At 37.0% G+C, this 288358-nt stretch overlaps 4 protein-coding genes and 3 pseudogenes across 6 annotated transcripts in view; 4 read left to right on the top strand and 3 right to left on the bottom strand.

Moving 5' to 3' along the window:
• Positions 1–5879, top strand: part of Zbtb41 (zinc finger and BTB domain containing 41) — a 32065-nt gene extending 26186 nt beyond the window's left edge. For both annotated transcript variants that reach the window (XM_057769896.1, XM_057769895.1), the window contains exon 11: positions 1–5879. This exon is cut by the window's left edge and continues 126 nt beyond it. In XM_057769896.1, coding sequence (XP_057625879.1) covers positions 1–533 — 533 coding nt within the window. In that variant the 3' untranslated portion in view covers positions 534–5879.
• A 1968-nt stretch (positions 5880–7847) lies between these two features.
• Aspm (assembly factor for spindle microtubules) lies at positions 7848–51381 on the top strand. The gene is made up of 27 exons (XM_057770925.1): positions 7848–8120; positions 9641–9784; positions 9918–11355; positions 14199–14303; positions 14732–14878; positions 16234–16479; positions 17161–17228; positions 19171–19312; positions 19829–19959; positions 20694–20869; positions 21806–21951; positions 22040–22125; positions 23027–23248; positions 25132–25339; positions 25428–25570; positions 25826–25954; positions 29303–29497; positions 35945–39838; positions 41118–41284; positions 42456–42549; positions 45357–45506; positions 46084–46275; positions 46399–46591; positions 46725–46879; positions 48042–48218; positions 49342–49511; positions 51204–51381. Exons 1-27 carry the CDS (start codon positions 7848–7850, stop codon positions 51304–51306), a joined length of 9294 nt encoding a protein of 3097 aa, XP_057626908.1. The 3' UTR covers positions 51307–51381.
• A 4673-nt stretch (positions 51382–56054) lies between these two features.
• Positions 56055–86048, top strand: F13b (coagulation factor XIII B chain). Its single transcript, XM_057770699.1, has 11 exons — positions 56055–56118; positions 60609–60809; positions 62925–63110; positions 63742–63918; positions 64251–64427; positions 66518–66697; positions 66919–67104; positions 68486–68668; positions 71601–71801; positions 72442–72624; positions 85837–86048. The coding sequence occupies exons 1-11, from the start codon at positions 56055–56057 to the stop codon at positions 86046–86048; spliced, it is 1950 nt and encodes a 649-aa protein (XP_057626682.1).
• Positions 86049–98310: 12262 nt separating this feature from the next.
• LOC130874157 (CYFIP-related Rac1 interactor B-like) lies at positions 98311–98955 on the top strand (annotated as a pseudogene).
• A 30071-nt stretch (positions 98956–129026) lies between these two features.
• On the bottom strand, positions 129027–131432 carry LOC130874156 (60S ribosomal protein L8-like; annotated as a pseudogene).
• A 4927-nt stretch (positions 131433–136359) lies between these two features.
• Positions 136360–168363, bottom strand: LOC130874155 (complement factor H-like; annotated as a pseudogene).
• Positions 168364–172094: 3731 nt separating this feature from the next.
• Positions 172095–281180, bottom strand: Cfh (complement factor H). Of its 2 annotated transcripts, XM_057769657.1 has the most exons (22): positions 281080–281180; positions 268914–269099; positions 268503–268608; positions 265956–266032; positions 263893–264084; positions 252782–252952; positions 249788–249961; positions 242598–242792; positions 242044–242220; positions 230023–230205; positions 228657–228833; positions 217076–217249; positions 216162–216344; positions 215893–216072; positions 213405–213581; positions 210243–210419; positions 209847–210056; positions 208333–208506; positions 207538–207714; positions 184784–184960; positions 180940–181122; positions 172095–172985 (listed from the first exon to the last, which is right to left on the bottom strand). In XM_057769657.1, the coding sequence occupies exons 1-22, from the start codon at positions 281135–281137 to the stop codon at positions 172768–172770; spliced, it is 3726 nt and encodes a 1241-aa protein (XP_057625640.1). In that variant the 5' UTR covers positions 281138–281180; the 3' UTR covers positions 172095–172767. The 2 variants fall into 2 exon arrangements, with proteins under 2 accessions (XP_057625640.1, XP_057625641.1); XM_057769658.1 differs by lacking the exon at positions 215893–216072.
• Between the last annotated feature and the right edge of the window lie 7178 nt (positions 281181–288358).

Below are 288358 nucleotides of genomic sequence, written 5' to 3'. Positions count from 1 at the left end.
AGCGGAAAGACAAGCTGAAATACCACATTGACCATGTTCATGGTATAAAGTCTCCTGAGGATTCTCTCAGTACTTCTGAGGAGAAACTTGTGTCTTTGCCAACAATAGAGTACTCATCTGATGATAAGATCTTTCAAGCAGAAACAAAACAGTATCTGGACCAGCCCAAAGTTTATCAGCCAGAAGCCAAGACTATGCTGCAGAATGTGTCTGCGGAAGTATGTGTTCCCGTAACGTTGGTTCCAGTTCAGATGCCTGACACATCCAGCGACCTGGTGCCTCATACCACTACACTTCCCCCACCATCTCACGAGATGCTGCCACCACAGCCGCAGCCAACTGATTATCCACGGGCAGCAGATCTAGCTTTTCTGGAAAAATACACTCTTACTCCTCAGCCTGCAAACATAGTGCACCCAGTCCGACCTGACCAGATGCTGGATCCTAGAGAACCGTCTTACCTTGGAACATTATTGGGCCTTGATAGCACAACTACTGTCCAGAATATGTCCAGTAGTGAGCATCGCTCCTGAGGAAACATTCCATAGACCTTTTGATGCTTATATGCTGACAGCCAGAAGCTACTCACTGGCTTTTCAATTAGTAGGGCTGCTATTTTTTTTCCATTTCTCCCCTAATTTCTCAAGTCTTCAGAACAGATTCAAATCAAGAAAAATTTATTTCTATTGACTGAATACTTGGACACATTTTGACATAATATTTGAAGTATGATTTTTTAAAAGATTATTTAGTACTAATTTTGAATGGATTTTTAAATTTCAGGTTATTAGCTGCTGACAATGGTGGAGGTATTTTTTTAAATCATCAATGGAATTTTTCTATTTCTTTCCCCCTTTTTTTTTGAGACAGGGTCTTAGACTGTAGCCCAGAGTGGCCTCAATTTGTGGCAATCTTTCTACCTTAGCCAACCAGGTGTGAGCCCCAAGCCAAAGTTTACTTTTAGTTATCTCTTTTCTCCCTTACCCACATTGCTGTGGAGGTTTAAGAACCATGCAGGCTATAAAAAAGGAATGCAAGCATATGTCAACATGGCAAATTTTTAATACTAATTAAATATTTCATTCAGATTTTCAAAATTGAGATTTGAAATTTCTTACATATTTATGTAAGAAAGTCTTAATACATCTATGCTGTCATCTATCCATTACTTTTGTCATCATATTTGGGGTTTTCACAAGCTGAAGCTAAAAGCTAACAAGTATAAGATTAGGATGCTAAATAAAATATAAGATTATTTTAATCCAGATAATTGGACCTATACTCAACTATGATGAATAATAAATACCAACAGATCTAGGCATTACATTATCTAATTAAATATATTTTAATGAAAAATACAACAGTTTTACCTAACTACGTTTAAGGCATTTGTATTTGGTCTTTATTCTACATTTATGCTATGTTTCAGCGTTTAGATGAGTAAAGAAGGGACAGCTGTAACTAAATGAAAGTAATTGAATAATGTATTTAGTGTTTTATTTACAAAATTTGGTTGGCTGGAACAGGAAAACGGAACCTAGATATTTCATATATAGTTGTCAGAAAAGGTGCCAAACCCATTCTCAAATTTGCTCAATTTAGCATAATTGGTTTTTTAGCCAAGTACACTCCTATTTGTATATACTCAAGCCAGATCTTTAATTCTGCTTCCTTCTGAGATCTGTCTCTATTTTTCATTCTTGGGTTTGGATGAGACAATAGTGGACAGCTTGGTGAAAGGAAATAGCAATCACAGAAACACCTCACTAATTAAATTTAATTGAAGAAAAAGCCTGCCGGAATTATAAAGATGTGCACTTTTCTTTTTTTTTTTCAGCTTGGTTTCCACTTAACCTAGGATGAGGTTTTCTTGGTGAGCTTGCTTGAAGGTTAGACTAGGCAGGGTTGGCTTGCTGTTAACATTCAATTTGTATGTAAACTACTGGGAAATTAGCAGCTTTTAAATTTTTCTATTTCAATTTGTTTACACTCCTAATTGCTTTTAGCACTTTTTTTGTGTGTAAACTGTTAAGTCTTGCCTAGCCCCTGTGGGTTTTGAAAACATATCATGCATAAAGTAATGAACTTTAGTGAATAAAACATAATCAATAATGAGGAAATTGTTTAAGCACTTAAGAAATGAAGGTACTTTATAGGAACAGTTGCCATATTAATGTTCAAAGAGCATGTTGCAAATTGAGGCATTAACCAAAGTAGCTGATATAAATAATAAAGGTGACCCGAGTTTTGCCTCACTTATAAAAGTTTCGTTGTAATTGTCTTTGAACCTTAATTTTATATTATTTCTTATTGTTTAAGCATTCTTATTAGTGTGGAAATGTTTATGGGGACTAATGATGGAACTGGGCTCTGAGCACTGTGAGTCCTAGACTTTCAAATCAAATGTCAAGAATATGGATTTATGATTTTTATCCTAAAGGAGATAAAGATTTTTAACTAAATATCTTACTGAAATTAAAAGATCATACCTATAAATATACTTTGCCTTAGAGATAAGCTAATGTAGAAAAGTTTGGGTTTATCAAAAAAGGCAAATGATATATATGTGTGTGTGTGTGTATTATGTGCATGATATATTGTATATTTTGGCAGAAAAGGGGGATACAGCATTTCACAGTGAAAATAATACCTTGGGTTTTGAAGGTATTTAAGGTTCTTTTAATAATGATGCTCTAATACTTTAAATATATGATTTAATTTTAGAACTTGGTTTACATAGGACTTTTCAAGAATATAGTTCTTATGTAAAGTGAAATACAGTTGTATAATTGTAGTTAGTTATTACTGCAGACAAGCTGGAATACTGTATTATCTAAAACATTTTCACACATTTTCTCATTTGAACCTTGTAAGCAGTTCTGAAATAGAAAGGGAATGATGTATTTCCATGTGAGAGAGAAAGGATTCATTTTAACTCTTGTGGCAGATGGCAGTTAATGGAAGGAGGAGACAGAGCATTAATGAATGCACACTATGTGCCAGGCACTACTTTCTCTTGTTCTTAATGTAGTCTGGAGGTAGGCAGTTAATACTTAGGAAGAACTAAATAAAATCACAGTAATGAGAAAATTACCTTGCTTTCTCCAGTTTCCAAAAATGTAAGAACATGTTTTTGGGTAATTTCAAAGTTGGCACAAAAATTACAAGATGAGCCCCATCTTCTTAGTTCACCTTTCTATGACTGTAAAATCATTTTGTAACTAAGCTTAAAAATCTGAATCTCACAACTAAGGTAGCCTCATTGTGAATATTTTATTTTGTGAGTATAATTTATTATTTTAAATTAAATTTTGATAGATAACAGTTAGCACTTAATCTGTAAATTGAATAAGTTATTGAGTACAGAAATTTATTAACTTACTGTCTCTGACTTAATGCACCAAAGATTTTGAGTAGGTATTGGATAGTTTAAAAGAATTTAAATTCTTTGTTGTTTGACTATATCTTTGTCCAAAGAAGCACAGTTGAAGTCCTTGGATAATAGATTAAAAGATAAATTGTTAGTTTGAATACTGAGAGTAAGTATTAAATGTTTGTGTTTATATGTATAAAGTAAGTAGGGAAACTACTCTGGGAACAGTCACACTGACCAACCAGTTACAAGTTAGAATACTCATTTCTCTCAGTTTAGTTGGGTGCAGTTTTTTTAATGAACACTATGGAATAATAAGCTTATATTTTACACTACGTTATAAAAATAATTTCTGCCTTAGATTTTTTTTTAAGATCAAGTTGAGGTTATTTTTATAAGAAACTCCTTTAGTTTTGGCAGCCTAAAATACCACTTAACCATAGGGTGTGTTCCTTATGCCAGCAAGATACCTTCAAGCAACTATAAACGCAGTACAGTTTGCAGACGTTTAATTTAGATCTCTACTGCTGGGGAAAAGAGGAATAAAATAGCATTTTAAACTGGTGCTTTAATAAAGTGACTGCCTTTTAAGTGATGGTAGCATAAACACAGTACACTCATTTCTCAACTTCAAAGCGTGTCAAAGACACCTTTACCTTTCCAGAGTGACGCTAAGTGTTAAGGGCTAACAAATACCATCCATTGCTTTTCACTCAGTCACAGCCTAATTAAACACATTTACCCTGGTATATTTAAGAACTTGACTGTTGTTCCTACCATATCACTTTAACTTATTATTGACCGGAGACGTTTTGAGCATTCATTCTTTAGTGTGTTCTTTTAGACCATCTTTTCTGGATTGAATACTTTGTACTTTTTCAGAGACGTGTAGTTGTGTAGTGTTTTTTTTTTTTTGACTACCTATAGTGTACTGGTAAATAAATGGCTTGTTTGTTTTGTTTTACTTTTTTGGTTCTGAGTCTTATGTTTGTGTTGCCTGCTGGATGGGCAACAGCCTTTTATTTTACAATGTTTTATGTTAACTTAGAAAAATTGGCATTAAGTGATAGTGTGAACGTTGGTTTTTATAATTTACATTTTTTTTTTTAAGTTTCTGCTATGGCCTTTATAGTTACTGGAGTCACTAATCTGAGAGAAGGAATAGTATGTCTGCTCCTCATGCCGCTCTCTATCTCTGATTGCTCTCTTAAGTAACTTGTTCCCGTGAGCACATAGCTCTGCACTGAAGACATAGTTCACTCTTCCTGAACTCAACATGATTGATGGTGTGAGAAGAGCTGCTGCTAGGGAGCGGCAGGACCCCAGTCAGCAGACTTGAGTTGATGACTCAGGAAAAAGCACGGCCTTTCAACAGAGTCATGTTTGAACATTTTAAGATTTAGTGCCAAATTTAAAAAGACTGAAAATGCATTATTTAGTAAGGAGTAAGTAGTGTTTCTAAATCTTTAAGTAGAATTATGTTAAATCTTACCTGCTATTAGTGTGAATAATGGATGAAGATTATTTTCTACACAGCATATAGGAACTAGTCAGTTCTATATATGCTACTCATTTCTTTTGCACATTTCCCTTTAAGTACCCTGTGTGTGCTTCTTTTTTTGGTATCCTCCCATGCTTATAAAATTTCTGCTGACGATACTTTCCCCTTTGGTATCAGCATGTTTTCTGCTCTTCCTCTGAGGAAGTAGATCACTAATAATAAAAGCAATAGGATTAGATTGTTGGAAGATGAGAGAAGGAATGATTTGGTAGGGGTGTGTTTATGTTTTAACTCGCTGTGTATTTATCTAAAGTCTGTCCTTTGAAAGATCCAGAACCAGTTAGTCTCTGCAGCCATTTATTTAGGAGAATTTAAGGATGTTATTTGGAGAATAGATGTTATTCAAACATGTTTCAAATTCTTAAGTAAAGCCAAGTAATTGCAATAGTTGTGCTACTGCTGGAGATTCTGAGCTGTCTCTTGAATGAAGAGCATGTGCACATCTCACTGTCACTATGCCTCTCTGTTGGATATTCCTGCTTGCATAAAGTTGAATAATGTCCTGTGGTGTAATTACAGAATTCCTTTATTCAACAATCAGACTTTTCTCCTTGTAAGTAAAGCTCTATTACAGTTGACGAGAGTGATTGCCAAACATTACACAAGCTGGGTCTTTAGTTACTCCATGTTGTGTCAAAACTGTTCTGTTTAAGGGAGGGATGATGTATATTAAAATGGAAATGGTTTTCTTTTCTGTTTCAAATCATTTTTGTTTTTTAATTAAGGACAGTTTTAAAAGTAATTATAAAGGAAAATCTAAAATATCAAAATTGATTATTTCCCATTGTATGTTAAATGTCGAGTTTAGTAGCTACTTTGTCTTGTGTTTCTTAAGTATAAATGTCTTTGTAGCAAAAATTCAGTTCCTTGTGACTAGTAGTTGTCATCTTGCATATTGAATTCATTCGTTGTGTTATTTTGATATTTAAAATAAACAGAGTTCTTTGGCCCTAGTAAAGCATCTCCAGATTCTTTTCAAATAATGTTTTCAGAGTACGGGAGCAGTGTTTTGCATTCCTCTATAAAACAAAAACCATGAGCAAGTAGAACACCAAGTATCTTGGGGACATTTTTGAAACCTATAATTCTAATAAATTAGATAGCATTTAAAATATTTATATATGTATATTATTAAATATATTAATAGATCTCATATAAATTCAAGTAACAGTGGTGACTATTTTGTTTGAAGCAGTCATATTGCTTTTAGATAAGTCTAAAAGTGTAGCAAAACTCTATTAGTAAAATAAGATACCCTATATAAAACTAAGAATGGGCACTCTTAACCTCTCTCCTGCTCATTCCTGCAATGATTCATTCTGTTTTTTGGGGAGAAATGCTTGCTGTAAAATGTTAATACCTGTACGGGCTACTACCAGAACCTTACAAATTCATCTCCATTTTTGTTACAGCCCTCAATAGGTTATCATTATTTGATCATGGTTATGGACCAAGGCCTTGTCTAAAAAACAAAACAACCCAACAACATGCTAACAGTTTTCTTTACATCTCTGTTCAGCCCAGTAAACTTACAGGGTAAAGCTGATTAATTCTGGGCAGGCCTATCATATAAGAAGTCATGGCTTAGCTGGGCAGTGGTGGCCCACATCTTTAATCCCAACACTCTGGAGGCAGAGGCAGGCGGATCCCTGTCAGTCCGAGGCCAGCCTGGTCTATAATAGCTAGCTCCAGGACAGGCTCTAAAGCTTCAGAGAAAAACCTGTCTCGACAAACAAAACAAAACAAAACAAAACAAAACAAAAAAAAAACAAAAAAAAAAAGAAAGAAAGAAAGAAAGAAAGAAAAAGAAAAAAAGAAAAAAGGCATGATTTATATAAAATTTCTCGGCTCACTTAACAGTTGTGTCTGGTTATGTGTGGCACACAAGAGTGTCAAACTTAATGACATAGTGGCAAAATGCTGGTAAACCATACAAGTTATAAGAAAGCAAAATGCATATTAACTGCCCTGAGACAAAACTCACCTCAAAAGTGTCTCCTTTTGGTTCCGTTTTATCAGAGAGTTTATTCAGAAGTCAAATATGAGTGAACATGGCCTAGGGACACAGATTTAGGTTATCCCAAATTTCATGTTCCAACGTGGTAAAACTATGATTAAGTTTTTACATTACTCAAAGACACTTTTCAAATAATAGGTGGAAGCATTTAATGTTAAGGCAAAGGAGAAACCCTTTATAGCCCCAGATGCTGGCAGTACTTGGAAAACCAATACTCTTTACATTACAGTTAATTTACACATGCCACAATACTAATAAGCCACTTAAAAGGTTGACAAGATATGGCTATTGAGGGTGAACGATGTTCCCCAATAACTGTTAGACTTGACCTCCAATTTCTAACCTCGCCACAATCACTGACTTTCTAATCAGTTTCTCAGCCTTGCTTGGTACGCGTTGAAGGTGCCTTTTCTTCCTGGGAACCTTTGCTCACAAGTTGCACTCAGCGATTCTGGAGCATATGCAGCCGTGGGTTGGACACAGTGATGATTCTTTTCCGTCCTCGTAGCGTATTTAAAACAACAGAGGCAATTTCATTTCTGAGCCAATCCATGGAATTTTGTTGCCTTTTCATCTCCTCTCCAGGCAGCCGTGACAGCCAAGCCATCATTTAAACAAAGCGCGGCGGTCCCATTGGTCAGGAGCGTTCGCTTAGTCATTGGCTCCTTAGTAGCTGTGGGCGGTGATCTACTCGCTGATTGGTGCGCTAGCAAGGCAGTTCTCGCTGCTGCCATTGGTGGAGGGCAAATATTTGAACCGAAGCAAAAGCGGCTAGTCTACTTTCCTCGGGCTTTGGTAGTCTCCGGCTTTCTGATCTTTGTCCTGATCCCCGGTTTCTGGGAAGGCGGAGGGACGAGGACAGCGGGTACCAGACCGCCCAGAGCGGGGCGGCTGCCATGGCTACGCGGCCGGCCGCTTACCACCTGGAGGAGAGCGGGCGGCGCGTGCACCGGGATCCGGCGGCCGGGGATTCGTCCCCGCCGGTGCTGTTGCTCAGCCACTTCTGCCCCTCTCCATTTCTCTGCTTTGGGGACGTCCGCGTGGGCGCGACACAGACACGGTCTCTGATCCTGCAAAACCCGCACGAGGAGCCTCTGCAGGTGGAGCTGTCCCTGCTGCGGGCCGCAGACCAGGGCTTCAGCGTGGTGCCGAGCCGCTGTGAGCTGAAGGTGGGTGTGAGGGCTTGTCCGCGGGGCGTGGCCCCCTTGGCACACAGCGAGCAACTCGAAGAAAAACTAAGTCAGCTCCCACCCAATCTTGACGGTGGGGGCTTCTGCAGATATGGGGCTGGGAATCCGACACTAGGTCAACTTCCTGTTCTGGTTCTGGGACTCTTCCATTTGCAGGGTAGGGCTGGGATAGAACAGGACCCCAACACCAAGTCAACTCCCTCTCTTGACTGTGGGGGCTTTGGCACTGTATAATTTGTGTGAATCCATGGCAAAAGTGGGCAGTAATTTGCTCGGGATGATGAATCAAAGCGCGTATACCATCCTTAGAAGCATTTCAGAAAGTTTATGTTACACGGTTTTGTTTTTTTTTTGCTTGTTTGTTTTTTTGTTTTGTTTTGTTTTTCTGTTACACGTTTTAATAGACTTGGCAGTCATTGCAAAATATGTTTGAGGTTAGCGTTCTGTGTTTTGAGATTGGAGTTGTTCACGTTTTCTAATTCCTTCCTTTTAGCCATTTTAATATGCATTTTATTTTTCATATGTGTGTTTATATTGGGTGGAACTTCACTTCTGTTTCGATAATGAACTGTTTTGCTTAAATAACCAGACAAAACCCTAAAAGCATCCTTACTTAGGATTATTCTCAATGTGTATATGTGATGTGTGGGCACACCTTTGTATTTTACTTTATTTTTTTTTTTTTCATTTGCTGCCAATATAGAGTTAAAAAGCGTTTCCTTCGATTACTGTCCTTTTTATGGAGTAGAACTTCAAAAGCTGTGAAAACAATTAGCTGAGGAGGTCTGCACAAACTGCCTAGTAACTGTAAGGAAAACCTTCAGGGGAAGGCTGAACTGAGGTCGGTGGGCGGCATCATCAGGAGTTCCCGCACTTGCTCTTCGTAAACCATTGCTACGCCCTTTGATGGACAGCTGCCTGGATTTCTCTCTATAGAAAGACTCTTCTCTCTCCAATTCTTGTACTTACTCTATTTTGTTATAAAATAGATGTAAAGTTCCTGGTTGTTTTTTTTATTTTTTAAGGATAAGTGCTGGCTTGTAGAGGAAAATTTGTTATTATTTTTAATCAGCTGGTTAAAAAAACCCTATGATTTCTGCTTTTCAAGGAAAGCTTATATTTTGCACTTAACATTCCTGTCAACGTGCCTGGCAACTTAGGTTGGTCTAAGCACACAGTTTACCAGTGAGCTAGGTTCCTAGTCCCCACAACTGTGTTTTTAAAACAGCTCAATTAAAATGACTTGTAGATTGTCAGTTCTTTTACTTTTGTACAGTTAGCTTTCATTATAATTTTATAGTTTTCGTTATAGTTTTATTTTGTTGTGGACTTTTATTGCTAGTGGCTTATTTTTTCTTACAATGAGCTAGTATAGGAAAAAAATATTTAACCCTATTAGGGTGTGGTAACTATCAGTTATTAAACTAAGTTATATATAGTGCATTTGATTATTATATAATTATAATATCATAATCATTTAAAATGTATTCTTCTTTCAGCCTAAAGAAAAAGTTACTGTTTCTGTTATCTGGACACCAGTGAAAGAAGGACGAGTAAGGGAGATTGTGACATTTCTTGTAAATGATTTCCTGAAGCACCAGGCTATATTACTAGGAAATGCAGAAGAGCATAGGAAGAAAAAGGTAGTGTCTTACCCAATCTGAAGGATGGATGGTTTTGAGGGAAGGGGGGAAGCGACATGTATAACATTGCTTGTTTAAAAGTGGTAGAGAACAGCTTCCAGCTTGTTTAGTGTTTTTCATTTATTTTTTACAGAGAAGTCTTTGGAATACCAATAAGAAGATTCCAGCCCATTCAAAGCTTAATAAAGGGACTTCCAAAAGCCTACATTTTAATGAAGCATTTAATATTTCCCAAAAAGATGACAGAATTAGGAGCCCACTGCAGGCCTGTGAAAATCTGGCTATGAGCAAGTGCTGTTCTCCAACAGAAAACAATTCTTTATCCCTTGAAGAAAACAAAATCCCCGACTCATCTACCAGCCCTGTTAAGGAATGTCAGAAAGAGACTTGCTTGCCAGTGTTTCTCTGCAAGTCTACTGCCTATTCATCTCTTCACGGATCCAAAAATGCACACTTAAAAGTAGAAGATTTTAAAAGTTCCAACAATTTTAATGAAGAAGTCACAGATGACACTTTACTTAATCCCACTAGGATTAGTGACCAAAGTGAAGAAATTAGTAAACTCCCTCCTGCCCCAAACTGTTCGTCACCCTTGAATATTACACAAAGCCAAATCCATTTTCTAAGTCCAGATTCTTTTGTAAACAACAGCTATGAATCTAATAACGGCCTAGGGTTAGTGAGAAATGTATTATCAGAAACATTTAGGAAAGAAAGCTCAGAGTCTCTGTGTTTGGAGTCCCAAACTGTACGTGAAGTTTACCAAACAATCTTAAGCCCAGAGTCTTTTCTAAATGACAATTATGGACTTCCAAAAGCTCTCGGATCAGATTCGGTCAACCCCATTTTATCTCCAACACAGTTTGTGAAAGATAACGTGGTACACATAGGTCAGCAAACATGTAAGTTATCAGCATTATCAGAGAAAACCTCCCAGGACCGGAGAACAAATGAAGGTTTGGCATACGACCTTGAGTGTCTGCATTCAGAAACTCCCAAGGTTAGTTTCAAAAAACAAAACCTTGTAGAAATAAAGTCCCATAATCGCGATTTTACAAAACATCTCAGTGTTTCTGAGTTTAAAGATGCTTCCCTTAAGAACCAGGATAAGCGACCAAAGAGACGCCCAATTCTTTCTGCCACCGTTACCAAAAGGAAGCCCACCAATGCCAGAGAAAAGCTACCGGAGATTGATAAGCCAAATGCAAAAAGATGTCTCACAGGAATGGTAGGTGAATGTGGAGGTGAAATGGATAACCTAAAAGAGAAAGCTTGTCATTCTTACCGTCCAGTTGTAGAGCCAGTAATAAGTGAACCTCAGCGCTTTACAAATGAAACAACACCCTTAAGTACAGTTTTAGTTTCCCGTAAAAGGAAGAGCAATGGAAATGTGGAAGACACAAATGGAAAGCCAGCTATTACAGAACATGCAGGCCTGTGTGAAATCAAACGAATCCATTTTTCTCCTCCTGAATCTGTACAATCAACTATTGCAAGAACCAAAAAGAAAGGAACACTCACTTCAATACATTTTAGCAACTGGGAGAAATCAAGCTTGAAGAAGAAAACTGGTGAGTTGTCCCTCATGTCTTGAGTGTAAGTGCACTTGAAGAACATACTTTTTGTTCTAGTGAATCTTCTGAATTAGTAAATCTGCTATTGATGGGCTTGTATTCATTTGTACTTTTAGCCGTTTGTTGATACTTGCAATGTGGTGCTTTGAAATAATTATAATCCTATCTCAGTTTAAATATCATATTCTGTTCATGAATTTTCTGCATAAATTATAGCTTCAAAAATGTCGCATACAAATGACCTTGGGTCTCCGCTTGTTATATCTGCTTTTCATATCTATTTCCAAAGTATTATTTCTCTTTTCTTCTTCAACAAACAAAAATTAGCTCCTCTTTCTGACTGTCACTCATGTTTCCTTGCTACAGTAAGTAATTAATTATTCTCAAAGTGATACTCTCTCCAGTAACTAATCTGAAGAATTCTAACTATTTGTGGAAGAGTCTTCTAGTAACTTGGCCTTTTAGTTGCGTCATCTGTGGGCTCTGCTTTCCTAAAAGCATCTCAAGTACAGGTCGCCATCTCTGACTCCAGCATTTCTTCTTGAACCAGATCCCTCACTTTTGTACTTTTCCAACACCCACCACTCCTTAGTCCAACTTTGATTCCATAGCCCTTCTCTTATTTAGCTTGAATTTCTTAATTCCTGAGAACTTCACTTACTTGCTTTCCTTCCTGTCCTTCCCAGACAGATTCCAACCAACAACTCACCTGTCTAAGCTAATCTCATTTGTCTTAGTAGGTCTTCCTGATTTCTAACTACTAAATCCTTACCCCTTCCTTCCTTCCTTCCTTCCTTCCTTCCTTCCTTCCTTCCTTCCTTCCTTCCTTCCTTCCTTCCTTCCTTCCTTCCTTCCTTCTTTTTGCCTGTATTTTTCTGGCTGGAAAAATTGGCATTCGATTGTGTTATATTATTCCTCAGTTTTGTTTGAAGTCCTTTCCCCCTTTGTGTGAGATTGCAGTAGCTAACGTTATTGAGCACTTCTGTGTCAGACACAGTTGTCTCTGCTTCACCATGATCTCCATTAGTAGTTAGAATGTTCTTGTGAAGTCGGTGTCGGTTTTACCTGTAGTACAGTTCTGCAGATGGGAAATAGCTATATTGAAAAGTTGAGTAGTTTTCCCAGAGTTGATAGAGTTAGTGACTGATGCTCCACCCAACACCGTGTCTCAAGCTCCTCTTCTGAACCTCATTTTCTTTAAGGAAATAGAAGTGCAGATGTTCTTCTCTTTAGGATAGTGTATTAGCAACTTTTCCTTTGTGAGAAAATATCATGACCAAGGCAACATAGAAGGAAGTTTGTATTTAGGCTTATGGTTCAGAAGGGAGTGTCCATCATGGCCTGGAAAATGTGGCAGTGGCGGCGGCAGCAGGAAGCCGAGGGAGCACTTCTTTAACTGATGACATAAAGCAGAGAGAGTGCGTGCACTCTAAGTGGGACAAGGATGTAAACTCAGAGCCTGACCCAAGGATATGCTTACTCGGAAGGCTATACCTCTGAAAGGTTTCTTAACCTCCCCAAATAATATAAACTGAACCAGGCCTTGAAGTATATGAGCCTGTGGGGGTATTTTTTAACCTCAGCCCCCACAAATGGAATATGTCCCCCCAAACCTATGATCATTGAACTTGACATGTCTGTGGAGTGTCTCTAGAGTACTCAGAACAGATTGAGGTTTATCTGGTAGACAGAGGAGGAATTAAAAATTGCCACTACCAGTGCCTTTCAGAGCACGACTTTTAATGCAAGTACAACCCATACACAGAAAAATACACAGACAAGAACATAACTCAGGGAATGTTGATTTTTCCAGGTTTTGCTATAAGAAGCAGGAGACTGAAGCACGGCCTACAGGGACATATGATCGATGACATCCAAATTGTAAATACAGTAGTTGTCTCTTAAATCAACTTGATCATCTGTTAGCAACATTTATAACTTTGAACCTTTGCCTTCCTGGAATGCTTTTTCTTATGTCACTGTTGTACTTCTTACAATACTGGTGCCCTCTTTTATTCCTTTCTCCTAGAAGTTATTGTGCCATCCTGCGTCACAGTTCTGAGTGCTAGCTATGCACATGCATCCTCATGTATACAGTTTTCAGGATGGACTGCTAATGTGTAGACCTACAGTCAATTGATGCTTCTGCTCGCTCTTCAAGAGTCTCTTTCACTTGCTTTGTACAAGGTCACATCTTTCCTGTCTGCTCAATACAGGCCTCAGTGAATGGTGCTGCTAAATTTTTCACTGCTTGGGACAAATACCTTGAAATTGTCCTTAGCTTGGTTCTGTCCCACAGCTGTGTATGTAAATTCCAGTGCAGGCCTCTCAGTTCTGCATTTCCCTGCATGTAGCACAGTCTGGGAGTATGCACACACTAGGCTATGGTTGCATCAGGATGCTAGCTCCTACAGGTCATTTTTGGTTTGTTGTCTGGGAACTTGCAGGTGCTATTTTTTAATATCTGTGGGTGTTTTGCCTGCCATGTATGTCTGTGGGTGATGTGCATGCTATTGCCCATAGAAGCCAGAGAGGGCAATGGATCTCCTGGAGCTGGACTTACAGGTGGTTGTAGATCCCTGTGGGTTCTGAGACTTGAGCTTAGGTCCTCTGCAAGAACAGCAAGATCTCCTAACTGTGGCACCATCTTTCCAGCCTCCAGGGGTTGGTTGGTTTGATTATTGAAATTTATAACATTAGCACCTAGAAATAGTCATTATTAAGTATTTCTTTAATGAATATGATTCTGAAGAACTCAAATTTGATTTTGAAATTAGTTACCTTTTTTCTAAAATTCATTTTATTTTTTTAATGCTGTTGTGTTTTCTGTTTCGTTTCAGATTCCTCAGTATTAAAAACGCCGCTGTCTAAAACAAAGAAAAGGACTCGGCCCATTGTTGCTGTAGCGCAGTCTCATCTGACCTTTATAAAGCCGATGAAAGCAGGCAAGTGTTTCTATTTAACAAAGTGTTTTGTACTTAATAGACTGAAAAATGAGATAACGGGAAATAACGCAATTAGCCTTTGTTTTGATTATATATCACACTTCAGAAGTTTACAACTCTCTGCAGCAAGAAGTGAAAGCAAATATCGTTCAGTCTTTAAAGATGATTTTGCTAGTACAAAAATCTTTTTGATCTACTTTAAAAAATAATTTAAAGAGCCGGGCGGTGGTGGCGCACGCCTTTAATCCTAGCACTTGGGAGGCAGAGGCAGGCGAATCTCTGTGAGTTCGAGACCAGCCTGGTCTACAAGAGCTAGTTCCAGGACAGGCTCCAAAACCACAGAGAAACCCTGTCTCGAAAAACCAAAAAAAAAGATAAAAAATAATTTAAAGGAAAATTTCTTATGTAGTAATTGAGTATATTCTTAGCTATTCCTAGACACCCAATGCCATTTGCTGCAAAGAACATGTTTTATGATGAACGCTGGAAGGAAAAGCAGGAACAGGGCTTTACTTGGTGGCTAAATTACATCTTGACGCCTGATGACTTCACGGTGAAAACGCATGTTTCTGAAGGTACGCGGTCTTGAATTACACATACTATGGTTTATTGTACTTAATGATGTTTTGCTAGCTCATTGTCGTACTACTTTTAGGATTGTACAGAAAAGTTATGTAGTTCTGAGGAACCTGGAAGCCAATTCATGAGGAATTTAAAAATATTCTAGTTCTTATTTTGCGGGAAGAAATGAGTGTGGACTGGGAAAGAGTTGGAGGAGTCTCTTGTGAAAGAGAAGCTCGATAGAGTTGGTTTCAGGCAGAGACAGTAACAGATCAGGCTACTGTAGGTTGCCTTGTGAAGTGGTTTCCTCACTGTGCTTGCAGACAGATGCTGTTTTAGCTCTCCGAGAGACTTCCCTAGGATCTCTCCATTAAAGGGCTCTTTGAATTACATGCTTTCTGCCATGATGCTTCTTTTTCTTCCAAAGGAAGTAACGTCAAATTTCTAATGTTTGTTTTTCTTAAGATATAATGTGTTTTATAAAAGTTTCAGATATACATGGGAAGACAGCTCAATTGGCAAAGAGTTTGCTGTGCAAAGCATGAGAACCTGAGTTCAGTTCCTGGAAGCCACACAAAAGCAGCCCAGAACATGCTGGGGTGGTATAGACAGGCAATCCATGGGTTTACTTGTCCGTTAGCTTAGCCTACTCGCTCAGCTCCAGTCCAGTGGGGAACCATCTCTAAAATCCTTAAGAAGGTAGAGGACACCTCAGAAGTGGTATCCCAGATTGTCTTCTTGTCTCCAAAATGTGCACAGGCACATGCATATAAGTTCACACACAAAATTCAAATTATGTCATAATTCAGTTAACTCGTAGCCCTGAGAACTATGGCTTTTAACCTGTGGTCGTGATCCCTTTTGCTTGAAAGACCTTTTCACACGGGTCACATATCAGATATCCTGCCTATCAGAAATTTACATTACAATACATAAAGTAGCAAAGAAAATAATTTTATGTTTGGTTTTCACAACAACATGAGGAACTGTATTAAGCTATCTTAAAGGATCGTACGATTAGGAATGTTAAGAACCACTGCCTTCAAAGCTTATCTTTTATTCATTCATAAGGAGATAGAGACAGAAACTTGTTGGGAGGTCATCTTGCCTGTTTGGGTTACAAATGCTGATATTTAAAGTTGTGCGTGAAGTTAATGTGAAGAGGTTGCCCTTGTAGGCACTCTGTAGACATAGCGTGGTCAAAGGTTCTTAGTGAGCACTACGTGATTGTTAGAAACTCAGGAGAGGATTTGGAGGGTGAAGCAAATAGGTCTTTTTGAGCGTCTATCTTACCTTGCATCCAGTTGCTGGGCTTAGAAAGGCGTAGAGATAATGCGTAACCAGAAGCATTGTTTTTGTGTTTATCCAGTAAATGCTGCCACCCTTGTTTTGGGAGTGGAGAACCAACACAAAATAAGTGTCCCGAAAGCACCTACCAAAGATGAAGTTTCTCTCAGAGCTTACACAGCCAGCTGCAGGATGAATAGATTACGCCGTACAGCTTGCTCCTTGTTTACTTCTGAAAACATGGTTAAAGCTATCAAAAAGCTTGAAATTGAAATTGAAGTTGGACGGTTACTTGTACGGAAAGATAGACACCTCTGGAAAGATATTGGTAAGATTATAGACATCTCAAGATTCATTCTTTCAAATTATTGTAAAGATTTTGCATTACTTTTTATCAGATCTGCTATATAGCAGATCTCCAAAATTTACTTCCCTTACATAACAAAGCTTTGTAATTTTTTAGCCAGCGTCTTCCTGTCTCTGTCAATCACTATTCTCTGTTTATGTGGGCGTGAAGATTTTAAAAGATATATACAAGTTGAGATTGTGTGGAATTTGTGTTTCCCTGGCTTATTTTAGTTAATGTCCTTCAGGTTCATCCATGTCATTAGAAAATAGCAGGACGTATCTTTCTTTAGAATAGATTAATATGCCTGTGTGTGTGTGTCTGTTTGTATATCAGTATGTTTAGGTCTGTATATGAATAAAGTGTGTTTCCTTTATCCATTCATTTGCTATAGACACTAAGATTGCATCGGTTGTATAACATAAATATTGATGCAAAAAACATGTAATTACCTCATCTAGATACTGATTTCAGTTCCTTCCCATACATCACCAATGAGATGCCGCATTTCTTTGCTTAAAATCTAACATATATGAATGTTGAGCTTGTGTTTAAGAAATGTAACTCATTGTTTCTGTATTGCACTCTGTTGTCTCTGAAGAGGTTTATTTATTGTCTCTGTTTAGTAATATGCAGCTAATATTCTTTTAACCTATGTTTCAGGACAACGCCAGAAAGTCCTGAATTGGCTGTTGTCTTATAATCCGTTGTGGCTTCGAATTGGCCTGGAGGTAAGTTTTTAGTTTTAGAAAACAGTTATTTTAAAGATTACATGCTTTTAGTCTAATATGCTCTTATAAAATGTGTTTTTTTTTTTTTTTTTTTTGCTTAGAAAAGTCAAGTCATTTGGTTGACTTGATTCATCATTATTTCAGGTTTTTTTTTTTCTTTCCATTTTATGTTTTTATTTTTTGTTTTTCGAGACAGGGTTTCTCTGTGTAGCTTTGGAGCCTGCTCTATGACTTGCCTTGTAGACCAGGCTGTCCTCAAACTCTGCCTCCTGAGCACTGAGATTAAAGGCGTGCACCACAACACAGCAGTCTTGAACGGAAAGCAGTAACTGCTAGTAATTAGGTTCCAAGAGAACTAATTCTAACAGATTGCACGATAGCGCCACCCCGTGATTGCAACATTGCATGACAACGACATTGCTAAAATGGTTTATTCCAGTCGCTACCCTCTCCTTTCATTATTAAATAAATCACACATCAGCTGACTCTGCTTCATATGTCAAATAATAATTATGGAGTCTCATTTGAAGTAAATGATGTCCCCCTTCTCCAAATTTGGAAGCTACACTTTTTTTTTTTTTTTTGTGGTGAAAGACATGAACAGAATTACTAGATAAAAACTTGCAATGCCTTTTTTCAAATTGACGCTTTAAATTAACCTTATTTATTTATTTATTTATTATTTATTTATTTATTTTTGGTTTTTCGAGACAGGGTTTCTCTGTGGTTTTGGAGCCTGTCCTGGAACTAGCTCTTGTAGACCAGGCTGGTCTCGAACTCAGAGAGATCCGCCTGCCTTTGCCTCCCAAGTGCTGGGATTAAAGGCGTGCGCCACCACCGCCCAGCTAACCTTATTTATTTTTAAACTTATCTTAGGTTATACATAAAATATAAAACTATTACATGGTGCTGTGTTGTTTTGATGTATTTATACATTATATATTGTCTCATTAATTTTTAATATCTATTTCTTCAAGCATTTATCATTTCTTTATGTTGAAACTTTCAAAAACCTTTGTGGAATTTGACTGAAATGCCATCATTGTTGCTGTTAATAACCATCCTCACCCTGCTGTGCCACCGCAGCCCAGAACTTCTCACCCCAACCCAGGGACCTTGGAAAACCGCTTAGATCCATATTAAATTGATTCCAGAATAATATCTGTCCAAGCACAGCCTGGCGGGAGTAACTGACCCAGCAACGGGCAGTGAGAATGTACAATCCTTTCACAGGGAAAGGGCGTAGTGGTAATTGAACCCTAGTACATTTTATTTTACTTTCATACCTTGGGATTCTGTAAATGGGCATGATATTTGATGATAGTACAAAAGCTTCAAATGCCAAAAATTAAAAAATATAAAGATCAATTTCTCTATTTTTGACTGTGATCAACATTGCTACTTTTCTGTGCTTTCATCTTTCCATATTTTTCCATGTAGGTTTACAAAATATAATTCAGTATACTTTTAGTTTTTTCTTATTGTCTTGAAAATCATCAGTCAGCATGTTAATGTTAAACTGATTTCACAGTTGTAGTTAGTTATGTGCATACCTTTATTTTACAATTATTAGGTTATTTATAGATAACTTTTCACATTAACGATATACACATTTAATTTTGTTTCCGTTTTAATTTTAATGGCATGCTTTTTAACACAGTCATTAAATTTGAGCAATGTGCCTATACTTTGTAGGTCTTTAGTTGAGAAAGTTTAAGCTGTAAATGGATTTCTCAGATCATGAGTAAGTTTGTTTTGAAGTTTATCGTACACACTAGAAATGCACACAGGTTTGGGGACAGCTTAAGGACATGACTTAGAAGCCGTGTCACTTCTGTGCTCTTTTCATATTCCTCAGAAACAGTAATCTGCTCTCCCCCAGCTGTTGCCTCTTCCTTCTCAGGGTTAGTGTAACCCCGGCCTTGCCTTCTTCTTTTTGCAGACAGTTTATGGTGAACTGATCCCTCTGGCAGACAACAGTGATGTTACAGGGTTGGCTGTGTTCATTCTCAATCGCTTGCTTTGGAATCCCGATATAGCAGCTGAGTATAGACACCCCTCTGTTCCTCTCCTGTTTCGAGATGGTGAGTACCTCTGCATACTTTGCAAAATGCCTTGCTTTCGCCCCTCCCAGTTTACACTTTACTTTCTTCAATCAATTTTAATAGCTTTCTGTTTGACTGACTTCTCCTCTCTTACCCTCATTCCTTGCCTTTCCTCCATCACTATTTATAACCCTTGTCATCTCCACCCACTGTCTCTCCCCAGTGGCTTGTATGTACTACGGGGACTGCATTGGTTTTAGTTTGCTGTTAACCAAGCACAGAGGATGATGCTCTCATGTAGCAGTAGGTGTTTGTTAACTATCTGTTTCAGAAGACCAGTTAAATGTCCTTGCTGTCACTGTGTTGTCTCTTCCATGGATTGAACATATTAAATAGTACTTGTCCATTTCAGTCATAGTATTTGATAGACTCATGCCTGTAAGTTACTAAGAGAAAGTCCATGGAGATTTAGGTATGCTTACTGCTATTCTTGCCGACATGTTTGTCATTGCCTTTCATGGAAAAACTTACTTTTTTCTTTGCTTGTACTTTAAGGTCACGAAGCAGCTTTGTCTAAATTCACATTGAAAAAATTACTGTTGTTGATCTGTTTCCTTGACTACGCTAAAATTTCCAGACTTATTGATCACGACCCTTGTCTCTTTTGTAAAGATGCTGAATTCAAGGTATCATTCTTTCATTTTCCTTATAAAATGTTTTCTTGTTGCAGTGGTATGTTTTCTGTCATAAGAATGTTCGTGTTCAGGGGCCGGAGAGATGGCTCAGTGGTTAAGAGCATTGCCTGCTCTTCCAGAGGTCCTGAGTTCAATTCCCGGCAACCACATGGTGGCTCACAACCATCTGTAATGAGGTCTGGTGCCCTCTTCTGGCCTGCAGACATACGCACAGACAGAATATTGTATAAATAATAAATAAATAAATATTAAAAAAAAAGGATGTTCGTGTTCAGTGAACATTCTGGAGTGGAATAGGAATGAGAATCTGTATGGTCACTCTTTCTTTATTCCTTTTTCCTGAGTAAGGCTTAGTTTATCCATATATACGTGTCTCATTGTTGTCTTCTTATAATGTACTTATAGACCTGAAACGCCCAAACTTAAATTGCCAGATTTAGTTGAATGACAGTTTCCATTCATTTTTACTTTTAATTTTGGTTTGAGAATAAACTAGACTATGCTGCTGCAGAATTAACTTTGGAGGAAATATCTTCAAGTCATAGGTTGTGAATAGTTTTTCATAAGGTCTTCAATTGGAAATATGAATTTGCATTTGCCTTGGTCATAAGCAATCTCTTTATACTACTCCTTATATTATTTCTGTAAGCACAGAATGATTTGAAGATTTGTTATCATAAATACAATTACAATATTGAAACATAATACTTGCTCCCTGTTTATAGGCTAGTAAAGAACTTCTGCTAGCCTTTTCACGAGATTTCCTAAGTGGTGAAGGTGACCTTTCTCGTCACCTTAGCTTATTGGGATTACCTGTGAGCCATGTTCAGACAGCACTTGATGAATTTGATTTTGCTGTCACGAATCTTGCTGTGGACCTGCAATGTGGGGTGCGCCTTGTGTAAGTATAAGTTATGAATTTACTTAATGCGCTAGGCTAATTTTGTTTTTTAAAGTTTCATTTTCTGTCCTGATAGTCTATCATATAATAAATTCATGATTTAAAAAAATTCCTGAGATTTATCTTTGAGAAAAGTGATATATGAGTTATATCACACATTTTTGTTATCTTTGCTGTTATGGGACTAGGATCTGTGGATGGGAGCTACCAATGTCTAAGAATAGTAGTCGTGAAACTGACTTAACATTGCATACTTAATAACATTTTGTGTCAGCGGTGCCTTCATGAGTTTATTATATTTTCATGCTGGTTTTAATTGTATTCATATTCTTATTTATGATAAAGTGAATAATAGAGATAGTATCAGGAGTTAGATTTCAAATTCTGATGTACTCTTTTAGGTACTTAGATATTTTCATTTGACTTGGAAACCGATAATACATTTTGGCTTTCATCTTGCTTCTGTCATTACTTGCTAGCTATATGACTAAGTTTGCTTACCCTTAGTACCTTCTGTAAAGACAAAGACTAAGAACAGTTAATCCTTAATTATGAGTTTTATTTGATGTAAAATAAGAGAAATAAGTACTTGCGTGGTATGTGGAATACGCATATCTTAATACCTGCTGCACATTTTCCTCCTGAGCGCGTCCCCTCCTTCTGTCTTACAGTGTAGCACTCTATTGATTTATTCACATACGCATATGACTTGCGTTTTTCTTTCTCATGTATTTGTAGACTACTAACCTCCAGACTTAAAATGAGAAATAATTCCACTTGTTAACTGAAACAATGAAAACTTGGAAGAGTTTCTGGGAGTCATTTTGTCCTTCATGTGTTTATGGTTTTGTGACTTATGTGGGCAGTAACTATCTTAATGAACTTTTTCTTGGACACTTAATGTAGAAGCTTCATTGAAATTTTCTTTCCTGCCAGGCGAACTATGGAACTTCTCACACAGAACTGGAATCTGTCCAAGAGACTCAGGATTCCTGCCATCAGTCGCACTCAAAAGATGCACAATGTCGATATTGTCCTGCAGGTTCTCAAATCACGAGGGGTCCAACTAACTGATGAGCATGGTGAGAATGAGCAGGAATAAAACTCTGTGTCCTTGCTGAACCTTAAAGTGCGCATGCATTGTGCTAACGGACTCCCTTTCTCTCGCAGGAAACACCATCTTGTCTAAAGATATCGTGGATAGGCACAGAGAGAAAACACTTGGGTTGCTTTGGAAAATAGCATTTGCTTTTCAGGTACTGTGTGTTTGACATACTTTTTTGAGATCAATTTTGAATGCTGACTGCTAAAATTATTTTTGATCAAATGAAGAATAGCGCTAGTCACTGTCAGTTTTTGTATTTTATGCTAGGAACTGTGATAATTGCTTTATGTTTACCAATTTAATCTTTTATACTATGGACAGTGTAAATATTGCTTCTTCCCTCATAAAAGAACTGAAGCTGAAGTTTCCATCTTAGAAGAACTAGAGCTAAATGTACAACCCAGACTTCTGTAGACCCAAATTCCATATTTGTTAGTTGTAAGTCGAACCTTTAATGGCTGAGCCGTCTCTTCAGCCCCAAATTCCATATTTTTAACCACTAAACATTTCTGTCATTTATGTGTGGAAACTACTTGCTGTTAAAAATATAGAGATTTTGTGCTAAAATATGTATATTAGGTAGTTTTTGTTGGATTTAAGAAAAAATCTGTGTGTGTGTGTTGTATATAAATTTATGTGTGGAGAGGGAAGACAGTGATGGATGTTTTCCTCAGTTGCTTGTTTTATTTTCTGGTACAAGGTCATTTACTGAACGTACGGCTCACGGAGTTTTTTGGCTAGACTGATTGGGCAGCAAGTCTGTCCCCGCCCCCATCATGGGGTGACATGTGTGCTGCCATGCCTGGCTTATCCAGGGTGCTGATGACCCAGGCATAGGTCTCATGACTGTGCAGTGGGCCTTTACCTTCTGAGCTGTCCCTTCAGCCACTTTTGTTAATATTTCTGATTAGGCTGTTTTTGCTGTTTGTTTTTTTGTTTGGTTTTCTATCTTCCGCAGTTTCTTTATGTAGAGACCGTTATTTTAGTTTTTGAGGGTTAAAAATGAATTATGAAAAACATAAAAATGTATTTAACCTTTTTGTACTTTTCAGGTGGATATTTCCCTTAATTTAGATCAATTACGGGAAGAAATTGATTTTCTAAGACACACGTACAATATAAAAAGAGCAATGTCTGCCCTATCATGCCATTCACAAGCTGTCACTAATAAGCAAAAGGACAGAAGAAACAGTGGCTCCTTTGAACACTGTGGTGACAGTGTGAGGTTATTGATGGACTGGGTAAATGCCGTTTGTGCCTTCTATAATAAACAGGTTAGTCTTTTTGCTTTTGTTTTAATTTAATATATTTCAAATCTTGGCTAAAGTCTAATGAATACATAATAAATCTTTTTCTGTTTCTTAAATATTTAGTATGTATGCATACACACACATACTATGCACATTCATTATAAGAATAATTATCATCCTGTAGTCTATATAATCTGTTATACAATTATCAATTTAGTAGTATGCATTAATCACAAGAAATATAAAAATCTTGCATTATATTTCCAAATATATGCACATATAAAAATGTTGCATTTTCTTCTATGCTAAATTTATATTTTAATCCATATATATGACAATATATTTATATACACACATCTACATATATATACACACATTTGAAACAAAATCAGAAGGGACTGTAGAATAGGCGGGACAGTGATAGTCGGGGGAGGAATGGCTGAATAGGCTACAATGATATGTTCGCAAAATTAAAGAAAAATTTGATGGAAGATACTATATAGGAATGGGGCATGGATATCCTGACCTTACTATACAGTAACATCCGAAGAAATATCATGCAGAAAGGAATAACCAACCTTGGTTGAGTTTTTATAATAATTGGTCAGGTTGATATTTTTCTATATGCTACATCCTTTTAAGTATAAATACTTGAAAAACTTTCCTGCATACATTCAAGCTCCTTGAAGAGGCATATTAAACCATACAGTGCAGATTGCATGTTACTGGGAACATTGCCAGCTGTATGGGTGGCTGTTTTATCAAATCCTGTAGCATTTAAGATGTGACTAGTCATTTCTTATGCATTTAGTAAGTAGCTGATGCGTATTTCTGTTTCTGAAATCAATACTGGCAGTTTGTCTGCTTGCTCACTGCAAGTGCTCATTCTCAGCTGAGGTCAAACCGTGACACTGCCTTCTTGCATCTTCTCTCTCTGTCCTTTTCATGGTCTGTATGCTTTTACAGTTTTTGATTTTTCTTTTTAAAATGGTCCTCAAATATAGTGCTGAAGCACTGAGTAGCATTCCTAAAGGAAGACTGTCGTATTTCAGATTGACCACTGAATCTGTCAGCTTCGTGTTAGCATCCTTTCCAGTGCTGTGGGCCATGAGGATAATGTCACTTCATTCTGGAAACATATGATTGATGGAAATGTAGGAATTTAACCAAATTTCTCCATTAAGAGATTGGTTCACATTTTCCCAAATTTAGTGTTCATGAGTAATGAGGCTTGACTATAGTTTGTGTGCGTGTGTGTGTGTGTGTGTGTGTGTGTGTGTTTTCGAGCTAGGGTTTCTCTGTCCTAGCTGTCCTGGAACTAGCTCTTGTATACCAGGCTGGCCTCGAACTCATGGAGATCTGCCTGCCGAGAGCTGGGATTAAAGGCATGTGCCATTAGACTATAATTCTTATAATTATAATTCCCAGTGCCTGCCCTAATATATGACTGCACTGGGTGGCTTAACACACAATTCTTTCAACAGTTGTAGAGGACAGAAGTCTAAAAGCAAAGTGTTGGCCAGTCCATATTCTCATGAAAGGCTGTTACCCGCCGCCTTTCTCTTTTGTCCTGGTACAAGGCAGCCTTCCTGTTTCTTCTTTGGCTTGAATCTTTATTAGTTCAGTCCCTTCCTTTGCCTTTACACAGTGTTTGGTGTTTCAAATAAAGCCATATTCTGAGGTTCTGGGAAGGGTCATGGTATTTTGAGAGATGCTGTCTAACAAAGGACAATAATACCTGTAATCAAACCCTACTTTTGAACTGTTAATTAAGAACTGAAAATTTGATTATGACTAATGTTAATGCTTTCCACATTATCAAATTAATATTTAGTTCCTAAAAGACTAGCATATATTTATCCTAACGTCTAATTAGAAGTGATCGCTCCTCTGGTATTTGCATGCAGGTGGAGAATTTTACAGTGTCTTTCTCCGATGGCCGTGTGTTGTGCTATCTGATCCACCACTACCATCCGTGCTACGTGCCTTTTGATGCTATATGCCAGCGCACTACTCAGTCCGTGGCCTGCACGCAGACTGGTTCAGTGGTGTTAAATTCTTCATCTGAGTCTGACGGAGGTTGTCTGGACCTGTCTCTTGAAGCATTTGATCACGGTTGGTCCCTTTGGTTGGGTTCAGTATGCTCCTGCTTTGCCAGATCTGTTAGCTACAGTCATCTCTTTGTTACTTGTCTATGTAATAGAAAACACTCCAGAACTATACAAAGAGCTTCTAGAAAATGAAAAGAAAAATTTCCATTTGGTGAGATCTGCAGCTCGAGATCTTGGAGGAATACCTGATATGATTCATCTTGCAGACATGTCAAATACAATTCCAGATGAAAAGGTCAGTGAATGATTTCTTCATAATCACTGTTTTGTTTTGTTTGACAGGGTTTCTTTGGGTAGTCCTGGCTATCCTGGAACTTGCTCTGTAGGCCATGATGGCCTCAAACTCAAGAGCTTGCTTCCATCTCCTGAAGGATGGGAGTAAAGGCATGCGCCGCCATGCCCAGCTGATGGTCAGTCTTAGTGAGACTCAGAACGGTGGTGAGCCATAGCCCTCCTGACCCCTCGCTTTCCTCTTTTGTGTTCTTCTTAGGTGGTTATTACCTATTTGTCATTTCTTTGTGCAAGGCTTTTGGATCTCCGTAAGGAAATAAGAGCTGCCCGACTTATACAAACAACATGGAGAAAATATAAACTAAAAAAGGACCTAAAACACCATCAGGTAATTGTGGAAAATGAGAACAGTGTTGCACAGAAGTCCAGTGAGTTTTGCAAATATTTACGGTTGAGATAAGCTTATTAATTACATGTAGTTTTGGGATGCAGAGATACAAATATCTTCCTCCAGCTCTCCTCATAATCCAGTGTAGGTCATAGATAACTTCTCTGCTTGTAAGTTTGGGAAGAATAAACTTGGAGTACTTGCCTCACCACTTCCCTTTTCCTACTGCAATCTACCCTGCCTCCAGAGTCGGAAACTGTCTCCCAGTCTCTAGGTTTCGCTTTGCATGCCTGTGTTCTAGTGCTGCCGGGCCTTGAGTGTCGGTCAGCTCTGCCGTGACCTTCACTCCAGTCATGTTCACAGCCAAGGCGAGCCATCAAAATGGCTAATTTAAAAAAAGTTCTTGCCATGGACCGGCTCAGGGGAGCCACTAAGACCGTGGGAGAAGCAGGGTCCTGGTAACAGGAAGGCACAAGTTCGGCGAATGACAGACAGACACAACACACAAGAGAGTGGTTGGAATCTGCTGCGATTTTACTGAATTCATGTTTTCATTATATAGTATTCAAACAGAACAAATCAGAAGGTCATGTGTCATTGGTTGGCACAGTATGAAAGATTCTTTTAATCACATCAGCAGTATTTAAGAAAAGTATATTATCAAGAACAGGTGTTAGACATAAAACATCCTTAGAAGAGGAAATCTTGTCCTTGGGAATGTAAACCTCAGGCAAGTGGTTTCATCTTATGAATAGAAAGTTTCTGTCTCATTGTCATGGCCCTTCCTCTTTCTAATCCTTTCTTCATTTCATCTAGTGACCAAATATGCCTAATCAGTTCTCTGCACCTGCTGAAATATACTTTTTAGTACCTTCTTAGGCAGCAGATACCATGGGGATTGGGATCTAGCAAGCCTATCCATAATGTTCAAAGTATAACACTCTTTGTCCATCAACATTAACCCATCTATTCCCTTGCTCATCATACACCCCGTGTATGACAAAGGTTCTGCTGTAGTCTTATACATTCCCATACTGTGCTTCCCTATCCCAGAGCTGTTCCTGAAGAGATAATCCTTGTCTTGTAGATATATAGAATATCATTATTATAAAAGAGATTGTGCAAAGCCCATATTCTGCATAACCAGCTAATTGAGAGAGAGAGACGCCATCATGCGACAGTGCTTGCATAGTATTAGGGGCGGGGAATGGGAAGGAGTGGGAGAAGAAGCACAAAAGCTTGCCTGCTTCTTCAGAGGAGCAACTTGAAAGATGGCGGATCAGGTGGAGCTTGTCTCCTTAAGGGGGGTGTAGGGCACATGTACAGACTACTTAGTGAAGTAGCAACCAGAGAACCCTGGGCTGGCCATGGTACTCCCGGATCCCCAAGGGGCAGGCTAGCATAATGCCTGAATACCAACATTACAGTGGTGGTGACATCATCTGTAGCTCTCTGTTGGGACATTGTGTAGCATCCTCTCTAGGTCCTCATAGGCATTTCCTGAACTGCTAGGCTGGTAAGGATTATCCTGAGATACCTTTTCAGTCTTCAGAGTTTGCTTTTGTGTTCTTATAATTAGTAGAAACCCTCTGTTGATAGTAGAGTCACTCAGTCTGTGTGCCCACAAACTGGCAGATAGACAGTGTTTCCTGAGCCGCCTGAGAAGTTCAGCCTCTTGTTTTTTTTTCTGTCTATAAGTAGACACAAACTCTAAATTAAATGAAATCCTAGTATTTGGTCCTCGTATGGGGGAAATGAAAGAAACTGGTAGCAGGAGGGTGAAATAGTAGGAATGGCATTAAAAATGATACCGTGCTGTAGAGAAGGGTCAGTACTCGCAGATGTGGACACAGCAGCCCTTAACTGAGGGGAGTTTTCTAGTTAATTCTTGTAGTGTGTTTTCCTTCCTCTGTCATCAGCTTACCTAATGACAGAGTTGTGGGTTTTAGTTGCTTGAAGTAAATTGATCTTGCATTTGAGTTAATTTTCATTTCACTTTTGTCTCGTTCATCCAAGATGCCCTTGGTGTTTCTAATTTTGATGCAAACATTCTATATTTCTGAGCTGTATCATGTCAAAAGTCTTTTTTAAATTACCAGTAGTATAGTAGTGTGCTTCTAGCTGAATTCATTTGCAGGTACGTGCTTAGCAGAGGCACTGAAATGCTGTGAGATGGTCTGATCACTTTGGTAGGCTTCATTCCTCTGTTTCAAGTTCACAATTGTCTAGTTGATCACTTTCTCCTCAGTGCTGGGGTCTAGTCCATGACCTTTCCTGCTTTTGTGATAATCTATTGGTTGCTCTTTTCGTATTTTAGAATGTTTAACAATTTTATCTGTTCCATAGTGTGTTTCCACACTGGCAACTTCCATGCAGACAACACTCACTGATGGCTATTGACTAGTAATTGGCATGCATAGCTAGCCTCTGTGGGGCCCACCATTTCATGTGGGATGCTCTGGACAGTAACATAAAGGGCGTCAGTCAAGCTTTATGTTGTTTCTTTCCACCAGAGGAAACAGTTCTCACATTCTAGTTTCTAACTGAAGTTGAGTAAAGTGTACAGCTAGGCGATTAAAGACACAGGCTTTCAAGCAGACAGCCTGGTCAGATCCTGGCTATCTATAGACGGGCAAGCCATTTGACTTTGTGCCTCCTTTAGCCCAGGTCATAGTGCTGCTTCTGTCCATTGTCCTAAGGAGGTTTAAGTGATCATTATCAAGTTTTAGATAGGAACTTCTTGGTGGTCATAGTAGTGACTTTCAGAAGTAATACAAGTGGAGATGGGGGGCGTGCTGGCTTCTGTTCCCAGGACGAGTCACTCATGTTGCTGCCCCTCTCGGCACTTGTTCTCACAGGGCATACCATGTCCCCTCTTCCGCCTGAGCCTTGGCTTAATGCCCACGGGTTTGGTAATGAAGGGAGAGTTATGTTGTCTCTCCTCTTTTGTGTATTGCTTTTTCAAGTTGTAACAAAGCAAATACTGCCTTATGCTGAAAAACATTTTTTGTTTCCTGCATGCAGCTCTTTTCCTTTGAGTTCATGGAATCCACATCAGAACAATTGTATTACAGTTTGTCTTGTTCTCTGCAAATGATTTGTGATAGATCAAACATGTCTGCGAACTTTATATTAGCTTAATCCTTAGGAATCCTTTGTTTCTCCCAAATACTTGTCTTTTTGAAATGCTCAGAAGCATTTGTACCCCCAGGATGAACACAGGAAGCCTAGAGTGAGGAAGGGTTTTTCCAGAATAAATTATCAATGATTAATGTGTAGAAATTTATTAATTTAGAAAGAATTCTTAAAGTAATGGTTAACTCAAATTTATTATTTTTTTCATTAAAGGAACGAGATAAAGCTGCTAGAATTATTCAGTCAGTTGTTCTCAATTTTCTGACCAGACGACGATTGCGAAAAAAGGCCAATGCAGCTCTGGTCATTCAGAAATGTTGGCGAAGAGTCTCAGCACAAAGAAAGTTGCTAATGCTTAAAAATGAAAAACTGGCCAAACTTCAAAGTAAATCAGCATCACTTATTCAGGTATGATATTCTGGAATTATATTTAAACTGAAAACATCTTCATGTTTCTTTTTAAGCTTAGAAGGAAATATGTGCTCGAATTTTCAGTGACCATCTCTCAAGATTCATTTTCAAATACTGCTGTCCCTTGGTGTGTCAGGATGGGATTGGTCCTGGAACCCCATGCAGATACCCACATCTGGAGATATTTTCATGTAACTTCTGCGCTTCCTCCCATACAGTTCAAACCATCCAAAGCTTCTTTATAGGACCTAGTACTATCGAAATGCTGTGTGGATCGCAGTTGTGTGTATTGCTCAGGGAACAGAGACAAGGAAAGTTTCTGCACATTCGGCCCAGATGCTTGCTCTTTTCCTTGGGTATTTTCCATCTGTCATTAGTTTGAGTTCAAGAATGTGAAACTGGAGGATGTAGGGGCTAATTGCACAATTAACTAAGCACTTGACACCTTGCTGTCTGCTGAAAGCTGCTGTATCTGGCTGACAGAGTTAAATCTCTGTGCCCCTCCCTGGCTGTCCTGGTTTTCTATCAGAGCCTGTAATCTGTGACTCCGAGGAAGTGCCAGCATGCCATGCTAGCCTGCTTTCCTTTTCTTTTTCTGAGAAAAGTACACATTTTCCTCTCCAGGGCTACAACTGGTTAATAGAATGCCTATATTATTTTTCTTTTAACAACAAAAATGTTCCATGCATGGATATCCATTAATTTTTATGAGTTCTAACATTAGTGAGGTATGCTATTACCTTCATCCCTTTTATAAATGCTATCGAAATTTAACCTACAAATGTATCTCTTTTAGAAATTTAAAAACTTTTTTCCTGTCTACTCAAACTGCTAAATGAGTTTAATAAATTGTCTCTTTTGAATCTTTTTAAAAATGAAATACGCGGAAGGTTGCACGGAATAACATTATGGACCCTGGTTTCTCACCGTGTAATACCCATGTCATTGCCTCCTTTACCAAGAGTTAGAATACGGACAGCTTCTTATAAGCTCCTGCACAGCCAGCAAGCTTCTCTACACCAGCCCCAGCTGACCATATACTGTTATACTAACCATACCTTTCTCATATGCATCTTTTCAAAACAATATGAATTAGTTGTGTCTTTTTTTAAACTCAAATGTATATAAATTCTCTCACTTACTACTATTGTATTTGTGAGAATTTTCCATGTTGGGTGTGCTGTGGCCTGGTTTTCACTCTGTTGCAGTTGGACATTTGATATTCCAGATCTGAACTAACATAAGTCAAAGGCTGTTGATTGTGCCTCTTAGTGTGAACACATCTTCATCCTGCTCAGTGAATACCTGGAAGTACAACTGTGGATGTGTTTTTTTTGGGGGGGGGGTTGGGGTATGGGGAGCCTTTTGCATTTTAAGAGATAATGTCAGAGACTTGCTGAAGTGCTGCAGAGCTTAACACAGCATGTAATTTCACACTAACGTAAATATTTGGAAAGCTTCTTAATAACTTTGATGTGTATTAGCATACACAGCAGTTTTAATTTAATTTTATTGATAATTAATATGATAAACATCTATTTTTGGACTTTTATGTGGTGTTATTTCTAGTCTCATAATTTTTCAGTTCGTCTTGTGTAGACTTAGAGGTTTTTGTGTAGTCCAGCCGTGAGAACATTACTGGCAGTATGTTTTGCAACGCTTCTCCCTGACCTTGAGTTTGTTTCACCCCCCCCCCAAGAAAGGCTTTTTATTTTATTTTTTTTATGATTTGCATGTTCTGTTTGTAAATTGGTTGAGGAATGTTTTTACCTTGAGTCCCTCTCTGCAAGTTTCTGTCCATTGCTCTCCATGTTCTTCTTTCCATGCAGTGTTGGCTGAAGTTTCTGCTGAAATCGCCACTGTTCTCCCTGGCTCCAGTGACCTTTGTATTTTGCATTTTTCTGTGGCAGTTAGGGTTGAGCTATTCTTAATGTGTAATATTTCTCTAATATTTTTTCTTTTCTGTTTCATTGATTCCTTTTGTCTATTTAGACTTGCTCTATAGCTTCACTTGAGTTCTGGACAGCTAGTAGCTAGTGTTGTTTTTTAAAAAAAAAGGGGTGCCCCCCCCCCCCCCCGCCGCCTGGCGGGCTCACGGAGTAGCAGCAAGCTCCAGCAGGGCAGGCGGGTGCCGGGCGCCAGCACCTAAGAGGCGGCAGAGTTCCCATCAGCAGGGAGCCACGCAGCGGATTTCCCAACAGGCAGGCGCATGTAAGCAGACCCATAGACACAGAAAATAGCCATAAAACATTTATTGAGGGAGAGAGGGGGAGGGAGGGGGAGAGAGACAGAGACAGAGACAGAGAGAGAGAGAGAGAAAGAGGAAAGGAGGAGTGAGTCAAAGCCCTGTGTGTACACGGGGAGAGAACAGATGGAGAGAGAGAGGCTGTGGAGGTCAGAGGTAAAAAAGGAGCGGGCGTGGCTAGGGCAGGGACCGAAAGAATAACAGTTAGAACTTCGAGGCTTTGTCAGTGACTGGCTGATAATTTCTTCCTATTGTTAGCTTGTTTTTATTTTCTTGCAGATACTTTGCAAAGCAAACATATTTTATCATGGGTCCAAATTTTAAATAGGAAATCATAGAGCGTGTAGAATCCTTAGATAGGACAGTAAATGACAAGTCATAAAACAGAAAAATTCCTTTTTGATGTGTTCTTGAATTGTGCTTACAAGCGTGTCATTGAGAATTTTCGTCTGTTCATTGAGAAGACTGTCCTATAAATACATTGGTCTCAATGTGGGTTTATTTGGCTTGTGATCAGGATTCATAGGCAGAAGGAACTTGGCAGTGTCCTCTCTGTTTTATGGAATACTTTAACATTCCTGTTGATTCTTTAAAGTTCTGGTCATATCACACAGTGAACCCATCTGAACTTGGATTGTTTTTAGTTAAAAGATCTTTTTTTTAAAAAAATTTATTTTATGTGTAAAAGTATATGCTTTCATGTATGTTTCTATGCCATGTGTGTGCCTAGAGGCTGGAAGAGGACATCAGATCCCTTGGAACTGAACTATGGACAGTTGTGAGTGCTTGAGACCAAAACCAGGTCCTCTGTACCAGAAACAAGTGCTCTTGACTGCTGAGCTTTCTCTCTAGCCCTAAACTTGCTTTTAAAATACTGATTCGATCTTGTTCCTTGTTATAGATCTGGTTAAATTGTTTTTCTGATATTTTAATTTTCATTGAGTCTAGATGTTCATCCATGTTTTACCAGGTTATTGGGAAACAGGTCTGTTTGTAATTATTTTCTTCCATCAATCCTTCCCTCTCACACCTCCTCAGGGTGCTCCCCCATACCTCCCAACTTCCTTAATTTCTTTAAGGTCTGGTTGTTGTGTGACTGTTCCTAACTAATGTCTGCTCATCCCAGCTAGTGCACTGACCAGACCAAAACTATTCCAGCCTAGTCTAGTTTAAAGCACCATTGAGTTTATCCAAGGCTTACGGGTAATTCGATTGTTCCTTATATAATCTCGGGGGGGGGGGGGGGGGGGCTTGTGAGCTTGTAAATTTCAGGAGCTTCCTGAAACTTGTTAGTTTTGTTTACTTCCTGAGTCTTAATTAGCCTTCCTTCCTCATAGGATGTTTTGGTTTGGAAGAAAGAACTAAACAGCTATATAGTACCCATTCTTTATGTGTTAGTGTATTCAGTCCCCAGGAGTTTGCATATGTTCTGTTTCTCTTGCTTTTGATTTCTTGCAGTGTTCAATACTGGAGAGATAGAATATAAGAAATTATTTTAGTTTTACTGTATTTGTGTTTTAGTATATGATGTGTTTTCAAGAAAGTTCTGTGGACTGTTGAGAAGAATATGGGCTCAGCATGTTTGTTTTAGAATGCTTTGTTTATGGTATGTCCATTGGTAGATATATTATCAGAATGACCTGTCTTTTGGTAAGATGTGATATTGAAGAGATTCACTATTTCTGTGTTGGGATTAATTTATGTTGATATCCAGCAGAGTTTGTTCTGAGAAATTAGTGCAGCTGCACTTGGTGACTATAAGTTTAGAATTATCTCATCCTTTGGAAGGCTACCTTGTCAGAGAATGGAGAGAAGCCTGCTTGTTTCCTGCTTTCATTTCCATAAAATTACTTTGCTCATCCTTTTGCCCAAAGAGGAAGGAAAGAAGGGGATCAATCCAGCCTCTTAATTTTCAGTTTTTGACAGGGGAATTAAGTCCATTAACTTTCAGAGTTATTAATGGTTAATAAACTGTGTTAATTTCTGTCAGTTAAATAGCTTTCTAGTGTTTGATCTATTCCTATTTCTCATTTGCTTATCGTATGTGCTAGCGTGATGTATTCTATCCTACAATTTCCTATATAAATTGATCTTTCTCTCCCGTCTGAAGAATTCCTGTATCTTTTCTTTAAATCACATTTTTTCATTTATTTTACATACTAAATAGTCCCGTCCCCCATGTCCCTGTCCCGTGTGTGTGTGTTTGTGTGTATGTGTGTGTGTGTGTGTGTGTGTGTCCTGTGCATCCACTCCTCCTCTGTCTTCACTCAGAAAGGGGCAGGCCTCCCATGAGCTAGAACAAAGCATGGCCCATCAAGTTGAGGCAGGACCAAACTCCTCCCATTGCATCAAGGCTAGGCTTTTGGGAACCTGTTCCCTGTGCTGAATTACCTTGTCCTGTAGGTATCTTGTGCAGTAGCGATTGAGTGGTCATAAATTCTTTTAGCTTCTATTTTTTTGTTTTGTTTTGTTTCTTTAATCATGACAGTTTTGCTGGCTGTAGTAATCTGGGACAGCAGTCTCTGTCTGCTAGTACATGGGCTATATTGTTCTCATCTTCTCTCCCATTGTTTCATTGTCCTTTAGTTAACTAACTTGAGTATTCTAAATCTCACACACATTTAAAACTTTCCGTTTTCCTCACGATCCAGAATGTTGTTAAAGCTGCTTTCATGTATTTATTGATCATTTGTTTTCTTTTGAGAACCACCTGTTTTGTTAATTTGTTTGTGCACTTCTTGATTGGACAACCTGGAGTTTGGGTGTTTCCATGTTTGGGTTTTTGTCTAGATATTACTTCCTGTCCAGTTCTGCACTGTTCTCTCTGTTTCTGTCCTTTGCTGTGAAGAAGCTTGGTAAGTTGATGTGATTCCCACCGGGCAAGTCTCCCTCCTCGAGCAGCGTTGGTCAGATCTTACTCAGGGCTTTGCTTATTCAAATCGTTTCATATGAGATGAGAGGCAAAGGTCTCGATTTGCTTCTCTGCTTGTAGATTTCCAGTTTTCCCAGCACCATTCGCTGAAGTCTTTTCTTCAGTGTATGCTTCAACATCACAGTTCACAATCTAGTGGTAACAGGTTCACAGGTTTCTATTTCCCCTGTCCTGTTTTTGGCCTGTATGTCTGTTCTGTGCAGGCATCCTGCTGATTTGGGAGAGGAAGCTATTTTTAGTTGACACACACAATGTTGATAAAATTTCCGTTGTGCTAATAAGCATGGCTCTTAGGACAGGACATTAAGTTAACCTTTCTTAATTTAATATCAGTTAGCATTTTAATGACAGATTCTAAAAGTGATGTCGAAGCTGCTGCACAGCTAGCTGTCCACACTCCTCAATCTCTTTAATCTGAGGAATTTACCAACAAATATCTGTCAGGGATGTTGATTAAAAGCTTGATATTTGCAACTCTGAGCAGTGTGGCTGCTTTATTTTGCTTTCTAAATAGCTAGTAACTTTTAAAGTCATTTTCCACAAATCAGCGAGAGTGTACCTAAATAGATATGATAATCACACGTCTTGTTATGAAGAGAAACAAGGTAGTACACAGATTATCTTGTCTTGAAAGGCAAAGCCCACATGAAAAAAGACAATGATGCTTACAGCAGAGGGGTCAACAGAATGAACCCTTCTGTAGGGTGTGCCTTCACTAAGCATGGGGCCTCACAAAGGACCTTACTAACCAGTAAATCTATAGCCATTGACTTCTTTGACTTTATATACAGTCATCTGTATGTCTCATACACAGAGGATTTGTTCCAGGTCCCTAGCATTGCCAAAGCTCTGTGTATGGACAAGATTGTTATAAAGTAGCATGGTCTTTGCATTTTCACAGCAACCAGTGAACCTTGCATTTCTGGACCGCCTCCTACAATGACTACTCGTCAACATAAAGTTACCGGCTTTAATGTCTAGATCATTATGCCAAGAAATGAGAAAAAAAAAAAAAAAACCTGTAGCCATTAAGCACATTTTCTTTTTTTTTTCTTTCCTTTTGGGACATTTTAACATTTGGAAAATTGTGAACTTCCTGCCGTGGGTGCTGGATCCAAACTTGGGTTGTATGGACCTTGGTGGACGAGCCATCTCTTCGGCATTTAGCACGGTTATTTTAAATCAGAATGCTAGAAAGATGAGCATTTTCACATGATAAGTTCAGAAAGCTACGTATATTTTACTTTTCTGTTCTTACCTTTCTCAGGCTTATTGGAGAAGATACTCTACCAGAAAACAGTTTTTGAAGTTGAAATACTATTCAGTCATCCTTCAGTCTAGGATAAGAATGAAAATTGCTCTTACATCTTACAAACGCTATCGTTGGGCCACAGTTACTATCCAGAGGCGTTGGCGTGCCTGTTTAAGAAGAAAACAAGATCAGCAAAGATTCAAAATGCTGAAATCCTCCTGTCTTGTCATCCAGTTTCTGTTCAGAAGGTGGAAGCGGCGCAAGCTGCAGTTACAATCTAAAGCTGCGGTGACCCTGCAGCGAGCTTTCAGAGAATGGCATCTCAGGAAACAAGCGAGAGAAAGATCCGCTGTTGTGATACAGTCATGGTATAGAAGGCATCGGGAAATGCAGAAGTATATTCGTATTAGATCCTGTGTTGTAGTCATCCAGAGAAGATTTCGGTGCTTTCAAGCCCAAAAGTCATATAAGAGAAGGAAGGACGCTGTCCTGACTCTCCAGATGCACTTCAGAGCCTATCAGAAGGGGAAGCTAGCACGCTCTGACTATCTGCAGAAGCGAGCCGCCGTCCTCCGACTTCAGGCTGCCTTTCGGAGGATGAAAGCTCGCTGTTTACACAGGCAGATTCGAGCCGCCTGTGTCCTTCAGTCCTATTGGAGAATGAGACAGGAAAGATGTCGATTTTTAAACCTTAAAACGATTGTTATCAGATTGCAAGCACACATAAGAAAATATCAGCAATTACAGAAATACAAGAAGATAAAGAAAGCAGCGATTGTAATTCAGACTCATTTCCGAGCTTCTGTTTCAGCCAAAAAGGCTCTAGCATCTTATCAGAAGACACGGTCTTCAGTCATCGTCCTGCAGTCTGCCTACAGAGGGATGCGAGCCAGGAAAACGTTCAGGCACACTTTAGCATCTGTTGTAAAGATTCAGTCATATTACCGGGCTTACGTATCAAGAAAGAACTTTCAGAACTCCAAAAAGGCTGCAATGAAGCTGCAGTCAGTTGTCAGAATGAAACAAACACGTAAGCGGTATTTACATTTAAGAGCGGCTGCACTGTTTATCCAGCGGTGGTACCGTTCTCAAAAGATGGCTGTGCGGAAGAGAAGAGAATACACGCAAATGCGTGTGTCCTGTATCAAACTGCAGGCACATTTTAGAGGCTACCTGGTCCGAAAGCAGATGAGGCTGCAAAACAGAGCCGCCATTTCTCTCCAGTCTTACTTCAGAATGAGGAGAATGAGGCAGCGGTACCTGAAGATGTGCAAGGCCGCTGTTGTCATCCAGAATTTCTACCGTGCCTACAAAGCCCAAGTCAGACAAAGGCAGAAATTCTTGCAGGTCAGAGGCGCAGCTGTTTGTCTGCAGGCAGCCTTCAGAGGCCACAAAGTCCGCCAGGTAATCAAGCGACAGTCTACAGCTGCCCTTACAATTCAGAGGGTTTTTAGGGGCTACAGCCAGAGGAGGAAGTTCCAAACTGTGCTTCGGTCTGCTGTGACGATTCAGAGACGGTACAGGGCACACAAAATCGCTTGTGATGTGAGAACCCAATTTCTCAAGACAAGAGTGGCTGTGGTCTCCCTCCAGTCTGCCTACCGTGGCTGGAGAGTCCGGCAGCAGCTCAGGAGGGAACGTGAGGCCGCAGTGAAGATCCAGTCCACTTTTAGAATGGTCTTGGCCCAGAAACAGTTTAAACTACGGAGAACAGCAGCAATAGTCCTCCAACAGCGTGTTAGGGCATGGGCTGCAGGAAAGAGGCAGCGCTCGGAGTACGCTGAGCTCCGCCGGGCAGTCCTGGTGTTTCAGGCTGCCTGGAAAGGAAAGACGCTGAGAAGACAGATTGAGCGGCAGCACAGATGCGCTGCCCTCATACAGTCCTATTACAGAATGCATGTCCAGCGAAGGAAGTGGAAGACCATGAAAGCAGCTGCTCTTCAGATTCAGGTGTGTTACAGGGCTTACAAAGTTGGAAGAGAACAGCGCTGCTTATATTTAGAAATGAAAGCAGCTGTGATAATTTTACAGTCCGCTTACCGTGGTATGAAGGTGAGAAGAGAAATAAAAGAATGCAACAAAGCAGCAGTCACTCTACAGTCTACGTTTAGAGCTTACAGAAGCCAAAAGAAGTACACGCGCTATAGAACTTCAGCTATTGTAATTCAGAGGTGGTATCGGAGTAGTAAAATTACAGCCCAACAACATCAGCAGTATCTTAACTTAAAGAAAACAGCAATTAAAGTTCAAGCTCTTTACAGAGGAGGGAGAGTGAGAAGGCACATTCAACACATGCACGTGGCAGCCACGCTTATTAAAGCCACGTTTAAGATGCATCAGTCGAGAGTAAGGTACCAGAGGATGAGAGCGGCAGCTGTTGTGATTCAAGAGAGATACAGAGCGTATTGTCTCGGGAAAATTCAGCGTGAAAAGTTCCTGACAACTCTGCAGGCCATTCGAACTCTTCAGGCAGCTGTCAGAGGAGCAAGAGTGAGGCAGACTGTAAGAAAGATGCGGGTTGCAGCAACACTCATTCAGTCGCACTTTCGAAGATACAAACAGCAAACATATTTTCATAGGTTACGGAAGGTAGCGAAAATGATGCAGCAGAGATTCCGAGCAGCGAAAGAAAGAAACATTCAGTCTCAGAGGTACCATAGACTGAGACATTCTGTAATAGTCATTCAGGCTGCCTTTAGGGCACAGAAAGTTAGGAGACATCTAAAAGCTATGCATTTAGCTGCCACTCTCATTCAGAGGAGATATAGAACGCTGATGATGAGAAGGAAATTCCTCTCTCTCAGGAAAACTGTTATTTGGATTCAGAGACAATACCGTGCAAATCTTCACAACAAGTATCAGCAACAATTTCTGTGGGAAAAGGCAGTTATTAAGATCCAGTCGTCATACAGAGGATGGGTGGTAAGGAAAAGGCTGCAAAAGATGCACAGGGCTGCCACTGTGATCCAGGCCACCTTCAGGATGCACAGAGCCTGTGTGAGGTACCAGTGTTTGAAACAGGCCGCAGCTGTGATCCAGAAGCAATACCAAGCACACAGAGCTGCAAAACTGCAGAGGCAGCTTTTCGTCAGACAGAGGCATGCTGCCATGATCCTTCAGGCCGCCTTTAGGGGAATGAAAACCAGAAGTCAGTTGAAGACTATGCATTCTTCTGCAGTCCTTATTCAGAGTAAATTTAGAGCCCTAGTAGTAAGGAGGAGATTCATTGCTCTCAGAAACGCTGCTGTATTTGTTCAGAGGAAATATCGAGCCACCATTCGCACCAAGCGTAAGTTGCACCAATTCTTGCATTTACGGAAGGCAGCCATTACAATACAGTCATCTTATCGAAGACTGGTGGTCAAAAAGAAGTTACAAGAAATGCACAGGGCTGCAGTTCTGATCCAGGCTACTTTTAGAATGCACAGAACATATGTTAGGTTTCACACTTGGAAGCGTGCCTCGATCCTAATCCAGCAGCATTATCGAACATACAGAGCTTTGAAACTACAAAGAGAAAAACTTACCAGACCAATTGGACAGTGGGATTCTGCTGTGGTCATTCAAGCTGCACATAAAGGACTGAAAGTGAGTCAGCTTTTAAAAGAAAAGCATAATGCTGCTGTCATAATACAAAGCACATATAGGATGCATAGGAAGCACCGTTTCTACCAGCAGCTTCGGTGGGCGGCAAAAGTAATACAAGAAAAATATAGAGCAAATAAAAAGAGAAAGCAAGCTCTTCTGCTCAGTGCCAATAAGGAAGAAACAACTCTTACTCGGATGCATTTTCTGGATTTGAACACCACAAAACATATTCAGCAGCAGCATGAGGCTGCCGTGGTTATACAGAAGCATTTCAGAGCCTTTAAAGCAAGGAGGCAAATGGAATCTGAAAGAGACTACCAGGTAAGTAATGTGTCACTGAAGCACCTGCCTACCACACTAGAGTCTCTCTGCCAAATGCATGTGCTAAAGCTGTTTATTGAGCAAAGAAATACACACACACACACACACACACACATTTAATGGTGGTTGACATTATTATAGATCAATTTTGAATGGAAACAAAATGCTAGCAGTTCTACAGACATACCCTTCAGGGCCACAGGAATCAAATGCTGAGGAACTCAGTGTGGAGCACACAGGTATCCCAGCAGGATGTGTACTAATGCAGCTCACTGTTTCTGGAGGTCAGAATAACGGTGGGTGTTTTACTTTGATTTCTACATTTTTATCACATCCTGATCATTGAACCTGTGGAAGAATGTCTAGGAAGAAGAGAGCCTAAGGCTTGGATCTGGAGCACATAAGAGTATTGAACCAAGTCTACATGATCCTAAGAAATAAGTCAGCTAAGAACTTGGTATCAAGAAGCCAAGGATTGGGGGAGAACAGGAAATGTGCTCAAATTTCACATGCTGTGAATCAATAGGCTTTAGTTTTTAATTAAGGGTCGCATCAGCAACATGACAGAAGAGCCAAACTAGTCTCACGAAAAGTTAACTGAATTTTATTTTATGTAAGTAGGCTTGGGAGGTATTTCATTTCACAAGATATTTATAAATATTAACTATAATAGTCCTTGTACCATTTGAATTGTAGATGAACAGTTATTTAACTTCTCTGGTCCATGATTTCTACATTTTGTTGCTATAAAGATTAATCACTTTTGGAATTTTTAATTGGGTAAGTTATAAGAATTATTATGTTAGTGTTGTTGAAATGAAAAAATCTGACTATTCTCTCAAAATTCTGCTGCAGGCAGAGCATTTGACAAATGAATGTGGAGCGGGAGCTGCTGTGCTTTCTCTCCAGAAAGTAGAGCTTATCTTATTTCTGTTCTTCCGGGTGTATTGAGGAGAGTGTGTGTTTATCTGGTTTTAAACAAATCGTTCATAGCTTACCATTTTAAACTTCAGATTAGACTGCTGAAGTGGCCTGGCAGCCAGCCACACAGTGTTTATTATCAAGAGTATACTGCAATACACTATTGCAATAACCCCTGCTGCCAGAAGGCTCAGTGTGTGTCTGTCTGGTAAAGAGGTGGAGTCCAACTTGATTTTTATAATTAACATTTTGTTTCCATTAATTGTATATTAACTGTTATATATGCAATCAATATAACATTAACTGCATAAGATCTTTCTGGTTTGGTATCCTTATTATATTTATATGCTTGATATAGGCTGTATGGAGGAAGCATAAAGCTAGAAAAGACTTATCCAAAGTGGAAGCTGCCTGTAGGATTCAAGCTTGGTATAGGTGTTGGATAACACGCAAGAGATATATAGCTTTATTAAAAGCTGCTAAAATTATTCAAGGCTACTTCTGTGCCAAGCTGGAAAGAATGAGGTAAGGTATTAAAACTCTATGGAAGTGTGTAGGATCCTAGGTAAAGTAATGCTGCTTATTTTCTTTTAAATAGTTGATATGTTCAACTTATCAACTCTTAAAAATAGTGTTTGTACAAAATATATCCTTTTATCTTTTTATATAAAGTATAACGTGGATAGTATAATTAAGTAAAAAGTATTTATGTGATTAATTCAATCCAAAGGGATGAATATAAGGACAACAGATTAGAAAGTATGTGAACTGGCTTAGTGTTGACGTCTGCTTTCTTTGTTGATTTAGCCACTAGCAACACACCTCAGTGCTAGGTTTACAACTGCTCAGCTATGGCTTTTACCTGGACACCCATGATCTGAATCCAGCAGACACTCTACTGATTGAGCAGTCCGGGTTTTGTTTTTGTTTTTGGGTGGGTTATTTTCCATCAACTTTATCCTTAATGATGAGGAGCCTGGTTATTAGTCTGTCCCTATAGAATTTATCTTCCTATTCCTATTTCATTTTAAAAATGTTCATAAAATTTTACTAGATATCCTTTTATTATTTTTTATGCCATAATGTAAGAATTTTTCTATATCCAGAATTGATGAGCCACTGTATCAGATATTGCTTAAATTTCACTAAAGGGCACCGCCAGAATTTGAGGAACTCTTTGACCAATACTGTTGGTGAAATGGGCTAATATGTGGGTGATGTTTACTGTCAGTATTAAGATATATGCTTGTGTTTCCTGTACCAAAATGGTGAGCAATTCTCTCTGAAGCTCAGCCTTGTTTTCTGAGGATCCTGGTGTTAAAAGCTCGTCATTGCTCTTTTGTTCTGTATCATGTTCATGTCATACTGACCTTTCCTTCCCAGTAAGTGTTCCTTTCTCCTTCGAGGACTTTATTTCAGTTACCGTCTCCTTCATCCAGAATTTTTCTAATTCCTAATAAGACTTTTGAAAAATGTACAAAATTCTTTGTTCAGAGTTTATTTTTATGCAGTAGAAGTTTGTTGTTGAGAACCTGGCTCTCGTTGTGTGTGAAATCTGGCTGCTGGAGCTGAAGCGCGAGGCGCACTTCTGCATTTTGCATCATTGCTCTCCTTATATCTTCTTTCTCCTCAGTATTGTGGGGGCAGCGCTGACCAGATTAAACTGATTTAACTTACTTTCTAATCTACTTTGCAGGTTCTTGAAGATGAGAGCATCAGCAGTTATAATTCAGAGGAAGTGGAGAGCTACACTCTCTGCAAGAGTAACTCGTGAGAAGTTGATTTTAAAAGTAAGTGTAAATAAAAGTCAACCCATTTTCCCAGACCCACATCAGGAAATAACGGCAGGAAGGATGTTATAGGCTGAACTGTGCATTTGTTTGGTACACATCTGTTTCAGTCCATTAAAATTATATTCACTTGTAACAATATGATTTTGCCAGGATGTTATGTGTGTATATATTATGTATACATATGTAATATATTTATATAATATATTTTCAAACTTAAAATTTTCATGATTACAGTGAAAGTCAATTAAGTTTGGAAAAAGCAAAAAAAGTATATTTTGTCTAGTATAAGTCAAATATTTTATAACATGCTTCTTATAAGCCAGAGTTGATCTGTTTAAAGTTAGAATAAAACTGTAATGGCCATGACCTGTTATTAAATATACCTTTTAAAAATTTCTGTGTATCAAAGTTAGATTTTTCAGATATAATTTATGTTCATATAATATTCATTCTAGCTATATAGCAACAATTGTTTTTACTGACTACCGGCACTTAAAATATGCCAGGCAGACACTGAATAAGAAACTTAGGTGGTAGCTGCTATTGCTGTGATCATGTGAAAGTCTAGAAACCGTTTGGAGTGCTAACTTGCCAGTGACTGTTTTGTGGGTATGTGGACATTTGTAAAGCCAGCTTAGCTAAAATGAATTCTAACCATACACTTTTTATTATGTAAACTTGTTTCTGAAGATGTTATATAATTGAGAAACCTAAGGAAGGCAGTTGACATGCTTTGGTGTTCTTTTTTAAAATATTTACCAAATTTCTATGTATATGTGTGTGCCTGGTGTATATATTTGCACCACATGCATGCAGGAGTCGTATAAGTCACAGAAACACATTGGATCCCTTGAAACTGGAGTTGTAGAAGGTTGTGAACAACCACGTCAGTGCTGGGAGTCATTCCACGCCCTGTGTAAGAGCAGCAAGTGCTCTTAGCCACTGAGCCATCTCTCCAGTGTGCCTTGTAGTTCTTAAAGCTACAAACTGCTCTTTCTGTGGTTAATTTCTGACGACTACTGCACATTTCCCACTCTAGCTTGTGCTCTCATTCAGTGTGTTTGTCCTGTAATAACGTAAATCTTTTCCTCCACCCACATAGAGTAGAAAGAATCAAGAAGATGAAAGCTATTGACCCTAGCTTGTACCTTGCTTTTTGCTGTAGATCTGTATGGTTTTTGAAGTAATGTTTTTGCCACTTTCACATGTCAGTGAAATAGGGCATTCTCAAACCACGAAAGTAAGGAATATTATGAGTATAGCAGCTCACTTTACAGTGAGAAATCTAAGATTCTAACAGCTTGAAAGTCTTATTCCTACCTATTAACGTTCCTTGCGCCTTTTTCCTCATGAAGACATCGACCTGCTTGTTTGATACAAGCCCATTTTAGAGGTTATAAGGGAGAGCAATCATTTCTACAGCAGAGATCCATTGTTTTGATCATATAGAGTGACGTACGAGCCAGGGTGACAGGGAAGTATGAAAGGATAGAATATATCAAATTTTAAAAGTCTAGTTATTTTACAAGCATTAGTACATGGCTGGTTAGTAAGGAAAGGAGGAAGTATTGTAGAGTAAAACTAAAAGTATTTGATGTTAAGCAGTGTCAAATTTTAGATTTTGCAGAACACTATCAAATTAATATAATCATTAACTCAACTCACACAGCCATCTAACAGGGTCGTTGGGTGTCATAGATTTATTGTAGTTCTGTGATCTTGTTATCCTATTTCTTTGCACAGATGGTCACACTAAAGTTACAAAATGTTTTCTTTTGTTTTGATTTTTAATGCAATAACACTTAGCAAAAGAACTGCCAAGAGTGTGGAGTTTGTGAGGAGGAGGCTAATTTACACAAGCAGCCTTTTGCCTCTCCAGCAACTCTAAGAACCATTCCTGTGATAGCCACATCTTCACTAAGGATTCTTTTCCTTTAAGAAGGCCATGACACTGGGGCTAAGGATATGTGAACTCCTGCATAGATAAAATTAATTAGATTTGAACTTTAAAGAGAGAAATCTTATATTCATTAAATCAAAATTAGAAATCTAAAGTCAAGCCTGGCAGTGGTGGTGCATAACTTTAATTCCCAGCAATCAGGAGGCTGAGGCAGGCGTATCTCAGTGAGCTTAAGGCCAGGTTGGTCTACAGAGCAAGTTCCAGTAGAGGGTCCAAAGCTAAAGAGAAATCCTGTCTTGAAAAACACCCCCCCCTAAAAAAAAAGGTAAAGAACGAAAGAAATCTAAAGTCAAATGTCATAGTAGAAAGCTTTTCATGACCCCACCCCACCGTCCTCATGCTGCAGTAGCTAGTGCTGGAGAGATGGAATTTGTCAGCTTTCACGTCTCTGAATCTTAACAACTCTGCTTGCAATGCTGTAATCTTTACAAACCTTTTACCTGCCTCTCCCTGAGAACTACAGATCTGCCTTAAAACAGTCTTCCAGTAAGCGCGTTAACCTAAAAGCTGTTTTTCTTTAGTAAAAGGCTCAAAATTCTGCTTTTGTGTCTTGTTATATGAGTTATTATATCAGAACTATTGTATAGTGATGAGGGATTTGTTTGATTCTTTTGGGTCTGAACAGCCAGGAGCAAACAAGCAGCCTCCATACAACAGTATAGTAAAGAATTATAATTACTTTGAATTAAAATGAAAATAACTACTAGTTACAGCCAGTACATTTTGTTTATATAATGTTATATGCTGAGATAAAAATACTTTTTATCTATATGTTTTCTGCTTTAAATTATTTTAATGTATTTTGCCTATTTTTCTGTTGAAATGTTTTCTTTCTGTGCTTTAGGTTTCAGAAGAGAAAGCCAGAATTCGACTTCGCCACTTTACAGCGGCCGCATACTGTCACATGTGTGCCCTTAGAATCCAGCGAGCCTATAGGACCCATGTGGCTGTGAGGAATGCTAAGGCGCGTGTTAATTCAGTCATCTCTATCCAGGTTAGCTCATCCTCTGCACTCAGTTTTTGATGCACTGACATAAGGTCACAGAATCTTAGACTGTTAGATCACAGGATGCAGTAAGGGCTAGAAACTGGGCCATGTTTTGTGGGCCAGTGTTCATCCACTGATGTAATTGTACGCATTCATTCTGTAGATACTTGTTTCTCTACATCCTTGTCCAACAGTGGCCTCAGAAGACATTTGGAAATTGCCAATCAAATGAATGGGAATGGAAATATGTCTTTGTTTGGATTTAGTTGTTTACCATCATTTCTAGCTTTTTCCCCCAAATTTATTAGTCATTTAAATCCCTCTATGAGTATTTCTTACTATTTAAAATATTTTAAAGCACTTAGCCAATTTTTCTATTTGATATCTGTATTGTAATTTATAGGGGAAATTTTTCATTTTGTATTTACTGATGTATATTTATATATAAAACATTTGGGTAGAAAACAAGTTACAAAATGCAGCAGAGTTTGATAGGACTAATATACATGCACAGACATATGCATAGACATGTGCATGTATATGTTTACTCACATATAAAAGTGAAAAACGATGTTTTGAATAGAGATGGTTTCGAAGGAGATTACAACAAAAGAGGTTAGTTGAACAGCATCATCAGATCCTAAAACCTGACCGTGAAGTTCAAGAATGTCAGCACCGGCAGAACAGGGCTGCATCGGTGATACAGAGGGCAGTACGCCACTTTCTCCTGCGCAGAAGACAGGACAAAATCAATAGCAGTGCCACTAGAATTCAGGTAAGTTCTTCAAGTTTAGTTTTAGCCCAGGATTATAATCTGAGTTACAGCTTCAGTTGATATATATGTTCCATGCATTACTGGCTGTCATTTCTAATGACTCTGTTATGCCTGTTTGTTAAGGCTTTGTGGAGAGGCTATTCTTGGAGGAAGAAAAATGATCGCACAGAAATTAAAGCTATACGACGGAGTCTTAGAGCCGTCAGTAAGAACGTTGAGGAGGAGAACAAGCTCTACAGAAGAACTGAGCGCGCGTTGCATTTCCTGCTGACATACAAGCACTTGTCTGCCATCCTGGAGGCCTTGAAGCACCTGGGTTAGTTTCCTGTCGCAATGCCATGCTTAAGAGTAGGATTACGTTGTCCCTAGGAATGCAGAATAATATAGTGTCTCCCAAAACTCCGTTATGTTACAGTGAATTTCTTGTTTATTCATTTGTTTCCCCTCAGAGGTCGTTACCAGATTCTCTCCACTTTGCTGTGAGAGCATGGCTGAAAGTGGAGCCGCTTCTACGATCTTCGATGTGATCCGGGGTTGTAATCGAAGTGTTCCCTGTATGGAAGTTGTTGGATATGCTGTTCAAGTGTTGCTGAATGTAGCAAAGGTAGCTTTCCATTTTAATAGTAAAATACTCATTGTCAAGAAGTATGGCCCTGCAAATTAAACTTTATGTTTACTCATTATTAGATCAGGCTTCTGTTTTTTAATTCAATTATGCACAAGAGTTTTTCTGGGAGAAAAAAAAACATTTATTAACATAGCTGTATATGGAAAAGCTGGTTTTTATATGATTTTATTGATTTTGCTCATAGCATGTTTACCATTTACTATCTACGTGCTGGTAATTTCTGAGTTATTTAATTTTTGTCTAAGTCTCTATAGTAGTTTCTGTAGCATTTTACCGAGGAGATATAGCAATAGGACGCACTAAGTTATACACAGTCCAGGCATTACGAGAAGAGATTCCCCACTGACCCGTGTCCTGAACCACGCTCCCGCTGACAAGAGGTGATGGAAAAGAGCAGGCTCCATTTCAAAGTCTGGATTTTGATCCCAGATCTGTGTGTTGTTGCAGCGTATGTAGCGTGTCCGTGCTTCATGCTGTTCACATGTAACATGAGTACAGTCCAGGACCGCCCTGGTGTTACTCAGGCCACCTGTCATCACACCAGAGGCATCTCCAGAGACTGCCGTGTTACCTAGTGATGCTTTGTTATTTTAGGATGGTGCACATTTCAGTATGAACCTAATGACACTGTTGAACAAATAAGCCATTGAAAATGTATTATAGACCCAGTATTAAAATTATCATTTTATTTTATAGCAGTTTCTTCTCAAGAAACTAGTAACCAGATAGTTCACTATGTCTTCTCTACTGTTATCCTATTATAATCACAGAAAGTTACCTTGTGAGAGTCTTACTACCATGATCTTTAATCTTCTTTTTATCTACTTCAAGATACTCTCTCTCTCTCTCTCTCTCTCTCTCTCTCTCTCTCTCTCTCTCTCTCTCTCTCTCTCTCTCCCCCCTCCCCCCCCCCAATTTAGGCTCTGGTTCACTTCAAAACTATAAAAGTGGAAGGGGTAAAACGATGAAGATTGGGATGTGTATGTAACATAGGATCAGCAGTAATAAAATGTCATCATAAGATCTTTATCACTTGCTGCAGATGCTCCAAAGATTTGGCTCTGCCCTTATTTTGTGGTTAATTGGTGTAAAGGCATGTATTCCTTGTAAGTTTTCATTTCATTCTGGTCTATTTAAGTATGAGAAGACCATCTCAGCAGTTTATGAAGTTAAGAACTGTGTGGACACGCTGCTGCAGCTTTTGCAAGTGTACCAGCAGAAGCCTGGTGACAGAGTGGCCGAGAAGAGTGCAAACATTTTCACAAGAACTTGCTGTTTACTGGCTGTGCTGTTTAAGACAGAGCATTGCGCTTCTGTGAGTACTCATCTTTCTCCTAGATTTTTAATGTCTTTGACTTGTATGTTTTCTTTAGCTACCACACTAAAGTAGAGCTTTGTATGTATTCAGACTTGCTTTGTTCAATGATAGAAATGAATTCACACAAACATTTGTCTAATCATAAAGAACCTGACTCTGGGGCTGGAAAACTGTTCATTAGTAGAGCACATGCCTGGCATGCACATGGCCCTGAAGCACAGTCTATAAAAGTGGGAAAGTTAACTCTGAAAGTAGAATTTATTGCATCCATCTAAGCAGTTCCCTGGGGAGACTAACACACCCCTGCATGTTAGAAGGCAGGTCTGTGTGACCGACCTCACCCTGTCCGTGATCATCCTTGTCCTGTCCTGCTGACCCTGTCCTGCTGACCCTGTCCTGCTGACCCTGTCCTGCTACTGTTATTATTACCAAGTGCTGAGGCTACTGAGCCTCTAGCTACAGCTCTTAACACAGTAACTGGAGCTTGTAACCTAGATTGTGGCTTTTTTTTTTTTTCTGAGTAGATTGGGAAACAATTTAAGGTTTTATGCCAGAGGGGATTTTCAGTGTGGGTTTGTTGTTGTTTTGTTTTGTTTTAATTTTGGTTTGGTTTTTGTTTTGTTTTGAGACAGAATCTTACTGTGTAGCCTTAGCTGGTCTAGAATGACTGTAGACAGGCTGTGTTACCATGCTCACCCTCCCGTTCAGCTTTATGCCATTCTGTTAGAGAATGAATTTGGGAGAGGATGGATGGATAAAGAAACTTTAGGAAAGAGGCAAGTACAGATGTGCCAACATCATCTGGGATTTCATCAGTGACAGAAGAGGTTTTCTTTGGAAAAATGGACGAGTCTTGGTGTCTGGACATGATGGGTGGATTGACTAAAGTCTTTACTTTCTGTATTCCATGTGTAACCTTTTGAGTACATGTCTTTTTAATAACTAACTTGCAAATTAGTTAATAATTTAGATCAATCTACCTGCCAAATTTAGAGAGCATTGTTCCTTTCTTAAAAGCTAAAAAGCATAGTATTGATCATTCATAATTTCCTGCAGAAAGAAATTTTATTCTTACCAGTTTTTAACAACTGTAATTTCCCCCCCCCTTTTTTTTTTTTAGGATGTACAAAGTAGAACAAAAGTTATTGATCGTATTTGTCACCTCTACAAATGTACAGTTCCTAAGCATAAAGTGAATACAGAAGGGTTATTTGATAAACAGAAGAAGAATCCCTGTATAGCCTTTCCTTTTTTACCAGAAAGATCTGTGAAGACCAGAATAGTTTCAAGGTAAGTGGTTAAATGCGGTCTGCAATTCGTGCATGATGGATTCATTTAATAGGTGTTTACATTTTGAACAGGCGGCAAACACTGGGTGAATGGAGATCTAAGTACATAATAAATCATCATTGCAATGGCTTTGGGCATTGCCTAGTTACTCATGACATACCCTGTTTTAAGTAGCTAAAAAAGCATACTAGGATGCTGGTTATAATTATGTCACTTGTTTTCTATATTAAAGTAAAAATACATTACGTGTCAACTGTCAAAAGTCCCTTTTGGCCAAAATGGCAACCCCCGCTCATTACATAATTACCCATAATTACTTTCCAAATTTCTTCCTCTAGGTAAGATCTTTGTAAGGCTTTGTATTAGGTTTTGTGGAATGCTGTAACGAATTACCAGAAACGTGGGTTAGAGTAATTATCGTTGGTATATAGTGTTTACACTGAGTTCTTGAAAAATGAAAACTAAAGTAAAAGTTGAAGAAGATAGGACAGAATGGGAGGCATTCGAACCATGGGATTTGTTTTGGGCAAGCCTGAGAACCATTGATCTTGAAGCGAAATGTCAATCACCCATTAGAAAGCCAGCTCTGTGACTGAGCAGGAGAGCCAAGGCGGCAGTAGGAACCAGTGTATCCTTATTTCAGGATCTCTGTACCATTAAGGCCAGATGAAAGTGACTCCGAGTTAGAATCATGTTCCCTTTCATCACATTTGGTCTTATCGGTGTCCAGATTCTCTAGTTACTATATAGGAAAGAACAGTAAGATAGGAATGCAGATAGGAGGAATTTCTTTGAGAGGCTTTGCGAGGATATGTGGTCCCGCCTCCCCATTTTTTCAGTGACTGATGTATGTGATTATAACCTCAAATGCAGAAGTGCCTGAGAGGAAGTAGAGACATCTTTAAGGAAGCAAGGACCAAAGTGGTCATCATTGTGGAGAGAAAGAAGCAATGGGCTAGGAAATAAAAGCAGAGGCCCCTCTTAAAACATGGGCTGGAGCCGAGATGCAAGCCAGCGTCTAATGTTTCATTACCAGCATTCATCTGTGTAGGAATGGAAAGCAGACACTTTTATTCAGTTTTGGAACATGGTTGGGTTTTCCAGATTCATGTTATAGGGGAGGAAAAAAGGTGATAGCATTTTCACAGAAGATTATTGGCATACGTATGCTGATGTCCTTATTAACTGTAGTGTATGCTGAAGGTTGAATGAATTGGAGACCTTGGTGAGGTGGAAAACTTTGTTTACAGGCTTCAATAAGGCATGTGGCGTGCTGGAGATCAGAAATGGGGCTTGCAGAATGGACGTCTAAATTGGGACTAAGGTTCAGTGGCCATGCAGTTTCTCTGCAGACAAAACCTCGTCTGTGCCTGTGAGAAAGTGTACAAGGTGTGACAGGGTGCATAACACTGATCATTTATGGATGCGGATGCTACGAAGAAAAGTGGCAAAAACTGAGAAAAAACTTAGCCAGTTTCAACAAGAATATCACCTTGGGAGTTTGGTAGATGAACAAAAAAGGCATTGGTGGAGACAAATAGCATGCATAAGCCACAAAGAGGCCAGCGTCGGTTTTGAGAAACAAAATATAGATAGTAGTAAGTTATAATGAGAAGCTCTCCCATATCTTGAAGGTAGCTCTTTTTTAACAGAAACTTCATTAATGCTGTTTTTTTTTCTTTTCTTAAACAGAGTTAATTCACAGAGGATTTTGAGGCGTGGTAATATGGAAGAAATCACAGATTCATTGCAAGCTATTCAACTGGTGATGGATACCCTTGGCATTCCTTATTAGTAAATGGAAACGTTTTTCAGTGTAGAACTATAAAAAAAGTCATGCCAATCATGGATACATGGAGCAGCTTTTACTTTCAGTGTAAACTTTTAAATATGGCTTTGTATAAAATAAAAATATATATTATTAGTTATTGAATTGTTTATTAAATTTTTCATTTTTACTTTTTTTTAAATTATTGAGTTTATAACTTCATTACATTTTTTCCTTCCATTTTCTTCCTCCAAACCCTTCCATATCCAGCTTCCTGATCTTCTTCAAATTCATAGCTTTTCACGAATCATTATGCATGTATATATGTATTTCTATATATGTATATTCTAAATGCAACATGTTAAGTCCCTATTATGTCACCTGTATGCATGGTTTCAGATAGCACAGGTAGACATGTGCTGAAGAAGTAACTGAGAGTTCTACATCCTGAACCACAGGCAGAGGGACTCTGGGGTTGGCATGCACTTTTGAAACTCCATTGCCCACCAGCAGTGACACATTTCTTCCAAGAAGGCCACTCCTTTTCCAGTGGTTCTCAACCTTCCTATTGCCACTCTTTAAAGTTCCTCATGTTGTGGTGACCCTGAACCGTACAATTATTTTGTTCTTACTTCATGATTAATTTTGCTGTTGTTATTAATTTTAATGTAAATATCAGATATGCAGGATATCTAATATGAGATCCTGAAGAGGTCATGATCCACAGGTTGAGAACCACTGATTAGGACCCAATCCTTTCAAATAGTGCCACTACCTGGTTGAACATTCAACTCTGAACCTGTTGGGACCATTCCTGTTCAAACCACCATGATGTTGCTGATATAAAAATATCCCATAAAAAGTAACTTAAACAAGAGACTTTATTTTGGCCTGCAGATCAAGACTGTAATCTATCATGGTGTGGAAGTTGCCACAGCAGGAATGGATGCAGTTGGTCATGTTTCATCCACTGTCAAGAAACAGAGATCAATGATAAATGCTTGTGCTTTTTCCCCTTTTTATGTAGTCTAAGTCTCAGCCTAGCAAATGGTGCTATCTGCAGTGCGTAGTTCTCAGTTGCTGCAATTAACAATACCTAATAGGAATGCCCAGAGGTATGTTTCTCAGGTAATTCTAGGTCTTACGATTGAGATTAACTATTACAATCTGGAAGGTGCTCTCATTTGCATCTTTCTATGTGTTGCTTTCATTGGTTGAATAAAGAAAACTGCCTTGACCTTTTGATAGGGCAGCCCTTAGGTGGGTGGAGTAGACAGAACAGAATTCTGGGAGGAAGAAGGCAGGCAGAGAGCCACCCGCCATGAAGCTGCCATGCTGAATCTTTCCCGGTAAGCCACGGCCTCGTGGTGACATACAGATTATTAGAAATGGGCTAAATCAAGATGTGAGAGTTAGCCAATAAGAGGCTAGAGCTAATGAGCCAGGCAGTGATTTAATTAATACAGATCTTCGTGTGGTTATTTCAGACATAAGCTAGCCAGGCAGGACAAAACAAAGGGCCCTGCGCTTATATTACTACATTTAACTACCTCTAAACCCCTTATACCATTCATGGCCCACCCCTACATGTATTCTAATATCCTATTCCCTCTAGGATAAAGCTTTGGGATGTCTTCATAGCAAACCACTAGCTTCTAGGAACCTATAAGCAAAAACTCCATCAAAAACATCTTGTGTTAACAGCTGAGTTTCGCTGTAAACTAATTCCCTATAGTCCCACCAATGTACTATGCAAATGCTTTCATTTATGATTTTCTTTTGCTGTATAACTATAAATCTTATTAAACCTCCTCTGTGTTGGAACATGTTATGTTCTGTTATAACCAGAATCCTTTGTCAGCCTTGCTCATACATATTTGTCTTCTGATCTGTCCTGAAGTCACAGAATGACTATCTTATGTAGTTCTGTGTACTAGGTATACCAACCACAGCTCCTACCATACCAGAATTCCTCTTCCGAATGGAAAGGACATAATGGAAGCCTGGAAGACAGGAATTCAGGGGACGTTCTACTTAAGACATTTTACCTAAGCCCAGGGGAGCTGGGGATAAAGGAAGACACCATGCCGTGCAGCGAGCCCATTATGATACTACTCACAAATCTGAAGTCGCTATGCAGAAAACTGCAACATTCGCTGGATAGGAAAAAGAAAAGTGGGCATACAGATGAGTGATAAGTATACACATGAAAAAGCACTAGAATGACTCATCCCTTATGAATCTTATTCTGGCTTCCTCTTAAAGATTATGAATATGATAAGTTCTCCGTACTTAAAGTAGCCGAAATGTACCTGTCATTTGCAGCATGAAAAATAACATTTTTAGACATTTCTTCACAAGTACTATTAAAAACAGATGAAATGACTTATTGATATGAAAGCATTCTTTACAGAATCTCATATATGCTATTTTGTAATGGCAATTTTGTTATTAGAGCCTTATTATTTAATTATGGTGGGCCACCAAGACCTAGCAATAACCTATGTTTGAGAGTACCTTAGATTTCAGTGACCAATAACTCAGGGTTATATTCCATGCCTAGCACTGAGATTTCATTTAATGACCCATGTCCTAGAGAGCCGTATTGTGTACCCATACAAGTACTCCATTAATACACATATACACAAACACAATTAGCCTACAAACTAATGGATTTCAATGAGGTGTCGTAATGTACCCTTTAAGTTGTAGCTAATCCACTGTGTACCATCTATCTCCAACCACCTGATCTCCACTTAAACCTTTACTTCTAGTATTTTCTCCTTTTCCTTTCATGTGACTTGTGTCCTACTATTTGCTTTGACTGAGTATTCCTTGAGTTGGATCACCATATACCTCTGTCTAACTTTTGTGTACCCTTTATTTGGCTAAGTCTGCCAATACTTCATTTCCACACCCCGCAAACATATCTATGCTTGAAGCTCTCTGCCCCCCTGTACTGCCTCTCTCTGCTTTCATTTTATCTCCCCTTGCCTCAGGAACCCCCTCCATTCCCACAGTGGTCCATTTCTGGATTTCAACATACAAAAGATTCAAAGCTAGGACTTAATATGAGAGAGAAGGTGGAGTTTGTCCTCTGTGCCTCCCATAACCTCAGTGTGATTTTTTTAGTTTCATCCATTACAATAGCAATTTATGTCTTTCAATTATTTTAAATGTAAATAAGCAAAAATCTTTTATTTACAAAAACAATAGAGTAGGGACTGGAGAAGATGGCTCAATAGCTAAGAGCATTTGCTGCCATTGCTCAGAACCTGGCTTTGTTTTACCAGGTCCATTCATGGTCATCTCTAACTAGAGTTCCAGGGACCTTGTTCTGGACTTTGTGGACATAAAGCATGCATGTATATGGTGTACATATAGGGACTAGGTAGGGAAACATAAAATATTAAAAATAATAAAAGAAGGAAGTGCATTTTATAAAACCACAGCTATCCTGTCTGTTATCTAGGAGAGACTCAGAGTGATTCAAAGACACAAACAGACTGACAATGAAGGGAACAAAGACATTGAGTGCAAATGCTAACCAGTGGGAGGAAGTGTGACTGAAGCAGACAAATAGAATTTAAATATAACAGCCATACCCTGATAACGAGCAACATGCCTTCAGGCTTTCAGAACTGAACTAAATAAATGCTTTTTTTAAAAGTAGATACCCATCAATACTGAATCAGAAAAAATCAGAACAATTTAAACAGACTTAAACTGAGTTAGAAATTGAGAACAGAAAATTTCCCAAAGGGAAAGTTTTCTAGATGAATACATGAGTGGTTTCTACCAAATGTTCTGAGCTGAACCAAACCAATCTCACTTAAATTGTACCTGGCCACTTAGAAGGAAGCAAAGAAGTTTCCAAACTGCTTAAAGTCAACATCAAAGGATACCAAAGCCTGATAAGAATATCCATGATGAACACACGAGCACAAACGGGGAGCTAGTAAATGAGGAAGTGTATTGAATGGAGTGGACATCACTGTCTTGCCCTTGAGACGCAGATATGTTAACTAAGGAACCTAATCAATGTACCACACCATTGACAGAAGGATGGAAGAACAGCACAAGAGGGGGCACTGCTATGCGTTCAGTATGCCTTCCAAATGATTATGTGTAGGACCCTTAATATTCACAACACAGTTGTTTTCAGATGTGAGGCCTAGTGGGAAGCATCTAGGCTGTGGAGACAAGGGCATTCCATACATGAGTCGTGCTGCAATGGTATCCATCTGCCCATGCCCACAGAGCTCATACACACTTCATGTTGTGCCTTACTGTTTCTGATTTCTGCCTGTCATAGTTTGAGACAAAATCATTTATGTCTTTGGAAACTGCAGTTCAGATAATGCATTTTCACATCAGGGCTCCATTACCTCACGATCCTAAGTTCATCTTTGCTCTGTCAAAGCTGGTAAACAGCAATGGGCAGGTAGACTTTGCCCTAGGAATATACAGTTGGGAATCTGAGTTAAAATGTACCCTTCTTTATTCGGACTGTATGCATTATTATGTTATTATATTGTTGCCTCTGCTGCTTAGTATGTTTCTGTTGAACCCAGGATGAAAAATATTGTCAGCTAGTAAAAGTACATTAGTTTGAATTGTTTGAGAATGGATTAAGCAAAATGTTAGCTTGTTCCAAAGGTACTTAGACAGACATTGTAATTATTAACTTGTTTTGTCAGAAGTATTGTGTACTCAGTGATGAGATCCTGGGTGCTCTAGGATTTTAAAAATCTTCATGAGAAAAGCAACTGAAGATGAGGTTGAGATACTTGCTATTTATTTTTATATTATTCATCTTAGGAGACGTCTATGCAGAAGGTAAAGTTAATTCCTTTAGCATTCCTTATTCTCTAAAGTGTAAATAGAAAACTGAGAGTCTCTCATAGTATTTGAATTTTAACCTGATATTTTACTTCAATATACCAGTTTTGTAACACATGTTTTAAATAAAGGTAACAATGTTTTAAAATTTTGATAATGTTTCTTTGAACAAAACTGGTGTGGTATTTTTATAGTAGTGTAACTTGGACAATCAAAGCAAACTTTATTTCTCTAGATTTGTGGGCATAAGGAGGCAGGATCTAATGACTTTAAAGGGTTTTCTGGTTAATATACAGCAGTTTGGAAAGCATATGTTTGCCTTAATTGTAGTTTTAGGTAAGAATCCATGCATAATACTAATGCTTGCATAGTTTAGTTCTTTCCTCTTATAGTGAGAGTTTAATTTGGAAATTTGAAGAAGAACAAAGTAACCAGCAAATTTCTACGCATGGTGTTCATTGTCTGGAGCTATGAAATAGTGATTAATTTGAGGGCAATATAGTTGATTATAGAAACAGGAGCACTGGGGAAGACAAAGGCTACAGAGGTTACAACAATGCTATAAATCAAATTGTCCAGAGATATCAATACGGCAGATTTGCTATTACAGATCTTCATGGGTAGACTCCCTAGAGTGTAAACCACATTTGGGTGAAAGGTGGGGAGTGTACCAGTGAGAATTACTAGTGATGTAGTCAGTGTTATAAGATGGTAAGGTTAGGTTATGCGGATGAGTCAGTGACCAGCGAGAGCTTCTCTAAATTAACATTTATAATTGTGTTTTAGTTGACCAGTTTACACAAATTTCTTACCAACAATATTATTCAGGTGAAACTATGTTACTCTTATTTCATACAAGTAAAACAAGCAATCTGCTTGCATACAGGAGCAATATCCCCATGCTAGTCACGAGGCCAGTTGAGAACCTCGTGGATAAGGAGTGAATTACTTCTGCCCTTGATCGCTCTCAACTTCCATTTTTCCCAGGACCCACTCTAGAGTTTGGGCATGTTCTTACATATGAAAATGGCTTAGTAAAATATGTATTTTTAAAATGAGTTTTGCTATTGTTTGATGTTGGGTCATAGGTGCCACAGTAGAGAGAGAAGCTCACCAAGTTGCTAAGCCTTCATTTTCCAAAGGAGCAGAGGGGTACAGCCTTCTTGGGAAAGACTGACACTCTGCTAGCTCACTCCAGTTACTTTATTCAAACACATGCAAGGTCAATTAAGACTAGGAAAGGTCCCAGCTACCTAAGTCATCTTGCTCTTGCTGCCTGCTAGACAGCCTACGCATATCTCAATACCAATGATTGTGGATTGCCGTAATCAGTTAAGTTACATTCAGTAGTCTACAAAAGACTCCTCAAAATCCAGCTCTCAAAAGGCACAAAGCAAGATAATTAAAATAAAAAATAGGAAATCACAGAAATCTTAACATCCAAAAAATACTGTAATAAATGTGAAGAAACAACAGAACTCCAAGTTTGCCAGAAGTGCCTTAGGACCAAAGTCGGTGAAGCTGCAAACTCTCACGAATCACCAAGTACAGATTCTCCAGAGAAACGTTTCTTCAAGGTTTAAACCATCTCAAAACAATTTTTCAGCCTCTACTGATTAACCCAAGCATAGCAAAGGCTTTGCTGAAATATTTCTTTCAGCAAAGACACAAAGGCTTTACTATACATATCACTATAGTTTGCCCTCATAATAATGAAACCTTGCTGTAGACTTTTATCTTCTAAATGTTTTATTTTATGAGACACTGTTATTTCCACGTTGTTTTCAACTGTTGTAGAATTTCATGTTTTATTTATCTGCTGTTCTAGTGATGGGTATATAGTTATTCTAATTCCAACTCACCCATGAATAGCTCTGAAATCAGTATGGCTGTGTGATCAATCACTTCATCTCTCTTACTGGTACTGGATTTCTATGGTACTTAATAACAGAATACTTTGTAAAACAGTATATTATCTCTGCTTCAGAGCTTAGAATCTCCCAAAAGTTAGCGTGACGTTCTTGCCTCTTATCATCTTCATGAATACTTTAAATTATCCTATGCGGGGGCATGTTATTGTCTAGTGAGATTATCTCAGTGTTGCTTCTTTCTAGTTCTTGCTTCTTAGTAAGTTTTCATGTTTATTCCTATATTTCTTTGGACGTTAAGACTTTTGCAATTTCCTATATTTTTCTAATTATCTTGCTTTGTGCCTTTTGAAAGCTGACTTTGGGGGAGCCTTTTGTAGATGATTAAATGTAACTTCTTGGTGGTTTTTGATCTTTCAAATCCCTTGTCAAACATTATGTGTATTTTTCATGGACAGTGATTTTTTGTTGTGTATTTTCATGTTCATTGGAGCCACTTGCCTCTTCTTCTGTAACTCTGTTTTTTTCTGGTCTGTATTGCCAGTGTCTTTCCTTATGAGTTTAGGATACTGGTCATGCAGTTGTGAAGTTCTGTGCTTATTTACAAAGCATGTTTCATCTAATATTGATTTTGTAGTCTGTTGACTCTTTTATCATGATGACTTCCTGACTCTCTTCTGGTGAGTTTCCATTTACCAAGGCATGTTTGTTACCTCTGCTGGTGTTGGGAGAATGTTCCATGTCCAGAACAGGGGACATGAGGCATAACCCATGACAGTCTACCCATTGTCTCTGTCCATAACAGTGGCCCTTGGGATCATCACTGTTATCCATAATACAGCTATTTTGGGTCTTTCCATTGTAAACTCCTGCTGCTTGGGAATGGAAAATACTAGAATTCTTGGGGATTCTACTGCATGTGTTTCATTAGATGTTGGCAGTCCTATGGTGCCTATGATTTTTATTCTGTTTTCTTCAGCCTTGGATGGCACTGCCATCATTTTCTGCCTAAGGCAGCAAACCACAGAGTTAATGACTTCTTTACTATGGCTTCCTTTGCCTCTTTAATAAATCACATGATTTATATGCAACTAGGTTCTTTCACTCACTGTTATGCTTTCGAGGATGATTTGAAAAGTGTGGGTTTCTATCTAGTTCACTGTGTGGTGTCATTGTCTAAATCCATGGTTCTCAACCAAAGAGTCACATATCAGATATCCTGCGTATCAGATATTTACATTATGATTTGTAACACTAGCAAAATTATAGTTATTAAGTAGTAACAAAATAAATTTCTGGTTGAGATAGCTACAACATGAAGAACTCTAAATATTGAAGGGTTGCAGTATTAGGAAGCGTGAGAACCATTATCTCTTCTGCCATTAAAGAGAACTTAGGCTGTTTTGCAGTCTGATGCTGTTGTGAACAATGACCACATCAAAGTGCTGTCTCTTTGAACTCACTCTGTGCCTTTCTATTAAGTGTCTCATATGGCTTTTGCTTTCCTAGATATCTCCAGTGTGCTTTCTTGTGTGTGAGAGGTCCTGTGTCTCCAGTCACTGTGAGAATTGGCCTGTTCCTTTCAGTCATTTTAGTGGTGTTTTAGTAATGTAATGGCGGTCTGATGTGAATATTCCAATCACAAATTGAGCTAATTATTTGCTCCCTGGCCACTTAGACATTCTGGTTTTCAAAGCTGTGATTCATTGTATGCTCCTTTTCTAAAAGAAAGGCCACTTATTCCACAGTTGTGTAAGTTTCTGTCTCTCAGCGACCTCATTTGTTCTGATGTAGCAGACACTAATCACACAGCTTGGCAGCCTGCATCTCTGGGTCCCCATTTGTTGGTTCATTCAGATAGAAATCTTCAGATAGAAATAAGTTGGAAAAAAGTTGCAGGAAGGTCTCAAAAACAAAAAATTGAATTTGAATTTACATTCATAAAATGATGGGCAGGCAATGCACTAAATAATCATCCAGAGACCATTCAAACTATATGGGTGGAGGTGTGTAGAGTATATGCAAATTTTAATTACTTAATTAAGAGATTGGAGCACCTGTGGGTCTTAACATCTCCAGGGGAGCTTTGAAATCGACTTCCTGCCAGTAAAGTGTCAACTTTTACTGAGCATGGAAACATAGCTGAACGAAGAAGAGCTGTTCTGTGAATGAAATGCCTGCTGGACTGAAAGAGTAAGAACAAAGAATAGAAAATATTTTAACACCTCAGATTAAATAAAACCTATGACTAAAACAAACCAAGCTTTTATTTTTATTTTTACTTCTACTAATGTAACTTTCAGAAAGGTTAAAATTGCATATTGCATATGTGATGTCATGATGTGTCTATGAGAGTGCTGTTCTACAAAGCCAGAACAGGTTGAAATCACCTGTTAGTTATTCTGAGTGACACAGCTATTCAGAATTGCCAACAGATATAAAGAGGGGAGGGCATGCTATTAGATATTTAGATCATCACAGTATCACTTCTAAACTTAGGTTATGAAAATAAGTGCAAACTGAAGAATCTGCAAAAAAAATATTTAGGGATTTGTTTGATCATAGGTTTCATGGGTTTACATGTTTTTCCATTTTCAGCTTGAGTTTTCCTCATTTCAGAGAAGCAGTGTGATCTTCCTGCCGTGGAAAATGGAAGGATTGCCCAATATTATTATACATTTAAAAGCTTTTACTTTCCAATGGGTATAAACAAAACACTATCATTCTTTTGCCTGGCTGGCTATGCAACCGAAAGTGGAAAGCAAGAAGAGAAAGTCAGGTGTACAGCAGAAGGCTGGTCTCCAAAGCCAAGGTGCTTCAGTAAGTCAGTGCATGCTGTTAGCACAATGCTTAGAAACTAGCTCCTGGGAAGAGAATGCTTATCTATATTAAATGTGAATGGCGATTAAGCTTTGTATATATAATAATAAAATACCGTTATAAAATACCACATATGAAATTCTGTAAATGATGCATTTATATCAATAAGTCACTTCATTTGGTTTTAATAACACTTCTGAAGAATTATCTGAAACTGTTACTTTTCATGCTGCAAATGACAGGTACACTTGGGCTACTTTAAGTAAGGAGAACTTATCATATCCATAATATTTAACAGGAAATCAGAATAAGATGTAAGACTGGGTTTCATAAGGGATGAGTCATTCTAGTGCTTTTGCATGTATATACTTATCACTCACCTGCATGCCCACGTTTCCTTTTCCTATCCAGTGAAAGCTGCAGTTTTCTGCATAGCGACTTCAGATTTGGGAGTAGTATCGTAAAGGGCTCATTGCATTGCTTCATGGCATGATGTGCCCCTTATCCTCGGCTTCCCTGGGCTTAGGTAAAATGTCGTAAGTCAAGAGTCCCCTGAATTCCTGTCTTCCAAAGTAAAGGAATTACATTATGTCCTTTCTATTCAGAAGAGGAGTTTTGGTATGGTAGTAGCTAAGGTTGATATGCCTAGTAAACAGAACTGCATAATAGCCATTCTCTGAGTTCAGGACAGACCAGAATTTAATTTAACATTTTTCTATTAACATAGAACATAGATCTATAATATAAATCTCACTATAACATCGTAGGGGAGAAGTCACTTAACTTTGAAGTTGCTCTCTTAAGAAATAGAACTTTGCAGAGATTGGCATGAGAGCATAATGGTGAAAAGAGAATCTCTACAGTCAACTGACTGCATGTGATTTTAGCACCATCCCTATGAAAGTGATTTGAAAATTCTCAGCCTGATTTTTATGCAAAAAATGGAGTTAATACTGATTCAGTAGAAACTTTCGTGTAGAGTGTTTGCCACATAGCTAGTACTAAAAGTGCTTTTGCTAAATATTAACCTTGAGCAAGTTTCCTAACCCTTCTAGATTATTTTGTCATAAAGATCCAAAAATATGATATAAAAATGACAGCAATTGTGGTGGTAATTTTTACTGTGTTGTACCTTATTGTTGCAATATTTACAAAGGACTTGATTGTAGACTCACAGGTTTTTGGGATCATATGATGATTTAGTCAGTTTATATACATTGACTCCTGGATTCTTTGCAGTGAGGTGATCCAGAAATATTTTCTGAAAGTATGAATGAATTATAGCAAGATACTTTAGAGCTATTTAATTGTCCATTAAATATTTTTTATTTTATAAAACAATGGAATAAAACATCAAATAGATCAAGAAGAGATTAATTTTACCTATGATTACTGACAATTAGTGAAAAGTTATTGGTACATTTTCTAAAAGAAGATGTGGTACAACTAGGAGTTGCTATAAAAATTGAAATTTGTAAAAACAAAAACAGTTAATTGTACATGAAAGTTTCTGTCTCATCTGGTTCCACAGCTATTCAGTCCCAAAGAAATACACAGAGGCTTATATTAAGAATAAACTGTTTGGCCTATTTGCTCATACTTATTATTAAATAGCTCTCACAACTTAAATTAATCCATAATTCTTGTCTGTGTTAGCCACATTCCTTGATACCTTTTATCAGTGAGGCATTCTCATCTTGCTTGCTTTGTGTCTTGCTGGTTCCTGTGTCTCTCTTTTCCTCTCCCCAAAATGCTCCTACTCCAGTTGCCTGGCCTATACTTCCTCCTTGACTAATGGTCAATCAGCATTTTATTAGATAAATACAAGTGACAAATTCTTACAGTGTACAAGAGCATTATCCCACAGCAGTTAATGTCAAACTGAATACATTTCCAAAGGAATTTTATGCAGGATATAAGATATTTCCAAAATTAAACTATATCAGGGAACTATGAAGTGAAAATTATTTTACTCCTCAAAATTCCAAGTGAGAGTAACATTATATATTTTTGTTATTTTTCAGTTTAGAAAAGCATAATCTAAATTTTTCTATTAGGCAAATTGCTACTGTAATTTCTTCATGACACTAAAACACCTTTACTTTTACAACACAGAAAAATGCCTGAAGCCTGTCCTAAGGAATGGTTATGTCTCCGATGGGAAAGTCCTGTACAAAATTCAAGAGTCCATGCGCTATGGTTGCACTTCGGGATATAAAACCACTGGAGGAAAGAATGAGGAGGTGGTCCAGTGTCTTCCTGAAGGATGGTCTTCTCCACCGTCCTGCAGGAAGGAGCAAGGTGAGCATATAATAATGTTATTTCCTGAAGAAAGTATATGATCCTATGAGGTTATGCTTCACTCAAGAGACAGTTTAATCTGTATAATTGATTTTCCACTATGTCTCTTCTATGTGAGAAGGTGACAGTATTTTGCTTTTCTCACATACTTGGTGTTTTCTTAATCCACGTGTTCTCAACTGCAGCAAGTCTCTTGCCTCATCAGATCTTACTTTGGACTAATAAGATAGAGCTGAGATGATCAAAGAGAAAGAACCCTACTAGGTTTTTTGTATAATTCAATGCAAATATTTCAATTCTAGATAATTTTACAGCATAAGTTGTTTAAATTATGCAGATCCACAGAAGACAATTAATCAAAATATTTTTTCACAAGACTTCATCTAAAATGAGGTCTTTGATCAAGTACAATGGATCAATATTTCAGAGTAGGAGATTGATAAGATGGTTTACACAAATATAAAAAGTGAATCACAGAGGCAACGGCAAAGTGATGTTTTCAATTTTGCAACAGTTGGCTTTGCCACATATTATTACTATTCAATGTGATGCCATTTGGGAGTTTTTAATATTCTAGGCCATTTGTGATGGAATTTATCAAAGATCATAAGATAAATGTTTAACCTTTCAGAGACGTGCTTGGCCCCTGAGTTGTATCATGGGAATTATTCCACGATACAGAGAATATTCAAAGTGAAGGACAAAGTGCAATACTCCTGTGCTGCTGGCTACTACACCACTACGGGGAAGCAGTCTGAGGAAGCAGAGTGCCACGCACACGGGTGGTCTTTCACACCACAGTGCAACAGTAGGTTCTCACTTCAGTAATAACTTCTTGGCTGCAGAGGTTCATCTCCTATTAGTTGTTCTGCCAGTAACATTCCATGCATCTTAGCTTTGTTTTCTGCTGTCATTTAGTTAATAGTAGACTTGTTCACTTCAAGTTCTCAAACAGGAAAACCTCGCTTTAGCTATTGTAATTCAACTCATTTAAACCTGCTGATATTTAGCAAGATAAAATATATTAATAAGCTTATAGAACAGAACATAGCTAATGTTTTAATATGGATTATAAATAGTAGTAAAATTATGAAAAATAAACATGTTTTGTTATTTTTAATCTATTCTTTCATTTTTTAGAATTAATGTGCTCTTCTTTGAGATTAATAGAAAATGGCTACTTTCATCCTGTAAAGCAAACCTATGAAGAAGGAGATGTAGTTCAATTTTTCTGTCATGAAAATTATTATTTAAGTGGATCTGATTTAATTCAGTGCTATAACTTTGGCTGGTATCCAGAATCTCCCATATGTGAAGGTAATTTTTAAAAATTTCATGCTTAAAAAATAGCTTTAATTTCTCTGATCTCTGAATGATCACATCTAATTCTAGTTACAGAACAATTTTTAGAATAATCATTTCATAGCAAGTCAATAAATTATTCTATCTAAAAATCTAAGCTTTGTATGCATTTGTGTAGTAAGTATTATCTGTTGTATTTAACATGCATATATGTGTGTGTAGTGTGTGCATATGTCTGTGTGGGTGCATGTGTGCATGTGTACATGGAAGCTAGCAGTTTACACCAGGTTTCTTTTTTGGCCCCTCTCCTCCTTAGTTTTTGAAGATAGTCCTCTCATTGCATCTGTGCTTATTGAATTGGTTGGTTTGCTTAGGTAATGAGCATAAGGTTGCCTCCATCTCTGCCTCCCGAGTAATGGATGATAGGCACTTGTCACTGAGCCTAACTTTTACACATGTGCTAGGAATAATACATAGGACCCTTCCTGCCCCCCCCCCCATTTATAAGGCAAGCAGCTTTATCAGTATCACTATATCCCCAGCCCTTTGTTTAATATTTTAAAGGCTCTGGCATATATGTTAAATCTGTATTTGGTTGAGACACTATCTTAATTGGCCACATATTTCTTGATGTGAAAAGTTCATCTCCGAAATAATAAAATAAGAAGCACGAAGAGCAGAAGAATACTAACCTTAAGGGAAAATGGAAAATGAGGTCGATCATTTAGTTAGAGCAGTCCAGACATGTAATAGCTAAGGTTTGATTTATATCACTGGTTGTGTTCAAAGGAGTGCTATGATTATCTTCAGAAAATACCAATTCCTAGCCATAGAGGGACCTCATGTGGCAGAGGAAACTTGAGTCCAAGTGTGTGAGTATGCATTCAAGATTTTGATTAATACTCTGTGAGAGAATCCTCATGTCTGTATTTGTAGAAATGACAGATAATATTTGAACTGGGTCTGAAATAGAAATCTGAGTATTTGGTGAGGTATGAGAGGCAAAAGGTACGATGGACATCATTTCTGCTGTATTATAGGAAATAATGTTATTGTTGATAGGCAGGTCCACGACCTACCTGGGAATAAAACAGAAAAGTGTGATTGAACTAGATTCCAGCAGTAAGGAAAGGGGTGTCTGGACAGGACATGGATGGCAGTGCCTGTACCTATCATAACTCTGCAGTGCAGTGAGCAATTGCTTTGAAGTTTTAGCAACTTTCTAGTTGAGCCCAGCAGCCTTTGTATAACAGTATGGGAGTTGTTAGCAAGTTGTCTGTAGCATATTGTCTCAAAAAATACATGACAGATTCATTGCCTGTTCTGCACCCCAATCCAAATTAACATGGCACCATGTCTGTAGTTTTATAATTGTTATTGTGTGTAGAAGAATAATATATTGAGCTATATACTTCCCAACCGTAGATATCCCCGTCCTAATCCTAGAGCCAGCACAGTAAACTTATGTGGCAAAGAAGTACAGGGGTTGACTAAAGATCTTGAGGTGTGGATATTATCTGAAGTTATTTATTGGTCCCTAAATACAATGACAGGTGTCCTTGTAAAGGTGTCTGGAAGGGTACTTGACAATAGAAGAGGAAGTTGGATATGGAAATGGCATGGCTTTACTGGCTGATGAGCTGTACTGGTGCCAACCTGAAGGTTTGGCTTGACAGTAGTAGCTGAAATTCACTGTGGGTGTTGGTTGGTTTTGTGCTTTACAGGCTGGTGAGCCAGTCTTACTGACTTTGGGCTGAGGTAGCCTTCTATCCCTAGCCTTCTGGCTTCCTTTCTCTGGACTCTGATAGTGCAGCGGGATGGTTCATTAAAGTCAGTAGGGAGAGGGTCTTTCAGGAAGAACGGCATTGTGAATTTATGTTGGCCATGCAACATAACCACATACTAATTCACTATCTTTCTTTAAGAAACAATTGACAGGTCCCACTCATGGAGAGGAATGCCGTGTCAGAGAGCAGTCAGAAAAGGTTTTTCCTGCTGCCTGTCTACCATGTTTTCTATGGTTCTCTGCACCATAAATATTACCAATAAATCTTTATAATGTTTTTGTAATTTCATGACTAAATAGGCTTATATTTTTACATCAGGAAGAAGAAATCGATGTCCTCCTCCGCCTGTGCCTCTACATTCCAAAATTCAACCACATTCAACAACTTACCGCCATGGGGAAAGAGTGCGCATAGAATGTGAACTTAATTTTGTGATTCAGGGTTCAGGAGAACTACTCTGTGAAAATGGAAAGTGGACAGAACCTCCCAAATGCATTGGTTGGTAACATTTTTTTTAAAGTTAGTTTGTATTAATATTTTAATTTGTGTGTTTAATAATGGATTTTATTGGGACATTCTCATGCGTATGTATCATTGTCACTTGCTCTTATTCACAGCCTGCCCTGTGCTGCTTTCCTGACTTGGTAAAATCCTGACCCAGGGTCTCCTAAAATGCTTATGTAGCTCAGTGGTCTCCTCCTTTCATTTTCCCTCCACAGAAGAGAAAGAGAAGGTAGCCTGTGGACAACCACCCTCCATTGAAAATGGCGCTGCACAAACACACTCCGAGATTTACTTCAGTGGAGATAAAGTGACATACAGGTGTGAAGGGGGCTACTATCTCCGGGGATCAAGTACAATAACTTGTAGTCGTGGCCAGTGGACGCTGCCACCTGAGTGTGTTGGTATGTGTGTTTCTTCTAATATTTATGCCTATGGTGCTCTTTTCATCTGTTCAATCTTTCTGTGCAAGGCCAGATGTTTGCATAATTTAGAGACACATAGCTATTAAATCTACTGTGTGAATTTTTGAGTATGTAGATGTATCTGGAGAATTTAGACCAAATTAATAATTCAGAACAGAAACATCACTTAAAGTACATTATTGCTAGGCTGTTGTAGAGTTAGCTCCACAGTCTTGCACTTTATTTGACCACACATGTGTGAGGTGAGTTTTATTAAAGGAGTAACAGATGTGTAGTACTCCATTGTGTAAATATACTACACGGCAGAAAAAAATAATGACATCGTAAATTTTGCAGGAAAATGGATGGAGCTAGAAAACATCATTTTGAGTGAGGTAATCCAGACACAGAAAGACAATTATCACATGTACTCACTCATAAGTGGTTTTTAAATATAAAGCAAAGAAAACCAGCCTACAAATCACAATAGCAGAGAACCTAGACAACAATGAGGACACTAAGAAAGACTTACATAGATCTAATCTACGTGGGAAGTAGAAAAAGACAAGATCTCCTGAGTAAATTGGGAGCATCCCTTAGGGGAGGGATGAAGGGGAGGGGAGAGACAGGGAGGGGAGCAGAGAAAAATGTAGAGTTCAATAACAATCAATAAATTGCTGAAAAAAAAAAAGAAGTAACAGATGGATGTAGGGTTAATTTTTGGCCATGAGTATGACTGCTTCCCCTCCGCATGCGTGTACTGACACTTTCTTCTTCTCTGCAGGTAAATCCTGCTGATTGGAATTTTGCATCTTTTAAACCTTGCAGCTTCTAAGAAGCACACCCTTGATTTTGATATTACCCAAGATATCTATCACAAGGCTAAAATCACTTCCTACCATCTTTTTCATGTTTTATTAGATATTGAAAAAAGTTTCCCAAACAAACTTACCTATTTATTACATAAGAAAAAAATGTTATAAAAGAAGCTAAAAACGGTAACTAAAAAAGAGAAACTGGGAGAGAGTATATCTTTCATTTATGTGTTAATTGAGAATGGGATTGAAAAGGAGAAGGAAGAATACAGGAATGGATAATGCCCGGTGCAGTTTTAGAGTGGACCATGACCCTCAGGATCCTTCTAAGCATTTAAGAACATCCTTATCACAGCTGCTTAACCATCAAGAAAAGAAGAAACATACTTGGATTTGTTCTTGCTATTTGTTCTTAATTAATACATTTTAAAAAATACTTAAGCTAAAGACTTTGGAATTTCTGATCAAGATAGAAAAAGTTGTATAAGTGATAGTACAAATATGGAGATCATGTTTTGGATAACTGTCATTGTATTGTTATGGGTTTATTCAATTCCTTTTCTTAGAAAATAATGAGAATTGTAAGCCTCCACCTGAAATAGCAAATGGTGCTGTTGTTGATGGGTTACTGGCAAGTTACACAACAGGATCCTCCGTGGAGTACAGATGCAATGAGTATTACCTATTGAGGGGATCAAAGGCATCTCGCTGTGAACAAGGAAAGTGGTCATCTCCACCAGTTTGCTTGGGTAAGCAAGAGTACACATAAGTGAATTTATTTTGGCAGTATTCTTTAAAATAATGTTTTCAGCATGAAAATGCTTTCTTATACATTTTCCCTGCTTCATTTAAGCAGGAGATTTGTTACATCCTAGTATGGAACTACATAAGTGTCTTGCATTTTAATTATATTGTGAAAACATGCATAGCATATAATTGGTCATTTTTGACAGAGTTCTTATGCAATCCAGTGGCAATATTTGAACTTTGTGCCTAGTTTCTTTGTGTGTAGTGTTCTGCCTGGCTGCAGATTCCCCTCTGTGGACCTCACTGTCTTTACATGTAGTGCCACCAGATTGCCATTGGGAGAGAGGGGGACTTCTTTTTTGGTAGAGCTCATAGCTGATGACTTTGATCCACTTCCTTCCTCACTCAAATGGTCACCCATTTGTTACTCTCATAATCTTGTTTGAGCTAACTGTTGTTTATGACTTAGATCATATACATAATAATGACATACACAAACATGAACACAATGCGAACATTCTTTTTTTTTGTTTGGTTTTTCGAGACAGGGTTTCTCTGTGGTTTTGGAACCTGTCCTGGAACTAGCTCTTGTAGACCAAGCTGGTCTCGAACTCACAGAGATCCGCCTGCCTCTGCCTCCCAAGTGCTGGGATTAAAGGCGTGCGCCACCAATGCCCGGTAATGCGAGCATTCTTTATTCTGTGTATAGGACATGCTTTCTCCACTTAAAATGTAGTATAAATTTAATTTGGTCTTTTTATGTCTGCATAGTATTCTGTAGGATGTGTTCACCATAAATAATTCAAATAATCACTTCAGTGACATATACTTACTGTTTAACATTTTTACATAACAATAAATTTTGCAGCAAGATTTTTTGTACTTCAGATGCTTATATTTTTCTTTAAAAAGTTACTTACATTTAGTTTTTCCTTCTTTTATTTTCTTACATTTTTTTTAGATCTTTCTGAATTTATATTTACTGACCAAACACCTGAATTTTTTATTAATTGTAGGATCATCATTCAGATATTTATTTCTGGTTTATAACTTTCCCATTAAGGAATTGAAGTTTTCTTTTCCTGATTCATTTGTCATCACTTAGCTTTCCTTTCCTACTTTCATGTACACTATAGCAACATAATTTATATTAACCAATGAGAATCACATACATTGAAAATATTTTTCTTGATTCTATTATTATTTATAATGTTTTCAAACATAGATTCCTTCAGTTTTAGCCATTGTCACTTTTACCCTTCAAGTCATTCTGAGAATGCTGTGCCCATCAAATCAAATACACCTTCAACTACAACTTTCTGTTACTATTATATTGTCATAAATGCTTTGATACTGAGGTTTTGGCGATGTAATTGATATTTTGTTAAACTGAAAAGTAGTCTCTCTGTGGACAGAGACTAAACTAAAATGGCAATGAAACAACTTCATTAGGAATAACAAGATTTCAAAAAATTCTCTCCTGCTCCTGGAACAATCGCCATAAGACATTCTGGCCTCACACCAATGAATCAAGGCATACACTGAGCAAGGGGTCACCTTTGTGAGCAGGAGCAGGGTACGAGAAGAGAGTATTATCATCTCGTTATCTGTTAGAATTGGCAGTTCTTCTATTGCAGGCTCAAACAGCTGCATAAGGGTGCAGTTTTCCATCCGTGTCAGTATTTAGCATGAGTCTTCCTAACGTCTTACCCATTTCCTCATTCTCCCAATGCTCCACCAATACTGCTTTCTTTATCTTTGCCATAATTTCCTTTTGGGCTCTTTATATTGATTTCTCCCTCCCGTCTGAAAACAACAAGATTCAATCCTTAAAATCCTTGATCAACTATACTTCTCATTTGAAATTGCTTAAGAGGGCACACCCCTTTCCTTCAGCTTTTTGATAGTACTTCCTATACATCCCCTTAACTTACAGTGCAGCTGTCAGGTGGTTACCAGCCACAGCAATTTATGTATTTAGTATAATTGTGACTCATTGTGGGGGTTTCTGTTTCAGTATGAGCTCCTTGAGTTCTTATTGATGGGTATGTACTGAATGGCAGTTTCTCTTTAAATGTGTATAAATTAAATGCACTTTCTGTATCAAGGTCAGTAGTTAATTTAAAAATATGTTTAGCATTGCTGTTAGTGACCTGAAATAACGTTTTAACTTTGAAAAACTAGTTGGCTTAAATCTAGAACCTCATGAAAATAAGGAATATATAACTAATTAATTTGGCAGTCATAAAGAATACATTTTATTATTGATATTGTCATGTCATGGGCCTGTGGTTTAAGACTAGCTAGAGTAACTTGTGACCTGAGCCTTGAGACAACGAACTACCAGGACCTTGTTGTGGTAAGAAAGCAAGCCCACTCCCCTCTCGTCCACCAAGGAGATCCACTATGACTCTCTTGTGGCTTAGTCTCTGACTCCTGCAGCTGGAGAAAGGACACATAAAATGTTTCTTATTCTGCCCTTCCAGGCAGCTCTGTTGCCCTAATTCCAAATCAGCTCTGATTTGTGTTCAGGCTTCCTATTCAAAGGCTCCCAGCTAAGTGTTTCCAAGGCCGAACTCCCCAGGTCAGAATCCCCAGTAGTAAACCTATATATTACCCAAGAACACCCACACCCTAGGGGAAAGTTATAAAAATAAGTCACTTTGTTTTGCCCCATGAACTCCTGTACTTGCCTGTGTGCTGAAACATGGAGCCAAGTGAGTCCTCAGTGTAGTGTGGAAATACCCCTCATTTCTCGTCTGCGTCTCCACACATGTTACTTCTTCATCTAACGTGGATATATGAGCTATAATAATGTTGAACGTCAGATGCATAATATTACTTCAGATTCCTATTATAGTTTTTATTTTAAAATATATTGTTCACAGACTTGTCAGATGACTGCTCGTTTTAAAAGAGCGTTTTGTTTTTCAGAGCCATGCACTATTGATGTGGATCACATGAACAGAAACAACATACAGATGAAGTGGAAATATGAGGGCAAGGTTTTACATGGAGACCTAATAGATTTTGTGTGTAAACAGGGATATGACTTGTCTCCGACAACCCCACTGTCTGAGGTGTCTGTGCAGTGCAATAGAGGAGATGTGAGATACCCCGTGTGTGTTAGAAGAGGTAAGGAATAACACTGGGCATGTTGCTCCGTTAGCGTCTTCAGCCTTATCTTCTAGCCACAGTTGGACATGACCCTTATTTCTGCTTCTAGTCTGCATACACACTCACAAGGGATGTCTATGCCAACAGATGTCCACTGAATGAATATTTGTGCATGGAGAATGGAGAGGTTTCATAAATAACCTACGTTGTCTGAGGGTTGATCTTCCTCATGCATAAGCCCTGTAAAGCTTCAGTTGGCTCAGGATTTACTGGGGACCTTTGTCTGTTTAGGGCAGAATGTAAGGGATTTTATTTATTCCCTGGATCTAGGACCTATTTCTTTCAGTAGGAGGAACATAAGGTAACATATATGGAAAACATATGCTTTTGGCTTGACTAAAAGGGAAAATATTAAATCATATTGTTAACATTTTGCTAATTGTAAATATGTATTCTAGCTTTACAACATGAAATTCTAATTTCATATTATGTCATGTAGCATGGTATTTGTTGTAGAATTATCTTCAATATCAGAAAGTATCGGTAATTGCTTTAGTAATACTTTTATTTCAGTGAATAATCACAATTTATGTTTGTAGCAATCATCAAACACTGTAAGCTCATTGTAGCAAGTGTAATCTGTAAAATAATTTTTCAGAATCCAAAGGGAGGTGTGCATCTCCTCCGGTGATAAGAAATGGAGACATTGTTAGTTCAGCAGCCAGCACCTATGAAAACGGCTCCTCAGTAGAATACCGGTGTTCTGAGAACCATTTCCTGCAAGGGTCCAGGGAGGCCTATTGTGTAGATGGAGTGTGGACCACACCACCGTTGTGTTTAGGTATGTACTGCTAAACACCCCTCTGTTTCACTCTTCTTTTGAGAGGTAATGTGACAGAGATATAACATTTCATTTTCTTTACTCGTTTATTGATTCTCATATACAACCATTAGCTTCTGATTTTCCTCTGTATTATGAATAACTATAGTTCATTTACTCTTACCAATGCTTATTAAGTATAAACAGCAATTTACATACTATTCTGTTGTTATGTTTTTTTTTTACTTATTTATTTATTTTTATTCCTTTTTAATTAAAATTTCCACCTGCTCCCCATTTCCCATTTCCCTCCCCTCCTCCCAAATATTGCCCTCCCCCCACTTCCCTCCCCCTATCCCCACTCCTCTTCTCCTCCCCCCACTCCATTCCCCCTCCCTCTCGATACTGAAGAGCAGTCCAAATTCCCTGCCCTGCGGGAAGACCAAGGTCCTTCTATCTACGTCCAGAAAGGTGAGCGTCCAAACAGGCTAAGCTCCCACAAAGCCAGTTCATGTATTAGGATCGAAACCTAGTGCCATTGTCCTTGGCTTCTCATCAGTCTTCATTGACCACCATGCTCAGAGAGTCCGGAATCAACCCATGCTTATTCAGTCCCAGACCAGCTGGCCTTGGTGGGCTCCCAATAAATCAGTTCCACTGTCACAGTGGGTGGGTGCATCCCTCGTGGTCCTGATTTTTTGCTCATGTTCTCCCTCCTTCTGCTCCTCATTTGGACCTTAAGAGCTCAGACCGTTGCTCCAAATTGAGACTCTGTCTCTACCTCGATCCATCGCCAGATGAAGGTTCTAAGGTGATATGCAAGATATTCATCAGTATAGGATAGGGTCATTTCAGGTTCCCTCTCCTTAGTTGCCCAAGGTACCAGCTGGGGACATATTCCTGGACACCTGCGAACCCCTCAAGAGTCAAGTCTCTTGCCAAACCTAAGATGGCTCCCTTAGATAGGATATATACTTCGCTGCTCCCGTATCCATCCTTCCTATATCCCAACCATCCCAATCCTCCGAGCTCCTCCCATCCTCCCCTTCTCATATTTCTCATCCCATTTCCCCTTTGCCCCATGCCACCTCACCCGCAAGTTCCCAGTTTTTGCCCTGGAATCTTGTCTACTTCCCCCTCTCCATGCGGATGACTATATGATTTTCTTTGGGTTCACTTTCTTATTTAGCTTCTATAGGATCACACATTATATGCTTAATGTCTTTTATTTTATGGCTAGAAACCGATTATGAGTGAGTACATCCCATGTTCCTCTTTTTGAGTCTGGGATACCTCACTCAGGATAGTGTTTTCTATTTCCATCCATTTGCACGCAAAATTCGAGAAGTCATTGTTTTTTACTGCTGAGTAGTACTCTAATATGTATATATTCCACACTTTCTTCATCCATTCCTCCATTGAAGGGCATCTAGGTTGTTTCCAGGTTTTGGCTATTACAAACAATGCTGCTATGAACATAGTTGAACAGATACTTTTGTCATTTGATGTGGCATCTCTTGGGTATATTCCCAATAGTGGTATTACTGGATCTTGGGGTAGGTTGATCCCAAATTTCCTGAGAAATCGCCACACTGATTTCCAAAGTGGTTGCACAAGTTTGCATTCCCACCAGCAATGAATGAGTGTGCCTCTTTCTCCACAACCTCTCCAGCAAAGGCTATCATTGGTGTTCTTGATTTTAGCCATTCTGACAGGTGTAAGATGGTATCTCAAAGTTGTTTTAATTTGCATTTCCCTTATCGCTAAGGAGGTTGAGCATGACCTTAGGTGTCTTTTGGCCATTTGAATTTCTTCTGTTGAGAATTCTCTGTTCAGATCAGTGCCCCATTTTTTTATTGGGTTCATTAGCATTTTAAAGTTCAGTTTCTTGAGTTCTTTATATATTTTGGTGATCAGACCTTTGTCTGTTGCAGGGTTAGTGAAGATCTTCTCCCAGTCAGTAGGTTGCCTTTTTGTCTTAGTGACAGTGTCCTTTGCTTTACAGAAGCTACTCAGTTTCAGGAGGTCCCATTTATTCAATGTTGCCCTTAATGTCTGTGCTGCTGGGGATAAACGTAGGAAGTGATCTCCTGTACCCATATGTTGTAGAGTACTTCCAACTTTTTCTTCTATCAGGTTCAGTGTGTTCAGACTAATATTGAGGTCTTTAATCCATTTGGACTTGAGTTTTGTGCATGGTGATAGATATGGATCTATTTTCATTCTTCTACACGTTGACAACCAGTTCTGCCAGCACCATTTGTTGAAGATGCTCTCTTTTTTCCATTGAATACTTTTAGCTCCTTTATCAAAAATTAGGTGTTCATAAGTTTGTGGGTTAAAATCAGGGTCTTCTACTCGGTTCCATTGGTCGACTTCTCTGTTTTTATGCCAATACCAAACTGTTTTCAATACTGAGGCTCTGTAATAGAGTTTGAGGTCAGGGATGGTAATGCCTCCAGACGATCCTTTATTATATAAGATTGTTTTGGCTATCCTGGGTTTTTTGTTTCTCCATATAAAGTTGATTATTGTCCTCTCAAGATCTGTGAAGAATTTTGATGGGATTTTAATGGGGATTGCATTGAATCTATAAATTGCCCTTGGTAGAATTGCCATTTTTACTATGTTGATCCTCCCTATCCAAGAGCAAGGGAGATCCTTCCATTTTCTGGTATCCTCCTCAATTTCTTTCTTCATTGACTTAAAGTTCTTGTCAAATAGATCCTTTACTTCCTTGGTTAGGGTTACCCCAAGATATTTTATGCTATTTGTGGCTATCGTGAAGGGTGATGCTTCTCTGATTTCCATCTCTGCTTCCTTATCCTTTGTGTATAGGAGGGCAACTGATTTTTTGGAATTGATCTTGTATCCTGCAACGCTACTAAAGGTGTTTATCAGCTGAAGGAGTTCTTTGCTGGAGTTTTTGGGGTCGCTTATGTACACTATCATATCGTCTGCAAATAATGAAAGTTTAACTTCTTCCTTTCCGATTTGAATCCCTTTGATCCCCTTATGTTGTCTTATTGCTATTGCTAGAATTTCAAGCACTATATTAAAGAGGTATGGAGAGAGTGGACAACCTTGTCGTGTTCCTGATTTTAGTGGAATAGCTTTGAGTTTCTCTCCATTTAATTTGATGTTAGCTGACGGCTTGCTATAAATAGCTTTTATTATAGTTAGGAACGACCCTTGTATTCCTAATCTCTCTAAGACCTTTATCATAAAGGGATGTTGAATTTTGTCAAATGCTTTTTCAGCATCTAATGAAATGATCATATGGTTTTTTTCTTTCAGTTTATTTATATGATGGATTACATTGATAGATTTTCGTATGTTGAACCAGCCCTGCATCTCTGGGATGAAGCCTACTTGATCATAATGGATAATTTTTCTGATGTGTTCTTGGATTCGGTTTGCCAGTATTTTATTGAGTATTTTTGCGTCGATGTTCATGAGTGAGATTGGCCTGTAGTTCTCTTTCTTGGTTGTGTCTTTGTGTGGTTTTGGTATCAGAGTAACTTCAGCTTCATAAAAGGAATTTGGCAATGACTTCTCTGTTTCAATATTGTGAAATACATTAAGGAGTATAGGTATTAGGTCTTCTTGGAAGTTCTGGTAGAATTCTGCATTGAAGCCATCTGGACCTGGGCTTTTTTTGGTGGGGAGGTTTTTTATAACAACTTCTAATTCTTCGCGACTAACAGGTCTATTTAGATTGTTCACCTGGTCCTGGTTTAACTTTGGTATATGGTACTTATCTAAAAATGTGTCCATTTCTATAACATTTTCCAATTTTGTGGCATACAGATTTTTGTAGTAAGATCTAATGATTCTCTGAATTTCCTCTGAGTCTGTGGTTATGTCTCCCTTTTCGTTTCTGATTTTGTTAATTTGCGTATTCTCTCTCCGCCGTTTGATTAGTTTGGATAGGGGTTTATCAATCTTATTGATTTTCTCCATGAACCAGCTTTTTGTTTCATTGATTCTTTGGATTGTTTTCTGTGTTTCTATTTTGTTGATTTCAGCCCTCAATTTGATTATTTCCAGTCTTCTACTTCTCCTAGGTGAGTCTGCTTCTTTTTTTTCTAAAGCTTTCAGGTGGGCTATTAAGTCTCCAATGTGTGCTTTCTCCGTTTTCTTTAAGTGGGCACTTAATGCTATGAATTTTCCTCTTAGCACTGCTTTCATAGTGTCCCATAGGTTTGAGTATGTTGAGTCTTCGTTTTCATTGAATTCAAGAAAGACTTTAATTTCTTTCTTTATTTCTTCCTTGATCCAGGTGAGGTTCAGTAGTTGACTGTCCAGTTTCCATGAGTTCATAGGCTTTCTGGGGATAGCATTGTTGTTGAATTCTAACTTTAATCCATGGTGATCTGATAAGACACAGATGGTTACCGATATTTTTTTGTAACTGTGTAAGTTTGCTTTGTTACCGAGTATGTGGTCTATTTTCGAGAAGGTTCCATGAGCTGCAGAGAAGAAGGTATATTCTTTCCTATTTGGGTGGAATGTTCTATAGATGTCTGTTAAGTCCATTTGATTCATTACCTCCCTTAATCCTCTTATTTCTCTGTTAGGTTTCTGTTTGATTGACCTGTCCATTGGTGAGAGAGGAGTGTTGAAATCTCCTACTATTAGTGTGTGTGGTTTGATGACTGCCTTGAGTTTTAGTAACGTTTCTTTTACATAAGTGGGTGCTTTTATATTAGGGGCATATATATTCAGGATTGAGATTTCATCCTGGTGAATTGTTCCTGTTATGAGTAAAAAATGTCCATCTCCATCTCTTTTGATTGATTTTAGTTTGAAGTCAACTTTCTTAGAAATTAGTATGGCCACACCTGCTTGTTTCTTAGGTCCGTTTGCTTGATAAACCTTTTCCCAGCCCTTTACTCTGAGTAGATGTCTGTCTTTGTGGTTGAGGTGTGTTTCTTGTAAGCAGCAGAATGTTGGATCCTGTTTTCGTATCCAATCTCTTAGCCTGTGCCTCTTTATAAGTGAGTTGAGTCCATTGATATTAAGTGATATTAATGACCAGTGGTTGTTAACTCCGGTCATTTTTCCTTTCTTTCTTTCTTTCCTTTGGTAGTAGAGTTTGTGTGTTTCCCTTCTTCAAGTTGTGCTGGTGAAGGGTCTTTAGATGTCTGAGTTATTGTGGGCATTGTTGGACTCCTTGGCTTGTGATTTTCCTTCAATTACTTTCTGAAGGGCTGGATTTGTGGCTACGTATTGTTTAAATTTGTTTTTATCCTGGAAAACTTTGTTTTCTCCATTTATAGTGAACGAAAGCTTGGCTGGGTATAGTAGTCTGGGCTTGCATCCATGGTCTCGTAGTTTCTGCAGTATATCTATCCAGGACCTTCTGGCTTTCATGGTTTCCATAGAGAAATCAGGTGTAAGTCTGATAGGTTTACCTTTATAGGTAACTTGACCTTTTTCCTTTGCAGCTCTTAATATTCTTTCTTTATTCTGTATGTTTTGTGTTTTGATTATTATATGACGAGGAGATGTTTTTTTTGATCCAGTCGATTTGGTGTTCTGTATGCTTCTTGGACCTTCAAAGGAATATCTTTCTTAAGGTTGGGAAAGTTTTCTTCTATAATTTTATTAAATATATTTTCTGGACCATTGAGCTGTACTTCTTCTCCTTCTTCTATCCCTATTATTCTTAGGTTTGGTCTTTTTATTGTGTCCCAGATTTCCTGAATGTTTTGTGATGAGAATTTGTTGGTTATGCTGTTTTCTTTGATGAGAGTGTTTATTTTCTCTATGGTATCTTCAGTGTCTGAGATTCTTTCTTCTATCTCTTGTAATCTGTTGGTGGTACTTGTCTCTGTAGTTCCTGTTCGTTTATTCAAATTTTCCATCTCCATCCTTCCCTCGGTTTGTGTTTTCTTTATTACTTCCACTTCGTTCTTCAAGTCTTGAACCGTTTCCCTTACCTGTTTGATTACTTTTTCTTGTTTCTCTTGGTTTTCTTGGGTATCTTTGAGATATTTATTCATTTCCTCTACCTTTTTGTTTGTAATCTCTAATTGGTTGTGGCAGTTTTTCACCTCCTGTTTAAGGTCCTCTATTATTTTCATAAAATTCACTTTTGAGTCGAATTCTTCTAATTCTTCTGTATTAGGGTTTAGACTTCTCATTTCGGGATTCCTGGATCCTGGTGATGTCACGTTGCCTTTCAAGTTGTTGGGGGAATTCTTGCATTGGCGCCTGCCCATCTTTTCCTTCAAATGGAGCCAGGAGTGGCCTGATGTCGTGGACCAGTCTTTGCTGTGACTAACTCTCTAGGTGTATCTCCTCAGTGTAGGGGCAGGAACCGTTCCCTTCCAGGTGAACTCCTCAACACCAAAACATGGATGCGTGGTATTCCAATGACCCACGTAAAGAAGGCCGAATGCAAGGGGTCGGGCGGGGTCCAGTAGAACACAGGCGACACTGCAGTACAAGCTGGAGGTGCCTGCGCTCCCTTTCGGGGGTTGCTGAGGCCTGCCCGCTGCTCTGGTTGGGTAGCCTTAGTGTAGGGGCGTTTGTGCTCTCTACCGGGACCGTCCGCCCCAGGATAGTACACACTCACCCGTCCCGATGAAACTTCTTGGCACCTACACAGGAACTCCTGGATGCCCCAATGAGCCAGGGACTAATGGAAGTAGGGCGCAGGCAGAGCAGGTCCAGCAGATCACAGCAGAGACTGCAGCCCCAGCAGCAGGGGCCCGCTTTCCCTGGCGGGGACCTTGAGGCCTGCCCTCTAGTCAGGGACTCACTGCTCTGGGTTGGTAGCCTTAGTGAAATGGCAGGAAACTGTTCCACAGCTAAGGACCTTGCAGACAAGGCAGGTTTGGGGGTGGGGGTGGGGGCGGGTGTGTAGGAGAGCAAGCCCTGCAGCAGGAGCTGGGGGAGGGGTGTTTGTGCTCTCTACCTGGACAGTCCGCCCCAGGATAGCACACACTCACCCGTCCCGATGAAACTTCTCGGCACCTACACAGGAACTCCTGGATGCCCCAATGAGCCAGGGACTAAGGGAAGTAGGGCGCAGGCAGAGCAGATCCAGCAGATCACAGCAGAGACTGCAGCCCCAGCAGCAAGGGCCCGCTTTCCCTGGCGGGGACCTTGAGGCCTGCCCTCTGGTCAGGGACTCACTGCTCTGGGTTGGTAGCCTTAGTGAAATGGCAGGAAACTGTTCCACAGCTAAGGACCTTGCAGACAAGGCAGGTTTGGGGGTGGGGGTGGGGGCGGGTGTGTAGGAGAGCAAGCCCTGCAGCAGGAGCTGGGGGAGGGGTGTTTGTGCTCTCTACCGGGACAGTCCGCCCCAGGATAGCACACACTCACCCGTCCCGATGAAACTTCTCGGCACCTACACAGGAACTCCTGGATGCCCCAATGAGCCAGGGACTAAGGGAAGTAGGGCGCAGGCAGAGCAGGTCCAGCAGATCACAGCAGAGACTGCAGCCCCAGCAGCAGGGGCCCGCTTTCCCTGGCGGGGACCTTGAGGCCTGCCCTCTGGTCAGGGACTCACTGCTCTGGGTTGGTAGCCTTAGTGAAAAGGCAGGAAACCTCTGTTGTTATGTTTTAAGATGATTAAGCCATAGTGTCATAGAGAAATTATTATTCAGTGTGATTGATACTATAATACAAAATAGAAAAGAGGATTCAGAATACATTATATACATGTATTAAATTGTCAAATAGCTAAATTAATTATTAAAAAATGAAAAAAGGTTCTCAGACAAAGATAATGCTAATAATATCTCCAGGCCTTAAACCATGTGTGAACTTATAAACACAGAACACTAACACATATATGTGGAGAAAGCAATGTGCTAGTGTCCACAGGAATGGCCTAAAGAATAAAAGGATGAATCATAATGAATCACAGAGACTATGGCTTCATGGTATGTGTCTTGTCACGTAGCCAAAGGAATGTCGCGAATTCTTTGTATATTCAATTTTTTTCTCATTTTACACTTTTCAGTTTTTCTTTTGTATAGTGATGCTGTTTTCTTAGATGCACAAAACCCAAAGCAGCTAAAATATTGCTGGTTGTCCTATGCAATTTTAAGACAATACTCCTTTACCCATAAAAATATTTGCCCTTTAAACACTTTGTGGCCAACTTTCCTACCTTATAGAGCAAACTTTTGAAATTTATTTCTATTCATTTTCATTGAATATATTTTGGTCATATTCATTCTTCCTTGCTCCCCCATCTCCACCCACTAACTTTTCTTTTCATTTAGTTCATGCTTTGTAGTATTTGGGAAGGAAAGGAGAGAGAAACTTAGAGATATAGAGACTGAGAGACAGAGAGAAGTGTATTCACTTATGCAGTAAAATTTTTTCCCTATTTTGATTTTTCAACCCTTTGGATTTGTATTTTAAGTGTTTTTTCTATATACAATGTACAGTTGGTTTATTTCAAAACATACAATCTGATAATATTTTTGTCGTAAAATATTTAAAGCACTGGCATATAAAAATGTACTTACTGACACATTTGCATTATAAAGTCGTTTACCACATTCATAGATACTCTACCTGTTTTATAGCATTTTTTGCTCTTAATTTAAGGCTAAAATTAGTCTTTTTGTTCTATGATCCTATGAGGTTGCTTATGCTATTCTCTAGTTCTCCCTTACCTGCTCTCAGAGATTATATCATGACACTCTGATTTCTGAGATCTGATGCAAATCATTCGTTTATTTCTTCTTTTTTTTGTTTTATTTTTTATTTATTTATTTTTTTAAAATTTTTATTCTTTTTTAATTAAAATTTCCACCTGCTCCCCGTTTCCCATTTCCCTCCCCTCATCCCAACGTTTATTTCTTCTTTAAGACTTTAGGACACTATCCATTTTCTTACTCTTCCACACGCTGTGTTAAAGTGCTGTGCCTTCTAATTCTGCATGTAGTTTAAGTCCTGGAGACACTGTTACCATTGTTTTTGTCTGACAATCTTGTTTCACTTTTTTGTTATTAAGTTAGTTATTTGACAGTTTCACATGTTATATGCTGTATTCTGATTACATTGCCCCTCCCTCTTTTTGCCTTCCTCCCAGCTCTATTAATCCTTTGCAGATTCATGCCATTTGGTTTTGTAACTCATTTAACCAAGGTCATCTGTGTGACTTTTATATTGGACTATCTACTGGAGTCTGCTATACTGGGTGTATAACTAAAGACAAGGATTCTCCCTCTTTCTGAATCTATCAGCAGCAAATAGTCCAGCAGTGAGGGGTAGAGTCACAGAGGCCCTACTCCATCCAGCCTGACTGTTGATGGGCTCTTCCTTGTGCACTCAGCTCACACATCTGGAGCTTCTATAATTGCCATGGCTGTATCTACCCATGAGATGACATTTTGAAGCGCTTCTCTCTATTTCTTTCTACACTATCTTCTCAACTGTTGCCTAGGTCTTAGAAGATGTGGTATAAATGGCTTATTTAATATTGAGTACTGATCCATTTTCAGCACCTCATAGGTATTGGTGTCTGCATGTACCAACATTCACTGGAAAGAAAGGATCCATTGATTTGTGCTGAGAGCAACATATATTTTTGAGTATAAACATAAATGTAATGTTTAGCCAAGCGGTGGTGTCAAAAAGTTGATGTCTATCCAGGTGATGGTGGCATGCCTTTAATCCTAGCACTCAGGGAGGCAGAGGCAGGTGGATTTCTTTGAGTTTGAGGTTACCTAGTCTACAGAGTGAGTTCCAGGACAGCCAGAGCTACAAAGAGAAACCCTGTCTTAAAAAAACGAAAAACAAAATATAAAAACAACTTGATGTCTGTTGAGAAACTCGAATCTACCAAAGAAGATTTAAAATGGATATTGTAGAAATGAAAATGTAGTAGCTAAAGTTTTCATAGTGCCTGAAGGTGCTGTGCAGACTTCCTGGGGAGGAGGGACACAACAGCAGGTTCACCAATCACTCAACTCTGCATATAGGATGTAGGTGCGCTGATTTATTAGTGTCATGACTGTTTGGGGGTTAATAGCTGCTTTGTGATTGGATTTGAATCCTGATTTATGGCTAGTATTGTAATTCGAGCTGAAAGAAAGCCTATGGTTGGGGAGGTTACAGGCCAAGTAAGGAACAGAGAAAGCCAGAAAAGGACAGGACACAGGACATAAGTAAATACACAGATACTTCTGAATAACTTATTTTTGCCTACCAGAATAAGAGGAGACCTAATTGCTGAAAGCATCACATACGTCAGATGCATGATACAGCAAAAGCAAGCTAGCACTGAACTTGGAACTTCCTCCCTACTGGCCAGCTTTTATAGTCACAGAAGATACAATACAGGCTGCTGGGAGGGACGTGGATAGTGTCATCCAGCTGTGAATTTTGTGATCTATGACACCAACTTTTTAAATAAGATGTGCCAACTTGGCCAGGTGGTGGTGGCTCACGCCTTTAATCCCAGCATTCGGGAGGCAGAGGCAGGTGGATCTCTGTGAGTTCGAGGCCAGCCTGGTCTAGAAAGGCTAGTTCCAGGACAGGAACCAAAAAAAAAAAAAAAAAAAGATGTGCCAACTTGTAAAAAAGTGGCGTTGCTGTTATTGGGTAGCTAACTGCACTCTGATTAAATCATAGTTAATTAATGCTTAATATAAATTAAATTTTATATACAATACAAAATTATTTAGATGTGTATAATATAAATATAATGTATTTATATATCATATATTACATGAATATAATACATGTTATATATTACATATATAATATAATAATTATATATATAGATAAATATAGAATCTCAGTGTAGCTGTGAAGCCTATCCTTGATTCACTCTGTAGATCAGGCTAACCTGGACCTCATAGAGATCCACCACCACCTGGCTAGACATAAACTTTTTGACCATAATTATCACACATATCTTGAAGTCCCTATCCACAAAGACACAAATCTATTTCCTAGCGTAATTTACCATTATTTATATGATAATCAACTGAATAGTAAACATTATATGTGAGCAAATTTAGGAGTTTAGGACTCCATGATCTTATTCCATGGAATGCTAAATCTTAGGATTTGGGTAGCTGGGCTTGGTCCAATTGGAATTGGATGTTTGTTTTTTATGGTTCTATGCCAAGACTTTTGTTTCTATGCCTCCCTCTAGACTGACAATAGTATCTGTGAAGAATGCAAAATATACAGTGTAGTTGTCAGCCTAACTACTCACAATCAGTAAATACTTCAAAGGGAAAAAAAAGAGCTTAGAGGATCAAGTTCAGTTAGCTACAGTCTGAACCTCTAAGTCACCAACTCCAGACCCATTCATACTTCTTTCTGCTCTCAGCCCTGTGAGATTCTCAAACATTTTGTCATATGTCTGTTATTGGTCATTTTACACATCGTCTTTCAGCTGAATTGAGAATCAAAAACACACCAAATATTTTTTTTTCCTATTATCTTCAAATCATTGGCTGCCTATGTGGTTCTCAGGTGCCCTGGCATACTTGTTTTAAAATGCTTTAGTTTTTGGTACATTTTTGGTCTTATATAGGGTTCTTGGTCATAGTGAAAGTAGAAAGTCTAAGAATCAATTTTAAATATAACCTCAGGGTTTATAAAACAGTGCTGTTTGGGGAATGTCTCTGGAATGAACTGCTGGCACCAGTGAGAGAGGAAGAGAGATGTATTCACAGGTGGACAGAAGCCAGGATATATCCTGAAACACTTCAATTCCACGTCTTGTTTGCATTCTCCTTTTATATTCTAAACTTCAAGGCAGTGAGAGCAGGCAAGCCAACAGGACTGTCCAGAAGCATAAGCAGCTGCAAGCTTGGAGGCTTTTGCTTTCAAAGATATGTTACAGCTGACAGGTGTCAGCTTTTGTGATCAGGAGGCTAAGGGCAATGACCTATTGTGTTTCATCTAGTTTTCCAGGTTTCTCTGTTCTAGGTAGCAAGATGAAGTCATGTTTGGCAATAAACAATACAAACAAATCACTAAATATATCAGTACATTAGTATCTAACAATTGATATTTTCTATTTTATTCTACTCCATTACTAATTTACATTGCAATTCAATTTGATCTCATTAAAATAATATTTAGTGGAGAGCCTGAGATTCTATTGACCCTTTACAATCACTTTTTACTTAGCATATTGCTTGTAGTACGTCTCACATAACATTTGACCTATGGATATTCAATGCAATCTTTAAAAGTGTTTGCATAAATTAATTTGTTATACATTAACAATTTATGGTTGATGTATTGCAGTATCAACTCTGGACATCTTTAATCTACTTCTGAAGGTTTCCCTTGGTCTTAAGTCATTCAGGAGGCAAATGAGATGCAAAAAACCCTATTCTGAAAATTTTCAAAATGTTATTTTTATCATAGGGGAAAATCAGAGATGTTAGCCTATTTATATGTGTTCAAATTTTGTCCTGCTTTATGTTAATATATAGTTGAAGGAAAACCTGAAAACTTTCATTGATCAGTTTTTAAAATAGAATCTAGTCTCTATTTTCCTCAACTTGAAATTTAAAAGAGAGAAAACTGTCCGCTGCTTTGGATGGAAATATGTCAGAACATTTGGATTAGTGTTGAGAATCTAGCTTGTCTCTACATTGCCATCTTATTAGAAATTAATGTTTTATCTTGAAAATATTATATATGTATTATTTAATGGAATATTACATATGATATAATTTATTTAATGTTATCAGACTTCTGACCTTTTGAAAATACAATAAAAATGGAAATTGTGTTTATAACTGACTATGCATATTGAAAATTAACCAATGGTAAAATATATAGCCTACTTACTACAGACAAAAAACTAATTCAAGGAACCTATAATGACAATGTGAATATGTATATGTACATATATGTGTATATATGTATACACACACATATATGGGCTTGGTGGGGTTTGAACACAGGACAGGCTTTTTCCCATGTTAGGTAGCCCGTTATCTCCGAGTGACCTCTCAGACACATTTAAACTTTCTGAAGAAGCAAAGGAAAGGGACTGTAAAAGAATTTTTTATAACTATCCAAGTATTCTTTTGACCACATGAGGGAATGTCACATAGGTTCCTTTGACCAGGAGTGAACATATTTTTAGACTCCAACAATAATTCTGACTAACTTGCTTGTCTCTCTATGGAGTGTAAGGTTATCCCATATAGGCAACACTGAACGTAGTGTTTGCACAAGATGTTATCAATATAGTTTTCATTTTAATTTCTTGTGTTTGTTCAGAACCTTGCCCATTGTCGTTTGTTGAAATGGATAAGAATTATTTACAGCTGAAATGGAATTTTGACAATAGACCACTCATTCTCCATGGCGAGTATATTGAATTTATGTGTAAGAGAGATGCATACATAACTGAGACATCTATTAGTGAGTCTGAACTTCGAGTGCAGTGTGACAGAGGAAGGCTGAAATATCCAAAGTGTACTCCAAGATAAAGGTAAGAAAATGTCCTTAAGATATTTTTTGTCAAATTTTATTTAAGAGATTTACTATTTTATAAATTCCATAAATATCGTGCTCTACAGTACTCTGTTTTTATGTCTATTAGAAAGGAAAATCACATTTTATTCAAATCTTAAACCATAAATGCTGGAAACTTTTGAGTTTTCTGGAGTCAAATTGCTGTTTACCATTTGATATCTGTGATATTTTGACAGTAGAAAAAGAAACACATTTTTATGTACAATATTAAAATACACAAAATTTGAGTCTTATATTTTGAAATAAGAAAAAGAGCACATTTATTAAACTTCTTACTGGTCATAAGTTCACATACAACAAAATTTTGGAAATATGTGTAAGTTGCAGATAATGAGACAATCCTGAGAACTACACAATGATGATCTTTAAAGTGTATCTATGTGCCCTATACAAATGCTTAGTGTGTTTGCCTAGAAATACTCCTTATGTTTAATTATGCTAAAATCGGAGTAGAAGATTTTTGTTTAATATTAAAAGTTTTGGTAACTGGGAGCACCCTTTTGAGGATGGGGAAAAAAGCAAATAATTTGAAGAAATTACAAACCTGGTGTTAATATAGTCAGCAACATTAACAAACAGCATAAAGTTTTTCAAACGGAATCAGAAGGATGCTTTACTAAGCATGGTTACCTGCTCTAGGTAGGTTCTACTTAAGGCATTATTCATATGAACTGTAATAGGCATTGAATAATGACTAACATTCTTTTACATTTTCTTCTCTTTATCTCCCTTTCTCATCAAGGAGTCTGCACAGACATAAAAGCAAATGGAAGGAAGATAAAGTGTATCTCAACGTATCATGAATCCTGCATGAAATAGTTTTAGGAAGACTGTGCTGAGTTTGGTGTCCTGACATTTTATTTCTGCATAAAAATGTGCTCAATATTTTCCTTATTGATGAATCAAAGCATCAATACATTTCCTATCAGCTTGATTTCTCATTTAACCTGAACTTCATTGTTCTTTTCACCATTAAATTTGATTTAGTCAGCAAATCCTTCCTATTTCCAGATCATTGCCAGACTATATTGTTTTCTTTAGTTTCTATGGATAATACATTTGTCTTTATTATTTTCATTAAAATTAAGGTTTTCTGTTCCTTTTAATTCAATATTTATATTAATATCAGAGACAAACACACTGGAAAATAAGGCAACTGCCATGATAAAGTGAAAGAGTTACTTTATAAAATGAGGAAGAGACTACTTTTCAAAATGTAAAGAACTTTTAAAGTTAAACCCTAATATATGCTACAAGGATAATAATCAAATTATAGTGTAGCATTCTACCTACTTGTTCAAATAATGACTTTTGTTGTTTTAATAGTTTATACTTTGTGCACAACAGCTTAAGGTCAGAGAGTTGTTCTAGTCATGCAGATTATATATTATAAAAACAGAAGTTCTGCAGGGAAAGCGATCATGTCAGTACCTAGTTCATTGGGTCACCTGCAATAGCAACACTGCTACCTTCTTTTTCAAATAAGGGCTAAATTTGCATTTGTGACTTCTGTTCATTCGCAGGTATGTAGCATTATTATCAGGATCATGGAATCCCCATCAGGACTGGCTGTTAGTCCAAGAAGAGTTATCCTATTCTCTTACCTTCGGGTGTAGTTTCTTATTTACAAGGCATTACTTAATCCCCAAGTTACAATTACATATCTTTTGAATTGTTTTTGCAAAGCCTATTGATTTAATTCCAGTTTCTGAATTAATGAGAGAGTAAAATAACTGAGAATGGATTCACATGAAGTGATGGCACAAAGGCAGGAACGCACTGCTTAGTGCTTGGGGACAGAGTGGAGAACAAAAATGGGGATGCGAAGAGAATGGCTGGATTGGATCCGTGAAGATCAGCAGAGACGAAACTAAAAATACTGCTTATGGTCTGGATTCCCTCACAGGAAACAGGATTGTATGGACTTTAGCTGTAGTGGGTTGGAGAATAAATAAAAGGCACAAAAAAGGAAGACATAAATGTGAGTTTGTCAATAAGTGGAGTCATGAATGAGGACAGAGAGATGAGAATAGAGGGGTACCTATTGAGATAGAAATAATTATGGACACATTAAAATTAAATAGAAGTAATAGAGAAAGACAATGTAGAAAATTCTGAGTAGCACTTGGGAGGCAGAGGCAGGCAGAACCCTATGAGTTCAAGGCCAGTCTTGTCTATAGAGTGAGTTCCAGGACAGTCAAGGCTACACAGAGAAACTCTGTCTCAAAAAACAACAACAACAACAAAAAATCAAAAAAAAAAAAAAACAAAAACAAAAAAAAAAAAAGAAAGAAAGAAAAGAAAAAGAAAAAAAGAAAATTCTGAGGGTAAATATCACATATCACATAATATTTGTAGGGAGTTTCTGGAAAAACAAGAACTGACACACCAAAAGCACAAGGGCAGGACCTTTGTTGGGAGGGACATTGGAAGTATGGTTGAATGAGGACTGTTACAGCCTATGGTTTCTTATGGCTTTTGTTTCTTGTGTAAAAAAAAAATAGGAAGGGGCAATTTATTTGCTGTGCATAAGGCAGGACCACAGATGAGGAGAGAAATTTAGAAAAACCCAATCTAAAGTCAGGAAGCCTGGCACATTGAAATAGTTTCTGTCAAATCATGATGGGGAAACCCACAGAGACAGCAGACCCAAGTTAGTGGGAGCTCACTGGCTAGTGGGAGCTCACTGACTCTGAACTGATACCTGGGGAACCTGTGTAGGACAGAAGTATTCCCTCTGAATGTGCTTAACCTTTCTATAGCTTGAGCAGTGTGTGTGGCCACTGACAGTGGGACCAGGATTTATTCCCAGTTCATGAACTGGATCTGCACCTTCCCTATGGAAGGATACCTTGCTCTGACCAGAGATGGGGGGTGAGGGGTGGGGGTGGAGGGTGGGAGGGAGGGACTTGGGTCCTGCCTCAACTTGATATGCCAGACTTTGTAGACTCTCCATGGGAGGACTTACCCTTTCTGAGGGTTTGGGTGCAAGGAAGGTATGGATGGGGATTAGGAGGGGAGGGAGGGGGACTATAGTTGGTATATAGAATGAAAAAGAACTTTTAAATAAAAAATTAAAAAATCAATAGAAGACACATTTGGGAAAAAAAAGAAAGATAAAATTATCACAGATGGGTAATTGTTGAAAATAATGTTACAATGATCATCATTTGCCTTTTGTTTTAAGTTCCATCAAGAAGAATATGAAAAAGCTAACTTTGCTTAGCAGTTTACTATCTTTGTAGTACAAGGATTAAAGATCAAGGAACCACTGGCATGATGACTACCCAGAAGTATTACAAAGTGTAAAAGGGCATTGTTCAGTTCTTCACAGAGAAATTTAAAATTTTCAAGAGGAAATTAAGAATTCATAGATATCTACCCCTTTCTTCATAAAAAGAAAGATAAAAACACTAAACATTATATATTAAAATTTGAGTTCAGGGAGCTCAGCTTGAGTCCTTTGAGGAAAAGTGGTTAAAATGTGGCTCTAATAAGTCTAACCAAGTGGCTGGAGGATTGGCTCAGGGGATAAGTTAATCTTCTGGTTAATCTTCCAGAGAGTCAGACTAAAGTTCCCAGCATCTATGTCTACTCATAGCTGTCTGTAACTACAATTCCAGAGGATCCGATGCTGTCCTCTGGTCTCTGCAGGTTCTGCAAGCATGTGGTTCACATAATATACTTATGTATAGTCACACTCAGGTAAAATAAATAAATTTTTATTTTTATTTTAAAAAGATTGGCAGAAAATTAAGAAGTTATCTCCCTATAGATCCCCAACAGTCATCCTTTTTGCTTACACCTTTTTACTTTGTCTGTCCTGCATACTCTCTGATTTGTGCTTCCTGTATTAATGATGACTATTTTCATGTAATTATTTGTGTGTCATTTTGTATCCAAGAAAGAATGAGGAAAACTCAGTTCTCTCATAAATTTTCTAGTCCCTAAAACAACTGAACAATAGAATCGCAACCATTCTGAAGCACTATTTATACAAACCCAGAAAAAAATATTGGGGTTCAGCCTCAAGACCAGAAAAGCAAAGCAACCAGCCACTATTTACATCTACCTTGGTTCAAAATGGCAATCCTGCCTCCAAGAATCTCAAAATGAAACTGAGACTGAGAGCTGTCTCCTCCAGTTTTATAATCATATTTAATTCTGAGATTAAGGGCATGCACCACTACCATCTGGTTTCTATGACAAGCTGGTGTGGCTACCAGGATTAAAGGTGGTTGTCATTGCTGCCTTGTCTGTAAGGCTGGACAGTGTGACTGTTTTACTTTTTATTTTCTGATAATAAATTTTATTTATTAAAATACAAATGAAATGCTGGTACACTTCCCCTTTTTGTCTAAAATAAAAAAGAAGGCTGTAACTAATATAAGAAAAACTATATACAATAAGTGCAATAAGTATATACAATATATACAGGCAATAAACACATCAGCAATGTCTAGTCCATTTGCATTTGACAAGTTCAGAGAAAATACTCTATAACTATCCTATCTTGATTTTTCCAAAGTCTTGAACCTAATTTACTTTCTATCATAATTTGCTTTCTGTGTCAAGTAAACAAAGAAAACTGTCACTATAACTATCTAGTCTTCAATTCCCTCAGAGACCCAATAAGGAAATAATATTAACTGAGTAAGCAGGAAGTACAAGCAAGTGACTTCCAAATGCTGTGTGTAATGACAGAAACAGCTGGCTGTCAAGACAGTTACCCAAAGTTCCCCTTCAACATTGGGTATCCATCTTTGGCCGACAGGACTAGCATATCTGACAGACTTTTCTGTGAAGCAAGATATTTTGAAGGGCTGTCCCTCCTTGTCTTGACAATGTTTGGCCATCACTTTATTTTGTGTCCTGCTTGTTTAATTAGGACAGCATACTGTCAGCAATTAAGGTGGGGGCATTTTCTTGCCCAGTGGCTTATTTTTGCCACAAAGAAAGTAAACTCCATTTAGAGTTTCTTTAATGCCTGTTATCTTCTCTGAAGTAGATTGGTGCTGGCAGGAGAAGACATGTCTCATTGTCATAAAAAAAAGACGAACCTAGGTTATTAAAAACATCTTAAATGCCACATTCTGTAGATCACTGAAGTGTTTGAAGATGACCTGACTACTTAAATATATCTAAGTTTGACCTTGAAAACATACCTAATGTGACTACAAGTTTGATTGCACTATGTGATTAACTACTAACCTATATTTTCTTATCCTAAACAGTTGGTAATAATAATTTTCAAGAACTAGAGATTTACATTACATTGTTAAATGAGCTGTATGGGTAAAATTCCTTGAACAAGATTAGAAATGTATGTACAGTACATTTTAACAAAATTAGTCTCAAATTTATATCAATATACAAAATTTGTATATAATATATGAAAGTCCAATCCAACATAAACATTTAAAATTAATAGTTGCTTTTTAAAAGTAGATTCAATAATCTATTTTTTTATCTTGTCATATCTATACCCTCCCTTTTTCTTTTCAGAGTAGATTCATTAATCTACCCTTTTATCCTGTCATATATATATATATATATATAATATCCATAATCCATTAAATAACCAAAACCCACCCACTTCACTTCATGAGAATGTGAGCATTGTATTCTTAGATTTACTTCCTACTGAATGGGAGTTATAGTATTTTTAGGGAATTCTCAAAAAATTGGGTTAATTGTCAAGTCCTGGGAGAAGTATCTGAATCAATTTTTGTATAGTCTATGTATAATGGGAAAGTACGGGGCTTGTCTCAAATCCTGGCTAGAGCAGTCTGTTTAACCCATATATGTTTCTTAGTTAACCATTAAAGTTAGGGCCATTGGTATGTCTGAGAGTTCACCAGCTGTTCTTTTTGTACAGCCTGAATAGTCAGTGTCTATTTTTATAGTATCTTATGATATCCTTCCTAGAAACATGAATTGGTCTATGGTCTGTTTCTGAGACTGCAGGAATGTTTTTCTGGATATTCCATTGTGGTAACAGATCACAGCCATATAGATTCATTGCTATATTAGCCATATATAACCGTAGCCTTCCTCTCTGTCCTTCTGGTTATATGCATTCAACTCATCTCATACTTTGTTTTTACCTGAGATAGGGTTCCAATTCTTAAGAATTGAACATCTGCCTCTTGAAGGTCCAATTCAGATGCAAAGATTCTGGAGTAATAATAGTCACATCTGCATCCATGGCTGATAAGCTTTCTTATAATGTTATTTATTCATACTATCAGCTTTGGTCTCTTATCATTTATAAAAGTCTGCCAAAATATACATTTTCTATTTTCTGTTTGAATTTTTGATTCATCCTCTGTGGTTATTCTATCATTCAGATCAGTATGGTTTTTTATAACAGGCACTGGATTTTCTATCCTGGGGAGGTGTGTTCTCCATGGTGACTGGGAATGACTGGACCACTTTTGACTTGGGGGCCCGTGAGAGGTCCCTCAAGGAGTTTCCCAATGATAACAGGTTGTCTTGTTTGCCTCCTTTTGCTCTACTCTCATTTGTTCAGTGTCAGCTTTGCTACATCTTCTGCATAACAAAGATGGTTAGGGCCTTCTATTTAGATGATTCCCAGAAGAAATACTATTTCTTGGAATGCCCTGTCTACAGTCCTTTCTCAGATGTCCTATTCTACCACAGTTAAAGCATTTGGTATTTTGATGTCTCTTCATACCTTTGGGAATCACTTCTCCTTCCCAAGCATCAGTGTTATAGTCAAAGGACTCAACATTAGCTGTATGTAGGATCCATTTGTCCATTGGTCCTGATCTGACCTTTAAGGGCACAAGTATTTTTTTGCATTCTAAATTAGCATTTTCAAAAGCCAGAGATTCAATGAATACTTATCTAGCTTAGGGATATGCTACCTCTATTTGTACAGCTTTAGTTAATCTTTGCAAAAAGTAACTAAAGAGTTCTCTTGGGTCTTATAAAACCTTAATATATGATTGATTTCTTTTTCATTTTTATTCAGTCTTTTCCCAAACATTCAAGGCTTCTGTAGGGACAACATATGTTCATGGTATGTAGCTTGAGTATTTGGATCAGGATAAGGGCCCTCACCTGTAGTGGGGAGTTGCGGGCTGTGTTCCTGCGCCCCAGCTCCTGGTAGCCTGGCTAGCTTATGCCCCAAAATAACAACACACAAACTCTATTCATTTAAACACTGCTTGGCCCATTTCTATTCATGTGTGTAGCACCTCAAGGTGCGCTTACCAGGAAGATTCTAACCTACATCCATCCTGGGTCGAAGTTTCATCGCATCTGCCCTGGAGAGGAGCAGTGGCATGGCGTCTGGCTCTGAGAGGAGCTGCTCTGCATCTGCCCGGGAGAGGGGAGCATGGTGTCTGAGCTCACTTCCTCTTCCTCCCAGCATTCTGTTCTGTTTACTCCACCCACCTAAAGGCTGGCCTATCAAATGGGCCAAAGCAGTTTCTTTATTAGCCAACGACCTTCCTCCATCAGCTCTCCTCTCCAGAGCAGATGCGATGAAGCTCTGACCCAGGATGGACGTAGGCTAGAATCTTCCTGGTAAGCACACCTTGGGGTGCTACACACATGAACAGAAATGGGTCAAGCAGTGTTTAAATGAATAGAGTTTGTGTGTTGTTATTTTGGGGCATAAGCTAGCCAGACGACCAGGAGCTGGGGCGGCAGGAACACAGCCCGCAGCTCCCCACTACAGAATGGCCCCCAACGTGTGGACGACTGCATCCACAGAAAGCCTGAGAAAGCTTGGGAAAGAATAAAGCATGTTTTCTTGGTAGCAGCAATTGCTCGGGTCTGCTCTGCTTGCTAGAGGCAAGCAAGCGTTCTCATCTAAGAGAGGCTTCCTGACTCAGCTTTAGCTGCAAAATCCTGCAGCTCATTAAGCGGTCCTGCCACGAAACACTTAAATGGTATTGATAAAAGCTGACTACATGCTTGTTTGTTTTCGGCCGTAGCAGGAAAAAAGTTGTGCTGTTTTAAAATGCTGGCATTCTGGTCTGTCCTGCCAGGGCAAACTCTGACTCTGAGGCAGGAGGTCAGCTATAGAGAGAGCATTTGAGTGTTGTAGCTTGTTTGCTGGCAAGGACCTTGAAAGGCCACAGAGTTGTGGTGATAAACATGGCTACAGCCGGTACCTCAGCCATGAGGCTGGAAAGCTAAGGAATGGGCTGGATCCAGCCATCAAAGCAACAGCTTTAAACCTACCCATATTGCTCAGTAATTTCAAGGCTCGTGTGGTCAGAAAAAGAGAGATATACAGTAAAAGAAAGATTCAAAGTCAAAGAAAATGTTTAAATGATTTACAGTGTTTAAAAATATATGCAGGCTGAAAGTTAAAGTTCTTAAAAGTAAAAAAACAAAAATAAGGAAGTTGTTGGTTGTGGTAGTACACACCTTTAATCCCAACACTTGGGAGACAGAGGAAGATTGACCTCTGAGACTTCAAGGTGTGGCAGTACACACCTTTAATCCCAATGCCTGGGAGGCAGAGACAGATGGATCTCTGAGAGTTCAAGGACAGTTTGGTCTACAGAGTTATTCCAGGACAAATATATACAGAGAATATAAAACAAAAGTAAAAATAAACAAAATAGAGTTAAAATAAAGCTGCACAAAGATGGAAAATACACAGAGAATCTTGATACTGTATACTATTATGCTCTCTTTGAATTGTTTGAATGCTGAGGAAGGAGCAACAGATGCTAAAAGATATTTGTTTATAAAGGCTGCTGAACTAATCCAAGATAGATATTTTCAAAATACCTTGACTTCAGAATTTGGATCTAAGGATATGATACTTTGGAAAAGAGTTTCTTCTTTTGTTTTCACAGAGGATGAGACCCTGTGGATTTCTTCTATTTCAATATGGTATGATAGACCACACCCTCCTGAAAGGTTGCTGTGAACACCTTCAGAAAATTACTTTGCTCAACTGCTGACTGAGTTGAATCTAGCAGACAGGTTATCCCATAAAAGACCCGAATAACAGCGCCCCCATTCAGCAGGAAGCAGTTTGGAGAGAAATAACTATGTCCATATTCCCAAATATTGTTTATAAATGTTCTTTTACATTTAAAGGGGGACATGATATAGGCATGAGTAATTTGCATTGCTATAGATTTTAAGGTCAATTTTGTTATAGGTATATGTATTTCTGACCTTGATTAAGGTATTGTGATTGTGTAGTTCATTTAAAAATGTAATGTATATAGGTTGTTAATGGATAATTATCAATAATAGTCAAGCTTGTAGTCATGTTAGTTAGATTTTCTAGATGTACATAGATATATTTTAGATAGGCATTCTTCATATCTTGCAAAAATTATAAAATATGGCATTTTAAGTGTTTTAATAACTTAGGGTTTTTCATGACAATGAGACACATCTGCTCCTGGCAGCACCAATCTACTTCAAGAAGAAAGAAGATGGGCATCGAAGAGGCACCTTATGGAGTTTGATAGCCATTTGGGCAAGAAACTGCTCTTGCCTGGACTATTGTATAAACTGGACACAGAGAACCCACAGAGAGAAGACTACTGAACTTGCCTAAAGGTGAGATGGTCTTTCGGGGTTCCTGATTCATGAAAGAGTCTGTGTGACATTCTGCAGGACATAGCAGATAGTGACTGAACTGCCTTTGAAATTTCCTGCTTCATGGAAATGTCTGCTGGATACTATGGTCCTGTAGGCTGAAGATGGATGCCCCAACGGTACAGAGAAACTTTGGGTGACTGTCAAGGCAGCGAGACGTCTCTGTCATTTCTAGAGTTTGAAAGTTGCTTATTTTTTGTTTGCTTGGGTAATATTGTATCCTTCTCGAGTCTTTGATGGAGTTGAAGAATAGATAGTTAGTTATAGTTATAGTTTTCCTTAGTTATGATAAAGATAAAATAGATGTAAATATTGTAATTTTTACTTGATAACTGTTTTGTTATATGTAATTTTGCTATGTTAAAGTTAAAGCCATCCTTTTTTTTGTTTAAACAGAAAAAGGGGAAATGATGGAGGAAGGTCATTGGTTAAAAATAAAGAAACTGCTTGGCCCTCATAGGTTAGAACATAGGTGGGGGGAGTAAACAGAACAGAATGCTCTCCCCTCCAGAGCAGATGCGATGAAGCTCTGACCCAGGATGGACTACAGAGAGCATGGCGTCTGTCTCTCAGAGGAGCTGCCCTGCCTACATCTGAGCTCACTTCCTCTTCCTCCCAGCATTCTGTTCTGTTTACTCCACCCACCTATGTTCTAACCTATGAGGGCCAAGCAGTTTCTTTATTTTTAACCAATGACCTTCCTCCATCACTCACCAAGAATTTTATCTTGAGAGGTCTCAAAACCTCTGACTCTACCTTGATGTTCAAGGGCCTTAGTTTCCTCTCTCTAGTAATTCTTTCACTGAAGTTGTGGACCATCATCTAATACAGCTGAACCTAACTGAAGCCAATCATGTGAGTAACCTTATTTCTTGAAGCTCATGTCTTTACCAACTGCCTCATATATGGTGAACACATGCCATAAGAAACTACTATTTGCTTAATATCTTTTAGATCTTTCATATGTATAAACTCTCTATTACACTATACCTTTGGGTATGCAACATTTGCTGTTTTTTCAGAAGTAGTAAGAGGATAAGTAGCTAAAACTCTTGGGAAGTCATCTCTGACTCTGAGAAGTACTGATGAGTCTAAATCTTTACTATTGTCTTTTGCTTGTACCTCCTCTCCATGCTTATCAGTTCTGACAAGTTCCTCAATTAATTCAAATATTCTTATCACTGTCTTTTGTAAAGTCTGAATCTCTTGACCTGTGAATATTTTTAATTAATTCATCAAATCAATACATTTCTGGTTCTCATCATGATCCCAAGTTTTTAATTTTTCCATTAATGATATCTTTTCATCTTTAGAGATTATTTGGGTGTCATGTAGATTGTTTTCCAGGAGTGGTGTTCTATCTGCTATCTGCTAGTGAATATCATGAAAATATTGATGACTAATTAGTGAGGTCTGAGAAGAAGGAGGATTTATGTTCCCTTCTATCCCACAGATGGACAACTAATGGGCTTTTAAAGAAAATAGGTCATTACTAGCACTGGGGTACTACAATCCAGCTAATCCTTTGACACAGCAAGTAACTATAGATTTTTTTTTACAGAAGTACTTCTTCACTTCTTACTTCGAATATCTCCAGAAAAGGTAAGGAGTGGATGTTTCTACCATTGCTCCTCCAATCTGGAAAAGAAAAGGCAAGATATCACCAGTGAGGTAGAGAATAAAGAGATTGATTTTGTGAGTTGCACTACTTCCCACAAACTATTTCTCACTCATAATGAAAAGAAAATTGCAACAAAATGCCCACTTCCATACAAGCTGAGGAAAAGGTAGTGGAATCATAATGGGTAACCTTAATTCAACGTTTTATATACATTTTCTTCTAAATCCCCCACAAAACAGCAACGTAAAGGGAGGATACAGTCACTAAAGTTACAAATTCTGACACAATTCGAACTCTTTTACTATCTGAAGTGTAGAGAACGTGATGAGTCTACTCAAAACCACCCTAATTCCTCATCACAGCCTTTCCTTATCTGCAGCATAATTCTGCAATTGCCTTTAGCAATCGCACTGTAAATCCAGACAGGCGGCCCACTTAAAATCACCACAGCAGCTCCCAGCCTCACTTGGAGCCATACATAGGACTCGCGGTCTGTACCAATACTTGGCGTTGATGCTTTCTACTTATGCTTCTAAAAGACCACGAGGGATGGGTGAGTGATAGAAGCTGGTTTTGGAAGGCAGGGCCTGTCAAGACTTCACCCTTGCTGGGGCCAGCATCCCCTCTGTACCAAGGAACAGGTTAGGTTTTTGATCTCACGTTTCCTCTTAGATTGTTTTTATAGATTATTAATTTCTTTTGCATTTTTTTTCCTGTTTGGTTTAGTACTTGTAAGAATAATGGTTTCTGTTTGGGAATTTAAATTACCAATAATCGGTTTACCTGATAAGTGAAACTACCTGTGGTCTCACTGCCACCTGAATGTTCTTTGCTCTACATTTCTCACGCATTTTCTTCTTGCGAACACCATAGCATGCTTAAGGCCCTATGAAAGCAATGTCATTGAGGAAAAAGTGTAGCCGAGATATTGGAGAGTTTGGGGAATAGGAAGACCAAAAGTAGAGAGTGAAAGGTGAAGAGCAAACAAGAAAATGATTAATAATGTCCCGACAGAAGGAGAAACTAAAGTAAACAATGAATTGGCAAATCGATGTCTTTGTTTTATGCTGAGGCTACCCCGACGCTGAAAATCTTGAGTGACACAACAACAAAATTTGTATCAGAGAATAAAAATTTATCAATAGAAAACATCATGGATTGTTTAAGCCCCATGTCAAGTATATGCAGAGTCATGCTGGAGACCTAGAGTACAGAAACAGATTTACCGATGAAGTGACAGTACCGTTCTGCTTGAGGGTAATGGTGGGTGTCATAGTACTCTATGACTACATCCATCCAGGGGGAGAATTTGCCAAAACTTCCAAAGTTGATATGAAAGGTTGTTTCAAAGTTCCTAAGGACCAATCTTCTAATCGTGTAGAAGGTCTTCTCAGTGCTCTCAGGTACACAACAAAACATTTGAGTAGCCGGGCGGTGGTGGCGCACACCTTTAATCCCAGCACTTGGGAGGCAGAGGCAGGCGGATCTCTGGGAGTTCGAGGCCAGCCTTGTCTACAAGAAAACCAAAAAAGAAAACAAAAACAAAAACAAAACAAAACAACAACAAAAAAAACCAAACAAAAAAACATTTGAGTGAAGAGACTACCTCCATGGAAATTAGGTCCCTGCTGCAGTAAGAGCTGTGCAGTAAGTCCCTGCTGCAGATGGAGCAGGGCTCCTCTATTGTGAGCCTGCTGCTCGCAAGCAGTGTCAGTTTCTACCTCGATGTGCCCAAGGTTTAGCGTTAGCAGTATGCATACTACTAGATGGTGTCTTCTTTCTCATGGGCTAAATGTTTTTTCCCATGGGCATAGCCCTCAAAGATACTGGAGCAGGCAGAGCAGGCAAACTTAAATTCAAATGACTTATGAGTCAAAACTGACTCCAGATGAAAACCGAGTGACAAAGTGGGCTCCCACAACTAGTTAGTCATTGATGCCAGGTGTAGCACATGCACACATCTTTAATCCCAGCCCTCGGGAGTCACATGCCTTTAATCTCAGCATTCAGGAGCTGGAGAAAGCCAAGGATATGGCTTGGCGGAGAGAGAAATATAAGGTGGGATGAAACATCAGCTCAGGGCAATGTAAGGATTCGTAAAGACATATGCAGTCCGAGGATTCAGTTTGAGATGCAGTCTGAAGATTCATAAAGACAAGATCACCCATTTGACTTGAACATTGACAGAGGTAAGAACTCGGGTGGCTGGCCGCTCTGCTTCTCTGATCCTTCAGCTCCAACCCACTAATATCTGACTCTGGGTTTTTATTACTAAGAACAATTAGAATTTGTGCTAAAATGAATCATTAATTTTATCTTCTTTTTGTGTTTGATGATCATTTATCTCTTCATTTAGCTAAATGGATAAAGCTTAAGTGTCTTCTGGTGTATCACTTAATTGGCAAATAAGAGACTTTCAAACATCTCATGAATAAATATGAAAATGTCACAAAGAAATCCATTGTTGTACATAGATAACACACACTCATCAAGTATGTGAATATCTCAGAATGCTATTAATAAATATGAAGCTTATATTTTGGATTTGTGTGATTTATAATATTTTTGGTAACATTTAAAAGATGACAAAACAGGACCTTTTAAAAACTGACATATGGTGTTAGCATAGTAACCTGAGTTAAGAGTAAGCAATGATTGAATGAGAAGGCAGTGCTTAGCCATCTGTTCCCTTCCTCTCCTGTTTTTCTCACTGATGCCAGTGATATATCTACCAGATTCTCTCTGGTGTATGTGTCAAGGAGTAGTAAATATGCTAACTACTCAGCATATTTACTAGTACTAGTTTGTATATCTACTTGTACTAGTAGTAGTGTGGCATATAGTAACATAATTTTTATTTTGTCAGGTAATTCAATAAATGTAGTTTCACTAAACATAACAGGGTACAATGAATAAGAAAGACCAGTACAATGAATATAAAGCTATAGCTTAATGTTAGTAACATTAGGTTTATAAATACAACTCCCTAGCATAATGTGGATAATTGTATGTATGTATCTATCATATAAATGTATACACACATTAAAACAATGGACTGTAAATTCTTATATGTTTTATTGAATTGTAAGTTTCCACATGTATTACTAGACTTATGATATGGAAACTTGCACCACATGAAATATTAATAGAACATATACATTATATACTGCTCTTACATGCACACTACACAGCTTCCCTCACTATCAATTTACTATTTTCCCTAACTACATAGTGTATTTGAGTATTTTCACAGAGTTTTGTAGTAATATCCTTACATACAGTGAAACCTTTTCTTTTTATTTATTTTTAACTAATCCCCATTGTTGCATGATACTTAAAATTATGGATTCCTGTGTTATTTTGTGATATCTGAAGCTGCTAACCCTTTTATATTTGATGTTAGTTTATTTTGACACTATTGGTGGTAAAAGCTCCATATATCTTGCTAATATTGTGTTTCAGATATCCATTGGTTGTCCCACTTTTCAGGACTTTATTTGCATATATTCTTTTCATTTCTGAATGGCATTGCTTCTATCATCAAATTATATTTCAGTCTTCTCCAAAATCGTTTCTACATCATTCCCTTAAACCTGAGTATGTACATCAGCGATGCTGCTGGTTATGAAGAGTTACCTCCTTTATAAGTCTTTCATTACTCAGTCAATCTTTACAAAAATATGAAATGATTATTATCATCTATAGGTCCTGGTAGAAACTTACAAATATATTTAGTATCATATACACAAACACGTGTGTGCACACACACTAAAACATCCCCCCCATGCACACATATTCATAAATATACGCTGCTTGCAAGCTACTTACCTGTTTGTTTTTAAAACCATCTTACCCTGTGTTGGAAAGATTTGACAGTCCTGTGTATCCATTTCCAGATACTACGTATCTTGTCAGTGGTTGAGGCATGGGCATTTCTTTGCCCTAAAGGCAAGTTTTTGCCAAGAAGAAAACAAGCTCCAAGTGTAGTGTCTTCAGTACTCAACATTCTCTTGGGAATAGATTGGTGCTACCAGGAGCAATTGTATCTCACTTCAACAGAACTCTAAGTTATTTAAATGCCATTTTCTACAGCTCTTTGAAGTGGTTGAAGATTATCTATCTATGCAGAATATAATCTCTTTGTATCTAAAGAACCTGATTAGTCTAAGTATGACAAACACAGATGACTATTGTTCTTAGTACCTATATAACTTAAAGACTAAGACAATAAACAACTATGCAATAAATGAGGACAATGATATCCAAATTTAAACAATTTTATAAGTATCTAGATCAGAGTTAGAAATGTACATTGCAATATAATAAATTTATATCAACCTATAAGAATGTTTTAAGCAGGTAGAAGCATGCATGCATACCAAAATATTAACAAACAAATTTCCCTTATGAACATAGATGCAAAATACTCAATAAAATACTTGTAAACTGAATCCACAAACACATCAACAATTGTCAACCATGATCAAATACGTTTCATCCCAGAGATGCAAGGATGGCCCCAGTATACAGATATTAATAAATATAATGCACCATATAAACAAACTGAAATGTAGTAATGAGAAGTGGCGGCAGGCTGTGCCCTGGCTAGCTTATTCCTGAAATAAGTACACAGAAACTGTATTCATTTAAACACTGCCTAGCCCATTAGCTTGAATAACCCATTTCCATTAATGTGTATCGCCACTTGACTGTGTGAGTCAAACACCACATGAGTCTAACCACTGTCCGTCTTGGAGAGGAGAGCCATGGCATCTGACACATTGCCTTCTTCCTCCCAGAATTCTGTTCTGTCTACCACACCTATCTAAGGGCTGCCCTATCAAAAGGCCAAGGTAATTTTCTTTATTCAACCAATGAAAGCAACACATAGAAAGAAGACCCTCTTATACCACTGAAAGAAAGAATCCACAGGATCATCATATGAGATGCAGAAAAGTGCTTTGACAAAAAGCAAACACCCATTCATGATAAAAGTTGTGGAGAGATTAGGAATACAGGAATATAACTTAATATAATAAAGGTATTTTATTGCAAGCACATTGTCAACATCAACTTAAATGGAGAGAAACTCAAAGCACTTCCAATAAAATCAGGAACAAAACAAGGTTGTCCATTCTTTTTATATATTCAAAAAAGTAGTATTAAATATAGCTCTTGAAATCTTAGTTAGAACAATAAAACAACTGAAGAAGGTCAAGGGAATTCAAATTGAAAAAAGAGTCAAAGTATCTTTATTTGTAGGTGATAGAGTTTTATACATAAAGATGTATAAGATTGTATACACAAGTGACCCTAAAAATTCCACCACAAAACACCTACAGCTGATAAGCACTTTTAGCAAAGTATCTAGACACAAAAATTAACTCACAAAATCAGTAGCATTCATATATACAAATGACAAAAGGACTGGGAAAGAGATCAGGGAAACAATATCTTTCACAAATAGCATCAAATAATCTAGAATACCCTGGGGCAACCCTAACCAAGAACGTAAAAGACTTACAATAAAAATTGACTAGTTGATTCTGTATGCTGTGTTCTTGTGGTGTTTTTGACCCCTCTGGCTCCATAATCCTTCCTTCCTCTTTTCTGCTGGATTTTCCTAATGTTTGGATTTAGGACTCTGTGTCTGATCCCATCAGTTGCTGGATGAAGACTCTCTGATGATGATTATGCTAGGCTGTGGCTTATGAGTATAATAGAATGGCATTAGAAATCATTTCTTTGACTTGTTTTTTTTCTTTTTGGTCTTTTTGGTCAGTTCTATCCTATGTCTTTGAACTATCAAGTGTCTAATTCCTGGTTACTGACTCTTTCCTGCCTTTGTTCCCTTTTCCTCCTACTGGGTTGCCTCATCAAGCTTTAATATGAGGGGAAGTTCTTAGCCTTAGTGTAAGTTGGTATGCCATGTATGGTGGTTTGAATGTAATTGTCCCACATAAGCTCATAGGGAGTGGCACTTTTAGGAAGTTTGGCTTTGTTGGAGTGTGTATGGCCTTGTTGGAGGAAGTGTGTCACTGCAGGAGTGAGTTTTGAGGTCTCCCATGCTCAAGCCACATTTATAACTTTTTGTTACCTGCTGCTCAAGATGTATTAATTTTCAGCTCCTTTTTCAGGACACATGTTTGCCTGCTCTCTACCATGTCCTGTCATTATGATGATAATGGATTAAATCACTGAAATTATAGCTCATGCCAATTAAATGTTTTCTTTTATAAGGGTTTTTGTGCTCCTGGTATCTCTTCACAGTAATAGAAACACTAGGGCAGAAGCTGGAGCCAGACACTGGGGCATTTCTGTGACAGGCCTGATTATGCTTTAGTTTAGAAAAATTTGAACTTTGGGAGTTTAGTTTAGGAAAGCAGTGGGATGCTTTAAGCACTGCTTAATGGTACATACTACTATGAGGAGACTATGTTCCAGCTTACAGAAACTGAAATGCTTCAATAAGGCAAAGGACACTGTCAATTGGACCAAATGGCAGCCTACATAATGGGAAATGATTTTAACCAATTCCTATAGTGAAGAGGTGAGCAGGCCTGCTTTCCGTCTTGCTTGGCTCCCGCACGGCTAGCTTTACTCCTGAAATAACAACACACAAATTGTATTCATTTAAACACTGCCTGGCCCATTAGTTCTAGCCTCTTATTGTCTAACTCTTACATCTTGACTAACCCATATCTAATAATATGTGTAGCACCACGAAGTGGTGGCTTACTGGGAAGATTCTAATCTGTGTCCATCTCGGAGAGGAGAGCTAGGGGGTCTGCCTCACTGCCTTCTTCCTCCCAGCATTCTGTTCTGTCTTTCCTGCCTACCTATGTTCTGACCTATCAGGCCAAGCAGTTTTCTTTATTAATTAACCAATGAAACAACAGATAGATAGAAGACTCACCCACATCATTTCCCCTTTTTCTGTTTAAACAAAAAGGAAGGATTTAACTTTAATATAGCAAAATTACATATAACAAAACAGTTACCAAGCAGGAATTACAGTTACAATATTTACATCTATTTTATCTTTATCATAACTAAGGAAAACTATAAGTATAACTAACCATTCTTCAACTCCATCAAAGACTCCAGAAAGATATAATATTACCTAAGTAAACAAGAAATAAGCAACTTCCAAAACTCTAGAAATGATAGACATCTCGCTGCCTGTACAGTCACCCAAAGTTCCTCTGTACTGTTGGGGCATCCATCTTCAGTCTACAGGCCCATAGTATCCAGCAGACATTTCTTTAGGCAAGTTCAGCAGTCCTCTCCTTGATGGTTCTCTGTGTCCAGTTTATGCAGCAGTCCAGGCAAGTGCAGTTTCTTGCTCAAATGGCTATCAAACTCCATAAGGAGCCTCTTCGATGCCCATCTTCCTCTTGAAGTAGATTGGTCCTGCCAGGAGCAGACATGTCTCATTGTCATGAGAAGCCCTAAATTAATAAAACATTAAATGCCATATTCTGTAGTCTTTGAAAGATATGAAGAATGCCTATCTAACTGAAATATATCTCTATATATCTAGAAAATCTAACTAACATGACTACAAGCTTGACTATTATTGATGATTATCCATTAACAACCTATATTTTCTAATTATACATTACATTTTTAAATGAACTACACAATCACAATACTTTAGTCAAGGTCAGAAATACATATACATATAGCAAAATTGACCTTAAAATCCATACCATTGCAAAATATTCATATCTATATCGTATCCCTCTTTAAATGTAAAAGAACATTTATAAACAATATTTGGAAAATGGATGCAGTTATTTCTCTCCAAACTGCTTCCTGCTGAATGGGGGCACTGTTATTTAGGTCTTTCATGGTATAACCTGTCTCCTAGGTTCATTTCAGTTGGCAGTTGAGCAAAGTAATTTTTTGAGGGTATTCACAGCAACCTTTCAGGAGGGTGTGGTCTATCATACCATATTGGGATAGAAGCAATCCACAGGGTCTTATCCTCTGTGAAAACAAAAGAAGGACTTTTCCAAAGCATCATAACCTGAGATCCAAATTTTGAAGTCAAGGTATTTTCAAAATATCTATCTTGGATTAGTTCAGCAGCATTTATAAACAAATATCTTTTAGCAGCTGTTGCTCCTTCCTCAGCATTCAAACAATTCAAAAAGAGCATAATAGCATACAGTATCAAGATTCTCTGTGTATTTTCCATCTTTGTGTGACTTTATTTTAACCTCTATTTTTTTAATTTTTAGTTTTACTTTTTGAGATATAGGTTCTCTGTATATCTTTGTTTTAGAATAACTCTGTATACCAGGCTGTCCTTGAATTCACAGAGAACCATCTGTCTCTGCCTCCCAGGCATTGGGATTAAAGGTGTGTGCTACCACACCTTGAAGTCACAGAGGTCAATCTACCTCTGCTTCCCAAGTGTTGGGATTAAAGGTGTGTGCCACCACACCCAACTACTCTCTTTCTTTCTTTACTTTAAGAACTTTAACTTTTTTTTCAATCCTGCATATATTTTTAAACACACTGTAAATCACTTAGAGTTTTTTTTCTTTGAATCTATCTTTACTGCATATCTCTCTTTTTCTAACTACATGAGTCTAAGGAGAGGATTAAAGCCGTGGCTTTGATGGCTGAATCCAGCCTATTCCTTAGCTTTCCAACCTCATGGTAGAGGTACTTGCGGGAGCCATTTTTATTACCACAACTCTGTGGCAGTTCTAGGTCCCTACCAGCAAGCAAGGTGCAGCATTTCACTCAGAAACCACACTCAAATGCTCTGTAGTTGGATCGCCTGCCTGAAAGAGTCAGAGTTTTTCCTGGCAGGATGGCCCAGAAAGCCAGCATTTTAAAATGGCACAGCTTTTTTCCTGCTATGACTGAAAACTGAAAAGCATGCATTCAGCTTTGCAGTAACTCCGTTTAGATGGCATGGAGTAGCTTTATGAGGAGGTGAGAGTAAAATCTCAGTTAGATTTTAAAGATGACTTCCTTGCATAGTGTCTGCTTTATCCCGGACAGTGTTTTATATGCCTTTTGATGTGTATACTACTCTTTTTAGGTAACATTTTCAAAATACGTTCAATTACCTATAATTGTTAGTAATGTGAAGTGTGTCCATTTGGCTTCATTTATTTGTGAACTAATGTAATTTTGAAGATCAAGAGAATATGTATTTATATTATTCAAGTCTGGTGTTGTTTATTGTGTTTGTCTCATTAGTCCACATTTAACAGAGGGCTATGGAAGAACTCAATTGTTTATTCACTTAAATGTATTTCTTCTTCAGATTTATAAATATGTTTCACATATTAAATAAGTTACACACATATCTATTTTATGTATATATATTTAGTAAATTTATTTTATCATTTTACAATGATCTTAATTTTTCCTTTTTAGTTTTTGTTTTATGTTCTATTTTCTCTGACATGAATAACAATCCTGCTATGGTTTTGGTTCTTGTTTTCATGGAATGTCTTTATCATTCATTTGCTATAGTCTTAATGTGGTGTCTCCCGAACAATACATGTTGCTTCCACATCATCTTCATAATGATACCATAGTGGGGTTTTCCAGGTAATTGTGTCCAGAAGCCTTTCCTCACTAATGGAGTTAGTTTCATTAAAAAGACACTGCAGAGCATTTCCTTGCCAAATGCTGCCATGCAGTGGCACCTACTTAAGAAAAAAACGTCATGGGCAGTTACTAAATTTTATGCTATCATCTTAGATATGCCGTTCTGTACAACTTTCTGACATGAGTGCCTTTTAAAGCAGCACATCTAGTTTACAGCCACTTGTTACAGTGGTGCTGGCAGACAACTGCCTTCACAAGTGTTAAAGTTAAATATGATTATTTTAAAAATTATTTTAAACTAGTAATAGTTAAGCATTTTCTTGGCATTTCAACAGTATTTCCACTGTCTAATATATAATATACAACAAACCTGCTCTGTTTATCTTTTACATTTCAACATTTTGAAAGTTTAGACTTTTTTTTTTGCCAAAAGTAAAGGAAGGCATTTAAGATGAGTGAAAAATATCACCTTAAATTATGTATTCAAAATTCTCAGAATTACATGCTGAAATGCCAAATAGAATATTATAAACCATAAATCAATGAACTGACATTTGATATTAAAATCATCACTGACATCTTTATAATTCTCCCAGATATTAGTGAACCTTTTTGAAATTCTTGTCTTAAGTAACTTATTGTTATGGTTTTAAACTGATTGTATTAATGGTAGAGATATAGAAAAATAAAGATAAGCATCTATATTCCTCAGTTTATACAAGAGTTATATCTTACTAGCCATGGTACACTGAAAACAATGTTTAAAATTCATTTTACATACTAATGTTTCATTAATCAGAGTTAGAAACACAGGGCTTTTGAAATGTTGCTTGTTTTCATTGGTCAAACAGGAGCTACGGTGCATTACTACCACTCATTTTTGCAGTATCAGTTACATATTTATAACCCAGAAATAAAAATATAAGATTGCAGCATCAGTTGCTGAATATATATCACTTTTTCACTGTCATAAGGTACATAAGTTATGTTTGGTACTGTAAACTAGAAATTGTCTTAAAGATATCAAATAGAAACCTTTAACCTATTACCTCTAAAGATAAATATAGTTTTTAAATAAATTTTACTGTATTTATTGTTAATTTCCTTTTCTATTACTTTGGGTACAAGTATATATGTGCTTATTGCCTGTTCAGAATAAATATAGCTTTTAATATTGACATTATGATAGCTACGGAATCAGATACCCAGTAAATTTTAATTATTTTGTGTAACTATTGAATATTTAAATTGAGAAATTAATATGCTCAGGAAATAATAAATATACTTTTAGATCTGTTTATTAGCATAAAATATTATGTAGCATTATTTATATTAATTATCAATGTTAAGTATGACACTTTGGTTGTTATATATTTGTGAAATAATACTAATTTGGAGACTGGGACAATATGGGTTCAGTTAACTTTGAATCAGAGAATTAGGTTCAAAGTATCGAAGAAAATTGGAGAACTGAAAAGTGGTGGATCAAAACAGACACTGAAGTAGTTGCATATTCTTGTCATTGTTTATTGTGCTAGGACTTGCCACACTCTGGTTTAGGTATTTTGAATGCACTTTTTTGCATTTGTAACAATCATATCTCAGGCTCCAAATTAATCAAGTTTATACTTATGAGAAGAAATACTTCAAACATAAATTGAAACTGTGTTAGTAATATGTATTCATTTTCTAAACAAAGGTTCATTCATCCACTAAGCCAACTATTTATTTATTTTTATTTAATTATTAAAGATTTCTGCCTCCTCCCCGCCACCACCTTCTATTTCCCTCCCCCTCCCCCAATCAAGTCCCCCTCCCTCATCAGCCCAAAGAGCAGTCAGGGTTCCCTGCCCTGTGGGAAGTCCAAGGACCTCCCACCTCCTTCCAGGTCTAGTAAGGTGAGCATCCAGACTGCCTAGGCTCCGACAAAGCCAGTACGTGCAGTAGGATCAAAACCCAGTGCCATTGTTCTTGACTTCTCAGCAGTCCTCATTGTCATTATGTTCAGCGAGTCCGGTTTTATCCCATGCTTTTTCAGAACCAGTCCAGCTGGCCTTGGTGAGTTTTTGTACAACTGGGATAATTGATGTAACCATCAATGCACATTGTACGGAATGAAGGTGACGTATTTGCCTTTTTATATCCATATTTACATATAAATTCTATATAGTCCCCTGATTGGATATAAATCTTTTGAATTTTTGTCCATCTGGGACTTATATTGTGTTTTCCCATAATTTCTTCTGATGTTATACAAGCATCTGAAAGGAAAAATATACCAAAATATTATTAAGTAATTCATAAGCCTACAGTAACTCAGCTTTCAAGCATTATTTTTTATTTGAAAAAACTGTATAATACAATAAATCTGACTCGAACTAGAAAATAAGCAGCCAACAAAAAATGCCTAAAGAAAATAAAAAAAAACCTGAAGGAATGCATCTCTAACATAGCTTCCATAACATAATATTCTCTGGTTAGAGTAGCATTTAAAAATGAAAAAAATAGCTGCCAATATCAAGCATTGAGAACATATAATTCCCACCACAGCAGAAGATGCATAAAGCAAGTGTGGAGAAGAAGCAAATATAGGTGCAAACATTCTCTTAAAAGTCCCTTGAGATATTTCAGAATGAATGTGCTGAAAATGGCTAAGATGGAAAACCATCTTGATTACCATCAATTAATAAATGCATAAAGACAGTGTCATATATTCATATGGTAGAATATTTTTCAGACATCATAATTTTTTATTATTTGAGTGAGAAAATGACTGCAGGACAATAAGTAAAATGAGCCAAAGAGAGCATGTTAAGTTTCATGTATTCTCTTTTACAGTGAAAATTTAAAGAAAAGAAAAGTCCTCCTGAATATGTGACAGTGGTAGAGTTTGAGTGGTATGAGTGGGAGGGTGAGTTAATAGAGATGGAGGGACATTAAGTGAAATAGGACAAACACAGGAAGAAAAGTCCTTTGTGATCTTTCTCACACAGTGGAAAGAAAAAGAGATTGCTCCTGAGTGCCTGGCAGTGATTAGTAGAATTAGATGTTATATTTAAGGGAATGGGAGGGTGTATGAGAGATGCTGGATTTAGTCACAGAAAAATGTACACAGGTATGGAAATATTATGCTGGCATGAAAATTTATGAATATCAATACATGTTAATAAGCACTCAATAATGAATTGATGGGGAAACTTTGCCAACCAATTATCTTTAAGAGGTGGGACCAAGTTAGTGTGTGGCTTTCTGGGACCCAGAGAAAAATGGCATGTGGCCCAGGTGCCCTCTCTCTGTGTGGTTTTCTCACAGCACAACTGAGTTTGGCCATCTTACTCTTGTTTCATGAGTTTTCCCCTTAAAATAAATAAAAATATAATTGTTTTATCTTTTAGCTACCCTGGTCATTTCTCGAATTGAGCTAACTTCTATAATGAATAACATGTAATTTTGTTAACTATTTTTATATAAAAAATTTAATAATCTTGTTTTCTTTACATGCTGATATTTGGTAAATGTGAATGTGAGAAAAGAGTAATTATAATGTATATACGTATTATTATAAAGATAAAAATATCCCAATTATGAAACTGATTTTCCCATGATCTATGAAAATGAGTTACTTACTTAAACATTTTGGTGGCTCTGACCATTCTCCATTTCTACATGTTATTTTGTTGTTGCCCTGTATTTTATTGAAGGACTTGCACTGATATTCGACTGATGATAATGGTGGGTATTCTGGTAAAGGGAAGGAGGTGATGTCTCCATTGTCAATAGATGGAGGAGGCCCACATTTCCATGTTGAATCTAAGAACACAATATTTGAATGTTTGAGAGATCAAGCCAAAGTACAAGCTCAAACAGAACCAATGAAAGTACAGATTAAACATAATATCAAGGTTTTAGTGGTTTGTGGCTACAGAATTTATGGCTTGAAGAAAGTTTAATTATATAAACAGAGAAAATACATGTTATATTTATTTATGAAGAACGTTTGAGAAGAAAAACAGTGAAAGAAAATAAAAAAAAATAGTTAAGTAGAAACCCACCTTGAATGAGCAGCACAGAATGTATTAGTAACTGATATTGTAGCTATGACAAAACACCTGGCAAAAGGAACTTACAAAGGTAATTTTTTTTTTGCTCTTTTGCTTTGGCTCACAATTGGAGGGCCCAGTCATTATGCTCTGAAAGTCATAGAGGTGAGAAAACAAAGCACCTGCTCAGACGGTGTTTGCAGTCAGGAAACAGAGAGAGGTTACTGTTGTTACTCAGCTTACTCTCTCCTTTTATGAGTTAGAGGGTCCAGCACATGGAACATTGTTTACCAGTGCAGGGTGTTCCTTCCCATGCAGTACCCCAATCTAGTTATCTTGGTCTAGTAGATGCTCAGAGACATATCCAGATGCTTGTTGACTGGGTGATTCCTGCTGACAACCAATACTCATCATCTCATTGAGATGACAAGTGTATGGTGCAGGATTGGCTTAACAGTAAAGCAAAGTTACTTCTTTTCCTTTAATTCCCTTTAAATCAATTTCCTTACATTGCACAAGATATAGCATTTTCCCCTGAGCTTATACAATCAGACACCAATTGCTATTCTTTTATTTCATAAAATCAAAGCCTACCATCTCAGCTTTTTCTCACATCTATTTCTGAACCATGATGATCTATACTTGTTTATTCTCTATATTATCAAATTATGGAGTAAAACATTAGGTTTAGGGTATTCTCTAGAATTTCACTGTGGATGTGCTCACCATACCCACAGTTTTATGCAGATAATATAAACAAGCTATAGAACACAGATAATTTAAATGGCAAAGAAAACTGCAAATTTCTTATTTATAATATCAAGATGAAGACACCTATGTAGCTTCTTTTACCCTTTACTCTCCTTTCTCTTATTTTTCCTTCTTTTACATAATCCTTTTCCTTAAGAAAAGAGAGTGAAATCAGAGGAGAAATTATCTCTTTGAAGTAGTGTAAAGGTACAACGGACAAGGTTAAAACAGCTTCATATAGGCTTGTGTATTTTATTAATGTATTTTTAAATAGGTTTTACTTATTCTCTTTATATATCACCATATAATTCTATATATTAATAGTTATTAATTCTCTTCTAAAGCAAAGAGCTTGACTAGATCAACTTTCTTTACTGAGGCAGACCAGGATGAAATACTGTTAGAGCTAGAGGGGATGAAGGACACCAAGGGAACAAGGACTTCTAAACACATCAGGCACATGTAAACTCATAGGGTGTGTGACATTATGCACAGAACATGCATGGATCTAAGCTATGGTGTGGGAAGTCCTTCTCTATGTGTGTTGCTTTTGTTGGATAATGAATAAAGAAGCTGCTTTTGGTCAATGGCTTGTCAGAGTGGAGATAGGCAGGGGAAACTAAACTGAATGCTTGGAGAAAGAAGACAGAGTTTGTAGAAATCATGAAGCCACCAGAAGAGAAAGATATGAGCTACCAGCTGGAACCTTGCCAATAGGGCATGAGTCTCATGGTAAAATATAAAATTATTAGAATTGGGTTAATTTAAAATATAAAAGCCAGCCGAAAATATGCTTAAGCTATTAGCCAAATGGTATTGCAAATGATTCAGATTTCTGTGTGGTTATTTCAGGTCAGAGTAGCTGGGAAGTGAACAAGTGGCCTCCTACAAGAGATTGGTTCACCAATGTGGGTAACTAAATCTACATAAAAACCTGAGAGAGCTTGGAAAGGAATTCTAGACAAAATAAACCAGAGTTTAAAGAAGATTCTTGCTCTGTTTGCTGACAGCAAGCAGAGACTGACTGCTTTAAGAGAGGTCTTCCTGATTCAGTGGTAGTAGCAAAAGAAAAAAAAAACTGCATGGTTTCCAAATGGTAGCTCACTGTTTCGTGCTGCCTGCACGAGCTCTGGCTCCTTCAGGGTGGTCGAGCATTTGAATAGGGTTTGTGAGTAGCATGTTACAATCTCCTTAATGGTGCTACATAGATCCACTGTATACTTGAAACTGGGTTAGTGTGCAAAGCTCAAAGGAGACAGTGAACAGACCTCTGCATGTGGACTGGGTGGAGGCAAAAGGCAAAGCAGCGTTAGTCCTAGTAACACTGCTGAGAAGTACTCCTTGACAGAAAAGGATTTCAGATACACAGCAGGACAGATTTAGACATAAAAGACCTCTAAACAAGACACAGTGTGCATAAAAAAATGTACATAGATTTGGGAGAGAGAAGAAAAAGAGTAAAGACACAGTTGTAGTGGGAGCTGCAGACTGTGTTCCTGCCACCCCAGCTCCTGGTTGCCTGGCTAGCTTATGCCCCAAAATAACAACACACAAACTGTATTCTTTTAAACACTGCTTTTCCCATTATATCTAGCCTCTTCTCGGCTAACTCTCGCACCTGGACTAGCCCATTTCTAATAATGTGTGTAGCATCCCAAGGTGTGCTTACCGGGAAGATTCTAGCATATGTCTATCCTGGGTCAGAGCTTCATCACATCTGGCTCTGAGAGGAGCTGCCCTGCATCTGAGCTCACTTCCTCTTCCTCCCAGCATTCTGTTCTGTTTACTCCACCCACCTATGTTCTAACCTATGAGGGGCCAAGCAGTTTCTTTATTTTTTAACCTTCCTCCATCACACAGTAAATGTAATACAAAAGAGTACAGACAATCATAGATTAAAGGACTACAGATAACAAAATAAATATTAAACTTGTAGAAAAAGTTATAGAATAAGAAAAATAAGCCACATAAAGATTAAATATACACAGAGTCTGCATTACGTATATTATTGTATTTTCTTTAAATTTTTGACTGTGAAGAAGTTAAGTACAGTGAGACATTTCAAGTATGGGCTGCTAAACTAAACCAACATAGATATTTTAAAGGTATCTTGATTCTGAAATTTGGGTCTGAGGATTTGTTGCTTTGGAGGTTCATCTTTTGTTTTCACAGAAGATGAGAGCCTATGGATTTCTTTCAGAGTAATGTGGTTTGACAGACCAAGACCACCCGAAAGATTATTGTGAACACCTCCAAAATTACTTCATGCAACAAAAAGCAGGAAGCAGTTTGGAGAGAACTATGCCCAAATACCCTACATGATTACTTATAAACGTTTGTTTACATTTAAAGGGAACTATGTTATAGACACTTGCATTGGTATAGATCATAGCTTATTGATAAAAACTTAAGGTCAATTTTGTTATATGTGTATTTCTGCTCTTGATTAAGGTATTCTGTTTGTGCAGCTCATTTAAAAATGTAATGTATAATTAAGAAATATAGGTTAATAGATAGCCATCTATAATAGTCAAGCTTGTAGTCTTTTTAGGTTTTCTAGATATATTGAAATATATTTCAGTTAAATAGGTATTTTTCAAATCTTTTAAAGACTACAGAATATAGCATTTAAAATGTTTTAAAAACTTAACTTTTCATGACAATGAGACAAGAGTTTTGGAAGTTGCTTACAATGTGCTTCCTGTTTATCTAAGTAATACTATATTCTTCTGGGGTCTTTGATAGAGTTGAAGAATGGGTAGTTATAGTTATAGTTTTCCTTAGTTATGAAAAAAGATAAAGTAGATATAAAGATTGTAACTATAATTTTTGTTTGATACCTGTTTTGTTATATGTAATTTTACTATGTTAAAGTTAAAACCTTCCTTTTTATTTAAACAGAAAAGGGGAAATAGTATGGGAAGTCCTTCTGTATTTGTGCTGCTTTTATTGGATAATGAATAAAGAAACTGCTTTTGGCCAATGTCTCATCAGAGTGTAACTAGGCTAGGAAAACTAAAATGAATTCTCAGAGAAAGAAAGCAGAGTCTGTAGAAACTATGGAACTGCCAGATGAGAAAGACATGAACTTCCAGCCAGAACCTTACCAGCAGGCCATGAATCTCATGGTAAAATATAAAATTATTTGAAATGGATTAATTTAAAATATGAGAGCTAGCCAAAAATATGCTTAAGCTACTGGCCAAACAGTATTGCAATTTATACAAATTTCTCTGTGGTTATTTTGGGCCAGAGTGACTGGGAAACGAATAAGCAGCCTCCTACAACAAAGCTAGATATGGCCCTAGTCCTTTAGAAGGAAGTGGACACAAGCCCAGAATCTATCTCCAGTTGATTACAGCCCACGACAGAAAAAAATTTTAGTTTTCTCCAAGGTAGTCTCACTATTTGAGTATACAAATCATGATAATAGCATATCTCATGCTTAGCAACAGATAGTTAGCACAAAACAAACTCAATGACATTCTTGCAACTTTAAAAAAAATAAAATTTGCAAGTCTTTTACATATTATCGTTTTCAGTTTTGTGTTTATGAGATTTTTTTTGTGCATGTGATGTGGGATTACCCTCTGTATGCTGTGAATATAAACTGGTTAATTAATAAAGAAAACTGCCTTGGCCTGTTAATAGAGCAAAACTTAGGCAGAGAAAACTAAACTGAATGCAGGGAGAGAGAAGGCAGCAGAGTCAGGGAGAAGCCATGTAAGCCACTGGAGCCAGACGGAACTTTACCTGGTAAGCCACAGCCATGTGGCAATATACAAATTACTAGAAATGGGTTAAATTAAGATAGACGAGTTAGCCAGAAATACGCTTAAGCTATTGGCCAAACAGTATTGCAAATAATATGGTTTCTGAGAGATTATTTTGGGGCCGAGCAACTGAAAACTAACTAGCGGCCTCCTTATTTACAATGTGTGTTTTTGTAAAAGAAGTTTCTCTGTCCCTTCCCATCCTATAGCTGCTTCCAAATAATCACTCAGAAACTTATATTAATTATAAATGCTCAGCAGGTAGGTCAGGCTTATTGCTAACTAGCTCTTATACTTAAATTATTCCATAATTCTTATCTATGTTTAACTACATGGCTTGGTACCTTTTCTCAATAAAGCATTCTCATCTTGCTTCCTTGGTGTCTGACTGACGACTCCTGACTGTGCTGTTCCTCTTACCAGCATTCTTAGTTTGGTCACCCTGCAGATGCTTCCTACTTGGCTACCAATTAGAATGGTAAATATTTACAGCATACAAGAGAATCCACAGCTTTTTCTATGGCTAGCTGTATTTTTTTTTCACTTTTTCCTTGCCTCTTTTTCTTCTATTTGCTTGTTTGTTTTGTCTCACTCGACTTAGTTTTTATTTTATCTTATTCACATTTTTAGATGTCTGTTTGAGAGAGAGAGAGAGAGAGAGAGAGAGAGAGAGAGGAGCTGTGGGGTTAGAATGAAGGAAGGTAGGGAAGATCCAGGAGAAGATGAGAAAAGGGAATCTGTATATTTAATTAAAAATAAGTCTTTTCAGTTAAAATATTTATAAAGTAATTACAAGCTTGCTATTTTATTGTTAATTACTTTGATAGGTTTAATGATATCCCCCACCTGATTCTATATTTTAAGCTCCCAAAGTAAAAAAATATGACTTTATAAGTCAAAGTAACTTCAGAATTGTGATTAAGGATCTTGAAAGAGGTGGTTATCTTTATTATCTGCTATGACAGAAGACAATGCCGTGGCAGAGGTAGGGATCATGAGAAAAATGTTCAAATATGACAAACTACTGAGTTTGAAATTGGAGGAAGATGACGCTCACCAGACAAAACAATAGAATCTTGCTACTAAAAAGGCAGGTGAATAGAACTGCTCTTAGAGAAAATAAAGAAACCAGGGAGGCCAACACTTGGACTGGAGCCAAGAGGCAATGCCTTGGATCTCTTGTCTCCAAAGTCATAACGGAATAGATTATACTGTTTTACTCCACCATATTTGTAGTGACTTGTCAAGGTAGTCAGAGAAAGAAATCCAATTGTACCAAGGCAATGATATGCCATTTTGTGAGAGTTCAATACTATAAAAAAAAGGTTTTCTTGTTTTCCTCTAACAAATATTATCCACTGATGTTTATAAACATATCCCATGCAATCAAACTTGACTATTTTCTTTTTCAGCAATGGTTAGAAAATGACAACCATGCTAAAAATTATTACATTAATTTTTGTTGTTATGTGCAGCAGTGTTCTTCTTAATGTGTATCCACGCATCACCTGTACCCATGGTATCCTGAGATGTAAGAAGATGGCACTGGAGAATCCAGAATTGGAGATACAGAAGGTTGTGAGCTGACACATGGGAGCAGAAAACGCAGTCCTCTATGAGCAGTCAGTGTTCTTAAGTGTTGGTCCAGCTCCAGCCTCCCCCCCCATGTTCATTTTGAACATATGTGGGATTTAAACTCAAAGCACAAGGGCTTTGAACATTTAGATTTTGCTCTGTTTTGAAACCTTTTTCCTCCTCAATATATTTTATGTTATATCAAAAAAATTTTTAACCAGATGGTAGTTTAGGAAGTTATAATTGCAAGAGGAGTTTTAAAAACTAGAGGGTTACCTGGGTGGTTGTGGCACACACCTTTAATCCCAGCACTCTGGAGGCAGAGGCAAAGCCAGGGAGATAGATCTCTGTGAGTTCGAGGCCAGCCTGATCTACAGAGGGAATTCCAGGACAGGTTCCAAATCTACAGGGAAACATTGTCTCAAAAACCAAAAAAAGCAAACAAACAAAAAACCAAACAAAACAGAACAAAAAATAGAAGGCCAAAAGTAATGTTAAAACTGATGGAACATTTAAAATGTCTATGTATATTTAATTGAAAAATGTTCAAAAGTTCTTAACACATGGTATTTGTATCTAGCAATAAGAATGATCATCAGAGAAAAAGATAAAAAGAATAAATGGAGTCACCCCATGCTAGCATCCCATTCTGAAACCTAGAACCAGATTCTGAAAATCATCAGAGATAGAAACTTTGTAGGAGACAGATACCTGTAATAGTGCCAAGGAAAGTGAGCTACAACACACTGACACAGTGACACTGTTTTGCTGGGGGAGAAGACTTTCCACCAGAGGAGAAAGTGTGAATTGGACAGTTACAGAAGGCTCCATTGGTGGGAGTGCCAGCAACCTTATCACAGATCCTGATCACCAGTCAATGAGAGGGGCTGTCTTAGAACTCATGTGGGGTAATTTCCTGAAATCGGCACTTTAGTTTTGCTCCAGGGAAGACCAGTATTAAACATTTGCTAAGAATAAACTATAAAATCTAGAAGAAACAGAATCTGAACACCGATGACCCCTCACATTGAACCAGTGGCTGCAAAGATGTGTCAATGGACAAGTGAGACTGGAGGAGTATTAAGTCTAAGTAGAAAAATGTTGAGATCAAACAAGTGGGCATTTAACTCTTGTTAAAAGGATTAACATTTCTTTTCAGACTCTTCAGAAATATGGAGAGGAGACCCAGGGCCTGTCATTTATAACTACATGCAGGTTTTGATGTCTGGAAATAGACTATATTTTTGTTATAATTATTTGCACTGGTGATAGCTATGCTGTGCTTGACAAATGCAATTTTCATTAAACTCACAGCACTATTTGAAGAGTTTATTATTATTAAGAGTTACTTGAAAGATATTTGCAGCTAGGAATGGTGGCTCTTGTCTGATATCCCAGCATTCTTTAGGCTAATACAAAATGATCTTCATTGAGTTCAAGGACAAGCTGGGCTACATAAGTAAGTTTCAGGTCATCCTGAGTTTCTACTAATACCCTGTCTTCAAGTGTAAGAATATTTTGCTTATGGTTTCATTACATTTGCATGTCCATATAGAACCTTTAATAAAAAATAAAATGTTTGATAAGCAGCAAGACACTAACATTCATTTTCTAAAGTATGTGATTTGCAATGCTGTTAACAATGCCACGAAACACTTGCCAATACAGTCATCAATTTAAATGATAACACTTTCATTAGATTTTCCCTAAAGTCTATTGGGATTTAAAAATGGACACATTGCAGTTTATATTTATAACTCATTTTAGGTCTTTATCTCTTTAATCATGTCTTGATTCCTATGAATCATGGTTTTGCAGACAAAAAGTGGTTTGAATTTATCATGAGCAGTATATCTTCTACTTATTACATCCACTTGAAATAGACACATAAACCAGTATATTTGGATATCCCTTTAGATCTATCTGTAAATCAAGTAGAAACGACTAGTGGCAAAAGTCAGAAAAAAGACCTTTAACCCGTAACAGTAATCTTGATTTTAAACACTACAGATAATGGCGGGAAATGAGAGCACAGTGTGGTACTTACTGGTGGGAATGCATTTGGGACGAATGGACCAGCCCTCTTCAGTGCATGCAATGCTGCTCTGATTATTTTGAAGGCTGTAGCCTTGATTGCAAACGACTTGTACAGTATCACCTTGTAAGTGTGTCTGTCCTGAAGATGTAGAATTGCCATTTTCCACAAAAGGAAAGAAACATAGCCCTGAGGAAGAAAAAGAGGTTAATTCACATTATGGGAGAAATTAAGAGCATGTTAGATTGCATATTAAAGGATTGTTAGAAGACCGAGACACCTGAAGCAAGGTATACGAATGAAGTTTCTGAAGCTTGCCAACTCCTGGTGGTCTACAGTGTGAGTTTTCTACAGGGATGCCATGTCTCTACTTTTGAAATAACTTTCCAAATTCAGTACTTTCCAACTTAAAGGCATCTATATAAAATAGTTTTTTATATACTTATTTTCTTTAATTTCTGGATATTTCTTCAACAAGTGATGATGTTGTCTGCTGTACTGATCTATCCTGTTTCCTATCATTTTCTTTTAAAACGCCTGTCTTCCCAGGGTATGCAGCACACATTCACTAAAGGATCAATGTATTATAGATAATAAGTCTAAGGATATAATGAGCTTTGGATCATGCAAAAGTAAAATATATTTCCATAGAATATTTGAGAGTTGTTTTGATTTGCATTTCTCTGGTGGCTAAGGAGGTTGAACATTTTCTTAAGTATTTATTTATTTATTTATTTTTATTCTTTTTTAATTAAAATTTCCAACTGCTCCCCGTTTCCCATTCCCCTCCCCCTCCTCCCACACATTGCCCCCTCCCCCCACTCCCCTCCCCCATCCCCACTCCTCTTCTCCTCCCCCCAGTCCATTCCCCCTCCCTCTCGATACTGAAGAGCAGTCCAAATTCCCTGCCCTACAGGAAGACCAAGGTCCTCCCACTTCCATCCAGGCCCAGGAAGGTGAGCATCCAAACAGGCTAAGCTCCCACAAAGCCAGTTCATGTATTAGGATCGAAACCTAGTGCCATTGTCCTTGGCTTCTCATCAGCCTTCATTGTCCGCCATGTTCAGAGAGTCCAGTTTCAACCCATGCTTATTCAGTCCCAGTCCAGCTGGCCTTGGAGAGCTCCCAATAGATCAGTTCCACTGTCACAGTGGGTGGGTGCACGCCTCGTGGTCCTGATTTCCTTGCTCATGTTCTCCCTCCTTCTGCTCCTCATTTGGACCTTAAGAGCTCAGACCGTTGCTCCAAATTGGGTCTCTGTCTCTCTCTCGATCTATCGCCAGATGAAAGTTCCTGTGCCATTCTCCTTGGCCTCTCGTCAGCTCTCATTGTCCGCCACATTCAGAGAGTCCGGTTTTATCCCATGTTTTTTCAGTAGCAGTCCAGCTGGCCTTGGTGAGCTCCCAATAGATCGGCCCCACTGTCTCAGTGGTTGGGTGCACCCCTCATGGTCCTGACTTCCTTGTTCATGTTCTCTCTCCTTCTGCTCCTCATTATAACCTTGGGAGCTCAGTCCGGTGCTCCAGTGTGGGTCTCTGTCTCTATCTCCATCCATCGCTAGATGAAGGTTCTATGGCGATATGCAAGATATTCATCAGTATGATTATAGGATAGGTTCATCTCAGGTTCCCTATCCTCAGGTGCCCCAATGAACTAACTGGGGACATTGCCCTGGGCATCTGGTAGCCATAGATTCATCTGTTGAGAATTCTCTGTTAAGTCTGTATCCAAATTTTTATTGAATTATTTGTTTTTTGATGACCAATTTCTTGAGTTCTTCGTATATTTTGGAGATCAGTCCTCCGTCCAATATGGGTTGGTGAAGATTTTTTCCCATTCTGTAGGTGGCTGCTTTGTCTTGTTAACCATGTGCTTTGCTTTACAGAGGCTTCTCCGTTTCAGGAAGTCTCATTTATTAATTGTTTCTCTGTGTCTGTGCTACTGGGGTTATATTTAGGAAGCAGTCTCCTGTGCTAATGTGTTTAAGTGTACTTTCCACTTTCTCTTCTTAGAAGTTCAGTGTGGTTGGTTTTATGTTGAGATCTTTGATCCATTTGGACTTGAGTTTTGTGCATGGTGATAGACATGTGTCTATTTTCATTCTTCTACATATTGATACCCAGTTATGCCAGTATCATTTGTTGAATATACTTTCTTTTTTCCATTTGATACTTTTTGCTTCTTTGTCAAAAATCAGATGTTCATAAGTCTGTGGATTGATTGCTGGTCTTCAGTTCAGTCCTATTGGTCCTCCTTTCTGTTTTTATGCGCACACCAGCCTGATTTCAGTACAGGTTTAAGAATCTTACACCTATAAGAATGGCCAACATCAAAAACACTGATGACAACTTTATGCTGGAAAGGCTGTGAGGTAAAGCAAACATTCCTCCATCGCTGGCAGATACTGCTTGTTCATTCCCGGCTTCCCAGACCCCAAATAATCACTTAGAAATTATATTAATTACAACACTGCTTGGCTTATTAGCTTATGTATATTTCTAGATAACTCTTACATCTTAAATCAAATCATCTCTATTAATCTGTGCATCACCATGAGGTTGTTGCCTACCGGCAAGATTCAGGAGTCTGTTTCTCTGGTGGCTATATTGTGTTTCCCTAATTCAGTTTACTTTCTCCTCTATCTCTGCCTGGATTTTGTTTACTCTATTCTGTCCTGTAATAGGCCCAAGCAGCTTCTTTATTCATCAATCAAACACATTCACAGCATACAGAGGGAATCCTACACCAAACCAGTCTAAAATTCACAATGCCAGAGAACCTAGACAACAAAGAGGACCTTAAGAGAGATATACATGGTTCTAATCTACATAGGCACTTGAAAAAGACAAGATTTCCTTAGTAAACAGGGAGTATGGGGATCATAAGATAGGGTAGAAGGTGAGTGGGGAGGAGGGGAGGGGAGCAGCGAAAAATATGTAGCTCAATAAAAGCAATTTAAAAAAGAATATTTGAGAGAAAAGATAATCCAGACACAGTGGATACACAAAGTGACTTTTATTTTTGCACATAAAAAACATGGCTAAGTTGCTACTAAGTAGATGTTTGACAAGATCTGTTAGTTGTCAAATGTATTCATCATCAGCTTCCAATTATTAACTATTTTTGTAGAACACCTGTTGACAATATGTTCTCCATTGGATTTTCCTAAGAAAAATAGTTCACAAAACAAAGACTGCACCTGACCCTTCCACAGCCCAACTTCATCACATTCTGGACCCCACGAACCCTTCTTCTCTTTCTTTCACTCAGTATTCTTCTAAGAATAGGCATTTACTCACTGAGACACTTTGGTGTTGGTGACCATCCTTCTTCTGTGCATGTTATGCGAGTCCAGAAGGAATTTGAAGGAGACACAAAATTATATTCACAAGAGTAGTATAAAACCTTCCCACTAGGAACGGGGGACAGTGGGTCATATTTCTTTGCATCATATAATATTCCGTGGCTTATTTTTGGAAAATCACAAAGTCTCTCTGGAAAAATAAACAAAGACAAAAAAGCAAATGCTAATCATCACTAACGAAATATCATTTTTTTGTATTTGATGATCATTTTTTTATTTAATATAGGTTAAGTGGATATAGTTTAAGTGCCTTCTGGTGTATCATTTCATCACTGAAGAACAATGATCACCAAGAAGCTCATAAATAAGTATAATAATTTCTCTATGAATCCACTGCTGTGTTTAATCAGCCAGTACTACTTGAGTATGTGAATATTTGAGACTGCTATTATTAATAAACACGAAGTTTACATTTTGGATTGATATGAACTATGAAGTTTTTGTGAGTATTCAAAAAGGTAGCCCAACAAGACTTTTTAAAAACTGAAATAGGATGCTAGCATAAAAACTTGACTGCATAATAAGTTATGGGTGTGTAAGAGGGCTGTGCTTTGCCATCCTTCCTCGTTCTTCTCATTGATATCATTGATGTATCTTCCAGGATTGTCACTAGTGTATGTTTCATGGGAGTAGTAAATATGTTGAGTAGTCAGTTCAGTATGATATATAGGAATATAATTTTATTTTGTCAGGTTTCTCAATAAATATGCTTTCATTAAAATTAGCGAGGCACAAAGAAACAAAAAGATCAATCCAATTAATATAAAGCTGCAGCTTAATTCTGGTGACATTAGGTCTTTAAATACAACTACCTAGAATAATGTGGATAATTCTATGTGTATGTTCAATATCTACATATAAAAGCATAAATACTTTAAAACAGTTAACATGTAAATTGTTAGGTCTTTTATCAAATTTTTACAATTTTCTACAGGCAAACATTTTTAGATTTGTTTTAGGAAAGTTAGTCTACATGGAATTTTCATGAAACACAAGAATCATATGCTGCTCTTACATGCACACTGCACAACTTCCCTTATTATCAATTTAACTTTTACCCAGACTACATAGTGTATACTAGAAATTTTGGTAATATTTTGTAGTCATATTCTCACAAATAGTGAAACGTTTCATATTCATTTACTTAGGGTTAATTCTCAATGTTACATGATACTTAAAATTATTTTTCCTATTTGATTTACCCTCATGGAACCCAAGACTGCTAACCTGTTATATTTTTGGTTAGGTATTTTGAAGATATTGGTGGTAAATAAAATGTATGTGGTAGGATGTGGTTTCAGATATTCTTTGTCTGTTTCCCAAATGACAGAATTTTATTTGCATTCACTTATTTGCACATGTTCTTGTCTTTCCTGAATAACATTGCTACCATCCTCTAACTGTATTCCAACCTCCTTCAAAACCCTTCCCACATCACTCATCTAATAGTGATGCTGCTCGCTATGAATGTTTACCTCCCTAGTTTTCTTTTATTCACCTAACCAATAAAAATGGAAATGATTATTCTCCCTGTACATTCTGATGGAAATTTGAAAATATCTTTAGTATGGGACACACACACATACACATATTTGCCTTGTAACCTATTTGCCTGTTTATGTGTTTGCTTTCTTTTGCATATCACAGTGTGTCCTGTTTGTGGATTAAACTCCTTGGTGCCTAATGAAGCATAATACATAAATGCTTTGCTGCTGTAAGTACGTAAAGTTTTTTGTTCATATAAAAATATTACTTTAGTGTATTGATTTTTTTGTTTGGTCAATATGTGAACAGGTAACGAAAATATACAGTTCACACAAGTATTTGCTTCAGGCACTTGTGATAGAGATTCATGACCCTTCCCCAGGACCCTAAATTCTCCTTCAACTTTCTTTTCTGGGGATATCAAAAGTCCTTATATCACTCATACAATTTGAATTTTCCTCCATCTTCTTTTCTCCTTCCTATAAATTACTCTTAACACCATCTCTAACTGAGGTTTAAAGCATATAGATGATCAGTGATGGTCTTTGAACAGCTGCCTTTCATTTCAGGCTTACCAGGATGGCTGTACTGTCTGAAAAATTATATATAATGTCCATATCTTGTGTTTCAACTAACATAGTTGACCAAGAATATGACAAGCCAAAGTAAAATAATAAATTGGTTAGGTAGAATGTGTGTATATATATATATATGTATATATATACACATATACATATATATCTTATATATTTGATATACAGACAAAATGGTTGATAGCAAAATACCAGATTGACTGACCAGAATATCCTGAAGAAATATGAGGCAATTTTTTTTTTTTTTTTTTTTTTTACTTCTAGTCAGATTGCTTTTAAAATCTAAAAAAATGTAGAACCCTGAAGCTTCCAAGTAAAAAACAAATATAACAGCAAGGTAACATCTTCAAATTAGCTTGTAGATTTTCTACAGAAACTGAATAATCATGTTAATGCAGCCAGCTGCATTCCCCCTCTGGGTTCCCAGGAAGAGCAGAGAAAACAAATGAAAGATAAGCCATGGCGAATTTCTCTACTGGGAGGGGTGCATTTGGGAACTCCGGCTTACTGTTTCAACTTTTTTAGACAATTTTTGTTGAAAGTTGTGAGTACCTGATTTGAGCATGTGATCTCTATATGTTGCTATTTATTATTACGTAGAAACATCATCCAAGAAGACTCTCAGTGGGCCAGTTGAGACGACTGTCATGAATTAGCCGTCTTAGAGGATTAACGCCAAAGCTTGCCTCATATTTCTTCAGGGCCTGAAATAACGTTTTGCTGACTGTTTGTCTTTCTGTTGGCTGATCTCTCATCTATCTGTCAAGCTCTAAATACGACTTATTCTTTTATTCTGACTTGCTTCTTTCTTAGTAAATTCACTCATTCAAAATCAAAGGTGTTACTATTGTAGGTCATTTTCCAGTCGGTACGGAGCTAGACACACCAATACAATAGTATGATCTGGGCTAGCAAATATATATATAACAACTAATCAAAAAGGAGGCCATGGTTTGAGAACCAGCAGGAGGTGACTATGGGATGGTCTGTAAGTAGGAAAAAAAATATAAACTATTATAAACCTAAAAGTTTTTAAAGAAAAAAATGAAATTAATATTTTCTGTCATTTGGCAGGGCATAATTTTTCTCTCATTAAAGAGAGATGACTCACAGAGAAATGTAACACAATAAATAAAGTATCTTTAAATCTTTGAAATAATGTTACAAATCTTTAAGGGTGGATCTTAGAAAGGATTATCTTGTTCCTATCCTTTTTGCTTATGTGAGAAATGAAGATTTATCTAAATTAGCTTTAATTATATATAAAGATCAGCAAAACCCAAATAGCAGGATAAAGTCTTTCTGAAACCAGAGTTAAGCACAGTGACTAAATTTTAGAATCCAACTTCTCTTTCGAGTATTGTGATTCTGGGGATCTTGTGGAGTTGTCAAACACTGAGTCTTCAGGCACAATGTCAGTCTAAAGGTACGATAATATCATTCTATTTTTTTTTACGTTCATTGGAGAGATCAGAAAAAGAGCAAATGACTGGCATTTTTGATAGTTTACAACAAAAAGAACAGTGCTCTTCATTGTCTTATTAATGACATTTCTATTTGCTAAATGATGATCTGATTAAAATAGAAAAAGTTACTCATTTTAATGACTATAAGGTGAAAACTTATACAATCTATGAAGATGAAATAAACTTCACACAGACCAAGAGATGTTTAGAGTCTGTCAGGAGCTTTGTCCTAGTCAATGTTTGTTTAATTTTGAGAATTCATTTGGTTACATTAGTTCTTTATGAATTTGAAAAATAAAATTTATTCTCTCCAAATCATATTTATAGGGTATTCACACTTTGAAGTTTATAAAACAGAAAAAAACACCTTTATTCAATTTTCCCTTTAATTGCTTATACGAACTATATCCATAAATAAATTTGTTTCTATAATTCAAAAGGTTTCCTATTTTTTTCACTTAAGTACTTTAATAGTTTATTTTCTATTTCCAATATTTTAATAAAATTTAAAATAAATTAAAAAGTATTCTTGTACACATAGTAGAAAATACATCTGACTAGAGAGTAGATATTGCAAATCTTTTTCCACTTACCTACTCCTTCGGCTGTAGAAAGACACAAGGTTAGATAGGCACTGGCTAAGAGCAACACGCTAGACCACCCCATTGTCTAAAAGGTAAAACACTCTGGCAGTGGTGGTGTTCTGGGGACTCTGTGCATGACTTTGATTTTCAGTGCATTACTGGAAGCTAGTTTGGTAAATATCAAAGGTCCCAAGAGAAGGGCAAAACAATGTTTACTCATTGCTTTCACATTAAGACTCTACGTTAATCATTTTACATTTATTAAGCAATGAAAGAGCCAGTCTCCTAGACAATCACACTGAAGTATTGAGAGAAAAAGATGAGAGATTAAACTTATTTTTTTTCTTTGCCTTTTTGCTGATAGGATTGTTGGTTGCTTCTCTTTTCCCGAAGTTTGCCTGTGAACCTCTGCTGTCATTAATGCTGGTCCTCAGTGAGGAGCCATTCGTGAAAGGCCCAGCTCAGGTCCTTCAGACCCTGTGTTTCAACATGGTGTTTTTCTTCATTGGTAGAGACCTATCTTCCATCTGTTGGGGATAATCAGCTGTAATTAACAATAGTCTGTATTGCTTTGGGCTCAACAACTCAGAACAGTGTTTCTCTTGCCTAGTTTTAGTGTGTTTCTTAGATTGTGTTTGGTTGTTAGAAGAAGTATTGTCAGCCTAATAGGGAAGATTTCATTTAATATTTTTTAGCTATTGTTTTTTTCTTCTTTTGAGAACTCCCTCTGAAGATTACAGGCCCATGTTTGAAAGGGTTATTTGTATGTTTTTGTTTGATTTTTTTTTGTCCTTTGAGTTCTTTCTGTATTCAGGATATTAATCTTATACATATTTTTATAATCTTATATATATATAAGATTATACATACATAATAAATAGCAAGATAATATATAAATATATTAGGTAATATGTGTTAATATTGCGTAGTAATTAATATATATTTAAAGTGGTGCCAACAAATATTTTCCTTATTCTGTGGGCTTCTTCATCCCACTGAATGTTTCTTTAACTATAGAGAAACAAGTTTTATGAAATTCCACATGTCAATTGTTATCCTTAATTCTTGTGACAATGTAGTACTATAAAGAAAGACTATTTCTATACCTATATTATGTAGGATACAAGCTATGTTTCTTTTTCTACTGGTTTCATTGTTTCAGATTGTAGGTTTAGGTCTTTTATGCCTGATAGCTTTTTGACAAGGTGGTAGATACTGGCATAATTTCATTCTTCTGCATTTAGACATCTGGATTTATTAGTAGCATTAGTTGAAAATAATTTATTCCAGGATATGTTTTTCACATCTTTGTCAGATATTAAGTGCTTGAAGTTACATGTTCTTATGTTTTGATGTTTGATATTGTTTTCCTAGTATACATGTCTGTTTTTGTGCTTATAACACACTGTCTTTACTACAATGACTGTAATATATCTTAAAATCTGAAGGATATTCTCTGTATAATTGTGGTTTTTTCTGAATTACTTTTGGGTATTTATGCTTTTTCCCCCTGAATTTGAATCTGATTTAACATTTTCACAACACAGGTGCTATACACCCAAGCTTAGGTTTATTCCTAAGTATTATTTAGGTTATTGTGATTGGGAATATGATCTCTTCTTTGTATGTTTAAAAATTTTCCCATTTTTTTGGCTGCCACTTTGTTTAGATGATTGTAGCTTTTGTTATAGAAGCCCCTTTGTTTTAGGAGATCCCATTTTACTAAAGTGTGATATTGACTATGCTAATGGTGTCTTGTTCAGAGAATTCTCTACTGTGCCAATGAGTTCAAATGAATTCCCAACTCTTCCTTACGTGATATTCAGGGTATCCAGTCTTATGATGAGGTCTTTGGTCCAGTTGGAGTTTTCATTTTTCATAGATTGACAGACATAGTTCTATTTGCAATCTTCCACATAGAGCTATCCAAATTGAACATCTTTTCCTGAAGATGCTGTCTTTTCTCCAGTGTGTATTTTTGTCTCCTTTGTCAAAAGTTCACACATCTGTGGATGTTTGAAATTATATCTGGGTTTTCAACTGTAATCCTTTAACCAGTGTGTCTTTTTCATGTCAGTATGTCAACACCATACTATTTTTAATTACTAACACTTTGTACTATCACTTAAAGTCTGGGATGGTGAGAGCTCCAGCTACTTTTTTTTTATCATTTAGGATTGTTTCAGTCATCTTGAGATTTTAGTTTTTATGGAAGCAGTTGAAGAGTATTTTTTAAATTTCTGTGAAGAATTGTGCTGGAATATTGAGGGGGGGAAAAGCATTAAATCTGTTGATTGCATATAGAAGCATTTGTTATTTTTATAATGTCAATCCTACCAATCAATAATCATTGGATATTTTTCCACATTTTGATGTCTTCTTTAATTTCTTTCTTCAATGTTCATTTTATTTTATTTTATTTTTTTTGCTTTGCCAAAGGACGTACTTTATTAGCTCCTGAGTTCTAGTTCTCCTTCTCCTGTACAGATTTGGTTCCACGTAGTCTCCCTGTCCGGCAGTGGCATCTCTTTGGATAGTGGACGATTTGCCAACGTGTTGACGGTTACCACCTCCAAAGGGATGGTCTACAAGATTCGTGGCCTCACCACATACACGTGGCCAGCAGTTCCTCTTGCCCTTGTATTTGTGGTAGGCACGGCCAGCCTTCAAGATAGGCTTGTCAATTCTGCCCCACCAGCCACAACACCAACCAACGACAGCTCTGTTGGCCGAGGAAATGACCTTCTTGGACCCTGAAGGCAGTTTCACTCGCGTTTTCTTGGTCTCCGGATTGTGGGAGATGATTGTGACATAGTTCCCGGAAGCTCGTGCCAGCTTGCCCCTGTTCCCAGGCTTCTCCTCCAGACAGCATACGATAGTACCTTCAGGCATGGTGCCTGATATTGACCATATTCAGCTGGGCCTTCTTGCCGCAGTACACAAACTCCCTGGTGTGAATTCTCTCTGTACCTGAATTGGTTTTTCCTCTTAATCAGATTGATGACTACCTTAATTGTCATCATAGAACCTACATCCATCAACTGATTGAAACAGATGCCGAGATTCACAGCAAAACGCTGAACTGAGACCAGTTGAAGAGAGGGAGGAGCGATAATATAATCAAAGGGGTCAAGACTATAATGAGGATGCCCACAGAAACAGCTGATCTGAATGAGTGGGAGGTCACTGATGCTGGAATGATAATGGGAATATCTGCATAAAATCAAACTAGGATCTCTAAATGTGGATGTCAGTTGTGTGAATTGGGCAGTCTGTGGGACCACTGGCAGTGGGACCAGGCTTTATTCCTATTGTTTGAACATTAGTGTTTTATTTTAAGATTTACTTATTTATTATGTATGCTGTGTTATTCCTGCATGTACTTCTGCAGGCCAGAAGAGGGCAACCAGCTTTCATTACTGATGGTTGTGAGCCATCAACCATGTGGTTGCTGATAATTGAACTCGGCACCTCTGCAAGAGCAGCCAGTGTTCTTAACCACTGAGCCATCTCTCTAGAACTTTAGTAATTTTTTTAACCTTTCATGTCTTGAACTTTTTTCATCATTTAGTTCCACTGTCTGTGCTTTCATTGTCTTCACTAAGGGGTTTATTCATATCCTCTTTAAGGTTCCTGAACATATTTATAACAGTTATTTATTTTGAAGTCCTGTCTTGTGCTTCAGCTCTATTGCATTTCTCCGGGCCACCTGTAGTAAGGAAGGTGCCTGGGTTCTGGTGGTGACACTGTTTTGGGTGCTACTTGTCTTTTGTGCTGGTGTCAAGGCATCTGAGTTTGGGCTGGTTGCAATATTAAGTGTTAGTATTTTGTCTTGTTGTTGCGTGGGTGTCATATTCTTATTTCCTATTGCCTTATCTAGATCATAGAGACACATGGTAGCCTATATTGCCCAGTACTCCTAGCTTACAGGTGTGGCTACTGGTTTCACTGGGTAAAAATGATTCTGAGTAATAAGCATTGATAGTCAGGATTAGTGATATTAGTAGGGGGAGGATCTTAAAATGTCCACTCTAAGACAATTTTTTTTTTTTTTGCATGAGGTTCAGTAGAGTCTCTAGGGAGTGGAGTCAGAGAGAGAAGAAAGGTTTCTGAAAGTTTCTATATGGCTGGGGATAGGACTCTCAATCTTATTATGTTATCACTTTGATTAGTCTGCACCTGTTGATTGAAAAATTGAGACTATTGATATGGTGAGTATTATTGAGCAGGGTTTATTGATTCCTGTTGTTTGTTTGTGATGGTGGAAGAATTCCCTTATTTTTGATTTACTCTTCTGGAATTAGTCATCCTTTGTACTTCTTGGCGTAGTTAACTTCCTTAGACTAATTTTTTTCTTTTTGTTCCTTCTGTCGAGCTGGGCTGGTGGACAGTAATTGCATATATTGGGACAACATTCCCTGTAATGAAAATACTTTGCAGATTTCAATTCTTTATTTGTTCTGTACATTTAGTGTTTTATATAAAACAGAGGATGTTTTTTTCTGGCCTTGTCTATTTGTTGTTCTATATTTGTCCTCACCTGAATATGGATGTCTATCCCTATATTTGGGTAATTTTATTTTGTTTTATTTTGTTTTTGGCTGAAAATATTTTGTTACTTTGATCTGTATTTATTTTGTTATGTTTTTGATGAAGAGGTTATGCCTTTTCACAGAGGTCCAGAGCTCTTGAATCTTTTTTTTTTAACATAGTATGGAATTTTACATCATGCATCCCGATCCCACTCACTTCACAGTCCTCCAGTGTCTGCTCTCCATGACCTCTCCCCCACAAAAAAGAAAAATAAGCAGAAATAAATAGAAAAAGAAACAAGTTCACTTTGCGTTAAGCACTGTTCCTCTTACCTCATTGCGTACTACTGTCTAAGAATAATATAATTGTAATCAGAGTTGAATATTTAGTTGTTTTCAAATCACTTATTTTTCATATATGTATAAGGATATTTTTAAGTGAAAATATATGATGGAGGAAGGTCATTGGCTAATAAAGAAACTGCTTTGGCCCATTTGATAGGCCAGTCTTTAGGTGGGTAGAGTAAAGAGAACAGAAGGAGCAGACGCCATGCTCCCCTCTCCCCAGCAGACGCGATAAAGCTCCGACCCAGGATGGACGTAGGCTAGAATCTTCCTGGTAAGCGCACCTTGGGGTGCTACACACATGAATAGAAATGGGCCAAGCAGTGTTTAAAAGAATATAGTTTGTGTGTCGTTATTTTGGGGCATAAGCTAGCCAGGCGGCCTAGAGGCTGGGGCGGCAGGAACGCAGCCCGCATAAAGCTAACCATGCAGGGCTGTGGGAAGAGGCCCGCAGCTCCCACAACAAATATAGATAACAATTTGAATACATTATAACAAGAGAATCTATTTATGAAAATATCTCCCACATGAAATTAAAGAAAAAATTGTATGAAATAGTGTTACCTCTGTTCTGTGTTTATATGTACATGTGTGCCAGAAAAAAAAATCAGGTCTCTTGGAGCAGGAGGTTCAGGTGGCTTTGGCCTCCTTATGTAAGTACTGTGAGGAAAACTCTGATCTTCTGGTAGAGTAATACATGCTTTTAACTGAAGACTCATCTCTCCAGCCCCTACAATTGCTACTTTGAGTTCATTGTCATTCTGTCATCTAGTTTGCTTTCTTAGAGAAGATTAATATGAAAGTACTAATTTTGGAGGGACATATCACCTTATTTTTTTAGGTATGTAGGGTTTTTTTTTTTTTCAATGGGACCTGAGCATCTGGAGACAGGTCCGTAGTTGTAACTTTTGGTAAGGTTATGTTTCTCACATTCATTGATTGGGCATTTGGAATCTGTAGTTACTTTAACTTTAGCTGGAGATATTAAATATTTATTTCAACAAGAGGATAATGATAATGATGTTTTCAGGGAGTGTCCCATCCCTGAGGAGTGCCTCTCTGCTTCTTCCACAGAAACAATTGAAAACGTGGATACTGTTGCTTATCCTGATGAGACCTAGAGAAGAGATGGCGAGACCTTCAGGACAACCCTTTGTGAATGGGCTTTCATGGATTCTTACCTGGCTTCCTTTCCCTGCTCAAACCCTTCCTTACTGTTGGGCCTTGTGTGTTCAATAAGATCACACAATTTATTTACTAAAGATTGGAGTCAGTTGAATTACATCAGGTAAAGATATACTTGCCACTCGGGAGTCTGGACCCCTAGTATGACTTTATGACTGGTAGTCCTCATATAAACACCACTCCTCCATCCTCCACTTGTCCTAAGAAAAAGACCATGTCTTCCAAGAAAGGGACCGTGTCTTCCACTGTCATGACAGTAAAGATGGAAAATACACAGAGAGTCTGGATTATGTGTACTATTGTGTTTTCTTTAAAATTTTTGACTATGAATGAGCTAAGTACAGAGAGACATTTCATTGTATGAGCTGCTAAGCCAAGCCAATACATATATTTTAAAGGTATCTTGACTTCAAATCTGGGTTTAAGGTTATGTTGCTTTGGAAAAGAAGTTCTACTTTTGTTTCCACAGAGGATGAGAATCTTTGGATTCCTTCCACATTAATCTGGTTTGATGGACCAAGGATCTCTGTGACCCCCCCCCCCAAAAAAAAGTAATTCACCCAACAAAAAGTAGGGAGCAGTTTAGATTAACTACGCCCAAATTCCCAAATATTGTTTATAAATGTATGTTTATATTTAAAGGAGGATATAGAGATGAGTAATTGCATTGGTGTGGATCTTGGTTTATGGATAAAGATTTAAGGTATGTGTATATTTCTGCTTTTGATTAAGGTATTGTGTTTGTGCAGCTCATTTAAAAATGTAATGCACAATTAAGAAATACAGGTTAATAGATAGTTATCTATAATAGTCAAACTTATAGTCATGTTAGTTAGGTTTTCTAGATGTACAAAGATATATTTCAGTTAGACTTTAAACCTTTCAGGGACTAACAGATTATGACATTTAAAATATTTTTAAGAACTTAGGACTTTTTATGGCACTGAGATACATCTGGAGTAGCTTCTCTGATGGCATTTATGCTAAATAACTGTCTACCAGTATAACAGAATCATTTTGTTGACTTTTTCTGGTCATGTTTGGTTCTAGCCTAGGGTTTGGATATCCAGCCTCTGGTTTCTGGCCCTCTACACAGTGTCAGAGGTGGAATGCCTCTCTTGACATAGATGTCAAGCTGTATCAATCATTGGTTGACCACACAGAAGTTCTGCTCCACCTTTTCCCTGGCACATCTTGCAGGCAGGACAAATTGTAGGTAGAAGATTTTGTGGCTGGTTTGATGTCCCACTCAGTTGCTCCATTGGAAGTGTTGTCTGGTTATAGATGGCTGGTTGAGGCTTCATATCCCCCAGAACTAGATGTCTTAACATCACACTTGTAGATTTCTGGGAGTTTCCCTTGTACTAGGCTTCTACCTCACCCCTGAAATGCGCCCCCATTCCAGTTGTCTCTCCCAGTACTGTCTCCCTACATACTTCCTAAACTGATCCATCTTGTTTCTGTCCCCAACTGTCCCTAGTCCCCTTTCCAAGGAGATTCATGCATATTGTTATATAATTTTGATGGGTTTTATAAATGTAGCTGTTCTCCTGGTATATTAATTAGAAGTCACTACTTTCAAGTTATGAAAAATACTGTTATTTGTGTGTTCACTCTGCATTATAAATCTATACAGAAATTGGTTATCAAATATTAGAATTTTCTGGAAGAGTCATCAGTGGCTTTCAAGTACAAAATTATAATACATGCAATTTACAAAATTAACTATAAGTATCTCATTCATTTTTTCTTTTCCTTTATTGCTTTGACAAATATTTCAAGTATTGTCTTGTTCAAGAGTGGAGATACTGGACATTCTTGTCTTAGACTGAATATGAGAAAATAATTTTATTTTTTTTTTCATTTAGTATAATCCTGGATGTTCATCATGGATAGCCAATTCTTTTTTGAAATCTGAGATTCCTATTCCTAAAATTCTAAGGTTTGTTAGCATGGAGGATGTTGAATTCTGTCAAGAGCTTTTCTGCATCCATTGACATGATCATGTGTATTTTGATTTGATTCTGTTACATGCTGCAATGTACGGATATATGTGCATATATTGGAACAACATTCCATGTAATGTAAAATTTTTCAGGCTGCAACATTTGTTTTGTTCTGAACATTTAGTGACAATAAATGCAACCAAGTTTATAAAAAGAAATACTGTATTTATTTTTAGAGGTAATAGTGCTGAGTTGCTATTTAATATCTTTAAAGACAGTTTGTAATTTACAGTGAATGTTTATGACTTACTAACTTCATGACAGTGAAAATGTGACAATTATCCAGCAATAACTGCTAAGATTTTGTCTTTCTCCCTGGACTCTCGATATGTAATATGACACTGTAAAAGTAGGTTGCATGAACTCACCACTGTATCTATTTGACCAAGGTAATCAGGCAGCATTTCAAAACCTCATATGGGTTTGTTCTGATTGATAAAACTTTGGGTATTTAAAATGGGTTTATTTTGACATTGTTTTCAGTGTATCTTAGCTAGTCAGGATGTAACTGCAGTGTACACTGTGGAGTATTTCTTTATTTTTCAACAGCTCTACCATTAACATAATAGTTTTTGACCTATTAGGAATAGATTATTTCAAGAAAAGAAAGTCAAGATGATTTTTAATTTTTCAAAAGTTTTGAACTTAAGTATTTGAGCTTGTCAGACACATTCAGTCCCAAGCCCCTACCAACTGCAGGTCTGAATGCATGGGAGCATTTCACAGCACTGACTGCATGAGGATTTGCATTTGAGGTCCTGGTACACTACAAATGAACACTCTGCTCACCCTCCTCTTATCTACTGAGACACTTACAGTGTTACCTAAAGTCCTGTGCTGGTTGACACTCTGTGTACCCCACTGACCACTCAGACCTTCTTCTTTATTTAACCTTCAAACCTCAGCCTCTCAGCAACTGTAGTGACAGCCTTCTTTTGCTTTGATTGAAAATATATTTTTATAAAATACATATATCATGATTTTCTCTATCCTAATACCTATCATATCCTCAAACATACCTACCCATGAAACCAATGCAATTTCTCTTTCTCTTTAAAAAGCAAATTAACAGTAAACAAATGGAAAAACTTAAATTAACAAAACATAAAAAATGTATTGCTCATTGCCTGTTTATCAGTTATACAGAGTAGTTATAGGTTTATGTCAGTGACAGAATCCTATACCCAGTTAAATTTTAATTACTTTCTATAATTGCTTGAATATTTCAGCATGCCAAATTTCATGAGTAAAATGTTTCTTAGATTTATTTATTAATACAAAATTAGTATGTAGCAATAACCTATATTTATTACTAATGTTAACATGGCAGTTTATTATTTATCTGAGCAGTAATACTAATTTGAAGATGAAGCAATATGTCTTCAATTCACCATGAATCCGATCTTTACATCAAAATGTGTGGAGGAAGATTGGAGAAATTTTGAAATGTAATGGTTAGAAACAGACACTGAAGTATTTACATCTATTTCTCTCCATTGTTTATTTTGCTAGGACATATCACATTCTGGTTTAGGTGTTTGAATGTGCTGTTTTTGCATTTATGACAGTGGTCTCTTAGGCTCCACATTAATCATCATGCATTAGCAAAAGTTTATATTTACAAAAAGAAATAAGTTAAACAATACATGAAAGATAAATTGTAAGTATAATGTAAATTGTAAGATAAAATGTAAGTAAAATGCATGCATATTTCTAAACATAGGTTCATTCATCTACTAAGCCAAGAATGTTTTCTTGAGCAACTGGGATAATCAATGTGACCATTAATGCACATTGTACGTAACGGAGGTGATGTGTTAACCTTTCTATATCTATATTTACACATAAATTCAACATAGTCCCCTGATTGGAGATAAATCTTTTGGTTTTCTTTCCATCTGTAAGTTATATTACGACTTTTCATGATCTCTTCTGATAGTACACATGCATCTGAAAGAAAAATCACCAAAAGTTTATGAATAGATAAACCTACAGAGACTCAGCTTTGAAGTATTATTTCTCAAATTTTTAAAAACCTGTATTAAACCAACACATAGGATTAGTTCTCATTGTATAGCAAATGGTGACAAAACAATGTTTTTAATGTGATAATTAGATTTCAACATTCCTAATATCAATCAAGTACTGATTTTCAGGATATCCATGGTTGTTTGCATTGATTTAGGTATTGGATAAGGTAAAAAATTGACCCTTGACAAGTGTAAGATATTCAGACATGATGTTCAGTTTGTTGAGTATACAGAAAAGTACTGCTAATAGAAAGTCAAATCATAACCACTTCATAATGTTCATCATGTTCAGTTGAATTTAACAACTGAAGTGAAAGACTTCAATCATAAATATCAATTAACTGGTATAAAAACATGAAAAAAACAAAAATGGAGAAATTTGTATACTAATGGGTCATAAGAATAAATATTAATATTAAAATGTCCATGTTTCCCATGCCATTAGCATACTCTATAAAATGCAAATGAAAAACCAATAATGCTTTTTTATACAGTTATGTGGATTTCCAGAATCAAACAAGTTGGAGGCGTGGGCCTGCACCCTGAAATCTCTCTGAAATTTTACTATAAGAGTCAGGCGTTCATTTCTGATTTAGGTTTAAAAAAAAATCTGGATCCATTTCATGAGAGCAAAAGGTCACATCATTTTAAAAGTAAGCAAGTCTTTTACTCCCCACCAGAAAACTGGTAGCAACATACGTTATTTTACTGACAACCAGCCAGTGATAAACTGAGGTATTTGCTATTTTTGCTGCACTTTTCCCTCTGCACCTTCCCTCCCTTCTCTTTACTCTGCATTGGAACTTCTTGGTATTTGAACTTATAGACAGATGCCTGTCTGCCCGCAATCTGATCTTTGTATGCAAACTAGGTGTGTTTTGCTTGTTCTTTAATCTTCAATCTATATATAAATGAGCCTGTTACCCCAATAAACAAACTGCCCAAGACTCAGTCTCTCAAGTGGTTTTTTGCTCTTAAGAAAGAACTCTTAGCCCCCTGACACTGTAGCCTCTGTTCTCCACTTTGACCTAAGACTGACCAGCTTGCAATGGAGACTTAGGGCAAAGGGTTGGATAACAATACAAATGGGGGTGGGGTTCAATTCAGATGGAAGGATAATGAATGGGTAAACAACTGGAGCTTAAGCAAAGATAAAAGATCTGGAGATTAAATCATAATACCTTATTTCAGTGTATACCAGTAACCTGTCAGTAAGCAGACCACCACAGCACTGGGATGAGCAGTCCAAAGAATGAGAAAAAAGATTTGAAAACTTGATGTATGAATCTATAGTAAATTGATATTAAAAGAGTTTCTAAAACATATGCAAGAGAATTGATAGCATATTCAAAAAATCATACAAGGATAATTGATATATGCATGGACGTGATTAAAATTTGATTCCTGTCTCTTATTCTGGGGATTAATTGACACAAAGTTGATCAAAGGAAAATATAAGAACAGAAACACTGAACATACTAGAAAAGCAACAGGAAGGACTTCACTGGTTTTGGACACTGAATATTTGACTGGAATTCCAAAACATAAGACACAAAAGCAAACCTTGGCCAATAGAGTATATCACAATGAAATACTTGTGTTTATCAGAAAACATAATCAATACAATTAAGGAATGACAGCCAGTATACTTGGAGAAAACTGTGGTCAGTTATTCATTGTTAGGGGTTTATATATGTTGTTTAATGGGCTTCATACATCAAGAATAAATACATAACTGAAAATACTGTTAAAAAGAAAAGTGAGCCACTCACATCTGAATAATATGAACAGACATCAAAAGAATAAATATACATGTTAGTGAAGGGAAAAAAGTTGATTAAATCATTAGCTATCATATCACTGACAAGCATAGCTTTAGTGCCACCCAACTTGAATGGTATTCCAGAACCCTAAAATTTACAAATGCTTGTGAGTGTGTAGTGGAAAAGAAACTGGAAAGATGTTGACGGGAAACATGAGTTTGTGCAGTTACTATAATTATAGAGATTTTATAAAAAAATCTAGAAATACTATTCCTGTATCCCTCTTTTGGTACCCAGAGCAAATGAAACCAACTAACCCAGCCTGCAAGTATACTTTTAATGCACATTGCTACGCCATGGTGGCTAAGAAGGGAAAACTGTTTGGGTGCCCAACAATTAATAAATTTATTAAAAAAAAGTGGTATATTTTTATATGAAATTTTGCTCAGAAATTATAGGTAATTTTTATTATTTTAGTTAGAAAAAGACAGTGAGGGACATTAATTGAAATGATCCCAACACAAGAATACAAATCCTTTGTTTTCTTTCTCACATGGTGGGAAGAAAAAATAAAATTCCCCTTGAATACCTGAAAGTGGTTAATACAAGTTAGATGATCTATCTAAGGGAAGGAGAGGTTACATGAAGTGCTGGAATTTAATAACTGCAAGATGTATACAGGTGTGGTGATTTGAATAAGAATGGCCTCTGTACTGAATGGTTTTGTATGTGTACATGACACTTGATACAAGCTGGCCTCATTAGAGAAGGAGTGTCAGTTGAGGAAATGCCTCCATGAAATCCACCTGTAAGTCCTTTTCTCAATTAGTAATCAATGGGAGAGGAACCAGGTCATGGTAGGTGGTGCCATCCCTAGACTGATAGTCCTGGATTCTATACTAAAGCAGGTTTAGGAAACCATGAAAAACATGTCCGTAAACAAAACCCTTCCATGGCTTCTTCATCAGTTCCTGAGTCCAGAATCCTGTCCTGTTTGAGTTCCTGTCCTGACTTCCTTTATGATTAGCAAAATTGAAGTGAAAGTCAAATAGTTGACAAATGAAATTTCACTTCAATTTTATATAAAATGAATCTAGTAATCTTGTTTTCCGCATATTTGTCTGATATTTGGCAGTGAAACACTAAGCGAAATCATTGCTTTTAATCTGCGAATGTTCTTTATTAACAAAAAAATCCATGTCATGAAAATGAATCTCCTATGATCTGAGAAAGAGGTACTTACATAAACATTTTGGTGGCTCAGACCACTCTCCATCTCTACATGTTATTTTCTTGTTGCCCTGCAGTTGGTACAAGAACTGACACTGATATTCAACTGATGATGATGGTTCATATACTGGTAAAGGGAAGGAGGTAATGTCCCCATTGTCAATCGGTGGAGGCGGCCCACATTTCCCTGTTGAATCTAAAAACACAGGATTTCAATGTTTGAGACATCAAATCAAAATAAAGGATTAATCAGAAGTAATGAAAGTACACTGCTAAAGAGATTTCAGTAATTTCTGGATACAGAAATGATTACTTTAAGAAATTTCAATCAAATAAACAGTTACAAGTTTTTTTCTTTCTTCTCATCTATAGTACTTATTGAACTGGAGTGAGCATGTCTGCTCTGAAGCCTTCCAGTGCTAGTAAATATCTTAACAACTTCTGAACATACAAATGCTAATGTAGACAGTCAGTGTTTCTTTGTTTTTAAGACACTGGAGTATTTATTGCCTTATATATTCCCAATCTTCACATAATTTTTGCAGAAACACACATTTATGGGTAAGACATTAAAGCTTATAAAGCTACAGAAGGCTAATTAGGCTTTCTGGTTTCCTAAAGGGGAAAAATATTTATTGGTATCTATAGGTTATACTTTTGCTAGGTACAACAGGGATTCTAGGCTATAATCTATTTAGTAAACAATATAGGAAGAGGGAAGACTGAGAATTCTATTTAAGAAATTCAGAGTACAACTAGCTGTACAATGTTGTATACCATTTGTTTTTCTTTTGGGTATCTGATTTTCCTGATGAGATCACAGGAAAAGACTGAAATCAAGTACTGGTTGCATAATCTGTTGAGTAAGATTTCAACAGGAACATCATGAAACAGAACTTAACTCCAATGCTGTTTACAAGAAAAATAAAATGTTCAAGATCTAATGAAAATATTATACCATGAAGGAAAATTTAAAAAGTTGGGTATAAGGTATAATTATGCATGTTTAAGAGCTGAGTAAACTCAAAGAGAACAAGTTATGAAGCTCATGCAGACACATGCATTGAAACTGCTTAAAGAAAATATTTTTTTTAAAAAAGGTTGTATGAAGTTATCACTATCCACACTGGATGAAGATTCAAAGAAAGTGACTTCCCATCTACCATCATGGAGGCCATAGGAGATGAAAGAAAATGAGAGTCAGCCTCAAAATCTTTGCCCAGTTGTGCTAGCCCTTTCAAGGAAGACATTATCAGATAAAACAAGATAAAAATGATTTATCTTGAACAGAGAGTTCCTCAGAAATACTAACTACCTGAATTCATTGGAGAAATAAAAATAAATATTAAGACTTCAGATGAAAAGTAACTGCTAAAATGAGGGTTATATACTAAATGATCTTTCTGCTCATTAAATTTTGTTTATGTCTGAGGGGAAACCTAGCACTTGAGAATGGTGTTCAGTATTTGTAGCAGGAATCTTTAAGTAAAACATGGCAAGTAAGAACTATAAATCAATTCTAAGGTTAAGTACAGTTTCCAGATTCCATTGAAGTATAAAATGCCAGCATTAGTAAAGGATGACAAACACACACACACATACACTCACACACACTCACACACACAAATACCTAGGGTGACTTTAGTAACAAGTAGTTAGGTGATTTCCCTCTGTATGATGTGAATTCCATTGGTTAATAAAGAAACAGCCTTGTCCTGTTGATAGGGCAGAACTTAGGTAGGCAGGGAAAACTAAACTGAATGCTGGAAGAAAGGAGACATAGTCAGGGAGAAGCCGTGTAGCCCTACTGGAGACAGATGTTGCAATTTTTTAGGTAAGTCACTGCCAAGGGGCAACACACAGATTAATAGAAATGGGTTAAATTAATATCTAAGAGTTAGCTAATAAGAAGTTAGAACTAATGGGCCAAGCAGTGATTTAAATAATATATTTTATGCAATTATTTTGTGGCTGAGCTGCCGGGCAACCAGGAAACAAACATGCAGCCTCCTACAACAGTTAGGAAACAGAGATAGCATACTCAAATTGTGTACTCAAAACCAATAAAAGATGCTCACCAAAAAATATTGAGAAATATTCTTCAAAGAAAAAGGAAAAAGGAAATAAGACTGATAAACTGAGGAAGCATACACAAATTAACAAAAGAACAGATATATCAAACATACTAGTAATTGTTTCACATACAAATAATCTGAAATAGAATTTGAGCAGTGGACTAGGCAGTTAAAGTTTGTTTATAGATATGATGTAAATTTTTGCATCAAAAATATGTAGTTCAACATTCAATACTAAATGACTAATTGAAGTAATTTGGGACATTTCTGTACTCATAAAATTAAGTCTTGGCATATACTCATAAAAGTCCCATATTTTTAAATCAACATGTAAGAAAAAAGGAAATAGATAGTCCCTCACCCCTTATCACATGTGACAGACATCAAAGCTGGCCCTTGGGTCTTGGGAGTAGAAAAAAACCTTGGCTTTGCCCCTTAGAGGCCAGGCTGCTATATCTAGGAGAGTGGGCTCTGCTCCTCACCTGGGCAGCACAGTAAGCAGAGTTGGCCCAGTGGATTGAGTAAAGTGAACATGCCTTGAGGGAGGGAGAGGAGAATTTGCCCCATCTCTTGCTGTTTGTGGCTTGGGTGAGCTAGCTGGGCAGTGTTGGAGAGTTCTCCTTGGTAATGAGGAAGAAGGAGAGTTGGCTGGCTGACCAACCCAGCTACCATCCAGGACCAGAACCAGAACTATGAGACGGCCCACCCCAACCTCCATTCTATGAACTGCTGGAGCACATGAAGGAGCCATTATTGCAGATCTAAAGCTGCAGGATCTCCACGATACAGGGTAACAACAAAATGTCTAAGAAGAGGCCCAGTATCAATAGTGTTGTAGAAGCCAGAGGCCTTGAACCAGACCAACCAAACACTCAAAAAAAAAAAAAATGGAGTTCAAACCTAAACAGAGAATTCTCAACAGAGGAATCTAAAATGGCTGAAAGACACTTCAGGAAATATTTAACATCCTTAGTCATCAGAGAAATGCAAATCAAAACAACTCTGAAATTCTATCTTACACCTGGCCTGTAAGAATGGCCAACATCAAAAACACTGATGACAACTTATGCTGGAGAGGTTGTGGGAACACTTCTACATTGCTGGTGGGAATGCAAGTTGGTACAACCCCTATGGATGTCAGTGTGGCAATTTCTCAGAAAATTAGGAAACAACCTTCCTCAAAGACCCAGTAATACCACTTTTAAGTATATATCTAAAGGATGCTCAACCTTACCACAAGGATGTGCTCAACTATGTTCATAGCAGCATTGTTTGTCATAGCTAGCACCTGGAAACAACTTAAATTCCTCTTGACTGAAGAATGGCTAAGGAAAATGTGGTACATTTACACAATGGAGTACTATACAGCAGAAAAAAATAATGACATCTTGAAATTTTCAGGAAAATGGTTGGAGCTATAAAACATTATTTTGAGTGAGGTAACCAAGATACAGAAAGACAATTATCACGTGTACTCACTCATAGGTGGTTTTTAAACATAAAGCAAAGCAAGCCAGCCTACAAACCAAATCACAAAGAACTCAGACAACAATGTGGACTCTAAGAGAGACATACAATGATCTAATCTACATGGGAAGTAGAAAAAGACAAGTTCTCCTGAGTAAATTGGGAGCAAGGGGACCTTGAGGGAGAGTTGAAGTGGGGAGGTGACAGGCAGGGAGGGAAGCAGAGAAAAGTGTAGAGCTCAATAAAAGTCATTTTTAAAAAAAGTAAAAAAGATAGAGTGAGACAAGCCAGGCCTACTCTCTCCCCTGTCTGCTGAGGCAAGCTGATCTTCAACTTTCACCCTGAGTAGTCCCTTCTTTTCCATCTCTTTCATCAAGAGGCAGCTTCTGTCTCTCCCTTTTCTCCACTTCTCTCCTTCCACCCCTCTGTTTCTTTCTCTCTCTCTCTTTCTTTCTCTCTCTTTCTCCCCTCTCTTCCCTTCTCTCTGCCTCTCTCTCTGTTCTTCTCCCCTTCTCCCCTTCCCCCTCCACAATCCACTAAATAAATATCCAACCTCACTCCACACGGCTTGTCTATCCGTGTCTTTGTCTCTCATCCACGGGGAGACTCCCTACCAGAGACCAGCTGCCTTTGGAGACCTGAGGCATGGTTTCCTGGTGTAACCATCTGTCTGCCTCTCTTCATGGGACTGGTTGCCCCATTCGGGTCTTTCACCCACCTCCCGGCTCCCTACCTGGCACTGGCTGCCCCTTGTGGCCCACTGCAGCCACTTGAGGAATTGCGCCATCCTTGCCTTGGGACTGTCTGCTCTTGAGACATGCTACCCACTGCCTTTGCCATTTAGGAAACCTGCAGTGTGGTCTCGGGACCTGCTGCCTGTTGCAGTCACTTGGAGACCTGTAGCATTTTATTTAAACCACAACAACCAGGAGGACATAACCCTCTGAATCAACTAAGCACGGCTCACATGTGCTTACAGAGACTGAAGCAGAAAACACTTGGCCTGTATGGCTCTACACCAGGTAATCTGCCTACATGCTATATTTTTTAGCTTGATATTTTTTTGAGGGACTCCTAACAGTAGGAGCAAGTGTGTCTCTAACATTTTTGCCTACTCTTGGAACTCTTTCCCTCCTGTCAGATTGCCTTGTTCAGCCTAGTTATGAAGCTATCTGTCTTGTCTTATTATAGATTGCTTTGGCATGTTAAGTTATTGTCTTGGAGGCCTTTTCCTTTCTGAAGGGAAAAGGTGGGGAGTGCATCTAGAGTACAGGGGAGAGTGAGAATCTGGAAGGAGTAGAGGGAGAGAAACTGTGGCCTGGGTGTATTATATGAGAAAAAATTTCAGTTAAATAAAAAGAAAACTTAAAAACTGTAGAGGCCCCAAAAATGTGAGCTTATTTCTACTTTGTCTGAAGGTTAGAGAGATTGTTGACAAGTGTGGCTACATATACTGATCTAGTGTGTAGTTATTTGGTGTTTTGGACATTAAGATGGCCCAATAGGTAGACCTGACCAAAGATCAGAGAATTCAATTGGGGTGGGTTCACTGCCTAAACAACAGAATGATTTTTTTTTTATTAATTAATGGCTTGATGTCTCAAGTATTGAAGCAAGCAAATGTTGTAGTTGTCCTTTGTATCATAAAAAGGCAGTCTTTTGCCTCCCCCCTCCATTGTACTGGGGTATAAAATCCCTTCTTGTATGACTCAGGGAACCATGCAGAATAGGAGCCAACAGAAAGAGTGTAAGAACGAGAAGGGATAGAGTGCTGTTCTTTTGGAGACAAGGCCACACATGCGCAGAGAATACAGCCTCCCAGTGGACCACAAATCCCAGCAGCACAATGGAAAGCTACACATGCGCAGGACATTTTCTCCCAGACACCCGGAGCCCCTTTAAGAGGACACAAAAACAAGGCTGTTTAAATCGACAAGATTGATGTGCATATAAACTAACAGACTGAGGAGCACACACAGGGCCTGATATGCACCAGATGGGGTCCTAGAACTAAAAGGAGAAAGGAATGTGGTACAAGCACGCATTCCTAGCCCAGAAGCAATCTCCAATTGAGAACTACTTGCAGATAAAAATCTAGAGTTCTCCAAGGAAGAATCAAATGAAAAAACAAACTACTCTTAAGGGTAGGCTGCATCAAACAACTCAAGGGCTTATTTGTAAGTTCCTTTTCTCATAATGTACTGTCAGGTCTTTCATTTTTCTTTTTTTCTTAAATTCCATCTTATTTTTATTTTGCTTTATTTTTTATTTTGTTTATATTTTTCCTTCTCTCTTTTTACCCTACAAGTCATTTACATACAGTTCCCATTACTACTTTTGCATGGTTCCTGAACATGCAAATAAGTGAAGCTTTAGTTTTGTATCACTTTCTTGTGTCTTTTCTTCAGCCCCTTTCCCTTAAACAGTCTATTTTGTCCCATTCTGGTGTGTTTATTATTTGTTTTGTTCTTTGATTATTCCTTAGAAAGCTTTTATTTTCTAATGACAGACAGTAAGGGTATGTCTTCAGATGGGACAAGAGGTGGAGAGGAACTGGGAGAAGTAGAAAAAACATAATAAGGATATACACGTGAGAAAAATCTATTTTCAATATCGGAGGAAAACGTTTCAAGCATACCAAAGTTATAAGGAAAAGATGATCAAATAAAATATTCTAATATCCCAACAATAAGAGAAAATGAGATATATAGAAGATATCAAATGAAAGATTATTCTTTAACAATGCATTTACAAATGTTTACAGTTTACAGCTATATTTTCCAAACTGAGTCTTCCCAGAATCCCTGAGGAACATTATAGTGGACTCAGGATCTCCCCTCTAGATGTTTTTCTGTTTAAGATCTCTCGGATGAGCTCCTCAGTATTAATTACATTCATAAACCTGGTCCAAAGATACCAGTGATGATAGCCACAGAACCACATTCTGCAGACATTACTCCATTTGCTTAGCCGTTGGGTTTTCAATTTCATGATTTTATTTTAAACATAAATCAACTTTGGCTTGATTTAAGAGATAATCTTTGTCCATCATTAAATTCTGCTAGACCTTTTTAATCAATCCTCTAAAACTATAATAAATACATGTTGAAAGTGCATCAAACTACCTTTGCATACCAGCTCTCCAATCCACATGCGATTAACACATGTTACAATGTTGGACCCATACATTTGATAAGATGGTGCACATTTGAATATCACTCTTTCACCTGACCTATATGATTTTTTTTCCTTTTCTATGAGTATGGCATTTTCAAACCTGGGTAAAATGTCACAATCAGTTTCTGAAAAAAAAAAAAAGAATATAGCAGGTTTGTTTTCAGGACATTGTAGAATATACAATATATGAAACAATAGTAAGGTTCATTGAGAACAATAAATACTGTAGGTTTCCCATTTTGATTAGTTACACTGAATTGTTCCACCTTTATGAAAATAAATGAGGAGGGAATGACACTGGATACAGAATACTGATAGTTATAATTCTTGAGGTATTTTTATTGTGCATTTAATTTTATCTATCATACTTTCCACCCCTCTGATATATTTCTACTTTTTAGCTTCATCAAAGGTAAATTAATTATAATTACTATTTCAATTTTTTAGAGCATATGTGGTTGTGGTAGTATTGTTAAAACCATCACTGTAGTGATGGGCCTTTTGAATAGAGTCATTGTTTTCTAGAATTCTGATGATGCTGATTGCTCAGGATGCATGAAGTGGAAATAAAGTAATTGGGCTCAAAATATTAAACTGTGTTTTATTAGTTCTGTGTTTAACTGTCATCATCCAGAATATTCCAGCAAACCCTTCTGATATGTTAGAACTACAGCTTAGTTTCTTATTTATACCATATGTAGCTTGAATTGGATAATATATTATGAAATGAATGAAATAAAGTCATACTTATGCAAGCTGGTGGCTGGGACCACTTTCCTCCTACACATTTAATAAATGTTGGTCCATCAATTGCAAAACCTTCAGAACAACTGTATGTCACCTCTTCTCCATGTTGGTAACTGTCTAGTTCATGAGACACAATACCATGATGGATTGAGGGTGGAGGTCCGCAAGGAAGTCCTAAAATTAACACAATGAGAGAAACATAGTGAAATGATTCCACATTGTACTAATTCAGAAGCTCACTTGTACATGTTAGGTCTATGTGTTCTAGAGGGAAATGTTAACAAGAAAGATGTGCCATCACAGAAGAGGTGGACAGTGTGTCCTAAGAACACCTTCTGTTGTCATGAATCTGTTAAAACACTTCAACACTGAACAAGAACTTGACACCAAATGCCTGTAAAATCATGAGTGGCTAAAGAAAGAAGTGAGCAAGAAATAGTAATCTCAGGAAACATAACATATATTGCAGGTGCAGCATTTTGTGGGGAAAAGGATGCTAGTAATTTAACACCTGGTGGCAAATGGAACAATACAACTCACATGAGCAGGTGAAGACAGTAGACTACACTTCATATTTAAAAGCAGAATTGAAAAATAAAAGATTTCAAGACAATCAATACAATTAACAAAAGCAGGATATATCAAATTATGAAAATAGAAATCTATGGTTAATAGATAAAATACAATTCTATGTATAAATCTAAATCGTTCATTCTTCTGATTTTCATGAGAAAATTATTGGTAAAGACTTGTTCTGAAACCAGAATTGAATTTTCATGCTGTTCTCACCGACACAACGAGGTGGAGCACTCCACTTCCCCATGTGGCAGGTTACCCCATGCTCCTCAGCCAACCTAAATCCATCATCACAAACATAGCTGAGTGTAGTGCCGTGTTCATAACTTCTGGACACAGCTGTGTCTCTCCTTTCTTCTGATGATCTGGGTAATTTAATAGATCCATGATTTATTTCAGGGGGCTGGGAACATGGGATTTTCACTATATTAAGAAAAGAAATAAAATAGTGAAGCATAGATGTAAATTTTACATTGGTAAATATAGACAAACTTTGGGTCATGTCTCCACAGTATACATGTTAAGCCCTTGTTTTTCACTATCCTCCCCCTTCACTTGATTTCTCTTCAGTATTCAAAGAAACAATGTTTTAAAATAAGTCATCGCTACTGACCAATACAGTGTGGTAACGACTGCCACCTTCCATCTCTGCACACCATCTCTTCTGTGTCCTGTGTTAAGTAATTGTCTTGACAAATAATAGAAACTTTTTCTCCCTCCCAGTGTTTCACTGTGGTTTCCATAACTTGGGCATTTGGAATCTGTGGTGGAGGAGGGCAGGATTTTTTCTCTACTCCTAAAAAGTATTCAAAATCAGAGTTTTTAACTAATGATAGTATGTTAAATTATTAAAGCAATAATTTTTGAATATTAATTATGACAGTGTAATAAATTATATTTATTTTATACTTATGAAAAGTTTTGTCTAAGTAACTATAAAATCAATATACCTCATATTCATTGTTCAGATTCATAACATGAAATTGTGCTTTATTAGTGGTTGTTAATAATCATTTTTGCTACTTCTTCTTAAGTGGAATGAAACTATTAGAAAGAAATTAACACTTCCATCATTAATACATTTTCCCACATTCTTTGAACACTTAGATAGCCATGTGGGAAAGAAAAATAATTATCACCTTACTTTACACAGTAATCAATATTATATCAGACATGATTAAACCAGGGGGAACTACAAATCAACATGTGCATTTCATGAAAATGTACATAATAGATTGATTTTTGAATCACATGGAATTAATTTCCTTGACAAATTTTCAGAAATGTTATAAAATACCAAGTGATGTATGGCATTCAAAGTGACACTGACAAATACATATAGGAAAGCAGAAGTGGTCAAATGAAATCTTAGATATTTACATAAATTTGGAAGTGTCAAATGAGTCAGTTTTCTACAAAACAGATCAATTACAAGAATGATTGGATTATTAGATTACCACTATGTACACTCATACAGAAATGCATAATGATTAAGCATAGACCTACGAATGCCATAGTACTTTTGTTGTGATGAAGAATTAGAAGTAAAGGGAATCTAAGAGTAAGAAATCATTATGACACAGAGGTGAATTCATTTTCATCAAATTTGCTTGAGTGTTTTATATTACAGGTCAATAACAGACTTAATACAGCAATTTCTAAATCATCTTCTCTTTAAAAAGTATTTTTTCTGGTATTTCAGCTATGAGACAGTGTCTTCATACATGACAGGGTATTTTAACCCATAAAATCTCAAAAGAATGGTCACCTAAACAAGACTTGCATGATGACAATACCAGTTGACATGTCAACATGGATAGAGAAAAATGTTACAAGGTTCTTCTCCTAGATGAAGAGCTACAGCTAATTAAATGGGCATGTAGAGAGAGGTAATCAACTTCTCCACAGAAGAGTGAGCCAAAAAATAAGATATCCAATCCTAAGCACTTCTTCCTAAACACATACACAATGAAGAAGCACTAGATGGTTTCATCAGGTTCAATTATATAAACCAGTTTGAGTAGGAAGATGGAGAGTTGGAAATGACAAAAAAAAAAACAACAACAACAGAATTCACATATAAAACACTTAAAACTTACATTGTTTTAAGAACTCAGAGCCACTACTATTACAGGTGAGAAAAGACTATACTAGTCATAGGAAGACAGTGCAAAGATACTTACTTGTACAGGTTGGCTCTGGATCCCATCTTCCATTGTTGAGTGTTTGTATTCCTGCTTTCCTCTACATTTGTAACTTATGCTAAAGTTGTGATTAAATTCACTCTTCTCAGGGAGTTTTGCCCCCACTGCACTTAACTTTGGTGCTTTACACTTCTCCAGTCGATCTGTTGCTACAGAAAAATATTTCCATGAAAAAATAAAGACAAGAAGTGAGCTAGCTTCTATATAATAATTAAAAATGGTTATGAAACTATTATTTATACTCCAATAAAAAATGGAGTACAGGCCTAAACAGAGAACTTTCAACAGAGGAATCTAAAATCGCTGAAAGACGTCTAAGAAGTGCTCAACATTCTTAGCCATCAGAAATCAAAACAACTCTGAGATTCCATCTTACACCTGTAAGAATGGCCAGGATCCAAAACACTGATGATAACTTACGCTGGAGAGGATGTGGGGGGAGCAATCCTGTATTGGGAGAAGGTTCTACTTTAAATGCCCTTTTTGGTAGATGTGATATAAAAAAAGAATATCTAAGGTACATTTGTAAAAAACAACTATTTAAAAATGTTTTCTTAGTGAGAGAACTGGTATAAGAAATTAGGAACTTGTAGTCACCATGTATGTTCTTTATGAAGTCCCTTCATAAGAATCTTTAAGAGGTTGTTACATGTGCTAGACTATCCTATAATATAACAATATTATGTTGTAATAACAAATCTGTTTGGTTGTGTTATGAGTTAAGTAAGAACTATATAGAGAACTTATGTTAGATATTTTAACTACTCAGTGAAGATGAAAGTTCTTTTTGAATTTGACAAAATTTCAGTATAGGTCATACATAACATTTGTTCATAGTTAGAAATGGAGAGAGAGAGAGACAGAGAGAGAGAGAGAGAGAAAGAGAGAGAGAATGGATAGAGCAAATAAAAGTAATAATGATCACTGCATTTCATGCACTCAAGAGCCTCAAGAATTATTCCCTTCCTTAAGATTACCTCAAAGGAAAAGAAAACCTGATGTTCTATAAAGGTAAGTGGGGAGAGACCTATAATCTAGGGAGCATAGTGATTGTGTGATGGATTTGTTTCTGAAAGATTCTCTTATTCATCAAGAGAAAGCAAAACATATGAAGAATCCTAAGAATGTGTCTGGTAGAAAATGTTTGTACTGGATGGTTAATGTTGTAGTACAGCTTGTGATAAATGGAGAGGCTGATATGAAGGTGACTGTAGGTGGAACAGCCATCAGAACAAAATCTCTGACGTCTGAACAAATGGTAAAGCAGAAGCTTGTAAAAAAAAATGCAGAATTGAGTTGTCTGTCAGGCCTGACGTTATGTTTGATTTTCTTCCATATAAAATTTTTGTTAGTTTTAAAGAAGTGATGAATATCTTGAAGAAAGTGATTTTACAAAGTTCATTTATTTACTGAAAGATTAAGGATTAATGAACAGTAGAGGCACTGATTTACGTGAAAACTGTTATGGAGTTGATAGGGCTTCTGTGTATGGAGAACATATGACTAAACAACACAGGTATACATGACCTTTCTAAGAACAATCCACGTTTCTTTGGCATTATCTTCATGACCATCTGGACACATACAACAAATTATAAATAATAAAATTTTGGATCCATATTGTTTGAGACTAGATATTTTCAAAAAGAATACTAACTTCAGAAGCATATAGTAGCAAATATCTCTGCAATGAAAACATGAGACTTATAAAGTCTAAAATTAAGGCACAAAGACTTACGAATACATTGAGGAAGCTGGGTCCACCTTCCACTAATGCATGAAACTGACCCACTTCCAATCATTGTGAATGTTTCCAAGCAGGTGAACTCCACTGAATCTCCATGGCGATAGGAGGGCATAGGAAATTTTACAGAGCCGTGCTCAAGTTCAGGAACGTCTTCACATGTTCTCGCATCCTCTGTAGTTGTTTCACAAACATGTATTTATGATTAAGATAGCACATAAGACACAAAAGAGTGTTTAAACATTAACACTTTAATTACCAACACATGTCGGCAAGGTTGTCTACTTTCCATCAACACACTAGATTTTATTGGGTCCCTTCAGCAGGAATCCAGGCTTTCAATCATATTCCACTACCTCACCATGGCCATATTCTTCCTTTTTTGTTCCCTCAACTTGTCCATGGAGGAGTTCAGGAGGTGGAACACATGATCCTACTTGACCTATTGCACAATATTGTGTAAATATAAATGAAAATGTACAATTTGCAGTCCAAGAATCTAGTACATGGGGGAAATTGTTTTTAAAAATTTTAACCGTTTTACTTTTTATAACATTTTATCAAGTAAATACATTAACTACACATTTCAAAATTGTAATATTCCTGTTGCAATAGCATTGAAAACAAACTGAAGGTGGAAAAATGTTTTATAAACTTGATATCTTGATGATACATGCAAATAGGTCAGCAATTGCAATCATGTCAGTTATAAAGATTTTCACATTCTATGACAATATTTTATCATCCAGTTATCACTTTGTGGAAAATATCATCACAGTAGCAATCATCTATTCAACCTGTTTCAGATTGTTCATTACATGCTATTGAATTATTAAAAATCAACTTTCATATTATTTGGACATACTCTGTGCAACGAGATAAAAGGTGTATCCTATAAAAATGCCAGCATTAATGGTAATCTAGAGAAAAGAAAGAAGTTTCTGTAGTCTCCGCTGTCATTCTCCATGTGTAAACACATTGATTCACATTGTAAAAAGTAAATTAGCCTGGGATTAACTTTGTAAATTAGTGACTGTGTATTAGCCACACAGCTTGATTATGGCTGTCTATATCTCTGAATGTGTTCTAGACTTTGGACATACTAGAAGACTGGGGGATATTAAGAGAAGGAAAATTAACTTCTGATCCTCATTCATTAAATGCAAAATAGATACTGACCTAGAATTCTTCTATTCTTATTGCCCCACCTCCACTTCTTGTCTGGTTTTCCTACCTATACTTCCTGCCTGGCTATGGCCAGCCAGCATTTATTTAAGAGATGATTGACAGAATACAGACAATTCTCCTGCACCAAGACACATTTGCTCCTGGGAGCACCAATTACTTCAAAAGGAAGATGGGCATCGCAGAGGTTCCTTATAGAGTTTGCTGGTCATTTAGGCAAGAAACTGCTCTTACCTGAACTGTTTGATGGTATGCTGTATAAATTGGACATGCATGACCCACAGAAAAATGACTGCTGAACTTGCCTAAGGGTGAGACAATCCTTTGGGTTTTCTGCTTCATGAAAGAGCCTGCTGGATATTCTGCAGGACCCAGAAAAATGTGAGTGACAAACTGCCAATATAGAGAGAACTGTCTTTGAAATTTCCTGCTTCATGGAAAAGTCTGCCAGACACTATGGGCCTGTAGACTGAATATGGATACCCCAACAGTACAGGAGAACTTTGGGTGACTATCCAGACAGAAAGATGTCTCTGTCATTTCTAGAGTTTTGCACAATGTACTTCTGGTTAATTTAGGTCTGGAGTCTTTGATGGATTTGAAGAATTCATAGTTATAGTTTTCCTTAGATATAACGAAAGATAAAGTAGATATAAATCTTGTAATTATGATTCTTTCTTGATACCTGTTTTGTTATATGTAATTTTACTATGTTAAAGTTAAAACCTTTCTTTTTATTTAAACAGAAAAGGGGAGGTGATATGGAATTCCCCTCTGTATCCTGTGAATACCATTGTTGAATAAAGAAACTGCCTTGACCTGTTGATAGGGAAGAACCTAGATAGGAAGGGAAAACTAAACCGAATGCTGGGAGAAAGGAGGTAGGTGAGAGATTAAGACATGTAGCTCTGGAACCAGATGGAACTTTATCCAGGAAACCACAGCCACATGGTCATACATAGATTAGTAGAAAAGGGTTGAATTAACATGTAACTGTTAGCCAATAAGAAGCTAGTGATAATGGGCCAGACAGTGATTTAAATAATATAGTTTCTGTGTAATTATTTTGGGGTTGAGCAGCCAGAATGACCAAATGACCTCCCTGCAACACAAGCAGGTGGCATTGAGCACAGAGACAGTATGTCTGGAATAACAGCAGACTAAGAAAGGTGTAATCTACTCTAATCCAAGAACATACTAATATTCTCCATTTACCCTTCACCTTGGTTTTCATTAACATAAGATCATTGTCCAGGAAATTAAGAGTTTTCACTCCTAGAGATATAGATAAAAGGCTTAAATCACTAAACCAGCCTTAGAGAACCTGGGAACTGGCAGGCACCTTACTTGGGTTGAATGAAAGCAAAATCTCCAAAGAGGTTCTTTTTAATTCTGGCAGCTGATACAAATCAAGCACATTGCCTTCCTCGCAAAACCATAGGTTTCTATGGTTACTAACACTGTGTTCTTAGGCACTGGAAAACTTCACAGCCTTGCTCCTCTGAGATGCAAGGAGCCTCCTTGCCAGATCCACTGGTTTTTGTGATTTGGTGAAATGCATGTTTGTTAACTGTCTGTATATAAATGGGAAACTATGTGGGATTGGGAGAATGATGAGACATCCAGAAAACATTGGAAAGAACATAGGAAGAATAAATGAGACATGATAAAAAGAAGTTATGAGAGTTAATTAATTTCATTTTTACCCTCAGATCCTACTAGATTTTCACTGATCCCTGAAGCCTGAGAGGTATAGTGGGTTTATTCCCAACATAAGCTTTGATATCTTCTAACTAAGAGGTGTCTCTTCTTCAAATCAAATCTTTATTAATTTTGATGTTATCCACAACTTTTCTTCTCCTGTGGAAACAAAAGCAAACCTTTTCCCCCAAAGTAGCACAATGCCCTGTGTTCCATTCTGAGATCAGTACATCTTTTTAGTATATTGGCTTATTTAATTCTACAGTTCTTTCTACTATCCAATATCTCTCTGCAGCTCTTATTCCTTTATCATTAGCATTTTAAAAAGTTAAAGTTAATAAAGCATTATTCAATGTATTTCTGGGGGTATGTATCATCCCTTTCTGTTAGAGATTTATTTGAGCTGCCTGCCCTGTAGGATTGTGTGGCATATCTATAACAAGCTTTATATTGTATTATGCAAAAGGCTGTTTCATTTTCTTAGAGACATATACTGGAGTATTGTCTGTCTTTATTTGTACAGGTATACCATGATGTCTATATAATCTATCAGATGTGAATTACTGAATCAGACTTTTCTGAACTCAAGGAAGTTGCCCATTGAAAACATAAATATGTATCAATGGTGTGGTATACATTGTTGCAGTGAGGGGGCTGCTTTTTTGTTCTGGCTGCCCAGAACTAAAATAATCACACAGAAACTGTATTAATTAAAACACTGCTTGGCCCATTAGCTCTAGATTCTTATTGACTAATTCTTACATCTTAATTTAACCCATTTCTATTAATCTGTATATCACTGTGTGGCAGTGGTTTACTGGCTAAGTTTTAGCATGTCTTATTCTGGCAGTGGATCCAGGGTGTCTCTCCCAAATTCTGCCTTTCTTCCTCCCAGCATTCAGTTCTGTCTTCTCCACCTACCTAAGTTCTGTTCTATCAACAGGCCAAGACAGTTTCTTTATTCATTAATGATATTCAAGCATATGGAGGGAAATCCCACATTATCTCCCCTTCTCTGTTTAAATAAAAAGAAGGCTTTAACTTTAACATAGTAAAATTATATAAAACAAAACAGTTATCAAGCAAGAATTACAGTTTTACAGAATTACAATATTTATATCTACTCTATCTTTTATCATAACTGAGAAAAACTATAATAATAACTATCTATTCTTCAACTCCATCAAAGAATCCAGAAGTATATAATATTACTTAAGTAAACAGGAAGTACATTGTAAGCAACTTCCAAATGTCTAGAATTGACAGAGATATCTTGTTGCCTGGACAGACACCAAAGTTTTTCTGTACCGCTGGGGCACCCAACCTTCTTCTTCTTCTTCTTCTTCTTCTTCTTCTTCTTCTTCTTCTTCTTCTTCTTCTTCTTCTTCTTCTTCTTCTTCTTCTTCTTCTTCTTCTATGGTAATATTTAATATGATCATAAGTCTGACTACTGGGTAAGGCCAGTTTAGACACACTTTCCTCTATTGCTTAGCATCTTATCTGGGGTTATCCTTGTGGATTCCTGGGCATTTTTCTAGATCCAGGTTTCTTGCTAACCCCAAAATGGCTCCCTCAATCAAGATATCTCTTTCCTTGCTCTCATATCTGTCCTTCCTCTATCTCAACAATGTAATTCCCTCAAGTTCTCCTCAACCCTCCCTTTCTCCCCTTTCTTCTACCTGCTGCCCCCAGGCTCCCAAACTTTGTCTCTTTCAAATTTCCAGGTGGGTCTATATATGCTTTTCATTGGGTTCTCTAGGATCATGAACTATAGGCTCGATAGCCTTTGTTTGTGGCTAGTATCCACTTATGAGTGAGTACACATCATATTCGTTTTTTTGGGCAAGGGTTACCTCATTAAGGATAGTATTTTCTAATGCAAAATTCAAGATGTCATTGTTTTTTACTGCTGAGCAGTACTCTAATGTGTAGATGTGTCACAATTTCTTTATCCATTCTTCAGTTGAGTGGCATGTAGGTTGTTTCCAGATTCTGGCTATTATAAATAATGCTGTTATGACCATAGTTGAACAAATGTAGTAGGATTGAGCATCTTTTGGGTATATTCCCAAGAGTGGTATTGCTGGATCCTGAGGTAGGTTGATTTCCAGTTTTCTGAGAAACTGCCACACTGATTTCCAAAGTGGTCGCATGACTTTGCATTCCCACCAGCAATGGATGAGTGTTCCCCTTACTCCACATCCTCTCCAGCATAAGCTATAATTAGTGTTTTTGATCTTAGCCATTTTGACAGACATAAGATGGTATCTCAGAGTTGTTTTGATTTCCATTTCCCTGATAGCTAAGGAAGTTGAACATGTTCTTAAGTATCTTTAGGCCATTTGAAATTCTTCTGTTGAGAATTCTCTGTTTAGTTCAGTATGCTACTTTTTAATTGGGTTATTTAAAATTTTTAATGTCTAATTTCTTGAGTTCTTTATATATTTTGAGATCAGTCCTTTGTCTGATGTGGGATTGGTGACGATTATTTCCATTCAGTAGGCTGACTTTTTGTCTTATTGACTGTGTCCTTTGCTTTACAGAAGCATCTCAGTTCCAGAAGGTCCCATTTATTTATTGTTATTCTTGTGGTCTGTGCTACTGGGGTTATATTTAGGAAGTGGTTTCCTGTGCTCATGCATTGAAGGCTACTTCCTACTTTCTCCTCTGTCAGGTTTAGTGTGGCCAGATTTACACTGAGGTCTTTAATCCATTTGGACTTGAGTTTTGTACATGGTAATAGATATGAATCTATTTTCATTCTTTTACAGGTTGACATCCAGTTGTGCCAGCACCATTTTTTGAAGATCTTTCTTTTTTCCATTGTATAATTTTAGCTTCTTTCTCAAAAAGCAGGTGTTCATAGGTGTGTGGATTAAAATCTGTGTCTTAAATGGAGAAAACAAAATTTTCCAGGATAAAAACAAATTTAAACAATACGTAGCCACAAATCCAGCCTTACAGAAAGTAATAGAAGGAAAATCACTAACCAAGGAGTCCAACAATGACCACAATAACTCAGACATCTAGAGACACTTCACCAGCGCAACTCAAAGAAGGGAAACACACAAACTCTACTACTAAAAAAGTGACCGGAGTTAACAACCACTGGTCATTAATATCACTTAATGTCAATGGACTCAACTCACCTATAAAAAGGCACAGACTAAGAGATTGGATACGAAAACAGGATCCAACATTCTGCTGTTTACAAGAAACACACCTCAACCACAAAGACAGGCACCTACTCAGAGTAAAGGGTTGGGATAAGGCTTATCAAACAAATGGACCTAAGAAACAAGCAGGTGTGGCCATACTAATTTCTAACAAAGTTGACTTCAAACTTAAATCAATCAGAAGAGATGGAGAGGGACATTTTCTCCTCATAACAGGAACAATTCATCAGGATGAAGTCTCAATGCTAAATATCTATGCCCCTAATAGGAAAACACCCACGTATGTAAAAGAAGCATTGCTAAAACTCAAGGCAGCCATCAAACCACACACACTAATAGTAGGAGACTTCAACACTCCTCTCTCACCAATGGACAGGTCAATTAGACAGAAACCTAATAGAGAAATAAGAGAATTAATGGAGGTAATGAATCAAATGGACTTAACAGACATCTATAGAATATTCCAACCAAATAGGAAAGAATATACCTTCTTCTCTATAGCTCATGGAACCTTCTCGAAAATTGGCCACATACTCAGTAAAAAAACAAACATCCACAGTTACAAAAAAAATTAGTAACCACCTGTATCTTATCAGATCACCATGGATTAAAGCTAGAATTTAACAAAAATGCTACCCCCAGAAAGCCTACAAACTCATGGAAACTGAACAGTCAACTACTGAACCATACCTGGATTAAGGAAGAAATAAAGAAAGAAATTAAAGTCTTCCTTGAATTCAATGAAAATAAAGAAACAACATACTCAAACTTATGGGACACTATAAGGAAAGTTCATAGCACTAAGTGCCCACTTAAAGAAAATGGAGAAAGCATACATTGGGGACTTAACAGCACACCTGAAAGCTCTAGAAAAAAAAGAAGCAGATGCGCCCAGGAGGAGTAGAAGACTGGAAATAATCAAACTGAGGGCAGAAATCAACAAAATAGAAACACAGAAAACAATTGAAAAAAATCAATTAAACAAAAACCTGGTTCCTGGAGAAAATCAACAAGATCGACAAACCCCTATCCAAACTAATTAAACAACAGAGAGAGAACACACAAATAAATAAGATCAGAAATGAAAAGGGGGACATAACCACAGACACAGAGGAAATTTATAGAATCATTAGAACTTACTACAAAAGCCTGAATGCCACAAAACTGGAAAATGCAAAAGAAATGGACATTTTTTTAGATAAGCACCATATACTAAAGTTAAACCAGGACCAGGTGAACAACCTAAATAGACCTGTGAGTCGCGAAGAAGTAGAAGCTGTTATCAAAAACCTCCCTTCCCAAAAAAGTCCAGGACCAGATGGTTTCAATGTGGAATTCTACTAGAACTTCCAAGAAGACCTAATACCTATACTCCTTAATGTATTTCACAATATAGAAACAGAAGAGTCATTGCCAACTTCCTTTTATGAAGCTACAGTAACTCTGATACCAAAACCACACAAAGACTCAACTAAGAAAGAGAATTACAGGCCAATCTTACTCATGAACATCGACGCAAAAATCCTCAACAAAATACTGGCAAACCAAATCCAAGAACACATTAGAAAAATTATCCATTATTATCAAGTAGGCTTCATCCCAGAGATGCAGGGCTGGTTCAACATATGCAAATCTGTCAATGTAATCCATCATATAAATAAACTGAAAGAATAAAACCATATGATCATTTCATTAGATGCTGAAAATGCATTTGACAAAATTCAACATCCCTTTATGATAAAAGTCTTGGAGAGATTAGGGATACAAGGGTCATACCTAAATATAATTAAACCTATTTACAGCAAGCTGACAGCTAACATCAAATTAAACAGAGAGAAACTTAAAGCCATCCCACTAAAATCAGGAACACGCCAAGACTGTCCACTCTCTCCATACCTCTTCAATATAGTGCTTGAAGTTTTAGCAATAGCAATAAGACAACATAAGGGGATCAAGGGGATTCGTATTGGAAAGGAAGAAGTTAAGCTTTTGTTATTTGCAGATGATATGATAGTGTACATAAGCGACCCCAAAAAGTCCACCAAAGAACTCCTACAGCTGATAAACACCTTTAGTAATGTGGCAGGATACAAGACCAACTCCAAAAAATCAGTCGCCCTCTTATACACAAAGGATATGGAAGCAGAGAGGGAAATAAGAGAATCATCACCTTTCATGATAGCCACAAACAGCATAAAATATCTTGGGGAAACTCTAACCAAGGAAGTGAAAGATCTATTTGACAAGAACCTTAAGGCATTGAAGAAAGAAATTGAAGAGGATACCAGAAAATGGAAGAATCTCCCTTGCTCTTGGTTTGGGAGGATCAACATAGTAAAAATGGCAATTCTACCAAGGGAAATTTATAGATTCAATGCAATCTCCATCAAGGTCCCATCAAAATTATTCACAAATCTTGAGAGGACAATAATCAACTTTCTATGGAAAAACAAAAAACCCAGGATAGCCAAAACAATCTTATACAATAAAGGATCGTCTGGAGGCATTGCCATCCCTGACTTCAAACTCTATTACAGAGCTACAGTAATGAAAACAGCATGGTACTGGCATAAAAACAGAGAAGTCGACCAATGGAATCGTATAGAAGACCCAAATTTTAACCCACAAACCTATGAACGCCTCATTTTCGATAAAGGTGCTAAAAGTATACAATGGAAGAAAGAAAGCATCTTCAACAAATGGTGCTGACACAACTGGATGTCAACCTGTAGAAGAATGAAAATAGACCCATATCTATCACCATGCACTAAACTCAAGTCCAAATGGATTAAAGACCTCAATATCAATCTGACCACAATGAACCTGATAGAAGAGAAAGTGGGAAGTACCCTACAACATATGGGCACAGGAGATCGCTTCCTATGTATAACCCCAGCAGCACAGACATTAAGGGCAACATTGAATAAATGGTACCTCCTGAAACTGAGAAGCTTCTGTAAAGCAAAGGACACTGTCACTAAGACAAAAAGGCACCCTACTGACTAAGAGAAGATCTTCACCAACCCCGCAACAGACAAAGGTCTGATCTCCAAAATATATGAAGAACTCAAGAAACTAGACATTAAAATGCTAATTAACCCAATTAATGTTGAAATAAGAGCGGCAGGGCTGCGTCCCCGGCACCCGGCTGCCCACATGGCTAGCTTATGCCCCGAAATAATTACACCAGAATTGTATTCTTTTAAACACTGCTTGGCCCATTAGCTCCATCCTCTTATTGGCTAGCTCTTACATATTGATCTAACCCATTTCTAATATTCTGTGTAGCACCACGAGCTGGCTTACCAGGAAAGATCTTAACCTGCATCTGTCTGGAGTGAGAGAATCATGGCGACTCACTGACTCGGCTTTTTTCTCCCAGCATTCTGTTCTGTCTACTCCGCCTACCTAATTTTCTGTCCTATTAAAGGGGCCAAGGCAGTTTCTTTATTACTTAGCCAATGAAACAACAGATAGAAAGATGACCTTCCTCCATCATTTCCCCTTTTTCTGTTTAAACAAAAAAGAAGGCTTTCATTTTAACATAGTAAAATTACATATACCAAAATAGTTATCAAGCAAGAATTACAGTTACAATATTTATATCTATTTTATCCTTTATCATAACTAAGGAAAACTATAATTATCTATCCATTCTTCAACTCCATCGAAGACTCCAGAAGGATATAATATTACTTAAGTAAACAAGAAATAAGAAACTTCAAACTCTAGAAATGACAGAGACATCTCACTGCCTGGACAGTCACCCAAAGTTCTTTTGTACCGTTGGGGCATCCGTTTTCGGCCTTCAGGCCCATAGTATCCAGCAGACTCTTCCATGAAGCAGGAAATTTCAAATACAGTTTAGTCATTTTCTGCTGTGTCCTGCAGAATGTCTCGCAGACTCTTTCATGAATCAGGAACCCCGAAAGACCATCTCACATTTAGGCAAGTTCAGCAGTCCTTTTTCTGTGGGTTCTTTGTGTCCAGTTTATGCAACAGTCCCGGCAAGAGCAGTTTCTTGCCCAAATGGCTATCAAACTCCATAAGGAGCCTCTTCGATGCCCATCTTCCTCTTGAAGTAGATTGGTACTGCCAGGAGCAGACATGTCTCATTGTCATGAAAAGCCCTAAGTTATTAAAATATTTTAAATGCCATGTTCTGTCGTCTTTGAAAGATATGAAGAATGCCTATCTAATTGAAATATATCTCTATATATCTAGAAAATCTAACTAACATGACTACAAATTTGACTATTATTGATGATTATCCATTAGCAACCTATATTTTCTAATTATGCATTATACTTTTAAAATGAACTACACAATCATAATACCTTAGTCAAGATCAGAAATACATATAACAAAATTGACCTTAAAATCCACACCAATGCAAATTATTCATATCTATATCATATCCCCCTTTAAATGTAAAAGAACATTTATAAACCGTATTTGGGAACATGGGCACAGTTTTTCTCTCCAAACTGCTTCCTGCTCAATGGGGGTGCTGTTATTCAGGTCTTTCATGGTGTAACCTGTGTGCCAGGGTCATCTCAGTCGGCAGTTGAGTGAAGTAATTTTCTGAAGGTGTTCACAGCAACCTTTCAGGAAGGCGTGATCTATCATACCATATTGGGATAGAAGCAATCCAAAGAGTCTCATTCTCTGTGAAAACAAAAGAAGAAACTCCTTTCCAAAGCATCATATCCTTAGATCCAAATTCTGAAATCATAATACCCTTATATCCATTCTGGTTTAGCTTGGCAGCCCATATAATGAAATGTCTCTCTGCACTTAGCTCCTTTACAGTCAAAAATTTTAAAGAAAACACAATAATACAAAGAATCCAGACTCTCTGTGAATTTTCCATTTTTACGTTGCTTATTTTTCTTTATTTCTTTTAATCTATAACTATCTGTACTCTGTCTCTTTAAAGACTTTACCCTTTTTATAAGACATTAACTTTATTCTTCATATATTTTTCTCTCTCTCTCAAGCCTACGTACATTCATCCAACAGTGTCTGAATCTGTTCTATTGTGAATCTGTAATTTATTTACTATCCAGGAGCATTTCTTAAAATGTTAAGCACTTCTTAAAAACTTAAGTAGCACCATGTACAGGTAATACGGTACTGCCTGTGTCCCGCCCAGTCTAAACCTTAACTGCGCTGTTATTACAGTAATTACGGTAGTTCCTGCCTGAGACCAGCAAAATTCAGCATGGCAGAGCTGAGCTGCTCCTGCCTCAGAGCCATTTGGTGCCCCTGGGCCACATCACGCAGTGACTTCCTTTTAGGCACACAGCGAGTCTAGTTGCCATCAAACAAATCATAGCAGTTTATTCCAAATGGTCCATTCAAAGACTCTTTCTCCTGCAGGAGCCAGACAGAGATCGCAATGGCGGCACAGTGCAGAAAGCCGGCATTTTAAAACAGCCAGTTTTTTCCTGATGCTGAGTCAGGACAATTTCTTTGCGGCATGCAACCCACAAACAGCAAAAACTGTCTTAAATTCTCTCTATGTCCTTTTTAAGCCCTCTCAGGTTTTATGTGGAGTTCATTAGCACGTTGGGTGCCACTCTGTTGAAATAAGAGCGGCAGGGCTGCGTCCCTGGCACCCGGCTGCCCACATGGCTAGCTTATGCCCTGAAATAATTACACCAGAATTGTATTCTTTCAATCACTGCTTGGCCCATTAGCTCCATCCTCTTATTGGCTAGCTCTTACATATTGATCTAACACATTTCTAACATTTTGTGTAGCACCACGAGCTGGCTTACCAGGAAAGATCTTAACCTGCATCTGTCTGGAGTGAGAGAATCATGGCGACTCACTGACTCGGCTTTTTTCTCCCAGCATTCTGTTCTGTCTACTCCGCCTACCTAATTTTCTGTCCTATTAAAGGGGCCAAGGCAGTTTCTTTATTACTTAACCAATGAAACAACAGATAGAAAGATGACCCTCCTCCATCAAATTAAAAAATGGTGCACTGAACTGAACAGAGAATTCTCAACAGAAGAAGTTCAAATGGCCAAAAGATACTTAAGGTCATGCTCAACCTCCTTAGTGATCAGAGAGATGCAAATCAAAACAACATTTTACACCTGTCAGAATGGCTAAAATCTAAAACCCCAATGATAGCCTTTGCTGGAGAGGTTGTGGAGAAAGGGGTACCCTCATCCATTGCTAGTGGGAATGCAAACTTGTGCAACCACTTTGGAAATCAGTGTGGCTACCCCTGGACCCAGCAATACCACTCTTGGGAATATACCCAAGAGATGCCCTACCATATGACAAAAGCATTTGTTCAACTATGTTCATAGCAGCATTATTTGTAATAGCCAGAACCTGGAAGCAACCTAGATATCTTTCAATGGAAGAATGGATGAAGAAAGTGTGGAATATATACACATTAGAGTACTACTCTGTGGTAATAAACAACGACTTCTCGAATTTTGCATGCAAATGGATGGAAATAGAAAACACTATCCTGAGTGAGGTAACCCAGACCCAAAAAGAAGATCATGGGATGTACTCTCTCATAATTGGTTTCTAGCCATGGATAGGGGCCACTGAGTCTATAATTTGTGATCCTAATGAAGCTAAATAAGAGGGTGAACCCAAAGAAAAACATATAGTTATCCTCCTGGCTATGGGAAGTATACAAGATTGCCGGGCAAAAAATTGGAATCTTGGGGGTAGGGTGAGATGGGGTAAGGGGAGATTGGGAGAGAAAAGTGAGAAGGAAAGGATGGGGCAATGTCCCCAGTTAGTTCATTTGGCAGCTGAGGATAGGGAACCTGAAATGACCCTATCCTATAGCCATACTGATGAATATCTTGCATATCACCATAGAACCTTCATCTAGCGATGGATGGAGATAGAGACAGAGACCCACACTGGAGCACCGGACTGAGCTCCCAAGGTCCCAATGAGGAACAGAAGGAGGGAGAACATGAGCAAGAAAGTCAGGACCACGAATGGTGCACCCACCCACTGAGACAGTGGGGCTGATCTATTGGGAGCTCACCAAGGCCAGCTGGACTGTGACTGAAAAAGCATGGGATAAAACCGGACTCTCTGAACATGGCGGACAATGAGAGCTGACGAGAGGCCAAGGACAATGGCATGGGATTTTGATCCTACTTCATGTTCTGGCTTTGTGGGAGCCTAGACAGTTTGAATGTTCACCTTCCTAGACCTGGATGGAGCGGGGAGGACCTTGGACTTTCCACAGGGCAGGGAACCCTGACTGCTCTTGGGACTGGAGAGGGAGGAGAAGAGGAGTGGGGGGAGGGGGAGAGGGGCAGGAGGAGGGGGAGGGAAATGGGAGGCCGGGAGGAGGTGGAAAATTTTTTTTCAATTAAAAAAAAAAATCCGTGTCTTAAATTAGATTCCATTGATAAACTCTCTGTTTTTATGGCAATACCAAGCTGTTCTTATTACTGTAGCCTTGTAATAGAGCTTGATGTCAGGGATGATACTGCCTCCAGCATTTCCTTTATTGTACAGGATTGTTTTGGCTATTTTGGGTTTTTTCTTTGTTTTTTATTTTTCATCTAATGAAGTTGATTACATTTATCTAGTCCTCAACCCTATTGAAGATCTGAGAAGGGAAATAATGTTACCTGAGTATTTAGGAAGTTCATTCAGACAAATTTCAAAACATGCAACAAATCACAGTGACAATTGGCTACCTGGGAAATCAACCAAAATCACGTTTGCAATGTTGAAACAACCAACTTTGGCTAAGGCCTAGAATAACTGACAGATTACTTTTAAAGGCAAGAAATTTTCAAAAAGCATCTTACCCTATCTTGGCAAGATTTGACAGTTCCGCTTAATCCGTTTCTGGATACTATGTGTTTTGTCAGTGGTTGAAGTATGGGCAGTTCCTTGCCCAAAGGCCTGTTTTGCCAAGAAGAAGAAAAGCTCCAAGTGGAGTGTCTTTGTTGCTCGACAGTCTCTCAGGAATAGATCGGTGTTGCCAGGAGCAATTGTGTCTCATGATCACCGAACTCTAACATAAATTAAATGCCATTTTCTACAGCTCTTTGAAGAGGTTGAAGATTATCTATCTATACAGAATATATCTAAAGAACCTGATTAGTCTAACTAAAAGTATGACAAGCGTAGATGACTATTGATCTATAATTCTTAATATCTATATAACTTAAAGACTAAGACAATAAACAACTGTGCAATAAATGAGGACAATGACCTCCAAATGTAAACAGTGTATAAGTATCTTGATCAAAGGTAGAAATGTACACTGCAACATGGTAAATATATATATATAAATACATAAACGATATGTAAGTATCTTAATCAGAGGTAGAAATGTACACTGCATTATGGTATATATATATATACATATAAAATATAAATATTTTAAACAGAGGTAGAAGCATGTATGCATATAATATTCAATATAATTTAACTTTGTATCCATATACAAAAATCTATACCAATGTAATTGTCTATAAACAATAACTCACAAAAACCAATCTATTATTCCATCATCCAATTTTTCCTCTTTTTTTGATTTTTAAAATGATCCCTGAGCTTATAAAATTCCTCCCCCATCCCTGAACCATATACCAATTATAATAAACACCTAAGTGAGGTCCCTAAGCCTGAGGACAATTTTTGTTGGGAGAGTGGATGTTGTCCTCTAGAATTACTTCCAGCTGTCATGTGGGTGATGTTTTTTTTCTAGGGGATCTTATAAAAGTAAAATGATGGTAAAATTTCAAGATTAATGTCTGGTAATATTGCAAATTGTCTCTGAGTTTTGTGGAGGTCTGGCCAGAATGTTGTAAAAATGCATACCATTTCATCTAACCAAGTTGGAACTGTCTTGTGCAGCTGGTACACAAAACAGGTCTTGTAATAGTGGTATCAGTATCATAACATCATATCAACCAGAGGCCCCATCTTCTTCCTGGAAGCTTCAAAGATTGCTGCAGGAAAATTCCTTGTTCTGATGGAGGAGGGTCATCTTTCTATCTGTTGTTTCATTGGTTAATTAATAAAGAAAACTGCTTGGCCTTTGATAGGACAAAAAATTAGGTAGGCGAAGTAGACAGAACAGAATGCTGGGAGAAAGAAGCTGAGTCAGGCAGTCGCCATGATCCTCCCATTCCAGACAGATGCAGGTTAAGATCTTTCCTGGTAAGCCAGCTCGTGGTGCTACACAGAATATTAGAAATGGGTTAGATCAATATGTAAGAATTAGCCAATAAGAGGTTAAAACTAATGGGCCAAACAGTGTTTAAAAGATTACAGTTTCTGTGTAATTATTTCGGGTAAAGCTAGCCGTGCTGGCTGCGGGGTGCCAGGAATGTAGCTCACTGGTCCTATTACAAGAGAGTGGCGCCCAACGTGGTAACTAAATCCACTGTAAACATTAATTATATAGACATGTGCAGACATATATATTCAATGATAGATATGAAGAAAAGCAAAGATGTTTTCTAAATTCTTTTTTTCCTTCTGTCCCATATTATGGCTCGTGACATTAGACAGAAACTCTGGTTTTTTCTCTTAACAACAGGCTTGGAATTAGAGAGGGACTGAGCCAGAGTCCAACTCCAAAACAAGCTCTATAAACTTATGAATAGAAATACACAAATGTATATAATTTTTGAACTTTTTTTTTACTTATGGAACATAGTTGATTTTCTTATTTATTCTTATTGGGTAGTAATGTTTACCATCTGTCTGTATTCAGACATCAGGGTCATCCAGGCACTGGGAAGGCAAAATTTTCTCTATCCTTTTCTTGTAAAGGTATAGTGAAGAAGCAATCCTTTAAATCAATTACTATAAGATGTCATCCTTTTGGCACAGAGAAGGCAGAGGAATTCCAGACTTTAGAGGGCCCATAAGTTAAATTACCTTGTTGACAGCCCTTATATTTGTCACCATTCTCCACTTACCAGATTTCTTTTTTACAACAAACATAGGAGAAATCCAAGGGCTAGTTGATTCCTCAGTATCAAGCATCTAATTGCTTCTGTACCAATTGTTCTAAAGCCTGCAATTTATCTTCATTTAGACATCATTGCTTAACCCATATTGGCTTCTCAGTTAACCATTTTAAGGGTAGGGCTGTTGGTACCACTAAAGGTTTGCTAGTTGCTGTATGTTCTTGTACAGCCTGAATGGATGGTGAGCTTTTCCCTAATACCTCATTATATCCTTCCTAGAATAATGAGTTCCTGGAACTATAGGAATGTTAATCTGGGTATTCCATTGCTGTAGCAGGTCATGGCCCCATAAGTTTATTGCAATATCAGCTACATATGGCCTTAGCTTTCCTCTTTGACCTCTGGCCCAATACAGTCAACCCATCTCGTGCTTTGTTTAACTTGAGATATGGTTCCAGTTCCTAGTAATTGAACATCTGCCTCTTGAAGAGACCAATTTGGATGCCAAAATTCTGGAGTGATGATATTCACATCCGATCTTGTGTCTATCAAGCCAACAATTACAATTCCATTTATACCTACTCTCAGCTTTGGTCTCTGATTATTTATAGAAGTTTGCCAAAATATACGGTTCATATTTCCTATTTGAATTTCTGACTTATTCTCCACATTTGAGCCATCACTTAGAACCTCATGGTCTTGCACAGAAAGTTCTAGTGTCATGGTGTGACATATCCTCCATGGTTACTGGAAACAACTGGGCCACTTTTGGCTTGAGGGCCTGTGAGAGGCCCCTCAAGGAGTTTCCTGATGGAATTGGGGTTGCCACCTTGTCTGTCTGTTGTTGATCTTCATTCATTGGTCCAATATTGTCCTTTACCACACCTCCTACATATACCTGAAGGCTGAGGTTTCCTATTCTTGCCATTCCCAGATGAGGTATTATTCCTAGAAATTCCTTGCCTGCAATCCCTTTTTAGGTGTCCTAATATTTCACAATTAAAACATTTGTCAGTTTGATTGCCCCACACTACTTTGAAAATTGCTTCTCCTATCCAAGATTCATCATCATAGTTAAATGTCTGAAAATTCATGATATGCAGAATCCATTCATCCATAGGTGCTGATCTATACCTTAAAGTCCCAATTATCTTTTTAAATTCTATGTTTGCATCTTCAAAATCCAGCGATTCAAGAATTATTCATCTAGCTTCTGGTTCTGTTACTCCTATGTGCAGAGCCTTAATTATTCTTTGCAAAAAGTCAGTATAGGGTTCTCCCTGTCCCTACCTAACCCTGGTATATAACTCCCCCTTTCCCCTAGTTCTGGTATTCTATCCCAGGCATTCAAGGCTGTTTTGTAGCATAGGGACAACACCTCTTTGTCATAAAGAGCTTAGACCTGTAGATCAGCATATGCTCCTATGCCAAGAATTTGATCCTGCGAAGTCCTTGCTGTTCTATGTGTTTGGATTCTTCTCTGAAATAAATTTGAAACATCAAGGAAGGTCCATCCTCTAACACCGCTGGTGCTAACTGGGAGAATTCATGGGGCATAGATAACTCTGACATTAGAAGCCCAAGTCCTTATGGTTTCCTTAACAAATGTAGAGTCCAAACCATAAGTAACGATGGCATGCTTAATTTCATTTAGATCATTCATTCCTATCGGCGTCCATCTACCTTCTTTGGCTCCCTTTGAGCCTTTAGAAGTTGATGCTTTGTCAGAGTAAATTACAAGATATGTTGCTCAAATACTGGGTAAACCAGTTCTGACAGTCAGTGGTGACATTGTATCCTGCCCTTATGCCTTCTCATCCTGTTCATCAGCCCCAATAATTTCCTCAATCATTTCAAATCTCTTAATCATTATCTCTTGAAAAGCCTGAAACTCCTGACCTTCAAATGTTTCTAGTGATTTCCCCATAGTATCAATTTTCTGGTCCCTATTCTGCACCTGTGATTCCAAGGTCTTAATATCTCTTTTCAAAGATAATATCTCCTCCTTGAACTCTTTCTGGATATTGTGTAAATTGCCGTCCTGGAGGTATATTCTGTCTGTTACCTTATCAAAACTCTGTGATAACTTCTGAATTTCAAATTCAACAGCCTGGACCCTTTCAGGTAAGTTCCTAGTACCCTTAGATATGGAGTCAATTTTGCCTATCATGTTATTAATCCTATCAATTAGCACCATATACTTCCATAATGATATGGAGAAAAAACTGAAACTTAATAACCAGTAAATTGAGGTTCCTCCGTATTCATGGAGGCCTTGTGTGGTTTCTTTCATTGTGGTAGCAAAGAGAGTGGCAAAAGTCCCATTAGAAACAAAATCTGCCATTTTACCTTCTAACCAGCAGATGGCGCTCTTTCCAAGTTGCGACTGGAACGGATGCAGCAGTGCCACAACAGATCCTGTGGTAAAATCTGCCTGATATTTGTTTAAAAACTGGGGGAAAATGAGTCCCTTGAGAGGTTAGATGTAGTACACAGAGGGCGAAAACCCAGAGTCCAGGCACAGAGAACAAAAACCCAGGGAGCTTCCAGTAGCTGATAAACAGTGCGGCTTGTCCCAGGCGCCTGTCCTGTCTCTCCACTGGGGATCAGGGCTCTGACCCAATGCATTGGGTTGTGACACAGCCATTGCGAGAGCGGCTAACCGTGCAACCACCCAGCGTCCCTACACTGCATTTGCTGGGACAAAGGGTCATGCTGCAAATACTGCTGTGGTGGCGCTCAGCTCTGTTGTGGCTGGGATTTCAAACAGTGCTTCTATTTTAGTTGCTAGGACATCCCGGGGAGTTTTACAAAGAGTGGCCCCAGGGAGTAGTCAGCGACTTGCAAACAGCACAGCGCTTTTAATCACTAATCACGGTCCAGCTCTCATGCTGCAAACTCTCTTGTGAGGGGTATTTTACCAAGAAAATACCGTCCAGGAAAAAGCAAATCTGTCCAGGCTGTGTGAGGGCTCAACCTACAGGCCAGAGGGCGGGCGGGGGTGTGGGTGTGGGGGTGGGAGAGTGTGGGGGGGTGTCAAACCCACGTGGCGCCAAGTTCAAAAGAACCCCACACTAGCTCAGAACTAAGAAAACAAAACAGTGTTTATTAAAGGGTAGACTTACAAAGTCAGTATGTTCTGCTTGAACGATAGATGAAGATCACATCTAAAGCAAACCAAACAGCCAAAATGGGGCATCAGGGGCAGGCAGAGAGAGGAAGGAAGGGGGCCACACACTCTTCCACATCCAGGCAAATAGTCCATGAGGCCACGCCCCAGTAGGCGGGTAGGTATTAGTTGTAACCTTCCCACAGCATTTAACTGTTTCTTCCACATCACCTTCATGATGATAAAGCTAATGGGTTTTACTGGTGATTGGATTGGTAGGTTCTTTCCTCACTACTGGGATTACTTCCATTGTAAAGAAACCAGTGTTTCCTTGCCAAAATGTTTCCAGGAAGAAGCAACCAGGAAGGAGAAGGCAAGTCAGACACCAAATCTAAATTCTAAAGGACATTTATAACATGAGTGCTTTTTAAGCTAACACATGTGGCTTATGGTAATTTGTTACGGTGGTGCTGACAGACAAGTATCTTTACTAGTGTTAAATACAATTACTTTTGTGTATTATTTTTACTAATAAGTATTTCCTTGATGTTTGAGTAATTGGTCTAGCAAAAATCCAAATCATGTAATAGAAAGGTATAAGATAATATGTTCAATTTTCACCTTGTTATTTATACCTATATTTTCATCTTAAAGATCCCAAACATTTGAAAAGTTAAAAAAATAGACATCCTTTTCTTAAAATAGCTTATTTTTATGATTTAAAACCTATTATGTTAGTGATAGAGGTACTGAAATATAAACTTTAATACTCTACAGTTTACACTGGAATTGCATCCTGCGTAGCCAAGGTACACAGAAAATACTGTCAGTTTAAATCCCCTTTAAATACCCAATGTTCTATTCATCATAATAAATCAATATGGAGCTTTTGCAATGTTGCCTTGTTACCTTGACCAAAAGGAGCTACGATGAGTTACTACCACCCATTTTCACAGTGCCTTATTACACACATATAGAGAACCCAGAAATAAAGATAAAATCTTAGCAGTATTTTCTGAATAATTATCACCTTTCACTATCATAAACTTAATATGTACATCCACTGTAAACTAGAAACTGTATTTTTTTCTTTTCTTTTCTTTTTTTATTTTTTGAGACAGGACTTCTTTGTGTAATAACTCTGGATATCCTGAAACTAGCTCTTGTTGACCAGACTGACCTCAAAATCAGAGATCCACCTGCCTGTGTCTCTCGAGTGCTGGGATTAAAGGTATGCACCACAAATACCTGGCTAGAAACAGTCTTTAAAGATATTAAATAGAAACCCTTAACATTATACATTCTAAAGATAAATACAGAGGACTTTTTTGATAAATTTGACTGTATTTATTGTTATTTTCCTTCATTAATTTGGGCATAATGCATGGATGCACTTATTGCCCCTTTATCAGTTATAAAGAGTTTTTATAGGTTTATATCACTGACAGAATACTATGCCTAGTTCAATTTTAGCTTCTTTGTATTATTGCTTGAGTATTTCAATGTGTCAAATTAACATGTTCAATTCATACACAAATTCATACACAAAATGTTTTTTTGATTTATTTATTAATACAAAAGCAGTATGTAGCAATTCCTTATATTCATAAGTAATGTTAAGTGTGACAGTTTGATTATTACATATTTGTGAGAGAATACTAATTTAAAGATGAAACAATATGCTTTGTTTTCACCTTGAATCAGAACCTTTGACCAAAATATATTGAAGATTGGAGCGATTTTGAAAAGTTATAGGTAGAAATAGACACTGAAGTACTTACATCTATTTTCTTTCCATTGGTTATTGTGCTAGTATACACCACACTCTGCTTTTTAAGGCACATAGGAGTTTTTAATGCACTGTTTTGCATTTGTGGCAGTTGTCTCTCAGGCTCCAAATTAATCACTATATATCAATACAAGTTTATACTTATGAGAAGAAATGAGTAAAAAATACTTCAAACATAAATTGAAACTCTATTAGTAATATGCATGAACATTTCTAAACAAAGGTTCATTCATCCCCAATACCAAGTTGGTTTTATGCAACTTGGATAATTGATATGACCATCAATGCACATTGTACGAAATGGAGGTGATTCATTTGCCTCTTTATATCCACTTATACATGAAAATTCTACATAGTCGCCTGATGTGGAATAGAGCTTTTGGTCTCTTATCCATCTGTAAGTTATGTTATGTCTTTTTGTGATCTCTTCTGATATTACACATGCCTCTGAAAGAAAAATCAACAAGAGTTTATCAATACATACACTTATATAGACTCAGTTTTCAAGCCCAATTCCTCAAAATTTTTAAAAACCTCTATTCAACAATCACATAGAATTAGTTCATATTTGATAGCAAATAGTGTCAAAACAATGTTTTTAATGAGATAGCTATATTTCAACAAAAAGGATTCCTAATGTCAATGAAGGAAGACACTTAAAATTCAGGATATCCATGGTTGTTTGCATTTATTTAGGTATTGGGCAAAGGTAAAAAAAATTGAACCTTGACCTGTACATGATATTTAGACCTGACATTCAGTGAGATGAGTATACTGAAAAATACTGTTCTTACCAAACCAAATCATAATTACTATCATAATATTCATCATTCAATTACAAAGCTACAACTATGGATAGTTATTGTTGTATTATGAATTTGATTTTCATAGTTTTAAAATTATATCTATCAAAGAACCACACTGGATAAGTGACTAACCTGCTTGGAAAGAAGCTCCTGCAACCAACACCTGGGAACCTGGCCTTCCTTACATTGTTAGAAAATGCTGGTTCTTGGAGAAAATCAATAAGATTGACAAACCCCTATCCAAACTAATCAAATGGCAGAGAGAGAACACTCAAATTATTAAGATCAGAAATGAAAAGGGGGACATAACAACAGATACAGAGGAAATTCAGAGAATCATTAGATCTTACTACAATAGCCTGTATGCCACAAAATTGGAAATTGTAAAAGAAATCAACATTTTTTTTTTAGATACGTACCATATACTAAAGTTAAATCAAGACCAGGTTAACAATTTAAATTGACCTGTAAGTCACGAAGAATTAGAAGCTGTTATCAAAAACCTCCCTACCAAAAAAAGCTCAGGACCTGATAGTTTCAATTTACAATTTTACCAGAACTTCCAAGAAGAGCTAATACCTATACTCCTTAATGTATTTCACATTAGAAGAGTCATTGCAAAACTCCTTTTATAAAGCTACAGTTACCCTTATACTAAAACCACTCAAAGACTCAACCAAGAAAGAGAATTACAGGCCAATCTCACTCATGAACATCGACACAAAAATTCTAAGTAAAATACTGGCAAACTGAATCCAAGAACACATTAGAAAAATTATCCATTATGATCAAGTAGGCTTCAATCCCAGAGATGCAGGGCTGGTTCAACATATGAAAATCTATCAATGTAATCCATCATATAAATAAATTGAAAGAGAAAAATATATGATCATTTCATTAGATGCTGAAAAAGCATGCGACAAAATTCAACACCCCTTCATAAAGGTCTTGGAGAGATTAGGGATACAAGCTTCATACCTAAATATTATAAAAGCTGTATACAGCAAGTCGATAGCTAACATCAAATTAAATGGAGAGAAACTCAAAGCCATTCCACTAAAATCAGGAACAAGACAAGGCTGTCCACTCTTTCCATACCTCTTCAATATATTGCTTGAAGTTCTAGCAATAGCAATAAGACTACATAAGGAGATCAAGGGGATTCGAATTGGAAAGGAAGAAGTTAAAGTTTTGTTATTTGCAGATGATATGATAGTGTATGTAAGCAACCCCAAAAACTCTACCAAAGAACTCCTACAGCTGATAAACACCTTTAGTAATGTGGCAGGATACAAGATCAACTCAAAAAAATCAGTTGCCCTCCTATACACAAAGGATAAAGAAGCAGAGAGGGAAATCAGAGAAGCATCACCTTTCACGATAGCCACAAATAGCATAAAATATCTTGGGGGTAACTCTAACCAAGGAAGTGAAAGATCTATTTGACAAGAACTTTAAGTCTTTGAAGAAAGAAATTGAAGAGGACACCAGAAAATGGAAAGTTCTCTTTTGCTCTTGGATTGGGAGGATCAACATAGTAAAAATGGCAATTCTACCAAAAGCAATCGATAGACTCAATGCAGTCCCCATCAAAATCCCAACAAAATTCTTCACAGACCTTGAGAGAACAATAATCAATTTTATATGGAAAAGCAAAAAAACCAGGATATCCCAAACAATCCTATACAATAAAAGTATTTCTAGAGGCATTGCCATCCCTGACTTCAAACTCTATTACAGAGCTACAGTAATGAAAACAGCCTGGTATTGGCATAAGAACAGAGATGTTGACCAATGGAATCAAATAGAAGACCCAGATATTAACCTACAAACCTATGAACACCTGATTTTCGACAAAGGAGCTAAAATTATACAATGGAAGAAAGAAAGCATCTTTAACAAATGATGCTGCCATAACTGGATTTCAACATGTAGAAGAATGAAAATAGATCCATATCTATCTCCATGCACAAAACTCAAGTCCAAATGGATTAAAGACCTCAATATCAATCTGACCACAATGAACCTGATAGAAGAGAAAGTGGGAAGTAGACTGCAACACATGGGCACAGGAGACCAATTCCTACGTATAACCCCAGTAGCACAGACAAGAGCAACAATGAATAAATGCTACCTCCTGAAACTGAGAAGCTTCTGTAAAGCAAAGGACACTGTCATTAAGACAAAACGGCAACCTATTGAATGGGAGAAGATTTTCACCAACCCCACATCAGACAAAGTTCTTATCTCCGAAATATGTAAAGAAATCAAGAAACTAGACATTAAAACTCTAATTAACCCAATTAAAAAATTGGGTACTGAATTGAACAGAGAATTCTCAACAGAAGAAGTTCAAATGGTCAAAAGACACTTAAAGTCATGCTCAACCTCCTTAGTGAACAGGAGAATGGAAATCAAAACAACTTTGAGATACCATCTTACACCTGTCAGAATGGCTAAAATCAAAAACACTAATGATAGCCTATGCTGGAGAGGTTGTGGAGTAATGGGAACACTCATCCATTTTTGGTGTGAATGCAAACTTGTGCAACTACTTTGGAAATCAGTGTGGTGGTTTCTCAGCAACTTGGAGTCAACCTACCTCAGGATCCAGCAATTCCACCCTTGGTAATATACCCAAGAGATTCCCAATCATATTACAAAAGCATTTGTTCAACTATGTTCATAGGAGCACTATTTGTATTTTTTTTTTTTCGAGACAGGGTTTCTCTGTGGTTTTGGAGCCTGTCCTGGAACTAGCTCTTGTAGACCAGGCTGGTCTCGAACTCACAGAGATCCGCCTGCCTCTGCCTCCCGAGTGCTGGGATTAAAGGCGTGCACCACCACAGCCCGGCTAGGAGCACTATTTGTAATAGCCAGAACTTAGAAACAACCTAGGTGCCCCTCAATAGAAGAACGGATAATGAAGGTGTGGCACATACATACTTTAGAGTTCTACTCCACGGTAAAAAACAATAATATCTTGAACTTTGAATGCAAATGGATGGGAATAGAAAACACTTTACTGAGTGAGATAACCCAGACCCCAAAAGAGGAATATGGTATGTACTCAGTCATAAATGGATTCTAGCCATAAACAAAGGACATTGAGCCTATAGTTCGTTATCCTAGAGAAGCTAAATAATTGAAGGTAAACCCGAAGAAAATCATATATGTATCGTCCTTGATATTGGAAGCTGATAAGATCATCAGGCAAACATTGGGAGCAGGGGGGTAGGTGTGTATTGGGGGAAGGGGAGATGTGGAGAGAGAAGGGAGAACGGGAGAATTGGGGAGAGCTTGGGGGAATTGGATAATTGAGATGGAGGAAGGGTGGATATGGGAGCAGGGAAGAAGTTATCCTAACCAAGGGAGCCATTTTAGGGTTGGCTAGAGTCTTGGCTCTAGAGGGGTTCCCAGATGTCCAAGGGGATTTCCTCAACTAGTTTCATGGGCAGCAGAGGAGAGTGTGCCTGAACTGGCCTTATCCTAGCCATACCGATCTTGCATATCACCATAGAACCTTTATGTGGCGATGGATGGAGATAGAGACAGAGACCCACATTGGAGCACTGGACTGAGCTCTCAAGATCGAAATGAGTAGCAGAAGAATGGAGAACATAAGCAAGGAAGTCAGGGCCATGAGGGATGCATCCACCCCTGTGATAATGGAACTGATCTAATGTGAGCCCACCAAGTCCAGCTGGACTGGAACTGATGGAGCATGTGATCAAACTGGACTCTCTGAATGCGGCTGACAATGAGGGCTGACTGAGAAACCAAGGACAATAGCACTGGGTTTTGATTCTACTGCATGGACTGGTCTTGTGGGAGCCTAGTCTGTTTGGATGCTCACCTTCCTAGACCTGGATGGAGCGGGGAGGACCTTGGACTTCCCACAGGGCAGGAAACCCTGACTGCTCTTAGGACTGGAGAGGGAGGGGGAGAGGAAGTGGGGAGAGTGAGAAGGAAATGGGAGGAGGTGGAAATTTTTAATAAATAAATAAATGACTGAACAGTTTAAGCATATAAAAGAGAGTACAACAGAATCATCAAATGCCATAAAAGGTTGGTACACCTGATATACCATTTCCTTGCTATATGTAAAATATACTGAAAAATTGACTCTATGCATTGTTGGAGTGGCTTCCACCAGTACCAGATAGGAACAGATACAGACACCCATAGCTGTACACTATGAAGAGAGAGAGAGAGAGAGAGAGAGAGAGAGAGAGAGAGAGAGAGAGAGAGAGAGAGAGTTTAAACTGAAGATCTCCATTAAATCCCTCACCTGAGAACTGAAGTAACTGCACAGAAAAGGAGTTGGAAAGATTGTAAGAGTCAGAAGGGATGAGGACAACAGGACAACAAGATCCTGAGAATCAACTAAGCAAGGCCTATGTGAGCTCACAAAGACTGAAGCAGCAAACACAGGGCCTACATGGGTCTTAACCAGGTTCTATGCATATTTATTATAGCTATTAGCTTAGTATTTTTATGGGACTTCAGAGTATGAGAATGAGCAGATCTCTTTTGCATGCTCTTGGGATTCTGATTCCTGTTGGGTTGCCACGTCCAGCATCTATGAAAATTTCACTTCATCTTATTTTATTTCAATTTGTCATATTTGGTTTTTATTTCCTAGAAGCTTGTTCTTTTCTAATGAGAGACAGAAAGGGAGTAGATAATGAGGTTAGGTGTTACGGAGAGGAACTTGGAGGAGTAGAAGGAGAGGAAACTATAACAATGATATATTGTATTAAAAAACTATTTTCAGTTAATAAAAATGACTATGTGATCAGCAATAAAAAGATATTATTCTCTCTAATTATTTTTGCTACAGTATCAGAATTTGAATTATTATAATAATTAAGAAGATAAAATATACAATTATTGAATTAAAAGTCAAATCATTCTTACTTGAGCATTATATATTTCTATAAATGGTAATCTTAAAGACTCATCCAAAATATGAAAATTGAAAACAAAAGTGATTAGGTAGTTCATTCATTGTCAGTATACAAAATTGTCAATATTCATTGTTATTATATGAAAATAAGTTCTCTCCTATAGATCAATATTTTTTGTGAACTACTAATAAATGCAATCTCATAATCATTAACATCAAAATGTTAATGTTAATTAACTTAATTTAGCAATAAACTTAACAACTGAAGTGCAAAACTTTAACCATAACTATTAGTTAACTGGTGAAAGAGCCATAAAAGACAAAAATGGAAATATCTTGTATGTTAAATTTTTGGAAGAATCAATATCAGTATTAATGTAATATGTAAATGTTTCCCATACTAATTAGCATACTCCATAAAACCGCACTGAAATACCAATACCATTTTCATACAAATGGATGGGGAATCCTAAAACTCCAATGAAAGTACAATAAAAATTTGTAGACAACTAGAACTTCAATAAAAATAAAAATCCAGGAGATATCACAATACCTTATTTCAATATACACCAAACCCCTCAGTAGCCAGAACACTAGGACACTTGGATGAACAATAAATTGAATGAGAAAAGAGATTTGAAAAATTGAACTATATGTCTATAGCTAATTTATCTTAATAGAGTTTCCAACATATGTTGGAAAACTGATACTATATTTAATAAATGATACAAGAATAATCAATATCCATATGGAGAGAATTGAAATTTGATTCCTATGTCTCCTTCTTGCCAAAAATCAACCCAAAGTCAATTAAAGACATAAATGTAAAAACAAGATGTTGAAAACATAAGGAAAACAATAGAAAAACACTTCATTGGGTTTGGACACTGAATGTTTAGATGGGACCCCAAATCTCAAGGCAAAGAAAAACCCTTTATGAATGGAGTTTATCACAATGAAATGCTTGTGTATAGCAGAGAACATAATCATTACAATAAAACAGTGACAGCCTATAGAATTGGAGAAAATTGTTGTGTTATTCGTTGTCAGGGGCTTATAGTTGTTTCCTATCTCAAAAATACAAATGGAATTGAAAATATTTTAAAAACAAATAAAAACCACCAAAATTGGCTAAAATGAAGAGACACTTCTGAAAGGAATAAATATACATGTGGGTGAGAGGGGAAAAGATGCTTAGTATCATTAACTCTCATTTCACTGCCAGATTTCCAACGAGATACCTATCACCCATGTTTAATGGCATTGCAGAAAGAACCCCTAAAAAATTACAAATGTTCATGAGTGTGTAGTGTAAAAGAAACTTGAAATCTATTAATGGGAATATGAGTTTGAGAAGTTATTATGGACAATAATATGGAGTTTCCATATACTATGTATATATCCCTCTTTTTGATATATACCCAGAAGAAAAGAAACCAATGTAATCAACTTGCAAATATATGTTTATTGCACATTGCTATGTCATACTAACTATGATGGGATAACTGTCTCTGTCCCCACTAATTGATGAACTTATAAAGATAACAGTATATTTTATCAAATATGGTTTGGACATTATAAATAATTTTTATTATTTTAGTTAGAGAAAGAAATTGAGGAACTTTAAGTGAAGTGAGCCAAACACAGGAATACAAGTCCTTCATGTTCTTTCCCACACAATGAAAGAAAAACTAAAATTCCTCTATACTTCCTGACAGTGATTAGTAGAAGTCAGATAATTTATCTAAGGGAAGGGGAGCTTATATGAGGGACGTGGACTTAATAACTGCAAGGTGTGTACAGGTGTTGTTTATGTAGAAGTATGGCTTCTGTATTGAATGGTTTTCTGTATCAAATTGACATTTGTGTTAAGCACAAGCTGGAGTCATCAGAGAGAAATGAGTTTCGGTTGAGGAAATGCCTCCATGACATCCAGCTGTAAGGCCTTTTCTTAATTAGTGATCAGTGTAGGAGGGACCTGTTCTTGGCAGTCCTGGAGTCTATAAAAGGCAGTCTTAGAAAGCCGTGAAAAGTAAGCCAGTAAGCAGCACCCCTCTATGGCCTCTACATCAGCTCCTGCCTCCAGGATCCTGAACTGTTTGAGTTCCTGTGCTCACTTCCTTTGATAATAAGAAGAAATATAGAAGTGAATAGGTGTAGCCGTGTTAGAAATGTGTCTTTGGGTGACCAAGTTAGGCCCAGTGTCTATAACATCCTGCTGCCTTCAGAGTCAGATATAGAATGCTCAGCTATTTCCCCCACACGAAGTCTGCTTGTGTGCTGCCATTCTCCCCCCACATGATGATAATGAACTAACCTCTGAAACTGTAAACAATCCCTATTTAAATGCTTTCTTTTATAAGAGTTGCTAGGGCCATGGGGTCTTTTCAAAACAACAGAACATCAACTGAGTCAATAGGTATGAAAATATTATGCTGCCACCAAGTTTTATGAACATCAATACAGGTTAGTAAAACACAATAATAAAAAATAAGTTGCATAATTATATTTTTCAACTATTTCTATATAAAAATAATCTAATAATCTTGCTTTCCTCACATGTGATATTTGGCAGTGAAGCACTAAGCAACAGAATGCTTTTAATCTGTGAATGTTCTTTATTAAGAGAAGTATATACATATCATGAAACTGAATCTCCTATGATCTATGAGAAAGAGGTACTTACGTAAACATTTTGGTGGTTCAGACCACTCTCCATTTCTACATGTTATTTTTCTGTTGCCCTCCAGTCGGTAATAAGACTGGCACTGATATTCTACTGATGATGATGGTGCATATACTTGTAATGGGAAGGAGGTGATGTCTCCATTTTCAATAGGTGGAGGGCGTCCACATTTCCCCGTTGAATCTAAGAATGACATTTGAATGTTTGAGAGATCAAATCAAAGTACAGGTTTAAATAGAACCAATGAAAGCACAGTTCCAAACAAGACTTTAGTGATTTATGGCTACAGAAATGATTCTTTGAAGAAATTTCAATCATATAAACTTAGAGTTACAAGTTCTTCCTTCCTTCTTACCTAAAACACTTACTGAACTGGAGCAAGCATGTCTTTTCTGAAGCCTTCCCGTGTTAGTATATGTCTTAACATCTCCTAAACATACAGACTCCAGTGAAGTCAGGCAGGATTTCTTGGCTTTAAAGCACTGGAATATTTATTGTTCTATATATTCCTAATCTTCATTATTGTTTTTAGAAACATATTTATCGACCAGAATTTAAAGCTTTTAAAGTTACAGAAAAAAATGAAGCATTCTTGGTCCATGATAAAGGTAAATTAAGTATAGTCATCTATATGACTATACTTTTGCTAGTTACAACAGAAATTCATATACATAATATTTTTAGTAGGCAAAATAGGAATAGGGAGACATTGAGAAGTCTAGTTAAGAGATTCAGGACTCAACTAACTGCACAATGCTGTGTGATATTTCTTTCCTTTCTGTACTGCTGATTGTCCTGCTGAGGTCACAGGAGAAGACTGAAATGAAGTACTAATATTTTGTCCAGTTGAGTAAGATCACAACAGGAGCATCATGAATCTGAATTGAACTCCAACATTGTTTAGAAAAAAAAAATTGTTTCAGATCCAAACAAAATATTTCTAATTGGAGGAAAATGAAAACAAGTTGGTCATAAAGCAGCATGTACATATTTTAGAGATGATTAAACTCAAACTGTACAAGTTCCATGAAGTCCATGAAATACATATATTGAAACTGCTTAAAGAAAACACCATGAAACATAACAACTTTATGAAATCACCATCCACACTGGATTGATATCCAAAAGAAAGTAACTCTCCCTCTACCACCATGAGGCCATAGGAGGTGAAAGGAAATGAGTGTAAGCCTTGAATTCTATGTCCAGTGGAGCTAGCCTTTTGAATTAATGAATTCGACATTAATTAAGACATCAAATTAAAGAAAGTAAGGAGGATTTATCTCCAAAAGAGAATTCCTCATAAAAAATAAGTAGGAGAACTCATCACAGAAATAAAAATAACAATTAAAATTTTAGGAGAAAAGTAACTGGTAAAAGTAACTGGCAAAATACTAGATGGTCTTTCTGCTCATAAAATTATGTTTATATTTGAGATGAAACCTAGCATTTGAGGATGGTACTCATGATATGTAACAGGAAATCCTAAAGAAATTTTTAAGTAAAACATAGAAAATGGGAACCATAAATAGATTTTAAAGGTAAGTACCGTTTCCAGTTTTTCTTAGGAATATAAAATACCTGCATCAGTAAATGATGGCAAGATGTAGCATAAATTCTAATTGGTCTTAATAATAAAAACCTGGAGTCATATATCAGGGTAATGCTAAAAAAGCAGAGAAGGAAATGAGTCAGCTATTAGTTCTTACCTCTACTGAATCTTCAGATCGAAGATCCCGATGCATCCTCCAACTGAATGTCCTGAGCACTTTTCTCCTCTGGCCCTATAGCCCTCTCCCTGTTCAGCCATATCACTCCTGACTCCACCTCCCTAGTGCTGTGTTTAAAGGTATATGATACCAAGTGCTGGGATCAAAGGTATGAGCTTTGTTTCTCTTTTAGACTGATTCAATCTCATGTAGCCTAGGGTGTCCTTGAAATAACTAAGATCTGTCTGCCTCTGTCTCCCAACTGCTGGGATTAAAGTTGTGTGTCACCACTACTTGTCCTCTATGGCTAACAAGTGTGGCAAATTCTGCATTCTGATCTTCAGGCAAGCTTTATTTGTTACAGCATATAAAATATCACCCGAGGCAAGCACTTAGAGATCACATACTCAAATTGTGCACTCAAAATCAAGAAAAAGAAACATAACAAAATAAACTTCTTGAGAACCATTCTTCCAAAGCAAGGGTAAGAAATAGGACTGATAATCAAAGAACAAAAACACAAATTGACAAAGGAATAGAGATATTAACTATACTAGAACTTGCTTCACATGCAAAAGATCTGAATGCAGAGATCGAAGTCTCTCTATAGATATGATATAAATATGCATCACCAATATAGAGTTCATGTTCAATAATAAGTGACTAACACAGTTTCAATGCTGAGATTTTTTTTTCTTTTTGGTTTTACTTTTAAATTTTGTTTTGTGGGGAGGATGTTAGGATGGAGGGCAGATACAGGGAACAGGGGGATGAGTGAGAACAGAATGTGCAATGTGAAATCCACAAAGAATCAATCAAACATTAAAAAAAGTAATAAGGAAATAAATTATATTTAACTACTTGAAAATATTTTATTACACTACTCATTTGCAAATTTCAAGTATTTCAAAGTAAATATTTTGAAAATCTTTTATTCAGCCTCATATAAGTGCATTTTATACATTCAATATTTAATAAATAAATGAGTGGCTTAAGGTTTAAAGTGACAATTTTTTCCTGTGTGGCAATGTTCCTAAAATCTGATAGAACCTTTGTTGAAAAATTTCAACCATAATTCCTCAATAAATTCACCAAAAGAATTGAAACTTTATCAATATTGTTTTCACTTTCTTATAATCTTGGTTGTGAGCTTTTCATTGAATGACTGAGCCATCTTTAGGAGACATCTGCCTCATACTACATAAATCACAAAGAACCAAAGAAGGGACAGCCCAGAGAAATAGAACCAGTTCCTTGACCAGTCAACATAAAAGAGGCTTCTTCCAAGAGCAGATAAGAGTGGGTGCAGAGACCCTTACTCAGACATTAGGATTTATCTAAATTGGTGGTCTTTATTGGATCCTTCATTTGGAGAATGGGGAACTCAAAGAACAGGAAAGGAAAGATTGTAGGAGTCAGAGTAAATGAAGGAAATCATGAGAACATGGTCCACTGAGTCACCTTAGCAGACCTCACATGGGCTCCGAGACTGAAGCAGCAAATGTGGGGCCTGCGTGTGTCTACAAGAGGTGCTTTGCATATATGTTATGGCTGTTAGCTTGGTGTTTTCCTAAGACTCTAACAGTGACAATGATTGTCTCTCTAACTCTTTTCTTTCTATTGAGTTACCTCCAATAGTCTCTATATGAGGGGTTTTAACTTGTCTTATTTTATCTTGTTTTGTCCCATTTGATTGTTATCTCTTGAAGGTCTATTCCTTTCTGAAGGAAAATGCTGAGGGAGTGGATCTGGAGGAAATATGTTGGGGGAGGGAGCTGGGAGGAGGATGGAAGGATATAATAAATTGCAGAAGGCATGTATTGTATGAGTAAAGAATCTATTTTCATTATTAAAATAAAAAAAGAAAAGTTAGAAAAATGATTCTCATAAAAATTACTTCACTTTATCTTCACTAATTTACAGTAACCAAATTACTTTACTAAATAAGCATTGGGGCTGGGTGGTGGTAGCACACGCCATTAATCCCAGCACTCAAGAGGAAGAAGCAAGTTGATCTCTGTGACTTGAAGGCCAACATAGTCTACAAGAGTTAGGTCCATGACAGGCTCAATAGCTACAGAAAAACCCTGCCTCGAGCAAACAAACAAACAAAAGCATTGAGAAATATGATGGCCTACCTTTGCATTTTGGTGGTTCTGTCCAAATCCCATTTTGACACATCACTTCTACTTCCCCAAATATTTCAAAAGGTTTATTACATTCATAACGTACTCTCACACCAGATGGATATTTAGCCATGGGCCTTGTTACCATAGTAGCATTTTCCACATGTGGTGGATTCCCACAGGAATTATCTTAAAAAAAAAAAAGTATCATTAGCTATTTGTTCATCTTAAATATCCAATCAACACATAAGATTCCAAATGTATTTCTTATATTTTTGGTTGTGAGCCTGGCCTTTAATGGCTGAGTCATCCCTCCAGGCCCCAAATGTATTTATTAACAGATAAATAGATATAAAATATGGTACAGGGAGACACAAGCAGCAGGCGGAGATCGGCGCACAGACCCATGCAGCGGGCAGAGACCGGTGAGCAGACACACGTGGCGGATGCGGGACAGTCCAAGCATGAAATAGCGAAGCCCACACTGAGAGCAGATCACCCAACTACAATTAAATCAAGTAGGTTTTTGGGGCCTGGCCTGCAGAGTGGTAGGCCTTTTATTGGCGAGGTCCACTGGTGAATGGGAGCCTGGTCCTGTCCCGGAAGACCCTCCTGGGTGGTTAGAGTGTTCTTGGCCAGCGGTGGGACACAGGAAATGGAGTGGGGGCATTCCCCGACCCCCTTGACCTCCCCCCCATTAGTCTGCGAGGGCTGGTCCTCTCTGCTGGGGCTGGTCCTCCTCTGCTGCGACCCTCTCCTTAGCCCATCCCAGCTTGAGCCCAGGGGCCTCCTTCACTCTCCCCCCCTTCTGCAGGGCTGTGGGATCACCCAGTTTAGCCTGTTTGGGCTCTGGGTCAGGAACTCGGGGCAGAGAGCAGTAGGAGTTTCTCTGTTTTGGTGGCTGGCCTGAAGAGTGGGAGGCCTTTTGTTGGCAAGGTCCTGGTGAATGGGGAGCCTGGTCCTGTTCCTGAAGACCCTTCTGAGTGGTGAGAGGGATCTTGGCCCGCGGAGGGAGCTAGGAAATGGAGCGAGGGCATTTTGTAAGTGGGGCCCCTGGCCAGCAGGGAAACCTGATCCTGTTTTAAAAGACCCAGTAGGTAGCATTGATAGGAGAAGATGGGCAGGTGCCAAGGCAAGAATTCACCCAACAATCTGAAAACCAACATGAAAACACCAGAACCCAATGATCTTACAACAGAAGGACTTGAACACCCTAACACAGAAGAAGTGGAAATAATTGAGTTTATGAAAGCAATAAAGTCCCTTAAACAACATGTAAAAAACACCCTTATAGAAATGGATGAGAAGTATAACAAAAAGTTTGAAGAAATGAGTAAATACGTAAATGATACCCTGGGAAACCAAGAAAAAACGATCAAACAGGTAATGGTAACAGTTCAAGAATTGAAAACTGAAATGGAAGCAAGGAAGAAAACACAAACCGAGGACAAGCTGTATATGGAAAATCTAAGTCGATGAGCAGAGACTACAGAAACAAGCATAATCAATAGAATACAAGAGATAGAAGAAAGAATCTCAGATTCTGAGGACACTGTAGAGAAAATAAACACACTGATCAAAGAAAAGAGCAAAGCCAACAAATTCTCATCACAAAATATTCAGGAAATTTGGGACACCATAAAAAGACCAAACCTCAGAATAATAGTGATAGAAGGAGGAGAAGAGTCACAGCTCAAAAGCCCAGAAAATATTTTTAACAAAATTATGGAAGAAAACTTTCCCAACATAAAGAAATATATTCCTTTGAATATTTAAGAAGATACAGAACACCAAACAGACTGGATCAAAAAAAAAATCCCCTCACCATATAATAATCAAAACACAAAATATACAGATTAAAGAAAGAATATTAAGAGCTGCAAAGGAAAAAGGGCAAATAAATTATAAAGGTAAACCGATCAGACTTACACCTGACTTCTCTATGGAAACCATGAAAGCCAGATGGTCCTGGATAGATGTACTGCAGAAACTAAGAGACCATGGATGCAAGCCCAAACTACTATACCCACCCAAGCTATCGTTCACTATCAATGGAGAAAACAAGACATTCCAGGATAAGAAGAAATTTAAACAATACGCAGCCACAAATCCAGCCCTACAGAAAGTAATAGAAGGAAAATCACAACCCAAGGAATCCAACATTGCCAACACTGCCTACAATAACTTAGGCATCTAGTGACCCTTCAACAGCACAACTCAAAGAAGGGAGACACACAAACTCTACTCCCCCCCCAAAAAATAAGAATAACTGGAATAAACAACCTCTGGTCATTAATATCACTAAATATTAATGGTCTAAATTATCCTATAAAAAGGCACAGGCTAAGAGATTGGATACAAAAACAGGATCCAACATTCTGCTGTTTGCAAGAAACACATCTCAACCACAAAGACAGGCATCTACTCAGAGTAAAGGGTTTTTCCTAAGAAAAAAGCCGATGTGGCCATACTAATTTCTCAAAGCCATCCCACTAAAATCAGGAACACGACAAGGATGTTCACTCTCTCCATACCTCTTCAGTATAGTGCTTGAAGTTCTAGCAATAGCAATAAGACAACATTAGTGGATCAAGGGGATTCATATTGGAAAGGAAGAAGTTAAGCTTTTGTTACTTGCAGATGACATGATAGTATACATAAGCGACCCCAAAAACTCTACCAAAGAACTCCTACTGTTGATAAACACCTTTAGTAATATGGCAGGTTACAAGATCAACTCCAAAAAAATCAGTTGCCTTCCTATACACTAAGGATAAGGAAGCAGAGAGGAAAATCAGAGAAGCATCACCCATCACAATAGCCACAAACAGCATAAAATATCTTGGGGTAACTCTGACCAAGGAAGCAAAAGATCTATTTGACAAGAACTTTAAGTCTTTGAAGAAAGAAATTAAAGAGGACACCAGAAAATGGAAGGATCTCCCTTGCTCTTGGATTGGGAGGATCAACATAGTAAAAATGGCAATTCTACCAAAAGCAATCTATAGATTCAATGCAATCCCCATCAAAATCCCATCAAAATTCTTCACAGATCTGGAGAAAACAATAATCAACTTTATATGGAAAAACAAAAAACCCAGGATAGCCAAAACAATCTTATACGATAAAGGATCGTCTGGAGGCATTACCATCCCTGACTTCAAACTCTATTACAGAGCTACAGTATTGAAAACAGCTTGATATTGGCATAAAAACAAAGAAGTCGACCAATGGAATCGAATAGAAGACCCGGACTTCAACTCCCAAACCTGTGAACACCTGATTTTTGATAAAGGGGCTAAAAGTATACAATGGAAAAAAGAGAGCATCTTCAACAAATGGTGCTGGCAGAACTGGATGTCAATCTGTAGAAGAATGAAAATACATCCATATCTATCACCATGCACAAAACTCAAGTCCAAATGGATTAAAAACCTCAATATCAGTCTGAACACACTGAACCTGATAGAAGAGAAAGTGGGAAGTACTCTACAACACATGGGCACAGGAGACCACTTCCTACATATAACCCCAGCAGCACAGACATTAAGGGCAACATTGAATAAATGGGACCTCCTGAAACTGAGAAGCTCTGTAAAGCAAAGGACACTGTCACTAAGACAAAAGGGCAACCCACTGACTGGGAGAAAATCTTCACCAACCCCGCAACTGACAAAGGTCTGATCTCCAAAATATATAAAGAACTCAAGAAACTAGACCTTAAAAGGCTATTCAACCCAATTAAAAAAATGGGGCACTGAGCTGAACAGAGAATTCTCAACAGAAAAAGTTCAAATGGCCAAAAGACACTTAAGGTCATGCTCAACTTCCTTAGCGATCAGGGAAATGCAAATCAAGACATCTTTAAGATACCATTTACACCTGTCCGAATGACTAAAATAAAAAACACCAATGATAGCCTTTGCTGGAGAGGTTGTGGAGAAAGGGGCACACTCATCCATTGCTGGTGGGAATGCAAACTTGTGCAACCACTTTGGAAATCAGTGTGGCAGTTTCTCAGGAAATTTGGGATCAACCTACCCCTGGACCCAGCAATACCACTCTTGGGAATATACCCAAGAGATGCCCTAACATACAACAAAAGTATATGCTCAACTATGTTCATAGCAACATTGTTTGTCATAGCCAGAACCTGGAAACAACCTAGATGTCCTTCAATGGAAGAATGGATGAAGAAAGTATGGAATATATCCATATTAGAGTACTATCCAGCAGTAAAAAACAATGACTTCTTGAATTTTGTATGCAAATGGATGGAAATAGAAAACACTATCCTGAGTGAGGTAAGCCAGACCCAAAAAGAGGAACATGGGATGTACTCACTCATATTTGGTTTCTAGCCATAAATAAAGGACATTGAGCCTATAATTCATGATCCTAGAGAAGCTAAATAAGAAGGGGAACCCAAAGAAAAACATATAGGCATCCTCCTGAATATTAACTTTCATCAGGCGATGAAAGGAGACAGAGACAAAGACCCACATTGGAACACTGGACTGAAATCTCAAGGTCTAAATCAGGAGCAGCAGAAGAGAGAGCACGAGTAAGGAACTCAGGACTGCGAGGGGTGCACCCACACACTGAGACAATGAGGATGTTCTATCAGGAACTCACCAAGGCCAGCTGGCCTGGATCTGAAAAAGCATGGGATAAAATCGGACTCGCTGAACATAGAGGACAATGAGGACTACTGAGAAGTCAAGAACAGTGACAATGGGCTTTGATCCTACTGCATGTACTGGCTTTGTGGGAACCTAGGCAGTTTGGATGCTCACCTTACTAGACTTGGATGGAGGTGGGTGGTCCTTGGACTTCCCACAGGGCAGGGAAACCTGATTGCTCTTAGGGCTGTCTAGGGAGGGGGACTGGATTGGGGGAGGGGGAGGGAAATGGGAGGCACAGGCATAAATCTTTAATAAAGAAATGAAAAAAAAAGAAAAAAAATATGGTACATTCACACACACGTACACACACACATACACACAAATGAATTCATCAAATTCACAGGTAAATATATGAAACTGGAAAAAAAAATATTTTGAATGAGGGAATCCAGACTCAGAAAGATATACATATGTATTTTCTTATATGGATACTAGCTGTTAAGTCAATGATAGATAAGCCACAATCCATAGAACAAGAGATATTAGGTATAGAGCAAAAGACCTGGGGAAGGAATAGTCTTCATAGGATGGCAAAGTAGAGTATATAGTTATGACAAGGGGAGAAAAGGAACAGAATATAGGAAAGGACAGCTATAACTAAGTATTGTTTGAAGGCTATTATGGAAACATAATACAGTAGAAGCTAAAATGCATACAATTATGAAGGCAATCTGTATGAAAAAAACAACAACGTGGGGAGACAGAACCCCAATGGACAATTCTTGACATTAAATAAAGCTTTTATTACCAGAATTGGGTTAAATCTGGTTGAATTATTTCCCAAAGAGATTACATGAGAACGTTCAAAATCACTGGGATGTTGGCAAGACTAGGTTGTTTTACATAAACTGGAGGCAAGGCTACATTATGAAAGATAATACCTTTACAACTCACTGGATACAACAAAGTTGAGCTATTAACTACATATAGCACCTTCAGTTCTACAGGCTAGTGTCTTTGGTAAAGGAAAGTACATTGCATGCTACTAAAGTAGAAACATAATACCAACCCAGCCACAAATCCTTGATCTATGATGTTCTGCCTGCATTGTATGGTAGGAAAATGGAGATTCCTAGCTTGTTAGATTGATGAAGAAATATCTAATATGAATTATGGGGTCCTCCATGAGATGAAACCCATATGTGACACTTCTTGGGTGACCAAGAATCTGAGATCAGACATCCAGGGACCTAATACTACTGAGAAACCAAATAATACTCTCTTTTTTTTTTTTTTTTTGGTTTTTCGAGACAGGGTTTCTCTGTGGTTTTGGAGCCTGTCCTGGAACTAGCTCTTGTAGACCAGGCTGGTCTCGAACTCACAGAGATCCACCTGTCTCTGCCTCCCGAGTGCTGGGATTAAAGACGTGTGCCACCACCGCCCGGCCAAATAATACTCTTGTAAAAACAAACAAAATAAAGCAAAACTGTAGCACAAATTCTAACTGATCTTAGTAACAAAAATCTGCAAACAGATATTGGGGTTCAAGCTGAAGACCATAAAAGCAAAGTAGGCAACCAGTGGTGAGCTTTTCCCTCTACAAGATCTTCAGATTGACAAGAGAGCAAGTTCTGTCTTATCCCAACTTATTTTATTCTCTAGTGATAGTGGTGTGAACCACCACTGCCTGACCTCCGTAACTCACTAGTGTTATTAGTTATTAACTAATGTCATTAGTTATTTGATAGAATAATTAGTTATTCTATCTTGATGAGTCAAAATTTTTATACCTAACATACTTTCTATCATAACTTGCATTACCATCCAAAACTATCTTTTGATATCTCTCAGTGTTATATGCTTTGTACTTCGTTAGTAAATTTCTTTTCCAGGTCTCATAAACAGGGAAAACTGTAACTATAACTTTTAATTCTTCAACTATCTCAGAGACCAGAGAATGAAATAATAAAATTGAGAAAGGAGGAAATGCAAGCAAGTGACTTCAAAAAATGTAAGCAATGACAGAAACATCTGGCTGCCTGGACATCACCCAAAGTTTCTCCACGACATTGGAGCACTCATCTTTATGCTAAAGGCCTAGAATATTCCTCAGACATTTCAATGAAGCAATTTTTTTGAAAAACTGGTCTGCATTTTCTTGAGAAGGTTTGGCAGTCATTGTTTTTTGTCTCCTGCTTGTCCAATTAGGATAGCATACTGTCAGCAGTCAAGGTAAGGGCATTTTCTTGTTTTGTGGCTTACTTTTGCAACAAAATGGTAAACTTTATGTGGAGTTTCTTTGATGCCCATCATCTTCTTGGAAATAGATTGGTGCTGCTAGGAGCAGACATGTTCATTGTCATAAAAAGGAAAAGAATATATGTTATTAAAACGTCTTAAATGCTATTTCATGTAGATCTCTGAAGTGAAGATGACCTGTATATTTAAAATATATTTCTCTTTGACCTTAAAAACATACCTAATATGACTACAAGTTTGATTGTAGTAGGTGACTAATTGCTAAAATGCATTTCCTTATTATCCTAAGTCATTAATTGATCAATTTCTACATTACTTTGTGCCAGAAGCCCTGGCAGACCTGTATAGGATTATATATGTGTTATGTATATGGATTATTCCTATTTCTGATTGCATCTTGTAACTGAATAAATAATAAAGTTAATTCTGTGTCATCTGGTAGAAACTCGGTGGTTTCAATATGCAAAACAACTCTTTTTGCATATTGCAAATTGGTGTTAAGAGGTTTTTTAAAATCCTTAGCACTTGAGAATAGCATATAATTCTGACTTTTGGACAGAATCATAATGGTTTTTATCCACCTTACTTAAATTTTCTGATTTGTAACCTGCTGTTCCTGACCTCTTTGCATCAGTATAGAAAGTAGTGACTCTAGCTATTGGTGTTTTCACACAATGTGAGGAAGGATCCAGTTAGTTCTCTTTATAAGTTTAATTCTCTAGTTTTTGAGATATTTTATGTTAATATGTCTCAAAAATTACTATAAGCTCTTTGTAAGTGTTCACTTTCTGTTCACAATTTGTCAATTTCATCATTATTATAAGTTTATAATGCTGGGTTTATTCCTGCTAATTGGAAGTCTCATTTTTGTTTAAAATTAACTCAAAGACCTTTTCTACATAAGTTTTTAAATTTTTTACTCAGTCTATGTGGAAAAAAGTTCCGTTGAAAGAAAATATCTTCCCTCTGCATTAAAATTCCTGTAGGGGAATAATTGGAGTGTAATGTAACCAGAATGCAGTTAAGATTCAGATCCACACAATCCACATGTGCCTTATGTAATTTCTCTTCTATTGTAGCCTATTCTCTCTCAGCTTCAGCTTATAATTTCCTGGAATTATTTAAATCCTGGAATTATTAAGTCTAGGTTGTGTTTTAATTAATCTGTTCATCAGGCTTTGTCCAAATAATGGGACATAGATTGAAAATGTCTCTTAGAAATGTTTGTAAGTCATTAAGATTCTGCAATGGATCTCTCCTAATTTGCTTCTTTGGAGTCTAAATTTTTGTTAATCTATTTTATAGCCTAAATGATTAATAAAATCTCCTCTTTGTATTTTTAGGTATGATTTTTAATCTCCAACAAGGCAAAATTTTCTTTACTTCTTAAAAGGTTGCTTCTAAAGCATCTACACTTGAATCAGGTAAGGAAATGTCGTCCATGTAATGGTAAAGTATTTGCATAAGAGGAATTTGCATAAATATTATTTCCAAAAACTACTATACAAAATGTTGGTACAGGTTAGGATTAGTTTTCATTTCATGTGAGAGAGTCTTTCCGTTTATATCTCTTAACAGGCTAAGAATTACTGTAATTAGGCATGGTACAAAAGTAAACTTTTCTATGCCTTTTTTTGTAAAGGTATAGTAAAAAAACAATCTTTACTACAATAACTATAAGAGTCCATCCTAATAAGGCAATAGAGAAGGCAAAAGAATTCCAGACTGTAGCGACTCACTGGCTTAATCACAGTATTAACAACTCTTAGATCTGCTACCATTTTTCATTTTCCAGATTTCTTTTAACAACAAATATAGGAGAATTCCAAGGGCCGATTGATTCCTCAATATGCTGAGCATTTAGTTTCTCCCATGCTACTTGTTCTAAATCCCACAGTTTCTCTGTTGTTATAGGCCATTGCAAAACTAGTACAGGTTTGTCTGTCATCCATTTTAAACGTAGGGCTGTTGGTGCCTTTGAAATAGCAGCAGCTGTTGTGATCTGTTATTGTACAACCTGAATGATCAATGACTGTTCTTTATAATAACTTGCAATATTTTTCCAGATACATATGTTCATTTGTGGTTTGTTTCTAAGATTTGAGGAATGTTAATCTGAGTATACCATTGTTGGAAGAAATTAAATCCCTAAAAATTCATTGTTATATTAGTGACATGTGGCTCTAATTTTTCTTTCTGGCTTTCTAGCCTCTATCATTCAATCCATCTTGAGTTCTACTTTACCTGAAATAAAGTTCTAATCCCTAAAAGAAGAACATTTATCTCCTGGAGAGGCCGATTTGAATGCTAAAATTCTGATGAAATTTTTGTTACATCCACACCTATGTCTATTAGACCTTTGATGACATCATTTAGTTGACATCATCAAGGAGTTTTCTGATGGCAAAGGATTACCTTGAATGTATCTTGTTGATCTACATTCATTAGTCCAATGACCTTTTTTTACCACAACTTCAGCATAATTTGGAAAGGAGAGGTTTTCTGTTTGAATTATGCTTAGAAAAAGCATTGTTTCTAGGAATGACCTGTTTACATTAAAATTGTGACAAAATGATATCATGGTGATACCATTTTAAGGTGATATCATTTGTTACAATTATGATACTTGACCTTTTGAATATTCCTCGAACCTCTGGAAATGACCTCTCATAATTCTGTATATATGTTGCTTTTATTGGTTAATGAAGAAACTGCTTTCAGCCAATGGCCTAACAGAATATAGACAAGCTTAAAGAAATATATATATATATATATATATATATATAATATATATATATATATATATATATAGAGAGAGAGAGAGAGAGAGAGAGTAGGCAGTGAAAGAGAAAAGCCATGGAGCTGCCAGAGAAAGACACCTGATAAAACTTTACCCTGTAAGCCATAGCCATGTGACAATATACAGATTAATAAAAATGTGTTAATTTAAGATATAAAGATATTCCAAATACATGCTTAAGCTGTTGGCCAAAAAGTATTGAAAATAATATAGTATCTATGTAATTATTTTGGGGCTGAGCAGCCAAAAACAAACAAGCAGCCTCCCACAACACAGAGCATCTATCATTTTTCAATTCCTATAATGTTACTGGATATATAAAGGTTGGTTGTTTGAAAACCTTAGGTTGCTCTAGTCTAACCTTATAATGCAATGCTGAAATTGGTTCTCCTTTAAATTCCTTTATCTGTATTTGAATAACTCTTTGATCTGTCTTGTTAAATTATTTTAAGCCCTGTGTCTTGGCAGTCAAACCAGGCAACTTTTTAAGAGATAAACCAAGAATTATCAAATGTTTTTCTTTTATTCCTATTATTCTTAGGTTTGGTCTTTTCATGGTGTTTCAGAATTCCTAGATGTTTTGTGTTAAGATTTTTTTTGGATTTAATGCTATCTTTGACCAAGGAAACCAGATTAAAACAATGCCTATCAATAAATCCAGCCCAACAAAATGTTCTAGAAGGATAACTCCAACCCAAGAAAGCTAACTTCAACCACAAAAACACAGGCAACAGATAACATCACTCCAGCAAAACCAAAAGAAGGGACAAATACTACCAAGGAAAAATTAACAGAAATTAACAATCACTGGTTATTATTATCTCTTAAAATCAATTGGCTCAATTCACCTATAAAAAGACACAGGCTAAGAGAATGGCTATGAAAGCAGGATTCATCCTTCTGCTGTATACAAGAAACACACCTCAAGCTCAATGACAGATACTACCTCAGAATAAAGGGTTTGGAAAAGATTTTCAAACCAAATGGATGTAAGAAACAAGTGGGTGTAGCTATTCTAATATCTAAGAAAATAGAATTCAAACTAAAATCAATAGAAGAGATGGAGAAGGGCATTTTTTACTCATAACAGGAAAAATCCTTCAAGATGAAGTCTCAATCCTGAACATCTATGCTCCAAGTACAAGAGCACCCACATATGAAAAAGAAACATTATTAAAGCTTAAATGACATATCAAAACACACATACTTCAACTTCCCACTTGCACCAATGATCAACCAGACAGAAACTTAACAGAGAAATAAGGGAACTAAGAGAAGTCATGACTCAAATGGAATTAATAGACATTTATAGAACATTTCGCCCAAACACAAAAGAAAATACCTTGTCCTTAACACCTCATGGAACCTTCTCTAAAATTGACCAAATACACCTTAACAAAACAACCCTCAATAGATACAAAAATTGGAGTAACACCCTGTATCTATTGGATCACCACAGTTTAAAGTTAGAATTTAATGACAACACTAATTGCAGAAACACTACAAACTCATAGAAATTGAACAGTGCTTTACTGAAACCACCCCTGGGTCAAGGAAGAAATAAGAAAGACATTAAAGACTTTCTAGAATTCAACTAAAATAAATACACAACATAAAAAGGCCTATGTGACACTATGAAAGCAGTGTTAAAAGGAAAGTTCATAGCAATAAATGCCTACATAAAGACAGTGGAGAAAGCTCACACTAGTGACCTTAAAACTAAACCTGAAAGCTCTAGGACAAAAAGAGGCAGATTCACCCAGGAGAATTAGAAGACAGGAAATAAACAAATTGACAGCTGAAATCAGTAAAATAGAAGCAGAGAAAACAATACAAAGAATCAATGAAACAATGTGCTGGCTCTTTAAGAAAATCAACAAGATAGAGAAACCCATATAAAAACTAATCAAAAGGCAAAGAGAGAATATTCAAATTAACAAAATCAGAAATATAAAAGGGGAAATAACAACAGACAGTGTGGAAATCCAGAGAATCATTAAGTCATACTACAAAACCATATACTCTACAAAATTGGAAATTGTAAAAGAAACAGTCAATTTTCTGTATAGGTACCACATAGCAAAATTAAATCAAACCAGATGAACAATTTAAACAGATCTATAACTTGTAAGAAAAGAGAAGGAGTCATCAAAAGCCTCCAAACAACAGCAAAAGCCTAGGGTTGCATGGTTTCAGTGCAGAATTCTACCAGAACTTCAAAGAAGAGCTAATTTCTAGTCCTCAAAGTGTTCCACATAAGAGAAACAGAAGGAACATTGCTAAACTCTTTTTATGAGACTATAGTTGCCCTGATCCTGAAACCATACAAAGACTCAACCAAGAAAGATAATGGCAGAACAATCTCCATCATGATCATTGATGCAAAAAATACTCAGTAAAATACTGTGTAACCAGATCCAAGAATGCTTCAAAAAATCATTCACTGTGATCAATTCAGTTTCATCCCAGAAATGCAGGGATGGTTCAACATATGAACATCTATCAATATATTCCACCATATATATAAACTGGAAGGAAAAAATATAATCATTTCATTAGTTGCTGAAAAGGTATTTGTCAAAATTCAATATCACTTAATGACAAAGGTCTTGGAGAGGTCAGGGATACAAGGAACATATCTAAACATAATAAATGCAATGTACAGCAGGCTGACAACCAACATCAAATTAAATGGAGAGAAGCTCAAAGAAAATCCACTAAAATCAGGAACAAGACAAGACTGTCCACTCTCTCCATATTATTCAACATAGTTCTTGTTGCTAGAGCAATAAAACTACAAAAGATCAAGGAGATTCAAATTGGAAAGGAAGAAGTCAAATTTGCTATTTGCAGATGATATGATAGTATACATAAGTGATCCCAAAACCTCTACTAGGGAACTCCTACAGCTGATAAATTCCCTTCACTAATGTGGCAGGATACAAGACCAACTAAAAAAAATCAATAGCCCTGCTATATACAATTGATAAAGGAGCCAAGAAAGAAATCAGAGAAACATCACCTTTAATAAATAACCACAGAAAACATAAAATCTCTTGGGGTAACACTAACCAAAGATGTGAAAGACCTGTTGGGTAAAAACCTTAAGTCTTTGAAGAAAGAAATTGAAGAAGATATAAGAAAATAGAAAGATCTCCCATGTTACAGGATAGGTAGGATCAACATAATAAAAATGGTAATCCTCCCAAAAGCAATATATAGATTCAACGCAATCCCCAACAACATCTCAATGCTTTACAGACCTTGAAAGAACAATAATCAACTTCATATGGACACAAAAACCCAGGATAGTCAAAACAATTCAGTACAATAAAAGAATTTCCAGAGGCATCACCATCCCTGATATCAAGCACTATTATAGTGCTACAGTAATGAAAGCAGCTTGGTATTGTCATAAAAACAGACAGTTGGACCAATGCAATCAAATAAAAAAAACAGATATTAATCCACAAACTTAGGACATATACCTGATTTTTGACAAAGAAACTAAAATTACACAATGGAAAAAGTAAATCATCTTCAACAAATGGGACTGGCATAGCTGGATGTCAACATGTAGAAGAATGCAAATAAAGCTGCATTTATCCCTATGCACAAAATTCAAGTCAAATGGATTAAAGACCTCAATATAAATCTGAATACACTGAACCTGATAGAAGAGAAAGTGGGAAGTAGCCTTCAATGCATGGCACAGGAGACAACTTCCTAAATATAACACCAGTAGCACAGACATTAAGAATTAAAAAAAATAATAATTGGGACCTCCCAAAATAGAGAAATTTTGTAAAGCAAAGGACACAGTCAATAAGACAAAAGGCAGCCTACTAAATGGGAAAATATCTTCACCAACCCCACATCAGATATAGAACTGATCTCCAAAATATATTAAGAATTCATGAAATCAAAAATCAAAATTCCCAATAACCCATTTAAAAATGGAGTACAAGCTCCCATAGGAAGGGTGGATACAGGAGCAGAGAAATACATATACTAATTAAGGGAGCCATCTTAAGGTTGGCAAGAAACTTGACTCTAGAGGGGCTCGCAGGTGTCCAGGGAGATGTCCCCAGCTAGTACTTTGGGCAACTGAGGAGAGGGAACCTGAAATGGCCCTATCCTATAGCCATACTGATGAATATCTTGCATATCACCTTAGAACCTTCATCTGGCGATGGATTGAGATAGAGACAGAGACGCAATTTGGAGCAATGGACTGAGCTCCTAAGGTCCAAATGAGGAGCAGAAGGAGGGAGAACATGAGCAAGGAAGTCAGGACCACAAGGGGTGCACCCACCCACTGTGACAGTGGAACTGATCTATTGGGAGCTCACCAAGGCTAGCTGGACTGGGACTAAATAAGCATGGGATGAAATCTGACTCTCTGAACATGGCGGACAATGAAGGCTGATGAGAAGCCAAGGACAATGGCACTAGGTTTTGACCCTAATACATGAACTGGCTTTGTGGGAGCCTAGCCTGTTTGGATGCTCACCTTCCTGGACCTAGATAGAAGTGGGAGGACCTTGGACTTCCCGCAGGGCAGGGAATTTGGACTGCTCTTCAGTCTGGAGAGGGAGGGGAAATGGAGTGGGGGGAGGGGGAGAGGAGTGTGGAGAGGGGGAGGGGAGTGGGGAAAGGGGGCAATGTGTGGGAGGAGGGGGAGGGAATGGGAAAACTGGGAGGAGGCGGAAATTTTAATTAAAAAAGAATAAAATAAAGAAAAAAAATGGAGTACAGAACTAAACAGAATTCTCAACTGAAGAATCTCAAATGGCTGAAGGACACTTAAGGAAATGTTCAGCACCCTTAGCCTTCAAAGAAATGCAAATCAAAACAACTCTGAGATACCATCTTATACCAGTAAAAATGGCAAAGAACAAAAACACCAATGATAGTTTATGCTGAGAAGATGTGGAGTAAGGGGAACACTCCTTTATTTCTGGTGAGAATGCAAACTTGTAAAACCACTCTGGAAATCAATACGGCAGTATCTCGGAAAATGGGGACGTAACCTACCTCAGGACCCAGAAATATCACCCTTTGGCATATACCCTGTAGAGGCCAAATTATACAGGCCCCTATTCCTACATTCTCTGGCAGTCAACAAATTCTGAGTGAACTACAAGGCACAATTTGTACCTGCCACACCGAAGGTGAACAGCTTTTTGATAGTAAAAACCACCTGACGCCATCCTAAACAAGTGGTCAGGATAATCTAATGTTTTGATCCTTCTATTGTAATTTAGGAGGTCGCCTGAAGAAGAAGCGTTTTTTCAGTCCAAGAGACAAAATGGGCATGTGTATGGATGTGACAAAAGGGGCACAGATAACCAATATGTGACCTAAGTCATGCCCCCTGCTATCTAGGAAACAGAATGCTAATGAATTTCCCTCTCAGTTTATGTTTTGATATAAAAGCTGTTTGGATAAAAATGTGGGTGGTCTTTAGGATTTGAATGAACCCTGAGACTCCCTACCAATATTGTCATGTAAACTGTGCCTCATTTATTCCTACACCTCCAACCTTGTTTGGAGAAATGGTTGAAGTCTGGTTTGGTCCCTGACATATTGGCACTCTGCAATGTGAAGCTGATTGGTGAACTGCCCCCAAAACACAGAAGATATGACCAGACTTGTAGAGGAGAACGTGAGGAAACCACAATAAAATTGCACCAGAGGTGGATGGATGAGTAATGGATGCTCAAAAAAAGTAGTAGAATTAAAAAAAAAATAGAAGCAGGAAATAAAATCAGGAGTAAAACTTTTATAACTAATAAATAGAATATGGGGCAAAAAAGAAGTAATCAAATGGCTATACAGTTGATTGGAGATACATTAAAGGACAGGGGAGCAAGGGTACAGCAGCAACAGATAGAGGGATTTTTGGAATTTATGGAGCAGCTATGCCCTCAGTTTTCTGAACACATGGCTTTAGATGCTGTGACATGGAAAGAAGTTGGGATAAAGATTCAACAACATTATTCCAATTATGGATCAGAAAGCATCTCTGCAAATATGCTTTGTTTCTGGATGCTAATACAGGAAATGTTGAACTTAAATCCCAAATAGCAGGAGTTACTTCCTTCTGAGCTAGTTAGAAGGGAGAGGATACCCTACTCCCCACTGTAGGAGTTGCTAGATGCATTTATGGAACTGAATAGCTATAATCAGTCAGAGCCTAATGACTTAGAGAACTATGAAGAGGAATCTTCATTTCCCTCGTTAATTATCATCAAGGTTGAGATGTGTCAATGCATTTTAGTGTACTTCCAAATTTTTCTTTTGTGAGGTTCAGTGTAGTTAGTTTTAGGTTGATGTCTTTGATCCATTTGGACTCGAGTTTTGTGCATAATGACGAATATGGATCTATTTTTCATCCTACATGTTAATATCCAGTTATTCGAGCATCATTAGTTTAGTATGCTTTCTTTTTTCCATTTCCTATCAGCTAGACAGATTTATATTTAAAGGAAGACAGTTTACAAAATTTTAATAAGACATACAATGGCTAAAACCTTTATTAAAATATTTGTATGGAAGATATTGAGCTACAAAATAAAACTCTTAAAGGGAGCTATAAGCCAATTTCCAATAGACAGGTTACAATAGCTGACAAACAGGTACTCAAACAGGTAGAATATGCTATACAATAATCAGCAAGTAAATTATACTAATTTTGATTCAGTCTTAGTAAGCATCTATAATAAATACAAAAATTACTCCTATAGCAGTTTTATGGAAAAATCTGCTTTTTATGGCTGCACTTTCCTGTTTTTCCAGTTGAGATATTAAACTCTTAATTTAAAGTTGTAGTTTGTTTATTACAGAAGAGCAAGATGGAATCTTGGAGATGTTTTAGCAGAGTACGGACTATGATCAATCTTTCTTAAACTAAGCAATTAGTTAATTGATGATTTTAAGATAGTGATTCTTGGACAATTGTGTTTGCTCAATCTAAAGGCCATAGTAATATTTTTTTCACAGCTGATTATTGCTGATATTCTCACAATTATATTTTACTAATGGTATAACTAAAGATCCTTTAAAGAATGTTATGCTAAATTTTACAGATGGCTCTTCCAACAGAAGAACTTCATATATGGTTAATAATGAAAGGGAATTGTGGAGTGTGCCATGCCTCCTTAAAAACAGCTTAAAAGTATCAAAGCTGCAAACAGATTCTGGCATGGTGGCACCAAGGTGACCTTTGTTAAGGCAAGGTGAAAAAGTCCTTGCATTGAATTATAAAAAGACCTAACCCTATATTAATTTGGCATCAAGGATGTATTTGTGCTTTTTTCACAGAAAGAAAATAAAGCTTGATGAGATGTCTGAATGTCCAGGGAAGAAGTGGCAGACCCAATGACATCCTAGCTGATAGCGCCCCATAGAAGAGTTGGAGTGAAAGGAGAAGGAGAAAAAGCCCATGGTCTAGTGTTTTGTGCCATCACAGAGAGGAGTTCCTGATCTGTGGGACCTGCTGGCATCACTCTGCACTGCAGAGTGCCATTCTTCATTGAAGGACAGAACAGACACTGAGCTGCTTCCAGACACTCGGGACACATACACAGTCATAGAGGCCCTGCTGTGGTGACCACAATGACAACAACCTGCATGTAGTCTGAATCCTGTTTGCTTTGGAGCTGAAATGCAGAGTGAATATTTGGCTGTTTTAATCTTTGGGCCATAAAACTCATTTTGATTAAAATATTGGACCTGAGAACTAAGACCTAAGCTTTCCCCTTAGGGAAAGAAGGACTTAAAATAAGGAATGACTGAAGCCCCTCTTTACTTAAAAAGAAGGCAGCCTATGGGTTAATTGTTGCTCAGAGACCAGAACTGGTATTTGGTAGCAGCAATATCATTGGACTCTTACCCATCAGAAAATATTTTCTTGTCTTTTGATTAATATGGACTTAAGAAAATTGTGATATGTTAAATTGTGGATTTATTGTTAATTCCCACTCTAGAATTATGGTATTGACCTGATAATGTTTATAACTGCTTATGAAAAGTTGAGAAAATTTAACATGCTCTGTAAATGTTTGGATTTAATGCATGTGTTAAGAATTCTAGATTTTAATACAGTATAAAATTATTAAGAGGTGTTCTAGACCAGCTGAGGAAACATTTTCAACTCATGTATAGTCTTTAGGGGCATGATTATTCATAAAACATTATAATCTCTCCTGACAAAAAAGTATGGTTCTGAGACCCAGAGCCCAAAGGTATTTCTCTCCCTTAATCTCTTTTGTTCACAGAGGTCAGCAGTCAAAGATGGGTTTGAAGCTTTTTATCCCTGCATGCTTAAGCCAGGAACTCACATGATTAGAATGCTTGTTTTGGATGATAGGTAAATACGAGTAAATGAAGGGGGTTTTGCCTAAGACAGATGTGATCATATGTCCTGTTGTAGAAGCACAGAATTTATTAAAATTAATAAAAGGGAGTGGATTGTAGGGTCTGAATTATATAGGCCCATATTCCTACATAGTCTGGTGATCAAAGGATTATGAGTGACCTTCAAGACTCAATTTGCACCTTCACACAGAAGGTGATTGCCTAGCCTTTTGATAGTAAAAGCAATCAGACACCATCATAAACACATGATCAGGATATACTAATGTCATTTTGCTCCTTCTATTGTAATTTAGAAGGTTGCCTGGAGAAGAGGTGTTTTTCAGTCCAAGTGACAAAATGAGCATAGGCATGGATGTGACAAAATTGGCATAGATGTGACCTACATCAGTCTCATTGCTACCTAGGAAACAGAATGCTAATGAATTTTCCTCTCAGTGTATGTCTTGATATTAAAACTGTTTGGATAATGAACACAGGTGATCTTCAGGATTTGAACAAATGCTGAGACTCTGACCTGATATTGTCATGTGAACTGTGCCTCGTTTATTCCCATACCTCCACTCTGGTACAAGAAATGGTTTATATCTGGGCTGGTCCCTAACAATACCCAAAAGATACTCAATCGTACTACAAGGAAATTTGTTCATCTCTGTTCATAGCAGTATTATTTGTAATACTTAGAACCTAGAAATAACCTAGATGACCCACAACCAAAAAATGCATAAAGAAAATGTGGCACATTTACACATTAGACTACTTCTCAGCAGTAAAAAACAATGATATCTTAAAATTTGCATACAAATAGAAGGAACTAGCAAAAACCATCCTGAATGAGGTAACCCAGACCCAGAAAGATGAACATGGTATAAGTTCATAAGTGCATACTAGCTGTAAAGAAAAGGATATTGAGCCTTTAATTCATGATTCTAGAGAAGCTAAGTAACAAGGTGAACCCTAAGAAAAACATACATAGATTAACCTCTAAAGGGTAAATAGACAATATCACCTGACAAAATTGGGAACATGGGGTTATGGGGAGAAGGGAGGGCAGAAGGAGAGGAGGAGAGTAGAAGGGGAAAGCAGAAGACAACTTGGAGCAGGGTTGTCGAGATGGAGGAAGGACAGAAATGAGAGCAAGGAAATAGATATTTTGATTGAGGGAGCCATTATGGGGGCTCCCTGGCACTATAGAAATTCTCAGGAATACACAAGGATGACCCCAGCTAAGACCCTAAGCAATAGAGGAGAGGGTGCCTGAACTGGCCTTGCCTTGTAGTCAGACTGAAGAATTGAAGAATATCTTTTTTTTTTTTTTTTCCAGACAGGGTTTCTCTGTTTAGCTTTGGTGACTGTCCTGGAAATAGCTTTTGTAGACCAGATTGGTTTTGAACTCATGAAGATCTGCCTGTCTCTGCCTCATGAGTGTTGGCTGCCACCACCACCGGAAAATATCTTAAATATTATCATAGAACCATCATTCAGCAACTGATGCAAACAGATTCAGGGACTCGCAATGGAACAATGGGTTGAACTCCCAAAGTTCAGTTGAAGTGTGGGAGGAGTGAGAATATGAACAAAGAAGCAAGACCATGATGGTGACACCTACTGAAATAGTTTACTTAAGGTAATGAGAGCTCACCAACTCCAGTCAGACAGTGAAGGATCCAGCATAGGTCCAAACTAGTCTATCTGAATGTGGGTAACAGTTTGCGTGGGTTCTGCAGACTGTGGGACCACTGGCAGTTGCACCAGAATTTATCCCTACTGCTTGTACTGGCTTTTTGGGAAACTATTCTCTTTGGATGGATACTTTTCTCAGCCTATAGTAGGGAGGGCCTTGAACCTTCCCCAAAGCAATGTCCCTTACCATTTCTGAAGCATGGAGGGAATGAGTTGAAGGGGTAGATGTAGGGAGTGGGAGGAGGGGAGGGAGTGAGAATTGGGATTTGTATGTAAAATAAAAAAAGATTGTTTTTTTATTAAAAAATAAAATAAAGTAAAAAATATATTATCAAAATGATGGCAAGGATTATCAAAATGATAATTAATAGTATATCAGTTTCAGTTGATTATCCCTCCATTTAAATCATGCATTACATAATTACACAGAGACCTAACTTTCTCTATTGTAATTGTGCTTCCAGGTTTTTAAAGTGGAAAAATACTCTCTCTTTTAACTAATTCCTGACTTAATGAATTCCCAATTTTCTCACCAAATCTGCTGCCACTAATGATTAAGATGTAAGGTTTATTGCTGCTGTGTAGAACTGTAAAACCTGACTGAGTTTTAAGGTAGCTACCTAGTTTCGCTGCAGCCCAAGAAGGATGTTCAGGGAAAGCCCATGACCAAATTACTAGGGCGGTGAACCTGGCCATGTGTAAATATGGCCTATGCTAGCGGCTGCAAAGCCATCGTCAAATGACTTTTTCATGAATTCATACTCCAAATGTTGGGTGCCAGGTTTAGCACAAATTCTAACTGGTTTAATAAAAATAAATGTGGAGACAGACATTGAGGTTCATTCTGAAGATCAGAAAAGCAAAACAGTCAACCACTAGAGAGCTCTTACCTTTATAAAATCTTTAGATTGCAAAGATAACAAGCTCCTGTCTTATTCCACCCTATATTCCTCACTAGTGCTGGTACTAAAGGCATACATCACCACTGCCTGATCTTTATAGATAACTAGTGTGGCTAGCTTTGAACTCTGATCTTTAGGCAAACTTTATTTTTAAAACACAAATAAAATATCACTATGGAAAATCTATAGTGATTAAACAATTCCATATGACATTCTTCTGTTTTCATAGATTAGTGCCTTACTCAGCTGTTATCAGAGAAGCTTTGTCCTGCAGCAGATAGTAACAAATACAGAGACCCAAAGACAGATATTATGTAGAAATCTTCGAACACTCCAAGGTTTGTCCTGGAGTATCTCCATCAAATCCCGCCCCCCATAAGGCTCAAGGAATCATGAAGAAGAGGAGGTTGAAAGAGCATAACAACCAGAAGAGATAGAGGAAACAAAAAATCAAGGCCTTCTAAACAAACATCATTGATGCACACATGAACTCACAGAAACTGAGGCAGCATTCAAGAACCTTGATGGGTCTGTACCAGATGTTGTAATAGAGCCAAAAGGAGAAGGTGATACATATCCCCATCCCTCACCCAGAAACAATCTCATATTGATAATAATTTGTACAATAAAATTAAGAGTTCTGCGAGGAAGTATCATAGGAGAAACAAATTACTCTTTAGGGTAGACTGCATAAAACAAACTCAAAGACATCTTTGGACATTTTTTTGTCTCATAATGACCTGTTAGGGCTTTTCTTTTTATTTCTCTATTTTTAAACTCCATTTTATTTTTATTTTTATTTTTATTTTGTTTTTACTTCATTTTATCTGTATTTTTCTTTTCTGCTTTTACCCCATAGGTCCTTTGCATATATATTGTTTTCCAGTTTATTGTTTTTATGGAAATCCTGAGTGTGACAATGGGTGGGGCTTTTGGTATTTACTATTCCCCTATGTTTTCTACTCCTCTTTTCCCTCAGTTTTTTCTTCTGTCACATTCTAGAAGGCTCTTTCTTTTCTAATGAAAGACAGAAAGGAGATTAGTGCAGATGGGACAGTAGGTGAGAGGATCTCAGAGGAACAGATGGAGCAAAAGACAAAATCAGGATATATTATGTGAGAAAAAAATGTTTTCAACATAAGGGGGGACATTGTTTCAAGAGGGCAGGGAACCCGGATTACTCTTAGGGATGATGAGGGAGGGGGATTTGATAGGGGAGGGGGAGGGAAATGGGAGGCGGTGGCGGGGAGAAGGCAGAAATCTTTAATAAATAAATAAATAATAAAAAAAGAATAACATAGGTAGAAGAAAATAATGACCAAACAAAATATCCCAATATTCTAATGGATTAGAGAAGATGAGATATAACAAGACAATAGCTGAAAGGTGATTCTTTAACAATGTATTTAAAATGCTTACGGTTACAGCAATTGTTTCCAGACTGAGTTTGCACAGAATCTATGAAAGACTCAAGGTCTCTCCAATAGATGCTTTTCTATGTAATGTCTTTAGGATGAGCTCCTTAGTGTTAAAATTACATTGATAAATCTCGTCCAAATATCTTGATGATGCTGGCCATGGAACCACTCTGAAGATCATCACTCTAGTAGCTTAGACATTATGTTTTTAAATTTTAATTTCATCATGCCTTTAAAAGCTAACCTTTGTCCCATGCTTTTTCAGACCCCGGCCAGCTGGCCTTGGGTCTGAAAAAGCATGGGACAAAACCGGTCTTGCTGAACATAACGGACAATGAGGACTACTGAGAACTGAAGAACAATGGCAATGGGTTCTTGATCCTATTGCACGTAATGGCTTTGTGGGAGCCCAGGTAGTTTGGATGCTCACCTTAATAGACCTGGATGGAGGTGGGTGGTCCTTGGACCTCCCACAGGGCAGAGAAACCTGCTTGCTCTTTGGGCTGAGGAGGGAGGGGGACTTGATTGGGGGAGGGGGAGGGAATGGGAGGTGGTGGCGGAGAAGAGGCAGAAATCTTTAATAATTAAATAAATTAATTAATAAAAAAAGCTAACCTTTGACCACTTTTAAATTTTACTAGACCTTTTCATTAGTCCTTTAAATCTTTAATGAATACATTTTAAAGGTGCATCAAACTACCTTTGCATACCAGCTCTCCAATCCACTTGCGATTAACACACGTCACGATGTTGGACCCATTCATATGATAAGAAGGTTCACATTTGAATGTCACTTGTTCACCTGACCTATATGAATTCTTTTTCTCTTCTGTGGGTATGGCATGTTCAAACCTGGGTAACTCGTAACAATCAGTTTCTGAAAGAAAAAGAATATACCAGGTTTTATTTCCAGGAAATTGTAGGATATACAATATATAAAGGAATAGTTAGCTTCATAGATATAATAAATACCACAAGTTTCTCATTTGATTTAGCTACATTAAATTGTTCTAATTTTTTAAAATAAATGTGGTGGAAATGACACTGGATACAGAATACTGATGTATATAATTCTTGAGATATTTTCACTTTTACTTCAGTTTTTCTCCCATATGAAAGTATGATATATTTATACTTTTTAGGTTCACCAAATGTAAATTTAGTTTACATTTTATAATAATAATTATAGTTATTATTTCAAAATGTTAGAGCATATGTAGTTGTAACAGCATTGCTGCTAAAACCATCACTGTAGTGATGAACACTTTGAACAGAGTGTTCTAGAAGTCTGAGGATGCTGATAGCTTAGACTACATGAAGTGAAAATGAGTAACAGGGCTCAAAGATCAAACTATGCTTTAATAGTACTGTGTTTGTCTGTCAGCATCCATCAAAATCTTGTGATATGCTTGAATTACAGATTACTTTTTTGTTTATACCATATGTAACTCGAAGTACATAATCTATTACACAAAGAATGAAAATAAAACTATACTTTTGCAATCTGGTGGTTTGGGCCACTTTCCTCCTACACAAATAATAAATTCTGGTCCATCAATTCCAAATCCTTCAGAACAACTGTATGTCACCTCTGCTCCATGTTGGTAACTGTCTAGTTCATGAGACACAATACCATGATGGATTGAAGGTGGAGGCCCACAAGGAAGTCCTGAAAATGACACAATGAGAGGAACAGAGTGAAATGATTCCAAATTGCACTAATTCAGAAACTTGTGTTTATGTGTTAGTTCTATGTGTAGTACTAGAGGGAAATGTTACCAAGGAAGATGTGCATCACAGAAGAGGTGGACAGTGCGTCCGAAGTCCACTTTCTTTTTCCTTGTATCTGTTAAACTTATTAAATACTGAGCAAGAACTTAACATAAAAATTTCTGACAAATGATGAGTGACAAAAGGAATTTTAAAAAATGAGAATCTTGGGAAACATAACATTTACTCTTGGGGGGAAACACTGAGGAGTTTAACACCTGGTGACAAATTAAACAGTAAAACTCACATGAGGAGTTGAAGTCAGTAGACTATGCATCATATTTCAAAGGAGGAATGCAAGAGTAAAGGTAGATTTCAAAACAGTCAGTACAATTAACAAAAGCAGATCGAATTATGCAAACAAAAGTTTACAGTAACAGCAGTAAAAAACAATGACTTCTTGAATTTTGCATGCAAATGGACGGAAATAGAAAACACTATCCTGAGTGAGGTAAGGCAGACCCAAAAAGAGGAACATGGGATGTACTCACTCATAATGGGTTTCTAGCCATAAATAAAAGACATTGAGCCTATAATTCGTGATCCCAGAGAAGCTAAATAAGAAGGTGAACCCAAAGAAAAACATATAGTTATCCTCCTGGATATTAACCTTCATCAGGCGATGAAAGGAGACAGAGACAGAGACCCACACTGGAGCACCGGACTGAAATCCCAAGGTCCAAATGAGGAGCAGAAGGAGAGAGAGCACGAGCAAGGAACTCAGGACCGTGAGGGGTGCACCCACACACTGACACAGTGGGGATGTTCTATAGGGAACTCACCAAGGCCAGCTGGACTGGGTCTAAAAAAAGCATGGGATAAAACCAGACTTGCTGAACATAGCAGACAATGAGGGCTGCTGAGAAGTCAAGAACAGTGGCACTGGGTTTTGATCCTACTGCACGTACTGGCTTTGTGGGAGCCTAGGCAGTTTGGATGCTCACCTTACTAGACCTGGAAGGAGGTGGGAGATCCTTAGACTTCCCACAAGGCAGGGAACCCTGACTGCTCTTTGGGCTGCTGAGGGAGGGGGAGTTGGTTGGGGGAGGGGGAGGGAAATGGGAGGCGGTGGCGGGGAGGAGGCAGAAATCTTTAATAAATAAATAATAAAAAAATTTACAGTAATATATATTATTGTATATGTCAATATAAACAATTCTTTCTTCTGGTTTTGATGAGAGTAGATTATTGGTAAAGACTTGTTCTAAAATCAGGATTGAATTTTCATGCTGTTCTCACCAACACAACGAGGTGGAGCACTCCACTTCCCCATGTGGCAGGTTACCCCATGCTCCTCAGCCATCCTAAATCCATCATCACAAACATAGCTGAATGTAGTGCCGTGTTCATAACTTCTGGACACAGCTGTGTCTCTTCTTTCTTCTGATAATCTGAGCAATTTAATAGATCCATGGTCTATTTCAGGGGGCTGAGAACATGGAATTTTTGCTACATGAAGAAAAGAAATTAGTGAAGCATAGATTCAAGAGTTTATGTTGGAAAATAAAAACTAATGGTTTAGATTATGTCTCCACAGTTTTTGTTAAGCCCTAGTTTTTCCAATATCCCCCTTAACTTGATTTCTCTTCAGTATTTAAATAAAGAATGTTAATATAATAAGTCATAGCTACCAACCAACACAGCGTGGTAATGATTGCCACCTTCCATCTTTACACACCATCTCTTCTGTGTTCTGTAATATGTAATTATCTTGACAAATAACAGATACTTTTTCTCCATCCAAGTATTTCACTGTGGTTTCCATCACTTGGGCATTTGGAATCTGTGGTGGAGGAGGGCACGAATCTTTCTCTGCTCCCCAAAAAGTCAGAAAACAGAGTGATTGACTAAATATAGTATCTTAAATCAACGAAGCAATATTTTTTATTAAATTGCAAGTTAATTATGACCACATAATAGTTGGGGATTATTTCCAGGGATGTTACTTTTGTTTATGCTGCATTTGATTAACTGAAGCTGGAGTCTTTGCCTGTCTAAAATACCTGATGGTCTTAATAAGGAGATGAATGGCCAATAGCAAGGCAGAAGCAGGGACAAGTAGGGTTGGCAGGCAGGTAGTATAAAATGAGAAATTAGGAGCACGAGGAGCAATGTGAGAAGAAGGAGAGGAGGACATCGGGACCTAGCCACCTAACTACCCAGTAATTCATGGAGAAAGAAGTAAAGTAAGATGTACAGAAACAAAGAAAGACAAAAATCTAGAGGCAAAAGGTATTCATGTTAATTTAAGAAAATCTGGCAAAAATCAAGCCAAACTAAGGCTAGTTATTCATAACTAATAATAAACCTCTGTGTGTGATTTATTTGGGAGCTCAGCGGTGGGATCCTCAAAAAAACTAAAAGAACAAAAAGATCACACAGCACATAACAATTATGTATATTTTATATTTTTTACCTTGTATAGTAATTTAATAACTATTCTTGTCTTCCTTTGAATTGTTCTCATTTGTTTCTTTTTAAAAGTTTGCAGTATTTTTATAAAACTTAATTTATTCTAGCATTTAGGATGTTTTAAATGAATTATAAACTGAAATATATTAAATTAAGGTTACATGGAGATTTCTGTAGAACTGTGTGAGAATATCTTTGATGTAATCATTTGGATTGGATTAAAAGTCCTGAGAGAGTGTACTGAGGAAAGTGATACTTACATTTAGTTAGTATACTAGTGACTTTTCTCGTGACTGTAACAAAATGCCTGACAAAAGCAACTTTAGAAAGGAAGGAGGGAAGGATTTGGCTTAGCTCATCAAGCAGGGAAGTCATGGCAGCTAAAGTGTGGAACAGTTTGTCATACTGCATCTATAGTCAGGACATACAGAGATTCTAATGCAGATGTTTGGCTTCCTTTTCCTTTTCACTTATTCCAAGATCCTGACTATAAAATGGTGATACCTACATTTGTCGTGAATCCTCCCACCTTAGTTTACCCAAATTAGAAACGGTCTCTCAGTAATGCTCAAAAGTGTTTTTCCTAAGTGACTGTAGATTCTGGCAAGTAAACAATAAGTATTAATTATTACACTTTGATTAACAATTTGGCATTGACTCTTGGTCAATGAGAGTATAGAGTATGTTCACGAATGGCTCAAGCTATGTTATTCAAAATTTCAACTATCCTGAACTGGTTAGAGATGTGAAAATTGCTGTCATGCATCCAGGATAATGAGCAATTAGAATTGGCATTAACACTATTTGAAAAGTTTTGTATAAGTCACTACAAAATAAAAACATTTCAGCTTCATCTTTCAGACTCATAACATCATAGTGTGCATTATTAGTGATTATTAATAATCATTTTTATTTTGCTTAAGTAAGGTGGAAGGACTAGAAGGAAATGAATGTTTGTGTAGTAAATATATTTTCCCACATTCTTTAAACAACTAGCTAGCAATTCAGGAAAGAAAAACAATTACCACCTTACTTCATACTAATCAAAATGAAATCAGACATGATTAAAAATGAGAGACAACCACAGATTGGCATGTGTCCTCCATTGCAATGTATACAATAGTTTTGATTTTGAAATCAAATACTTTCAGTGAATTTTAGTCTTTAAGAAATAGTTTAAGATATTGAGTGAGGCAGGCATTCTAAATAACAGTGATAAATACAAATAGAGTAGCAAAACTAGTGAAATCAACACATTGCCTATTTATTTGGAATTGGGGGTATCATAGGAGTCAGAATTTTCTAAGTAAACAGATTTATTGTTACCAGAATAAATAAATTATTAAATTGATAGTACACATAACTGTACAGAATTGCATGGTGATTAAGCATAAGCATAGGAAGTAAACATTGAATTTATAGTGATATAATAGTTAGATGTAATGGAATTCTGTGAGTAAGGAACCATTAAGACAAGGAGGTAAGTTCCTGTTGATTAAGTTTGCTTGTGTGCTTTAAACTACAGTTCATTAGCAAAGGTGATAATAATCTCTAAATCATCTTATATATTAAAAAGTATATTTCCAGGATGTCTGTTATGATACAGTATCTTCTTTCATATATGACAGGGTATTTGAACCCATGAAATCTGAAAACCATGTGGTCACTTATACAAGACCTTCATGATGACAATACCAGCTGACATGTCAATGTGGATTAAGAAAAATTTTACAAGCCCCTTCTATATCAGAGGTTCACAACCTGTGGATCAAGTTACCTTTTCCTCAGGGTTGCTTAAGACCTTCAGAAAACACAAACTTTTATATTACAATTCATAACAGTATCAACATTACAGTTTTGGAATAGCCATGAAAGCGATTTTATGTTTAGAGTCAACACAACATGTGAAACTGCATTAAAGGGTCTTAGCATTAGGAGGGTTGAGAACTATTGACCTAGGTGAAGAGCTACAGGCAATTAATGTCTATGTAAAATCAATTTTCTCACGAATGGGTGAGCCAACAAAATTCTTAGTCCTAATCACATATTCATAGGGAAAACAATAAATAGACTCAACAGACTGCATTTATATATACAAGTTATATATGTATATATACATTTATATATGTGTATGTATATGTACATTACATATACATATATATATATATGTGTTTGTGTGGAGAAAGAATCATGAATTGAACAGGAAGTACAAGGTCACAGGAGGTGTTAGAGTGGATGTGGAGAGGTAAAAATGATAAAAGATGCGGGATTTACATAGGAAATTCTGAAGAACAATTACTGTTTTTTAAGAACTCAAAGCTACAACTATCACAGGTGAGAAAAGACTGGAATAACCACTAGAAGACAGTGCAAACAAGAGCTTACTTATACAGTTTGGTTCAGGAACCCATCTTCCATTGATGCAGATTGAATGTTTTTCCTCCTTCTTTTCTTCACATTTGTAACTCATGCTAAAATTATGATTAAATTCATTCTTATAGGTATAAATTGCTTTCACATCAATTGATATTGGTGCTTTACACTTCTCCAGTTGATCTGTTGCTATGTGAAAATAATTCCAGGAAAAATTAAAAACAATTACAAGAAGTGAGATAGCTGTGATATTAAAATAACTCCAGAGTCAATGTACATGGTACTATTATATATACCTATAAATTGTACCAATTAAAATGCTAAGTTCACCATACAGAGTGGTCTATGGTGCTAGAACTAAATCTAATGCCAAGTTTGCTACATCTCAGAAACAGTGTTTCAATAAGAGATTTTGATACTAAGCAACTACAACAGCATAGGAAATCATTGTCTCAGATGCTCTACATAGGAAATAATTATGACATGACAAGCTTTGGCCCCTACTTGAAAGCTGTGAAATGTTCACATTTGTTACTCTCTCCTTATCTTAATATTAGTTCATAATGTTAAAAATATTAGAGTAAAACATGAGCTGATAGATTCTAATAGGTTGTTTTTGATAGATGTGTTATTAGAAAAGAATATCTAAGATATATTGTATATAAAACAATTATTTGAGAGCCAGATTTGTATAAGATATTAGATGCTTGTAGTCACAATCTCTCTCCTTTTTATTCTCTTCATAAGAGTCTAGAAGAAGTTATTTCCTAAACTAAATCATCCTATAACAAAACAATACTATGTCATAAGAATAAAACTGTTTGGCTCTGTTATGACTTAAGTAAGGGCTATATATACAGCTTTTAATATATTGTTCACTATAATTACCAACTGAAGATGAGAGTCCTTTTTGAATTTGACAAAATTTCAGTATAGGTACTGGGTAATATTTGTTAGTAATTTGAAATGAAGAGTGAAATGTTTATGGATAGAGTAAGTAAATGTAAGTTATTAGCCAAAGTTCTGTAATTTTCTTTTAAAACGGTACTTAAAATATATACCAGAGTACTTCAAAAACTCAAGACACCTGAGAATTAATCCCTTACATAAGATTGGTTCATAGGAAGACAAAAATTGCTGTAAAGGGAAAGGAAGACAGACCAATCATTGGGGGAGGGGAGGGAATGGTGACTCTGTGATTGATTTGCTTCATGAAAATCTCTTATTTGTAAAGAGAAAGCTACAAACATGGAGAAGACTAAGAATGTATAGTGGAAGAATAAAAAAGTTTATACTGTAAGCTTACTGTTGTATCACAGCTTGCTATAACTGAAGGGTTATATGAAGGTCACTATAGGCAAACTAACCATCAGAACAAAATCTCAGAAATCTGAACAAATGATAAAATAGAATTTTGTAACAGAATGGAAAATTGTTTCTATTTCTGATATGTCTGATATGCTATATCAATGCATTTGTTATAGTTTTAAAACAGTTGTGTGAATACGTTTTAAAGTACTGAAGATATAGATATAAAAATATTTTTTCTTAGCAAAAAATATAATGATTCATTGTAAAACCATTGATTTACATAGCAAACTGCTTTTGGGTTGATTGGTCTTCTGTGTATAGAGAATATAATTGCTAAACAACACAGGTATAAATGTCCTTTCCAAAGGAGCTCCATGTTTTCTCTGACATTAACCAACACTTAAAGTTCAAATGAAGAGTAAATATTGGGTATCAAGGATATTCTGAAATAATGATTTAGGAACACTCTAAGTAAAATCTCAGTTTCAGAGGAAAGTAAATGTAGGCACCAAGAAGCTTTTAGCTACTCATTAAATATTCAGTTACCAAAGGAATGTGGGGGGTAATTACAGAGTGATGTCACCAATGGAATAATGTCTACCTAACCCCAAGCTTTTTGGTATAGATCAATTCTATACCCAATGAGAGGACCTATGGCCCCACCTTAATCACAGTGGATTTAGCTTGCAGAATGAGAAATAGACAGAAGCACAATAAAAGTTCTGGGAGAGGAAAGTTTGTTATGGGAGAGTATGAAGTGGGTGTTCTACATACTTGGTTTCTTAGCTTTCCATGATATAAAAGGAGAGTGCCATATAAATGAAGTGGGTGTTCTACATACTTGGTTTCTTAGCTTTCCATGATATAAAAGGAGAGTGCCATATAATAACAGCAATGCTATTTTGTAACATTATCATATCTTCTTGGGTATTCTTAGTCACATTTTACTTACATGAAAATTTATAACTAGCAACTAGACTTAACCTAAGATAAATAACCATTTATAGATTATGTTAATTTCCATTCATTGGTAGACACAAATAAGATTATAAATAATAAAAGTTTGAATGCATATTGTTCAAGACTAGATTGTTCTAAGAAGATTTCTAACTACAAATATATATGTAAATACTACCATCACCAAAATATTACACTTTATGAAGTATCAATTTGAGGCACTTAACCTTACCAACACATTGAGGAAGCTGGCTCCACTTTCCACTAATGCATGAAACTGAACCATGTCCAATCATTGTGAAATTTTCTGTGCAGTTGAACTCCACTGATTCTCCATGATAGTAGGGAGGGATAAAAAACTGCACAGAGCCATGCTCAAGTTTAGGAATGTCTGTACATGTTCTCTCCTCCTCTGTAGGTAGATGTTTCACAAATGTGTATTTATTATGAAGACATCACATGAAATACAAAACAGTGTCTAAGTATTAACATTTTTATTACCGACACACGTTGGCAAAGTTGTCCAATTTCCATCCATGCACTGGATTTTATTGGGTCCCTTCAGTAGAAATCTAGGCTTGCAATTATATTTCACCACTTCACCATGGCTGTACTGTTCTTTCTTTGTTTCCGTCAATTCCCCATTGAGAAGTTCAGGAGGTTGATCACATGATCTCACTTGATCTATTGCAGAATATTGTATATATCTAAATAAAAATGTCCATCTTGCCATTTAAAAATCTAGTTAATGAAAAATCTTCTAAGAATTTATTCACCATATCACTTTTTATAACATTTTATTAAATCAATTTTAAAAATGCTAGGTTCACATTTCACTGTTTTAACATGTCTATTGAATAGCACTGAAGCATATCAAAATGGTACAATTTTTGGTAAACCTGATACCTTGAAAGTGCATGAAAACCAGTCAGCAATTGTAGTTTTTGAAAATTATAGTGATTCTTCTCTCTCAATATTTTTAACATACAGTTATCCATTTGTAAAAAATATTCACACTGTAGAAGGTATCTGATTAATGCATTTTATTTTTTGAATAAATGATATTGAATTAAACAAAATCTGTTGTGATACAGTTTAGACATTCTCTATGCAATGTGAAGATATGGTTATTCTGTAAAAAGTCCAGTATTAATGGAAATTCAGAAAAAATGAGAGATATCTTTGTACTCTAAGCTATCATGTCTACATGTTTAAACATATTGGTAACAAATTTAAGTTAGCCTGGGACTAACCATGTAAATAGCTGACTGAGTATTAGTCACACAACACACATCTTGATCATTGTTGTCTATGAATATGCTAAAGATTGTAGATACAATGTAAGACTGGTAGATATTAGGAGAAGAAAACTAAACCTATGATTTTCACTCACCAAATGTAAAACAGATACTGACCTTTACATGTTGGAAAACTAGGAGACCATCCAAAGTAGTAGCATTGTACTGAATCTGGTCCAACTCTGCGTCCTCGTCGGCAAAAAAATTTCAACATATCTCCAACTTTATATTTGTCTTTATTGGGATTGACAACCAAGTATTGGTCTAGGAAGGGAATACTGCATTCTCTTTCTTAAAAAGTAAAATAATTAGAGTACATATTTAATCAAGAAATAATTTTATCTCTCTCATGTATATTCTCAGAGTAACATTAGTCACTCTCCTCCTTGTGAAAAATGCTCATATTGCATTTTATAAATCCTCTGAATTCATATCAAATTTTGAGAAATGTATGTTTCTGTAATATATTAAAGAATTGAATAATTAACTTAACTTATTTTTACTGGATGTGAAATCAGCAGAGAGTTATTAATGTTAAATTAAGAACTGTTCTATTCCTATCACATAGAATCATTCTTTCAGTAAGTTTATGATATTTTCACAATTTGCTTCAGTTTAATACCCTTGAGATAGTAGAACAAGTAAAATAATTTTTTTATCTTTCTTTTTTATGAATTTTATTGAGCTATAATTTTTCTCTGCTCCTCACCCTGCCTTTCCCCTTACCTTCAACCCTCCCCCATGGTCCTCATGCTCCCAAATTACTCAGGAGATCTTGTCTTTTCCACTTCTCATGTAGATTAGATCCATGCATATCTCTTTTAGGGTCCTCATTGTTTTCTAAGTTCTCTGGGATTGTGATTTGTAAGCTGGTTTTCTTTGCTTTATGTTTAAAAACCACTTATGAATGAGTACATATGATAATTGTCTTTCTGGGTCTGGGTTACTAAAAACAGTCTGCTATTGGCATAAAAACAGACAGAAGGACCAATGGAAATAAAGAACCAGATATTAATCCACACATCTATGAAAACCTAATTTTTGACAAAGAAACAAAAAATATAAAATGAAAAAAGAAATCATATTTAACAAATGGTACTGGCATAACTGGATATTAACATGTAGAAGAATGAAAATAGATACATATCTGTCAACATGCACAAAACTCAAGTACAAATGGATCAAAGACCTCAACATAAAGTTGGACACACTGAACCTCGTAGAAGAGAAAGTGGGAATCTCATCACAAAACATCCAGAAAATCTGGGACACAATAAAAAGACCAAACCTAAGAATAATAGGGGTAGAAGAAGGAGAAGAATTACAGCCTAGAAAATATGTTCAACGAAATTATGGAAGAAAACTTTTCCAACCTAAAGATAGATATTCATATAAAGGTACAAGAAGCATACAGAACAATGAATAGACTGGACCAAAAAAAAAAAAACCCATCCCCTTGCCATATAATAATCAAAACACAAAACATACAGAATAAAGAAAGAAAATTAAGAACTGCAAAGGAAAAGGTCAAGTAAAATACAAAGCTAAACCTATCAGAATTACACCTGACTTCTCAATGGAAGCCAAGGAAGCCAGAAGGTCTCGGATAGATGTGCTACAGAAACTAAGAAACCATGGATACAAACCCAGATTACTATACCCAGCCAAGCTTTCTTTCACTATCAATGGAGAAAACAAGATATTCCAGGATAAAAACAAATTTAAAGAATACATAACCACAAACCCAGCCTTACAGAAAGTAATAGAAGGAAAATCACAATTCAAGGGAGCCAACAACACCCACAAACAACTCAGACATCTAACAGCCCTCCACCAGCACAACTCAAAGAAGGGAAACACACAAACTCTACCATCAAAAAAAATAACTGGAGTTAACAACCACTGCTCATTAATATCACTTAATATCAATGGACTCAATTCACCTATAAAAAGGCACAGGTTAATAGAATGGATACAAAAACATGATCTAACATTCTGCTGTTTACAAGAAACACACCTCAACAACAAAGACAGACATCACCTCAGAGTAAAGGGCTGGGAAAAGGTTTTTCAATCAAATGGACCTAAGAAACAAGCAGGTGTGGCTATACTAATATCTAACAAAATTGACTTCAAACTAAAATCAATAGAGAGATGGAGATGGACACTTTATACTCATAACAGGAACAATTCATCAGGATGAATCTCAATCCTGAATATCTATGCCCCTAATATAAAAGCTCCCATATATGTAAAAGAAATATTACAGAGAAACCCTGTCTCGAAAAACCAAAAAAAAAAAAAAAAGCCAAAAAACCCTCCAAAAACATTACTAGAGCTCAAAACATACATTAAACCACACACACTAATAGGAAGAGACTTCAACACCCCTCTCTCGCCAATGGAGAGGTCAACCATACAGAAAATTAACAGAAAAATAAGAGAACTAACAGATATAATGAATCAAATGGACTTAACAGACATCTATAGCACATTCCACCCAAATAGGAAAGAATATACCATCTTCTCAGCGTCTTATGGAACCTTCTCGAAAACTGATCACATGCTCAGTAACAAAGCAAATTGGGTAAACAAACAGGAATTACAGAGACAAGTACTACCAATAGATTACAAGAGATAGAAGAATCTCAGACACTGAAGATACCATAGAGAAAATAAACACAGTGATCAAAGAAAACAGCAAAACCAACAAATTCTCCTCACAAAACATTCAGGAAAATTGGGACACAATAAAAAGACCAAACCTAAGAATAATAGGCATAGAAAGTGGGAAGTACTCTACAACATATGGGCACAGGAGATCACTTCCTACGTATATCCCAAGCAGCACAGACATTAAGGACAACATTGAATAAATGGGACCTCCTGAAACTGAGAAGCTTCTGTAAAGCAAAGGACATTGTCACTAAGACAAAAAGGCAAGCCACTGACTGGGAGAAGATCTTCACCAACCCCGCAACAGACAAAGGTCTGATCTCCAAAATATATAAAGAACTCAAGAAACTAGACTTTAAAATGCTAATTAACCCAATTAAAAAATGGGGCACTGAACTGAACAGAGAATTCGCAACAGAAGAAATTCAAATGGCCAAAAGACACTTAAGGTCATGCTCAACCTCCTTAGAGATAAGGGAAATGCAAATTAAAACAACTTTGAGATACCATCTTACATCTGTCAGAATGGCTAAAATCAAAAACACCAATGATAGCCTTTGCTGGAGAGGTTGTGGAGGAAGGGGCACACTCATCCATTGCTGGTGGGAATGTAAACTTGTGCAACCACTTTGGAAATCAGTGTGGCGATTTCTTAGGAAATTTGGGATCAACCTACCCCAAGATCCAGTAATACCACTCTTGGGAATATACCCAAGAGATGCCCTATCATATGACAAAAGTACCTGTTCAACTATGTTCATAGCAGCATTGTTTGTAATAACCAGAACCTGGAAACTACCTAGATTTCCTTCAATGGAAGAATGGATGTAGAAAGTGTGGAATATATACATATTAGAGTACTACTCAGCGGTAAAAAACAATGACATCGTGAATTTTGCATGCAAATGGATGGAAATAGAAAACACTATCCTGCGTGAGGTATCCCAGACCAAAAAAGATGAACATGGGATGTACTCACACATAGTTGGTTCTAGCCATAAATAAAGGACATTGAGCCTATAATTTGTGATCCTAGAGAAGCTGGACCCAAATAAGAAGGTGAACCCAAAGAAAAACGTATAGTCATCTGCCTGGATAGGGGAAGTAGACAAGATTGCTGGGCAAAAACTGGGAACTTGCTGGTGAGATGGCATGGGGCTAAAGGGAAATGGGGTGATAAATGTGAGAAGGGGAGGATGTGGGTAGCTTGGGGGAATGGGATGGTTGGGATATAGAAAGGGTGGATACGGGAGCAGAGAAATATATATCCTAATTAAGGGAGCCATCTTAGGGTTGGCAAGAGACTTGACTCTAGAGGGGCTCGCAGGTGTCCAGGGAGATGTCTCCAGCTAGTACCTTGGGCAACTGAGGAGAGGGAACCTGAAATGACCCTATCCTATACTGATGAATATCTTGCATATCACCTTAGAACCTTCATCTGGCGATGGATCGAGATAGAGACAGAGACCCAGTTTGGAGCAACGGACTGAGCTCTTAAGGTCCAAATGAGGAGCAGAAGGAGGGAGAACATGAGCAAGGAAGTCAGGACCACAAGGGGTGCACCCACCCACTGTGACAATGGAACTGATCTATTGGGAGCTCACCAAGGTCAGCTGGACTGGGACTGAATAAGCATGGGATGAAACCGGAATCTCTGAACATGGCAGACAATGAAGTCTGAGGAGAAGCCAAGGACAATGGCACTAGGTTTTGATCCTAATACATGAACTGGCTTTGTGGGAGCCTAGCCTGTTTGGATGCCCACCTTTCTGGACCTAGATATAAGTGGGAGGACCTTGGACTTCCCGCAGGGCAGGGAATTTGGACTTCTCTTCAGTGGGAAAGGGAGGGGGAATGGAGTAGGGGGAGGGGGAGAGGAGTGTGGAGAGGGGGAGGGAAATGGGAAACGGGGAGGAGGCAGAAATTTTAATTAAAAAAGAATAAAGAATATTATCCATTATGTTCAAGTAGGCTTCATCCCAGAGATACAGGGCTGGTTCAACATACAAAAATCTATCAATGTAATTCATCATATATATAAGAAGGTGAACCCCCCAAAAAGCATATATTTATCCTCCTGGATATTGGAAGTAGACAAGATTGCCAGGCAAATATTGGGAGATTGGGGGTGGGAGTGTGGTGGGATAAGGGGAAATGGGGAGAGAGAAGTGAGAAAGGGAGAATGGGGATAGCTTGGGGGAATGGGACAATGGGGATGGAAGAAGGATGGATATGGGAACAGGGAAGTATATATCTTAATTAAGGGAGCCATTTTAGGGTTGGCAAGAGACTTGACCCTAGAGGAGTTCCCAGGTGTCCAAGGAGATGTTCCCAGCCTGTTCCTTGTGCAGCTGAGGAGAGGGCACCTGAACTGGCCCTATCCTATAGCCACACTGATGAATATCTCTTGCATATCACCATAGAACCTTCATCTGGCAATAGATAAAGATAGAGACAGAGACCCACACTGGAGCACTGGACTTGATGGAGGAAGGTCATTGGCTAATAAAGAAACTGCCTTGGCCCATGTGATTGGCCAGCCTTAGGTGGGTGGAGTAAATAGAATAGAATGCTGGGAAGAAGGGAAGTGAGCTCAGACACCCTGCCGTTCCAGTCCAGGGCAGATGTAACGCAGCTAGCCACCAGGTCACACATGCTGAATCTTTCCCGGTAAGCGCACCTAGTGGTGCTACGCAGATTATTAGAAATGGGCTAAATTAATACGTGAGAATTAGCCTAGAAGAGGCTAGATATAATGGGCCAGGCAGTGTTTAAAAGAATACAGTTTGTGTGTTGTTATTTCGGGGCATAAGCTATCTAGGTGGCCCAGAGCTGGGTGGCAGGAATGCAACCTGCAGCTCCCTACAACACAAGGTCCAAATGAGGTCCAAATGAGGAGCAAATGAGGTCCAAATGAGGAGCAGAAGGAGGGAGACCATGAGCAAGGAAGTCAGAAAAGCGAGGGTTGCACCCACCCACTAAGACGGAGGGGCTGATCTAATGGGAGCTCACCAAGGCCAGCTGTACTGGGACTGATAGAGCATGTGATCAAACCAGACTCTCTGAATGTGGCTGATGGTGGGGGCTGACTGAGAAGCCAAGAACAATGGCACTGGGTTTTGATTCTACTGCATGGACTGGCTTTGTGGGAGCCTAGTCTGTTTGGATGCTCACCTTCCTAGACCTGGATGGAGGGGGGAAGACCTTGGACTTCCCACAGGGCAGGGAACCCTGACTGCTCTTTAGACTGGAGAGGGACGGGGAGGGGAAGTAGGGGGAGGAGGAGAGAGGGGAAGGGAAATAGGAGGAGGTTTAAATTTTTAATAAAAAAGAAAAATCTTATATGATCATTTCATTAGATGCTGAAAAAGCCTTTGACAAAACTCAAACCCCTTTATGATAAAGGTCTTGGAGAGGTTAGGGATATAAAGACCACATCTAAATATATTAAAAGCAATACACAACAAGCCAACAGCTAATATCAAATTAAATGGAGAGAAATTCAAAGCCATTCCACTAAAATCAGGAACAAGCCAAGGCTGTCCACTCTCACCACATCTCTTCAACATAGTGCTTGAAGTTCTATCAATAGCAATAAGATGACATAAGGAGATCAAGGGGATTTGAATTGGAAAGGAAAAAGTTAAACTTGTTATTTGCAGATGATATGATAGTGTACATTAGTGACCCCAAAAACTCTACCAAAGAACTCCTACAGCTGATAAATACCTTCAGTGATGTGGAAGGGTACAAAATCAACTTCAAAAACCAAGTAGCCCTCCTATACACAAAAGATGCAGAAGCAGAGAGGGAAATCAGAGAAACTTCTTTTTTCACAATAGCCACAAATAGCAGAAAGTATCTTGGGGTAACACTAACCAAGGAAGTGGAAGATCTATTTGACAAGAACTTTAAGTTTTTGAAGAAAGAAATTGAAGAGGACACCAGAAAATGAAAGGATCTCCCATGTTCTTGGATGGGTAGAATCAACATAGTAAAAATGACAATTCTACCAAAGGCAATCTATAAATTCAGTGCAATCCCCATCAAAATCCCAACAAAATTCTTCACAGACCTTGAGAGACCAATCATCAACTTTATATGGAAAAACAAAAGACTCAGGATAGCCAAAACAATCCTATACAATAACGGAACTTCCAGAGGCATCACCATCCCTTACTTCAAACTCTATTACAGAGCTACAGTAATGAAAATAGCTTGGTATTGGCATAAAAACAGAGACGTCGATCAATGGAATTGAATCAAAGACCCGGATATTAATCCACAAACCTATGAACACCTGATTTTTGACAAAGGAGATGAAACTATACAATGGAAGAACGAAAGCATCTTCAACAAATGGTGCTGGTATAACTGGATGTCAACCTGTAGAAGAATGAAAATAGATCCATATCTATCCCTATGCACAAAATTCACGTCCAAATGGATTAAAAACCTCAATATAAATCTGACCACACTGAATCTGATAGAAGAGAAAGTGGGAAGTACTCTACAACATATGGGCACGGGAGACCACTTCCTATGTATAAACCAAGTAGCACAGATAATGAGAGCAACAATGAATAAATGGTACCTCCTGAAACTGAGAAGCTTCTGTAAAGCAAAGGACACTGTCATTAAGACAAAAAGGCAACCTACTGAATGGGAATAGATCTTCACCAACCTCGCATCAGAAAAAGGTCTGATCTCCAAAATACATAAAGAATTCAAGAAACTAGGCATTAAAATTCTAAATAACCCAACAAAAAATGGGGTACAGACCTAAATAGATAATTCTCAATAGAAATTCAAATGGCCAAAAGACACTTAAGGTCATGTTTGACTTCCTTAGAGATCAGGGAAATGCAAATCAAAACAACTTTGTGATACCATCTTACACCTGTCAGAATGGGTAAAATCAAAAACACCAATGATAGCCTATGCTGGAGAGAATGTGGAGTAAGGGGAACACTCATCCTTTTCTGGTCAAATGTAATCTTTTACAACCACTTTGCAAATCAGTATTGTAGTTTCTCAGAAAATTGGCAATCAACCTACCTCAGGATTCAGCAATTCCACTCTTGGGCATATAGTCGAAAGATGCTCAATCATACTACAAAGACATTTGCTCAATTATGTTTATAGCAGCATTATTTGTAATAGCCAGAACCTGGAGACAACTTAGATGCTCCTCAATGGAAGAATAGATAAAGAAAATGTGGAATATATGTACTCAGTGGTAAAAAACAATGACATCTTGAATATTGCTTGCAAATGGATGGAAATTGAAAACATTGTACTCAGTGAGATAACCCAGACCCAAAAAGAGGAATATGGTATGTACTCACTCATTAGTGGACTCTAGCCATAAAAAAGGACATTGAGCCTATTGTTCACAAGCTTAGAGAAGCCAAATAACAAGGTTAACCCAAAGAAAAACATATATAGATCCTTCTGGAAATTGGAAGCAAACAAGATCACCAGACAAAAGTTGGGAGCATAGAGATGGGTTAGGGGTTGGGGTGGTGATGGGGAAAAGGGGAGGAGGAAGGAGAAGAGAGAAGGGAAAGACTGGGAAGAGCTGGGGGGAGTAGGAGGGTGGAGATGGAGGAAGGGCAGATATAGGAGCAGGGAAGAAGGTATCTACATTAAGGGAGTCATTTTAGGGTTGGCAAGAGACTTCGCTCTAGAGGGATTCCAGGTGTCCATGAGGAGGTCCCCAGCTAGGTCCTTGGGCAGCAGAGGAGAGTGTGCCTGAACTGGCCTTGCCCCACTATCACACTGATGATTATCTCTAATATCACCATAGAATCTTCATCTGGCGGTGGATGGAGATAGAGACAGAGACCCTCATCAGAGCAATGAACTGAGCTTTCAAGGTCCAGTTGAAGAGCAGAAGGTGGGAGAAAATGACCAAGGAAGTAAAAACTGTGAGGGGTTGTTCTAACCACTGAGATAATGTGTCTTTTCTAATGGGAGCTCACCAAATCCAGCTGGACCGGGACTGAATGAGCATGTGAGCAAACCGGACTCTCTGAATGTGGCTGACAATCAGGGCAGACTGAGAAACCATTGATAATGGCACTGAGACCTGTTACTACTGCATGTACCGGCTTTTTGAGATCCTAGTCTATTTGGATGCACACCTTCCTAGGCCTGGATGTAGGGGGGAGGGCCTTGGACTTCCCACAGGGCAGGGTACCCTGCCCTCTCTTAAGGAGGGAGGAGGAGGGGGGAGGGGAAGTGGTGGAGTGGGAAGGGAATGGGAGGAGGGGAAGAAGTGTAAATTTTTGAATGGAAAAATAAAAAAAAAGAAAATGACATTTGGCTTTCAAAATGAAAACTAAAAATGTCTTAATTCCAAAGTAAAAAATAAAAGAAACAATTTTTTTCTTGTTTGAAGTCTCGCATTTTTGCTACTTTACAAAATTAAAGATTGGAATTTTAAAAGCAGGGTTATACATAAAAGAAAACTCCAACTTTCAAAAATCAAGTGTTAATACACACTACTAGCAACAAAAGTGAAAGGTGTGCTTTAAAAGAAATATCTAAAGCAAATAACCAACATCATGTTGGCGCTGGTGATAGAACACAAAAGAATGGTACATATTAGAGTGTCTGGAAATGTTCTCTAAATAATTCCTTTCTTTTAATATTGAGGTTTTTTTTTTTTTTAGATAATCTGGGGAGAATCAACCTTTATAAGACTCACAGTTATTAAAAGTCTGGGGTTACTCAGATATTCACAATAACGATAAATAAATTTTAATAAAAAAGAGGATTTTTCTTTATTTACAGGTTACCAGGGATTTAGCACCAGGCCTGCACAATATCTATGGGAATTTATTGTGTGACAGTTCATCCAACATCCTATCCTGCAGAGAAACTCCTTTAGGAGGAAGGTAAAGAACTCTAAACAGCTTTAATAAGTCCATGAAAGTGAACAGATTCAGTAGGCCCTTTATGCCCAAGAAAACATGCTAAGTTGATGAGTCATTGTCTGACAGGACAAATTGCAAAGGAGATACTCAGACAATGTAGATGTAAAATAGAAGACTTTGAGGCCATATCAACTGACTGGAAGAAACAAAAACCAGCCCAACTCCCTAGAAGGGGTTTAGATCAACTGAATCACTTGGAAAACAAAACAGTCTAATTCTCCAACCCGTTGAGCTGCTGCGAGCTGTGCAGTGTACTCCAGATTCCATGCTTCTGTGAGCTGTTACCTATTCTGGATGGGCCTTGGTGATGCAGCTGTTTTATTTTTATTTTCATTTTCATTTCTACTCCTGCCAGTAACTCTTCACCCATATTTCAATAACCCCAATAAAACTCACTGATTATCAAGTTGGGCTTTGGTAGTATCTGTATGTTGATCCATCCTGAACTCCTTATTTGGGATGGGTGAGTAGATGCCTATATCACCTCCACAGGAAAACTTTTGTCACATTCATAAATAATCTCACAGTATTTTTAATTTTAGTTTTGTAATACTACGGACTTGGGATAGCCAAATATTGTCACAATGAACTAATATCCCTGCCCTTGCATTCTGTTTAAATATTGTGTTATAGAAAGCCCTGATTTCATAACCTTGAACTGTTTATAATCAGAGATAAATTAATGATTATTATTAGCTTAATTTTACTTCTTCTAATTTGTGGGGGGCATTTGATCTGTTTGCTTGCTTATGATAGGTCTTCATACGTCTCCCAGACTCTTCACAAATACAAGATGCTCATACTTCTACCTTCCAAGTTCTGGGATTACAGGTGTGTTTCACTTTTCCAGCTGTAGATATTCTTAATGCTTTACATTTGATTTGGTCCTTGATACTGCAAATTAAATTTTTAATTTCTGCTGCTATCATTTCTGAAGGGATTCTGTCCAGCCCAGGCATGGCAAACATGGCTCTGGCAGGCCTTGCCCTTCTCCCCTTTCCTTCTGCCTTGATTATAAATCATTAGATTACATTCCTAAACTAGCCACCAAGGTCTGTTCTTATTTGGTCACTTCCTCCTTCTGAAGCTAACTACCAAGGTCCAGCTATCAAAAGCTGATCAAAAGTTGGTCCAGTGATCAAAAGCTCAACTAATAATCAAGCCCAAATTAACCACCTCATCCTGAAAGGTTTAAACTTTCTCTCTTTTACAACTGAATTTACATTTCAGTACTCTGAGAGGGACAAACAGGTGTCTCTCCCAACAAAGGGCCATTTATCCACAAATTACATTCAGGGATTAGGGAAAGAGCACAAGGCCTGAGTCTATGTTTCTAGGATAGTTTCTGTAGCCCTTGAAATTTACCCAGCTATGTCAATTTTGTCCATCTCTTTCCTTTCCACTCTTCAAGTTTACATGACCTTGTCCATACTTCAAATCATAATTTAGATAATGGAAACCTCATTTAAATAACTAAGAGCATGCCTTTAATGATAACAAAACAATTATACTTAATCATAGATACTTAATATATACATGTCATACAAAATAATAATTAATTTAATATATTTTGCTTGTTGTTTGTTCATTTATGAACACAGGGACTCAACATGAAGTCCAACATGTCCTCAAACTTAAACTCTTGTTCCACAGTTATAAGAATCACAAGAATGTGATATCTACAACTGATGAATACATTATTTAAAAACAGATTATCACATCACTGAGATGGCTCAGTCAGTGAGAGAGCTTGCCTCCATACTTGGTGACATGAGTTCAATCCCTGGGACTCACATGAGGGAAAGAGAAAGCTGATTCACAAGTTCTCTGAGATATTCATGTGTAACATGATGTGCACATCGCTACAGGTATACACGTGCTCTCATTGAGCACATAAAGAAAAAATAATTGAATGCAATGAGATAATAAATATAAATATGATCAATCCTGGGTCCTCAAAAAAATCCTTTCTTTACCAGTTTATATTATATAAGAAGAAATATTCTAGAAAATTCATTTTTAATGTAACAAATAAATATTTACTTTTGCTTTATAAAAAAATTAGAGAAAATATTACTCACCATAGCATGATGGTTTGTCAGACCATCCATCATGAGTACATGTTATGGAGCCTTTGGTAGTTTTATGTCTGTTTTCATATCCAAAATGACATTTATACTCTAATTTGTCATTGAGTTTAAACCATGTGCTATTATTTTTTGTTCCAGAATTCTCAAATACAGGCCTATCACAAGACTCTAATGTAAAACAAAATGGAAGATTTCATTTCTAAGTGACAATGGAATATCTGAGCAATTCTCACGAGAACAGAGGAAGTCATGGGTTGATATATAATAACAATACTGTATAAAAATGCCCTTAGAAGATCAACAATTTTCATGAAACAGTTATTAAATAAAAATGCATTCCTATTAGTGTTTATTATCTCAGTTAAGTTTTATAAAACTATTTTAAAAATAGTTTCTTGGCTCATTTTTTTTCTTATGTTTATCTTATACTGTAAATAAGTAGGCAAGGGAAAATATATTTAGATTTAGGGAATTGCAATAGAATTTTTTGAATTAAGGTCCCATATTTAGTAGTTTATATGCAACATAGAATTTAGAAAAGTAGATTAGTTAAATTTAGAACATGTGCATTTGTTGTATTATATCAAAGCTTCTTTTTCTTTCATAATAAGAAAATCTAAAAAGTCTTGTTGATTATAATTTAATATACATGAATATTACATGGGAATAATTTTAATTGTTTTTTCTTTAAATAGATCCTACAATGGTACAACAAATGAAAATTAGAAATTAAGAAAGCATTAAGCATCTTATATTACCAATCATTTAAGTTATACTGAATAGGCCTTAAAAAGCAGCACTGGTTAGCTTTCTGATAAATAAGAGAAGCTGAACATATAATTATTTTTAGAAAACTGTCTATGGTTAACTGTAGGTCCCAAAACACCAAAATTTTCAGCTACCTGGAAACATTGCATTCCAGTATCATGATATTTGGAAAGAATTTCCAAGAGAGAGATCTTCTAAAATGGACCTTAGCAGATAGTGTTAAATATATATTATAAGATTAGCACATATTTTGAGATTTAAATATGGATATATATATATATATCTTCACTTAAAACTTTACCTTTATATCTAGGAGCAAAGGCTTTGATATGCAAGGTAGAACATCTTTTAAAGGCAGGTGGTCAAAGAATCCTTCACTAGATTTAAAACTTTAGGGTATTTTAAGGCACTGAAATGGGAAATGAGCAGATACTCTACAATGCAAGAATAAGTCCAAAAGGAAAAAAAATGTGATTTTTTTCTTGAAGTTAAAACTCAACATGAAATAACATCAGCCACCTCAAAGGAGAATAAAGCTAAACTCTTATACATCACCAGTGTAATGGTAGCAATACATTGAAGTACTCACTAAAGCATGAAGGTTGAGCAGACCATCCATTTTGGAGGCACGTAACTGTTCCTGATGTTTCTCCATTTGCTGTTACATACCCCTGTTTGCACCTAAACTGTGTTTTTCTATTTAGGTCATATGTAAGATCAGATTCAGAAAGAAATCCATTCTGAATTTCTATTTTTGACTTTGAGCATTTCTCTAAAAGGGAAAGAAATTAAAAAAAAAGTTGAGTGCGTTCTCAGTAACTTCAGGGTTTACAACACAAAAAAATATTAAAAATACCCATTAATCACTTGTATATGAAGACTTGGAAAAATCCAAATCATTCACATTACTGAAGCAGGAAAACAAATCATAGGTTTAAAGATACACAATATCTTGTTTGAATTTTTCTAACATAGCAAAGTTTAAATCACTCATAATTCCATCTAAAAATAAGTTAATTTTTTCCAAGTGTATACATATTTCTACAGAAAGTCAGAACTCTGAACAGTGTTTTTAAACGTGAGAATAATTGGCTCTTTTAGGCACCTAGACTTATTTGCCCAAGCAGGGTTTCTGGGATTGGGTGAAAATCTTGTAAAATCTATTTACACAATCATTACAGACTCCAGTGACAAGAATTTGAAATGCTTTTGTAACCTCATGCCTAATATACAATGGATATGCAATATTCAAAGAAGATCATGAGAAACAAACAGAAAAAAACTTAATCTTCTCATGACAAAATGATTTCCCCTAAATCTTGAATAACTGAACTGGAAAGTATAAACAAAATTTTTAATTTTACTTTTCCTATCAGTTGAATAATATTTCACAGGTAAATGTATGAGATAAAATATATTCCATAAAAAAGTAATTTAAAAAGAAAGTATAAAAGTATATTACCAGTTACTACATTTCTTCTGAGAACACATATTTGCTTGTTTTGGAATAAGTAGGATACCAAAGAAGAAAATACTAAATACGTTACATAAATGCCAATTAAAACATTAGATAATATATTGGGAGATATCAATAAATAGTGGAGAGACAGAAACTTCATCAAACAACTAGAAAACAATAAGAAATAAAATTCAATAATGATTAAATCAATAAGAGTTTTCACTTTGTTAAATTTGAAAAGGAAGTAAATACTAACATAGGCAGAAATTGTAAAACCCAAAAAAGGTAAACAGAGATCATACAGAAGTCAAATGAGAGAAAGGTAATGAAGTCATGATTTTTGTAAAAAAACCAAAAAGTGGTAAAATTGCAAATAAAAGAAAAACAAAATGCCAGACACAAAGAGGGCACCAATAAATATAGTTGAAAATTACCAATGCCTGCTAGTAGGAGACAATGAGCACAGGACTAACTAAAATTCGAGAATAGCAAGAGATTAATGAGGTCTATTATCATCATAAAAAGGCTTTGTTTATTTCTTTGGTTTTTTGAGACATGGTTTCTCTGTAGTTTTTGAGCCTATCCTAGAAGTAGCTCTTGTAGACCAGGTTGGCCTCAAACTCACAGAGATCCGCCTGTTTCTGCCTACTGAATGCTGGGATTAAAGATGTGCACCATCACCACCTGGCCCAAGGGGCTTTATGCATGGAGGAAATTTTCAGAAAATAATACAGTAAGAAAGATTTTGATCAGAAAAAAATGGGTATTTTACTGAATTTAAGAAACAAGAATTACTATTCCTAAAAAGATTGGAACCAATGACGTGTGGCATAAAAAGGCAGAGAAAAGAGGAAACATTGAGCAGAATTCAGCCATCTTCTAGTTTCTCTGGCCAGATGTCAGCATACTACAAGATAGTACAAGAGTGTGTGATGCACAAGAACAGAAGAAAAAATGACCAGAAAATTTTGAGTTCAAAGGTCTCCAGAACACCAGCAATGTGAGATATTCAAGTTAGAAAAGTGGAACAGTTCCTTTTGATCACCCAAATCCTTTAGTAAGATCTTTGAGGAGGTTCATCTACCTTCTGAACACACTGGTTTGGAAGAAAAAGCTCCCAAACCAGTCTAAATAAGTTCCAAGGGAACAACATAATCAATCAACTTAGCTTCCAGTCATGCAGTGATATAGGTGGGTCTTCTTTCTATGTGTTAATTTCATTGGTTAATAAAGAAACTGCCTTGGCTTTTTGATAGGGCAGAACTTAGATAGGCAGAGAAGACTAAACAGAATGCTGGGGAAAAGAAGCAGAGTCAGGCAGACGCCATGCTTCTCCTACCCAAGACGGATGGTGGTTAGACTCATGCCAGTAAGCATCAGTCAAGTGGCGAAACACATTAATAGAAATGGGTTAATCAAGATGTGAGAGTTAGCCAGTAAGAGGCTAGAGCTAATGGGCCAGGCAGTGTTTAAATGAAAACAATTTTTGTGTTGTTATTTCAGGTGTAAAGCTAGCCATGCGGGAGCTGGGCAGGATGAAAGGCAGGCCTGCTCACCTCATCACTACAGAGAGGCGCTCCAACGTGGTAACTAACTCCACATAAAACCTAAAAGGGCTTAAAAAGGAATTCTATACACAAATAGAGAGTTTAACACAGCTTTTTGTTATTTGCTGGCCAGGTGCCTCCGAGAAATTTCCCTGACTCAGCAGCCATAGCAGGAAAAAAGCTGCACAGTTTTAAAAACGCAGCTTCCTAGGCTGTGCCACCAACGTGAACTCTGGCTATAAAGTATTTCAATGATTTTTATGGGACTGGATGTTTCTATTCCTGCTCAGGATTGGAAAGAAAGTACTCTGAGACCATGCCAATGGCTCAGCACTCCCCGCCTGCACCTGGGCAGATGGCAGGATAAAACTTAGGCAGGCGGGAGAGCATGGAGAATTTCTGCTGCCATACAGAGAGATGTTTCCAGGCTGCACAGTGCTCTGCATGTCAGATTTGGATGTAACTTGGATGAAAAGAGTTTCTGTGCTGCATGCTAAGTCTCAGAATTAAACTGCTGAGTGTGGCTCTTACTTGGTGACCTCAGAGCTAGCAGAAAATGGTACATTCACCATTTTGAAATTGGAGAGAGGTGGAGCCAATACCCAGAGCAGCTCAACGTTCTGCAGCTCAGAGGTGCAACTGATTCAGTAACAAGCAGCTCTGGGCAGGGCAAGTCCGCAGTACCCGTTTTTGACCTAGGAATGTCACATCTTAGATTTTTAAGCACTTAGTGATTTAAAAGTGCAAATCAAAAATGTTCTTGGACTGTAAAAAAATTACAGATTCACAATAGGACAGATTCAGACATAAAAGACCTCTAAATGGGTCACAATGTTAGATGAGTGTATGTAGGTTTGGGAGAGAGAAGAAAAAGAATATAGAGAGTAAAGTTAATGCTTTAAAAAAGAGTAAAGTCTTTAAAAAGACAGAATAAAGTAAAGTGATAGAGTAAAAATAAGCAATATAAAAATGGAACATTCACAGAGGGTCTGGATTATGTATTTTATTGTTTTCTTTAAAACTTTTGACTGTGAAGGACCTAAGTACAAAAAACATTTCATTAAATGGGCTTCTAAGCTGAACCTGCATATATGTTCTAAAGGTATCTTGACTTCAGAATTTGGATCTAAGGATATCATGCTTTGGAAAAGAGTTTTTTCTTTTGTTTTTACAGAGGATGAGACCCTGTGGATTGCTTCTATCCCAGTATGGTATGATAGACCATGCCCTCCTGAAAGGTTGCTGTGAACACCCTCAAAAAATTTCTTCACTCAATTGCCGACTGAGATGACCCTGGCACACGGGTTATACCATGAAAGATCTGATTAACAGTGCCCCCATTCAGAACAAAGCAGTTTGGAGTGAAATAGCTATGTCCATATTCCCAAATATTGTTTATAAATGCAATAGCAGCAGAAAAAAGTCACGCCATTTTAAAATGCAGCTGAGGGAGGGATCATGTCAAGCTGAGCTGACAGCAGGAAGCCAAACAGGGGTGGAAGATATGAAGAATGCCTGTCTAACTGAAATATATCTCTACATATCCAGAAAATCCAACTAACATGACTACAAGCTTGACTATTGTTGATGATTATTCATTAACAACCTATATTTCTTAATTATATATTACATTTTAAAATGAACTACACAATCACAATACCTTAATCAAGATTAGAAATACATATGCATATAATAAAATTGACCTTGAATTTAAAACACTAAGGTAAAATCCATATCAATGCAAATTATTCATATCTATATCAATGGAGATATCCAATCCCAAGCACTAGCAGCAAGTGTTTTCAACAAGGTACTGCATATTTATTCAAAAGATTGTGGTGGATTTGAAAGAAAATACATGTGGCAAGATCTTTTCACCAACAAAAATTCCCAGAAAAGCATTTGGTAATGTTCACCCACTGCATCCAAATATCAATATCACATAAACAAATCCATGGGATGCAACAAAGAACATGGAGGAAGCTGGCAACACTCAACAGACACATTTTGCACATTGAAAAGGACAGAAGCCCCATATCAGTTACTTGAGACTCTTTTAAGACAATAGAAAAAGAAAATATTAAAATCAAAGTCGGTATAAAAAGATCCTTAAGTTAATAACATTTAAACAAATTTAGCAGAGAATAGTAGAGACAGCACGAAATACCAATATCAGCAATGATGGGAATTATATCATATTTGTTTAACCTATTTTAAAAGACTAATTGGAATGTTATGGACATCCAAGTCATTAATTTGACAAGTTAAAAATTAATGAAGTTTAAAAGTCATAGACTATACGTCTCACTCAAAAAAATATTTAATATAAATATAGTTGCTTCAATATGAAAAACACGTACTACCTAAACATTTACAGAATAACAAAGGACATTTCTGCTTCATACAACAGAACAGTCCTATAAGAAACTGAAGGTCTTACTAGATATACTGGCATATTGTAATCATCAAAAGAAAAATTAAATTATACTATATCAATTGTCTCTAATTTCATTCCAGTAAACCTTTTTATATTCATAAGCAAGATCATATTAAAATTTACATGACATGGGACAATAACAGTGAAACAATTCTTTTAAATATTCAGTTATCTAGATACTTTAAACCTAATGTAAATATTTTAAAATATGTAAATTAATAGAAATATCACACTTCTCCAATGATAGATTACTACAATCTTTAGTTTAATATTTGAATATTTTAAATTAAAGTGTTCAGAAAGAAAGGAATTGAAGGTTTAATACTATAAGGTATTAATCCTTACATGATGCAGTAGTCACTAAAGATACTTGTGATGTTGGTGAATGTACAAACACACAGAGTAGTGGAAGAGAACAGGGAGTCGGTAACAACATACATTAAGAACTAATACATATTTAAGAATAATTAATATCTATTTCACGGTAGAAGATAATCTTTAATCAAATAAAACACTGACATTTAGACATTTAAATGAAAAATAATAAACTTAATTTTTTTCTCACACTGATATAAAGTTAACAGAAATGTTGATTATAAATCTCAATTGCTTTTGACATAAGCAATAACATTTAGATAATGGAAAAAAAGAAAGAATACTTGAAACTTTTTGGTATGTTGGATAGCATCAAAATGCTTAGTATCATTGACCAATAGAGCCATAGCTCAATGGGGGAGACTCTGTGTCTACCGCCACTTAGATTTTGGAATTTTGTCTGACTTCAGCTGTGCAAATCTTGTGCATGATGTCAGAGGGAGTGGATTAGCAATGTTGCAGTGGATGGACACACACTCAAAAGTGGAGGGGAAACACAAATATTTTTTTAAGAATGATAAATTGGGTGGTTGGGAACAGGATGCAGATATGGAAGAAGTTTGGGAAGAGAGGTAAATATGATCAAAATATGTTTTGTAAAGTTCTCAAAGAATTAATAGAAACAAAAAATGTGAAAAGTAAACATTTGCTCCTGAAAGACAGACTGTAAGTAGAGCTATAACAGTGAGGAAATATTGTGAAGAGCACTAGCCTACAAAAGGCTAACAGCCACAGTATACTAAGTAGTTCCAAAATTCAGCAGAAACAAAACAAAGAAACAAAAATTAGGCAACATTTTGAAGAACCATTCTCAGAGAAAACATGCAGATGGCAAATGAGCAAAAGAAAGGATGTTTTCAGCTTTGTTGCCTGAGATACCAACACTAAAGGCTTAAAATCTCAAGATATGAAAAAGCTAGTTTCTCAAAATCTGCATCTGCCATGGGATTTGATGCCATCTTCTGGCCTGCATACATGCATGCAGAAAGAGCACTCATACACATAAAATAACTATTATTTAATTTAATAAATTAAATATTACTTAATTTAGGAGGAGGAGGAGAAGAAAAGAGGACACACAGTTCAGAGGGTAGCAGAGGGGACACATAACAGAGAATAGTTGGGGATAGGTGAATATAACAAAACATTTTATGAAATTTTCAATGACATATAAAAAGGAAATTCTCAAAAATTAAAACTGTTTTTAAATTTTCTACATAAGCAAAAATAATTCACAAATATTTACTTGGACCTCTGAGTGTCAAAATAAAGTTACTGGAAATAACCACTAGTGATGTGGGAGTGTCATATAAATCTGTTGCTTTCATTCGTTAATTAATAAAGAAACTGCTTGGCCTGATAGGTTAGTACATAGGTGGGTGGAGTAAACAGGACAGAATGCTGGGAGGAAGAGGAAGTGAGCTCAGACTCCATAGTTCTCCTCTCTGAGGCAGATGCGATGAAGCTCCGACCCAAGATGGTTGTAGGCTAGAATGTCCCTGGTAAGTCACCACATTAATAGAAATGGGCCAAGCAGTGTTTATATGAATACAGTTTGTGTGTTGTTATTTTGGGGCATAAGCTAGCCAGGCAGCTGGGAGCTGGGCAGGAATGCAGCCTGCAGCTCCTACTACAGAATGGCATCCACGTGGATAACTGAAACCACAGAAAGCCTGAGAAAGCGTGGGAAAGAATAGAGTAAAGCATGTTTGCTTGGTAGCAACAATTTCTCAGGTCTGCTCTGCTTGCTATAGGCAAGCAAGCACTCTCATCTAAGAGAGTCTTCCTGACTCAGCTTTAGCTGCAAAACCCTGCAGCTCTTAAGAGGTCCTGCCATGAAACACTTAGTGTTGATAAAAGCCGGCTGAATGCTTGTTTTCAGCAGTAGCAGGAAAAAAGCTGAGTTGTTTTAAAATGTTGGCTTTGTGGGCCATCCTGCCAAGGCAAACTCTGACTCTTTGAGGCAGGAGGTCAGCTACAGAGAGAGCATTTGAGTGTTGTAGCTTGTTTGCTGGCAAGGACCTTGAAATGCCATAAAGTTGTGGCAATAAAAATGGCTACAGCTGATACCTCCGCCATGAGGCTGGAAAGCTAAGGAATGGGCTGGATCCTGCCGCTAAAGCCATGGCTTTAATCCTACCTATATTGCTTGGCAAATTAAAGACTCGTGTGGTCAGAAAAAGAGAAATATACAGTAAAGAGAGATTCAAAGACAAAGAAAACATTTAAATTGCTTACAATGTGTTAAAAATAGATGCAGGCTAAAGAAAAAGTTCTTAAAAGTAAAAAAAGAAAAAGAAAGAAAGAGAGTAGTTGGGTGTGGTAGTACACACCTTTAATCCCAACACTTGGGAGGCAGAGGGAGATTGACCTCTGTGACTTCAAGGTGTGGTAGCACATGCCTTTAATTCCAATGCCTGGGAGGCAGAGACAGGCAGATCTCTGAGAGTTCAAGGACAGCCTGGTCTACAGAGAGCCTGACTCAAAAAATAAAAGTAAAGATAAATGAAAGAGGTTAAAATAAAGCTGCACAAAGATGGAAAATACACAGAGAATCTTGATACTGTATGCTATTATGCTCTCTTTGAATTGTTTGAATGCTGAGGAAGGAGCAATAGCTGCTAAAAGATATTTGTTTACAAATGCTGCTGAACTAATTCAACATACATATTTTGAAAATACCTTGACTTCAGAATTTGGATCTAAGTATATGATACCTTGGAAAAGAGTTTCTTCTTTTGTTTTCACAGAGGATGAGACCCTGTGGATTGCTTCTATCCCAGTATGGTATGATAGACCATGCCCTCCTGAAAGGTTGCTGTGAACACCTTCAAAAAATTACTTCATTCAACTGCTGACTGAGATGAATCTAGCACACAGGTTATACCATGAAAGACCTGATTAACAGCACCCCTATACAGCAGGAAGTAGTTTTGAGAAAAATAACTGTGCCCATATTCCCAAATATTGTTTATAAATGTCCTTTTACATTTAAAGGGGGATATGATATAGTTATGAATAATTTGCATTGGTATGAATCTTGGTTTATTGATACAAGTTTAAGATCAATCTTGTTATATGTATATGTATTTCTGATATTGATTAAGGTATTGTGATTGTGTAGTTCATGTAAAATGTAATGTATGTAGGTTGTTAATGGATAATCAATAATAATCAAGCTTGTAGTCATGTTAGATTTTCTAGATGTGCATAGATACATTTCAGATAGGCATTCCTCATATCTTTCAAAGACTATAGGATATGGCATTTTAAATGTACTAATAACTTAGGATTTTTCAGGACAATGAGACACGTTTGCTCCTGGCAGCACCAATCTACTTCAAGAGAAAGATGGGCATCAAAGAGTCTCCTTATAGAGTTTGATAGCCATTTGGGCAAGAAACTGCTCTTGCCTGGACTATTGCATAAACTGGACACAGACAACCCTCAGAGAGAGGACTGCTGAACTTGCCTAAAGGTGAGATGGTCTTTTGGGTTTCCTGATTCATGAAAGAGTCTGCGAGACATTCTGCAGGACACAGCAGATAGTGACTTAACTACCTTTTGAAATTTCCTGTTTTGTGGAAATCTCTGGATACTATGGGCCTGTAGGCCTAAGATGGATACCCCAACAGTACAGAGGAACTTTGGGTGACTGTCCAGGCAGCAAGATGTCTCTGTATTTCTAGAGTTTTGTAAGTTGCTTACTTCTCATTTACTTAGGTAATATTATATCCTTCTGGAGTCTTTGATGCAGTTGAAGAATAGATAGATAGTCATAGTTATTTTCCTTTGTTATGATAAAAGATAAAATAGATATAAATATTGTAACTGTAATTCTTATTTGATAACTGTTTTGTTATATGTAAATTTGCTATGTTAAAATTAAAGCCTTCTTTTTTTGTTTAAACAGAAAAAGGAGAAATGATGTGGGAGTGTCATATAAATCTGTTGCTTTCATTCGTTAATTAATACAGAAACTGCTTGACCTGATAGGTTAGTACATAGGTGGGTGGAGTAAACAGAACAGAATGCTGGGAGGAAGAGGAAGTGAGCTCAGACTCCATAGTTCTCCTCTCTGAGGCAGATGCGATGAAGCTCCGACCCAAGATGGATGTAGGCTAGAATGTCCCTGGTAAGTCACCACCTCGTGATGCTACACACATTAATAGAAATGGGCCAAGCAGTGTTTACATGAATACAGTTTGTGAGTTGTTATTTTGGGGCATAAGCTAGCCAGGCAGCTGGGAGCTGGGCAGGAACGCAGTCTGCAGCTCTTACTACATACTAGAAACTCATGAGTCATGTCATGGTGCAGGAGAATTGTCGATATTCTGTCAATCACATTTTAAATAAATGCTGATTGGCCAGGCAGGAAGTACAGGCAGGAAAACCAGACAGGAAGTAGAAATGATACAATGAAAACAGGAGAATTCTAGGAAGGAGGAAGTTGATTCCTCCCAGTCCTGCACAGATCACCAAGGAAGCAGTGACCTTCCAGCTGAAAAAGGTACTGAGCCGTATGGCTAAAATAGATCAGAATAATGGGTTAATATAAGCTACAAAAGCTAATAAGTAGCCTTAGTTAATGGGCCAATCAGCTTTATAACTTATAGAGATCTCTGTGTGATTTTCTTTGGGGCTAAACAGCTGTGGGGAGCTGGACAGGACAGAAACAAGCAGGCCCCATTCCACTTACAATGTCATAAAATCTTCACAAATTTGATAAAGGAATCATACTCTACATATGGAAAAGGTTATAAAATAAATTATAAAAGAAAACATGCAACTAGAATGGGATATTCTTAGATAATTGCTATTTTTAGCCACTAGGAAGATAAAATTAAAATAAATAATACACTCCTAGTCTGAAATCTTTAGATTATAAAATCTCATTCTCCTGATATTTAGAGGGAAATAAGTCAACTGAAGCTTGTTCATTGTTGTTATGAATGTAAAATGTCCCAAATATCCTAAAAATCCATATGCCAGATTCTTACAGACTGAATTAAGCACATGCCAAATTACTTATAAATTTCAGTTTTAGATATTTATCTAAGAAATATACTGTAAATTTTAATCCAATGACATATCTTTAAATTTTCATAAATGACTCAAAAATTGTTAAGATCTAAAATAGCGAATATGTTTCTTAAAATGGTATATACAACTAAATCATTACATATCTATGCAACATTATTGCTCAACAATAAAATTCAGTTAGTATACAAGTCACAACTTAGAAGAATAACACTGATATACTTCTGAAAATTTATGGAATTAAGTTTGAAAACATGATACTTAAATCTATTGATATGAAGAAGTAGAAATACAACACTACAGTAACAGAAATGTTATTACTTATGGTGGTAGAGGTGAAGAGAAAGGGAACAAGAGAAATTCTTCATTAGATTATGACTAGTTTAACTTGATGGGTTGTATTCATATAAGCACACTCATTTGTCAATGTCACTGACCTGAACTCTAAACATATTAAAATATTCCTGAATAGAAATAATTTTTCACAGATGAGTCCTGTGAAAGTGTGCATGAAACTGTCAGTTGTTTTAAGATCTCTCTGAGTTTTTAGGAGAAATAAAGCTGAAGCAATTTACCTGGATAGGATTTTTATAAACCGAAAAGACACAGAAATATGAAAAAGTTCAGTGTTTTCATATAGATCAGCACTATGAACAAAGACACTAGAAAGAATTCATAAAATTAAAAATATGAGCAAAATCAGCATGGTGGAAAGGCTATCAAATAATAACTCAGTAGAAATTTTAAACAGGCCACTAATATTAATCACATAAAAATTTAAATCACTGAATATACAATTTCTTAGAGATTAAATATATAATGGACAGTACCAAAAAATAATGCAAACAAAAGTTTCTCATCAGCAAAATGGTACAATAGAAGGCAGTTGACAAACATTCAAAAACAGATTAAACCTTTAAATATATATTAAATTTGTAAATAGGAAGACTCAATATGATTATACAATTCATTATTTTAAAATTATTCTGCAAATTCAAAATAATGTCCTTTAAATCTAAACAAAGTTATTTAAAAGATGTTGAAAATCTATATTAAATAAAGAATACATGCAACTCTGATTGTTAGAATTCTTAATATTGTAGCACACTAATTACAAGTGTATTGACTTAAAAAAAAACTACCCCTTAAAATTGTTTATTGCAAATTGACTTAGAATTATATTTCTAAAACCCAAATGATAAGGAAAGAAATTCAAATATGCACTATTATGTTTATTATTTTACAGACATTTATTCTGAAAATAAAGTATGATACTGCACAGTCACTTAAAGAACATAGAATATGAAGTAACTGTCAATAGAAACTTATTAGTCTAGAGATTGGAAAAAAAAACATAAAATCTAGACAATACACCATATATCAGAATTCTCTTCCCAGTTACACATTACAAAGGATTCAAAGGCAATTATCAATTCTTTAAAATGGCATGTTACTACTTCATATATGAAAGATGTGTATAGGTATGATCATATTTGGTTAATTTTAAACTATATTTTAAAAATTATTTTGAATCCAACGACAAAGGGATTTCAAAATTTATAGAACTATAAATTAACCAAAGTTTACTCAGTATTTTGACTTAATGGCTGATAGTTGTGTTTACATTGCTATATACTTGCCAAGAATCCTTAGTATTCACTATACACATTCAAAAAGAAACATTTTGACACAGTTAATATACATGGAATGGGGACACAAGAGCATCTTGTGATCTCAGAGTCGGTTACTTACTGACACGGATGCATTTGGGTTGAGGAGACCAGCCGTTCTCTGTGCATGTAACTGTGTCCTGATCATTTGGGAGACTGTAGCCAGAATAACACTGGACTCTTACAGACTGATCCTGCAGGTAGTTTTCTCTCTGTTGTAAAAATCCCCCATTCTTTATATAATGGGTTTCACACAACCCTAAGGACCATAAATTTACCATAAATGTTAAACTAAAAGCAAACAACACTCATTTATTTTTTTCAAAAAACTAAAGTTTATCTTTACAATAGTTAAATAAGTGTGTGTGACATTAAAAAATGAAAACAATATCAAATATTTCAAAAAGTAGCATTATCTTTAGTTTTGTAAAAATACGCAAACAATAAAGGTATTCTCATAGTCCCTATTTTTCACATACATTTTATGAAGAGCTATTCATAAAGGACAGAAACTAGTCTTTTTGTTCACAAACTCTTCTTTTTCTTAACAGAGCAGACCCAACTGTAATTATGTATGCTATCTTCTCTTTCCACTTCGACAGAATTAAACATGATTTAATACAGACATTGACTTACTGCGGCATGGGACTGCAGGCTCCCACCCTTGTACAGTGCAGCGAATTTTTTCCCAGACTGCCCTTGAAGGAGTCGCAAATCCTGGTTTGCAGTGATAGTAGTACTCCTTTCCTATTTGTGCTGGGAAGTAGGGTTTGTACCTCTTTTCATCATGTAGTTCTCCATTTTTGATTTGTGGAAAATCACAAGGTTGAACTTGCAATAAAAACAAAAAGACAGAAAAACACTCATATCAGAGATAAACCACTCGATCAGTGAATTAGTTTCTAATAATTACAATAACTGTAAGTCTAGAGCGTGTTCAGAGAAGGAGATAGATAGAATCCAGACTGCTGAGGTATGTGAGGAAGTCTTTCCTCAGGAAATCAAGTTATGCCTCACAGGTTACCAGAGAAATGGGTCAGGGATATTTGCTAATATCCAGTGTGATAATTGAATATTTATAATTCTTATCAGAACTGAAATATAATGTGATTAATTCACAGTGATTTATTTTTGTAAATTCATATTGAAGTTTATATTGTTTGTTGCATTAATAAATTTATATGTAATGTTTCATTAAAATATTTCCTCATCATGTTCTTATTTATAAATAATAAACATTTTAATATCAGAATAGTATAATTGATGTAGGAGGGTTTTCTTTCTATGTGTTGCTTTCATTGGTCAAATAAAGAGACTGCCTTGGCCTTTTGATAAAATAGCAACTTAGGAGGAGTAGACCAAACAGAATGCTGGGAGAAAGAATGCAGAGTCAGGCAGATGCCATGGCTCTTCTCTCTGAGATGGACGTAGGTTAGATTCATCCCGGTAAGCCACAGTCACATGGTGATACACAGATTATTAGAAATGGGTTAATTAAGATGTGAGAGTTAGCCAAGAAGAGACTAGATATAATGGGCCAGGCAGTGTTTAAATAAATACAGTTTCCGTGTAGTTATTTCTGGTAAACTACCAGGGAGCCAGGCAGTGGGAAGTGGCCCACGGCTCCTAATTCAGCATATAATTTTCTATGTAGTATGATTCTACTTCCGGTCCCTCAGGTGGTATGTTAAAGAATTCCTCCAATACATACCCAAACACAGAAATCACTTATAGCTTCCTTGTTCATGCACACACACATTTGTTGAATGGTTTATAAATTTAATTCTTTTTATCTTGAGTGTTCTTTAAAATTTGAGAATTTTACTTTTCATAGGACATCAAGAAATTAAATTAACTTGCTGAGATTTCTTTTTAAAGGGTTCTAAAAGGAGACATGGTTTAAACTAGGAATATTATAGCCTTTTAGACACATTCCTCTGCCTTTTAATTAATCTTCCTTCTCATGGGGGCAAAGACAAATCTTTCTTTGTCTCTTTTATAAGTGATTCATCAAAACATGTCAATATTTCTCAAAGTAAATGACCAGCAGAGGTAGTCAGTACTTACAGCTGCCCGATTTGATTATTACACTTTTCCAGATGCAGGTTTTGGCCCTTCAGCAGTGATGATTTTGTTCATCACAGTTTTGATTCAGGCTACTCACAACATTGATTAACATATTTACTAATTTTCAACTGCTTTAAGTAAGTACTAGCACAGTTCATCTTTTGATCTATCATAGGATTTCCTAATTATTATTGATAAATTTCATCCTACTTCAGATTCAACATGGCACAAAAGATCAATTTGTAGATTATCTTCTAATGAAGATTCATGATCACCATCCTTTGTATTGCTCCAGTTTTGAATTTATACTGTTTTTTCCCCTAAACTGAAAAACATTTGAAGAAAAAAAATGAATAATTGGACAGGCCTGAGAAGAGAGTACTACACATTTTAAGTAGAAAAGGTATTTAATGAAATTACAGAGAGATTTGTCATCTTTATTTTATCCAGCAAAACACCAGAAATTCTGTTGTACAAAAAAACTCAGATTCAGATATGTTTAGGCCACAGACAGACCAGGTACCTTTGGGGAGATCTGCGTTGTGGATTTTGCATTTGAGGTTCACTTCAGCATGCAGATTTCATGCCTGTAATTGTAAACCAACTCAAAAGCTCATGGCAGGTGTGTCATGAGATCTTGGGGGAACTTAATTCTATTATTGTGATAAACTGACATAACACTGAATAATCTTCTGAATATATATGTCCATATTTTGGTTAATCAACATTGTCAACATCAATCAGAGATGCTTCTCTTTTCCAGGAAACTATAATAAATGTAGAGACTTGTTAGTGTACACTGGGAGTTCTAGAGTGAGCTCATCATTAAACAAGGCATTTACACCATCCCTCAAAAGTTCAAGGAACATGTGGATGGAAGAGTACAATGATTCTCAGAGCAAGAATGTAGTCATCATGACTGTGAAATATCTTTTGGACTATTCAGAGCCATTATAATCACAAACTACATCTACAGATGAACATGTACAGATGCTGCAGACTTGATCAAGAATGACCCATCAACATCCAGGCACAAATGGGGTAAACTCTAGGGGAACTGTGGCCGTCATCTCTAAACTATTTAATCAGATTGATTCAGAAAAAAATGTGAGTCAGTGATTTCAGGTGTATTCCCACTAATGACTAAACTAGTACATCCAAAAGACAGTACCAATCCAACTCTTACATATATGTTCTTTGTTAAACTGTATATACCACTCATCAAAACTCAAACTTAAGAATCTGGGGGAAAGACATGCAAATATGCGGTATTATTGGTAGAGCTGGGATGTGTAAAAATATGAAAATAGGATATCCAGAATGTTTTATATACATGTAGGAAACTATTAAAGACATAAATATTAAAAAATAAAATATTGAAAGATCATTAATTTTTCCTTACAATTCTCATACATTAATGATATTTCTTACTGAAAATAGCCTCTTTCTTTTTTTTTATTATGTTTTGGATCTCATATGTTTCCCTAAACCTCACTTTAGTGGAAGCTCAGTTTCTCATTGCTGGTGATTTTGGGAGAGGGTGTAAAGCTCAGAAGTTGCTAGCCTGGATGAAATAAGTCAGATCATTGGGGCTGTGCAATGAAGGGGTATTGGGATCTTGGCCAGCCATTTATGGCTTTGTTTCCTGGTGGGCAGGAGGGAAGCAGCTTTGCTTTAGCACTCACTCCTTGACATAATGCTATGGCTGTCACAGGCTTAAAGTGGTGGGACTAGCTGACAATGAACTCAAGTCACCAAAGTCACCAAAACTGTAAATAAGCCCTTGTTCAAAGTTTTTTTCCCAGTAATATTGACACAGAGACAGAAAGTGACTAAAAAGAGATCCTTAATCACTCTTTTGTCACTGTAGGGTTTGTTTGTTTGGCTTAAGGGATACCAAGCTTAAGCATGATATATATTTATCAGTGTCTTCTAGACAGGAAGAAAGAAATATGAATACAGATAGGCAAAAACCTTAAAAAAATGAAAGAAGTATACCAAAATAACAAATCTTGACTCAAGTGACATTGTGCTGCATGTGTGTTATGAAACATTGAAATCCCCAATAGGTCAATAAGCACTTTTCTCCATACTTTCCTTCCCCAAATATACACCAGTATTCCAGTCTCAGATACCAGTAGGCACTCACTGGGAACATTTGAGCAGGACAGGGAAACCAGTAAGCTAACTGAAGACCTTCACCACTCCTCCTTATCTCCAAACCAATTCCCAAGTCTCTTCCTCTGCACTGCAACAGAACATCAGCTGCAGCCTTCTTCACCCCTCTCCCCCTACATCTTTTGCTGGATCTTAGAGATGATCCCCTTCTAACCTCCCCTTCCCTACTTGTTTCTTTATCTCAGTCCCAATCGAGTAGATGCCCTCTGCTATCCCACAGGCCTTGCTTGCCAGAACACCAGGAAGGCTGTGTGCAGGCTTTGTCTTCTCTCTGTGTTTCCACAGTCTCAACCCCAGTAGAACACCTATGACAGCATTCTGAATCCTCCCCCAGCTCCCAACTCTTATGGGTCACACAGATTTTCCTCTTCTCTCCTGCCTGCTATAAACTTTGCTTTGTCCCAGCCCCCAATTCCCAAAGGCATTTCCCTGTTAAGCCAAGTTCCTTGTGAACATACCAGCTGAGCAGGCCAGGATAATAAGCAAAACATACTCATCGTACTCTTCAAAACTCCTTTGAGGAAACAAAAACCAAGGAACAAAGCACCCATCCAGCAAAGACAAATACAGAAATCATAACTTAGACTTATAATTACCCCCAAACCACATGCATAGACGTAGAAAAAACAACTAACCGTCTAGGCGATAAGTCTCCACTAAAATGCAACTGACTATTTTATAATGGGAGGCCCTGAATATTCCAAAGTAACTGAAGCATAAGAAACTGACCTTAAAACCAGCTGTATGAAGATAATATAGGTTCTTAAGGAACAAACTGGTAAATCCCTTAAAGAAATCCAGTAAAACACAAACAATCGGAGGAAATGAATAAATACCTTAAGGAATCAAAGAACACACAAACAGTGGAGTAAACAAATACAGCTGCTCAAGAACTGAAAATGGAAATTGAATAAGAAAAACCACAAATAAAGGGAATTCTGGAAATGAAAAATTTAGGAATTTAAACAGAAACTGTGGAGGAAAGCTTCACCATCCGAATACAAGAGATGTAAAAGAGATTTTCAGGTGTTGAAGATACAATAGAAGAAATGGAAACATCAGGCAAAGAAAATGTTAAATCTAAAAAAAAAATTATGATACAAAACATCTAAGAAATCTGATACATTATGAAAAAAAAACCCCAAGACCTAAGAATAACAGGAGAGAAAGGAGAAAAATCTCAGCTCAAAGGCCCATAAAATATTTTCAATAAATTCATAGAAGAAAATTTTTCTGATAGAAAGATAGGGGTACCTATAAATTTACACGAACACAAAACACCAATTATACCAGACCAGAAAAGAAAGTCCTCTCACCACATAACAATCAAAACACTAAATATGCAGAGCAAAGGAAGAATACTAAAAGCTTCCAGGGAAAAAGACCAAGTAATAAATAAAGGAAAACCTATTAGAAATACATCTGACTTCTCAATGGAGACTCTATGCCAAAAGGGCTGGGATATAAGTGTTGCAGACTCAAAGAAACCACAGAAGCCAGTTCAGATTACTATGGTTGGCAATATTTTAATCACCGTAGATGGAGAAAATAAGGTACTCTATAATAAAGTCAAATTTAAATAATATCTATTTCAGAATTTAGCCCTACAGAAGGTGCTAGAAGAAGAACTCCATCCCAGGGGTTACCTACACTCATGAAAACACAGGAAATAAATAATCTCATATTAGTAAAACCGAAGAATGGGAACCATGCACATGCACATGCATACATGCACACACACACACACACCATTAGCAACACTGACAACAAAATAGCAGAAATAAACAATCGTTGGTCATTGATATTTCTCAACATCAATTGACTTAATTCCCCAACAAAAAGACACAGTTGAAGAGATAAACTTGAATTCAGTATCCATTCTTCTGTTGCATACATAAAGGACAGCTCACCATACAGGATTCGAAAAAAAGTATTCCAACAAAATGATCCTAAAAGGCAAGCTGGTGTAGCCATTTTTAATATTTAACAATATAGACTTCAAACCAAAATTAATCAAAAGAAATGGAGGCTACAACATACTCATCAAAAGAAAAATCCCCCAAGATGACATTTCAATTCTTGATATCTATGCCCCAAACACAAGGACACTTACTTTTGTAAAAGGAGTAATACTACAGCTAAAATCACATAATGACCTTCAAACACTGAGAGAAGAGGATTTACATACCCCATTCTTACCAATGGACAAATCATCCAGGCAAAAATTGAACAGAGAAAATTGGACATAAAAAGCATTATAAATCAAACCTCCCTAAAATACTTCCAGAATATTTCACCCAGAAATAAAAGAAGATACCTCCTTCTCAGCTACTCATTGACCTTTCTCTGAAATTGGCCACATACTCAGAAACAAAGCAAGTCTCAATAGATAGAAGCAAACTGATATAACTATATGCATCCTATCATGGACTAAAGGTCAATCTAACAACAGCAGAAACAACAGAAAGCTCACAGGCTCATGGAATCTGAACAACTCTGTATTGAATGGTTACTGGGTCCAGGCAAATATAAAGAAAGAAATTATCAACTTACTAGGATTCTATGAAAAGGAATACACAGCATACTCAAGCTTATGGGATACAATTAAAGTAAAACAAATGGAGAGTACATAAAGGTAAGCGCCTAGATAAAAAGAGAGCTTTCATACTAGCAACATGACAGCATACCTGAAAGCTGTAGAATGAAAAGAAACAAACACACTCAACAGGAGTAAAAAACAGCAAGAAATAAGCAAGCAGAGGGCTGAATTCAATAAAATGGAAACAAAGAAGACAGTACAAAAAAAAATCATTAAAAAAAGAGTTGGTTCTTTGAGGAAATCAACAGGATACAAAAACCTTTCTCCAAACTAACAAAAAGGCAGGCAGAGAATATCCAAATAAACAAAAAAATCAGAAATGAAAAGGGAAACATAACAATGGACATCTAGAAAAACAGAATCATATAGAGACATTTTAAAAAACCTGAACTCTACAAAATTGGAAAATCTAAAAGAAATGAAAAATTTTCTCTATAATTTTACCAAAGTTAAATCAAAATTGATTAAATAAACAGTTTAAATAGACCTATAACCCCTATAGAAATAACTGCAGTCTTAAAAAAAGAGAGGATTGTTTTAGAACACAATTCTAGCAGACATTCAAAGAATTAATAATATTCCTCAAATTATTCCACAGAAAAATAACATTGCTCAATTCATTTCATAAGCCAGAGTAACCCTGATACCCAAACCACATGAGAACTCAACAAAGAAAGAGAATTGCAGATCACATTCCCATATGAACGTAGATGTATAAAGAGAGAAGCCTTGGGTCTGCTGCTGGAGAAAGATACACTGAAACTTTTCAAGTAGGCCATGACCTCGTGGTGATGCACAGGTTAATAGAAATGGGTTAAATTAAGATGTAAAAGTGAGCCAATAATAAATTAGAGCTAATAGCCCAAGCAGTGATTTAATTAATACAGTTTCTGTGTGGTTATTTTGGGAGTCTGGGCAGCCAGGAAACCAAAAAGTGGCCTCCTACAACAATTATGGAGATTCAATATGTAAAAAAGCTTACAAGTACATCTCGGATAAGGGATCCAGCCAGTAATTGTACACTTGACATGAGTTTCCAGAGTTGCAGGAGAGAAGCCATGTTTACATGTATATTCGATTTCATCACCAGCTCTGTGCTTAATCCTGTAAGGTGTGTAGTCACCATTTGCAAGAGAAGGAGGATGGCATATCTTTTCTGAAAAGAAACGTATACAAATAATGAGGAATTTATTTATTTTTTTTTCCTTTTTTTTTTAGTTTTTCAAGACAGGGTTTCTCTGTGTATCAGCCCTAGCTATCCTGGAACTATCTCTTACATACCAGGTTGGCCTCGAACTCACAGAGATCTGCCTACCTCTGCCTCCTTAGAACTGGGATTAAAGTTGTGTGCCACCGGGGCTGGAGAGATGGCTCAGTGGTTAAGAGCATTGCCTGCTCTTCCAAAGGTCCTGAGTTCAATTCCCAGCAACCACATGGTGGCTCACAACCATCTGTAATGAGGTCTGGTGCCCTCTTCTGGCCTGCAGGCATACACACAGACAGAACATTGTATACATAATAAATAAATAAATATTTTTTAAAAAAAGTTGTGTGCCACCACTGCCCAGCTAGTGGAATATTTAATTCTCATTAAACTGAAGAATATGAACATTAAATGGCAGATACTATTTACTTGCACTGATAAATGTAAAAATGACATTAAAATAAGCACATCTACTTATGCTTCACATATCAGTATGGCTTTCTCTCTCTCCTCCTGATGGATTTGTGCCTCTCTGGTGCGGGACAATCGTTTATATTCTGTCAATTATATTTTAAATAAATGCTGATTAGCCAGTAGCCAGGCAGGAAGGGTAGGCAGGACGACCAGACAGGAAGTAGAGTCAGGGCAATGAAAACAGGAGTATTCTGGAAAGAAGGAAGCTCTTTTCCCAGTCCTGTCCAGACACCGAAGAATCCGGATGTGACCTGCCCCACTAAAAAACGTACTGAGTCTGTGGCTAACATATACTGGAATAATGGGCTAATGTACATTATAAAAGCTAATATGAAGCCTGAGCTAATGGGCCAATCAGTTTATAACTTATGGAGACTTATGTGTGATTCTTTGGGTCCTAAAGACTATGGGAACTGGGCAGGACAGAAACCCCAACAAGCAGGCTCTCATGTTACACCTCTCTGGTAAAAATTTTTCTTTCTTGAAGCCATCACATATAGTACTTCTTGATTCCATAACTGGCAATAACTTCATTATATAATGTTAACAGTGTCTTCCACTTTCTATTTTTTTGATTGTCATTCTTAGCCTCAGACTCTCATTAGGCCTATTTATTAATATTCACAAATTCTTGCTTCTGAATAGTTATGAAGATTTCTCTGCCCTTCCTCATTGAAGTAAATGTATCTTCTGATTTACATGGAACAGCTTACTGAATTTGGAGGCTATGTCTTTTGTTTTGCAGAAAAATATGGTTAGAAGTTGTTCTGAAATCCCTAGTCTGGTTACAAATATCTGGAAGGAAGTTATATATTATCTTGTTTGAATTTTGATCACTTATGGATTCCAAGCTTCTTGTGAATCTAACTGTGACAAAGTAAGTTTTCAGTTATGTGGTGTCAGGGAGATTGAGGTTCTGTTCACTCAGCAAAATGAAGCACATTGTAAGAGATTTGCATGCTTATATGAGTTACTGCAGGTCTCTATATTTATATTATCAAACTGCTATTTACTTTCTTGTGAGAGTACTTTCTCTCTCGTTAATGAGAAAGACCTTCAAGAACACAGAGTTAAACATTTAATATTTGACTTGTAATTTTGTTTGAGAAATGTTTAAAAAGAAAATTAAATGTAGAATCTCCCTTTCCTTCCCTTCCCACTCTCTCTTTCAAAAGAAGCAAACCTAGGATGTGCAAAAGCACACTTGCGGAACCATACATATTTCTCAAATTAAAAACAAACAAATGCCAAGGAAGAGTCTTTAGTTAAGTGGCTGAGAAAAATATGGAAGCATTAGGCTTCAGTGTAATAGTTATGACACACCAAATAACACACACACACACACACACACACACACACACACACACACACACATATATATATATATATATATATATATATATATATATATATATATAGTTACAGAGTTGAATTCTCTATGTTGTTTCTTTTTCCAAGACAGGGTTTCTCTGTAACTTTGGAGTTTGTCCTTTAGTTAGCCCTTGTACACCAGACTGGCCGCAAACTCGCAGAGATCCACCTGTCTCTGCCTCCTGAGTTCTGGGATTAAAGGTGTGCTGGGCTCTAATCTTTCATGTCTTGCACTTAATTCACTGGAGTCTGAAGTAACTGTTTGAAAAGTTCTTAAGTGCAAGATAATGACTTAATATAAAATAACATTTTATGGGTTATATGTTGATCTTTTAGTGGATAAATGGTCTATTTAGGAGGACACCTGGAATTAAACATATGGAAGTGGTTTAATGCCAGAGGGCTACTGCAGATACTGCTTCTCTGATTAAAAATGATAAATGCCATGAAAACAAATGGTTAGACTCAATGCTATCAGCTGAACATTGATCTGTGTGATCATCTGTTGTGGAATATCTTTTTACATTGTGTGAAAATATGTCAATGTGATTGGTTTAATAATGAACTGAATAGCCATTAGATAGGCAGAAAGAGATTGGGTGGGACTTCTTGGAACAGAGAGAAGTTGGAGAGAAGAAAATAGTTGTCAACAGAGGCAGAGAGAACAGACAAGCAGTAGGAGATGTAAAAGCCACGAATCACACGGCAACTTGTATGTAAATAGAAACAGGTTAAGTTATAAGAGCTACTGGAACAAGACTAAGCTATAGACTGAGTTTTCATAATTAACACTAAATCCCCATTTCAATTTTTTTTGTGTGTGTGACTGAGAGTCCAAAGAAAAGTCTGACTACAGCCATCATTCTTTTCCACTCACTGGACAACTTCTTAAATATTAAAAGACTTAGAAAATAACTATAACTTTACCTTCACAGAAAGGCTGAGGACTCCATCCAGAAGCTGTGCAGATGGCATCCCCTCTTTCTCTGTACACAAAACCTTTCTGACATTGATACTGATACCTTTCATTCTCCTTGTAAACTGTTTTCTTAGATAGAGATTCGCCGTTTTCAACGTTTGGTTCGGTGCAGGAAATTTCTAAATGCAAGAGAGTAATTGTATCATTTCTCCTGTGAAAGAAACTCTGCTGGGCAAGATATAGTTTTACAAAGACAGTGTTTATTTCCATTAGGTCAGTCAGCCAAAACCAACCAATCAAGCAACAATTGCTTTGACTTGACTGCTTTCCTAATCATGTAGCTGCTGTTTCAAATTCATTTTTGAAAGTTAAAAGTATAATTAATTATTTTTAGCATTATGGTAAATTAGCCTGTTGAAATAAATGGCCATCTGTAACAGCCCTTGTGAAAATGAAAATGGATACAGCCTTGCAGGTTAATATTTTCATTGAATAATTTACAAAATAACACATCTTATGATTATCCACAGTAATTTTCAGGACTTCACTTTTTTGAAAAAATCTATTAAAGTCATGTTCCATTTGATCTTTGAAAAGTCATAGGCTTCTGTTTTTCTGTCTTCACCATGCATACAATTTTTTCCCCAAAGAAAACTAAGGACAAAAACCTAGAGAAGTCCTGGCCACCACTTTTAACACGCTTCTCTTAAAATATAACACTCCAACTGTGAGGTACTGGCAACTGGTCTCTTAAAGCCCCTTCCCTATCTTTTTATTTCATTTTGTCTTGTTTATAACTAAATAAACTTTCAAATGGTCACTTTGAAATTTTTTATCCTTTCCCAAGTCAAGTTGAGTTATTTAAGACTTGTGTAAACAGTAACTGTGCTGGCCTATGGTCATTCTCTTACTGACTGCTCTCCTCTTTTCAACTGTTGAGTAGCAACTTCCTCTAAGATAAAACATTCCACCTAGGAGGGAAACTCCCACTCAGTGGTTCTCACCCTTCCTAGTGTTGCAACCTTTTAATAGAGTTCCTCACATTATGGTGACCTCCAACCATAAAATTTTTGTTGTTTTTTCATAACTGTAATTTTGTGACTTGTGAATTGTAATGTTAATATCTGATATGCAGGTGGTCTTGTGACTCCTGTGAAAGGGCCATTTGAGCCCGCAAACAGGTTATGACCCACAGGCTGAGAAACATTGTTCTAAAGGGAAATAAACCATCCTATTTTCCAAGCAAGTTCATTAAGCTTGGGAAGAAAACCATTTAAATACTTCAGGAAGTCCCTAAAATTGAGCACATTGATTAGGCCTCTCTTTCCCCATACATACAGAAGCAGTAATGACTGCTGTAAATACTTTTGGGTCAGATGAGTTTCTGAGAAAAGCCTCAGATCATTGTGCGTTGTGCTCCAGCTTTGCAGCTTTTGTGAGCCCGCACTCATGCCGGGGCAGGCTTTAGGTGATGCTGCTTATCTTTGAGTCACTTCTTCCCCTGGATCTATAGTAAACTATTTAGATCACAAGGTGGACCTTGGTGGTAGATCTGTTGTCAGTTTCCTATCTGAAGTAAACAGATGTTTGTACTAATCTCCTCAGTAATAGGGTTATGCAGCAACATCCTGTAGTGGGGCTTCTGTAGCAGTTGATGAAGCTCAGGACATCACTGTGCCTTAGACACCTTGCTGTCTTTTCACCTTTGCCACCATGGCCTACTGAGATCTGCTATGCTTGTTTTGTTAAAAGGTATTTGCATCTGAAAATACCTTACTCTGTCTTGAAAGCTAATCTCAAGGATCAAAATTTCCTAGGATTCATTAGCCATAGACATTGAATTATAGGCACATAAATAACACCCATGCAACTTCAATGTGTAGAGTATGTGGCACACTGAATGTATATATCAACATATCATTATTTTTATCAAGAATTAGTGTCGTTAGAAAAACTTGTTAACACCTAATGTCCTGGAGGAATGAAATGATCTAATTACAATCTCAAAACTTAAAGAAAATTAAAAAAAAGAAAGCATTGTTTTCTTTGGTGTAAGGCAGACAACGCTAAAAATGGTGAAAATATTGGAGATGTTAGATAATATTTAGAAAAATATAGTACAGGTATTGCTGCAGGAGCTGCTTCCGCTCCTTCAGCCAATAGACTTAAAGATACCAGCCCACGTGGGCGTGGTCTTGTTTGCTTTAGAAAGCAACCTGTAGCTGTGTGCTTGCTGTCTTGCTTCCGGCTCCACTTCTGGCTACTAGACTCCTTTCCTGACTGTGCAGAGGGCTGTTTTCTGGGATGGTGATAAGTAAGTTTTTTCCCTTTAAATAAATAACCATTCTATTAATCATAATTCCAAACTGGTATGGGATTGTTTGTGACTTACGCCTTTATTTGACACCCAATGTTTGGTTTTAGAACCCTCCCCTTCCTCCCGTTCAGCTGCCTTCCGCCAGCTCAGCTTGGCATGAGCCGTCCCTCAGCTAAGGCCTGTGCCCTGTGTGTGGAGCCAGCAGTTCAATATAAATTTTCACACAGTGGCTTTTCTTGCTGCAATTCTTTATATTTTCTCTTTACTCGCCTCAGATTGGCTTCAAGTCCCCACACACCCTATCATTTGCCTCCCCACGTGGATTTAAACTCCACGCCTCCCAGGCTCCACAGGCCTGGACAGTCTCTGACCATCTGGTTTGCTCTTTTCTGAGTCGTTTTTAAATTTCCCTTGCATGCACAGCACTAAAGTAGCATGAATCAGAGCACAAGTGGTTGCCAAAAGCTGCAACCCCTCTGGGCAACTCCATCACGTGAAAGCATACGCGGCTTCCGGGTTGCTCTTCTTTACCCCTGGAATCTGGGTTTCTGGTTCCATGTATGGAATTGATTTAATTACATTTACTTTGTTGAGTAACTCATATTTCCCAGTTTTCAACAAATACTAACAAATACATTGAAACAGGACCCTATTTCCATCACCTTTGCAGAGGTTCTAGGAGTGACTTGGCAACAGCGCCACCTGCTGGAAAATAGGTAATGTGGCAGTTTTCATTTCCAACACAACTTTTACTGCTTTCTTTACTAATACAATGGATTATATCATGCGAGGTTTGGATGACTATGGGGATACCTCAATTTACTGGTTACTAGGCTTCAGTTTTCTTTTCCATATTCTATCACTAAGGAAGAATATGGCACTCCTAAGAGCAATGCAATCTTTATGGACTAATAATGAATGGCTAGTTGAAAGGATTAAAATTATTGGAAACCAGAGGTTATCTGAACAAGTGGGTACCATGACAGGCAAAATTGACTCTATATCCAAGGGTACTAGGAAGTTACCTGAAAGGGTTCAGGCTGTTGAATTTGATGTTCAGAAGTTATCACAAAGTTTTGATAAGGTAACAGACAGAATGTACCTCTAGGATGGGAATCTACATGATATACAAGAAAAGTTCTGGGAGGACATGTTATCTTTGAAGGGGAAAGTTGAAATTTTGGAATCACAGGTGTGGAATGTGGACCAAAAAATTGATACCTTAGTGAAATCACTAGAAACACATGCAGGCCAGGAGATTCAAGCTTTAAGAGAGACAATGATAAAAAGATTTGAAATAATAGAAGAAATTATTGGAGCTGGTGAACAGAGTAAGAAAGCAAAAGCATAGGATACAACATCATCACCGGCTGTCAGAACTGGTTTGCCCAGGGTTTTAGCATCATACCCTGTAATTTACTCTGACAAAGCATCAGCTTCTAAAGGCTCAAAGGGAGTCAAAGAATGGAGATGGATGCCAATAGGAATGAATGATCTAAAAGAAATTAAGCAAGCTGTCTTTAATTATGGCTTGCACTCTGTATTTTTTAAGGAAATGATAAGGTCTTGGGCTTCTAATGTCAGAGCTACCTCACATGATTTCTTTCAGTTAGTGTCTGCAATATTAGATGATGAACCTTCCTTGATGTTTGGAATTTATTTCAGAGAAGAATCCAAACATATGGAACAGCAAAGAGTAAAAGGTGTGAAGGTTTCCCAAGATCAAATTCTTGGTGTAGGAACATATACCAATCCACAGGTCCAAGCTCTTTATGATGAAGAAGTATTGTCATTATGCCACAAAGCAGCCTTAAATGCTTGGAATAGGATACAAGATCCAGTGAAAAGGGTTGAATCATATATCAGGGTTAGGTAGGGACAGAGAAAATCCTTTACTGACTTTTTGCAAAGATTAATTAAGGCTCTGTATATAGGAGTAACAGACCCAGAAGCTAGACAAATATTTCTTGAATCTCTGGCTTTTGAAAATGCAAACATAGAATGTAAAAGGATAATTGGGTCTTTAAGGTCTAGATCAGCACCTATGGATGAATGGATTCAGCATATGATGAATGTTGAGACATTTGGCTATAATGATGAATCTTGGGTAGGAGAAGCGATTTTCAAAGCGATGAGGAGACATCAAACTGCCAGGTGTTTTAATTGTGGTAAATTAGGATACCTGAAAAGGGATTACAGGCAAAGAATTTCTGGGACTAATATATCCTCTGGGAATGACAAAAATAGTAGACCTCAGCCTTTAGGTATATGTAGGAGCTGTGGTAAAGGCCGACCTTGGGCCAACAAATGCAGGTCAACAACAGACAGACAAGGCAACCCTATACCATTGGGAAACCCCTTGAGGGGCCTCTCACAGGCACCCAAGCCAAAAGTGGCCCAATCATTCCCAGTTACTGTGGAGAATGTGTCTCACCAAGAAAATTAAAAACTCCAATGTCTGCTGTAAAAAGCAATACTGGTCTAAATGATGGGTTACATGTAGAGGATGAGTCAAAAAATCCAGTAGAACAGAGTAAACATATATTTTGGCAGACTTCTATTGATGATCAAAGACCAAAACTAAGAGTCTGTATAAATGGCATTTTTATTGAAGGCTTATTAGACACAGATGCAGATGTAAGTATCATTACTTCAGAATCTTAACATCCAAATTGTCCTCTTCAAGAGGTAGATGTTCAGTTACTAGGAATTGCAACCCTATCTTGTGTAAAACAAAGCATGAGATGGGTTGAATGCATAGGGCCTGAAGGGCAAAGAGGAAGACCAAGGCCATATATAGCCAATATTGCAATAAAATTATGGGGCCATGACCTGCTACAGCAATGGAATTCACAGATTAACATTTCTGTAGTTCCAGGAACTCATTATTCTGGGAAGGATATAATGAGGTATTATGGAAAAAGCTCACCATTCATTCAGGCTGTACAAGATCATACAGCAACTAGCAAACCTTTAGAGGTACCAACAGCCCTACCCTTAAAATCGTTAACTGAGAAGCCAAGGTGGATCAAGCAGTGGCCTCTAGCTGAAGATAAATTACAGGCTTTGGAATTACAGCTGGCACAAGAGCAACTAGATGCTCACCATATTGAAGAATGAACCAGCCCTTGGAATTCTCCTGTGTTTGTTGTAAAAAAGAAATCTGGTAAATGGAGAATGATGACAGATCTAAGAGCTGTCAACAAGGTAATTCAACCTATGGGCCCACTACAATCTGGAATTCCTTTGTCTTCTCTATTACCAAAAGGATGGCCTCTTATAGTTATTGATTTGAAAGATTGTTTTTTTCACTATACCTTTACAAGAAAAGGATAGAAAAAATTTGCCTTCACAGTGCCTACTTATAATAATTCTCAGCCTACTAGGAGATATCAATGAACTATCCTCCCATGGGGGATGCTCAATAGTTCCACATTGTACCAATATTTTGTAAGTGAGCCATTGGAAATAATTTGTAAGCAATTTCCCAAGCCCATAATTTACCATTACATGGATGACATATTTTTATCTGATTCAAATAAAGATACTTTAGAAAGGATGTTTGAAGAAGTAAAGAAAGTCTTGCCTAAATGGGGATTACAAATTGCTCCTGAAAAGATTCACAGAGGAACTTCTGTTAATTACCTAGGTTACAGAATAGGTTTACAGAAAATTAGAACACAAAAGGCACAAATTAGGAGAGACCAGTTATGGACTCTTAATGACTTTCAAAGATTGTTAGGAGACATTTCCAGTCTACAACCAGCTGTTGGGATAACACCTGATCTAACAGTTTATTTAAACAAAACCTTAGATGGTGATTAAAATTTGAATAGTCCCAGAAAATTAACAGCTGAAGCAGAAAAGGAACTGACAATGGCTGAGGAAAAATTACAGGAGGCACATGTGGATAGGGTGAACCCAAATCTTAGTTGTATCCTAGTCATATTGCCTTCCAGATTTTCTCATACAGGGATCTTAATGCAGAGGGAAGATATTATTTTAGGATGGATATTTATACCACATAAACCAAGTAAAAAACTAAAAACTTATGTGGAAAAAGTCTCTGAATTAATTATAAAAGGTAAACCAAGACTTCATCAACTAGCAGGTATACACCACACAGAAATTATAGTGCCTTTTACTACTGATGAAATAAAAAAGTCATAAACAAGTTAATGAACCATGGCAAAGAGCTTGTTGCTATTTTTTTGGGAGAAATTAATAACAACTATCCCAAAAGTGATAGACTTAACTTCATAAAGAGAACTTCTTGGATTCTTCCTCGAATTGTATGTGATGCACCAATAACTGGAGCCCATACATTTTATGCTGAGGCAAATAAATCAGGGAAAGCAGGTTACAAATCCGAAGTATTGAGTAAGGTGGAACAAAGCCCTTATAATTCTGTCTAGAAGGCATAATTATATGCCATTCTTGTGGTGCAAAGGGATTTTATTATTATTATTTTTTTTGGTTTTTCGAGACAGGGTTTCTCTGTGGTTTTGGAGCCTGTCCTGGAACTAGCTCTTGTAGACCAGGCTGGTCTCGAACTCACAGAGATCTGCCTGCCTCTGCCTCCCAAGTGCTGGGATTAAAGGCGTGTGCCACCACGCCCAGCTATGCAAAGGGATTTTAAAGAACTTCTTAATATAGTTATGGATTCACAATATACAGAGAGAGTTATCTTGCATATTGAAACTGCTGAATTTATATAAGATGATACAGAATTGACTTCATTGTTTATCCATGTGCAAGACATAATCAGGAATAGGCTTTGTCATATGTACGTAAAACACATCCAATCCCATATGGGTCTGCCTGGTCCTCTAGCACAAGGTATTGCTGAAATTGATCAATTATTGATTGGAAGCATATTGCAGGCCTCAGAATTTTACAAAAAAATATCATGTCAATAGTAAAGGTTTAAAGAAAGTTTTCTATTACATGGCAACAAGCTAAGGAGATTATAAAGAGGTGTCCTACTTGTTCTTTCTATAATCAAACACTGTTGCCTGCAGGGAGTAACCCAAAGGATACTCTAAGGAATAAAATCTGGCAGATGGATGTGTTCCACTTTATGGAATTTGGTAAATTAAAATATGTACACCACACCATAGACACATATTCAGGTTTTCAATGGGCAACTGCCCTGAGCTCAGAAAAGGCTGATTTGGTAATCACATATTTATTGGAAGTTATGGGCATCATGGGTATACCTGCACAAATAAAGACAGACAATGGTCCAGCATGTGTATCTAAGAAAATGAAACAGTTTTTTGCTTATTGTAATATAAAGTACATTACAGGTATACCAAATAATCCTACAGGTCAGGCAGTTATAGAAAGATCAAGTTGTACTATAAAGGTTATGCTGAACAAACAGAAAGGGATGGAAAATACCCTGAAAAGTAGATTGTATAATGCTTTATTAACCTTGAATTTTCTTAACACTAATGAGAAAGGAACAAAGCAGCAGAGAGGCATTGGATAATAGAAAAAAACTTCTGAATTGAATCAACCAGTATATTTCAAAGATGTGTTGACTTCACAATGGCAACCAAGAGATACACTAGTTGGGGAAGGGGTTTTGCTCTTGTTTCCACAGGAGATGAAAAAATATAGATACCATCAAAATTAATAAAGATTCGCTTTGAAAAGGAGAAAACTATTGAAACAGAGAAATGACAGCTCATCCACACTGGTGATAATCATACAGGTGGTAAGAAAAGCATTTGGGTTGGGGACAGGGTCCTGTTCTTGTCTTTGCAGGAAAATACTCATCTTCAAAAATTCAAGAAACTCCTGATGTTTGGATGATGACAGGTAGAAAAATAACTATCCAATAAGGATCATCAAGAAAATCAAATATGGTTAGTAAGTACAATATGGTACAATGATACAAATATGATACAATTATATATATGTATAGGTATGTATATGTTTATGAATATATAGAGCTGGTTTTAGATTTGGACAATGGCTCTCTTTCTCTTTAAATTCAAGCATGTTGTTAGAAGAAAAAACCCAGAGTTTCTATCTCATGTCAAGTGCCATTTGATGTGGGACATTAAGAAAAAAGATTTTAGAAAACATCGTTGTTTTTATTCATATCTATTTTTGTCTTTATCATACCTTTCATTGAATATATATATATATCCGTATATGTCTATATAAACAATGTTTAAGTTTTCCACATGAACAATGAATTTTCCTGCAGTAATTTTTGAGGTTTCCAGAAAGAAGATGGGGCCTCATAACAACTCCACCTGGTTGATATGATGTCATGATACCGATAGCACTACTACAAGACCTGTTTTGGGTACCAGCTGCACAAGACAGTTCCAGCTTAGTTAGGTGAAATGGTGCACATCTTTTACAACATTCTTGTCAGACCTCCACAAAATACTCAGAGACTATTTGCAATTTTAAAAGACATTGATCTTGAAATTTAACCATTATTTTACTTTCACAGGATCCCCCAGAAAGAACGTCACTCCCATGACAGCTGGAAGTAATTCTAGAGGATGACATCCCCTCTTCCAGTAAAGTTTGTCCTTAGGTTTAAGGACATCATTTAGGGGTTGATTATAATAAGTGTATGGTTGAGGGTTGGGGGAGAAATTTTATAAGCCTAGGGATCTTTTTGGAAAAAAAAAGAGGGATAATTGGATGATGGGATAATAGATTGGTACTTGTGAGTTATTGTTTTTTAGACAATTTTATTGGTATTGATTCTTGTATATTGATATAAAGTTAAATTATATTGACTATTGTATGCATGCATGCTTCTACCTCTGTTTAAAACATTTTTTATGTATTGATATATATATATATAGTATTGATATATATTTACCATATTGCAGTGTACATTTCTACCTCTGATTAAGATACTTATATATTGTATGTATTGATATATATATATATATATGATATTGCAATGTATACTTGTACATTGTTTACATTTGGAGGTCATTTTACTCATTTATTACACAGTTGTTTATTGTCTTAGTCTTTAAGTTAGATAGTTATTGAGAATTATATAGATCAATGGTCATCTATGTTTGTCATTTATAATTAGATTAATCAGGTTCTTTAGATACATAGAGATTATATTCAGTATAGATAGATAATCTTCAACCTCTTCAAAGAGCTGTAGAAAATGGCCTTTAAACTAACTCAGAGTTCCATGGCAGTGAGACACACAGATCTATTCCAGAGAAAATGTTGAGCACCAAAGGCACTCCACCTGGAGTCTTTCTTCTTGGCAGAAGTGGTTTTTGGGCAAAGAAATGCCCATACCTCAACCACTGACAGAGATACAGAATATCTGTAAATGGATAAAACAGGACTGTAATATCCTGCCAAGACAGGGTAAGATAGTTTTGAAAAGTTTCTTACCTTTGAAAATGGTATGTCAGTTACATTAGGCCTTAGCCAAAATTGGTTGCTTCAATGCTGCAAACGTGACTTTGGGTGATTGCCCAGGTAGCCAGTTGTCTCTCTGATTTGTTGCATGTTTTGGAAGTTGTTTTATTGCACTTCCTAATTACTCAGGTAACATTATTTCCCTTCTCAGATCTTCAATGGGGTTGAAGACTATATAAATGTAGTTACTTTCCTCTCATGGCTTGGCCAAGTTATTTATTATACAAGACTTAAGCTAGTTAGAATAGGATATTTGTTCTTATTGTATATAATTTCATAGTAGGTTTAGAAGTCTCTTACTTAAACAAAAGGGGGAGGTGCTGCAGAAGCTGCCTCTGCTCCTTCAGCCAATAGACTTAAAGATACCAGCCCACATGGGCATGGTCTCGTTTGCTTTAAAAAGCAGCTGTAGCTGTGTGCTTGCTCTCTTGCTTCCGGCTCCACTTCCAGCTACTAGACTCCTTTCCTGATCATGCAGAGGGCTGTTGTCTGGGATGGTGATCTGTAAGTTTTTTCCCTTTAAATAAATAACCATTCTATTAATCATAATTCCAAACTGGTGTGGGATTGTTTGTGACTTATGCCTTCAAGGTATGGTGCCATGTGCCTATGCTCTCAACATTTATAAGGCAGCTTCAGGAAAATTACTTTAAGGTAGAACCTACATGGACTGCATATCAAGTTCAGACCAGCCATTGCTGTCTTTGCGAGAGGCTGTCTCAAAACCAAATAAACAAAGAACAAAAAGAAAAAAGAAAGAAAAAGAAAAAAGACAAACAAAAATCAAAGAAAAATTGATTCACAATTTATTGTATCAGTTTATTATAAGTCAAAGTTTTATTTAGTGGATTCAATTCAGGTAAATAAAACTGACAGTAAACTTGCAAATATGTGTTTGTGTGTGCATGTGTGTGCGTGTGTGTGTGATATCACTTCTTAACAATGTTAATTAAAATTGTAATTAATGTCTTAAAAATTAAAACCTGCAACAAATATAGAATTCCTCCTAATAATATTAATCAAAATTAGAATGCCATCATGGAACTTGTTTAGAAACATATAGTAAACCATTGGATTCCAAAACCTTCATAAAATTCTTCTCTGAAAGTCAATTTTACACCACAGAACAGAAATGTTAGACTGTGAATAGCAACATCAAGTAGTGACCTTTGCTTACATATTAACCAAGTCATGAAGCTATAATTATAAAAAAAAAAGACCTTCAGTCAATTATAGAGAAACAGTCATGATTAATAAGCATCATAGTGAAGTAATTCTGTTTTAAATAAAAACATACTTAAAAAGAAATGAACATTTTTCCTAAGGATAACTAAAAGTATTTAAATACCAAGCAGATAAGTATGTATATCTTACCCACACATCTGGGCTTCTCATTGCTCCATAGGCCATTCTCTGAACAGTGCATTTCTTTCTGTCCTTCAACCTTGAAGCCTGCATTGCATTCAAAGCGCACCACATGTCCAAAGGAATATTCCTGGTCTGGTTCCACTGCACCACTCACAATTCTTCCGTTCTCCGGGTCTGTCACTGGCAAACACTTAACAACTGAAAATACAGGCACCATTTTTACTGACAGAACTGAAAGCTTCTACATGTGTATATGAATAAAACTCCAGCAAGATAAGCCTGGAGAAACTTACTTAGATGTTTTAGAAATATTTATGATTGTTTGTAAGAGATAAAGATCATTTAACATAAGTAGTTTGGTTATCAGTTTCTCTGGGAATGGGAAGAGAAAACTCTAACTTCAAATGATAGTTTGAATTTTCATGATTGCAAATGTCTCCTTAACTATTAAAAAATATGAGCTCTGGAACAATCACACACAAATATTTTACTGATGCTTCAGAACAACGTGACATTGGAATGCTGCAGAGCATTCTAATAAGATGGAAAAGCAAAGAATTTTAAGGTATTTCTTCTGATGGAAAAATTGTTCTTAATTTTCCTTTCCTTTCAACCTCGGTATTCACATTTTTATTTTTCTTAAAATTTCTCTATTGTGAAGGCATTCAAAGTTTATGTTTCCTGAAGAAACTTTGGATGCAGGAGATATTCTAGGTGTGTTTCCTTGATATTGACTCAACAGGTCATTCCATGGTCCAAAGCTCAATTTTAAACAAGTGTATGAACACTTGCTCCCTGGAACAACTTCTGATTTCCTTACATTAAATTTCTATATTTTTCCAGGCATGAGAATGTCCAGTGTGACCACATTCTCTCTCCTTCATTTTACCCCCAACGGATTTTCTTTCTTTCCTTTATTATTTACTATGGAAATAGGACCTAGCATTTAGATAGGCCTCTGCTAATTCCATGATAACTAGAGATCTGATCTATTTCCCTAAAATCACAAGCAAAACATGTATTTCCCTGTTCTTGCTGTTTGTGCTGCATATGAACAAGAAGATAAGAGAGTTCTTTCTTTCTTTTCAAATTCTATTTATTTATTTATTTATTTATTTATTTATTTATTTATTTCTGCATGCCACTCTGCATGTATGGCTGCATGCTACAAGAGACCTTCAGATTCCATTACAGTTAGTTGTGAGACACCAAGTGGTTGCTGGGAATTGAACTCAAGACCTTGGAAGAGCAACCAGTGCTTGAGTTCTTTCTTAATTCTTACTTTTCTTTTTCTCTTTTTATTCTAAATTTCAGGCTATGGGAAAGCTTTCATAGCAGTATACTGCTGAGAGATATTTCAATCTCATTTTGTACCACTGTGGAGGCCTATATCACTGTAACCAGATGGTTATTATGGGAAACATTCTTCATGAATACAGCTTTCAAGTTCTGATATTTTATTAAGCTGATGATGGTTGTGCATATTATTAATGTTTGAACTATAAAATAAAAGTTGGCTTTGGTATTTCTAACCATCAGTACATTGACCAAAAATCATATCAATCTCATTTTATATTTATTATATTGTTAGAAAGTTTTGAGGATTTTTTATTGTTGTTGATTTGCTTTTTTTTTTTTTTTTTTTTGAGACCAGGTTTTTCAGTAGCTTTGGAGTCATTCCTGGAATTATCTCTTGTATATCAGGGTGACTTCACTCTCACAGAGATCCACCTAACTCTGCCTCCTGAGTGCACCACCACAGCTCAGCTGAAAGTTTGAGTTTTTTTTTTTTTGATGACCCTTGTTTGCTGTTGGTCAAGTCCATGACCCCAAGGAATCCACATTAGCCCTGAAAAATTTCTCACCCTCTTGACTTAGTACTTAGTACACTGAAATGCAAACTAGTACTCTAATAAAACAGCTATTTCTGTTTTATACTAGAAACTACAAAATATTATAAGTAAGACATACTGAAAAATAAACTTCAAAAATATTTTTCTGTAGAATATGGAAAAATCTTATCTAATGTAGGTGTTTAGTCATATATGTAAAAACAGCTTTTTATTTACCTTCACATAATGGAATATCATTGACCCACCCATCTGCATCACATTCACGGTAATCAATCTCACCTAACAGCTGATACCTAAAAACAGAAACAAAAAAAAATGTGTTGAGACATCATGTATTTTTACGTACTTTTAAGCTTTTGACTGTTACGGTTGTCCTCCAGGAAGAACTTTTTAAGGAAAAAATCTTTCTCTTTCTTGTATTATTTTCATCTTGTTCCTAATTCTTAATAGAAAGAAAACACTTAAGCAGAATACATTAGTCAAGGAGCTTGGATTTAAGGTTTACTTAATGCTTGCTGTAGAGGAGATTGAATAATTGACTATAAATGTGACACTCTAGCTCCCTTATGTGCTTTCTTCTGACAGCAAAACACAGTTCCTAGTAAAGGCTTTCTATTCACAGCAGAGGCCAACCCATTATGCTATGCTCCTTCAGTCATTCTGCAAAATTCTACACAAAACTTTCCTGGACCAATGTTTGTGGAAGGAGGCGAGAGGAGAAGATAATGGTTGACCATATAGATCCATACAGAAAAAAACTTTTTTTGATGTCATCTTAAAATCACCTACATGAAGAACAATAAAATGATTGTTCATAAGGAATCATTCTGCTGAATAATATGTAACTAAACCTACACCCAACAGAGAAAATACAGATACATAGGACTCAAAAGGTTGAGCAAAAAACAGGGATGCAATAAATCTGCTCCATTATTAGTTTTCAGTTCTATGTTTAAAAAAATAGACAAAGTGTTCTCCCATAAAAATTTAAATTAATGTGAACTACTTTACCTACTGATCCTACATGGTGTGAGGACTTTCATTGATAAGTGTCAGTAACTTGACCAACAGATGTCTGTTGGTGATTGAAGCCCAATATATATAGTTACTGACACAACAGGGTTCTATCAGTGTTTGCTCTTGATACAGACAAGCTGAAAGACGCAATAATGAGCTCAAGAGAGCCAGAGTCAGAGGAAAATATCCAGGTCATTTCTTCACCAAGTTGTAAATATAAGTTCTGAGACTGTGGAATTCAAATGAAGAAAACATATGAGTTTTGATTCCCATTTTCAGCACAAGTGTGAAACCCAAATAAGGGAGGCTAGCCTGAGATGTAATATCTCAAAGGTGAACAGTGGAACAGCCTGAAAAACTCGTGCCAAGGCAATTCTTGTTGGCTTTGTGCAATAAGGTGAGCGGTGATTAATAAAAATTGGCATAAAAATGAGTTTGAAAAAATCTCCTTCAGGTCATGGGCAAGGAGAAGATAAATAAGAAATGAGTATCTGATGAGTACTTTCAGTATCCCAGATTTTTTTAAGGGTTTCAAATGTAGGTCATATTTATATCCCCTGCCTATGCCATGATGTTGATGAGAAGTTTCCACTTTTGTCAGAGAGGGATAGGAATGAGTTAATAGTTTATGAACATTGAGGATTTGAGTTTGGGAATGTTTTAGAGATAATTATAAATCTGAAAAGTTTAAACTGTTAATAGTTTATTTCTTTAAGTTAGGAAATAAAGGATGGACAGTGAAAAAATTCCATTCACAATGTTTAATTTTATTTATACTTATTTTGCATAATACTATAGAGTTCTTAATTTTCCCATATGACTCTTAAAATAATCTGTGACAATAGAGAAAAAATATAGAAGTCTCATTAATGATTTCAGCCTTAATACCTAGTAGCTTGTCAGAGGGTAGAGTCAATGATTCTTAAAAAATATACCATTTAGGTCCCATATAATAAAAATAATTTGTATACTACTAAGCTTTAAAATAGCACTCAGGAGAGAGACTTTTTACTCACAAGTAAAAGTCTTGCTTTCTTGGTCTGTTTGTGGGGCCCAGCAATAGGACTAGGATCTGTCCTGGTGCAGAAGCTGGCTTTTTGGAACCTATTCCCAATGATGGGTGCTTTTCTCAGGCTTGATGATGGGGTGGGGGCAGCTTGGTCCTGCCTCAACTTAATATGCCATGCTTTGTTGACTCTCATGGGAGGCCTTACCTTTCATGAGGAGTGGAGGAGGGTAGAAAGAAGGTGGGGGAGGAAACTTAGTAGAGGAGGAGTGGAAGCTGTGGCTGGTATGTAAAAAAATAAATAAATTTAATAAAAAGGTAAAATATAAAAAAGTCTTGCTTTCTTTAAATACTGTAAAATCTTTTCAGAGGATTACCGTATAAGATAGTTGTTTTCACAATTCTTATTGCCCCTATTAAAAAATTAATAAATAATAAAATTGTCCCATTTCACATAATATTATTCAAAGAATGGAATTTAGTAAGGACTTGTCAGCTGAACACTTTTGTGTGTACTGACTTAACACTCCTTTATTTCAACACTATACCAAAATAATCATAACTCACATAAATTTTCAATGTTATGAAGATAGCATGGCATTCAAATAAAATGACTTATGCCATAGCTTTATGTATGTTTTTCTTTAAATGTTGCTAGAAAAATTTAGTCTCATTAAAGCACAAACTTGTAGACTTTCTACTTTCAATTTCAATGACAAACCTTAATATTGATAACATACCCCTCGTTGCAGGTATAAACAACCTTTGCACCAAACTCAAACCCAGTTCCAACTGCCAGCCTAAAGGACCCAAAGGGTGTGTCTCCGGGATGCCCACATGGCTTTTCTAAAGTTAAAATAAAATAAAGATTCAGCATTAGAATACAGTCCATGGAACACACATTATCTAGGCGTCGGGGGAGCACATTTGAATATCATTGAATAGAGGGAAACTTAAGACAGCAAAGAATATTTTAAAGTTGAAGCTAACTGCCTACTTTCATTTTTAATTTTGGAGGATTACTACATTTTAAAATGATTTTTCTATATCTTATTACAGTAGTGATATAATTTTATGGTGTTACAACACAAAACATGTAGTACATTCTAAACTAAAATTTGTCTTAAGGTTCTCATACATGGAGTACTTACTCCGACATATCCTGGATGGGTGTAAAGCCACCCATTTTCCACGTCTGCATACTCTAACAATGGTCCCAAGTGTTCGGTATCCAGGGCGGCATTTGTAGGTAGCCTGAGTGTTTTCTGGATATGATTGGTCAGGCCAAGAACCTGTTAGAATTTCTGTATTTTCTTTTGATGGAGGACCTTTACAATCTACAATACAAACAAACCAATATTTGAAATACTTATTTACATAGATATAACAAACCTTAAATATAAAAGCAAATGGTGTTGTCAACAAAGACAATTTTTAAAAGCTTCACATTTGGGGGAAAGTAGAATCTTAAGAACTGCTAGTGAAACACAGGGCTCACAGAGAGTGGTCTTACTGGTATGTTCTGATGTAGGTCCTCTGCATATATGCTATGGGTGTGTATCTTGGTGTTACAGGAGTTGGCGATATCTCTGACTACTTTGCCTGTGCTTGGGACCCTTTTCCTTCTACTGGGTCATGTTGTCCAGTCCTGATATGAGTGAGGGATTGTGCCTAGTCTTATTGTAAATTGTCATGCTTGTTCATTTGATATCCTTGGTAAACCTGCTGGTATTTTTTGTTGTTGTTGTTTTCTTTTTGTTTTTTTGTTTTTTTTTTTTGTTTTTTTTTTTTTTTTTTTGTTTTTTGGAGCTGGAGGTATAGATGTAGGGGAGAGGGAAGCTGTGAGGAATGAGGAGGGGAAGGCTGGGTGGAGTGGAGCTAGAGGAAACTGCAGTCAAGATTTAATGTGTGTAAAGAATAATTTTTAAAAAAAGAAGAAAAGAATGGCTAACATGATGAAAGTTGGAGCAATCACAAGAAAGGGGACCAAAGCCACAACTCAGACTGAGGCTGAAAATGTGTGCTCTGTCTTAGTCAATGAGGACAGCTAGGGCACAAAGTCAACAGGTTGGGAAGCTTAAACACAATGTATTCCTAACCAGAAATGTTCTTTTTCCAAGCAGGTGGGGGTGGGAGAACAGAGAGGCAAATAATAATGGAATGAGACAGATTTCGACATGTTTTCTCTTATTTCTTTTTTAGGACTCTATTCCCATAACCTCATGTGAACTTAATTACATTCCTATGACCCATCTCTGCTTCAATGTATTGGTTTGGAGACAGAACAAATACAATGTCCACATTAAGTCAGCAATTATATCACTGAAAGTACATCCAAGAGATGCATGTGCAGGTGAACTCAATTTCATTTGTGGTAAAGATTGTGACAATGTGGCTTATATTCAGAATTAGAAAGTACAAACTAAGCAGTCGAATTAATAAATATTGACATGCATGTGGTAAATATTATATCAACATAAAACATATTCAGATAATGGCTGTAAAACCATAATGTTGTATCAGATATTCTAGGATTATTAATATCAACATAAAGTCTAAGAACAACATTGTATGTATCATGCAGTCATACACAGGCTGTGAAACAATAAAGAGCAAAAATGTAAGTATAGCTTGGAGGATAACTTGTTCTATTTGGAAGAGATAAGTGGGGATCTTCTGGGGTGCTCTGTGTCTTGATGTGATTGAATAATAATTAGTAATATACCATATTCATAGTTTATCCACTAAACTATGTGTATGTTATATAATATGTGTATATTATATATAATATAAATGTGTGTATTATATAATTTAAACTTAAAATTAACAAAATATTTGTGTGTTCTATTACATTTACTTTTCAATAGATTAACTAAGTATATTAAAAGTGGGAAGAAAATTAATATCTAAGTTTGTACTTCTTGTTTGCATTTATTTATTTTTTATTATCATCTTCTGGTTAAGGGCCTGGAGATTTAAACCCCTAATAACTTTTCCAAGGTATCTGAAAGTGGCAGAACGCAAAGTGAACATAAGTTTTGCAAACAGGGGAGCTTATGTTTTTTAACCATTTCTTATGGTTTGGGGTTGGGAAGTAAATTCGAGGTGCCGTGCTTTGTTATTGAGTTTTATAGGAGAAACATTTTTGTTTATGTTTTTAACAGAAAAGTTCGAAAATATAGGAAAAGTTTGAGTTTACAGTGAAAATAAGTGCCCATGTTTAATATTTTACTGCAATAGTTGTGCCTACATCCTTCTATGTACCAATCCTTTTGCCTATTTATTATTTTCCCAAGAGCTGGAATTATAGCTATGTAATGTTAGCGCTATGGAATAGAATTGTTTTTAATGATGCCTGCTGGTTAATTTTATAATAAATATCCTGATGTTTAAATGCCTGTGTTAGTAAACCCAAAATGTTGGTTCCTATGGCAGATTACAGTACTTTTTATCTAATATATATATATACATATATATACAATTATTACTTTAATTTCTATATTCATTTTACTTCTGATTTAATATCAATTTACCACTCTGTTCTAAACTTCATCTTTTACAGACAAAAGAATTACCTGAGACAAGTTCCACCTAGAACTTATCTATAGGACGTCATTATACAACGTGTGATGAAATAAAAGGCTGCTGGAGCTTATAGAAGAATAAAACACTTGTTTAGGTTGTCGGATACACTTATTTTCTTTGAATATTTTCCTAATGTTTAGAACATCTATCTTAGTGAACTTGTGTAAAAAATTACAGTACATTAATTTTTCATCATTTCAGTAACTAAGCTTCTGTACACTAGATGGCGCAAATACCCCACCACCACTACTGCAGCAAAAATCTGGTGCTTCAAAATGTGAGCTCTGTTTAGGACTGTACTCCATTTTTTTATTGGAAAAAATGTGTAGCCCAGGCTAGCCTCGAACTTGTGATCCTCCTGCCTCTGCCTCCTTCAGCAAATCTTACCGGCATTTGGGTATATATCCAAAGGATGCTCAAGACCCAGTAATACCACTTTTGGGTATATATCCAAAGGATGCTCAATTGTGCCACAAGGACATGTGTTCAATTGTGTTCACAGCAGCTTTGTTTGACATAGCCAGAACCTGGAAACAACCTAAATGCCCCTCGACTGAAGAATGGATAAGAAAAATGTGGTACATTTACACAATGGAGTACGACACAGCAGAAAAAATAACGACAGCTTGAATTTTGCAGAAAAAAATGGATGGAGCTAGAAAATATTATTTTGAGTGAGGTAACCCAGACCCAGAAAGACAATTATCACATGTACTCACCCATAGGTGGTTTTTAAACATAAAACAACGAAAACCAGCCTACAAACCACAATCCCAGAGAACATAGACAGCAATGAGGACACTAAGAGAGACTTACATAGATCTAATCTACATGGGAAGTAGAAAAAGATAAGATCTCCTAAGTAAATTGGGAACATGGGGACCTTGGGGGAGGGTTGAAGAGGGAGGGGAGCAGGGAAAACACGTTTAGAGGGATGATTCATCTCAAACCCCCTTAGAAAGAGCAAGACTTCTGCTTCTAGCTCCCAGTGAATGAGTGGACTCACCTTTCTTGTGCCTACATATTTATTCAGGTTCTGACAAAAAAAGCCTGATCCTAGTGTAGAAAGTAATACAGTTGACAGTTAATGTTGTTTTCCAAAACTGTCTGTGTTGATTTTCTCTTTACTTGGCTGAATTTGTCAATTTCGAATATTTTTCAGAAAAGTAATGAGTGTTCATAGGTTTGACTATCTGAAAACAGGAGTCTGTCTACTTTAACTTGAGGGAGATAATTTTATAATTTTTGAAATTTAAAAGCAAACATCTGCTATTTTAGCAATCATGATTTGTCATTTTTATATTCAAATTTAAAGAGGTAGTATTCACACACAAACCAGATACTGTTTTTTTTATTTCTAATGCCAATATTTCTCTTAATGATTATTTGAAATTATGCAGAAATGAAATAAATCTTAATGAATTTTTATATTTTGTAAAATGTATCACTTGTACCCATATTTTTGGTAAAGTAAGAGGAAGCCCTTTCATTCATTTACTATAGCTCCTAAAAGAATTTTCAAAAACAATAGGTGGTATCAATTTAAAACTATTTTCTCTTAACAGATGGTAGAATATACTCTAATTGAAAACTAAAGTTCTTTAGAAAAAAATAAAGTAAATGAATAAGACAAATATCAAAAATAGATATTTTATTAAAGTTCCTATCTGCCTCGTTATTGATATAAATTCATACTAATTTTATGCATATGTGTTAGTGAGAGAGTTTTTTTGTTAATTAAAAACATTTAGAGTGATTTATAAATAGTATAAGAATATAAAGTTTGTAATTTTTTTTTTTTTTTTGGTTTTTCGAGACAGGGTTTCTCTGTGGTTTTGGAGCCTGTCCTGGAACTAGCTCTGTAGACCAGGCTGGTCTCGAACTCACAGAGATCCGCCTGCCTCTGCCTCCCAAGTGCTGGGATTAAAGGCGTGCGCCACCACCGCCCGGCAAGTTTGTAATTTTTTGAACAAAGAAATATCAGCTGTAATAAACTACTTTAAAAAAGAAACTACAAAAATTTAAGTTCAAATGACACTAACAAATATTTGAAAAAATAAATTTCAATTTCTAATGTATACAGGGATGACTATGTAGTTTATTTGTAAAAATGTTAAGTTTGAGGACAGAATAGATCATTAAGGCTACATGGTGAACCCTTGAAGAAATCAGCAGAATCTGCTGACGTTTATGTCATCGTGAGGAGGAGGGAACTTGAAATCCATTCAGTCAACATTTCTGAATGAGCACTGCTTGGACTGCCGTCTCTTACCTGCAAGTATGGTTCCAAGCACATTGTTGTCTTTTTGCAATAAACTATTAGTATATATTTAATGTTTTTTGTAGGCTTGAATGATTGTCTCAAAAAGTAGCTTAGCTGCAGGATGATGCAAACAAACCTTGAAATTTAGGCAGCACTAATGCTGAGTGTTTTCAATGGGATCCTGAGGATAAGAATTAAAACAAATGGGAAAACAACTCCTTTTGAAACCCTACCCCTAATTCTTGCAGAAGTTAAGGCAGCTTTACTTGGATGTGTGGAGATGAGTTCCAGTTTTACACAGCTTCTTTATTTCTTTCTGTATAACTGATGCTCTCCCAAACCATTAGCCTCCCTTTTGCCATTGTCTGAAGAACTTCTATACAGTGTTCAAAACCTGCCTGCATGAGGCTCCATGCCTGTGATCTCAGCACGTTGGAGAAGGGAGATTGTGAGCTGAGACCAGATTATGCTATTTAGTCTGACTCTGTTTCAGAGAAACAACATAAAACCAAAACAGCAAAAATATCTCTAGACAAATGTCATCTGTCATCCTCCCTCCCGACCCATTCTAATTATTTATTTTTAATTTTACTTTCAAATTAATATGCAAAGGGTTGTATTTTATTTTTGTCCCCAACCTTATCCCACGAGACAGGGATTTTCTGTGTGGCCTTGGTTAACCTGGAACTCACTTTGAAGATGAAGCTGTCCTTGAAGACGCAGAGATCCACCTGCTTCTGCCTCCCTAGTACTGGAGTTAAGGCATTCTCCATCCCACCTGGTTCTTCTTATGACTTTTCAAAATAGTTTTATTTTATACTCTCTACTGCTTATTCTGTTGCTTTGTGCTCCTCTACCCCAGTGTTCTTTTAGGTTTCATGTCACGTGTGTTTTCATTGCCCCTTCCTTCACATTACCCTTTCCATTTCTAGTTCCATGTCCTCAGAATTCCTACCCGTGTAAGTACATGTGTACATATACAATATTCCAAACAAATATTAAGTGTCTGCATTAAAACTAGCTTGCAAATAAGAAAGAGAACATGCAGTGTTTGTCTCTGAGTCTGGATTCATCCATTTTCCTATTAATTTCCTAATTTCTAATTTTGTGCAGATGAACAAATTCCATTTTGTATATATAGCTCATCTTCCCAACTTTCAGTTTCCTGTTTTAGCGATTTTATAGTTTATAAGATGAACTTCAATATTTGAATATTTAAATACACTGCTAATTCTTCTCCTGTCCCCTAAATGACTACCTCTCGGAAGGTATGATTATACTATACAGTATTTAGAAGTCATTGAAAAGTGAACTTGGATAAAAGAAAGAATGAACACAAACAAAACTGTAGAAGCATTTCCAGGATGTACGTTCTTACAAACAATATGCACAAATGCCAGCAAGAGTGATAAGTGAGCAACTTAAAAGACAAGATCTGGAAAAGAAATAAGATAATACTTGGAAGGAAAAAAAGACAAGGGAACCATTGTGGTGAACTTGGAGGTCTGTTGCCTGCCCTGACAACTTTTCATCTGTCCGTCTCCCAAGTGTGAATCTTTGCTGCAGATTTTTTAGTCAGGAATTCCTTGCATTTAGCTCAAAGTGTAAAAAAGTTCTTAAGAACCTTGGAAGGAGTGTTTCTATAATCCTCTGTGTATTGCATTTCCAGTTGGCACCATTTGTGTGAAACTAAGTTTTCTAAGTTAAAATGCCAGTCTCTGAAACCATTTTCTTTTTCTTTCATTTTAACCAAAATATAACAGTTTTCTCCCAATTACCTGTGTAATTTTCATATGTTATGTTCTGAGAAAAACTGAAGTTAAGAACTAGGTAAGGCACCCACAAGTCAACTGAGCACACACAAACTTGGTTGCCAGCATCTCCTCATATGATGAAAGGTAGGTGTGATGTGTGTGTGTGTGTGTAGGAAATTGATAAGGACTGACTGGCAATCAGAGACAGCAAACAAAAATGGATTAATCTGGGCGTCGGGGAAAAGAGTTCAAAATTGAGCAATCTAAGTCCAAAGATGAAGATTATTTGCTATGTGACAATTTCTACCTCAGAATAATTCTAGCTCACAGTACTTAAAAGTTGCAGTTTAAAATTATATTCAGTAAAGGGCATACACATTCCAAGAATACAACTGTGCTGAAAATAAGCAAGGTTTGTCTTCACAATACTGTGAGCAATTTATCCAGACTTGACAACTGAAACATTTCACACTGAAATACTTCCTGTCTCAGAAAGACTTTGTTCTTACCTCTGCCTAATTCTCTCAGTGAAATTTTATAGTAACACAGACTATCACTAAATTTAAATACTGTTCTTTTCACATAAATTATAGGTTGGTTGGGTTTGTGGTACTATAAACATGCCAAGTGTTTTAAGAGTTGCAGAAGAGAAAACACGGAAGACAGCTGGAACACAGCACAATGCTGAATAACACCACTTAGGGAAATACAACACTATTCATGAAAGCATGGGTGTTGAACGTAGGGGTTACTTTTCCCACTGAAATTAAAACCTAGTTTAGATAATTAACTAGTATTACCCATTTTTCTAGTTTACACAAAGATCTATAACACTCACATACTCTCTTAGGATAGATTGTGAAGGAGCAATGTCAACAAACCTGGACCTCTGGCCCCTAGGGCCTGAGGGACTACCATGGGGATGATGAATAAATGTCTAGATTGGGCAAGGACCTTACTGCACAGGGCACATGTTTTCCTGACCTCGTCTCCGTAGTCTCTTTTTTTCTGAAAATTCTGAATTCAAGGCTCAATGAAGAATGTCTATGCTGTTTTCTCGGTCACATTTCTGATTTTTTTTTATTTCATATATACTTTAGTCTTTTTAATTGAGCTATACATTTCTCCGAGGCTTCCAGACACTTTCCTTAAGGAAATGTCAGAGTCTCCTTCTTTCCATGGCTTGTGATGAAAAGATTATTTCCCTTTTGTTCCAATTCTCAGATTCAGCAGAGGAAGGCTCTGGGGAGAAGCAAAACTACCGCAATAGGCCCAGCGTTGCTAGTGTCATTGTAAAGTGATAGCATTGCAAATGTAAGGAGAATATTTAATTTGCAATAGATGCTTTGGTTGTAGTTGTGAATTCTTTCCCTAATGCCCAAACAAGAACTCCAAACAAATACCAAGGATGGATGACTTCAGAGATTTTAATATGTTTTCTGGATTTGAAACTTTATGATATTCATAGTTTAGCCTGCAGCAGTAAGTCCAATTATTGAGTATAATTTGAAATAAAAGAAATGTTTAAAAGGTCCATACATGTAAATCCTGGCTTATCCTATGACAGGTTTACAAAACCTAGATGTGATTGATAAAGGAGCATAAAGGCAAAATGCCAAGATTGGTTTCATGTGTAAACTAAACCATTTTTAACTCCTAATTTTAATATGTATCCACATTATTTTCTAATTTATTACACAAATTCCTATTTCTTTTTACCATTATTTTTTTAAGTATAATGTAATTACAACATTTTTTTCATTCCTTTTGCCCCTCCCAGACCTCTCATATATCCCTTCTTACTCTCTTTCAAATTCATGGCCCCTTATTTTTATGATTGTTGTTACCTGCATATATGTAGGTAATACATATATTTTCCTAAATATAATTTTTTAATGCATATTTATTATGTATACAATAGTCTGTCTGTGTGTATGCCTGCAGGCCAGAAGAGGGTACCAGACCTCATTACAGATGATTGTGAGCCACCATGTGGTTGCTGGGAATTGAACTCAGGACCTTTAGAAGAGCAGGCAATGCTCTTAACCTCTGAGCCATCTCTCCAGCCCCTAAATATAACTTGTTAAGTCTGTGTATTGTTACTATAATGTATGTTTTGAGGGCTGGTCATTTCTTTTTAATGAAAGATTTTTTCTTTTCCTCTTGGAAGGGAAATTATTGATTGCTTCTTTAGAAGGATTTTGTCAATCTGAAATTTAAAAGAAATTTCCCCCATTCTTCTAAGGAAGGACCAGCAGCTGTCCTAGTGAATTCAGTTGAGAAATGGTGATAGAAAACCTGAGCAGGTGTTTCTGGATGTTGAATTCCAGTAATTGGGAGGCTAAGTCTGAAAGACCAGGAGTTCAAGGCCAGTTTAGACCATAAGGTGAAACTATTTCAAACAACTAAAGTGAAGACACAAAGAAAAGTGACAGATGCAGATTTCAGTTAAGATATGGTGGCCCGATGGTGGTGGCGCACGCCTTTAATCTCAGAACTTGGGAGGCAGAAGCAGGTGGGTCTCTGTGAGTTTGAGGCCAACCTGGTCAACAAGAGCTGCACAGAGACATCCTGTTTTTAAAAAAAGAAAAGAAAAGATGGGGCGAACTCTACACTACAAGTTGCCGTGGACTGTGGACGTAGAGTGAAGGAAAAAGTATGAGCATTTTCCATATAAATTCTTTCTCTTAAGAAAAAAGCAGAAATAATTTACATCACAGTTGACTTTTTGCCATTATATCATTGCATTTTAAATAAAATCATAAATAACTTTTCCTTCTAATCTCTAAAGAATAACTATTATTAATTCATAATTAATATATAACATCAATTTTCACATCAAAATCAAATTATGTTCGAAAACATATTATCTTACACTTAAAATAACACAATATAGAATTAAATGAATTCTCCATTCTATGATTGAAATCTCTAAGCCTGAAAGGACATTTTTGTTCTTTAAACCTCCAGAATTCAAGAACACTTATCTCCCCTGCTGGAAGTTTGTGGTGGTTATTTGGTTGTGTTTCACACAGGTTTAATTGGTTTGTTTCAGCAATTCTGGGCTGTGAACTAATTTCATACAATATCCAATTGTGAGAGCAAACTCTGTGCTTGGAAAGCTTGGGTATAATCCATTTCCCAGAACTGAAAATACACAGCTTGATTGAGGAACTCTTATATTACAGGTTGTTCTGTAAATCTTACCCAATTCTGAACAGCATGTGATTTTGCAAGAAGCAGCATTTACTGTTCCTAGTAGGTAGAAGTGTATACGCAGGCAGGTACTGTACTAAAAATGTACTAGGCAGTCCTTGACATATGGAAAAAGGAAGACAAAAAGAAAACTAGATTCATAGTTCTTCCTTTTTAGAATCTTTGTTAAAGTTGTAATTTTGGGTTTTTTTGTGTTTTAATATGGGCAGGTGTGATATCCAGTTGCCATGCTTGTGTATAGAAACTAGAACATGGCTTGTAGGAGGCCTTTTCTCCCTCTCACTGGGCTTTCACAGATTTAACTCAAATAGTCAGATTCTGTGGCAAGCAAGTTCATTAACATGTTTAGCCTTCATGCTGGCCCAGTTAACAGTGGTTTGGGAAGAATACTGGTCTTATGAAGGCAGAAAAGTTTTGTGAAATACTTGAGTCTTCTTCCAGATACAGAAAGCGTTGGGATAGCATTTCACAACCATTTTTTAATCAGTCCAAAAGCCATTATTTGATGTGTGGGATAAAAAGAAAAGCAAATATTGAAGTGTATATGTAAGTGTTTTAATATTTAATCCAAGATATTCTGCATGGTGAAATTCCTGTAAAATAGATAGGCTGTTGAAATTGTTTACTTTTCAGACAGACCCAGGCTACTAGCCAAGCTGAGAATGAAGAGGGAGCTCTGTGTCCACTAAAAGTCCATGAAAATTCTCACATCTGTCTCTTCATTGAGTGAACTTTGTAAATATCATGAGATTACTCTACATAACGTTTTAAATATTAAACTCCTTTTTCCTCTCTTACTGTAAAGCTCTTTAAGTAGTGATGTGGGCAGTGCAACTGCCCCAACTCACCAGTAAGAACTGGCACCATATTTCAATACATAATGATGAAAAATCATATCCAACAATAACAAGAACATCAGCTGGATCCATGGTATGAGAATTTTAAAACATTAATATTAAATTATCATTTAAACTGCAAGGCACTTCCTTTTAATATTCAAATTCCACTTAGTGTTTATATAAACAGCTTGATTTCACTTGTATCATTTCTTAAGATTTAAGAATTCTGTTAAAATTAAATAGATCTTTTTTCATTATATATAGCTTCAAAAATATCTCAGTAAGTAGTATGAATGTAGAACATTAAAATAAAAGACAAAAGCATTGACTTATGACAAAAGAAAAGGTTGAGTTATATTTAATAATATCAACACTGCTTTAGAAATCTTGGCCAATATAATTATATTTAATTTTAATAATACTCATATTTTCATATATAAGGAAATGAATACCTTAGTCTAAAAGGTGTCTGAATATAAGACTTATAAGCTAGAATTCAAGGAATAATATTAGAAAATATAATTGAAAAAAGGTCAATCAAACATATTAAACACTCTTAAAGAAATTTTTAGAATTTGACTAAAAGATAAAACTGAGAAACCATATCTGTCTTTCTTATCTGAGAGATAAATATCCAGTTAGAGCTTGTGTGTTAATATTCTTCAATGAGTAGAGGCTACAGCAAAGGCTCAAATTGCAAAGTGCTGGCTAAGTGAAACGTCTGGAAAAATGATTAATGTTGTGTTATTCACTTGATATAACAAGTGCTAAGTCAGGTATGGCAGTCGCTAGCACCTGTAACCTCAGCACATAGCTGGTTGACACAGGAGGACTACAATGAGTTCACGGACAAATTGGCTGCACCCTATTTTAAAAAATACAAAATGAAAAAAAAAGCTAATTGAATACTAATCACATCACTAGTTACCTACCATGAACTAGGAAAGCAAACCCCTTCATTGGATAAAGTGAACAGTTTTGATGGAATTGAACTGAATGATAGACTTAGAACCTGGGGGAAGTGCCAACACTCACATTACCCAGTCAACAAATGGCTTTCACAAACTGTATGTTCCATTCATACTCATGGGAAAACAGAAACCAAATAAATAAGATCTTACACATATTATATACAGGTTATGCATCAAATTTTATAATCTTTTTTATTATCATACATGCTGTTTTTATGTGCAAAACTTTAAAGCCACGGCAGTATCAGTTGTTAGTAATGATTTCAGGAAGCACTAGAATTATGCCTGAAATAAATCCACTCACTAAAAACTGTCAAAAGCTTTCACTAAGTACAGGCATTTACATATTTTTCACTAGTTTTACATGAAGTATTTCAGGGACACTCACGCAAAGAAGGGGTTTTTATTTCATGATGACTACAAGTTAAATGACTATACCGATTATGGACTGTAGAAACATGTTTCAAGCACTGTTTGTGTTTTACATTGGAAGGAACCATCAATTACGGCAACCAAATGAACTGCTTGCAGCTTTTAAACTTACCACCAAAAGCCATTAAGCTACAGACCAGTAATTCCTTCACATCTTCTAGACTTCATTTGAATGATTGCTATGAGAAATATTATTTGCAAATGTTTTGTAGTGCGGCTCAGCCAGAAGGGAGAAAGTCAATCTGTTTAAAACTTACCTTGTGCTACACAAACAGTCCATAACATAAGCCAGATAATTCTTGCTGATAGTCTCATGCTTTGGATCTTTCTAGGACGCAGAGAAGTACAGCACCATCCAGTTCTCCTCTGTTAAGAACTGTGGTTACTGCAGGGAAAAGCTTGTTCCAAAGGGAAGTTAAAAGTCTGTTTAAGAAATCAGGATGACTAGATGCTCCGCCCACCCCCCTCCCCAGCAACTTCTGCAAAATAAGCTAAAAGGGTAGACCACAAGTCCAGCTAGCGGCGTGGGCGTTTGATCCTTGCGCTTGCTGTGCCCTGCCTGTGACCTGCTGAATTGTTCTTGTAAATGCCACCTTGTTTTCTTTGGAAACAAGTTCAGGTTTCTCGGAATATGAGAAGCAGGGCCTGGTGATCGCCTCTGGATTTCATAACCACACAACAGAAAGCAGTGAAAGCCCTTTTAAAAATCATTTAGGCAACTTAGGTAAGGTTTTCAGGACCAACACCTGGGACCAGTAAAGAAACTGCTGAGATGATCACACAAAGGAGGGAACTGTTTTTCCAAATTCACGAAATTAGTCTTCCAAGGAATTCTTTTTATATTTGTGAGCCAACTTATCCATGCTTCCTTGGATATAAACTAAAAACTCAAAAATCAAGCATTTGAAATGCTGATTTTCTAACATTGAGATATCGTATGGTAAGGAATGTGGAGGTACAAAAAGTGTCAGTAGCGTGTTGCTCCAATGAAGCAGAATCCAGGCAGATAATCAATGCCTAACTGCCAAACTTGCTACCTCTGTCTTCATTTCTATCTGCTTGGCTCTCCCAGTTTCCACCCACAGTCGGTGTCTCCAAGAACGTGTATTCGTCTGTACTTAGTGTATGTAAATAGGGGAGAGCAATTTACTCCTTTGTTTAGTTAGAGTCCTTTACTCAGAACTTTATTTGGGGCATCCCATTGTAGGACATGGCTCCCGGCTGTTAATTTTTGTTCTATACAGTATTCAATTTGAATATAGGACAATTTTCAGTTATTCCTGCGCATGTTAATGATAGAATCCAGCTAGGAAGTAATACAAATAGTCCCATGATGTTATACTGTATGGGGTTTTTAAACTATTGCTCTGTCAGTCATATAAATGGGTAACCTGAGCACAGGACATTTAAACATTCTCTTAAGGCCACAAGAAATTTCTGGAGTGGTATGCTAAACTCAGGGCTCTAATACCCCAAATCATACATTGAATCTATACGGATAGATATTTCCCGATGGTTTGCCTCCTAATCTGGTGTGTAGAGACCAAATTGTCAATAGCTATTAGAAGAGTGTTTTGTCTTGTGGGTGTGACAACACACATGACAGCAGCAACTTAAGGAAGGAATGGTTTGTTTTGGCTCACACTTGCCATAGACATAGCAGGGTAAGGACAGCCACAGGATCAGGAGCAGCTGGTCACCTAGCAACCACAGTGCGGTTGCAGAGAGCAGTGATAAATGCTTGCTCAACTCTCTGTTTCTTCAGTCTGGGACTCCACCCCACAAGAGATAAAAGAACAGATTATAAAACCTCATTTCAGAGTGCATAATGCGAATCATGTCACAACAGCTACCTTAACGTCCTAAAGTTTTGTTCATTTTATCAGATAAAATGGACAGAATGTTTTTAAACTTTGATAATACTAAAATGTACAGACATTACAAATCATGGATGGTGAGACTCTGACTTTTCTAATATTTTGATAGCAAGTAACAAATTTTAATCAGCTACACAAAATAGATGTTTTTCTCTTTATCTCTAGTGAAGTTATTAATAAATTGAGGCTTATAGCAAAATAATCAAAAGTATATAGACAACCAAAATATGAAAATTAAGAGTATCATAGATCTTATTATGTAAATAATAGTCATATTGTATTACTTTTTAATCCTTATTCATCATTTTTGCAAATTCAAATCTATTTTATTTCATTATTTTCCAAATATCATTGAAAAGGTAATTGTTCAAGTCACCTAATGAAAAACTGGACTGCGGGTAACTTACCAGAGAAATTACATATTTATTTGAACACTTGAAGCCAAAAAGGTACAATGGCAAAAGGAAAAAAACTTAAACAAATGGTGCTGGCATAACTGTATGTCAACATGTAGAAGATTGCAAATATATCCATATCTATCACTTTGCATAAAACTCAAATCCATGTAGATGAAAGACCTCAACATGAAGCCAGTTACATTGAACCTAATAGAAGTTGAATACATGGTCATAGGAGACAACTTCCTAAATATAACATCAGTAGTACATACAGTGAGAACAAAATTCAATAAATGGGACCTCCTGAATCAGAGAAGCAAGACAAAGCAACAACCTACAGAATAGGAAAAGATCTTCACCAACTGCCACATCTGACAGAGGGCTGATCTGTGGTGTGGGAGTTTCTACTGACCATGTGTTGCTTTTATTGGTGAATGCATATAGAAACTGTCCTGATAGTATAAACAGAGGTAGGCAGGAAAAATTAAACTGAATGCTGGAAGGAAGGAGGGTAGAGTCAGAGAGAAGCCATGTAGCCCCCAACGCAGACAGACACCAGAAATTTAGCCAGTAAGCCACAGCCGTGTGGTGATACACAAATTAATAGAAATTGGTTAAATTAATATATATGAGTTAGCCAATATAAAGCTAGAGCTAATGAGCCAAACAGTGATTTAATTAATACAGTTTCTGTGTGATTATTTTGGAGTTGAGTAGCTGGGAACCAGCAAACAGTCTCCTTACAACAGGAGCTCCAAAATATATAAAGAACTCAAGAAACTATACAACAAAATACTAAATAATCTTATGATAAATGGGGTGGAGAAATAAACAGAAAATTTTCAACAGAAGAAACTCAAATGGTCAAAGGACATTTAAGGAATTACTCAACATTCTTAATCATCAGGGAAATGCAGATCAAAATGACTCTACCGTCTTCCACCTGTCATAATGGCTAAGGTAAAAGATATGAGGAGACTTAGGCTGGAGAAGATATGGAGCAAGTAGAACACTCCTTCCCTGCTAGTGGGAGTACAATCTTGTACAACCATTCTTGAAATCAATATGGTAGTTTCACAGACATTGGGAATAAATCTACCTCAATACCCAGCGATATCACTCTTGGGCATATACTCAAAGGATGCACAATCATACTACAGGAAACTTGCTCAACAATATTCATAGCAACATTATTCATAACAGCCAGCACCTAGAAACAACCTAGATGCCCCTCAACTGAAGAATGTATGAGGAAAATGTGGTACATTTACACGATGACGTATTTTGCAGTTGTTAAAAAAAAACAATGACATCATAAAATTTGCAAGCAAATGAATGGACTAGAAGAAACTAGATAACCCAAACTCAGAAAGACAAACACATTTTGTACTCACTCAAGAAACTACACAATGGATAGAAGACATAAAGCAAAACAAAGGATAACCAGACTACAATTCACAGCTCCAGAGATTTGTGAGTATGGGGGTCCAGGTGACAGAGTGGAAGGGGAGAAGGGAGAAGGAAGAGAATAGGAAAACTATATAGCTCTATAAAAACAATTCTAAAAAGTGACTGGATACTTTCTATTGTGCAAGCTGTTGTCTGGAGACAGATAAAGGGTCTTGAAGTCCTCAGCTGCAAGTTTCACAGAGTGGTAGGAAAAAGACAGCTGTGCTGAAGGCATTCAGTGACATGTATAACTTATATGTACAATTGTTTATTTTTAATTTTACTAATCAATTTTGTTTTGTCTGTTTTTTGAGACAGGGATTCTCTGCCTCTGCTGTCCTGGAATTCACTATGTTCACTAGGCTGTTCTCAAACTCACAGAGATCTACCTGCCTCTACCTCCTGAGTATTGGATTAAATGTGTATATCACCACTGCCAGGCTTTACTTAACAATTTTTAAACTTATAATTTATGATAATTGATCTTTAATTTTATCTATATATCTACTTTAAAAAATTTAATTTGAATTTTTTTGAGAATTTTATACATGAATATACTGTATTTGAATGATTTCTACACCTCTCTTCCCCTTGCAACTCCTCCTATGTCCATCCTGCTCCTCCCTTCATGATCTCTTCTCTATAATCACACCATATATGTACATTTACGTTTATATATGTAAACACTCAGAGTCTACTGACTCTAATTAATGTTGCTACATATATTTGTGTCTAGGGATGATCACTTAGGATTGAGAAACATGACAGGAGTGCTGGTCACTGAAGACAACTAATTCTCCCAGTCATTGACTGCTTATAACTTTTCATCTAAGTGTGAAATTTTCCTCAGTTCACATTGTCATTTGTTTGGTGTCATCCTGAAAAATTCTTGTATAGCTAAACATATTGTTAAATTTATAGGTACACCAATCCTACCCTGATTCTCTGTCTTTTACAATCTTTCCATTCCTCTTATGTGATGTTCCTTGAGATTTGGTTACAAGAGTTGTGTTGTATGTGTATCAGTCATGCTGGGAATCACACAAACACTTATTCTCTACATTTTTGATTGGGTAATAAACTCTATCTGCTGCACAAAGAGAAGCTTCTTTGATGAAGGGTGAGAGCTGAACCTATTTATGAGTATTTAAGGACAAATATTTAGAATATAGTTGGAAGCTGTATTAGTTTGGCAAAATAGCAGTAATAGTTTTTTCTATAACCTCTCTAGCTATGTGTTCTTGGGTAGGTTGACAGTAGCAGGTATGAATTCCCTCCTATGATTCACTCTTTTCTTTTTTTAAATTGATTTTTGTTGAGCTCTACATTTTTCTATGCTCCCTCCCTGCCTCTCACCTCCCCTTCAAGCCTTGCCCAAGGTCCCCATGTTCCCAATTTACTCAGGAGATCTTGGTTTTTTCTACTACCCTTGTAGATTAGATCTATGTATATCTCTCTTAGGGTCATCCTTGTTGTCTATGTTCTCTGGGATTGTGATTTGTGGGCTGCTTTCTTTCCTTTGTTTAAAAACCACTTATGAGTGAGTACATGTAATAATTGTCTTTCTAGGTCTGGGTTACCTCACTCAAAATAATGTTTTCTAGCTCCATCCATTTGTCTGCAAAATTCAAGATTATTATTTTTTTTTGCTGTGTAGTATTCCATTGTGTAAATGTACCACATTTTCCTTATCCATTCTTCCCTCTAGGGGCCCTTAGGTTGTTTCCAGGTTCTGGCTATGACAAGCAATGCTGCTATGAACATAGATGAGCACATGTCCTTGTGGCATGATTGAGAATCCTTTGGATATATACTTAAAAGTAGTATTATTGGGTCTTGACGAAGGCTGTTTCCTAATTTTCTTGAGAAATCACCATACTGACATCCAAAGGGGTGGTACCAGCTTGCATTCCCACCAGCAGTGCAGGAGTGTTCCCTTTTCCCCACAACCTCTCCAGCATAAGTGGTCATCAGTGCTTTGGACCTTGGCCATTTTACAGGTGTAAGATGGAATCTCAGAGTTGTTCTGATTTGCATTTCTCTGATGGCTAAGGATGTTGAGCATTTTCTTAAGTGTCTTTCAGCCATTTTAAATTCCTCTGTTGAGAGTTCTCTGTTTAGGTCTATACTCCATTGTTTTATTGGATTATTTGTTCTTTTGATGACCAATTTCTTGAGTTCTTTGTATATTTTGGAGATAAGACCTCTGTCTGACGTAGGGTTGTTGAAGACCTTTTCCCATTCTGTAGGCTGACGTTTTGTCTTGGTGACTGTGTCCTTTGCTTTACAGAAGCTTTTGACAGTCTTACCAAAAGCAATCCACAGATTCACTCTTAAGTCCTATGAAGCAGCTTTTGGTTACTCCAATAATGTCAGTGACACTGTTGTACCATTTAGTGATATGTTGCTGAGCCAGTTGTTCTAAGCAGTAATTGGTTAAACATATTATAAAATGTACAATAGTACCCAAGGACATTTTTTTTTTGAGACAGGATTTCTGTAGCTTTGGAGCCTGTCCTGGAACTAGCTCTTGTAGACCAGGCTGGCCTCGAACTCACAGAGATCTGCTTGCCTCTGCCTCCCGATTGCTGGAATTAAAAGCACCACCACCCAGCTTTGTTGTTGTTTGTTTGTTTGTTTTTTCCCCTAAGGATGTATTTTAAAACAAAAATGTTACATAGAACCAGTACCTTCTGAGGTGGCAGTTTTGCTCTGATTTATGAACTAATGTGCATAACAACTACAGATACTTATTTGAAATAAATTTAAGTTTACATTAATTAAGGAGAGAATAGATGGAGGCTATCACTCATGCATCCAAGAGGGTATCTAGCCTATGAATGAGAATCACATCTAGTAGAGTAAGTGGTAGACTATACATGAACAGTAGACTGTACCAAGCTCTGAGAGGAGAGGGGGAAAGTGAGAGAACAGGACTGAGAGAGGGACAACAGAGAGGGAGCCAAGAAGACTAACAGAGAAAGTCAAGAGTCAAGAAAGATTACAAAGCCAAGAGTATTCATGGCTGAAATGGCAGGGTTACATAGGAATCAGAAGCTGGCAGAAGAGAAGCCAAAACGTTGGAGTTTAGGGTAGGGGCAGAGTGAGAAGTGTTGAGAAGAGCCACAGGTACTGAGTGGGGTGCACACCATGTGCTTTGGTATGTATGCTATTAGGCACTATAGTTAGCCATTTGACTTTGGTTCCTTTTGGACCTGACATTGAGGTGAGTGGTCATTGAAAACATGTTTAAGATGCAAAGAAAGAAAGAAAAACTGAGAAAGCAGACCAAAAAGTGAGGCAGTCCAGAGTCCATTTCCAAAGGCCAAGTTCTCTGCTTCCACTGCAGAGTCAGAGAAACTGCAGAGTGGAAACCAATGTTTAAAACAGAGACAGTGTCTAGACATTTATAATACGTTTTTAGTAATGAGACAGTAAGAGAGAGAAGGTGGGGAGAACAAGATATAAAAATTGGATGGCATATACTGTCCCACTGTATGCAGGGGAAAATGTGGAAAGCAAAGGAGCCAAGAGAAGAGCAACAACTCAAAACCACAATCTCCAGTGGATGTGTTCTTAAGAAATTAATAATCCTACTAGACTAAAATCCTGGAGTTCACATACCATATAAGTGACAAGAAAATCCTTTCTTTTAAATAGTAAATCCCCCTCTTGTCAACAGTCAACTTGCATCAATGGCAAGAAAGACAGTTTTTAAAAACTTATGCCGAGTCGGCTCATTCTGGGACCCAGAACAAATGTAATTGGACTGACCTCTGAAACCTGGTCTTCAGAATATCTCTAGGTAAAAA

This window comes from Chionomys nivalis, chromosome 5 (genome assembly GCF_950005125.1).
Source record: "Chionomys nivalis chromosome 5, mChiNiv1.1, whole genome shotgun sequence".
NCBI lineage: Eukaryota > Metazoa > Chordata > Mammalia > Rodentia > Cricetidae > Chionomys > Chionomys nivalis.
This window is presented reverse-complemented; position numbering and strand designations above follow the sequence as displayed.

Coding starts and splice junctions, on each gene's coding strand:
- Aspm (XM_057770925.1), top strand. CDS start 7,848: ATGGCTACGCGGCCGGCCGCTTACCACCTGGAGGAGAGCGGGCGGCGC. Junction 19,313..19,828: donor TCCTCTCCTGTTTCGAGATG/GTGAGTACCTCT, acceptor TTGTACTTTAAG/GTCACGAAGCAGCTTTGTCT. Junction 46,276..46,398: donor GCAGTGCCACTAGAATTCAG/GTAAGTTCTTCA, acceptor CTGTTTGTTAAG/GCTTTGTGGAGAGGCTATTC.
- F13b (XM_057770699.1), top strand. CDS start 56,055: ATGAGGTTGAGATACTTGCTATTTATTTTTATATTATTCATCTTAGGA. Junction 63,111..63,741: donor GTCCTGCAGGAAGGAGCAAG/GTGAGCATATAA, acceptor TTAACCTTTCAG/AGACGTGCTTGGCCCCTGAG. Junction 68,669..71,600: donor ATCTCCACCAGTTTGCTTGG/GTAAGCAAGAGT, acceptor TTTGTTTTTCAG/AGCCATGCACTATTGATGTG.
- Cfh (XM_057769657.1), bottom strand. CDS start 281,137: ATGAGACTATCAGCAAGAATTATCTGGCTTATGTTATGGACTGTTTGT. Junction 242,793..249,787: donor CCCTTATCCGAGATGTACTT/GTAAGCTTTTTT, acceptor TTTTATTGCAAG/TTCAACCTTGTGATTTTCCA. Junction 181,123..184,783: donor AGAACCACCAAAATGCAAAG/GTAGGCCATCAT, acceptor TGTCATTCTTAG/ATTCAACGGGGAAATGTGGA.